The sequence below is a fragment of the Neodiprion virginianus genome, chromosome 2, assembly GCF_021901495.1.
Source record: "Neodiprion virginianus isolate iyNeoVirg1 chromosome 2, iyNeoVirg1.1, whole genome shotgun sequence".
NCBI lineage: Eukaryota > Metazoa > Arthropoda > Insecta > Hymenoptera > Diprionidae > Neodiprion > Neodiprion virginianus.
Window position 1 is genome coordinate 13,734,757 of NC_060878.1, and position 267,810 is coordinate 14,002,566.

A 267,810-nucleotide genomic window follows, 5' to 3' on the forward strand; every position below is an offset into this window, starting at 1 on the left:
TATTACGGAGGGACTATCACTTGGGTTTCACACCAGTTTCATGCTAAAATCTTGAATATTATTCATTTTATAACCAAAAAACATAGAAAACTAACATAGTCCTAGGCGACATTTATCTTCAGGTGTGCCTGCATGACTGGTGGAACAAAAGTGTTCGTCGGAATACGGAAAAACATGGCTGCAACGTCCTCCATCTTCTAACGTTCCTACGTAAAGACAGAGGCAGAAGCGGTAGCCAGTGCGGGGTGGAAACCCTCACTCGTCGTGATGTACGGGGCCGCAGGGTGCACGATCTGCCTTAATTAATGAGTTTATCGGGTAGTAGAGGCGCTCCGTGGAGTTTAGTGTTAGTCCTCCGCAGTTGGGGTTCGGCAGGAAATACGAAGGGGCCGCGGGAGGACCGCGGAGAAGTTCCACAGAGTTGAGCTCGTCACTCACTCACTCGCCCGCCATTTTAATTTTCGCCCAAGAAACTTTCTAATTACGAACTTTTCTGATTAATCACAGTAATTAATTAGTACCCCCGGAGGGTAAAGGAGGGGGGGGGGGGATACGCGAACCGCGAGAAGAGCGCGAGCAGGACTCAAAAGCCAGGCCCAACTCACCCTGTGCACCCCCATATCCTTTCCTCTTGCGGACCCCGAAGCGTTCAACCTCGGGCTACGGCTACCCAATCGCTAACAAGTTTCCTTCGGGCTTTCCGAGTACTCTGCATAGCGCCGTAGATAGGGTCGGGGGAGTGGGGTGCTTACCCAGAGCGCCCTTCTGCAGTAGGCGCCATTTCGTGGAAAACAAAAGAAAAAAAATCTGCGATAACAGCCCCGTTGCCAAGGGCCGATAAAAGTGTGTCTACCGTTTGTACAGAATATTGGTATGAAGTCGAAGTACCTAACCGAATGCACGACACAATATTTTTGGTTGCCTACCGCTGAGGGGAAGAAATAACTGTACTAGGTACTGATAGATAACACGATTCAAGTTCTCGCGAATGAGCTGGAACTGCCCATCTTGCCAAGTTGTGTGAATTTGGCCAAGCAGTCGTTTCGTTGTTGATAGTCTACGCCGAAGCGTTCAGTGATCGCGGCCTAGAGTCACGAAAGGATTAAGGCTGACGCCGACTAGACCGCGGCGGACGGCGGCGGACGGCGGCGAAATTTTCGCTCATACAGTTATCCATATAGGTGTTCACACTAGACGGCGGCGGACCGCGGCGGACCGCGGCAATTTTTCGCGAGTTCCAGGTTGGGAATATTTCGGCGGTGCGCCGCGCATCGCCGCGCATCGCCGTCGTCTAGTGTGAACACCCGACCGATGCCGAAATTCATCCCAAGTATAAAAATAGGGAAACCTGCGTTACTTTGATGTAAATGGTTATGGTTTACAAGGATTCTTTTCATTCTCTCCGCTGTTCTTGCGAATAATAAATGCATTCATTTTTACATCTCAAATAAATCCTACGGATATTAAATAAATTTTACGTAAGTAATTACTTCATTTTTAAAGAAATTTAAGTAAATGTGAGTTTTAGAACAACAAGTTATGATCAACGGATTATTTTATGTAAAAAATTTATTTTTTTCTCATTGTTCGGGTATGATGCTGATTTCATGAAGACTGTTTTTTATTTTGCGTATTAATTTTTATGCATAAGAAATGAGAGAGTATATTTTGAGCTAAAATTTATTTCATTTTTACTATACATATATTATATGTATAATAGGGTGTTTCAAAATAAAAAAATTTACGATTTTCCAACGAGCCACACCCGAAATAGTTTAGGTAGAAACAAAAATTCTGGCGAAAGATGAGCATTGTCGGTTGATTTTTAATCCTTTTTTCCTTTTTATCGAATTTATGATGGACAATTGTTAGTAATTTTTTTTCGTGTTAAACACTTCTTCATCTGAGCTATCCATAATGAGTAATCAAGAAGTAGTGGCAAATATGCATGATTATTTATTGTGTGCCCATGACGACTGAGACAAATCGTGGTCATCAGATAATTGATAAATATCTCTTTTTCGTAGAAACAGTATCGGCGGGTGGTCACGCGACTATAGTGGGCGCATCTCACGGTAACTGCGCCGCGGTGCAGTGGGCGTCAGCCTTAACTTTTGAAATGTCCTACCATTTCCGAACACCTCCAACCATCCTATTTACCTATATTACTAGATTAGCTATTATATGAAAAGAGAAGAATTATTCACTTCGAAATGGGATTCTATTCGACGCGCGCTCGATGTATTCCATAACATTAGTATTCATAATTATTTCAACAACTTTTCATTTGCTCTCTCGATCTTGAATTTTCGTAGGCATATAACCAAAACGCTGTTCTAGCTAATCGAGAGTGAAGTATCTATGTTGGGTAGAGAAGCAAAATTGTTTTTCGAAAAGTATTCGGATGGAAAAAAATTCAGAGTAACTGTAATACATCACGGATGCGCTAATTTTGAACGAGATGAAATGGATGCTTCGTATATGAGATAGTATTTAACGCTGCGTAGTGATTTAAAGACCTAAAAAGGTGATAGGAAGAGAAAGAACGAAGCTTCTTAACACTTCGAGTGTATTTTAACACACATTTGAAAGATACGAGCAAAATTTTTCATCATCCAACTGTCGCAGAACGGCAGCGTTGTCGGCTGACCCGTTAAGTAAAGGATATATCTTCAGTCAACGGCTGACCATCGAAGGGCCTGGCCGCTTGAGTCTGGAATCGGCAGGACAGATAAAGTGTGTATTTCTTGTATGAAATGTGAACACTAGAATCATTATACATCATATCATATCATCATACATCATACATCGTACATCGTACATCATACATCATACATCATACATCATACATCATACATCATCATACCTAGTATTACAGTTCGAAACCAAAGTTTGAATTTTCGGATGTTCGGAAAGTGACGTCACCAATCTAAAATCGGCTAGCCGAGTTCCTCAGTCTGGTAACAACCGCGCAGTAGAGCGGACGGTTGAGAGTCGCGCTCCGCAAACTTCGAGTACCGGGTTCTCAACCTCCCGGATCCCGCGCTTCGGGTCCGCTACGTATTTCGAGTACCGGGTTCTCAACCTCCCGGATCCCGCGCTTCGGGTCCGCTACGCGGTGAAACTCGACTTCCAGGATAAGCGCTCCGTGGTTCCTGGTTCATGTTTGCAATAAATTATTTCAATTCGTTTTTCGCGCAAGCTGAAATTCAGTAGCTGTCAGTCCGCTAATAAAATTTCTCGACTTCCAGTATAAGCGCTCCGTGGTTCCAGGTTCATGTTTACTATAAATTATTTCAATTTGTTTTTGGCGCACGCCCAAATTCAGTAGCTGTCGGTGCGCTAATAAAATTTCTCGACTTCCAGGATAAGCGCTCCGTGGTTCCTGGTTCATGTTTACAATAAATTATTTCAATTCGTTTTTCGCGCAAGCCCATATTCAGTAGCTGTCAGTCCGCTAATAAAATTTCTCGACTTCCAGGATAAGCGCTCCGTGGTTCCTGGTTCATGTTTACTATAAATTATTTCAATTCGTTTTTGGCGCACGCCCAAATTCAGTAGCTGTCGGTGCGCTAATAAAATTTCTCGACTTCCAGGATAAGCGCTCCGTGGTTCCTGGTTCATGTTTACTATAAATTATTTCAATTCGTTTTTGGCGCACGCCCAAATTCAGTAGCTGTCGGTGCGCTAATAAAATTTCTCGACTTCCAGGATAAGCGCTCCGTGGTTCCTGGTTCATGTTTACAATAAATTATTTCAATTCGTTTTTCGCGCAAGCCCATATTCAGTAGCTGTCAGTCCGCTAATAAAATTTCTCGACTTCCAGGATAAGCGCTCCGTGGTTCCTGGTTCATGTTTACTATAAATTATTTCAATTCGTTTTTGGCGCACGCCCAAATTCAGTAGCTGTCGGTGCGCTAATAAAATTTCTCGACTTCCAGGATAAGCGCTCCGTGGTTCCTGGTTCATGTTTACTATAAATTATTTCAATTCGTTTTTGGCGCACGCCCAAATTCAGTAGCTGTCGGTGCGCTAATAAAATTTCTCAACTTCCAGGATAACCGCTCCGTGGTTCCTGGTTCATGTTTACAATAAATTATTTCAATTCGTTTTTCGTGCACGCCCAAATTCAGTAGCTGTCGGTGCGCTAATAAAATTTCTCGACTTCCAGGATAACCGCTCCGTGGTTCCTGGTTCATGTTTACAATAAATTATTTCAATTCGTTTTTCGCGCAAGCTGAAATTCAGTAGCTGTCAGTCCGCTAATAAAATTTCTCGACTTCCAGGATAAGCGCTCCGTGGTTCCTGGTTCATGTTTACAATAAATTATTTCAATTCGTTTTTCGCGCAAGCTGAAATTCAGTAGCTGTCAGTCCGCTAATAAAATTTCTCGACTTCCAGGATAAGCGCTCCGTGGTTCCTGGTTCATGTTTACAATAAATTATTTCAATTCGTTTTTCGCGCAACCTCAAATTCGGTAGCTGTCAGTCCGCTAATAAAATTTCTCGACTTCCAGGATAAGCGCTCCGTGGTTCCTGGTTCATGTTTACGATAAATTATTTCAATTCGTTTTTCGCGCAAGCCGAAATTCAGTAGCTCTCAGTACGCTAATAAAATTTCTATAACTTTATAATCTTCTCATAATCTTTTTGGTAAAATATGTCGATAAAAAAATTATATTAAACCTTACACATTATCTTTGATTTGTTCTCATGCTGAAAATGTTTATTAGTATTCGAGGTATAACTCGGGGTGGTTGGCGGTGGTCGTTGGGGACGTTTAGGGGTGGTTGCGGGTAATCAAGGTGATTCCGGAGGAGGGGGACGAGGATTTGTGCTCGGTGAGTTTAACGTTTTTATAATATTCGACGGCAATTGTAATTATATTTCATCTAATCTTTTTCAAACTTGTCATCTTCACAATAAATTATTTCAATTCATTCTTCGCGCAAGCACAAATTCAGTAGCTATAAATGCGGTAGTTAAATTCATTCTACTATCAATTAATTAATTAATTATACTAATTCTTACACAATATTTTTGATGTGTTCTTATACTGAAAATCTTTATTATTATGGCAGGTATACCCGTGGTGGATATCGGTGGTTGTTGTAGGTGATTGGCGGTGGTTGAAGGTGTTCGGAGTTGGACGAGGAGGAGGACGAGGAGGACGAGGATTTGTGCTCGGTGAGTAAAACACTTTTATAATATTTGATGGCAATTGTAATTATATTTTATCTAAAATATTTCAAACTAGTCATGGTTACATAAAATTATTTCAATTCATTTTTCGCGCAAGCACATATTCAGTAGCTATGAATAAGCTTATACAATTTATTATATTATTAATTAATTAATTAATATTCTTATAATATTTAACGGCAATTGTAATTATATTTCATCTGAAATATTACAAACTTGTCACGTTTACAATAAATTATTCTAATACATTTCTCGTGCAAGCACATATTCAGTAGCTATGATTAATCTTATACAATTTATTATATTATTAATTAATTAATTAATTATATTAATCCTTGTACAATATTTTTGATGTGTTTTCATACTGAAAATATTCATTACTATTCCAGGTATAACCCGAGGTGGTTGGCGGTGGTTGGAGGTGGTCGGAGGTGGACGAGGAGGAGGACGAGGTGGACCAGGAGGTGGACGAGGAGGAGGCGGGGTGGGTCGTGGGAGAGGACCTCTCCTCTCCTCAGAGGAGGGGAGGGGGAGGGGCAGGGAAGTGGGAGAGGTGGGCGGGGAGGGGGAAGGGACGGGAAGGGAAGGGAAGGGAAGGGGAGGGTTGGGGAGGGTGGCGGGGCGGGGGGAGGGAGGGAGGGAGGGAGGGGGGGGAGGGAGGGCGGGCGGGTGGGCGGGTGGGAGGGAGAGAGTGGAGAACGGATGTCGATGCGAGCCCGTTAGAGTCAATAGAGCAGTACACCCCCCCCCCCCGCGCCCTCCCTCCCTCCCTCCCTCCCTCCCTCACTCCTGCCCACCCGCCCGCCCTCCCCCCCCTCCCTCCCGCCCCGCCACCCTCCCCAACCCGCCCCTTCCCTTCCCTTCCCTTCCCGTCCCTTCCCCCTCCCCGCCCACCTCTCCCACTTCCCTGCCCCTCCCCCTCCCCCTCCCCTCCTCTGAGGAGAGGAGAGGTCCTCTCCCACGACCCACCCCGCCTGCTCCTCGTCCTCCTCCTCGTCCAGCTCGTCCTCCTCCTCGTCCACCTCCGACCACCTCGGGTGATACCTGGAATCGTGATGAATATTTTTAGTATAGGAACACATCAAAAATATTGTGTAAGGATTAATGTAATTAATCAATTAATTAATAATATAATAAATTGTACAAGATTATTCATAGCTACTGAATATGTGCTTGCACGAAAAATGAATTGAAATAATTTATTGTAAACGTGACACGTTTGTAATATTTCAGACGAAATATAATTACAATTGCCATCAAATATTATAAAAGTGTTTTACTCACCCAGCACAAATCCTCGCCCTCCTCGTCCTCCTCCTCGTCCACCTCCGACCACCTTCAACCACCTCAGGTTATACCTTGAATAGTAATAAATATTTTCAGAATGAGAACACATCGAAAATTTTGTGTAAGGATTAATATAATTAAGTTATTGATTAAATAATTAATTAATAATATAATAAATTGTATAAGATTATTCATAGCTACTAAATATGTGCTTGCACGAAAAATGAATTGAAATAATTTGTTGTAAACGTGACAAGTTTGTAATATTCCAGATGAAATATAATTACAATTGCCATTAAATATTATAGGAATATTAATCAATTAATTAATAATATAGTAAATTGTATAAGCTTATTCATAGCTACTGAATTTGTGCTTGCGCAAAAAATGAATTGAAATAATTCAATGTAAACATGAGAAGTTTGAAAAATTTCAGATAAAATATAATTACAATTGCCATGAAATATTATAAAAGTGTTTTACTCACCGAGCACAAATCCTCGTTCCCCTCCTCCTGAATCACCGAGATTACCCGGAACCACCCCTAACTACCTCCAACGAAAACCGCCAACCACCTCGAGTTATACCTCGAATATTAATAAATATTTTCAGCGTGAGAACAAATCAAAAACAATGTGTAAGGTTTGACATAATTTTTTTATCGACATATTTTACCAAAAAGCTTATGAGAAGATTGTGAAGTTATAGAAATTTTATTAGCGCACCGACAGCTACTGAATTTGGGCGTGCGCGAAAAACGAATTGAAATAATTTATTGTAAACATGAACCAGGAACCACGGAGCGGTTATCCTGGAAGTCGAGAAATTTTATTAGCGCACCGACAGCTACTGAATTTGGGCGTGCGCGAAAAAGAAATTGAAATAATTTATTGTAAACATGAACCAGGAACCACGGAGCGGTTATCCTGGAAGTTGAGAAATTTTATTAGCGCACCGACAGCTACTGAATTTGGGCGTGCGCCAAAAACGAATTGAAATAATTTATTGTAAACATGAACCAGGAACCACGGAGCGCTTATCCTGGAAGTCGAGAAATTTTATTAGCGGACTGACAGCTACTGAATATGGGCTTGCGCGAAAAACGAATTGAAATAATTTATTGTAAACATGAACCAGGAACCACGGAGCGCTTATCCTGGAAGTCGAGAAATTTTATTAGCGGACTGACAGCTACTGAATTTCAGCTTGCGCGAAAAACGAATTGAAATAATTTATTGTAAACATGAACCAGGAACCACGGAGCGGTTATCCTGGAAGTCGAGAAATTTTATTAGCGCACCGACAGCTACTGAATTTGGGCGTGCGCGAAAAACGAATTGAAATAATTTATTGTAAACATGAACCAGGAACCACGGAGCGGTTATCCTGGAAGTCGAGAAATTTTATTAGCGCACCGACAGCTACTGAATTTGGGCGTGCGCGAAAAAGGAATTGAAATAATTTATTGTAAACATGAACCAGGAACCACGGAGCGGTTATCCTGGAAGTCGAGAAATTTTATTAGCGCACCGACAGCTACTGAATTTGGGCGTGCGCGAAAAACAAATTGAAATAATTTATTGTAAACATGAACCAGGAACCACGGAGCGCTTATCCTGGAAGTCGAGAAATTTTATTAGCGGACTGACAGCTACTGAATTTCAGCTTGCGCGAAAAACGAATTGAAATAATTTATTGTAAACATGAACCAGGAACCACGGAGCGCTTATCCTGGAAGTCGAGAAATTTTATTAGCGCACCGACAGCTACTGAATTTGGGCGTGCGCGAAAAACGAATTGAAATAATTTATTGTAAACATGAACCAGGAACCACGGAGCGCTTATCCTGGAAGTCGAGAAATTTTATTAGCGGACTGACAGCTACTGAATATGGGCTTGCGCGAAAAACGAATTGAAATAATTTATTGTAAACATGAACCAGGAACCACGGAGCGCTTATCCTGGAAGTCGAGAAATTTTATTAGCGGACTGACAGCTACTGAATTTCAGCTTGCGCGAAAAACGAATTGAAATAATTTATTGTAAACATGAACCAGGAACCACGGAGCGGTTATCCTGGAAGTCGAGAAATTTTATTAGCGCACCGACAGCTACTGAATTTGGGCGTGCGCGAAAAACGAATTGAAATAATTTATTGTAAACATGAACCAGGAACCACGGAGCGGTTATCCTGGAAGTCGAGAAATTTTATTAGCGCACCGACAGCTACTGAATTTGGGCGTGCGCGAAAAACGAATTGAAATAATTTATTGTAAACATGAACCAGGAACCACGGAGCGGTTATCCTGGAAGTTGAGAAATTTTATTAGCGCACCGACAGCTACTGAATTTGGGCGTGCGCCAAAAACGAATTGAAATAATTTATTGTAAACATGAACCAGGAACCACGGAGCGCTTATCCTGGAAGTCGAGAAATTTTATTAGCGGACTGACAGCTACTGAATATGGGCTTGCGCGAAAAACGAATTGAAATAATTTATTGTAAACATGAACCAGGAACCACGGAGCGCTTATCCTGGAAGTCGAGAAATTTTATTAGCGCACCGACAGCTACTGAATTTGGGCGTGCGCGAAAAACGAATTGAAATAATTTATTGTAAACATGAACCAGGAACCACGGAGCGGTTATCCTGGAAGTCGAGAAATTTTATTAGCGCACCGACAGCTACTGAATTTGGGCGTGCGCGAAAAACGAATTGAAATAATTTATTGTAAACATGAACCAGGAACCACGGAGCGGTTATCCTGGAAGTTGAGAAATTTTATTAGCGCACCGACAGCTACTGAATTTGGGCGTGCGCCAAAAACGAATTGAAATAATTTATTGTAAACATGAACCAGGAACCACGGAGCGCTTATCCTGGAAGTCGAGAAATTTTATTAGCGGACTGACAGCTACTGAATATGGGCTTGCGCGAAAAACGAATTGAAATAATTTATTGTAAACATGAACCAGGAACCACGGAGCGCTTATCCTGGAAGTCGAGAAATTTTATTAGCGGACTGACAGCTACTGAATATGGGCTTGCGCGAAAAACGAATTGAAATAATTTATTGTAAACATGAACCAGGAACCACGGAGCGCTTATCCTGGAAGTCGAGAAATTTTATTAGCGGACTGACAGCTACCGAATTTGGGGTTGCGCGAAAAACGAATTGAAATAATTTATTGCAAACATGAACCAGGAACCACGGAGCGCTTATCCTGGAAGTCGAGAAATTTTATTAGCGGACTGACAGCTACTGAATTTCAGCTTGCGCGAAAAACGAATTGAAATAATTTATTGTAAACATGAACCAGGAACCACGGAGCGGTTATCCTGGAAGTCGAGAAATTTTATTAGCGCACCGACAGCTACTGAATTTGGGCGTGCACGAAAAACGAATTGAAATAATTTATTGTAAACATGAACCAGGAACCACGGAGCGGTTATCCTGGAAGTTGAGAAATTTTATTAGCGCACCGACAGCTACTGAATTTGGGCGTGCGCCAAAAACAAATTGAAATAATTTATAGTAAACATGAACCAGGAACCACGGAGCGCTTATCCTGGAAGTCGAGAAATTTTATTAGCGCACCGACAGCTACTGAATTTGGGCGTGCGCCAAAAACGAATTGAAATAATTTATAGTAAACATGAACCAGGAACCACGGAGCGCTTATCCTGGAAGTCGAGAAATTTTATTAGCGGACTGACAGCTACTGAATATGGGCTTGCGCGAAAAACGAATTGAAATAATTTATTGTAAACATGAACCAGGAACCACGGAGCGCTTATCCTGGAAGTCGAGAAATTTTATTAGCGCACCGACAGCTACTGAATTTGGGCGTGCGCCAAAAACAAATTGAAATAATTTATAGTAAACATGAACCAGGAACCACGGAGCGCTTATCCTGGAAGTCGAGAAATTTTATTAGCGGACTGACAGCTACTGAATTTCAGCTTGCGCGAAAAACGAATTGAAATAATTTATTGCAAACATGAACCAGGAACCACGGAGCGCTTATCCTGGAAGTCGAGTTTCACCGCGTAGCGGACCCGAAGCGCGGGATCCGGGAGGTTGAGAACCCGGTACTCGAAATACGTAGCGGACCCGAAGCGCGGGATCCGGGAGGTTGAGAACCCGGTACTCGAAGTTTGCGGAGCGCGACTCTCAACCGTCCGCTCTACTGCGCGGTTGTTACCAGACTGAGGAACTCGGCTAGCCGATTTTAGATTGGTGACGTCACTTTCCGAACATCCGAAAATTCAAACTTTGGTTTCGAACTGTAATACTAGGTATGATGATGTATGATGTATGATGTATGATGTATGATGTATGATGTACGATGTACGATGTATGATGTATGATGATATGATATGATGTATAATGATTCTAGTGTTCACATTTCATACAAGAAATACACACTTTATCTGTCCTGCCGATTCCAGACTCAAGCGGCCAGGCCCTTCGATGGTCAGCCGTTGACTGAAGATATATCCTTTACTTAACGGGTCAGCCGACAACGCTGCCGTTCTGCGACAGTTGGATGATGAAAAATTTTGCTCGTATCTTTCAAATGTGTGTTAAAATACACTCGAAGTGTTAAGAAGCTTCGTTCTTTCTCTTCCTATCACCTTTTTAGGTCTTTAAATCACTACGCAGCGTTAAATACTATCTCATATACGAAGCATCCATTTCATCTCGTTCAAAATTAGCGCATCCGTGATGTATTACAGTTACTCTGAATTTTTTTCCATCCGAATACTTTTCGAAAAACAATTTTGCTTCTCTACCCAACATAGATACTTCACTCTCGATTAGCTAGAACAGCGTTTTGGTTATATGCCTACGAAAATTCAAGATCGAGAGAGCAAATGAAAAGTTGTTGAAATAATTATGAATACTAATGTTATGGAATACATCGAGCGCGCGTCGAATAGAATCCCATTTCGAAGTGAATAATTCTTCTCTTTTCATATAATAGCTAATCTAGTAATATAGGTAAATAGGATGGTTGGAGGTGTTCGGAAATGGTAGGACATTTCAAAAGTTAAGGCTGACGCCCACTGCACCGCGGCGCAGTTACCGTGAGATGCGCCCACTATAGTCGCGTGACCACCCGCCGATACTGTTTCTACGAAAAAGAGATATTTATCAATTATCTGATGACCACGATTTGTCTCAGTCGTCATGGGCACACAATAAATAATCATGCATATTTGCCACTACTTCTTGATTACTCATTATGGATAGCTCAGATGAAGAAGTGTTTAACACGAAAAAAAATTACTAACAATTGTCCATCATAAATTCGATAAAAAGGAAAAAAGGATTAAAAATCAACCGACAATGCTCATCTTTCGCCAGAATTTTTGTTTCTACCTAAACTATTTCGGGTGTGGCTCGTTGGAAAATCGTAAATTTTTTTATTTTGAAACACCCTATTATACATATAATATATGTATAGTAAAAATGAAATAAATTTTAGCTCAAAATATACTCTCTCATTTCTTATGCATAAAAATTAATACGCAAAATAAAAAACAGTCTTCATGAAATCAGCATCATACCCGAACAATGAGAAAAAAATAAATTTTTTACATAAAATAATCCGTTGATCATAACTTGTTGTTCTAAAACTCACATTTACTTAAATTTCTTTAAAAATGAAGTAATTACTTACGTAAAATTTATTTAATATCCGTAGGATTTATTTGAGATGTAAAAATGAATGCATTTATTATTCGCAAGAACAGCGGAGAGAATGAAAAGAATCCTTGTAAACCATAACCATTTACATCAAAGTAACGCAGGTTTCCCTATTTTTATACTTGGGATGAATTTCGGCATCGGTCGGGTGTTCACACTAGACGACGGCGATGCGCGGCGATGCGCGGCGCACCGCCGAAATATTCCCAACCTGGAACTCGCGAAAAATTGCCGCGGTCCGCCGCGATCCGCCGCCGTCTAGTGTGAACACCTATATGGATAACTGTATGAGCGAAAATTTCGCCGCCGTCCGCCGCCGTCCGCCGCGGTCTAGTCGGCGTCAGCCTTTATATGACATGATTGAAGTTATTATGACACGGTAGGTCTGTTTTACCGATACTTGTTCCCTTCAGTGATAGGCAACCCGATATACTGTGGCAATTTGTTGGAAACACTCTGTATACTAACCTAATGTGGGACCACATTACATATACGACCGGATGGTATCGTTAATATTAGTTGGATTTTTTTTTAGCGGCTGTCTTAAAATTCGAAGTGAAAAAGAGTATGTGGTGTCACTAGTGCGGAAAGTGCGTGGTTTCCGATGAGTCTGAAGTTATCAGAGTGAGCCACAAGTATGAGAATTGTGATCACACGAGTCAGATGTCGCCCATCCGTAGGTGAGTCACGGGCTATTCTTTTCAATACTTAGAAAGGAAAGTTTGATTCGAGAAGCAACTATCGTGCCGCTGACAACGCGTAATATTGGGGTTAAGTAACTTACGCACACTGACACAAAGCGTGAAATTGAGTTATTCAAAAATGCGCATGCACCGTAGAACACCCTGTAGTATAAAATAGAGCACTTCAGTTGTGCGCATGCGCCAAAGTCGTGTTACCGCAACTTCAGAAATAGGGCGCCTTGTGCAAGCTGTACAATCTTCGAAAACTGAACCTTTTAAGGAGGTGTTGGAAAAAAGTATTAACAAAATAAGAATAAATTGGTGATAGATTGTAATTCTTATATCACTGATTATTCACATTAAATCCCAAAACAAATGTTCGAGTAATTGGGCGATTTTTTTTCATATAGTTGACCCGTCATCAAGTGCGCGTGATTAAATACATATCTATACACAATACGGTCGTTTCGATAGTTTGTTGTTTTGTATTACGATACGTGTAATCTGAATCTAAGAGTTATCTTCTCCGTAAATGGCCCACTTCTTTGTTTTGAATAGTTTAATCGTTTATACTACTATGGTGGCTAAACTGTGAGTGGTGTCGAGAAAAATTCCAAATTAACAAGTTTTATACAAGGTTCGATTTTTGATAAGAATTATCTCATACACTTATCTCTAATTTTCATTCTATTTACCGATATAAATAATTACGAAATATTCAGTGGCAGTTTGATAGGCTAAATGAAGAAGTAAAAGATTATAGAGATATGAATTTCGATATCAAACATTTCGGTAACTATTGGGGTAAGAATAAATGTATAAACAAGTTTTACGGAAGTTGCAAGTCGAACATTATTGTCTCAAACTTTTTTCGATATTACTTATATGTTCTCTGCTATAGTAATATAAACCATGTACTTGTCCCTAATAAAAAAGCGGGCCATTTAGAATTATATTATAAATATAGCTTTTTGGTATCAAAAAACGTTCTCAAAAAACACAAACTTATTGATTAAACCTCATCCTGCATACTCAAGTGTAGATGGTGTATGGACAATTTTTTATCGTCATCTTCAGAATTGGGGGTTCTGGTCTTCTAACCAGCTCAGGGCACTATAATCCGTAGGTACGGCGCTGACTCTGCGGAATATTGATGATTAATTTTTGTAATTTTTAGTCAACTCAGCAGCGGCCTTCGTATCGCTGACACAACTTGTGAAACTTGGGAACACCGCTTCTCCTTCAACCCTGATTCCCCTTCTACCAACGTACCTACAGGTTCATTATACAGTTTTATAATTATACATTACGATCATATAAATTTTGAGTACAACTGTTATTCCGTTTTCTGAAAGGGTTATCTAGCTTATACCGCATTGCTTCCTAATTCCGCGATAAAAAATTCCAGATCCTGATGAGTCGCGAAGTATTGCGCACGGGTATTGCAACATTACTGGGACAATGTAAGAGAAACTTCTAGCTTGGTTAATGTAACACAGTTCTTAACTATATTTTCATTTTTTAATCACATCCGAAAAATATGTAGTCCTACAACATTCGGACAACGTTAGTTTACAACTATAATCACAGCTTGAGCAGAGACTCGCAAAACAGAAAAAATTGCTATTCCTATCTCTGACATGGAGCTGATCGAGGTCCGCCTACGGTACAAACTGCAGATTCAGGGTCGGCGACCTGCACTGAAAGAAATTTTTAGTTTCGGTTACCACTCAGTCCTTAACTATTTTCATTTTTTACCACAATCGAAAATATGGTTCTAGGTACAAATTGAAAATTAGTTTTGTAGCTGTTACCGGAAAGTCTGGTATCCGTTACTATTCTTTCTCATTACGATCTCTGTTGCTATATATTCTTGTAACTGTTGCGAAAATTTAATGCTTGGGCAACAATAAATTGACGTTAAAGCCTTGTTTAAGTAAAAATGTAGAGTAAACCGAACAAACTGATTTTGCGTTGCAATTACCAAAAAAGGATCGACGATAGCGCAAAATGGTTACGCGTACCTCGTTTTTCGTAATTCCAACAATATTCAAAAAGTTTTTTAAACGACACCTGTTTTACTAGAATTTTTCTAGTTACTATAACAAATGAAATTTTTCTCAGTATGACCCGGTGAAAAAATCAAAGTTTACGAGACAATTTTTCTTGTAAACTGTGCAGTTATAGCTATTACATAGCGAACGTATATAAAGATGTGTACCGATAGGGATAAATAAGATTACAAAAGTAGTTAGTCGGCTCATTTTTGTATATAATATACATGTAGCATTCGAGTATAAGAAAAAGGTAATGAAATAATGAAGCAGGAATAGATATTAACAACACTCAGAGGGTGAGTCGGCCGCTTTGGTGTACGAAGGAAGAGCGTCGATCAGGATCCCCACTGATTCTCGCACCCCGCGTTTGTAGGTGTGAGCAGGTTCACAGGTAGCCGATGACTCTACACTATCACTACGCCCGTTTCTTCCATTAGAACTTGATCGCGCGTTGCTGCTTACGTGGGGGAAGGAGAGGGAGAGAGAGAGAGAGTGAAAGAAAAAAGAAGCAGAAAAAGTAAAACCACACCTGTACGCCCGTGTCTTATATACCTCCCCGCACGCACATCCAACCGAGCGAGTTCCAACTATTTTTAATTGGGAAATTGCCGGTTCACTAACAACCGTTCCAACGGATAGACCTGCCGATTTTATCTCCTGCTCGGATCAACGCGTTTTTTACAATCTCATTTTTGCTCTTCTTTTCATCAGCCAGCGCGTTAAGGAGATCGGTTTTCACGGACCTCGCCGAATCCAGTATAGGTTATAAGGAACTGACCCGACGAGTATTTCAACATTACAATTAAGGGCGTGCTAATTCGAAATCACGAATAATTTGAATCAGATTATTCGGGCCTTTGAATAATTCGATTTTTTAAAATAGTTCGTTTCGAGTTCGCATGATTCAAATTTCGTGGATAATTGGGTCGGAGTCTCATAAATGCGATTTCTTTAGAAATTTTTCGACAGAGTTGAATCTTGTTTCAAACATTCTCTTACTGGAGAAATTTGGCAATTTTTCGCATTTAATAAACTTTCAAGTTAAAATTTTCTTATTACAATTTTGAGAAATTATATTTGATTTACTTGAGTCTTCGCATGAACCCCAAAAACTCTAGTCGAAATTGTTCTTTTCCGTTTGAAGGAAAATATATTCGAATTATACAGTCAATTGAAAACTACAACGATATGACGTCACCCATGTCAAAGTATACCTACATATTGTGAAATCAGACCAACTATTCGCGAAGAGTGACAACTATACTCTTGGCAGTAATTTGAATTTTGGAAAACATCTAAACTGAAAGTAAACAAAGAAAATTCTAAAAAACGTGGCACCACGGAATCGTTGGCACTTTTAAAACTTTCACCGCATCACCTTGACGAGATATTCTTTCCCGTAGGATTGACGGTCAACGGGATACCCGCGTCCGCGTCGTCGCGACTCATTAATACGACGTGGTAAACGTTTATGATAATATTTAAATATATGCAAGCATTACTCTGACTCCGACTCAGAGAGCTTGCGGCTCGGCGAAGGCGTCCTCTTGCTCGTAACCTACCGTAAAAATATTAGCCTCCAGGAGTACGAGCCTCGTCCAGGTGGTAAAGAACCCCTAATGAGAAGGTTATAGCGCGTTAATTTCGAGCAAATTATTGCCCAGTAAATATCGGGTGTTTGGGCCAGGATTGCAGGTTTACCACCCACTCGTATTATATACGCACAGTTTTCATCGTCGGAGGTGTTTCTTGCGGCGCGGCAGGTGTCTCGACTGTTAGGCCCGAGTTGGTGTAACCCACCTTGACGTATCCCGTAAAATCGTTATTCGATCATTGTCGGTTATCGAATGTTGCTTAAGAGCTCTTTAAAAATCAATTGACGTCTGTCGATATTGCGTCAGACTTTCAGCCACTCCCGACAAAACCGGCCTTTTATACATTACCAGTACCAAAATCATGTTCAAGCCAAGTTCAACGGCTATCATGAATTTGGTAAACCATGGGAAACGTGACTTAAGTATCGAATTCCAACATATCGGAAGACTCGGTCTGATGGCAGTAGATCTACTACTCGAAAGTAGTCGAATATGAATTTGCAAGTACTTTTCCTTCTGCTTATCCAATATTGTTATTTGTCTCTAGTGCCAGTATGATGTTTCATTCTATTGTTACGGTTCACCGACCACCTTATATTATACATATCTATCTATCAACTTATAAAAGTTTGTGCAAAGTCTTCTATGCCTTGATATTTCCAACGTTGACGTAAAACGGTCAGCTCAACTCTAAACGATTGAATAAAAATCATTTGAAATCGCGTAAATGACGATCAGTTGAATTCTGTAATGATAGTCTTTCGCGGATAATAGTGTATCGTGCGTCAAGGAGGCAAACTCGGTCATTCAACCGACCGTAAGTTTGCGCAATGAGGTTAAGTTGAAGAGTCGAACAGTGTCAGATTCGTCTGCGAATGCGCATGCGCGCAGTACGCAAAAGGCGACTTTTAACTCCTAGAGCTTAAAAGTTACGGTCGAAACGGGTACTGCGTGTACGGCAAACACGCGTAAAAAACGCGTACGACATGCTTGCGTTGTATAAATCTACTTACGCAAACATTGCAACAGAAGTTTTTCTGCGAGTCGTATACGAAGGTGTAGAGATGTGTAGGTATAGCTATCGGCTAAGCGCATCTTCTCACGTTTAGATACTCACACCGATATCCTTGATCCGTGGTTACAGAGCGAGACGGGAAAGGAGAGTCTGAGAGGTGTTCGCATCGGGCCCGTCGTTCTCTCGCCTCGGCCGGATAGCCATCCGCGGGCCCATCGGCCCGCCGGCCCTTGCCGAGTCACCGTGTAATGACGGGCGGCCTGTCAGTCCTCCAGAGGGCCCGTCCGGGCCCGGAGTTCGGGACGGCCGAGGCGGCAAGAAGCAGACACGGACACCGAGGGCGGCAATATCTCGAGCGTCATCTCGATGCGGCCCAGAGTGCGGCATCAGAGTCGCGCTGCAGACTCGAGGATATCAGCTCGACAGCCGCCTCGTCGGCAACTTCCTCGCCCTGCTCGTCCTCCCCGTCCCGGCAATGCCGTCGCGGTCTTCTCGGAATTGACAGGACGCCGAGCACTTTAAACTAGACCACAGACTAATTCGGTACGAAGTTTAGGGAGGTTGTTCGCCCAAAATCGATACCTTTTGTTCACTTTATTAATACGAGATAGTCGGATATTGAGTATTTATCAAATCATGGTATTCCTAAGCTGCGACGATCTCTTTCAAAATACAATCATTTTGAACACCTTCGAAATTATTCAAAATCCAGTAGATTCATGTGGTTGTAGTTCAATCTACGATGGCTTATATTATTCCAAGGTGGCTAGCGGTTGAATGATTCGGTTTTCCAGAGCATAATACAAACTGTTCCCTGATCGTGAGTAGCAAAACTTCCTGTACTTTTTTTATTAAGGGGATTGTGTGAATGGGATTTGGGTTGGGTTGTCAACCAATCTTTGATACCCTAATCGAACCAAACAAACCCAACATTATATACCTCAGGCCCAATTTCGCACCGCACACAAGCGCCGTTGCCTAGCCGAGTCGTGAAGTAAAACAATAACAATATACGCCGATCAAAATATTTCAAGTGGAGCCGAAACAAAATTTAAGTAAAAAAAAAATTACGTCAAATTGAGGGATAAACTGAAAAATTCTAGATATCTCAAAAAATTCTCTATGAGTTCCCTGAATTTGCCATAAAATTAAACTTCCATGTAAATTCCCTGCGCTCTAGACACCCTGTTATTCAGAAGACTATTTTTTTTTTTATAAAGTCACTGACGCGCTCTTGAATATTTAATTTTTCAACAATGCGCCGATATTGATTAAAATAGATAAATGACGAAATTAAATTGATTACTGAACATGAAAGAAACCCTGTATCAGTGGCTTTGTAGGAAATGGTCTTGTGAATAAAATAAACCATCGTATGAGTGAAATCCAATGAATCTGCTGCATCTCCTAATCATATTAAAGCAATTTGAAATGGCGTAGCGATATATCTAAGCTTTTTACTTTAATCCTGCAATATGTTTGATTTTGATATTTTCAAAGAGATTAACGTAGCTTACAAATCGGTATAATTTTTCCCAACCAACATTCTTAAAAAAGAATTTGTAACCCAACAGAAAACACCCCAGAACCTATGTTCTGATTAAATAAAAGTTTCTCATAAACTGTAATTCTGAATATGAGGCGCTAGCTAGTAATAATAAAATCATGCAGTATACAAGATAAGTTTGTCATCTACGATTCATACGATCCCTAAGTTCACGAATACCTATCTACATCGTTTTCCGGTCTTGAAATTCAATTAATTGGCATGATCCATTCGTACATAATTTACCATCCAAATTGTTTCGTACGGTTACAGTACGGATATCCTTGCGTTCATGCCCGATAATATTTACCTATGTATTAGTATGTACATAAAAGTTTTGCTCTACACTTTAGACTCTGCTGAATTTCGTTCGATGCGTTAAATTCAAGAAGTCATTTTGCGGGCAGTGAGGCGAGAGACACCGCCGACGAAATTGTCAGTCCTGTTCACTGCTCAGTTCTCCGACGCAAGAATCAGATAATCGGTCGAATAGCTTTGGACTTTATCACGTTCTAACAGTCAAACCAACAAACGACAGTTTCGTTTCACCTTTAAGAATGCGTAGGGAAAAATAGAGATGACATTATACATTTCACTAATTAATTTCTATTTTCCATGCTTCAACGATTTATCTTTGAATTTTCTTTAGTCTATGAATTAAAAAAAGTCACACGCAATGAAAGGAAAGGTGAAAAAAAAAATTCAAATTCGTGTTTCTACAAAACTATTAAATTGGTAAAATATTTCTATTACATAGAGCTGTAACATGGCAAATAAAAATAAAATATGCCACTTTTTTTTTATTAACATGACTAAGCTACGGTAACACGTGACCTCCTGAAGTCTAGACTTTGTATTTGTTTGATTTTTGTGGGTACGAGCAGGGAGGAGAATATAACAAGTAAACAAAACTGAAATCACGTCGAAATTCGAAGCATTTTGTTGTATGACATGCGTCATCAGAATTTACATTTCAATTTGAGATGCACATTTTTTGGTTTTCGTGCACTCGATAGTCCCTAGAATTGATAACAGCACAATTTCGTGTCATTTTCAATTGAACATTCGGCTAGAATCATTACAATCAATTGTAACTCTGAACTTTTTTGTTTAAATGCAAATAGGTGTGTCCCTTGTAACAATGAATAATATCACATGTACAACGCATAAATTGCATCTGCAGTTCTAAATAAACTCAATACGTTAGTAGAAAAAAAAACAATTTGACCATTCGAAATACTTTTCGGGGGTTTCGGTGCTTGTGAATGTTTTCTCGGCGAGAGGATGCAGGTAGGCTATTTCCATCAATCTATTATATATTGTATCCGTAACTCACGTAGGGTAGTCAGCCTGAAATACATCTCAGGTTGCCTTAGATTATTGAAACAGTGAAATCTCTTTTCTCGCCACGGGTTTGATAAGTGATTTTAAACAAAAATTGCTTGTTAAAATTTCTTCGTTATTACCTGTCTTTGGTGATCCATCAAAACAATTTTAAGATTCTTCCGATTACGTACTTTTACAGTGATTCTGTGTGCGAATGGAAGAGAATGGGTTTACACCGTGGTGAGCGAAATTTGATTGCAGCAGAACATCTCAATTTAATCAAAGGCTTGCCAAGATCCAAGGAAAATGCTCTTCCCATTACGTGAAATCAGCGAAATAATATACGAAATTGCTAAATAGCCAGGCTGGAATCTCTACCTCGCGTATGAAAAACACAGTTAATATAGGAACACTTATAGCAATATTTATCGGTTATACTCAATGTACAGTAGCTGCACGATACCCGGACCGATGAACGAAGGAATAGCACTGAACAATGTATTGTCTCTACTCAATGCAATTGAAGCCGTAGTTGTTATCCCTTGTATTCGCAATGGTTAGTTTTTGTACGATAAATGATTTATGTACGTGTGATATTCTCTATTGTAATGATGTCAGTTTGTCGCGAGAATGTGTTATAGGAGACGATTTTCTCAAGTCTATGTACAGTTTTATTTATTGCATTACTGGGGGAGGTTGAGGAGGACATTTTGACCAACGGGAAGATATGAGACTTGGCGAGAACGTGACAGCTGGTACGCAATGTCTTCGGCGGCTTCGATTCTCCTAAGCTCAACCAGACCGTCGCCAGCTTCGCCGAACGCTTTGGCGAGCAGAAGTGCAGCCTGTGCGTCACCTTCCGCACTTATGACGGCTGCCTTCTTCTGTTGTTCGGCTTTTTCTACGAGGAAACGCGCCTTCTCCGCGTCCTGCTGGGCGACCTGCTTCAACTCAACAGCTTGCGTGAACTCTTTGCCGAATGTCAAGTGTGTCTGAAAATAAAATCATTTAAATCAAAGTTCGACATTGGCGAAATCGGGTGATATACGCCACGCAGGGCGGTACTTACAATTGAAATATCGTCCAGAATTACTCCGAACTGAGCAGCACGTTCCGTCAAATCTTCGTTAACTTTCTGAGATACCATTTCACGTTGAGTGATTAATTCCCCAGCGTCAAATTGCGCTACCACAGCCTTCAACACTTCCGTAGTAATTGATGGCAGTACTCGTTCTTCATAATCAACTCCAAGAACAGTATAAATTTTCGGCAGAGATTCTGGTATCGGCCTGAACAATATACGCAACGTGATATTCACATTTTGCAAGTCCTTACTTCCTGTAATGACTGGGACGTTTCTTGGGCGTGATCTAATGTCAAACATGATAGGTCTCTGAACCCAGGGAATGAAAAAATGCGTCCCTTCACCCACTACTGTATTCTTTACCCCGGCAAATCTATCGAATATTACCGCTCTGTACCCTCCGTCAACTGAAACACACATTAAATCATTGTAACACTTTTTTCCTTGCAATTATTTTCTTCAACAAGGTTATCCCTGAATTAATCACAAAATGAGGAAACTTTTATGTTGGATGGAGTGGTGATTAAATCAAAGCATCAAATAATATTTCGTTAACAGTATTTTAGAACACAATTATCATCTCAACCGATTTGGATTTACGAGGTTGTTATCTGGAGTTTATCTGTACATGATTTGAAAATGCTGACACATTTTACAGTGAGAGACTCAGAGGCATAAGCCAGAATAAAATTTAAGTTGAACTTCAAACATTGTTCATCTATTATTTCAATAAACCTTAAAATTACATTATAAATTCCGGCTATAGCATAATAATATTAGAACTACTCCTGTCAGAGTCGTATTTCATCGTGTCAAGTTTATTCAAAATATAATCATAGGTATTTTACTTGGTGCATTTGACAACTCAGCAAATAGAGTATTGTGGAAAAATAACAAAATGCAACAAACCATTATAGAGGGCAGAATTGACTACACCACCAACAAGAGCCACTCCAAGGCCCACCTGGCCGATCCTGTTGAATAAATTTGCTGCCATATTTTCGTAGCGGACCTGGATATAAAAAAACTTTATTAATTTTTATACTTTTGGACTGAACGTTATAAGAAATTATTGATTTATCATTTGTGAGAGTAAAATCTGATGTAACAGTAGCTTTAATTTATGTGTACCAAGTCTAACCTAAAAAAAGTTACATCTCACAGCTCAAATTTGGTACAAGGGATTTTCTCAATCTTAATTCTATACGCCTGTAAGAAAATGAAGTGAAACACAATACCTTGGGACACTGAGAATCACCAGAAATATTACAAAATATGTGTAAACATTGGGAAGATAGCTCGTCGCAATTAAGCCGACCGGGCTCTTTTTAACCGGACAATTCTCAAGAATACTCGTGTGTCCATTTTACGTAATACAACAATAAGAATATTGTGAAAAACAATGATTAAAAGTTGCCTGCATAATAATGAATTACTTACGTAATTGACGGCGTTTTCCGAGTCTTTTTAGCAGTTTTTCTCCTCGTGCCGCGATGCTGGTCGATAAAGGAAAATGGATTCCGGCAATACAGCCTGCTGAAAGAACGACGAGCCGGCACAGGCGTAGGTTGCAGGCCGCAAAGCGATACCCTGATACTGCATAACCTCTCACTTCTCTATTGGTTCCTTCCACTCAGTTGACTTCGTGATTGGTCAATTCTCCTGTCTCAAAATGCTCGCGACGTGGGGGTAGACATCGCGTGTATTTCACTTGCCGGCCCGATATTCCGTTCAGATCGTGGACTGATTTTCACGCATGCGTATGGATGCTCGCAATCGTGCGTATTTATACGCCTGCGGGTAGGCAGCATGCTATTCGTTTCATAAAAAGTATGTGCCTATAGTACGGCGTGATTTTTTCACGCCTGGGATCAGGCAATGCGCGACTCGTTCCATTAAAATCATTAAAATTGCTCGATACGCACCAGGAAAGCAAATCTTACACAGGTGTAGAAAGCATAGAAGACATCGTGCAGGGTAATAAGGAGCGTTACTTGCACCAGCACTGACATTTTCTGTTGGATAGAGCATACTACTAAGTATGTGCGCTTGTTTATGCAATTTCGCATTGTCGAATTCAATGAAAACTCGTGATAGGTGTAGACGAAAGCCGGTAGCGCTCGAAGCCAGATCCCTATCTTAGCAACTGCGGAGGCAGCCAACCACGTTCGAAAATTAATTCTTTGCACCTCAAATTACAAAAAACAAATATTCTTGAACCATTTTCGAATGATGTTTTTTGAAACTGTCTGGAAGTTACATAAGATGGTTTCCAGACTATAATTGTTTTTTTGTTTTTCAAGAAGAATCACAACCTAGTAATTGAGTTCACCCATTTTATCACTAGGATTCGTTAACAATGTGAAATCTTTCCAACAGTCTAATAACAATTGTTCCATTGATTTGTTTCATGTGAAAATTGTTATAAGTTCACTCCACAATAAAATTTTCAGATAAATCAGAATTGACAGATAATTCATTTAACACGTGGTGTGGCTAACAAGAAAAAGTTACATTGAGTATTTAAATTTGCGGAGCTGTACAAACCTTTAAACGGATAACGGTTTTCGCAGCGAATAACTCCAGTCTTTACCTGTAGATGTTGAGATACCTCCATAAAACGACAATTCATTACTAACTTTTAGTAAGCACAGCCGCTCTTAATCTCCAGCGCTTTTAAATGCCCAAATGAGTTTTTATGAAAACTAATTGCAAATTACACGTCTACCTCGTAACATCATGACTAAAACTGATTTTCTTTTCTGGGCTGTTTATTACAGTACTTACTTCTCTACCCGAATACCTTCTGTATTTGGTCGCCAAAATTTCAGCAAAAATTTATGTGAACCTGGGTCACTACGCACTGAAAAATACTCCAAAAGTAAACGCGCCCCCGGGTGGGCTCGAACCACCAACCTTTCGGTTAACAGCCGAACGCGCTAGCCGATTGCGCCACGGAGGCGGTTGGGGTGGGAAAAAAATGTGTTCAAATCCAATGTAGTTGTGTTTTTCAGTATGTTTGGTGATAGCTTATATGAAAACAAAATTGACGAAATGAAAGAAAAATGATTTACTCCAAAATTTACGGTTTTTTTTTTTCTTTTTTTTGCATTGAATCTTGGTGATTGAAAAAGGAGATTTCCAATCTTTTGAAATCAAATTTAATTACAGTGTTCCATTACAATATGACAATTTCTTAAGTATTTCGAAGTGATGAAACCAAAAATTAGCCGATAATGGGATGTGGTGTGCTACGCGACACAAAGATTCTAAAATCAGACAGTTGAACCAAATCGATGGAAAACAATTGGAAATTGCACATGGTGCTCATATTATCACATTTACATTGAAATACAATAATTTTTTCCGTTCATAGACGTACCTTAAGGGAGCTTTCCAGTGTGACAGCCCGAAAAATCGCTGTTTTTCGCGATTTTTTTTTTTTAAGAAAAAATAATCTAATCGGTCTGGTTTTTTTTTTGTATATTAATTGGGTATTGAAGAATACTAAACAATTTTTTCAAGATCGATTTATTTATTAATTAATATCTATAAAAATGATGAAACAATTGTTGCAGAAAATGCACTTGGATGTGGTGTCCACGTTGGGGGTCACAATTTTGATCTGAAACAAAAAACACAAAAAGATTATTGATCGGTATATAATTGGCTTTCGTGCTATGGAGGCTTTTTTCTTTTTTTTTTTTTTTGCAAAAATGGCGCCGGTTTGAACAAAAAGTATCGATTTTAGCATTTTTTTTGACAGTTTTTTTTACAAAAAAATAGGAAGATGTCAAAAAAAAAAAAAAAGCTTCCATAGCACGATAAACAATGACGTTAAGAATATTGTGTAAAAAATTCAACTCGATAGCTTTAAAACTCTGCCCTCCAAGTTGGACACCGTTTTGAAAAATGCTGTTTCGAGAAAAACGCGTTCAAAGTTTCAAGTGAGGAAATTTTAGGTAAATCGTTTACTTACGGTCAATCAGCGATGCCAGGTCCGTACAATATCCCTTCTGCTTCTTCGAAAAGATCGTGCTCAATGGATTGTTCAGTCCGACGAGCTGTCCTCGCCTCTTTGCTATCCAGGGACGCCCGGCGGTTTGCTTGGATGATGCGCGCATTCTTGTACTTAGCGGCAAAATCTGCGGCGCTCGGCCCTATCGTGCATCCCATCGTCTTCAAAATTTTTAAAATTGGGTCGTAACCTTCATTGAAGGTGCACACAGCACACTGCGTAGCGATTTCTACTATCTGCTTGCCGCAGAATACGTGCTTTGGGGCTAGTTGCCACACGCAGTGATTGATTGATTTTCAAGAATTTAGCACGCCATCCGCTTTTTTTTTTGAAAATTGAGTGCGACAAAAAAATAAGTCGCGCGACTAATTTACGGCTAATTAACGGCAAATTATGCAATAGTCCGAATTCACATTTTCGACAATTGGCGAACCAAGTTCATGTACGTGCAGGTAGGAACGAGACAATAGAAATAACAGTCGCACGGGCAGACGGCCGACGCGGCAGCTGTAGCGCTCCGTTGCCTTCTTCCAAAAAATGCTGTACAGTAACCGAAATAATCTGAATTTCGGCATGAAAATTTCAGGGAATATTCGGAAGAGTGTATACTATTCGATAAAGCAAAAAAAAAAAAATCGATTTTTTGAAAATTTCACACTGGAAAGCTCCCTTAAGTTCAATATCTTCAAATAGACTGACGTATACATTGAATCGCTTTCATTAATCTAGAAATATATATAAACCTGCGATAATATTGTATCAAGTTATCTACGCCTTATATCCAATATAGCAACAAGAATTCACTGATCATAAATTGAACAATTCCTATTCTGATGTATGAGCGAATAAGATATTTCTTTCGCCAGATTAGATAACCGTAGACAAAATGATTACTCCGAATAATCATTTAGAATTTGTAAGCAGACAGTCGTCACCTGCAGGTATACACAGACCATAATATATTCCGTGTGTAAGAAAAAGGATCACGACATTTGTTTCACTTCCACTTTATACTTGCCCGAATTGTACTGTTCAATTGCCTATTATATCGTTCAGAATATCAATTTGGTGCTTACGCCGCTAGTTCCGAAATTAATTTGGATCGTCGTATTTGATTTTGGTCAGGAATTTGCAGCTGACAGCATTATTAACCGTGTAACTCCAACGATCAAAGCTAGCCGCTGACTAACTCGACTACACGTAGCTATTATAGATCGTACTGATTAGAGAAAAAACAGAGCCGTTGATAACACGCCGCGGTAGTGATAAAGGGTGTACGGACTGGTAGGAATATCGCGCCTATTCATCCAGCGGTAAAATCACAATTCACATTTCACATTTCACAGACAATAACAATTGTAGTCTTCACACAAGTGTCAAAGTGACTATTGGCAAAGTAAAAAAATGGAATAACACAGCTTTAAAATGGGTACACCAGAAAATAGTGAGAGTCGAAATTTTCCCTACACTTTGGTGAGTCATCTGCTTTTGATAAGTCATCGCAATTTTACATTTAACCCGAATTAACCTGTATTATAATGCAAAGATTCCGAGTAACTTATTCAATCTTTGTAATATCCAATCACTTTCTCATTTCACTTTCAAAAATAGGGTGACCACGTGTGGTTTTCAGCGGATAAAACAGGTGAATTTGAAATACCATGGGGAGGCAAGATCGTCGCCATCAACAAGCACCAGGTCATGGTGGAGCACGATGCTGGAAAGGTAAAATTGCAGACGTAATTGAAGGCCTCTGTTTTCAAGAATCCGTGCAGAAATAACCTAAAATTAATCTTCGTCAGACACGTAACCTACAGTATATGATGCATACTTATACATTAGATCATCATATTCGACGTTATTACTGATCAGATAAGCCTCACCTGATTACACATTCTTCAAGGATCAACTGTACTTCACCCATACATTGCCCTGCTCTTGACACATCGCTACTGTAGTTTGTAATAACAATTTCCATGTATAGTTGAAAACTAATTTTTATCCAGTACGATACGATTATCTAATCGTAGTTCAAATCATCAAATCATATTGTCTGTACCGCGAGGCGTTAATATGATTTATGGCAGAGCTATATTTTCGGAATTCAGATTTCATTTTTAATCTGTCACAGCTTTTGCCAAAACAAAACCCGTACTGATTTCTTAGATGATCTCTTGTGCAGACAGAGTAGTAATCGTAATTATACAGTATCATCAAAAAAACGCCCTATCTTCATTTTCGGCATTTTGATGGACGGTCTCTTGACAAATATTATCGTCCTTTAGGTTCCCATGAAAATAACGATGAGTCAGATCATCAAACCAATGCATGCGTCCTCCGTATCTGGAGTCGAGGACATGATTGAATTGGGAGATCTACAAGAGTATGCTATCCTCAAGAATTTACACGCCCGTTACAATAAGAACCTTATCTACGTAAGTTAGAACATCAAATATATGAGTTAATTGCCATATGTCCATTTAATGAATGCATGAATGCATTTATATAAAAAAATATATATATTTTTGTATACATCCAGACGTATACCGGGAATCTGTTGGTCGCAGTAAACCCCTACCAGGTCTTGAATATTTATACGAATCAAGAAATTGAGATGTTCAGAGGTAAAAAGTTGGGTGAAATGCCACCTCATATTTTTGCCATCGGCGACAACTCTTTCTCGCAGATGAAAGAATCTGGAGATGATCAGTGCATCGTTATCAGGTACAACCTCTAAGTTATCTTCATTCGATATGCTCAAACATTGATTGCATGATAACAAATACACTTGAGAAATACCAAATTGATGTTTATTCCAACAGCGGAGAAAGTGGTGCAGGAAAAACAGAAAGTACCAAATTAATTCTTCAATATTTGGCGGCCATAAGTGGAAGGCATTCTTGGATAGAGCAGCAAATTCTTCAAGCCAATCCAATTCTTGAGGGTAAAATTTTGATTTCTGGAAAATAATAGATTGTAGTAACAACAAACACAACGATGAAACGGTTGAACCAAAGTGTTTTGTAAATTGTTTCAGCATTTGGAAACGCGAAGACCGTTCGCAACGACAATTCATCTCGTTTTGGGAAATACATCGACATCAATTTTAACAAGAAGGGTGTCATCGAGGGCGCTCGTATCGAACAATACCTGTTAGAAAAATGCCGAATTGTATCACAGGCAAAAGGCGAGCGTAACTACCACATTTTCTACTCGATTTTGGCCGGCCTATCGAAAGAGGAAAAACAGAAATTAGATCTCTTCGACGGAGCGAAATACCAATACTTAGTTGAGGTACGAACACAACACCTAAACACCTACTTCTGTAGTAGGAAATTGTTTACTGATGCGTATAAATGATATCCATTCCTTTTTCAAGGGAACGAAAATCATTTGCGAGGGTCGAGTGGATGCCGAAGACTTTTTGGAGGTACGGGCTGCTATGAAAGTCTTGACTTTCGACGACGATGAATTTTGGAACATCATGACAATACTTGCTGGCATATTGCACATTGGGAACATTACTTACAAGCCCGTAACAGTTGGTCAGTGTTGATATTACATTTCAATCCAATTCAAATATAATAGTAGCTAATGGCATAGCAAGGCCAAAGATTCAACAATGATTGTTTTTTTCTACTTTCTCAGCGAATATGGATGCCACGGAGATTACGGATATGAAAAATTTAAAAAGAGTCGCAAAAATTCTTGGTGTATCGGAACAAGGTGTTATTGATGCTTTTACAAAGAAAACAATATTTGCACATGGCGAACGAGTGGTAAGAATATTTGTACTGTTTTTAACTCTTTCTTTGAATATTCGCTCATACTATTTTCATTTAATATAGGTAAGCAATTTATCGAAAGATCAAGCCACTGAAATGCGAGATTCGTTCGTAAAGGCGATTTACGGCCGGCTATTTATCATGATCGTTGACAAAATCAATGACACGATATTCAAACCAAAAGTATACACAAAAAACTCTATCGGTGTTTTGGATATATTTGGATTCGAGAATTTTGACAGCAACAGTTTCGAGCAGCTTTGCATAAATTACACGAACGAACATCTCCAACAATTCTTCGTTCAGCATATATTCAAAATGGAACAGCAGGACTACAGCAACGAGGGTATTTCTTGGCAGCATATCGAATTCGTCGATAATCAAGTTGTGTTGGATTTGATTGGGACGAAAGCGGTCAACATCATGGCACTCATAGACGAAGAAAGCAAATTCCCGAAGGTCAGTAATCGTATGATGACTGAATTCTACTGCTTACAGTAAAGTAAAACCAATGATCAATTAGCAATGTTCGAATTCTCCTTAGAAATGATGAACAGTATGGTAATCATAATTTCGAGTATACGCGATTTAACAGGGAACGGACAAGACAATGCTGGCCAAAGTGCATCAAGTGCACGGAAAGAACGCTTACTACGTCAAACCGAAATCGGACACCATAGAATCATTCGGTATAAAACACTACGCAGGCACGGTTCTTTACCAGGTTGCTGGTTTCCTCGAAAAGAATCGAGACACTTTCTCCACCGATATGATTCAGCTGGTCTCCATATCGCAGAACACGTTCCTCAAGTCTCTCTTCACTGACGAGTTGTCGGGGACCGAACGGGACGGAAAGAAAAGATGGCCAACCCTGTCCTCCGAGTTTCGAAGCTCGTTGGAATTGCTGATGAGAACTCTGGGGAGCTGCCATCCGTACTTTGTCAGATGCATAAAACCGAATGAAGAGAAAAAGCCTCTGGTAAGTCATCGGAGGAAGAATGGACCATCTTTGTACGCTTCTTGCCGTATGAAACGAACAATACTTCCTGAATAATGTTACAGTTGTTCGATCGCGCTCTATGCTGCCGTCAACTGCGATATTCGGGCATGATGGAAACCGCAAAGATTCGTCGTGCAGGATATCCTATCCGATACAACTTCGTGGAGTTCGTGAATCGATTCCGACACCTTGCTCCCGGAATCCCACCATCTCACAAGGTAGATGTGAGAGAAGCTGCTAAACAAATTTGTATGAACACCCTCGGCAAGAGTGACATGGAGTACCAGATTGGACACACAAAGGTTTTCCTCAAGGACCAACAGGATGTCTTTCTGGAACAGGAAAGGAGTCGAGTGCTAGCTAAATACATTTTAATCATTCAAAGAAACATTAGAAAATGGATATGCAGAAGAAGGTAAGCAATTCTGGACAACAGTGGGCGTCGAAAACACAAAAGAACTTCCAAATTGTTCTCATGTTTCATTGAAATCTCGTAATAACAAAACTTCAATCCGCTCCTGCAGATATTTGAGATTGAAGAACGGGACTATTCTAATGCAGAGAGTACATCGTGGCAATGTCGTCCGGAAGCGGTACACTATCATACGTACCGGTTATCTACGCCTGCAGGCTCAAATTCGATCTCGACAGTTAACGCATGCCTTCAAACTCAAGAGGAAATACATCATACGTATTCAGGTAATCTTTTATATAAAACAAAACGTACGCAATAGTTTTATGGAACCGTTTCACATTGTTAATAACGAAAATCAGCTACAACCGATATCGCTTAAATTACTTCTCGTTCTCACTGAATATCGCAAGTGTTTCGTTTATTATAAATCACATTCTTCTGTTTGTTTAAGGCAACGTGCCGTGGTTACCTCGTCCGAAAACTGTGCATCGAGAAATCTCAGGTACGTATTAATGCCATTTTAACTTTTACGGAGAGCCCAAAGCATCCAATTCGTTATACCTTCTCTCACCCATGTGTACATTTCTTTCATACGATGTGCGATTTAACTCATAAATTAGAGGGCCTCAGATGCTAAAATCTGATTTTCTAAGTTTATTCTTTTTCCAATCTATGCCATAACCAGGACCGATGTACATCACGGAAGGCCGCACGAAGCACTAAGTCGTTTGGCACGGACTGTTACTGCGGCATTTTCAGATACATTTCGAATATCTTTACTAAATGTTCAAAAATATTGTAGTAAACACGCATCCGTATAAACAATGCATGCATCGACATGGACAAATTTTCTCGCTTTATAATTACTCCGGAAAAATACTGATTTTAAGTCAGCAAAGTTATGTATCTTCCACGTTGAAGGTCGTTCAATTCTATTTCGAAGGTAGAGCAAATCTGTGTCCATCAAATTAATCCATATAAGAGTACAAATCATATAGCTCGAGATTACCGGCAAATCCTATTAAAAGAGTACCAACTACTTGTGTTGAAATATTTAAAAAATAGTGGAGAAAGAAACGTGCTCTGGAACTGGAAGGCATCCGCAAGGAGGAAGAATCGCAGCTAAAGGCATCGGGAAACAAGCAGTACAAGGAAATAGCGGATGTCAATCATCAACAACGTCTTGTAGAACTCCAGAAAGAATTAGCCACTTTTGAAAAGATAGATCCCGAATCAGTAAAAGAGCCTGATCCGGTTGGGGAAAACAACATCGACAACATCTTCGAATTTCTTGAAAAAGAACCTAGACATTCCGTTTCTAAGAAGCCAACTGGGGAAATATTCGGTGTATGTATTCAAACAGTAAATCATAATTGTAAATACGTTAATAGGCAGTGTAGATACGGTTTTCACATTTTTATTCTATTCGTACAGGATCTCGTAAAAACGAAAGCAGAGAGCAACGAGGATAATGATGTTATCGAAATTCCCGAAGACGACGAGGAAGAGCAAGAGGATCTCACCGAGTACCAATTCCGAAAATTTGCAGCCACCTACTTTACAGCCAGTATCCTTCCACAGTACTCTAAGAGGCCCTTGAAGCATTCTCTGTTGGACCTTCCGTTTCCACACGACCAATTAGTACGTTAAAAATTAACAAAACGTAGACATGAAGCATTCTAATGCTAACAAATTTTCTTCAGGCTGCCCAAGCACTATGGATAACTATTCTGCGGTTCATGGGAGACCTCCCAGAGCCAAGAAACGCTACGGAGATCGTCGATAACAAACCGGTCATGAATACCGTATCGGAAACGTTGAGGAAGGGTTGGAGCAAGAGCAAAGAATATCAAGATCTCTACAGAAATGGAGAAAGAAAGCTGATTCACATGACCCTAAAGAAACAGAACAAACTCAACGAAGATATTAGAAAAGGCAAATATTTATCGTTGCATTCACAAAACTTACTACTACTGAAATGTGATTGTCACGTAATGTAAATTACTCTACCAACTTCGGCAGGTATCGTCAACGATGAATATGGTAACCAAGAGTATCAATTGTGGCTGCAACGCAGAAGCACAAACCTTGAGAAGCTGCACTTCATCATAGGCCACGGAATCCTACGACCTGAACTACGAGACGAAATCTACTGTCAAATTGTTAAGCAACTAATCAACAACCCGACCAAAGCCTCTCATGCCAGAGGTTGGATCTTGCTTTCGCTCTGCATCGGATGTTTCGCACCATCTGACAAATTTATCAATTACTTACGAGCATTCATTCACATCGGACCCCCGGGATACGCTCCTTACTGTAACAAGCGTTTGGTAAGGACGTACCGAAACGGGACGAGAACTCAGCCTCCCAGCTGGATTGAACTCCAGACAACCAAACTCAGGAAGCCGATTCTGCTGACGATCACTTTCATGGACGGAAACTCGAAGGTTATTGAAGCTGACTCCGCAAGCACTGCAGAAGAAGTCATAAACACCATAGCAAAGAGCGTTACTCTCAAAGATACCTTCGGTTTCTCACTATTCGTCACTCTGTATGACAAAGTGTTATCCCTAGGGGCTGGAAAGTAAGTATACACGTAATCACTTGTACCTGAAACGTGATCGGATATATTCATATGTTCCTGCTTTTACTTTAGGGATCATGTAATGGACGCAATATCGCAATGTGAACAATACGCCAAAGAACAGGGACAACCGGAGCGAAGCGCACCTTGGAGGCTGTTCTTCAGAAAGGAGATATTTGCACCTTGGCACGATCCAGGTCTAGACAAAGTTGCCACCAACCTCATTTACCATCAAATTGTTCGGGGTGTTAAGTACGGAGAGTACAGATGCAGCAGTGTAAGTAACTATTTGTGAATAGTTACAACGATAGACGTAAACTGCTGCTTTATCTCTTCAGGAAGGTGACATCGCGATGTTGGTTGCCCAACAGCTTTACATTGACCATCAGAAGAATTTCACTAATGAAAACGTGAAGACAGCTCTGCCTATATATATACCAAATCACCTACTTCAAGGAGAGCATGTCTTACCAAAATGGGAAAAACTGGTCATCGATGCTTTCAATAAGGTGATGTACCAATTCGTGATTTCTTTCACTTCAGCACATTGTTTTCTTTCTTGAATGAGTGAAAATGAACGTAATCATTCTTTATGTTATTCTCAGAATCTCAACGTCATTGAAGCGGTACCAACAATTCATGCAAAGGAAGACGTCGTCATGTTCGCAAAATTGACTTGGCCTATTCTTTTCTCACGATTCTACGAAGCAAAGCGCGTTTCTGGGCCAGAACTGCCACAGGACAACATCATTATCGCAGTCAACTGGACTGGCGTATATTTTGTGGATAATCAAGAACAAATGCTTCTAGAATTATCTTATCCTGAAATATCTGAGATTTCATTTCAAAAGTAAACAAATCGTCATAGTCATGTATCATGTACTGCTGACGAGGGTGAACAATCTTGGAAATCTGTTACAGAATCAACGGAAGTTCGATAGAAAACTTGGTATTAGCTACCATTCAAAGAGAAGAGTTCATCTTCCAAAGTGCTGATGCTGAAGATCTTGCCAACCTAGTCAACTTCCTGATTGACGGGCTCAAGGAAAAATCACAATATGTCGTTGCCACGCAAGATTACAATAGTACAAGTAAGTGTATAAAATTATTGAATATTAAAGATTGACCAAAAATAATTATCTAATCTGTCCAATAGACGAAACACAATCCTTTTTACCCCTGAAAAAAGGAGATCTGATAAAGTTGACTGGTGGTTGTAACGGTTACACTATCATGACTTCACCTTGGGGCTACGGCGAATGCCGCGGATCACAGGGAGACTTCCCGTCAGAATACGTCTACGTCTTACCAACACTTAACAAACCTACGGAATCTATAATTGTGAGTTGATCCGCGCTCATAGGTTTAGCAACTATTTACTCAACCATGGTGAAAATGCCGAATAGATGAATCTGTCCCTACATAGCGAACTGTTCAGACTCTGCTCTCTTTGTCCGGTCTGCGTCTAGATCTAAACTTATCCATATTCCGAATAGATCCCTATACAGACCGGAAACAAAAACTGTATGGGATGCCAGAAGATTCTGTAAGGCACAGATGCACCTATCCATTATCGCATACGGTTTTTGTTTACGGCATGTATAGAGATCTATTCGGATCTCGTGCATATGGATGAGTTTACCAATATACAATATACAATAGAATCCGAATAGATCTTTATAAAAACAGGACGGATTCACTAATCCAGCATTTTTATCAGGAAGATTTTGCTAATTTTGAATGATTTTTTTTCAGGATATCTTCAAGACAGACTTTACCGGAGATGAATACAGCCACAGGCATCAAACGTACGCGTCGTTGCCACGTACAAAGAAACATACCCTGATGAAATTTGCTAGCGAGCATTTCAGAGAAAGCTACAATGTTCCCATCCCGCGTAGTGAGACTGGAGCTATTTCCACTGCTCGACGAAGTGCGCCAGAAGTTCTCTGGAAACACACGAGAGAACCAATGAAGGCACCGCTGTTGGCCAAACTTGGAGAAAGAACTGACGTCGCGCAGGAGGCCATTGGAATATTTACAAATATCTTGAAGTATATGGGAGATCCACCAAGTCACAGGCAACGCATCGGAACAGAATATACGAACCAGATATTCCGCGCGCCTCTGGAACACGTGAGCACTTATTTTCTATAGTTTAATCCGAATTTTTGGTATTACGCTCATTTTCATACTAGATGAGCTTCATATTTTTCTCGGTAATATATTTGACCATGTAATCTGTATGATTCTCAGGAACCTCTACGCGACGAAGTCTATTGCCAATTAATGAGGCAGGTGACCGAAAACCGTATACGGCTTAGTGAAGAACGTGGCTGGGAACTAATGTGGCTGGCTACTGGAGTCATGACTTGCAGTGGCCCGGTTCACAGGGAACTCACTCAATTCTTATCCTCTCAAAAGAATCCAATGGCCACCGAATGTCTTAACAGGATAAACAGGACAATGAAGAGCGGAAATAGAAAATACCCACCATACCTTTTGGAAGTGGAAGCAATCCGATTTAAGAGTATGCACATATTCCACAAGGTGTACTTCCCTGATGATAGCGACGAGGCCTTCGAGGTTTGATAATTTTTTCTTCTTCTCCTACAGAACCTGTCCTTGTGTTGTAATGCTTGAATATATAATTGACGCCTTACACGATCATGAGACTCATAAAAAAATGTATCTTCAGGTTCACTCCTCTACCAGGGCAATAGACATCTGCAATGATATTGCTGACAGATTGAAATTGAAGAGTAGCGACGGTTTCAGTCTGATCGTCAAGATTACGGACAAGGTCTTTTCTGTGCCGGAAAACTACTTCTTCTTCGATTTTGTCCATGAGTTGACTGAGTGGATGAAACAGTCAAGACCCTCGCGATCTACGGCGCCGATACAAGTTCAGTATCAAATATTCTTCATGAAGAAGCTCTGGACAAACGCTGTACCAGGCCGAGACAGAAACGCAGATACCATTTTCTACTATCACCAGGAGATGCCGAAGCTATTAAGGGGCTACCACAAGTGCGACAAACTTGACGCTATTAAACTTGCCGCGCTCATCTACAGAAGCAAGTATGGCGATAGCCGGACGGAACTTCAAGAAATCTCGTAAGCTTTATTTCCGGTGACAAAATTCAAATTAGATGCGGTTTGATCACTACCTCAATATGATGTTTTAGGCAAAAACTTCGAGAATACATTCCTTGTGACCTTCTGAAGCTGCTCAGTCCAAGTGATTGGAAGAAGTACATCGTTACAAGTTACAGTCAACAGTCAGGTACGATAATGCGTATTTTTATTTGATAGAAAATGTGATTAGATGTAGAAATGCTGAATGTGAATCTGGTAGTCTTGACTTTACAGACATTGTAAAAGCGGTTGTTATAATCAAGTGGACTCAAAATTACAGGTATGAGTGCAGACGATGCTAAGATACAATTCCTGCAAATCATTTACGAGTGGCCCACTTTTGGATCGGCGTTCTTTGAAGTCAAGCAAACAACGGAACCAAATTTCCCCCAGTTCGTTATTATTGCTATAAACAAATCGGGTGTAAACGTAATACATCCTCAGTCGAAGGATATCTTGGCTGTATATCCGTTCACAGAACTGTCTAATTGGTCGTCTGGAAATACTTACTTCCACATGGCTATCGGCAACTTTATGAAAGGCTCAAAACTGCTCTGTGAAACGGCGTTAGGATATAAAATGGACGATCTAATCTCATCCTACATAAATTATATGCGCAATAATCAAGAAAAACAGCGTACTAATCTGTTAGACTTTGACACCATATTGTGATACCTTTGCGAACGTCGGGCCCAACATGAATTTCCACTTTAAAGAATGGCGGCACTGAGTTACGGGGCATCTCATACTTAGGTAAGGAAAATATTATTGGTACATCAAAATAATAAAGCGCAGCTTGTACATTAAAAACCATCAAATTTATTCTCTTATCATAAATAATTTCATACAGTACGACTTAAAACTATTGTTATACATACCAAATTCGCATTACTTATGAATAAGATATAAGTGTAACTATAAATTACTGGAAACATTTAAAACATCCGTTTATCCAGTTGAAATGCGTGATTTTTCGGTTGTAGAACTCTACTTTCGCGGGAATTTTTTTCCGACTTTTCGATTTAACTTTGGGCATCGAGGGTGTACACTTTTGCCATGTGATACTTATGCTTTCCATCCAAATGTCCACAGAGACCCATCACTTTTCCCTGAAGGTCTTTTTCCATCATCAACATAACTGATATTCCGGTCCATTCGACAGTGAATTCGGCATAGGTTGTCTCAATCAGCAAACGGTTGTAGTGCCAAGCGGTCCTATAATTTCGATAACGAATACGCTTGTGAGAATACGCGTATAACCAAATGAGCCATGGTGATTTCCATGGAGTTTCGTTCACCAGATTTCGTTTTACCGCTTGGTAACTTACCGCAGCACATAGTCCTCGTCCTCAGGAACGATTACGCCGTTTTCGTGATCAATCACCAGACCATCAACAATCACTTTAGGACCAGAGGAAGAAGGAATGGCTTCTATCGTGTGGTTGGCGATGCTCATCATCATACCAAGCTTTTTAGGTTCGATAGACTTTACGAATACAGCAAATAAATGATCTACGTGATCGCCGGTTAGCAGAGTCCATTCGCCAGGAACGACGATCTTGTGGACGCCACCATCAGCATCCAGCAAAACATCAGGATAAATAGTACAGAATTCTATTGGTAAGAAAGAAGAAAAATTTTAGAGCTCAGTTGTTATTGCATCAAAAGTTTCTCAAATAACGTGCGATTCATCAATCATTTATACGTATATCTAATATTTACTTACTCAAGTTTTTTTCTCTTATATCATCAAGGAAAGACGAAGAAAACAATGTATTCTCCATCAGATAAGTCCAACCTTCATCGTCATCTTCCTCAATACCGGTATAGATCTCTCTGTATGTTGGGTTAAGTATGGTTAAATTGAGGAATTTGTCGTTCATAGAATATTCCATTGAAACCTCTATATGTCCTGGTAGTGATTTACGCGAGATGTCGTATGTAAGGTATTGTAATGAATCGAGCCGCAGGTAGTCAAGGAACAAATACATCCCAGACAAAAATTCACCCGAAATCTAGAATGAAAACATTATAGATAACTTGATGGTGATGACAATTTACCATTAATTTAAATTTCAACATTAGCTTCCAACTTACATTCGCGTAGGAGATCGAATAAATGTATTTTCGTAGTGTTGTACGTTGAATTGTTTCACTCAAACAATTTGGTGTTCTGGGAATTATCGAAGTCTCAGCGTAAAGATATGAAGGGTTATCAACATCTTTTTGGCATAACCCATAATCCTTGGCATTTTTGTACCCTTCCCTTTGTTCGTCTGAGAGCTGAGCTTTTCCGGTAATCATAACTGATATCCCATCATCGACACAGGCATCGTCCTCGGTTTCTCCAACGAACAACGTCAAGTTTGTATACGACTTTTGCTTCGGGAACTGAATCTGATCGAAAGGATCGATTTGTGTTGTCGGATAGCTGTTGTAATTATCCAGGCAAATCTGAAATTATTAATTTGTTGTCATCAAAATAAAAAAAAAAAAAAACTCGAGATAGTCATACTGCGCATACCTTGAGGTTCTTTTGCCCCGGTATAATTCTCGTCACGTGGAGTCGCAGATGATCGTTGACGTGCCCTTCGGGCGAACTGAACTGGCCCTTTACAGTCCACGTCTGACGAGGGGCTTTCGTTATAGCTGCTGTGGTTTCAAACGTTGCATCAAAACGATACTTTTCAGCAGGGAACAAGCTCAACTTTTTCGAGATTGGTATGTCATGGTCGAAGTGCATGCTAACTGTGAACTAAAAGAGGTACTCCATTATACATGTTTCAGAAAAAATTGATCGCTCTACCGTCGATCTTATCAAGATTCGGAAAAGGAATTGAATTTGATTGGTCAGATAATTTACTAACTTCGGAGGTAGGATAAACAGCGCTGGGTTCCACTTTCATAATGTATCCACACATCCCCCTTTCGGGATAGTTAAGTGTGTAAAGGTAGTATTCTCGTAGTGTGGCAAGGACAAATATTCCATCATCGTACCTGAAGCAATATCAGAGGTAGTAATGATGTTAGTAATTGAAAAAACTAAGATTGTGTGAAAGACAAATGAAACTTACCTGAAATTTTCTTGGGAATCATCCAACATGTCTGTCAACAGTTTAAACTGATAGCCTGGTGCGACGTCTCTCTCGCAATTATATTCGTTAACACTGAAACTCAGTCCCGTATCTTTCGAGTCGTAATTGAGTAGTGTTGTATTTTTTCGGTAGCTTGAACCCTTGGAAACAAGCTCGATAGGGTGACAACTTGGACAATGCTGGTGGAGTATGCCTTGTTCTGCATCCATAACAAGTACGTAATTTCTTATGTCTAATCGCACACCAGTAACGGAATATTGGGTTAAGGGCAGCCTGGGGAAAATTAGCTTCACGCTTGCAGTTTTCAAGTTCAACCCAATGCTCATCGCGAATGGTAGACTGACCTCGAAGGCTGATACTCGTCGAACAGCATGCCAAGCGTCAATAATTGGATTGTAGACTTCCATGGAATAATAGCCATCGCGCCAGTCCCGTAGCACAGCTTCTATTTTCATGGCAATCAGAGCAGAATCTTCGAATCCTGTGACTTTTCCTTGTAATGCCATGACGTGCGGAACTTTGTTGTAAAAAAGAGTTGGCAGGCCAAGATCATTCGGCACCTGCATGGCATAAAGCTCATCAAAGGTAATATCTTGCAAACCAAGTTTCATATCTTGTGCCATTCTGATCAAATGCGTTAACTCTGGTTTTCCTGAAAACGTATCTTCATCGTAGTATCGGACTAATACTGTGCGTCCCTGAACCATGACCATTACTTCGATATGGATCGGTTTATTACGAGGCATGTCTTGGCTGGCCCTTTTTAACAGGGCTTCTATTTTTTCCGTATGCAAATGCGGTTCTTTTAAATCATTATCCATAATGTCATTGACAATATCAAATTCGAAACCCTCTACGCGAATCCAAACCTGCATTTATAAGAATATTGTTCTACACATAATTTAACTAACAGACAAGCATGGTTTTGCGGAGCTGATTATTTGGTAGACACTTACCGACACAGCGTTGATAGGTTTGCGTCTTTTTATTATATCATACTCAATGAAGGCGGCAGTAGGCGCGCCGTTCTCTTCACCGTAAGCAATGAAAACCTTGGCAGCCTCTCCAAATCCAAACTTCTTATTTTCATAATCGATTTCGCTGAAACCGGTCAGAGTGTCAGAATTTTCTCGTACAGTGATGACGCGCAGGATCTGGGCTGCCTTTTCCTTTACAGGTATCAAACAAGGATTGGCTGAATGTGCTAAACTCTTTATGGTTGTGTAATAATGATTATATAAATGTTCATTTTTCTCCTCGGTCATGAACCAATACAGCTGCATCAAACGGTCTATTCGGTGTGATTTCTCAAGCAGAATATTATATGCCCAAATTCTGATGCTCAACATTAACTCGGTATCGGCCATAAGGGGCCAAAAGAGGTCATCGATGTATTCTGTCGCAAGAGGGGCCCTCCAGAAGACCATAATTGCATGGAAACGAATGTACTCCGGCTTCTTGGAGACCTTCAAGTCACCGCGTACAATTGGTTCTAAAAGTTTGTGTACGTCGCCAATCTGAATATTCCTCATACCATAAATGTAGACCAACTTCATATCGAACGACGTTTCACCTATTAAGCAATTTTGATACAGTGTCCTAATTTAAACAGGTTCAACCTATCTCTTTGTTTCAGTAAACCAGAGGGATTGCACATGATCGGACTGCAAACCTAAAGCAGTACTCATTACATCAGATTTACACGATACTCACTCATAACATGATCGAAATAGTGATTCACATATTTGCTGACCAGTGCCGGATTTAGAGTATGATAGTATTTCTGATGCTTGTGCGTTTTGTAAATCATAGTTGCGAAGGTGAGGATTCCAGCTTTACGGACGTCCAATGGTACCTCAGATCCCAAACTCATAAGGTCTTCCATTTCGACCAACAACTCCTCCGTAGGGAAACGGATGTAGTTTGCCAGCTTGCCCAGCATAGAAAGAGCAATCATTTCTTCGATTTTACCATTACGGATGTTGTTTCGAGTGAATAAAGTAGTAGCATTAGTCCCAGCGTAAGGCACCACGTGCAGAAAGAGCTTTCTAAATTAAATTAATTATTGTGACAGTCATTTTTCGATAAAATAACAACTGCATTAAAAACACTTACGTAATAGTTTCGTTCCTCTCGAAACCTCCACCAGCGATATTTTTTAAAACTTCTTCAAGTGATGGGACGTCCATTAAAGTTATCACATCTAAAATGTGGTTCATTTTTTGACCGTGCTCCGCTTCGGGTGACACTATTTCAACATTATTTTTCAACATATAGTCAGCAGCTTCTTCAAGCAATTTTATCAACTTTGTCACCAAAATCTCGAGATTGACAACATGACGTCCGTAGGTATGGTCTATACCGGCATCAACGGCGTAAGTACTTCGTGACTTTTCGAATGCTATGTCACTCACAGTTATTGCTGTTTGTATGTCAAATTTAGCCAAGGAAATACTGTCCAGTGACTCTACGGATTCAAGATCGATAGTCTGACTGTAAAGAATGGAAGTATAATGAACAAATAGCTACACGTAGTAGTAACACGAAGTGACAATATTCAAGAAAGCGAAATCTCTTACTTAACAAGAATGTAATGAGCCTCAGATTCAGTTCTCCATGGGAAATAGTTCAAGACTCCATGGGCGTGCACAGTTTTAATAAGAAGGTGATCGACATTATTTTCAATCTGAAAGACTCTTCGACTAACAGCATTCACATCTTCCTACAAAGAACAAAAAAATCAAAATTATACTTGCGCGTCCGTAGGCTTACAAGTCAATGTAGAATTTGTCACCTGGGTACCCAACTAGCGTTTTATTACCTCTACCGGAATAAGGCAACCTTGAAATTCCTGAGAATCAAAGGTGTCTTGATCAAATTTGGTACAACTCATCGGATCCATGTTTTTTGTTACAGTGAAATGCTTCTCTCCGAGCATTTTCGCTCCTTTGAGATTGTAGGTAACGGAACACTCACCATACACAGTATTCTGGTAAAGATAATACAAAGTAAGTATTCAATCGTGAAGATACGTTGGGAGATTATTACGGGAGTAATAGTTATAACCTACCTCGCGAGTAACAAAAAGGTGCGATTTAATGGGCGTCTCAAGTTTCATGGCCGATACGTCCAACTGGAGTATGGAAACGATTGATTTTTTCATATTTACAGACCATCCGGCCTCATGCCCATTCACCAAGAGATTTTTCACCTAGGATTAAAAAGATTAAAGACTTTCAAAACTAATGGTTAAAATGGATAATTTCAAGTCTTAATTTCACCTTAAGATGACATTTGAAAGTACAAATTTGGGAGACCAGAGCTTTAATTCTTATGTACCTTGCCATTGTCGTCGAAGACAACGATAAAGGGATCGTTCAGAACTCCAGCAATGTCGGGAAGAGGGAGGAAATTATTTTCGATTTTGTCGGAATGACTTATGGCACCATTTCGGATACCATGAGTAACATTGAGACTCATGTAAAAGGCATTCTTCAGGCTCTTATCGCCAACCTCGGGTGTCACATGCAGAAAACCAGCGATCGCGAATTGCGAAGCAAAGGGCGTCGATTCAAAAGTACCCGCTTTGACGTCCGCATAGTACCTGTAAGTCGTGATCTTGCCCTTCGGGAATAGTGCTATTCAAAACGAAATATTGCAACAACTTAATTTAGTCATTGAAAGCAATGCGCCGAGATACTTCTCGCAGATCTGATTGCTTACCTGGTAACGCGTTTGTGAAGCTAAGGCAGGTAAATAGCCCTAAAACATAAAATACGTTATCGGTGATGGAATTTTATGCAAGCGTCCCCCAACAGTAAAACAGTATGCAAGATCAACCAGCTTACATCGCATTTAAATTTCTATATAATGAAGTGTTTTGAAGGTAATTCTATAATCCCAAGTAATACCATTCAGGATGAAAGTTATTCTCAAATTATTCTAACGAAGATTTCACACAGGCTAATAATTAAGAAGTATAATCTTCTTACTTACCAATGACCAGTTGCAGCAAGTGCCCCATGATGAGGGACTGACATTTTTCACCCTCCTATTCGACTCTATATATAGTAATCAGCAAAGTTTGCCGTGAATCCACATCAACTTGCGATTGGCGAGACATATTTGTCGATAACCTTAATGACATCTCTACAAGTCATCGGCATTCGATACAACCATATCTCCCGTCGATGGGTGTGAGTATGCAATTAGCAGTTCCAACACGTGTGATTCTTAGCCACCGTAGACACTTTCGTATGCATTCATTCGAATAGCGACGGAACAGAATTTTGTAGTTGATTAATCAGTCTCGCGACAACTTGCTGAATATTCTTCAATTGGTGAAAATGAGACTTTCAGCAAATTATTTGTCGGAGTTCAGATCAGACAATTGTTGAATTTTGCGTTGGGTTTCAAAACATTATAGATCCATTGAACATACCTTCATTGAAATTTATCGAACTAGACTAGAAATATTTTCTGTCATTTCAATAAGAAACATTCAATACATCAGGATTTTCCACAAGTTTTGGATTGTTTGGCAACCGTTGACCGTTGGAGCACAAAAAGTGGTAGACATGCTACATATGAATGACTTATCGTCCGCCAAGTGGTAATAATAATCAAATCTTGTAACCATGATAATAATTTTGTTACATAACTATTTTCACTCGTACATAAAACGTTACTCATCATACATGGACAAATTACAGATCTACGCACCCGTTACGAACTCCGATTATTTTTCTTTCGTGATTGATAAACACAACTATATAGGTTAGCAAGTAATGAAATTTGCGAGATAGCTGTTGTTAAAAAAAGTTCATCTCGTTTGACCAATTTCAACATCATGCGACTTAAGGTCGCGATTATCATTTAATTTAATTGCTTTAGTACCATGTGTAATCAGTGCAATTAATTCGGGGTTTCATCGGTGAAATTAACCATGATGAGTGCCGTATTCGAATTTTCTCCAGTAATTTGTTTCCCCTCCCCCTATGCCCGGTGCATTTCATACATTTTAGACAAATCGGTTAAAATCGCTGAAATGATATTGCGTTGGGAAAAAGTATTTTCAATTATTTTTCAAATCGGGGTAGACTGTAATCTCGCCGAACAAGGCTGTTACATAATCACGATCGGATTTCACTTCAGGTAAGCTTGTTCGATCGTTTAATTATGTTTCTCGCCTTGTTCTTAAAATTTTACGTATCATGCATACTTGGTATATTTCGTAACGACCTGATACAAGTCACTTTAAAATAGCCGAGATATCTTAAGATGGTCAGTTGCATAAAAAAAAAGTATTTGAAGAAGTCTTTTCTTTTCTTTTATTATCGTACATTCTTTGAAGTATCGCAATGGAAAACATCTACTCAAATAACAAAACACAGTCTTAGACTGTATGTAATTCATCAGGGAATTACACATAGAAAAAACATCTCAGAAAAAATTACAGCTTTTTATTATTGAATGAAAGTATGTCGTTATACGACGTTTACAATCGTTGATATAATTCATCATGTTTGATATTTCATCTGATTATAGGTAGAAAGATAGCTAACGTAGATACTCGTGTTGAAATTATCTACTTTACTACGATGTTTCTCTGAAGAAATTCTGAAACATTCAATTCTCAAATGTGTATACTTTCGTCATACGATCCACATGTGTACCATCTAGATGGCCACAGAGCCCCGTCACTCTTCCTTGCAATGCAGTGCTCATAGCTAAAGCGACAGATCTTTCAGTCCATTCGAGGTCGAATGCATTATGTTTAGTTTGAATGATCAAACGATCTTGACTCCAAATCACCCTGAAATTGTCAGAATTAGATAACGGAGTGTCACTCAAAAGTTGCAATCAGTTTCATTAGACGTTTATATTTACCGTAAAATATAATGAGCGTCGCCTTCCAGAACAGAAAGGCCATTTTCATGGTCGATCACCTCGCCATCAACAGTAACTGTAGGAATGGTATCGCTAGGAATAACTTCTACTGTATGATTGGCGACACTCATCAATAGACCCATCTTTCTTAGAGGCTCAATTCGCTTGACAAACACCGAAAACATGTGTCTTTCAGAATCGCCAGTGAGCAAAGTCCATTTACTAGGAAGGACGAAGGGCATGATCCCACCATCCGTGTTTATCAAAACCTCAGGATAAATGGTACAGAATTCTACAAAAACACGAGGATTCCAAGCTTACAGCGAATCACTAACCACGATTAAGACTGTAAACCAACAAACTGAACTTACTGATATTATTGTTTCGCAATCTGACCAGGAAATCTTGGGAGAAACGAGTGTTATCCAACATCTCGATCCACCTGCTAGTGTCACCTACAGGAACAGCGGTGTACCTCTTTTCGTGCATGGGAGTGCGTACATCCAAATTCATACCTTCGTCACCCAGAGGAAATTCCGCGGCTATCTTTATTATGCCAGCTTCTGTATGGGCAGGATGTTGTGTTGCGTACGGCCACAGATTCACGTTGATCACATCGTCCATCCAGTAAATCATGCTCTTAAGGTGCTCAGGTATCTGTAAAACAAGTAATTAATTTGGATGTCATTTTTCGATATAACTATACTGTGGATAAACCGAAAAGCATATTAAGTTCAACTCCCAGCTTACATTCTTGTATTGCACGGTGTACGAGTATTTTCGGAGATAGGAGTGGAGAATGGCTTCATCTAAACAGCCGCGTGTCCTTGGTATCATGAAACTTTCGGCGTACAGGTAAACAGGATTTTCGATATCCTTCTGGCATTTTCCGTTAATACTTGCATCCTTCAGCGCTTCGATTTGTTCGCTCGACATCTCACCCTTCATATTTATAATTACCGATGCGTCATCACGGACGCACACTGTCGACGCAGAATCCTCCGTTTCCCCCATATTCATCGTCAGTTTACCAATCGTTTCTTGTTTTATGGTCAGATTTCGATCCAAGAAGTCAACATTTGATCCTGAATAAATTTTGTGGCCATCGATGCAAATCTGTAACATTCTATATTGTAGTTACTTACATCGGTAGATCATTGGTTCGAATATTGAGTGAATATACATAAATAAATTTGGATTGGTCTGGTTTAAAAAAATATCGGAAACCCTTTAAATTGAATGTCCAACAAACTCTGATTCCGATGCAAAATGCATAGTTAGTGCAAACTGTTTCAAGGTGTAAATAATATCCTGCGTTAACGATCAATATGGCTTTAATAACGTTGATGAAGATATTGTTACATGATACAAATATGAATATTGGTTCAAGTACTGTACGTAAAGTGTAAGTAACGATGAAATATAATCGAAGTGAATTGGTTTACGAATTTCACGCAATATCAAGAGTACTACTCTGCTGCAGAATATTTGACAAGATCCAAAAAGTACGAGGTAATGTCACTCGTTGTCACTTTAAACCAGAAACGTGTATCGGCACTAGCGAGTACCGATTTATAAGGGATGGGCAAAAAATCCTCACCAAACTTAAACATTACTGCGTATACCTTGAGATCTTTTTGTCCTGGTATAGTCCTTGTCATTTGAATTCGTAACTGATTATTAACGTGCCCTTGCGTGGTAGCAGCGTTAGCGTTTATAGACCAAGAACATAACGGAACATTCGTCGACACAGTCTTAGCTTCTAGGGTTCCACGGAGATCCATCTTTACCGCAGGGAATAAGTTCAACGTTTTCTGTGTAGCTTCTTCAACGTTTACGCGCATGTTTATATCAACCTGAAAGTAAGTACTCGGTAATTGCGTTTGGGATGATGAAATTTTGGATTTGTTTTCACAAGACAGTGACTGTAATTCCCAATGAAGTGCTTACCACAGAAGTTGGGTAGACGATACTCGGTTCCAGTTTAGCAAGATACCCGCAAGTTCCAAGCTCGGGATTGATGAGTCCATAGAGATAGTATTCTCGGAGAGTCATAACTCCCAGAAGCAGCGAATTATCCCTAAATGGACATAGAATAGTTACTGAAGCTTGGATTCGGAAGTGCCAAGGCCAATGTGAAATTGCAATATGTAACTCACATTGTGTTTTTGTTTTCCTTGCTAAAGATTTCAGAGACCATATCAAATCTCGATCCTGGACGAATAATTCGCTCGCAGTCATACTGGTGCATGCTGAAATGTAGTCCTGTATCTTTAGAGTCAACGTTCACTAGGCTTATGTTTTTCTTATGCTTCAGACCCCTGGTAATCAGCTCGGCAGGGTGACACATTGGACAATGCCGCTCGAGCACGCCTTCTTCAGCTCCAATCACCATCACATAGTTCTTGGCATGCGACCGTATTCCAGAGACGGAATATTCTGTAAGAGGCAGTCTAGGCAAACTTATTTTAATATTTTTGGCTTCTTTGTTATAGCCGATGTTCACTGCAATAGGTAGACTGGTATCAAATGCCGATACTCGTCGAATTGCATGCCATGTATCTATAATTGGATTGTAGACTTCCATTGAGTAATATCCATGCCGCCAATGTCTTATGGAAGATTCAATTTTCACGTTTAACGGTGATTCGGTAACATTACCGATTTCAACCTTTCCATTCATTATCTGCACGCTGGGAATTTGAGTGTGAAAAACAGTTGGCAATCCAAGGTCATTTGGCACATGCTGAACGTATAGTTCATCAAATTCTGTGTGCATTTTGGCAAATGATAAATCGTTAGGTTCAGACATCAGTCTTTTTATGGTATTTTGCATGTACGTTAAATCTTTAGCATCAAAGTGACAGGTGTATATAGTACGGTCCTGAATCATTACAGCTATTTCGACGTGTACTGGCTTCTTCTGCGGCATGTCTTTGTTTGCCATGTTCAATACATTGTGTATCTCTTCAATATGAATAAACGGTTTGTCCATAGCACTGCCCCAGATCATGTTCGCAATCACATCATCAACACCTTCAACCCGGAGCCACAACTAGATCACAACAAAAATGATTCATTATCATGCTGGAGACAAAAAAAGAATCTTCAAAACTCAAAGATCGACAATACGTACCGTTCGATGGCTCATAGGCCTGCGATGGTTAAGCGTTTTATATTCAATTACAGCAGAAGATGGATATCCAGTATGTTCGTCAGCAGTCATCATTAGGTTGAAAGATTCCCCAAAACCGAACTTTCTGTTCTCAAAGTCAACAGTCCAAGAACCGGTAAGTATGCCAGAGACTGGTCTTACTCTAATGAATCGTAAAAGTTTGCGAGCCATTTCCTTCATAGGTGCCATGCAAGGACTCATTGTATTTGACAAACTCTTCATAGTCGTGTAGTGAAAATTGTACAAATGCTCGTTCTTTTCATAGACCATGAACCAGTAAAGATTCATCAGCCTTTCCATACGGGGTGGTTGTTTGATCAGAATGGTGTACGCACAAACCCTCAACTCCACAGGTAATTTCGTGTTCGTCAAAATTGGCCAATAGAGATTATGAATATACTCAACGTCATCTGATGACTCCAAATTGACTATCATTGCATGAAATCTAAGATGGTCAGGCCTCTCGGATATCATTAAATCACCGCGAATGATTGGTTCTAAAACCTCCCGTGCGCCACCGATTCTAATATTTCTCAAGGCGTGCAAATAGACCATTTTCATTTCGTAAGTAGGCTCACCTGTAATATTTTTTATTTATTTAATTATTATTGAGCCTCTTAATACTGGAATTCGTTTGCTTCTCCATACTTACTTATCACGTGGTCGTAATAGTGCTTGACATAACGCTTAACAAGATCCGGATCCATGCTGCGATGGTACTTCTCTGCGTGCTTGTAAGTCTGGTAAATCATAGTAGCGAAACAGAGAATACCAGTCCTATGGATTCCTAGTGACTTGTCCGAGGCTTCACCAGGGTCCGCCAGGGTGATCAGACTCTCCATTTCTACCAACAACGTTTCCGTAGGCACACGAATATTGTACGGTAGTTTACTCAACATGAAAATGGCCATTTGAGGCGTGACCTTGTGTTTTCGTATCAAGTTTCGCGTAAGTAAGCATGTTGCATCAGTTCCCGCATGAACGATCATATGCAGGAATACTGTCCTGTTGAAACATTGAAAATTGAACTTCATCTTATAACTACTACTATTTCGTCCAAAGAATACCTTGCATTTATTGCTGCTGCATTCAATATACTATTCTAGTAACATCCTATGAAAGTTAATGGTGTACTCAACTTGCAAAAACAAAGGTCAAATGCTATTTCATTGAGAGTACGTACCTAACTTTGTCTTCTTTAGTAGAGGAATCTGCTGCAATATTGTTGAAAACATGTTCGAGAGACGCAAGATCCATGTAACTTATTGTGTTTAAAATGCGGTTTATTGTCTGCCCGTGTTTTATTTCCGGCGATGTCATATCCAAATTATTTTCAGTCATGTAGTCAACAGCTTCCCCCAGCATCTTCATTAGTTGCGTAGCCACATCATCAAGATTAACGACGTGACGTCCGTGGGTAAGATCCAAACCGGCACGAAGAGCATAGCCATGGTGTGATCTTTTGAACTCAATATCGTTCAGCAATACCATTCCTGTCACGTTCAGCTTGGGTACCAAATTATTTTCGAATGGAACCAAGGACATCAATTCCATCGATTGGCTGTAAGTGATACCAAAAAATCATCTTTATATACAAATATCATCTGAAGATAAAGTCACTCGTGATTTCATGACACCCTTAATTACTTTGCAAGAATATAGTGAGCTTCGGTTTGAGCCTTCCATGGGAAATAATTAAGGACTCCGTGGGCAACCAACGTCTTAATCAGAAGATCTTTTCCGGTATGTTTTATATGAAAGACCCTTCGACTAGCAGCAGACATTGCATCCTGAGAAGATAAAAATTATTTTGGGTACGTTTCACCAAATATTCACGGCATAAAATGTCAGTTTTAATTTTTCGTTTATTGAAGTATTTTTCCCGATCGAACTATATCGGTGCTCGTAGTCTCTGTAGTAATGATTTCCGTCTTACCTCTTCATCAATCAAACAGCTCTCTGTAGACTCCTTGGAATTAAAGGTATGTTGATCAAACTTCACACAATTCAATGGATTCATCATTTTTGTCACAGTGAAGTGTCCCTCTTCAAGGTCCAGTGTACGATGGACATCGTAGGCAACGGCACACTGGCCGTATATGGAATTCTGGTAGTAACAACCAAAGAGAACATTATATCGAGAACGAATGTTCCCCTCAACTGTTACCTACCTCTCTGGTAAGAAAACCATGCGACTTTATGGGTATTTCAAGATGCATCGAGGAAAGGTCCAACTGAAGCATGGAAGCAATCGATTGCTTCATATTTCGAGACCATCCAGCTTCCTGCTCATGCACCATCAAGCCTTTCACCTTGAATTAAAACACAGTCATTTTCAAATAATTTCAAGGATCGCAGAAGTAGATAATGAAAATAAGTTTGAAAATTATTTCTCTGAATTCTTGACCCACCTTGCCGTCGTCATCAAAAATGACGATAAAGGGATCGTTGATCACTTCGGCGACATCGGGAACAGGAAGCATATGATCCGTAATTTTTTCGAAATGTTGAATCTCGCCATTTCGAACACCGTGTGTAACATTGAGAGTAATGTGAAAGGCATTCTTCAGACTCGGATCACTGAGATGAGGTGTCACATGCATGACACCGCCAATTACGAATTGAGAAGCATAAGGAACGGGTTCAATATTTCCTGCTTTTACATCCGCATAGTACTTGTACGTTGTGACTTGGTCTCGAGGGAAAAGACCTGTGAATAGAAAATAAGATCGGTAAGCCCGTTACACCGTTGCGTTTGCGAGACCCACAGGTAACTGCATCATGTACTAACCTGGTAGCGCCCTCGCCAATGCGAAACAGGCAAGCAGACCTACAGAAACCCAAAATATGTTTAATTTCACTGAGTTCAGTGGTCGGAAATAGTGAAACTCCATCGTGAGTGCATATCAACATTAAGGCAACATTTGAAAAGAATCGTGACGAAAAAAGTTCGTATGTTGTTTTTTGTTAAAGAAACGAGTGTATATAAACCATCAGATGAAGAAAACGGGTTTGCCTTTGCTTTTTTACTTACTTGCGACGAGCAGCAATGGTTGTCTCATGGTGAAAGACTAATTCGCAATTGCAGTGCGTTTCCTTTTTATATTACAAGATACCAGCCTGATAACCCTGCGAACACTCCGAGTCATCTACATCTCCAGATGCACTCTTACAATCGCATGTAGGAGATCCAAAAGTGACCGCTTATTAAACGGAGAGACTGAGGAGCTAATACGCTGTTTTTTCGAAACCAGCCTTCATTTTAATGTGCCGTGACCGTGATGATCGTACAAAAGCAATATATTTTCTTCATTACATTATTCCGCATTGATTACTAATTTTTAAATATAAAGTCGTATTATCCTTAGACTTTTACTATATAAGCAGTGGAGCTGGTGAAGATGATTTCTATGACAAACTAGAAAAAAGGCAAATTGTAAAACGTTATCGAAAATCATAGTTTTTTTGCAGTATTTTCAAATAAAACTACGATTATTCATAAATATCTATGAAAATTAACAAATGAAAACATGAGAAATAGTTCCGCATACATTTCGAGAAAATAAAACAAAAAACTATGAGAAACTACCACCGTAGTTGAACGGAATAGTTTCTTTCGATTAAACAAACCAAAACTACATCGATCTACGAAAGTCTGAGCTCGAAATTCGAAATGCTGAAAAGCACAATTTTTTGTAAATTCTATGAATTCTCATTAAAAGAGTACGAATTTTTACGAAATTTATGATGATTGACAATTTTAGAATTCAATTTAGTTCGATAAGGTTACGAATATATATGAGAAAGTATAAAATACTATTTTTGAGCCACCGCTAGATGTCGCATCTCTCTCACAAGGAAAACTTATTGCAGACAAGTCAAGTTCCTCGCAAAATTCGGAGCTACGTCCGAAAACTGATCTTCTCATTTTCTGATTGTGATTACGATCTTGGGGGATTTATAGAATCTGCCGTATACTTTCAACTCGTCTTATCCCAACAGCTGAGGTTTATGAAAAAAACTAATATATATTATTTTATTAAACCAGGAACCCTGGTGAAAATAATTCTTTGAATTAAAATTATAATCTACGAAGAAATGCGAAAATCCAGGAAAAAATACCAATCGTTACGAAATCTGAGTTCAAAAACTCATGTAATTATTTTCATCAGAGGAAACATATAATAATTGGAATTAAAGTCATTTTTCTAAACTTCATCTGTTTATTTACTCAAACAGTTCAAATCCAGGAAACGAATTTGTTCACCTTAGATTTGAACATACAATAATAAGAAATTCAATTGGAATTCTTAATATTTGTAGGCTTCCTAAATTGTTTAATGGGTTAACAAAGTTTTTGAAACAAAATCAAAAGCACGTACATTGTCTGCATTGGTAGTATGGCTGCAATCGGTCGATAACAAAGTTTACAAAAAATTAGTTGACTAAAGACAAATATGCACGCGCCATGACAGGGGTATCATCTTTCGAACCCATTGTATCTGTATACAGATATATTTCACAAGACTAAATGAACTTGATTCATTTTACACCAACACGCTGCTACTCGTAGATACAGTAATCAAATGACCATATCTTCGGTTGTTTCTTTCTGCTGTTATTGTAGTCTCTCTGAGATAATTTTACAAATAAACTCTTTTCTTGGTTGGTCAAAACCATGGTCATATCCTTCACTGGACTAGATAGCCGGAAATTAGGTCTTTGAATCAAAAATTCCATTAGGTCCGTCAGATGAAACGTCGAAAAATAACTGACACGTATTTTTTCTTTTTTCAATTTAATGTTTATTAATCAAGATATAGCAGTTCGAAATCGACGCGTGACGTCACAATGTGCACAGATGTAGTTATACTAGAATGTGAACATTATGACGTCACGCAAATTCAACTTACTATATATTTGTTATTAAACATTGATGGAAAAAGGAAAAAATATGTACGATTATGTTTTGTCATTCTATCTGACGGACCTAACGGAATTTTTCACTCAACGACCTAATTACATTATAAAATTGTTTACGAGAATAACTAACGCATGAACAATAAAATTCAAACTTATTTAGTTGATTTATCAATTAAACCAAATTTATTTATAACTCGTATATAGGTATAAAACAAAAATATTTAATAACAACAATGCATCTGGCTTGTGTTACTCAATTTCTATTACTTACCTCACGGAAAAAAAACCTAACTTGGGTGTAAGTTCGTACCCCCAACTCATAGATAATGCTAATTTCCCATAAGAAAAAAGTTAGTGGTGCGAATTGAACCCAAGTTGGGTTTTTTCCGCGAGGGTTGAATAATACAATTCAAGTAATAAAGACGGCACCATATGACAGGACTGAATTTAATAACGTTAACGTATCGAAACGTCGAAATAAAAATTATTATTTTGCATCTCTCGAATACCAGTAGAAATTGAATTTACAAAATTTGACAAGGAAAGGTATTGAGATGTGCCCCCCCCCCCTTCCCCCCGATTTTGTTTATTTTGGAATATGTTATGCAATTGATTGCATGCAAATACAAGCAATAGTTTCTTAGTTATAAATAATTTGTTACTTTCAACCCCTGCGATTTTTGACCATTTAACCCCATGGTAATCGGACAAAATGCATTTTTCATTATTCGCCATGAGAATCACCATCCAATTGGTTTAGTTTAAATATCTCAGCTGAAAGCATACGAAACTGAAAAACTACCACTGGGAATGCCCAACTCTGGGGATTGATTTCGCCCCTTTAAACTATTTTCCGCAGATAACAAAACATACTTATCGTTTAGATTTCGATGAAGAATAACATATCCCAAAATGAAGGAAATCGGAGGCTCGTTGGGGGGGGGGGGGGGGCACCGGCACCTCAATACCTTTCTTTATAAGTTTGTTAATGCTGCAGTAATGGTTTACTAAATTTCAAGTAATCCTAAAGTTGCACAATAACGATTTTTTTCAAAGATACATCGCTACATTAACGTTACAAATTTCAGCCTGATACAATATGTTAGCCTGATGTTTAATTGCCTGTTTTTCTGGCACTAAATTTATGACTGCATTATCACCGTTGAACTTGACCCCTGGTAGACAGATACACAATACAACCTACTTCCCATAAATGTGCAGTTTTTCAGCATAAACATATTTTATCACCAACGATATTTATATTAATTTATAAATAGTAATCACATGTTTTTCCAGCGTAGTCACTCTGTGGTAATAACACTCCACAACCAACTTACTCATATTTTGCTTACGTATTGTATGTATTCCATTGTAATCTCATTATGTGACTAAGGATCATTGAATGTTACTGAATATTCGAATTTTGAAACTGTTACATAAACTGTCCCAAACCACAATAATCCTTATACTTTGAAAGACAGTCAATGAGATTCCATGGAACACCAATAACAGTCACTGTTGTCAGTTTCCGGCTGAAATTTGAGAGTTAAACTCATTAATCCTCTTAAGCATTGGTAGTTCATACGTTTTCTGAGAAACTAAAGAATGAATTACAGCAAATATCTAAAGAAAAAAGAGAAACACATGCTCATCATTATGTAATATATAATTTATTACACTAAATTATTACAAAAATAATTTTTCATTTCTGTTAAAGCTTTGCTGCGGTGTGAAATCTGGTTCTTAATGTCCTTGGGCAATTCCGCATAAGTCTTGTCGTATCCGACTGGCTGGAAGCATGCGTCCCACCCAAACTCCCTCGTCCCTCGTGGATTGACTATAACCCCATCAGTAATACCTCTAAAAATACTAACATCGCCATCGGGATCACCGTCACAGTATCCAAAAGTACACACTGCTTGAGCTGATTTGTCATTCCAAGCAGCTAGCATTTTGGGGAGACCATCAACACCCAACTTTTCCATAAACCACTTAATATATGGCCCGGGGAGACCGTTCATTGCATTGAAACACAAAGAAGTATCTTCTACCACAACTGGGCCATTAACTATTCGCGCTGCAGCTCTGCACTTATCCTTGCATATGTCATCGATTTCTCCTTGATATTCAGGTAGATCAATCTTCCTGCTTGTGATGTCTCTCGGAAAATTCTTTCCTAAAATTGCTATCACTTCTTCAAGCTTCTTCGCATTTCCAGTTACGAAAACTATCGTCTTTGACATTTTCAATCTTCACGGTTAGCGCCCTGAAACAAATTAAGTATTCCTCCTAAAATCTGATTCAAAATCTTCCTGGTATGTCTAATATTTCGCTAATCAGACAATAACAAAGGACAAAATATATGCAAGTCGGTTAGCTTGGATAAACTTTTGACACGTGGTCCTCTTTTGTTGGCAACGCTGTTAGCCGTAAAATGACGTAATAATAATAAAAAACCAGTTTTCGAACGTGTGACGAATTGGTTAGTGACAGAAATTCATGTATCTCATAGCTTACACGTATTTCTTTTTATTTTCTCTTACTAAACCATGGAATATTCAACAGCTACTTTACTGATAAAAACCAAATACTTTCTTGGATGTCTCAACTACAGTCTCAACCAAAAAGTGTGGAATAGGTTGGTACGACGAGTAAGGCAAAAGGCACACTTGTTGCCAACATGAAACACGCAACACAACTTTCCCTAGAATAGAACCAAACGACGGAAATTTCCATTCAGAAACCTCCAACCTGGCTGGTATCACGAAAAGCCGAGCGTTGGAAATCTCCCTACTCATCTCTGGCAGCACTGCTGCTACGTCAAATCACTAGACAGCTGTTAGTAACATCTAGAAAGTTACTAAACTGCTGCTGCTTTCTGCTGCTCATGAAATTCCACCTTTACACTGTGCAGACTGCAGTGTGCAGAGCTCGGCAGAGCCAAGTTGAAATTGAGAGCCTGTGTCATCTGTGATCTGTGTTGACTGTTGAGTATAAGCGGCACTAATCTATTTCCGACGTTTGTGAAATAACTGATCAAAAAATGCCGAGTCAAGAGGTCTCCACAGCAAAAGTAGTGGTTCATCCACTAGTTTTATTGAGTGTAGTTGATCATTTTAATCGCATGGGAAAAATTGGTAACCAGAAAAGAGTTGTCGGCGTATTATTGGGCTGTTGGAGAGCCAAGGGAGTATTAGACGTGTCCAACAGTTTTGCAGGTTAGATTCTATCCTTTAGTTATTTATATTATTCTACAACCTCTGGCTGCTTAAGCAGGTGAACAAAATACTCTGCAACTTGTTATTGAACTCATTATTGAGTAGTTTTTATAATACAATACATTTATTTTTGCAACTTCTAGTCCCATTTGACGAGGATGACAAGGATAAATCAGTGTGGTTCCTCGACCATGACTACCTGGAAAACATGTACAGCATGTTCAAAAAAGTTAATGGTAAAGATTTTTATTGAACATAATTCATATTCCTTTTGATTGGACCCAACAAAGAATTATCACCAATCTCTAGTGATGCAAGTTAATAGAGTCGCCGATGAAAAAAGCGAGCGCTGCCAAGTCTAATACTACTATAAATTTCTGACTTTTCAAACATTATATCCACGAATGTTTTTTACTGTGAAAGCAATGATAGCTCCGTCAAAGTCTCTTATTGTTAGACAATGAATTGGCAACAGCAATAAATGGTAGTATATTGCCATATTTTTTCAGCGGTTGATGCTATGATATCTTGATTTCAGGTTTTAAGTTCCTTGTATTCTAATTCGTCAATAAGTTTGATTCTATTCCGACATGGCTTTGCAAGAATAATCGATTGCGCAAGTCACTAAGGGCCTAAAATTCCATAAATACTGAAACTTATTTGAATTGCCGTTCTTTTGTTATTGATGTCTGTTCGATTAAAAACAATTCGACTAGTGCCCCATTGATTATATGATGCATTCAAAAGATAACCCTGCATCGCTATACACCATGTACCTAACAATATTTGAATTTATTTTAGCTCGTGAAAAAGTGGTCGGCTGGTATCATACAGGACCAAAATTACATCAAAACGACGTCGCGATCAACGAATTAATCCGTAGGTATTGTCCCAACTCAGTACTGGTCATCATCGATGCCAAACCCAAGGACTTAGGTCTTCCCACAGAAGCGTATCAAGCTGTTGAAGAAGTCCATGACGTAAGCATCGTACTCTAGATACATCGCAATTTATGATTTTCTTAAATCTTGGTCATTTATAGATTTTCCTGCATCAATTAAACCAACATTGTCTGTAGATCTGGCTAATTTTCTATGATCTAAACTTTCTTATAGCACACTCAAAGAAGGTAACTTATCATTACTGTGCATGCAGCAGAAATAACAAAGTATTTCGTCCCCATGATTTATATTACCATTTACCAGAACTGTCAAAAGTCTTAGTACAATTACCAATTCACTGTAGAATATATTAAATTTTGCTAACCGTACGATAAAAAGGTGGCTCAATTGACGTAAACGGCCTAATGTAGATGAAAGACTCAATTATACATACTATTTGCTTGAATCAGGATGGATCACCAACTTCTAAAACCTTTGAACATATTCCGAGTGAAATCGGAGCAGAGGAAGCTGAAGAAGTTGGAGTCGAACACTTGCTCAGGGACATCAAAGATACCACCGTCGGTACACTCAGTCAAAGAATAACGAACCAATTACTTGGATTAAAAGGACTTCATGCCCAAATTCGAGAAATTAAGGACTACCTTATCCAGGTTCGATCGATCTATGTTTCTACTACGTATTTCTCACGTATAGTTAATACCCAATAACACCCGATTATATCTTCATTGCAAATAACAGGTTGGCAATGGAAAACTACCGATCAATCATCAAATCGTTTATCAGCTACAGGATATCTTCAACTTGTTACCTGACATGTCACAAAACACGTTTGTCGATTCACTCTATGTCAAAACAAATGATCAAATGCTGGTAGTTTACTTAGCAGCTCTTGTCAGGTCAATCGTAGCACTGCACAATTTGATAAACAACAAATTAACGAATCGAGATGCAGAGAAGAAGGAGACTGATAAGAAAGAGACGAAAAAGGATGAAAAGAAAGAAGATGAGAAGAAAGATGAAAAGGAAAAGGCAAAACTTAAATGATTTATACATAATAAATGGTGTTGAATACTGATAAATTATTTCACTGATGCAATGAGTAATTTGATTTCGTCGCCTATGTTATTTTAAACCAAGCCGAACTCATTTACGACCTAGACGGAATGACACCACAACTTAATCTATTTTCAATAATAATGTTATTACTTTCCTCGTTACAATGAAAGTGATCAAAGTGAGATGATGGAAAATTGTAGTTTCTCGCAGAAATACGCCTTAATATTACATCGTTAGACTTTGATGTATTTAAAACAGCGATTACGAAAAAGTGTAAACAGAACGTGTTTTTTCTTTTATTTTTCGAATTAAATGTACTCGTATCTATATGAGAGTAACTTGAAACTCAAGATTCTCAAACGTTATTAAATTCACGCAGAAGTTTCAAATTTTACTAATTGTAGTTTTGTTACTGCTGGTTTGAAATAAACCTAAATGTTCATTAAGCGCTTAGTTCGTGTACATATTCCTCCTGACCCGCGAATTACGTTACTTCATTATCGATTAATTTATACACTGATTCTGAAAACCTCCAAACATTCTTTTCAACTTTTAGCCGTATTGTAACAAGAATAAATAGAACGATACCATCGATATAGCCGTACTTTTGTGATTCACAACCAGTATACATGCCCCACGAAAAAGATCACTTACAGTTTTGCTCTCACGGAACATGTTTTTACGCTGCAGCGTAAACGGACCTTGACTAACATTGTATTTTATAATAAACGTAACTTTCTTGACTAATTTATTATTTTTCTATCGTTTCCTTCTCTGAATCCAAGGTGTCGCGCATTTCTTAGTCTCATATTTGCTAAGAAAGCCGTCGTGAAAATCAAATCTCAGCGAACTTAACTCCCCGAAAAAAATGATACCATTATAGCGGACTCATACCAATCTAGCTACTTTAGCCAAGCGATCCATTGATTGACTCATAAATTGCACGCACGGAATATGTATTTCAATGCTAAATATAAAATTTGTCAGATTATAAATGTGAGGTCAAAACAGGATTCCGGCCAAAGTCTGCAGTTGCCGATAGAATATATTCCGCAATATTATGCTCACACTAATCTACAAATTATTAAATAAGTCACAGGTGAGAGAGTGATCAAAATTTTAACGTGGTCAGCACCACTGTCGACTAATCCTACATAGGGTTCCAAGATCGTGTCATTGTAGTGTTGAAAATACCAATTGAAAGAACTGTCCTCTATTATTCTTACATTATCGTCGTTGCCATTGATTTGTTCCATCAACTTTGGTGTCGTGTCGTCTTTTGAGAATTTATCTTTGTCGGCTTCCTTTTCGTTATTGTTGAGCAGATATTCTGGTAATAATTTTTCAAGCTCTGGTGACATTTGATTATTTTGATACTGTTCTGCTACAGGAGTGAGACTGGGTGAGGAAACTTTGGTGATTGTTGATCGGCCCAACGGTCGATAAGGTGGTATTTGTCCACCAGGTACCAATAACGCAGACAAAGGTGATGCTTCTTTGTCTCGAGTCATAGAAATCATGTACGGCATTCCGGGATGGATCGTTGTCAGGATTGTCTCGTGTTCCGTTGTAGTTACCGGAGAACCTGTGAAGTAACATTTAATGAAGAAGGTCATGAGATTAACAACAGATTTTTATTAACTGTGTTAGACTAACCGGTGGTTTCAAGATCGTCAGGCATAACAGTGGTTATCAGACCAGATTGCACAGCCTGCTTGGGTTTCAACCAATCGCGAAAATTCCAGAAGCTGCTTTTATCCCTAATGCTGGCAATGGATGCTCGTACTGTAGTCGGTGCCTTATTATCTTCTGCGGAAGAAATATTCAGTAACTGGGTTGTGCTGGAACTTGGAGTGGTCCAGACTATCTTACTGGCGACTTCGCCGTTAGCACCATTTTCGTTGGTCATTGAATGTAGATTTTCTTCTTCGTTGATTTCCGACGGTACCGACGTTTGATCGATTTCCAATTTCTTCGTAACTTTTTCAGAAGACGATGTTATGTTTACATCCTTCGTAACATTGATCGAAAATCCTCTAAAGTCCTTTGACGTCAGTAAAGAGGGAACCGTTACATTTGATTGTTCTTTAACGGAAAGCGTGAGACCTTGTAGCTTCGATGTATTTTTTTCACCCCTGTTTCGATCAGGTAATTTCTCCGTTCGATTTTGTGGTCGATGGGATCCATCTGACGAGGTCGAATACTTCGCCGTCTGCGTTTGCGACAACTGAAAGCCGCCATTCTGACTCTCTTTTTGTATGGTAACATTTTTATTGGAGAAGTACGCGGACCTGTTAGTTTCCATCTGATACCTAAGCTGTGGGTCAACTATGGGAATAAATCCGCTCTGACCGCGAGGCAACGGGACGAAGCCGCCTCTGTGTATTTCCGGCTCCGTCGGAGGAAATAAGTGTATACGACCTCTCCCCGGCTGGTTGAAAGAGTCGCTTTTTCTATCGGCTTTTCTTCCTGAATTCCCCCACAGATTAAAGTTCAGACTGGGTAGCGGCACGCCAAAGAACGTAAATCCAGAACTACTCGGTGACGGGGGGACATCTTTGGTTGGCATGAGTGTCGTTCTGTTGATTATGTTTGCGGCACCAGAACCAGTGGCTGCGTAGATCGTTGGCGTTCCACCGGTGACAACAGAAGGCGTTTCGGAGGTCATTTGAAGACTTGCCAATTCCTCCGCCGACGCAATGGTTGTCACAGTATCGGAGGAATTGTCTGGGGTCATGGTACTAGCATTTTCATATGGATAGTCAACGTATTCGTCGTAGAAATATTCTGACTCGTTGGGAAGAGGGTGCAGCGGTGTCGTACTGCCCTGTAGGTTCATCCAGGCAGAATTCACCTGTGATGTCCCAAACACTGTGGCAAGAAGATTGGCTTGAAAATTGTCATATTATGAACTTTATAATCAGGAGACAACAATCACGATTCACTCACAAGAGGTAGCATCAATCATTTCGGCTTCACATCCGGGCACCGTAGGTTCGATTTGTCTTTCCCTCTGGCAATCTTGTCGGGATAATCTTACCTCTCTGAAAAGTGATCCATCAGCACAACGCGGCCCTTCAGCTGATGCCTGCTGCAGCCATCCTCTCAACCACAGCATTCCACAAGCGCAAGACAATGGGTTACCTATATGTTGGATGAAAACTGTTTTAGCCAACCACACCAGACATCGTGAGGAATACGATCAGAGGAAATTAATTCTACACAGACAGAGAAAGCATGGCATTGGTTGAATCCACCAACTATAGAGAAATAGATGTTTCTTTGATTCAAAAAAATGCTACTTGACTCAAGAAAAAAGAGGTCAGAACAATAATTTGTGTTATCAAGTGAAAGCATATTTATTTGAATCAACAAAACATTTCGATCGCCATGTTTGATAAATTCAACCATTTTACTGTTGCGTGTAGCATGAATTGTAACAATACCATCAATGTCTAGAATCGCTATGTTAGATCTTAATCTTTTGAATGCATTTTCCGCCACAGAAGCCATCCTGTTATGACGAAGACTGAGCACCCGCAATCGTGGCATGTCATCGAAAGGCGAACCTTGAATAGCACAAATTCTATTGTTGTCGATCTGCAATTCGAAAATGAAAACCCATCAGTAGGTAAGTCGATGCGTAGAAATGACTATGACTATTATTCATGTGCTGTAAAGTATTTCTAACCGGCGGAAATAAAACAATCAATGATTGCGTACTTTATTATATAGTTTTCGAAAGCTGATCAGTAAAGGCGCATTCGTCAAATTGAAAAAATCAAAGATATGGAATAAATATCTAAACATGCAACGACATGAGGAATATTAAAAGTATCGTTCCAAATTCGCGTCGTTAAGAATCCCGATACTGCTCTATTCATTCTAACAATAACCATAATAGTTTCAAGGGCTTAGTCGTTAAACCTCGGGAAACACGATTGTATACTCCATGGCATTTCTTCGTATTTGGAAACTGTTTGCCTCATTCTCTTTGAGCTGATGGCAACGTCTGGACATCGTTAACAAGCATACTAAGAAGCCGCTATTAAAGTAATGAGTTATAATTGCAACTTGAAACAGTCCGAGATTGTGAAAGTATACTCAAACACACCTTCAGTTCAACCAACCATTCCATGGCTGCTAAACTCTTACTCGATACACGTGCCACACGATTATGGCTGAGATCCAACACTTCTAACGAGTTTAGATTTTCTAGACCTGAATTTTCAAGACTAGGTAGCAGGTTGTGGCTTAAATTGAGGAACAACAGTTGAGGAACATTGATGAATGCATTGTTAGATATCTCCTCGATGCGATTCTCTTGGAGCTCGGCACTTTGAAGTCGAGGTAGTTCCACAAAAGCACCGTTTGGTATCATCTGCAAGTTATTTTAACTATCATAGAATCGTGGCCATATGAAGATATTTGATTGAGGTATGTGACTGAATACCTGGAGACGATTTTGTCCCAATCGCAGTGCTATGAGCTCCGGCAGAGCCCTTATGGCGTTTCTCTCGACAATCTGCAAGTCATTGTTCTCCAAATCGATAAGAGACAATCTCGGAAGTCTGTTGAACGCACCTTCCCTCAACTCTTGAATTTTATTCTTTACCAACCGCAGTTCAAGCAATGAAGTCAGACTGCTGAGAGTTTCCGGTGATAGAATATTCAGCTTGTTGAAACTCAAGTCAAGGACTTGGAGGGCTGTTAAACCGTGCAACGACCTTGGAAGTTCTGTCAGAGCGTTGTGCGAAGCGTACACCTCACGAAGGTCTCTGCAAATTAATTTCAGATTCAACAGTTGAGTATGAATTCATGTACGCCGTGTGTAGAGCTGACTTGAAACTGTCTTCAACATCTGAAGTAGCTATGAATACCGAACAGAAAACTTCTTTATCTCTGTCATGGTTCGGTTACGCACCTGTAAAGAAGGCGTCACGCCAACCTGCCCCTCGAGGAGGTAGCGTCGCGACGCACAACGCGCTCCACACTTTCTAGGTGCTGAATTTTCAGTGACGTAACCTTCCCACTCGGTTAAGTTGTGAGTGAAACCAATTTTCTACCGCTATGAATTACTAGAATACCTTCAGCCGCAGCTCTTTCAAAGAGTCAGTTTTCCTCGAGTGAAAGTTTAAAACTATTTCAATTTTCCAAATAAAAATGCGAATGTATACTTAGGGTTTGGTCAGTCCCACCTACCGAGTATTAGCAAATGCCGTATGAGGTATTTGCGCCAATCTGTTCCTGGTGAGATCCAAACGCTGCAGGCGAGCATTACTTTCAAATAAATCCGGTCTGATTAATTCCAGTCGATTGCCTCTCAAGTTCAAGTCAACCAACATCCTCAGACCTCGCAGGCAACTACCGTGTAGAGAAACCAACCGGTTATCTCGCAGGTCCAACTGTTCCATCCGCGAGAGACCGTCGAAAGCTCCGTCCTCCATGTGTTGAAGAGCATTATAGCCGAGCTTCAGTCTCTTCAGATTAGGCAAGGTACTCAGCGAGCCTGGCGGTAATCTCTTTATACCGTTGGCACTGAGGTCCAGTAATCTCAAGGCAGGAAGTGCCAGGTATGGGGACGATGGCATCGGCAGGTTCAAAATTTGGTTCATAGGCATGTAAAGGTACTCGAGATTACGTGGCAGGCCGGGTACTATTTCAAACAATCTATTCCAACCCAAATCCAACTCGTACAAATTGACAAGATGTTCAAAAGTCCGAGGGTGAATCATGGCCAAGGCATTACCGGAGAGGTTGACATGCTCGAGGGCAGGATTGGCAAGGAACGAAGCTGGGTCGACGATACCGATGGCGTTTCCGCTGATATCTAACCGTCGCAGACTAGGTAGATTAGCCAACAAACGTGGCTCCAACATTCGGAAGTAGTTCTCGGCCAAATCTAAGCCCTGAAAATAATTTTGAGGGTTATAATGGTATTATTGATTGCGTTATATTCTTTCTAAGAAAGGGTATTTCACCTTCAAGGCTGGTAAGTTCCAAAAAGGTCCTTCCAGCATATTAGACAACGAATTGTTGCGCAATCTGAGCTCTCTCAAAGCTGGCAAAGCAACGAACGCCTCCATTTGAACCATGTTGATTCTATTGTGATCCAAGTGCAATCTCTCGAGAGTAGAATGTCCTCTGATAGCCCCAAACGGGATTTCTTCAAGTTGGTTGTAGCTCATGTCCAAGAATTTCAGGTTTGGTAATGCATCCAAAATTGTTCGTAGCTCAGTGATATGGCCCAAATCGTTGTTAATGAGCCAAAGTTCTTCTAAGCCACCGTTCCTCTGGATGAAAAATTCCGGATGGATTCTGTGAATCGCATTGTGGTTCAGATCAATGGTCCGCAGCATCGGGACTCTGTGGAAAGCCCCAGGGAATATCTCCGATATCCTGTTTCTGGATAGGTACAACTCACTGAGCGTCGGTAACTCGACAAAGGAAGCCTCTCCCAAACGACTGATGTGATTTCTGTCTAATCGCAAAATGGATAACCTCGGCAAATCTATTATTGTGCGTCCAACCATTGTAGCGTCCGCGATAGCGTTACCGACTAAAGAAATTTCCTTCAATTCCGGAAGTCCTATCACCGCTCTCGGGTGGATCCAGTTTATTGCACATTCGCTTATGTTCACTAAACTCAAACTTTGGAGATCCTGCAGCAATCCAGACTCCAGTCTGGTCAACCGTTGACTTCCGAATATGTGAAACTGTTCAAGACTTGGTAAATTTCTAAAGTACCCTGGCGTCAGTTCCGCCAAGGATGGGGAATTAATTTGCAAGTATCTTAGCTTCGGGAGTCCCGAAAATTTCGGCAGCCTTTTCATCGACCTGCTTTGCAATGTTATGGCCTCAAGACCACTCAAATTATCGAGGCTGTCGACCGGTAGCGATCTTAAGTCTGGTTCGACGATAAACAGCTCGAGAAGAGAGTCGTACAGGCCGTCGAGCCAGCCCGAAGAAACTCTCTCGAGTCTATTATTTCGTAACATTAACCGTAGGACTCGTAAATTGGCAAAAACTTTCCCTGGCAGGCTTGGCAAGTTGTTGTTTTCCAAGATAATCTCGTCGATTGGCCGCGCAACGTAATGACTGACAGCGTCCAGGCCCTCAAGAACTTTGGGCAACTCGCTGTGACTGCACCTACAAATGGACCGAATAATCTTTGTAGATTGTCAATTAAATGAGTTTCATAACAGCGTTTCTGTCAAATTTGATCTTAAAAAACAATTCAGGCCATGTTTACCATATCTGAAACTCCATATCTCTCGTCGAGCACCTACAAGGTAAGATTTTTTCTTGCGGAGGACAACCATATTCGCTATCCAATAATTGTCCGATCGTCCCATTCGAACCCAGACCCAGAAAACACACCACGAGTAGGAATTGATATATCCTTTTCTCCGGAGGTTTGCCCATCGTTCATATGGATGGTCACCTCAGCGTTTGAGGACCCATTAATCTATAGAATTAAACAACTTCGTGCAATCAGAGCTATTTTTGGAGAACAGTAAAAATACACTTTGTTACGCGTCGGCGTCCTTAGTCGAAAATTACAGATCTTATTGTAGGGATTAATGCAATAACGCAGCCCTTGAGTGTCACAGGATTGTAAAGCGTATTGCGTCACGGTCACAAGCGACAAAATTGTCGCGGGATACCGGAAGGCCCGACTTGGAGCGAAACATGGACCGCTACGACAATCATTTTACCGCAATTATTATCACGCGTGCTTGCTTCCCACGATGTTATTTCGACATCGTTACATCTATTTCGCTTTGAATATCTCACACACTAACACAGGTGCGATTGAATTTACCCTGAAAACTAACACTCTTCATTACGATAATTATAAAGATTAACGGTTGAAAGATGCGCTGTCATACAGCCCCTTCAATTTACAATTTCTTATAACACATTTCGTACTTTCTCATCGTACAGACAAGCTTCGATTAAAAAAAAAAGGATACTTTAAATCCTTGGCTATCAACCACCTCGATTTTTTATATCATATTGTAATCGATCTCGGTTTATTGCACATCACTAGAATAACATTCACAGATCAAAAATTTCCAAAATCTATGTTTGTTAATGTTGAACTAAGTAAAATCTATTGATACCACAGTGATTTCAACTTTCTACGGTTGGATTAAATGGATTTCATAACATCGCCGCCGAGCCCTAAGGTGAGCCGGCCTCAAAACGCAACCGAACGTAAAAAGTTCCGGACTCCGAGTAGCTGAGAGCTACAATAAGACTCCTCCGATGTGCTCCTATCTCAGATCTATTTCGTGATGAAATTTATCTGGTATCAAAGTACCTGTACTGTATACAATCTACGGTTTGGCAATAGACAGCGTCGCCGACTTTCCCGGAAATGATATACGCACGGTTGATCGTTGATCAGTGCGAAAATCCCAATTAGAATACCACGCGGAGAATGTGGTGCAAAAATTTCACTAACAGTGATACGTGACATTGAACCCAAGACAAAAAACTCCCTTTCACAGGAACTGATGCTTTCATCCTGTAGAGCACACTTTGCTATTCGCAGTAGGTAATTCCATGCATCAGTTAACCCCTCATCAATAGCCATTTTTTGTTGTTTCAAAATTGAGATTGAAATTGCCAAGATGTTTTTATAATTCGATGGAATTTTCGAACTTGGTTATTTCTATTTGGTAATTACGTTTCATATCCATTAATTGATGTTTTTAAACGTCATTGTACAACTCATAAGATCACCGTACAGTGTTAGCAATCCTGAGGATGGCGCCTATCGTACCGGGGACGTAATTTTATATCATTTGAGCAAAAATTATCGCATTTTTTGATTATATTAAATGCACTATTGATGATGCATAGAATATTTTAAATGTTATCATCGTAACCGCATATTTCAGCCAACGCTCAATTTATTTTTCATTTTGTGATCATCTCTTGTCTCGGTCACCCACAAGGCGCGAAAACTTGCGGATTCAAAATTATTATTATTATTTTTTTTTGAACTCATAACAGATCCAGTTCCGATTAATCAGTTGTTTATTAACATGAATAATCAAAGTACAATAAATATACATCGTAAATCATCTATCATCGTCTGTTTCTCTTTAATACATAACCGTATATGTATATATTTTTTTATAATATAAGTATACTCTTTGAAATAAGAAAAATTCAAGTACTCTTGAATGTCAAAAATGTGTTGGAATGGCTTAGCTCGTAGTAGCGAGAGACAACAGCCGGAAATATTTCATGAGCCTTCCTAGAGTTGTAAATTTTAACTAAATTTCGTTTTATTTCATGTTTTTAGTCGATAGTCAAAATCATCATGCATTTGTGTACGATACTGTTACGCGATCGTACATAGGTATGTTGACTAACTGTGGTAGTTGTACGGTTGCTCACACTGGCTGTATCACCGCATGGTTGAAATATCATTGATCAATTGTCTTTTTTTTCCAGGGAAACGTGTACACAAGTCATGTTCGCCAATATCAGGTTACAAACGAACAATGTACAAAAATAATTCTTTATTTCAGCACAGATAAGGGGGTTTGAAGGAACTGAGAATGGCATCTGAATTACTTCAGTCGTAATTTGCTACATATAACGGTTTTGCAATATTTCACAGTTTTTGACTGAAACTTTCTATTCGTAAAAACGACAAAAAAAAATTTTTCTTCACACAACTGACACAAGTTAGCTAAGTGTCTTTTATTAGAAATCTCAGTGCTGTATAGACATTTGGACACACTCCTCAATTTTCTCTAAAAATCTTTCAACCACATAAATACTCGGAACTTCTCTACAAATTTCTGAACTATACAATTGAACATCCGGCTATCAGACCAACCAGAAAATATTGTTGAATTGGATAAGGCCGGGTTTACCTGTATGCCTGAAGAGTGTATCCAACGTCAGATTGTATTAAACGGGTCTGAAGCGTCAGCACAATTGTAGGAATCCTCGTGAGATCAGATTCTTCGTGAATTTTCGCAAAACACAATTTTACTGTGAAATTGACCCGAGTACCGAGAGACGTTCTGACGCGTGCTTCTCGAGTTAAACTAGTGCGAAATAGAAATACGGCAAAGAAAGAAGAACACCGAGTGTGGTGGGCGGAGGAGGAGAAGGATTGCCAAGTGGATATGCATCCACCGTAAAGAGACGCTTCCAGGAAATCTTCCCTTTCTCTAAAAGCGTCGCTTAGGTCGTTAAAAACCTAAAACTAGTTATTTTTAATCCATCTTTTGGCGATAAACTCTTATCACGATCGTTACAGAAAAGCGAATTGTCAGGTTACGCAGTTCGTAATTGGCACTCCAGAAATACTCTGAAAATACTGCTTTGTAACGCGCGCATAGATGGCACCTCTATCGCTCATGTTTATGCTCAACTTCTCACAAGCGCTGACATAAGCGATGTTCCGATGTGTTACACATCGCTGCACTCTTAATATTTATACAATCAATTTGTATCATCCCCTTGCAAATCCACTTCTGAAACCTAAGCGTTCCAGTCGAAGAATATTGACGAGACATGTCAGTTACACGTTATCGTGAAACTTAAAAAACTGACTGTACATACAGGTGTTGTTACAGTCCTGATGACGAGTCATTTCTGCAGCATTCCTGCAAATTTGATCCTGGAATATTAGTAACAGATTCGTAGAGTAATTTTTTTACTTCTATTTGTTACATTCGCCGGCAGTAAAATGGATTATGGATCCTAAGAATGTGCCGGCGTCGTTATGTGTGTTTCAATATTGTGATAAGTCACTCCAAAAAACAATTTGGTACTCAGGCACAAATAGTTTTGTGTTTACGTAAGACTGTTATGTTACAAATACAACGGCTCTCCAGGCAATACGTGGTATCCTTGAGAGTTTGGGACTTTTGCAAAACGGGACAGCTGTACCTATGATAATTTTTTACGTCGTGTCCCTTTCACTTGTCAGAGTTAAAGGTGGTGCGTAATTATATGCACAAGGCCCGTTCAGTCGTATGAGTTCAACCAACCAATCAGGCATCATTCGCAGATTAATTCTTCCGTCGAGCCTCCGCCGAGCCTCCTGATTAATGACAAGAGCTTATTTTTCTCGTCTGGATACCGCGTAGCTATTCGATCAACATTACGATTAGAAAATTTGCGTCACAGCGTTTAGCTACCCATACTATTTATTTTCAACACCGATTGAATTTGAAACGCAATTTCCAACCGCCAATGAGGAAAGTGTAAAATGTTATAATGCAAAAGCGAACGGCGGAACATACTCTATTACGTTTCAAATGTCACAGCCGTTTGGTAAACAACTTGATAGATGTTGATTCTTTGATCAACAATCGCTTGCAAGGATGAATCAATATGCTCGAAAATTCATATGAGACGATCAGTATATTCCCGGAAGCAAATATAATATGACGTAATTCAGCAGATCGATAATAATTGATTAGACTGAAGCTGTCTTGTATAATTTCGCACATGAGTAGCTTTTATTTACCATTATGTAAAACTCCAAGGTCTCATGGAGATTGGGTTTTTATAGTATGCATTTACTATTTATAAACGTTATTCTTAATTAATATTAGAAATTCCACGACCATAAATTTTGTCGATTGACTATCAAATTGTGCAGGATTTTTGTTTTTTTAACTATCAGCACTAGCGGATGCGATTCTCAGATCCATGATCATAAAATTAAACGCCTCCTGTTCACTGATTATGCTAACATCAACCAATATGATTAAAAAAAAGTGAACAACACAGCAAAAAATTCAACCTGTCGCACCTTTCTTTTTCTTTTAACCAATCACGAGATGTGTACGAATTCATTATTTGAACGAGTATCTTACATTCCCTACCACCAATCTAACTTACAAGCCTATGTCGATGCGATGTGAGCTACCTGGGAATGGCATGCGCGCATGTAATTCATACTTATGCGAAACCGGTCCCAACGTCAGCAACCGTATGTAAAACATAATCCTGAATAGACTTATACTGAATACCTGCTTGTTTAGTATTGCGGAAAATTGAAATTATCAGTTGCGCTCAAGAGAGCGTCGAAGTCGGTTCACCCTTTCCGCTGCATTGGCTCAAGTTAAACTTATTGACAGACACGCAAATTTTACTACTTCCTTCGCTGTGATCCTTCCTATCTAGAGTGTTGTCAAATAAGTGCTTCCGCATAATTCACTTTGCTTATCATATATAACTCATGGCACTGCGAAACATGCAATGAACAGATAGCGGTTACATATAAATTTTATATCGTGCTGTTGTAATATAGTTATGTAAATATATCTATTACGGGTTACCTGTCTTTTCTCGGTTGATTTTTAAGGAACACTCGTTTGAAGGTATCTTGAAAATAACGGTGCACATATTGCACAAGCTTAAAACGTTGCGGTAGGCGAGATCCGGATAAAGTGGGTCCCTTAAGAAAGGAATAACGTTAGACCAATTTTTACATTACAATTTGTTAGTTTTTGGCTTAAAAATACATTTCAAACCCTTTGGATATTTTTTTAAAGCCCATTCGATTGTACAGTAGGCCCACTATGCCTAGTGGGGTTCACTTCGACCGGATCGCCCCCATATTCTAAGGCCAATGTATTGTTTTAATCTTTTGTAGTGTTCAGATCTTGGCAAAAATGTACGCTGGGCAATTGCTGAGCTTGCAAGCGCGCAAAATCGCCTTCAGGAGCTTCAGTACAACTTCGAAACTGAAGCAGATTGATAACTGCCAAAACCATAACAAAATACCGAAGATTCTTATCACTGGTAAGTTGATTCGAACCATCGCTTTGTGAAAATAGATAAGGTGTGAATACATGACTTTCGGCTTGGCGTTTTTTCTATCTACCACTGCGGTGCGTTCAATTGTGGAATTTATATCCCAGGTGGATTAGGTCAGCTCGGCAGTGACTGTGCGAAACTCTTGCGCAGCAAGTACGGAAACGAAAACGTGATACTTTCCGACATCATCAAACCGACTGCCGAGGGTCTACGGAATGGGCCTTTTATTTTCGCCGATATACTCGACTTCAAGGGTCTACAAAAAATAATAGTTAATAATCGTATAGACTGGCTAATACATTTCAGCGCGCTTCTCAGCGCCGTTGGTGAGCAGAACGTACCCTTGGCCGTCAGAGTTAACATAGAAGGTGAGACGTGAATTATAAAAAAAACATTGGAAGGTTCGAAATTTATTAAATCTGTCCCAACAGAATATTTTTCCAACACAAGCCTGTCAACTTTCTGCTACTCATTACAGTACAACTAGTTGTCATTTCATCTGGACGTTACAATTTTTTGTTCTCTATTACAGGAATGCACAACGTCATTGAACTGGCGAGACAGTACAACCTTCGGATATTTGTTCCTTCAACTATTGGCGCCTTCGGACCGGATTCTCCCCGTAATCCGACGCCGAATGTTACAATCCAGCGTCCACGAACCATCTACGGAGTAAGCAAAGTTCACGCAGAACTCCTTGGAGAATATTATCATCACAGGTTTGGCCTTGACTTCCGATGTCTCAGGTTCCCAGGTGTAATTAGCAGCGACCTTCCTAGCGGCGGCACCACGGGTAAATAAAATCGCTTCTCCAACACTTAATAATCTGCGCTACTAGTAAATTAGAGAATTTCATTTAGAAGACGTCTTTTTTGAATAACCTGTATAAGCAGTACACACTATAATTCATCCAAATACTAACGGGTATGCATCTGCATAATCAAGTACTCATCTATGATTTACAATAATTCGTTATAAAATACATAATAGTGCTTTTATTCCGTTGTATAGCAGCAGCTTGCCAGTCGTTTTCTCAGCAACTAGACCGCGTACAAGTAAACTTTGCGGTTAAACTCTAATGAGGTATAATGCGTTTGAAATTTGAGTGGAAAATTTGAATAAATATAGGTCAAAGAATCCCATCGCGACGTGATGAATAAGCATCAATTTACAACCAGAATGCAATTTAATACGGAGATCTCTGATAATCTTTTCAGATTATGCAATATCGGTCTTTCACGAGGGTATGCGTCACGGAAAGTACGAATGTTATCTTGAACCGCATACAAGGATGCCTATGATGTATATCGAGGACTGTCTCAACGCGCTTTTTCAGTTCTTAAATGCACCAAACGAAGCATTAGGCAGACGAGTTTACAATGTGACTGCAATGAGCTTTACCCCGGAAGAACTCTTCACCGAGATGAAGAATTATATCCCTGATTTACAAATCACGTATAAGCCAGACAGTCGGCAGCTCATCGGTAAGTTAGACAGGGAAAAACCGTTCCATGATCAACGGACACATTTCATAGCTTCATAGGACATGTCTAGGGGCCATTCACTTGGAAATCAAATTAATTATTCCAAATCATTATTTTTTTCCAGGTTTTCGTAGATTTCCAGTTTACCAAGTGATTTTAATTGATTTTCATTGATTTCCGAGCGCTTTAGGCCGATTGTCAGTGATTTTCGCTTCGGACAGAATCAATTGATATCACAAATCACCTAGAATACTCGAGGATCATCGGAAATCCTTTGGTAAACTGAAAAACAACGAAAGCACGTAATAAGATAGAACAAATAGGATGTTAATCAATTAAAATCATCTAGCGTTTACCATAAGATTTATATTCATTTTCGTTCCTTTCAACTCTTGTCACGCGATTTCTTCAGCGCTATTGTGATTTCAAGCTATTTGAAATAATTTCAGCTACCTACATTTCGTTTCGAATTTGGTTCATTTTGAACAGTTAAATTTATGACTGCCCTGACTGAATTACCCTCGGGATATTTTGATAGAATTGATGCGAAAGCAAACTATTTATGACGAATGCCGCATCATGTTTTAGCCGATGCCTGGCCCCAAGTCTTTGACGACAGCGAGGCACGACGCGATTGGGGATGGAAACACAAATACGGTATAAAGGGTCTCGTTTCTGCCATGATTAGAGACGTAAACGAAAACTTCCTACTTAAAAATACCCAGCAACAAGTCAACAGCTACGTATAACCAATCCAGTACTCAACTTTCGAAGTCGTCCTTAGTGTAACTTCCCTTGCGTTCCAGTCATACAGTGCAACAGCTGCATGAAAAAAGAAACTAGTTGAACACTAGTTGAACTTTTTGGAAAGGTCATATAATTTTTGAAAGATGTCTATTTATATTTGTTGTAAAAAAAAAATAATTATAATATATATATATTAATAAGAAATATCGCTTGATGATTATAATACGGCCGTACTCAGTACAATATCCATGTCATCTGCATCATCCATCACTGGATCAGGTTTTGTTTGTTTCCCTTCGTTCTTTTCACCATTCATTGACTGTCCTGAAAGAGAAGAATAAAGAGGAATAAAAAAAATAATTTTTGGGAATTAAACACAATATCTAAGTCAAGCAATTATAAACATGATTTTTCGTCACACACACCTGTTCCAATTGATGAGTTTCCATTTGTCAGTACACTTTGGCTGTCTCTAAAGTAGACGTTTGGATGTACTACCGCGTGTGGTGGTGGGCATTTGTGCACAGCCTCAAAATACTTTCCACAAGCTATTTGGTAATGGCCACTTTCAACATATCCTGCTATATTGTTAATAGCTGAAAGACAAAATAATTTGATTAGGATGTTATCAACCGAAATTGCCTAACTGTAAAGTTCAAGTCAGAATTAAATCCTAGAAGGAAACAGTTACCATACCAGTTGAATTTAGACCATAGCTCAACATTTTTTGCTTGAGAATCTTTATGTCCGTCTCTTTGAATGCGCAACCATGGATTTGTTCAGGGCCAACATTAGACTGGATGATTTTCAGACAACCGTAAGGGGTGTAATTTGTTCGCTTCCCTGCCTTCCCATAGTTGTGTTTTATATTGTATAAGTGGTTCTTCTCAAACTTCTCAGGTTCCATTTTTTTACAAAATTCTTCACGCCAGAAACGAACTGCGTCTTCGTATAACACACCAATTCCTTTGATGAATAGACCATACTGCTGCCGACCTTCATGTTTCAAATGATGTTTCGCCCTCAGTGCGTCGTGCATGAACCTCATACAAAGAGGATACGAGGACTTTGAAAGCTAAGAAAAATGTTTTCCAACTATTTAACTGCTATCCGTACACCATTTTCATTGTGAATATCTATGTGAATTTATTAATTGAAGGGTACACAGTCAGACACTATACTTGACATATGTAATTATATGTAGGTATGTGCATAAAATATTATTACCGCATCTAAACTTTCAATGGGAACAGCTGCACCATCTGAAATGGTAAAGTCGTCACCAGTATAAGTATTGTGAAGACTGTTCAATAAAGTGAAAAGTCTATCATCTGTATTTAAAATTGGCATTCCACGTTTGGTGTACTAAACAGAAAAATAGTCATACTGTTATTTGTATAATTTTGCTGCGCATAGAATTTCTATATTTTCGTACTTACTGCCAACGCTGAAGCTAACTGCATCCTCAAAACTGTTACAAATACAGATATGAGCTCTTTGTCAGGGATATAAGCAAAGCCGGAGTGGACGTAAACTCTTCTGTTTCTGACTAAATCGGTCACCTTGCAAAATGATACCTTATAAAAATCGTGAACCTCTATGTAAGTATCTGTGTATCCAACTGTTGATTGAGTGAGGTATTCTTTGATTACTTCTTTTTCATTCTGTGATATCTAGTAAAAAAAATAATTTCAATCAACGGATGTTATTTGAAGAATAGAAAGGAACACAGTAATAGATGGAATAATCAAAACTTCAGAAATAAATACATTAGGGAACTGTCGTCGTACGTTTAAGCTTTGATAAATGAACCTAGGTATGTAATCAGTCCATACTTACAGGCACAAAGTTCATACTACTTATTTTTAAGAATTGCTGCAGACCCTCAGAATTTAAGCTACTGTATCTTAACTTGAACAGTTCAATTTCTCTACTGATGAACCATTTTTTCAACTCATCACTTGAACAGTATGCCAGCTGTAATATGAAGTGGGAAATATGATCCTTTCTTCTAGCTTTCAAATCTGATTCACTGTGAGTACCGCATCCAGTGCCCTGAAGAAGTTTAACGTAGTATGACAAACTATTGTCATCTCTCAATTCGCTCAATACTGTTGATAGACGCTTATCTGACTCTATATCAGTTTGCACATATACAGACTCAACTATCCGCAGAACTGCAACAGACATAATATTTGCCTCAGAATCTAATATTTTGTCTGCGGCGACGAATAGTATTATCATGTCAACCTGAACCTTGACCAAAATACCAACTTCAATATAGCGTTGCGTAATACATCTGAGTAATTTGTTCTACGAAGTTATCATCCCATTGAGCCAAATAAATTTATAAGATTCTCAGAATGAGGGTTGCTTTGCTCAAAACTTGATCATTACCTTTTAATCTTTCGAGTGCCAGTTCTTGAAACTCAGCCAAGCTAATATCACCAGAAGGTGGTGTACAATATAATTGTAGATCATGTGGATAGGTTTCCTTAAGACTTGAGACTTCGGGCTTGATGCGTGATATTCTCTTTACATAGTCCATTTTCCACTTAAAACAGGAAACAAGATCAGAGTATTACGAGCACATAAAATTAAACTTTGAATAGTTGCGATATTACAGTATATGTCAAATACAATATTACAAAACAGTTGCTGCAGACTAAAGTTTCGCGACAGGACTCACGAGTGTGCAATAGTGTACAATTAACTTTTCCCGCTAAAACTGAATAAGTATAACCTATTCAACATACCAATCAATGTCAACTCAACCTATAGATACAAAGGTAATTCAGCTTGGTATCGTTAATCAACCGCAATCACCTTTCTGAGGTGTAGCAAAAAGTATGTACTTTGTTAGAAAACAAGGATCAATATTTTAAGTATCTGGAATTCAACCGTCGCAGCCGCCAATTTTATCTATTAATTATTAATCGACATTGCCAATCGCCATGGAACGATGCCCCCTACAACTTTGGGTGCGTTCCGAAATTAGTTCTCAGTGCTGCCACCAATCGTTTATCTCTTTTGCGCTGTTGAATTCATGGTTAGCTCTGCCTCTGTCCTAGGAACTTTTAGCGCTGCCAGCTCATTTCGGAACGCACCCTTTACATGTGAACTCGTAAAGATTAGTTTTAAGGGGTTAGGTGGGTTTCAAAATTTCAAAAAATCGAATTTTTTTTTTTTTTTGCTTATCTTATAATTGAATATGTTGAGAATATTCCTTTAAAATTTTAAAACGATCCGAGTCATATTCTAAGAGATATAGCCTTTGGATGTTTCACCCATCAGGCTATAACCAAGCGTGACGCAGGTATATGGAGGTTGTCTGCTGCAAATCAAGAAAAAAAATTAACGTGTGATGAAAATAATGTTGAAGATACGACAGATGTTACTGTGTCAGGTGATGGCACGTGGAAAAAACGTGGGTTTGCATCATTATACGGTGTAAGTACGATTATTTACATGTTATTTGAATGTAAATCTTCAATCGCGTTTTTCTCGAAACTACATTTTTGAAACCGGTAGTCACGATTTCTCGAAAACTTATGAACCGATCTCTTTCAAATTTTGCACACTTCTTCAAAATAACATTATCTTGTGCTTGAACGAAGGAATTTTTTTTTTTTCTATTCCAAGTAATTTTTCAAGGCCATGAAGGGTGCAAATTTTACTCAAAATAAGGGTTTTTTGTTTTCAACGCCGCTAAAAATGTAATTTTTGTTTTTTTTTTTTCCTCCGTCCAAGCACGAGTTTTAAACATCTACTAACAGAAAATTTTTGGTTTATGCATTTCAGATGAATCTGTCATGAGTTATCCTGACTACGCCGAGAGAACTTTTTTTTGAGGGGTCATAGCAGACGACGTGTCCACGCCTTAATTTTCAATATTTTTCAATGAAAATTTCACAAACTACTTATAAAATATGTATCTTTTATGTGTTAAATTGATGGAATGAAATATTCTGTTGATTAAATAAAAAAAAAATTCATAAAAATGTACCTATTTTGAGCTTTTGAAACCCACCTAACCCCTTAAGCAGGAAAGAATAGGTAAGGAAAACTATTTTATCGCTACTTTGCCGAAATATATATGTCGCTTTCCTTTTATGTCAACTTTCTGACACAACTCGACACTAACAAGGAACCCTTTATGGGTTGCCCCCTCCGATTTTGATCCAGTTTATGGTATATGTATCCCAACATGTTGATTTCTTAATGTGTTTTATCGATTTGATTGAAACCAACGCTGAATTGTATATAGTTATTCTATTCTGTTTAGCTATTGCTCATCTTTGATGAAAATTATCAACCTTAGATATTACCACCGATATGTCGAAAACGTATCTTTTTTTGCAGAAATATGCGAAATCTGAGAAACATCAGAAACATGCACTTTAAATACTACTCAAACCACGACTCAACCAATGCAATTTAAAATTTTGAAAAATCTCGAAATGCTTTGACTCCAGTAATTTATTTCAACAAATCCGTGATTTTGAAAACGGGTGAAGCAAGACTGAAGACTATAGCCCAAAATTTGCAAAGAAATTCAAACTATTTGTACAGCAAGTCGATGCATTATTTCATTAGCGTTCTCTACGAGTATGCAGATCTATTCCACCTCTCCGTGGAACACTTTTATTCCAAATTCCAACAAGCCAATCGATAACTCATTCTTCATCAAATTCAGATCCTTTTGTTTTATAAGTTCTAATTACTCTGAAAGTAACGATTTCAACATTCATCAAATATTAGAAACAATTTTTGACGCATGTCAATTTCGCATTCAACATTCTTTTCTTGAATGTTGAAAATGGATCATTAATATCAATTAAAACTCATTTTTCCTTAGATACTAATTCTTTTTCCGACGATCCATTCCCTGCGTAGAGAAGTGAAGTCTGAATATTTTTTGCTCGAATAAATGAGGCTTATTAAAGCCCCTATAATATATGTGACTAACATAGAATACAGCAGTCTGAATATTAATAGGTGACATGATAATATAAATGACCCTTTTGGATTTTTGGTGAAAATTTTCGCGATTTTGAGAAGTGCTTGAAGAAATTCTTTCATGCACTATTCCGACGTAATGTTGCGAGAGAAATTGATTGAGCGCCACCCCAACACGCTGCGATCAACGGATAGAAAGTTACAGCTGAAAAACGAAGAATTTTCATCGTCATTTCACTGCTGTTGGTCCCACGCTGTTTTCGCTGCGTTTTCTGAGTTTCTGGGGGTCCAATTAGTCGGGAAAGGGTCATTTAAATCGAATCTGGAACCTAAAATTTTTCGGCTAAAAAAAAAGCAAGGCTAACCCCTTTGCATTTTTGGCGAAAATTTTCGCGATTTTGAAAAGTGCTTCGAAAAATTCTTTCATGCACTATTCTGACGTAATTTTGCGAGAGGAATCGATTGGGCGCAGTCACAATGCGCTGCGAGCAACGGATAAAAAGTTACAGCTGAAAAACGAAGAATTTTCATCGTCATTTCTCTGCTGTTGGTCCTACGCTCTTTTCGCTGCGTCTTCTGAGTTCCTGGGGGTCCAATTAGTCAGGAAATGGTCATATGAATCGAATCTGAGACCAAAAATTTTCAGCTCCAAAAATGAAGAAAAAAGTAAGGCTAACCCCTTTGCATTTTGGGCGAAAATTTTCGCGATTTTGAAAAGTGCTTCGAAAAATTCTTTCATGCACTATTCTGACGTAATTTTGCGAGAGGAATCGATTGGGCGCAGTCACAATGCGCTGCGAGCAACGGATAAAAAGTTACAGCTGAAAAACGAAGAATTTTCATCGTCATTTCCCTGCTGTTGGTCCCACGCTCTTTTCGCTGCGTCTTCTGAGTTCCTGGGCGTCGAATTAGTCAGGAAATGGTCATATGAATCGAATCTGAGACCAAAAATTTTCAGCTCCAAAAATGAAGAAAAAAGTAAGGCTAACCCCTTTGCATTTTGGGCGAAAATTTTCGCGATTTTGAAAAGTGCTTGAAGAAATTCTTTCATGCACTATTCCGACGTAATTTTGCGAGAGAAATTGATTGAGCGCCACCCCAACACGCTGCGATCAACGAATAGAAAGTTACAGCTGAAAAACGAAGAATTTTCATCGTCATTTCTCTGCTGTTGGTCCTACGCTCTTTTCGCTGCGTCTTCTGAGTTCCTGGGGGTCCAATTAGTCAGGATATGGTCATATGAATCGAATCTGAGACCAAAAATTTTCAGCTCCAAAAATGAAGAAAAAAGTAAGGCTAACCCCTTTGCATTTTGGGCGAAAATTTTCGCGATTTTGAAAAGTGCTTCGAAAAATTCTTTCATGCACTATTCTGACGTAATTTTGCGAGAGGAATCGTTTGGGCGCAGTCACAATGCGCTGCGAGCAACGGATAAAAAGTTACAGCTGAAAAACGAAGAATTTTCATCGTCATTTCCCTGCTGTTGGTCCCACGCTCTTTTCGCTGCGTCTTCTGAGTTCCTGGGCGTCGAATTAGTCAGGAAATGGTCATATGAATCGAATCTGAGACCAAAAATTTTCAGCTTCAAAAATGAAGAAAAAAGTAAGGCTAACCCCTTTGCATTTTGGGCGAAAATTTTCGCGATTTTGAAAAGTGCTTCGAAAAATTCTTTCATGCACTATTCTGACGTAATTTTGCGAGAGGAATCGTTTGGGCGCAGTCACAATGCGCTGCGAGCAACGGATAAAAAGTTACAGCTGAAAAACGAAGAATTTTCATCGTCATTTCCCTGCTGTTGGTCCCACGCTCTTTTCGCTGCGTCTTCTGAGTTCCTGGGCGTCGAATTAGTCAGGAAATGGTCATATGAATCGAATCTGAGACCAAAAATTTTCAGCTTCAAAAATGAAGAAAAAAGTAAGGCTAACCCCTTTGCATTTTGGGCGAAAATTTTCGCGATTTTGAAAAGTGCTTCGAAAAATTCTTTCATGCACTATTCTGACGTAATTTTGCGAGAGGAATCGTTTGGGCGCAGTCACAATGCGCTGCGAGCAACGGATAAAAAGTTACAGCTGAAAAACGAAGAATTTTCATCGTCATTTCCCTGCTGTTGGTCCCACGCTCTTTTCGCTGCGTCTTCTGAGTTCCTGGGCGTCGAATTAGTCAGGAAATGGTCATATGAATCGAATCTGAGACCAAAAATTTTCAGCTTCAAAAATGAAGAAAAAAGTAAGGCTAACCCCTTTGCATTTTGGGCGAAAATTTTCGCGATTTTGAAAAGTGCTGGAATAAATTCTTTCATGCACCATTCCGACGTAATTTTGCGAGAGGAATCGATTGGGTGCAGTCCCAATGCGCTGCAAGCAACGGATAAAAAGTTACAGCTGAAAAACGAAGAATTTTCATCGTCATTTCCCTGCTGTTGGTCCCACGCTCTTTTCGCTGCGTCTTCTGAGTTCCTGGGCGTCGAATTAGTCAGGAAATGGTCATATGAATCGAATCTGAGACCAAAAATTTTCAGCTTCAAAAATGAAGAAAAAAGTAAGGCTAACCCCTTTGCATTTTGGGCGAAAATTTTCGCGATTTTGAAAAGTGCTTCGAAAAATTCTTTCATGCACTATTCTGACGTAATTTTGCGAGAGGAATCGTTTGGGCGCAGTCACAATGCGCTGCGAGCAACGGATAAAAAGTTACAGCTGAAAAACGAAGAATTTTCATCGTCATTTCCCTGCTGTTGGTCCCACGCTCTTTTCGCTGCGTCTTCTGAGTTCCTGGGCGTCGAATTAGTCAGGAAATGGTCATATGAATCGAATCTGAGACCAAAAATTTTCAGCTCCAAAAATGAAGAAAAAAGTAAGGCTAACCCCTTTGCATTTTGGGCGAAAATTTTCGCGATTTTGAAAAGTGCTTGAAGAAATTCTTTCATGCACTATTCCGACGTAATTTTGCGAGAGAAATTGATTGAGCGCCACCCCAACACGCTGCGATCAACGAATAGAAAGTTACAGCTGAAAAACGAAGAATTTTCATCGTCATTTCTCTGCTGTTGGTCCTACGCTCTTTTCGCTGCGTCTTCTGAGTTCCTGGGGGTCCAATTAGTCAGGATATGGTCATATGAATCGAATCTGAGACCAAAAATTTTCAGCTCCAAAAATGAAGAAAAAAGTAAGGCTAACCCCTTTGCATTTTGGGCGAAAATTTTCGCGATTTTGAAAAGTGCTTCGAAAAATTCTTTCATGCACTATTCTGACGTAATTTTGCGAGAGGAATCGTTTGGGCGCAGTCACAATGCGCTGCGAGCAACGGATAAAAAGTTACAGCTGAAAAACGAAGAATTTTCATCGTCATTTCCCTGCTGTTGGTCCCACGCTCTTTTCGCTGCGTCTTCTGAGTTCCTGGGCGTCGAATTAGTCAGGAAATGGTCATATGAATCGAATCTGAGACCAAAAATTTTCAGCTTCAAAAATGAAGAAAAAAGTAAGGCTAACCCCTTTGCATTTTGGGCGAAAATTTTCGCGATTTTGAAAAGTGCTTCGAAAAATTCTTTCATGCACTATTCTGACGTAATTTTGCGAGAGGAATCGTTTGGGCGCAGTCACAATGCGCTGCGAGCAACGGATAAAAAGTTACAGCTGAAAAACGAAGAATTTTCATCGTCATTTCCCTGCTGTTGGTCCCACGCTCTTTTCGCTGCGTCTTCTGAGTTCCTGGGCGTCGAATTAGTCAGGAAATGGTCATATGAATCGAATCTGAGACCAAAAATTTTCAGCTTCAAAAATGAAGAAAAAAGTAAGGCTAACCCCTTTGCATTTTGGGCGAAAATTTTCGCGATTTTGAAAAGTGCTGGAATAAATTCTTTCATGCACCATTCCGACGTAATTTTGCGAGAGGAATCGATTGGGTGCAGTCCCAATGCGCTGCAAGCAACGGATAAAAAGTTACAGCTGAAAAACGAAGAATTTTCATCGTCATTTCCCTGCTGTTGGTCCCACGCTCTTTTCGCTGCGTCTTCTGAGTTCCTGGGCGTCGAATTAGTCAGGAAATGGTCATATGAATCGAATCTGAGACCAAAAATTTTCAGCTTCAAAAATGAAGAAAAAAGTAAGGCTAACCCCTTTGCATTTTGGGCGAAAATTTTCGCGATTTTGAAAAGTGCTTCGAAAAATTCTTTCATGCACTATTCTGACGTAATTTTGCGAGAGGAATCGTTTGGGCGCAGTCACAATGCGCTGCGAGCAACGGATAAAAAGTTACAGCTGAAAAACGAAGAATTTTCATCGTCATTTCCCTGCTGTTGGTCCCACGCTCTTTTCGCTGCGTCTTCTGAGTTCCTGGGCGTCGAATTAGTCAGGAAATGGTCATATGAATCGAATCTGAGACCAAAAATTTTCAGCTCCAAAAATGAAGAAAAAAGTAAGGCTAACCCCTTTGCATTTTGGGCGAAAATTTTCGCGATTTTGAAAAGTGCTTCGAAAAATTCTTTCATGCACTATTCTGACGTAATTTTGCGAGAGGAATCGTTTGGGCGCAGTCACAATGCGCTGCGAGCAACGGATAAAAAGTTACAGCTGAAAAACGAAGAATTTTCATCGTCATTTCCCTGCTGTTGGTCCCACGCTCTTTTCGCTGCGTCTTCTGAGTTCCTGGGCGTCGAATTAGTCAGGAAATGGTCATATGAATCGAATCTGAGACCAAAAATTTTCAGCTCCAAAAATGAAGAAAAAAGTAAGGCTAACCCCTTTGCATTTTGGGCGAAAATTTTCGCGATTTTGAAAAGTGCTGGAATAAATTCTTTCATGCACCATTCCGACGTAATTTTGCGAGAGGAATCGATTGGGTGCAGTCCCAATGCGCTGCAAGCAACGGATAAAAAGTTACAGCTGAAAAACGAAGAATTTTCATCGTCATTTCCCTGCTGTTGGTCCCACGCTCTTTTCGCTGCGTCTTCTGAGTTCCTGGGCGTCGAATTAGTCAGGAAATGGTCATATGAATCGAATCTGAGACCAAAAATTTTCAGCTTCAAAAATGAAGAAAAAAGTAAGGCTAACCCCTTTGCATTTTGGGCGAAAATTTTCGCGATTTTGAAAAGTGCTGGAATAAATTCTTTCATGCACCATTCCGACGTAATTTTGCGAGAGAAATCGATTGGGCGCAGTCCCAATGCGCTGCGAGCAACGGATGAAAAGTGATAGCCGAAAAACGAAAGATTTTCTTTGTAATCTCCCTGCTGTTGGTGCTAAGCTCTTTTTGGTGCGTTTTCTACCTTCCTGGAAGTCCAATTAATCAGGGATGAGTTCCACAAAACGATTCCGAGACCAAAACTTTCCGAGTTCTGAGAATTTCAAAAATGCAAAGCTAACCCGTTCGGCCATCTTCAGTCCAGTTCTGGCGGATTTTGGGAATCAATTTAATCAATTCATTCATGCTCCACATCGATGTAATTTATCGAAAAGAATTCTTTACGCATAGTTTTGGTTTGCTGCGAGCAGCGAATCAAAACTGACGACTGAAAAACATCAAATTGGCAACGATTTTTCAGAAAGGTGGAAGATAAAAATCACAAACTCATATCTACAAGGTTTTAGTTTTAGTTTATTTAATAAGCCTTAGTCCTAATACAAGTGTTCAGGTGTGGTGTACACTATTTTACCAAGTTTTCGAATTGTATAATTATAATATGTTATACTAATCCATTACGCTAGTAATGAGATATACCAATAATTATCGTAATATAATTCTAATTGCTATAATTAGTATAATATTTCCAATAGTTTGGAGTTCGAGACAAAAAAAATGTGATACAATGAGCGAACACTACATAACAAGTCTGACTACTGTATACGGAACAAATGCGATATACATAGCATTAAGCAGAATGTAATTAATGTCGTATGAGATAGTTATGATTGTAGTTTTTAAGTGCAGTTTAAGTTTCGGCCTGCGTACAGGTACAACGCACCTCTGCTGGATACGAGATTATCATATTTTATTGATACTATCATACGTAACCTGGAATAAAATGAATAATACCCGCATAAATTTCTTCGTATTTCCTTCGCATCTTTTCAGGTGCTAGTTCCACGATGCTCCAAATACCTGTCTTGCAATCCTTGGGGCCCAATTAGTCTCGAAAGGGTCGTTGTAATCGATTCTGAGACGAAAAGTTTTTTGGTCCAAAACGTAAAGCTAATCCATTTGGATTTTTGGTGAAAATTTTCCCAATTTTGAAAAATACTGGAATCCATTCTTCGATGCACTATATCCATATGATTTTAATTATCATTGCTGGGTTTTGCTGAAATGAGTTTCAATTACTTGTCGTTTCATGGTCATAATAATATCCGACACTGTATTATCCATGTGAGTACACGTGATGGTAACATTAGTTCTTGTCGTCTTTACGTACCGACCGTCCATTTATTTCGTCCATTTTCGGTTACGGAAAGCCCCGTTAGGCTAGCAGTCTAGACTGTTTCACGTGTTGAATCTATAATTTGCACACCCCGTGCTACAATCACGATTAGTTACAGTGAACCATACATTCTCCAAACATTTCATTGGAGTTGACGATACGGAGTAGTAAATTTCCTTGATTCAAGGTGTGTACTCGTTGCGCTCCACGTTATCGTAATACGAATGGTGGCCGTGGCTCGTGAATGGTGACAAATGGTAGTTCTTCGAGTGCCAGGTGATCCATGTTGATAACACTGCAGAACAAACGCCGAACAAATGAAGGTAAATAAAAGTACGATTCGCAGAATCCAACAATCCGTCGTTAATGAATATCCTGAAAAAGCACCTCAGGTGTAAAAATGTTACGCCAAATACATTAAAGTAGAAAGTACCAACAAAAATTTACTTTGTAACTTAGGAACCACCAAAATAACACTGTACATTCAAATGACTATCAGCAACAATATCATTACCTACAAAAATATTGAAATTAAAATTCGTACTGCTAGGTATGTACGTAACTACTTTGCAATAATAAGAAATATATTCTTCAGTCAACGTAAGAAATCAACACGAAAAATAAAGAATTAAGGATGAAATGAAAATTTCGGAACTATTTGAACTTGGCTAAACTAACATCAACGAACTTAATCATAACTGCAGCGCGAGAAAACCGTTGAATTTTTTAGACTATAGTTTTTAAATTAGAATATTTTCACCATTGCACACTGAATACATTCGAAGTTCGGCGTCAAGGTTAGATTTGATATCATAAAACTACTTTTTACATTATATGAAAAACAAGAATGCTACTGGAGCAGGCTGTTCAGTTTTCAGCGTAGTATTTAGGCGAGTCATTCGTATGAAAACTAATAATAATTAATACTTTTCCACTGTTTAAATCTTACATCTTGGTACTATCTCATTTAATCGTGAAAAGGAAAAAAATATGTAATAATATTTTCACTGTACAGGCAGTAGGCTTCTCTTCGCAATAAAAAAAATTTATTAGTTTGCATGCAAATTTTTTTTCATTTCAATAAGGTACTACCATATTCTTTGCTTTTTTACCTTGTAAGATTCATACAACGCATGGTTAGAACCAAGAAAGACTGTGATAAATTTTTCTTGAAGTGGCAAAAATTTTTGTGGAATTTTACGTATAAAATGCACTTTGATTTTCAGCATCAAATAATTTGAGCAATGAACATTTGTTTTTCTTAGTTTCGTTACTTTTGGCATGAGCATATAATTACATAGATTGTTGTAATGATTCTAATGCACACCATTAGACATTTTGCCGCGAGCGTCTGCAGGTACAGTAGAACCTCGATTATCCGAACTATGTCTTGCTTTACTTAAACATTCTGTTGTTACAAAGAAGGGCTAAAATAGTTGAATAAATAAACATGCTATTGGGAAAAAAATATATCAGAGAAAAACCATTCGCAATCTTATGTTAAAATTAACAATATTTTAACCAACCCAACACATAAAAGTAGTTAGAATGAGCGGCGTGTGTTGACGCCATACGTTATGTGTGTAAAAGTAACACAAAAATATGTGAGTTATGTTTCGGATATTCTTTATCATGTAGTATCGTTTCATCTAATATAATAGTTCCATTATCCAAACTTTTCTTAATTCGATTTAGATCTGGATCCAATTGATTTGGATAATCAAGATTGTACTGTACTATCGTACATGGGTATCCAATACCCGTACATACCAAAGTGTCAGATGCAGTAAATGCGACTTGCAGTAATTATACTATTCCGGTTATACAACCTAGAAGTTTAATGGCAGACATTCGAGAAAACAATTACAACCATACGCTTTCAACAAACATTTTTTGTTGTGTTGAATTTGTTGTCACTGGTTCTCTCGAACTTCTGTATAGCGATCAATGAAGTGTATCACTTCGTTAGCAGTGATAATTATCTGCTTTTTGTAATTGAGATACCACAATCTGTGTTTGCTTCAGAAAACTACAGAAACGATAACAGTTACATATCTGCTAATTACTGTTCGACATCATAATATGATAAATACTGATGTTTTTGACATGTAAATTTTGTTCCACTTTAGGATTGACTAGGATTTTGAAAGAAACTTGAAAGTATTGAGAATGTCATGTGATGTATAGTTGAGATCGAAATTCGTAACGTATTAACGATGCAACGATGCATTCTAAGAAAAAAACATCACTTTGTAACTACAGGATTGTTTGAAATTTAGTAAACCGTAATGAGGCAAATCACTCATATTTTGGAAACTTAAGGGGGTCCTCTGGTTTAATGATTTCAAAAAATCTGTTTTTTTTTTTCCTTACATAAATCGTTTCCTTAAGTGTCTAGAATGTGGAGGTAAAGTGATTTTTCGATATTGGAAGCATTATAAAGATACAGCAGTTAGAAGGGACAGGTGTTCGGAGCGTTGAGCGGAACGCTTGGAGGTCGAGCCTATTGTTCTCTGTCGGCTTTATTCCTGAAACTCTTCTGAACAAATAAATATTTATACAAGTGTAGACAAGTTGAAACAAATTTAGGAAAGTATTTGTGTAATTATTCATGTAGTGAAACTTATTTTAGGCTTGGTTTAACTTCGGAGAGCACAACATCTACGAAAAATTTTTTTTGAAACAAGTGATCGGTTCAAAGTTATTTATTTAAAAAATGAGTGGTAGAAAAGGAAGTTCGGAAAATAATGTTCACCCTGGTTGTTCTAAAGAACGACAATTCGCTGGAAACCGTTTCACAAGCCAACAAGATACAGTTTATACATCAGCTTCTACTAAAAAACTTCAAGGCAGCATGGACCTGGAGGTTCCTATTACTTCAAACTTTGGGTATTGTATTTTAGAGTTTGCGACAGTATATTCCACTATTTCCAATATGGTATGGTAATGTGGTATAAATCTCATGTAGATAAATGTACCATTAATCATACTGGAAGTTCAGGAAAGATGGAAATTAGTGCTATTGTACAGATGTTTGCAAGATCTTTGGTTAAAAATGAAGTTAAATACCTCACATATATTGGTGATGGGAATTGTAAAACTTTTAAAGGGATCTTGGATTCTAAACCGTACGGAAAAACTGCTGTAACGAAAAAAGAATGCGTTGGTCACGTCGAGAAAAGAATGGGAACAAGACTCCGTCGTCTCAAAAAGGGTAAAGATAATAAAGGAATAGGCGGAAAAGGAGCAGGGAAACTGACTGATAAAGTCATCAAAGAAATGACTAAGTTTTACGGACTAGCTATTCGACGACATCCAGATTCCATTGAGGAGATGAGAAAAGAAATTTGGGCGACATTTTACCATAAGAGTTTATCAGATAAAAATCCTCAGCATCAATATTGTCCGGAAAGTAAAGACAGCTGGTGCAAGTGGCGCAAGGCGGAAGCTCTGGGTGACCTCGACAAATTCCATCACGACAAGCCACCGTTATTACCCGAAGTCTTGGAAAGTAATTGAACCTGTGTATGAAGATTTATCTAACGATGACCTGCCGACCCGTTGTTTAGGATCCGAGACGCAGAACAACAACGAATCCCTCAATTCGTTAATTTAGACATTCGCCCTGAAACACCTTCACTCTGGTGCCAAAATCGTTGAAATTGCAACATTTCTGGCAGTGATAATATTCAACGAAGGGTTCCAGGGGATTTTAAAAATAATTACAATCATGGGATGCCCCACAGAACGCGAAGCACATGCTTACGTTGAGAAACGTGACGAAAAGCGGATCTCGCGCTCCGAGCAACGTATCAGTGATGTCACTAAAAAAGCCAGAATTGAGGCAAAAGCTAAAAAATCTGCTTTGAAAGACGTCCAAGAGCAGGAGGAAGGTGTACTTTACGGACCAGACATCGCAGATTAGTGGTAAGTTAGAATTTTTATAGTTATAACTGTACTTGAAACTTTAAACGCGTTTTTCTCAAAACCATGTTTTTCAAACTTTCCTCCATCATATCTCAAAAACGGCTTGGCCGATTTACTTCAAATTTATAGGGTCTACTCAGTACATCTAGACGCATCGAGTGGAATATTATCATCCCAAAATTTTGAAAATTTCTATTTTTTTTTGTATCAAAAAGTTGACAAAAAATACATAAAATTCGGACTTTTTTGTTCCGAAGTCTGTCAAAAATCCAACTTTTAAAATTTTTTTTTGATCGTAGTCCACTTGGTGTATTTAAGTATACAGACTGAAACCCTGCCGGGTTTTTTTGTTTCAGATAAACAAATCAACTGATATCACGGAGGAAGTGGGCGTCCTTTTTGTCTAGGCGGGTATCTTCAGACCACTATCACTTTAATTCTACTGAATATTTTTATCTAAAAATTTAACTGTATACTCTTGAAATATGTATGAATAAATGGTAAAAAGTTCAAAGTTCTATCTCTTCATTGGTCTTTACAAAAAAATCCCAAAAAATGCTCAAAAATCAGGGCGCCAAACCAGAGGACCCCCTTAACTCTTTTCAAGGTTTACCAAAATTATAAAAAACTGGTTTTTATTTAAGTGTTTATGTTATGTCAACGTTTCTTCCAGTAACTCTTCTGGATAGGTTGGTGAGAAAATTAATGTTAATTTCTTTGAAGGAACCGATATTAATTAAGTGTTTAAAAAAAAAAACTTCAAAAGGTAAAATACATTAACAAATACCAAAATTTTGTGGAAAATCATATTCCAAATTCAAGCATCTGTTAAATCTAATGGGAAATACCTTATAAGTTGAGAGTCAGTGTAAAACAAAATCTACCATTTCTATTTCTTTTTTAGAAGATGGACAGTATACATTAAGAAATTTAAAATTGTGTAGCGGTATCCTGAAATAATCTGAGATGCTTGATCAGGTGCTAACCCGTTTGTTTTCTTCTAAGCATAGCTAAATTTACAGAATACACAAGTTTAGAGAGTAAGTAAATTATTAGGAAATTTCACACGTTTCACTCCGAACGATCAGACGTGGTTTCGTTGCATATTTAGTTTTGTCATGAAAGATGTATTCGAATGGACAGTAAACTATTGCTGTCTTTATGACCCGTTACCCTAAACTATATTTTCAGTGGCGAGCATGTGATTAATATTCGCAGATTCTTTCAAGCTATAACCCTGAACGATTAATAAAAGTTTCATTCCCTGTTCTACGTTAACATTAGTAATAGCCTCCGAACCTCATTTTGCGTCGGATAAGACTTTTCATTTCAGACTTGCAATTAGCTATTCAGAAGTTTGTCACCTACTAATTCAGCGTGATGTTCTCTTACAGGTTCTGGAAAAAACTTAAAGTTTGGGAAACTTCAATCTTATGTCTGGTTTCTACTTTCAAATACACCCGGACATCGAAGGATGCTCTAGTCTGTGTTAATGGAATACCAAGACGAAAATAATGTATTGTGTTGAAAGAAGGGTAAGATAGATTGTACTGTCTATTTCTCTCATATGATTTCTTTTATGAAACAAAGTCATCTTGTAGAAGGAACCATGTATTTTTCTTTTGCTTTCTTTAAAAGAACTCATAGTTTCCTTTATTCCAAATCAAGGTGTCTATTGGGCTAAAACACTGAGAAAAATTTTATTAGAATAACATATCCACGTTAAGTAAAACCGAGAATTATCATTCTGACTCATAAAATGTTAATCATTCCATTTCTTAGTGGGCTCTTGATAGGCAGATGGACGGAGAATATTTGATGCCATTGAAGTTGCCGTCAGCAAGCAGCATAAACAACCATGGATCGAAAAAGGGGAGGTCAACATTTCTGAAACGCTTGTTCCTGGTCTTTGCTGCGGTTTTAACACTACTGGCCCTGTTGTACGTCCCGGTTTATCACTCCGCCCAAGGGCCCCTCCAAGGCCTAGGTGAGATTCCTATCCTGAGCCCTGCTGGGGGCTCGCAGTCCGTGACCTCCGTAGGTATGCATCTACTCACTCGCTCACTCATCCATGCTTAAATTAAATAACTAACTATAATCGAAAATCGTGGGAACACTGTGAACGGATTCATAAAAGGACAAGGAGAGAAATCTACTTTTTCAGTAGATTGAGTATGTTTTGCTCCATTCGAAATGAATTTTCAAGTGACGTTTTGATTAATCGAGCTTAATTGAAAAGAATGCTAATGAATGATACAATATTAAGTCACAATCCCACTATTTTATACCTTCGAATAGCAAACTGCAGTTCATTCACTTATCAAAAACTCATTATTGGTATTCAAAATTAGGGATGACTGGAGTTTTTATTTGCGGTAGATCGATCAGGTCTTAATTTACAGTGTAGTACAGGCCATACAAATTAGAATTGTCGAAGCTGATGATCCCTCTGTTTTTGAGTCTCTTATCAAGACCAATACTGAACTCAAGTAGTGTTTATGAAAATCTGGAGCAAATATTCTGAAGTGAAAAGCATTTCAGAGGTTGATAAAACAGGGTGGCAATAATTTGGGAAAACCGGCAGAATCAGGAAGTTAGGGAATTACGTTGGTCCACCGAGAAATGAATCGCAAATGCATCGTGTTCTTTCCCCCAATTATTTAGAAGCTGTAATTGTTTTTCCCGAATTCAACCAAATTTGCTTTCGAGAGTAATACTGTTCAAGTTTCATGTTCTGCCCTTCTGGTACACAATTTAAGGTTCCAGTGGTCACAAAAGCTGCCCCGCATTTCGTAGATACACTGGCAATAGGTCAGGGAATACTGAAATTTTTAGCGTGAAAAATCAGGAAATAATCAGAAAATATTATTTAATACTATGGAGAATTGCTGCCACTCTTTCAAATATTTTCATGGTTTTTGATTTATCGCGTGACCTAGGTTGCATAAAAAAAAAACTCTGAAATGAAAGGTCACAAAAGTGATGAGAGACCAACCATAGATATTTTGCGCGTACAACATGTCCTTGACAAATATTATGAAATAACGCTGATAGGCGTGTTAATTGAAGAGATAAATATTTATAGAATTGAATAGCCCATTTACTGTACTCCATCTAATTATTATCGGTCTATCGCAACATGTTCTAACGGGTAGTTACAATGAGGTTGGGGTTATTAATGTTAATTGGATGAAACATTGCAAAAAAAATCACCATTTCACAATTATAAATTGACTTCAAAGAACTTAGGTGTCTGAATATAACAGTATGGTTTGCTTTATTATGGTTTACTGAATTTCAGACAACCCTATAAAATTTGCAAAATAACGATATTTTATAAATTGCATTGTTACAATAACGCTACTAACTTCTGCCTCATTACAACAAAATATTTAGTACCCTACTGAGTATACATGTTTATGATCGCGCAACCATCGCGAGTTCATCAAATCCGGTTTTCAAAATAGACTGTGAAGCCAACAAACAGCAGGCGAGAGATTTAATTCGGAATTATTCCAAATCAATACCAATTCCGTTGTCGTGTTGTGTAGATAAGAACTTGAAAGCGTGTTTTTCTATTCCAAACGGAAATCGATGTACGGAATTTCCGATAAAAATTTCCCACATTGTATCATTAAGTTTACATTTTATAAGAAATTGATGAGGTGAATATCCAAGGAGGCAGAACTCGCAATTAAAGGTACAACAAAATAATGCAACTTACCGCTTATGTTATAAATATGAATTGTTGTTGTTAATTAACAATTCTTCCGCTTCGTTCACTGCAGTTATTATCCTTCACTGACATTTGGTATATGCCATAAACTCATTGTCACCTAACACTCAGATCTGAGTAGCAGTGGTCTATTGAAAACTCTTTCACTTAACGATAGAGTCGAACGCATTATTCCTCTCACAACATTGAATCTTATATAAATGAACTATACAAAAACTGTTTTACTCGATAAATATTAATTAACCAACCATGTGGTTGGCTAATCTACTGACACACAAGGATTTTCATCACCATTTTGATAAAAATCTATGATTTCAATCATTCCTCATAGTGGTTTTATCGTAAGTGGTTGTCTGATTTTTTCCTCTGTTGTAATATTGATTTTTTTTGAAAATGACTGTTCATAACCTCGTTACAGTTACAGATTGATAATTTTATGCTGTTCTTCTGACTTGACTTTTCGTAACAGTCTCTCTACTTTTCTGATAATTTTACATTTTGGAAGTTTATTATGATTTTTGGTGGTAAGTCATGTATTTGAAATAAGTATTAGGCTCGTCATTTTTTTTTTCTTGCCTTACTTTCTTTTTTCTCTTCTGGTTGTATATTAATCTTTTCCTGTATAATTTATATCTTTATAAATATATTATTAGCTTCTGAGAAGGGCCCTCCTCAAAGGGCCGCAATGTCAAGTAATTGACAGTTTTTCATTTAGACCTAAGACACCGAGAATCTACATTCACATATATTGGATAAGGTCGAAAAAACACATGAACAATTCCTCGCAATCCTCACTTTCTAATCGCTACCGTACTGACATTCTGGAGTTTAGTTAACTGAGCTAATAGCTTCTAGTCATTTGTCAATTCTAAGTAGGAAGATAATTAGTTTTTTATTTCCTGCAATTCAGAGCTTGTACCAAAGTTGATCTTTGTGTTAAGAATGCGAATCTTGTGTTGCTGAATGAAATTGCAAAGGGAATATAGCTTGGCATGAAGTGCATTTAAAAAAGATTCGCAGATTCGCAGATACTTCGTCTATTTCTCATAAAAACTCGCATTCTATTTATCAGAAGTTTCATTTTTAACAGTCATTTTTTCGAGCTTGAATCACTTTGAAATAAAAACATAATCTAATTAATCATTGCTGTCTATAATTCACTCATCCGAACGGTGCCCTCGACTCTTCAACGACTGGCCACATTCATAACGTAAAATATTAATGTTGTTTTTAATACAAGCATGTTAATTTTTAGAGAAAGCTTACATACCAGAGCAGAGTTAAAACTGTTTACAATCATTAGGCAATGATCTCAGAATTCACCTTGACTGTTTTCAAATGTTAATACAATCATAATACTACATGTCTGTACAAAACTGGCATTGTATGTATTAAAACTCACTTTTGGTAGAAAAATATCACTCAATTTGAAGCGAAATATTTTGGGTTACACAACGCAGTGTTGGGCTATAAATTTTCTCAATATTTTTAACAAACAATATTTATTAATAGTTTCTAATATTGATAATAGGGATTATATTTTAGCTCAACTTTCGGGCTGGGCTGACAATACCACAAGAGACGTACGTATCTACGTACAGCCAGAAAGTAATACCACAATAATTTCTCCGGTTGGAATCTGCGTCACTCCGCCAATTCTAATCATAGTTGTTTGCTCATCAGTATCGAATCAGAAAGCGCGAGATGCTATAAGGGATACGTGGGCAAACAAAACTATTCTAGAGAATTATAACGCAACAGTAGAAGTAGCATTTCTTGTGGGAGAAAGCAGCAACGATACTTTAAATGTAAGTTGAGCTTTAATTTTCCTATTTGGGATCTTTTATGCTGTTCATTTATTCTTCTAGATTCAGGGATACAAAAAGTTTTCCTCATAGATACCTGACAAAGCAGTTGTGTAAGTTGGTCAGTTTCATAGAAATTCTAAAATTTTAACCTGGTATCTATTCGTGAATGTCTTTTATATCTTTGAAAAATGAAACAGTATATTCGTATCACTATAATCACTGTATTCCCGTATGATAAACATATCTGTTCCAATGAATATTAATACCAATATGCCTTGAATTTTTCGTTTCAGGAGAATATAGAAAATGAAAGCTTACAATATAAAGATATAATCCAGGAAAAATTTCAAGACTCCTATAATAATTTAACAATAAAATCGATCATGATGTTGAAATGGGTTACGTTGAACTGTGGTCAGGCAAAATATCTAATGAAAACTGACGATGATATGTTTGTCAATGTACCAGTATTAATAAGACTCTTGCAAGCGAGACCTAAGGCCAATGGAGCTCTGATGGGATCTCTCATTTGCCGTGCCAAACCTATCACTGATTCGAAGAACAAGTGGTAAGCATTTGTTAGATTGACAAGGCAAGGACACGTAACAGGACTGGCCGATATCCACAAGAAAATTTTGGCACACACTCCGGTTAAAATAAAAAGATTTGTATTTTAGTGACCCACCGAATGGGCATTTTTTTAGCGAGAAAAAAAGGTATTGCAAAACTCGTCCTTGATGTCTTCTAAAATACATTGTATTTTTAGAAATTTTTCTCACAACATACATTTTTTACAACTACCTTGTATTTTTCAAGTATTTTACACCCAAAGTAATCTAGATCTTCAAGGCAATATGACTGTAAAAGCTACAACACCTATAACCTATAGATGACGAAGCTTTCATTTCATGCCGTTAACAATTCACTCTGTGTATCTTCAGTCATATATACTCATTTCATCGCTGTGATTTTGTTGCTATAAATACAAATTCATGTACATCGCGATATTCGCTTATCTGTATGACAGTTTGACTGATGGTAGGCATGAAATATCCGAAAATCTACATTGGACAGGGTGATCTGTCGAGAACTAATTTTCCAGTTTTATTTTCAGTGATATCAATATACAATAAAAATTTCGCAGCCCATGGGTCAAGATATTACATTGTGTACACTCATATTTCTTTGGACATCTAGGTTACATTAGGTGTAAAATATTTTTAAACTATGCAGTAGTTGAAAATACGATTTGCATGTTTTGAGAGAATATTCAGAAAAATAGAACAATCTTTAGAGTATGTCAGAAGTTTTGAATGAAATTGACCAGTTCTATTGCGGAACCTGTTATTGAGCGTAACAAAAATTAAGTAATAAAATTATTTTCCTCCTTGACACACATTCAAGAGTACCACTGCAGATCACAAGTACAATTTACTATGTCACCAAACAGGTTCATGCCAAAGTATATGTATGCCGAAAAAATGTATCCGAACTATCTTTCTGGTACTGGATATGTAATGAGTCTAGATGTGGCTTCCAAGCTGTATGCGACTGCATTGGATACACAATTGATATATTTGGAGGACGTTTACCTGACTGGAATTTGCGCGAGGCGCGCCAAATTACGGCCAACCAATCATCCAGGGTTCAGCTTTGTCTCCAGAAAGCTAGACCCTTGTGTGTTTCGCAATGTTATTACTGCACACAGGGTTTCGGCATCGAATTTGTACGCTATGTGGAAACGTGTAAATAACTCTACTTTGAAATGCGTAGCTCCATCAGCCTCTGTCAAAAAGCAACCTAGTTTAAGTAGGAAAGGAAGAAACACTAGGTATTATCCCGATCGCGGTAGATCAGTGGCTAAATGCGTTTGACTAAGTTAAATTCATCATCAGATTTGATTTCAGATTAATTATTGGCGGATATTCATTGTTTGTCATTCGGTTGTCCACAAAATTAAAGTCGTAAAATGAACAAGTATTAAACAAACATCACAAATGATATTTTTTAATCATATTTTTTTAATCCTTTTTTATTTATTAACCACCTGTAGTGATTTTATATTTATTTGGCTACTAATTGGGCTGTTACATGATCAAAAATTATAATATTTATTCATAAATACTGCTGTGACTCTGAATTCAACTCGATTCCGAATAATTTTAGACTTTTCGAGGGACTCTTAAGTTTTAACTCAACAACATACAGCGATTTATACTTATATCTATAAAACGTATCCACAATACTATTACACATGACAAGTCATTTAAGGATATCTAATTATCAACAAATTTTCCAGCTTTGGTTACGTGAGACTGGTGACACTGAATTGAATGTATTTTTGTTAAAGAAGAATCTTCAATATACGTATAAGTAATAGATGTGCATACTTACGTATATTTTTAGAGCACTTCATGATAAATCGATTGACTAAGACAGTTCCTTTTTTTATCCAGCATTAATCCAAGGAAGGATAACGTCGACTTAAGTTGGTTAATATGGAGTGGCCTATATGTAAGCCATTCCATGCAAAATCAATTAACATTAACAGTCACCATTTTTAATTTTATAAAAATTAGTACGGATATTAGTAGCATTTCTAAACCCTACAATTTATTTATTTTTTATCAATTTTCCGTCATTTTATTTTTCGAGCAACGAGATTAAGAAAAGTTATTATAATCACCCCGAAAATTAAAAATTGAGCTTCTAACCGAACTTCACGTTCTGAGATCTAGCTAATCGCATATAATTCAAATAATATCTCGAGAGCGGATTATCAGATTTTTATGATCTCGATCTCAATCGAAGCACTACTTTTAATTTAAAACTGATTATATTTCGAATAGGTCCTATTTTAGTAAGTTTCGAGTTATTTGAATAACGAAATGAAATGAAAAAAAAAGAATCCAAATGCCATCTAGATAACGAATCAGATATAAGATTGGCTTCATAATCGTGAAATTTTTTTTCTAATTGTTTGAGTACTCTGAAAATTTTAGATGGGTAAAGAACAATCTTTAACGTTTCGATAATAAATTCTGAAACATTTTGCACTATGAATAGCACATTGAAATGACGTAGAATGCGAAATTAATTTTTCTTCAATTTTCAGCAGGTACAAGCTACACTAAACGGTAATTAGGGAGAATTACCGAAGCGCATTGTAAAATATAGATTTATAAAATTAAATCCTTTAGGAAGTCAATCGGAAATTAATTGAAATAGGAAATATAATTTCTGTGAAGATTGAAAACATTCGAATGAAATATTATTGCTTTTGAAAATAATCCTTTGTAATTGTGATAAAAATTAGTAAAAAAATTAATTTCACATTGTTCGGAATTTCAATGTGCTTTTCACAGAGTGGAAAACGTTAAACGTTGGTTTTGATAGATTCAAAATTTTCAGTGGTCAAAAAAAAAAATACTAAGAGCAAATGCATTCCACCATGAGACCAATCTTAAAATCGTCAGAACAGAAATTGAAATATTTGAAAATCTTTCGAGAATGGTGAAAAGAAATTGAGAGGGTTATATCATTTCTAACCAAAAGTAATACGATTAAAAACGGTATAAATTGAATGAATGGTGAGCTGTAGAGATGCTAATACTACCCAAAAAATTTTCAACAAAATTAAGAATGGTGAGAGTCAAAATTATTTGATAAGTAAAAAACAGTGATCTTTAAAAATACGTTTGTTAGGTAATTTTTAATGTAGAGAAACGGTACAAATGATTGCATGTAGATACGTAATCAAACGTGAGTTGGAAACAAGACGATAGAAATTAAATTTTTATATGACGTACCACACACGAACGATCAGTTCGGCTAGTTTATTAATGTTTTAAGGCCAACGGATTAGAGTACAAGTCCCGATGTTGGCACTCTGCGTTATGCATTCTGAATAAGAAAAAAAAATGTAAACAAACGTTCGCCTCGTGGAATTGAACTCAATCCGAATGCCTTTAATTAAAGTTCCACTGTACTATAGGTATAACAAGATATCTCATCTACAGAAATGAAATTGTAATTTCCATTGAGATTAGGCATTGAAGTATCCTTGATTGGAAAATTTTTATTTTGAATATCACTTACCCCTCTGTGTTTATAACGTCCATTTTACAGATGAATTGATTTTTGTTAGATTTAATTCGCGTTTATCGGCATATTGAGTCAAGAAATAAAATTTTCGAATCTCAGAACAAATATTGAAATCGTATACATTTAGATATAAGGTACCAAAAATGTATAATATTCACATCAGTGTTAAATCAGATATTTAATATTCAAAATGTCACAAACCTTGGCCATTAATAACTCCTTGTATAAAAACGTATAATTCAGAGATGAACCACAAATATTGTACGCACACTATTCCATTATATATACTCTGTAACAGATTAAGATTTCCTTGTATTACTGCAGTGCTTTTTCACGTACACATATATTAATAACAGCGTTGATGATACCCATCATTGCTGCACCAATGCAATGAAATCGAGTCTGCCGGCCTCTGCATTTATACATACCTCAGAAAAGGAGGGACAGGAGGCCATCAATTATAGACATCGAGAACAATCGGAGTTACTCACTCCGATTCCCGACAGTAGGAATATCCCGTATATTCTGCATATATTTCTTAATAATCTCTAAGTTAATATATCGTATCTTCGGTTCTTGATTACTTTGTAGTTTTTATGAGCACTAGTGCTTAAAAATCGATTTCTACGAGCTAATGCTTATAAAAACTAGCTCAGAAAATAAGATTTGTGGCATTTGCGTACACAGGGATTTTCTGCGCACTCGCCACAAAAATAATTATTACCTTTATGTATGGTAACCATTAGAAAGTTTCAGGACGTAAATACATTTATTGTAAATAAGCATGAAACCAATTGTGGTTCCTTTGTAATATAGTAGTATACATTATTTTTAGGATGATATATTTTTTTCAAATACTCTAGATGAGAGAAGATATTTATTTATTAATTTACAGAACGATGAATTGTATTTATCTTTTTCCAAATTCCGACGACCAATTTGGAAATTTAAAAAGTTTTAACTGAAGCAAAGCTTTCATATTATATGCCGGTATGAATTTGATACTTCATGCATTTTGTTTTTGTGAATTTGTGATTCATTCTACGTATAAGTTGGTGAAAAAAGCATTGAAATATTTCATATTTACAGAATTAACAATTCATCTATTCTCCTGCAATTTCCTAGGTGCCAGTTTCGTTTACTGGATGCTTACGCTTTGCACAGGCTCTGTCACAGAAGTGAAGTTGTGGCATTTACATTTCAACGCAGTTTGCCATGAAAAGTATTCTCATATTGAACTCATAAACCCTAGTGGCCTTAGAAAATTAATTTTAGCCCGTTGGAATAAAAAAGTATGGCGAATTGCAAATTACGGTCATGACATTTCCAAAAGAATTCGCAAGTCGGTGCTATTATAAAAATTATGTATAGGATTACTCTGATAGACTAAAAAAAGATTTAAATATTAATCCGAGTCTCTACATAGATGATACGACTTCAATGTAAAAAAGTTATTCGATTTAAGTAACGTGATTTAGGCACTGTATAAAATAAAATATGTCTATAAGAAACTATTCAACACTGTGTAACAAATCTTCTAAGCAAGCAGAACAACATTAAAATAATTGCTAACGACCCTGCAGTGTAGATACAAGAATATCATTGGTTGTTGACTGATATTTGTAATTTCTTTACATACTTTGCTATTATCTGGGATGATGAAAATAATAAAGTATATTATTTTGACTACCAGTATTTCTCATTCTACCAATTAGATTTGAAAAAATTGACATGTTCCAATACTCTACGAGTAATTTTGATTTTCGTATGCGGCGCGAATTCAAAAACTATGAGTAACTTACTACGCCCAGAACAAAGGGTAAGTCCATCGAAAAACGTGAAACTTGGCAGATTAAATGCCCGGCTGCGCGTGCGCGAACTTTTTAAGATTTTAATGCAGTCTAGCCACCTCAAGTTTCGGTTTGTTAAGTTACTGATAATTGGTACAAGCTGTCATAACAACATTATAATTTCAGTTCGCAGTTCGACACTCGATGCGAGAGACCGCCATATCATGCTACATTTTGAGTACTTTGACTGCCATGCCTTGCAGATAAAAATATTACCGCGATACGATCTTGCCACCAAATACAGTTTCATTATTTTAAGCACATGAAGTCGGTCATTCATTGTCAGTGTGCTGATTTTAACTTTTCTCTTGATATATTTCTGCTAACATTGTGTAATACCCTGGTGATGTAGAATCGATTTTGATTGCATTTATGTCGTGAGATTATAAATAATGAATACTGAGTTGAGTCTTTTCTATATGGTTTTATTAAAAAATAAACTTCGATGTTAACATATTATTTCATTACTGTCCGTGCGTAATGATTTTACTTTCGTCACGTGAAAATTTGAAAAGCAGCATAATCATTTCGTATTCTTTTTTAGCATCTTTTTACGATAACGGTCCTTATCATTAAAGCAGCAGACTAACGCCTGCACAAGTTAGATAAAAGTCCGAATCAAAGATATTGCTCTTAAAATCTGTATCACAAAATAAAATTACGTAAAGTATGAGTACGTGAAATGAATATAAAAAATGTGAAAGTTAAGAAATAGCCCTCATTGACTTTTGTTACAATAGAAGAAAGCATTGATAATACCTAAATACCCAATTGGTCAAATATCAACATTGTTTCATAAACTTTCGACATTCCTTCGAAAATTTACGATTGAAAGTAAATAATATGGTCTTTAACAAATTTCTGCCTTTTTTATCTTAATATAGTTTTAGAAAACCTGCATAGGTATACATATGTATACATATGTACGTGTATACATATTTCAATTTCTGATAGATTACATTTTTTACCAATTCTTGAACATGTTTTAATTACAATGATTATTTCTTTTTCAGGCTGCTCGGGCTGTATTTTTCGTCATTATGAATAAGTACCGTCACTCGTTGGAAACCACTAATTCAGATTATAGAACTGAAAGCTTAATGTCATCAAATTTCAACTTTTATACATTTTAGATAGTTGACAAAGTGGAATCATTAGTTTTTGCAGGTGCTTTCTTGGGTTTGCATTTTGCTTTCAAATCATAATACTTCGTTCTGTAACTCATCATAATTCTGTGAAGTCTTTCATATTCCTCTTTAGCCAATATTAATCTGTGCCTCAAATCATCGACTTCTAACATAGAGCGTTGGGACTTTTCTGCATTACTACAACTAGCTAGCTTTTCAACAGCCAAGAGCACATTCTGTACATTTTGGCTGATTTGTTTCAATTCCGGATTTGAAGAGTAATCGTAACGGGACTTATGATCCTGTGCTTTGCTATCGAAACGGATCAGCTTCTGCAAGAGCATATCATTGTGTTCACCAAGTAACGAACATTTGGTTTCAGCAAAGATTTTTATTTTCTTCATCGAATCTATTTCGTTGTTAAGACATTGCTGCTTTTCTTTAAACTCTTCCAGCTCTAATGTCACCGCTTTTTCTCGTTTCCAAGTAGCGTTCAATTCGTCATATATAGATTCAAGTTGCTCTTTCAAGTGCTTATTTTCGATCTCTAAAGCTGAATTTATATGATCCGGATTTATTTCCGTATTCGTAGGTAAATTGTATTTACTGCTGCGAAGCCTATCCAGCAATGAGTTGTTCTGAACAAGTAACTCTTCTTTCATGAATCTGCGTGAAAATAATCAAACAGTGAAGATCAAATGCATTTGAGATTGTATGGCTATAGCCAAAGATTACTTACTTCATCTTCTGCATTTCATCCTTTAATATTCGAGATTGTTTCTCCTGTTGAGTGAGTAAAGTGTTTTTAGAAACAAGGTTAGCGATCTCTAGCTTGAGTTCCTTCTCGGTAACAGAGAATTTATTTTTCAACGCTTCCATTTCAATGTGTAAATCAACAATTTTTTCGTCCTTGGCAACCAACTGCTGTTGGAATTCTTCGTTAGTAACCTTCAACTGGAAATGATCAAATTTTGCGATATTTGTGGATTCTCGCAAGGATAACACAAATTTGTATCAGAGCAAACATTCATACTTACTGCGAGTATCTCTGGACTGCATGTGTAACTATCAGTGTTACTGACGTTCGGACAGGAAACAACGATTTGATTCTCCAATTTTCTGTCAGGCGAGGGTAATTTGGACTCTAAGAATTCGTTCATCAGTCGTAACTCCACGTTTTCTTGTAACCGTAATTCATTTTCTTTTAACGAATCATCCAATAACTTCGACAATGTGGCAATTTCTGTTTCTGAATGTGAAGATTTACCGGCACTGCTACAACTTTGCTTAGTTTCAGGTGTTTCTTCCTTGTTCAACATTTTGTCGAGGCGATACTGTAATTGAGCTACCTCCTTCTCCAAGTTACAGTGTTCAGGGCAAGTGTTTTTTTGTGCATTAAACGCGTCCTCCAACACTTGCTCAAAGACAGATATTTCATGTTCCAAGGTTGATATCCTCATTTGCAAGTCTTCCGTTACCCGTTGCAGCCTCGAATTTTCAGTTACTAGTCTTCCTTTATCCATGTCGTGTCCATACATGTCTGAATGAACCTTAGACTCCTTTTCGGTCTGCAACTCTTTCTTAAGCTTAGTATTTTCATCAGAGACATCTTCGAATTCTGCTTTAAGTTTTAAATTCTCCACCTGAGAATTGTTCAGGTTGAACTTACACACTTTCAATTCATTTTCGAGGGAAAAAATTTTATCTACCAAATGTGTCCCATGCTCTTCACTTTTTTCAAGTTTCTTACACGTGAGGGCAACCTCGATTCCAGCTGGAAACAAAGTTACAAAATTTGAGTACGGTGAATATTATAAAGTAAATTTCAAAATGATTTATATTATTATTTCACGTCGCGTTATTTGAACATCTGGTTTCTATCCAGAAACTAATAATTGGAAAATAATTGTCAACTTTTTTTGATTGACATGTTGTTTGTCAACTAAATTAACAAGTGCAGTGATGCGGTCTTTGTTTCAAATCTCGTAATTATTTTCCAATTGATGAGGAAGAAACAGTGGAAGTAAGCTTGAAAGCTTTTGTTTCACTCATGATAATTATAAACCTACTTAAGTTCAACGTTTAATGGAATTATATTGTAAACACAGTAGAGTGTTGATAATTAGCCTGATAGAAGTTGAGCAGTTACCAATACTATGATCAAATTAGTGGCAAAAAATGCACTGAATGATAATCGTAGTTTCGTTTAAATAATATTTGACGAGTCAAATGTGAAATTCAATATTATTCTTACATTTTTCTAGGTCCGTTTGCAAAATTTCGATTTTCTTTGTAGCTGCAATTAATTCATTATCCAAGTCTTTGACCTTTGCTTCGAGACGATGCATTTCTGTCTGGTATTCTCTTATCTCAGTGTTTAGGTCTTGAATATCCTCCAGCATATTCTTTTTAAAACACTCTGCGTCGCTCAGTTTCAATTCGGATTCCTCTAATTTTTGCTTCACGCATAACAATTCATCGATGGTATTCAACAAACGGGCAATTTCTGTTTGCAAGGTTGCACTGCGCGTTCCGGATGTACACAAAGTGTCTTGTAGCTGATCTAACCGTTTCAAAGCAAAACTGTGTTCATCTTGCAAACAGCGAAGTTGCGTTTCAAGATTAATGTTCTTTTTAATTAGAATCTTCCGATCTAACTGAGCCTAACAAAAGAATGAAAATTAATCGGCAACATTACAAAATTTACGTACAAGGTAGACGTAATATATTATACTGTAACGCACCTTGAAAAGTTTATCTTGTGCAACTGCTGTTGAGGATCGTACAACAACCATATCTTCCTCAAGGTCACATGTTAACTCTTCGTTGTTAGGAGTGCGCACTTGAAATGGTATACTTGCACCACAAACTGCACCCTCGTTACTAACATAGCAAACCTGATTGAGGGTAAATAGAATTCGAAGATGACCAATACTCATGAAACTGTTTTCATTAAGTATTTTAAAATGCAATGTATTGGGTACGGCTAAGCAATATGGTATTGAACAAACAGCTGATTGTTTTGCATAAGTTTTACAAATATCGAGGCATAGAATACTTCGTGCAAATCTTTATGTTTTCCTCTTCTCACATAGAGTTGATTAGTAGTTAAAAGAGAGGGTTGGAAAAAAACTCTAATAAACTACGACTATTTTCGAGTTGTGTTGAGTGTTTCTGCCAACAAATGGCATGTTCCGATACGTTAAATTCCAATAAGAGAATTAAATTCTTCTAAATTCTAAACTATCAAAAAAAGTATAATCTAATACGATCAGTGAATGCGAACGAACCTGATAGAATTCATTCACATCTTTGGGCAGATCAATAGCTTTAAATACTACTGTCAGGTCTCTTTCACCATTCTCAGGTACTGGAGCCCATTCAAACACAATGTAATCTTTGATCGTTGACCACCCAACAGCAAATAATACTATCCGATCCCCAGGTGTTGCTTCCACCTCCTCAGTCAAAGTGTATCGACACAATATATCACTGTCTGTAGGGTAAGTATCAGCAACTCCATGAAAGACAACCTTGAAAACAGGAGAGCAGTGATGAGTACCTTTCATATTACAAAGAATTGGTGAAGCAAGCCCTTCACGCCTGTAATTGTACATTTTACTTCAAGTGAATATGTCAATATTCTTGCAAAGATTTATTTCAACATTTTTCTTACGAATTTGTTTTTTCCAGAGATATCTATTGAAGGCTCACACCACCCTAAGAGAGTCAAAGAGAAGTCAGTGTCCATGAATTTTTTGCAGCTACACTGATATATATTTTATACTTTCGTCTAACACACTTTTAGTATACGGTTCAAGCTTCTTAAACATGTTTTAAAATTTGTTAAATATTATTATTAATAATAGACAGAGATAAATACCTCTGCACGCGTCATGTTTTTCCAATCTGTAGGAATTATAACTCCTCCTGCACAGTACTTCCGATTGACTTCAAATTCACACCACATATTTTTGATATAATTATCTACAGCGTACTTGAGTGATGATTACCACAGATTAGAGATGAAAAAAAAAAAAAACGCGTTGCATATGGAGGAGTTATCTCTACCATTTAATGCCCTTATATTATGTATATCTCCCAATAATATCTTTATAACACTTAGGAATTCATTCAAGAAGGTCAAAACATATACTACCAGTGCATTGAACGTAAATAAACGAACCGTAAAAATGGAATTTTCATTAAAAAATTTATCACGCCCATTATTTGAATGTAAAGTCTACTATGAATTTCAGATTTTTTCGTTCAGCAATTTTCGAGATCATCGCAGGAGTTATCAAAAAATCGAAAATTCAATTTTGTTTCAATAAAAACATACAATCAGGAAAAGGGAAAATGGAAATTTTTTATACCGTTCATTTGAATGTAACATTGTGTAAACTTCTGATATCTTTTACTGAAATGTTTCAGAGATGATTGCGGAAATTTATTGGGACAAATAGATGTATCCGTCTAATAACAATATTCGTCAATTTAGCTGCAAAGAATTGGTGAATACCGCTTTGATTTTAGACTCGCAGAGTAGTGGAAACCTCTTAAACCAAGTAAATTGTGAATATGCTATGACTATTTCATTGAGAATGTATCTTTATCTTTATTAACATAATATTACCAATGCGTATTGAGATCGTGTCAAACAACTCTGTTGTTCTTTAGAACTCTGATTTAGTTCAAAACATGCAGGTAGACTATAGGTGGACAAGATACCGTCTTCATTGTCGCTATCTACACGATTCAGATTTTCCGTTTCCGAATGAGTAGATGGATCCATTTCTAATTCCTTTATAATGGCCGCCATAATTTGCTGCAACAACATTAGAAAGCATTAACATGTATACTAATAAGCAATTTATACATAGTTTTTTCCTAGTTGGCGATAGAATTTCTCCATGTTATTGAATACATCGTGAATGGAATAGCTATTTCCTCTCTTTAACCAATTAAGAAAATATGATAATAGTAATGCACTTAAAGGATACCTTTCGTAACTCATAAACATAGGTTTTCGTTTTTCTCAAGTAACCACCAAATAAAAGTCAAAAGGACCAACTGCACTAACATCCATACGTAGTGGCTACTGCAGAATGCGTAAAATCTGTGCACATTGACCTCTGATTTTAGATGTGTTTGTACACTTTATACAAAAACAAGTCATTCTTGACCATAATATTGCAGAAAAGGCAATAGTAGCCCAATCTTGATTAGTTGCTTTCTGAACATTCAATGTTGCTGTGCACTTCAATACTCTGATTTGCGCAGCGTAGAATTATAAAATTACTCAGGGAATCGTACTGCGAACAAAATGCAGCAGAGCTTTGCAATGGAAACCTTTGCAGTAGATATACTCTGCGACGGAATGACGCCAACTGCTAATTGGAGTCCGATATAAAATACAAGGCAGCTAAATTCGAACACAATTCAGACTTGTTTAACGATATGATTTTACTAAAATCCAAGTGGAAGGAAAAACTGTGGTTGCAGAAGTCAGATAACAGCAATAGGCTGCGAATGACTTGCAGAGTATGATATGACAAGATCAGATATTTGTATCAGTTTGACTGATTACTCATCCCTACAATTTTTATAGTTTAAGTTATTCGAGATGCGTGAACTCAGTTCTTCTGCAACTTCCAAACCGTCAACAATGTAGTAAACTGTAAATTAATACTTTACCGTATACCTATAATCATAGTATACTGAATACGTAATAGGGTCTGGAGAATTAACGAGCCTGATCAGACGCTAATTAATGTTCTAGTCTTACTTGTTTTCAAGTTTCAATGTAACGTTGGTTGGTGCGTTATGCTGCAAGATTTGCTGAAGAAGCCGAAAGTTCTACGAGTTGATTGTCTGGCATCGGTATTTTTTCCCACACTTACATATTCTTATCCAGGAAAGTATGGCTGGCTAGGTGACGGCTGCTGCTTACACCTTGCCAATTGGATTCATGAAAACAACTGCTGAGATCGTCGATGAATGATCGATGAGATGAGCTGTATCTTTACCACTGAAGAACAGTTCTTTTCCTATGACAGTTATATAAATAAGCCGCACACCACAGTTGTACTCAGCATTTCTGTGGCCTTTGAATGATGGAAAACAAAATAATCTCTTCGTCACCGTCACAAGGTTGTTCGGTTATAGCTTGAGACCTAACTAACGAAGGATTATTAGCAGTTTTCTTGGTGTAGGCCGATTGCAATTGGTCGAATGCTCGTTTCCGAGCACTCTGATACCGTTTGGAACGCTCGAATACCGAGTCGAACGAACCTTATAAATACGTGGCAGAACAGCGTGACGGAATTTATTCACAACCCGCCTGACTACATTTCCAGCTGCCGGCAATTCCCTACTGGTATATAATTCTACACTTATAAAGTGGAGATACGTTTGTCCCGTAGTTTTTTCGTATAACGTCTATTTGAGAAATCCACTAGAATGCGCAGCATCGGTTAGGACCCTATAATCTATTCCATGAAGGGATGGCCGTGGCTTACGCACAAAAGCGGACAAAACGGGCGCCACTATACTCATAATTTTGGTAACCCCAATATACTTCGAAGTAAATTTATTTTGAAAGTGTAAACATATTAATGAGGCGAGAAATGGAAAACAAAAAGTGTATCATGTGATCGAAACGCTGTCCCGGATTTCGCGCCACATGTTGCTACGGCAAAAAGAATCTAGGACTCAAAATCGAACTGTATATTGGGATCTTCATAATTAAACTGCGCATAAGTAGTTAAATTTAATTGCATTCAACTTTTGCAATTAACGATCTTATTGGAAATTAAAAAAAGCAAACCCAATAATTTCTAAATACTCTCGTCGTTGAGCACATACAAAAGCTGCAGTTTTTGTCCAAGAAACTTCTCCGTTTGCACTTTCAAACAAAAAGAACAACCACAGAACTTGGCAACTTCATAATAATCATGACAGTCCAATTAATGCAGTATGCATTTATTCACTGTACCTAATTTGTAGATTACGCAGCAAGCTTGGTGGGATATTTATGAATTTCTATGATCTTATTCTCGACAGGTAGTGCGACTTTATCTACCTACATTGATTTGCGAATTTATCTCTTTTTCAGAAATAACGTAATTTGAATCGTTCGAAAAACACCGAACATCACGATTCGTGTCTACGAGACTACAAAAGCGCATAGCTTCCCGCCCGGTCGCCAAGCGTAAGTGACGTGTGTCACCGATATCGAATCAGATAGTTGGGAGACTTGCCGATTTCGACTGCAGGTGGCGCTTCGGTAGACTTTTCAGAACACACCACGTGCCGCGGTAATCCAGGCACCCGCTTCAACGCTCGTTTGTTTCTCAAATGCCTGCACGTGGCATATTTCTTATTACGAGATTCAGGTATGTAGCCACAAGGTAGATGAAGATTCTACGTCGTTTGGTGCAGCTATGGGTCAGTCGTTCAAAGTATTATTATATAAACTATACAGTCACTGAATTGCGTAAAAATTGATTCTGCTGCGTTACTTACCTCGTTCAACTCGCCTATCGATATGATTGAAAGCAATTATAGAGGGCTGGGGCTGTTTGGGCATGGATATTCTCATACTTTTATTCTAAAAACAAAATTTATTACAAATAAATTTAATTTGATTGGATTTAGTAAATAGGTACTGGAAATCAATGGTCTTTACATACGTGTAACAATAAATAAAGCGTTCTTTCGTGGCAAAAAATAAATAGTCTATATCTCTAAAATAAATAGTATAAATATTCTTAAATAATTCAGATATATCCGTATATAACATACATTTTTGTGTTTCTCTGCGCATGCTTATGTGAATGCCGTCGTGTCTAGATGTGCGTGTATACGTGTCCGTTTTGTGTCAACATATGCGAAGCTACAGTAATATATATGTTATACATCTTTATTATATATGGAAGGAAATAAATGTTGTAAAATTGGTACTCTATTCTTATCGGCACAAGTAATGCTCGTAATATGTGGTAGACAAGGTTTAATAATTATTATATATCTCGTATATTATAATGTATTTTATATTTCTCCTGATGTGTCTTCTTGTGTTTCATATCATATATGTTCTATATATCACTAACATCGATGCACAAAGAGTGTCTCATAAGCATTTTCAAATTTCCCAATGATTCTCTTTCTATGATAAATAGTACGACTGCATAATCTGTTCTTACGTTTCCCTACAATACACTTGGATCGGAAAATTCGTTTAGAAAAATCTCAATGCATAATACTGTTTGTTTGCCCCATCATTAATATTTTGTAATTTAAGAAAATAAATAAATAAATAAACAAATGAATAAATAAATAATTACATACATAAATATGGCACTTACCACACAGTAAGTATGACATTTATAATCTTTCACATACTTCAGGGACGATTAATTGTATATAACTTATTATCTTTATATTATTTTGTACTGAAAGAGTAACTGGCAAACATGTAACTCTATATTTTTCTATATAGATTAATGGAATATTATAAATGATACTACGTTAATGGCAACATCTAAACTGTACCGAGTGAGAGCTACATAAAAAGCGAAGCTGTCATTCAGTTATCTTTCTTCGAGATTGTGGAATAAATGATTACAACAGGCTTAATTCACTGCCCATCTGTAATAGAAAAATCCAGCATAAGTTTCATTCCATGTTTATTCCATCACACACATAGAGCTTATAGAAACTCAACGTCCACACATACTGAGAGGAAATGATGTAACTTTTACCTAGCCGATTGAGCATCCAACTGCGCGCGCGCGAAATTTGTCATCTTTTTATGCAGGATGGCCACCTCAAGTTTTATTAAGATGCGAAATTCTTTAGGCTAGACAGATATTGAAGAGTTGATGTAAGCTTATAAGTTACCCTTTAAGGAAGGTGAGTTTGAAGTCTCCTACTCCGTTTCGAGTAAGTTGCCTCTCCTGCTTTGCAGACTAGAATATTGCCGCAATATGATCTCGTTGACCAATAGAGTATAATAATTATTTTGCGCACGCACAGTCGACCAATCAGTCTGTTAAAATTCACCGTTTCCTTTCTTTCTATCATCCAGCACTTACTCTTCGCGTTTGGTCGGATTCTGATTCCTGCAAAGCTTCCCAAGCCTGTTGCCTTTCCGTGCCTCTGTCGGAGGCAAGATGCTGCCGGTGTTGCTGACCTGAGCGATCTTCGGGTGCAAGATCAGTTTCAGGAATGCGATAGGAGTAGAGAAAATCATCTGCCTTTGAGGACATGAAGCCGGCCGGATCGGAATCTTCGTTCGAGTTCAGTTGGACTGCGTCGGTGATCGCGCGTTTTCCAATCGACTGCATGATTCGTCTATTTGCGTCGACCTGTTTCTGGTTCTGGCGCATCTTCCTGCGCGTCAATTCGAGGATTACACGCTCTCTCAGAACGTCCAGAGGATTCACTATCGACAGGGAACCCAGCCTCTTGATGCGCGCTGCTCCGACACTTCGTCCTGAATCCGATTCACCCAAATCCGCCTCCTGAAACATTTGTCAGTGCTCTCTCAGCTTATGCTCGCTATTGCCCCTCGACTTACGTTAGATGTACCATTTGGGGCTACCTTCACGAAATTCTACATTTACCTCACTGACTTTTAACCTCTTTAATTATACTAGATTCATAACTTAAGCCCGACTTTGACTACGTTTTTAATACTTGGTACAGTGTGTTACTTGAAATTTGGTATTCACGAAGATCAGAACACCTGTACCATTTGTGACCGTAACCTCAGACTAAATGTAATGAATATGACCACAAGTCCATTAAACGATGGCCACAACGGGTACAAAGGTGGCCAAAACCAGTACGTATACGCTACTCGATTACTAATTAGTAGGAAAGGGATTGATCGTTTATTTCCGATTACTTTCTTTAGTGACTCGAGTAAATGTTCAGGTATAATTTTTGTTCTCCTTGTTGTCCACAAGAATGTGATATGCATGTAGCATTCAATATCACTTGTGTGCAGAATCGAGTTTGCAACATCAACAAGTGCAAATCTTCATTTCCGCGATTAGCAGAGGATCAAGAGATCAGATCCTCAGGACGTAGACGTCGGATGTAATGGCAGTCAAACCAGATTTTGTGACCGCAATACTAGCTACAAAGACATTACCAGCTACGCTGTATCTCTCTGCTAGGATAACCTGTCTTATCAATCCTTGGGATTGGTGATCGAGAAGAAGGAGGCAATCTATGCACTTAATATTTTGCTTTGCTTCAATGCGGATTATTTCTTCAGTTTAGTTATTCTTTATACGATATAATATCATCGGCGTATCAATGATCCCGTCGAGCAAGAGAATGGTACCATATCCGTTACGCCGTATACATGAGTAAATTGAACGTAAAAATCGATTCTTCGAAATTGATTGTATTAGGTTCGCTCGGTTTCCCGTTACGACATAAAGACAACGCAATATTGAGTGACACTACCGAGTCGGCTGTCGTTACTTCGGCTTACCTCAAGTGCGTGAATTTGGTTAAAGAGGAGCAACTCTGGACGATCGGCCAGCTCGTCTCTTCTTCGATACGTCGATGTTGGGGCGGATTGCACGATGCCGATCACAGAGGCTGCCGCAAGAAAGTTGACTAGAAACATTTTCTGTGTTGGATGATCGCAAACGCCGGAACGGTTAGTCTGCAATAATGAAAGAATTGGTTAGTTCAAACTTGTTTCACTTGCATACTGTTGCAGTACCTACTCAGCGTGTACAGCATAGCGAGTTTTTTCTTTAGTCACTTAAATATGGACGATGCTTTTTTGACATTTTGCAGACATTATTTGCTTATACGCATACAATTACGATAGCGAGAACTTTCGCAGCAATAAATATCCGTCAATTTTTCTTCCATCAATTCCCCATTACCATTCGATTGCTGGGCCTAAGTGACAACTAATAGCCGCTGCAGGAGCAAAACACCAATACCTTCCTCTCTCTCTCTCTCTCGCTCTCCTGCGCTCTCTCTATATTCCACTCTCTCTTTCCGTGTATTCCTTCTCTCTAGTTGCCATGCAGCGTTTACTTCCCACTCACGATTACGCGTCAATAATCGCGAGTCTCGTACTACACGAATTGCACATGAAGGTTTGTAACAGTACAATTTAGACAATTAGTCAGACTCCCCCTGCGGTGCACAAGAGCTTAGTTCTCTTTAAATGTTTGAAAAAAAAAAAAAAACAATGAAGACTTCAATTTGAAGAGACGAAACCGCGACCATGAGTTGAAAAACTTGTACTATCAACAATTACATGCAATACAGGGCAATTGTCAAAGAGTTGGGCAAATTTCATACCGTGGCAAGTCGGTAAAGTCATGAAATAAATATAAAAAGAGTCCTAACTTTTGGGGAACGTTACTGTGACATACTAATATCACAAAAATCGAACGTCGATTACGGACATTTCACGTTATGAGGTTCTCTTGAGCGTAGAAACTCCTTAATCTCGCACGAGGTACTCTGGAAAAATAATAAAAGTAAATCGAAATGAAAATTGGGGAAAACGTTATTGGCACGTTGCTCATGTCCTGCAGTAGAGGTATAACAGTGTATAAAGAGTGCGGGATCATTTTTCGGAAAATTTTATTAGCATCGGGACTTGTAGTTTCGGGTCGATGTTCATTCTCGACAAGCTCAACTGCAGACACGGACGGGAATCAAAGGCTTATAAATGAGAAAGGGCAAACAAGCAACAACTGCTTCAACATGAAATTCGAGCAAAGGCCAGCCGTAGTGTAGGAGGCAGTTCTTTGTGCTTCTGCAGGAATGAGGAGCAGGTTGAAGACGGCCGGAGAGTGGCGTTTCTGAAATGACGTTATTCAAATATCGCAGGTGGTTGAGATTTCGAAACTCTCGCGATGCTCAGGAAATACCTCACCCTGCAAACCCACCCGTCCGCCTGTTTAGCGTCGTTCGTTCATCCACATCCATCACGCCCCCCTCCATCCGCAAGATGAGCAAACTCACAATCATCACGCTATAGCGCAATTCTCCCTCCCCGAGTCCACCACAACTATGTCTACAATCTTTGTGCCCACCTCAACTTCATTAGTCTCAAGTTTCGTGGGCACTTTCATCACTGACAGGAAACCCTGACGATGTACATTATACTTTATGTTTGATATTTGGATTCGCAGTGTACACTATACTATGCAAATTACATTAATCAATTCGAAAATCGAATCGAATAATCGAGTAAATACAACATTTCGTATTATTCCAGTAACTGATACATAATTCAATTTATTCAATTTATTCGGATAAAACCTAGAAATCTCCATTTTATATTTCTTGATTCAAAAGTACCTAGTCAATTGAAAGGTGTAGCTGCCAAAATTATTGTTGATAGGAAAATAACTGCATTATTTTTAAAGTAATGAAAAAATTTTTATTTGAAAAACAAATAAATGCGAATTTAATTGAAGAAGTTCAGATATTAGAGAAATCATACTAAAATAATAATTAACTCAAACAAAAAAAAAAAAAAACGTAGAATTTCCGCATATGCGAGATTCCAACATCGTTCGCATATTTTGTAACAGATATATGTAAAATAAGATTCGAAAATTCGCGGTTTCGAGAACATGATTCAAGAAATTCGGATAATTTAATTCGTATCGGATTGCTCGTGGTTTCGAATTATTCGCATATCCCTAATTTGTATGAAAATTCAGTTCATTTCGCTCGGTATTTCAGATCACCGGGGATCGATCTTTTCACGGAACTCGCTCTTTTTGGTATAGCTTGCAAGTTCGGTTCTTGAAACCGCAATAACTTGTCAAGGGTTCGTGGAGAAACGAAATTCATCCTACCTATATCATCGTTGAATTTCTCGACGAAAATTAGTGCCATAAACTTCTACCCGTTTTTCAATTAACGTTTTACCACCCTTTGGGACAATTATATTTCGGTCCTACACAGGTTTATTGTGTACGTATATATATGTACATACATAGGTATACGGCTACCGGGGAGAACTCGATGTTGAACTAATTAACGAATGCCATAACGAACAACACGACGGAGTGGCACTTATTGTTAGATTTGTGTTGGTATTATATACATCGATGTGACTTCGATCGCGTCAAGTGAAACTTGGGGAAGCCTGAAAATTTATAGGTCAATCAGTATAGCAGAACTTACGAAGGGTCGAATCAGAATAAAAAATTCTTTATTACGTAACCTGTAAATTTCGGTCACGGAAATCTCGGTCGAAGTGTATCGGAAAGCTATAAAATGATGCATTTCTTGCATCGAAACTCTTTCAAATACACACACAACTCGTCAGGGTGAAATGTTGGGATTCTTTATCGAAAATTAATTTCAGTCTTTGCAGATCGGACGTTTCCTACAAGTATGTAATGTGCAGGCTCATGGAGCGGGACCGAGAATTACTGGAATTTTGGCCAGCGAGCCCAAGAACGCCTTTGACGCTGATGTCGGAGACGTGAGATAAATTTACTGTTCCTGGAGTGAAATGATGAAATTTCAAAATTCCCAAAATTTTGCACCATATCCTCAGGGTTGATGTCGTTAAAGCCACCTACGTACCGCGACCAACTTGTTATCGCTTTGATCTCGACGCTGCGCTGTCACAAAAGGTTGTCTGAGAAATTTCATGACTATCAACCGTTTTCACAAAGAAATTAAAATTTGTTATCATTATTTTCTTTCATTATTATACACGTCGACCTGCGGGTGCGCCTATTCGTTCGTATTTCATCAGCAGACTATATCGGACAAACGATTACCGAAAACATAGTTATCCGCCTATTCAAAAATAAATTGACAAGGAGTTTTGTAATTCCTTTTGATCGGACTACTGACAACTAAACTTATTATCTCTTGACCATTACGCATGAGCCCCGAGTATTTCGACTTTGCTGACTGAATGATGCTTCGATGAAGAAGCACGGGTGAGCTCGACTGTGTTACACTTTGGTTTGGGACATAATTATACATACATAATGGCCATGAACGCGGTGCAGATGAAAAGGAGTATAAATGAAATGAAACTACGTACATAAATGCACCGGCTTCGATATAAATGTAATTGACAAGTGTACCGTGACGAGGCTAAAAATGAAAAAAAATTGCACCGTTATTCAAATTCGTGTAAATAACGGGTTCATGGTACTGCACTTGGTCGTGTTATTAGGTGTAAAATATGACTAAAGTGAGCCGAGTCGTTGCTCCAAGTTGTTATTTGTATTAGTTCTTGGCTTGTAGGGTCAATGTGTGCATTTGCACTCCGAGTGGCACCGTCGCGTTAATCCAGGGGAAAGATATTTTCACGGAGGGTGGAGATGCGCCGTTCGGCTTAATTTACCTTGAAGCATTGCACGGGCGCGTCGCATCAAATCCTGCACCAAATGGTTCGTCCTTTAAAACGTTTGGAATATGTTCCAATCACCGAGGATCTCCGAAATAATCCGGACATCGAAGCTTAAATTTGGATTATTAATTCCCAAACACATGTACCCAACTCAATTAGAGTTGATTGTTAAGCTTATGGTAGCTGCTCACCGTATTCCCTGTTTCAACAACGTTTCAAACCACTAGCTGACCTCGTTTCCGCCGAAAACATGGCACGTTCTTCGTCGAATTTTCGAATCAGATCACGGGAGAAAATATTTCCACACTTTCGTATTTCGGCTCACCGCGATTAATTGGGAACGCTAGATCATGCCGTGAATCCGTCCGACGACCGCAAAATCCACGCTGTATGAAATATCGTTCAAATTTTTTCTCGCGTGCAGTATGCAAAAAGTTTGAATTTAATTCGAAACTGAAACACATCGGCACACGCAAGTAGAAATATTGCCTGTGAAATTATAAACTTTGTTATTGCTGGGAAAATTACGTCAACTTATGGAGAAAAACTGCAGCTAATTCATTTCTCTGCTTACTACAGACTATGTACTCAGAAATTGGGAATGTAGCAGTGGTTAACAACTTGTCTCGGCCAAAGTTGCAAGTCAGAATTGCTAAATTCAAGAATGGCGAGATTTTAGAATGACGTACTATTCCAAGGCTGCACAGGAACATCTTGGCGCGTCAGGAGTTTTCAGTTCGTTAGAGTATACTTTAATTATCCGTATAATTGCGCGCCGAGAAATCAGGGCGAAAAGTCGCGCGTTGCCTACTTTAAGCTTATACATCCGGCGGGTTTACGGGTTTTCGCTTCCACGTACCGGTATCGTCTGCAGTTCGGAGGATAAAATGTGCACATAACGTATTCGTGCAAGATTGAACTCGGGCAATAAAGCAACAAAGACCCTTTTAATACACCGACGTTACGCCGTGTATCAACGCCGTGTGAATTACTTTTCCGGATAATCCAAAGCCGCCGGCGTCACGATGCCAATTCTCGCTTAAACCTCCAGAGATGGTTATTTTTGTCTGATTTTCTTTATCCACCTTGTTATATCAGCCAATATAATAAGTATGATAATGTTTACGCTGCAACGCTGGACACGACAAAGGATTTCTTTACACGGAACAAACTTTGCAGTTATTCTGGCCTCCTTCATTCAACTCTGTCAACATGTACATGCTGCGTCGTAACTTCAGAGACTTTATACCTATGCATATTGTTTTCATATACGTGCATCGACTGACACAAGCCAAGAGCTTGCTGCTGACGATGACAGACTTCCGCGCGCTGCATTACTGGATCTTTGGTCGTTAGGTGCAGCTTCTCTGCCTCTTGCGATCACCGCGAGATGCTGCCTTTCTCGCGACAAAAGTAACCTTGTGAATCATTCATGTGTGAGCCCGTACCGCAGTAATGCCAACTTTTCAAGAAACTGTGTTGTACGTAAGAAAGTTGGAGTCCTTTCCAAGAAAAATAAAAACTTCGTTACCTTATCAAGTGACAAATTAGTCTTTTAGGCCCCAGAGTCTGATGGAAGTCTTAATAATCTTTAACGAAATGTCAAGAGTGATGCAGAAATCGAATCAACAGACTAGATATCAACCTTTTGGCGAAGCTCCTGAAAACATATGCACCGCTTACGTAGCGTATGCAACTTGCAAACGTACTTATTTTACAAGTTGGTGGTCCTAGATATTGAAGATAAAAACATATTATATAAATAAAAGTTTCCTAATATCTGTATACTTAGAATTCAGATTGTAGTATATAAATCTGTCTGTGTTACCTCGTTCAGTAATTATCATTACATATATTTTCTAGAAAAATTGTCCATGTTATTTATATAAAGGAAAAATGAAATATATTATGTATTCCTGTATTTATTCAGTTTCAATACCGTTAAACATCAATCTTGAGAAATGTAGAGTTATTGTGGTGCCACCTAAATAAGAAATCTAAAGGATTGTTTTGATGCTACTTAAAGAAATATTCGTATTATAGGTTGGCAACGCTGTACGCCAGTCTGGTATTCATTTACACTGTAGCCAACTCCGTACAAATATCTCTAGGTTTGAAAAATTAGGAATTCGTTTAATCTTTTAAGACACCGATGTGAGTCAAAGAAAAAAATTTGCACAACGCTTCTCTCTGTCAAAATAAGTAATTCGAAAAATTATTACTTTATGAGTATTCAGTCTTTTAATTAATTGTAACTGAAAAAAATAACTTTTTTATGAACAAACTTCTGGTCTGCAAACAAAATCTTATTATTTTATTATTCGAATCGATGAACACAATCAAAACAAAATCCATTTTCCCAACGTCCTGATACTACCTATCAGGTGGCGATTGCAATTTACGAATGCTCTTATCTACGCTCATCGTCAAAATGTTAGGGTTTGATACAGTAACACGGTAGGCTAATTTTATCGGTTGAATGGTTCGCGTGTTTAACTAATCTTATCAATAACGCCACGGGGAAAGACATTTAAAATTTTCATTTAATTTTTGGTAGGCTATCGGTTTCAGTACAATACACCCTATTTGACATGGGTATATTACGACAAAATATGTCGGGCTATTTTATCCAGCAAAGCCCCAAGTTTTCAGTGTATTTATGAACCGTATAAACTAATCAAAAAATTATTTCAAGCTTTCAAGAATCGAGTATTAGTCGACAAAATTGCGCGTCAAAAAGACCGATTATGCAAAAAACGCTAAGGAATTCCTCATGCATCGCAAACCAAAGTCGTCCATGACAAAAAGTCAGGGATTATTGATGCAGATGTTGTATCTGACGTTCTACCGGTATAAGAATCGAAAAGCCTCGACTACCAAGCAAGATTGGATCACTATTGTGCGAGAAAAGTTTCCCCACAACTCACAAATACCGGGGAATATTTACCCGTATATACCTATGGAGGACGGTAAGCAAGCGCGACTGCATAGGTATAAGGTATATCAATATTGAACTCGCATTTATAACGCATCGGTTTGCTTCCATCATTTTCCCGCATTATTGTGTTGCATTGCGTCATGCACGAGGAGCTCACGGGGAATAATAAAAATACTTCCGCTTGTATACATATATATTGCATTCACATAGGAGAAATACATTCGTATCTCTTATCCTCGAGAAATAAGCTTTGCTCTCCGTTCATGCATGGGGACATATTACTCGAAGGGAGAAATTTAAAAAAGATATTTTCTTCTGCACGTTTAGTAACAAAACGCTCCTGAAACATATATTTATGTTCTTTATCGATCAGTCATATCTATGAAAATTATTTACACTAAAATACGACACCGTCCAACCGGCCACTGATCTACAATTTATCAACTTCAAAAGTTATTGCGTGACAGGTGAATACATTCAAAGACATTATCATGTGATTTGCATGGTTGGTTCAGATTTCTGAAGTTCGCGTAATCAGTCGAACCAAAAGTTGGTAAGATATAATCGATGATATGCAGTGGAAAAAAAGTAAAAAAAATTGAGTAAAAATATCAGAATTAAGAGTTCAATTCTTTTTTCAATCCGACATTAATATATCCGATGCGATGTATATTTATTTGATACAAATATATGATATACCATGTATATAACTAGCTCCGTATCGAAATAAATCAATTTGTTCGTTGGGCGTACAATTGCTGGGTTATCCAGCTAACTTGATCGACGAACTAATAAAATGAATCAAGCTACGTATTCCTCGTCAATTGGCTTTGGATACGATTTGAAATTGGTCGTACTAAAAGCCCCTTTGAAAGTAACGGTGAATTACCGATTCAAGCTGCCCACCAAGAGAAAAAGATTGAGTTTGAACAAATAAATTATAATTATCTGCAGGTGGATAATTTTCTTGAAAGAAAATACTGGGACGGCCGGTGTTGTTTGGTTAGAATCAGTAAAAGTATTCAACTGAATTACGCCAAATGAATCACTCAAAGCATTTAAATTATGTTCTTAATTAATGAGCCCGTAGCGTCTATTTTTTTTCACTTTCTCTCTCAAAAAAACCGACTTCGTCAAACATCTTCGTTTTGCACCAAGGTTCTGGACAGATAAATATTTGAATTTCGCGGAAATAAGGGCCTGTGTCAAAGTTTTGAAAATTTATTCATATATTCCTGTAGACAAGAAATTATAATTGACTTGCAAGACACGGACAAATGTTGAAGAAATTTAGGTTTTCGTTGATTCTGGGAAATCATTTATAAAAGATGGACATTTTTCTGCGTTTTTGATAAACATTTCCCCTGATTTTCCAATATCTGCCAACGCGACAGGCCGGGGTATTCTCGCAGGTGGAATTTATTATTTGAGAACTTGATGGAAGGTCGGATTAGCATCGTATCAGGTATTAAACGGATGTGAGTGTCGTGCAGCAGGGAAGAAATCATTTCCATTATCAAGCCACGTGCGATGTATACCATATAACCCAAAGTAATCAATTATTCAAAAATCCCGCCATAATATTGTTTGCAATTATCAACCCATCCGTTCTTGCTCTTGAGCTGAGCCTGACGTTTAATAATTAAAATTCCCAACGCGTCAAAACCAAGGGGCTGTGATCTAACAATTTCTGTCCGGAAATCGGTAATGGCCGTTAAACGACAGTGCCGCAGGACGGTTTTGATCATTCCCATAAAGCACATTGCCGACGCGATGTGATTGAACCGACCCTTGAGCGAATTTTTTCCCCTCCTTGTTCGATATTTTACCGATGTTCAATCACCGTTCTGCAGTTATTCCGCATAATTCTCGATCACGTTATACTCGTCAATTCCCGGTTACTGTATTATACGCGATTAATCAAGTAGACGGGGTATGTCGGTATACTCGAATGAAGAATAACTAGTCGTAATACACGCTTGCCGTACGCAGATGTGCGGGGGTGTCGGATATAAGTAAATCCATGAAGTAATAAATTTTTTCATCACGTGGATAACATCCTTACATATTATATAGGCCAATAAATTTTGTCATATATCACGTATACAAGGGCGTGTTACATACATATACATAATATACGTATATAGCTTCCGTGATGATGGTGATTTCGTTGATAAGAGTCGCGACGGAGAATGACGATAGAGGGATTATCGAAATTTAATAGGTACACACACGGTAGTCGTAATTGCAGTAATATAAGATTAGTGCGACATGAGAAGCAACGGTTTTCACTCTGTTGTAGCACAGATAATTCAAGATGGAAATCGAATCTCCCGGAACCTGCGTCGTCGAGCGTTCAAACGATGGTATAACGCGTTTTATTTGATCGGAAAATTTCCCTACTCCAACGGCACACGATTTAGATTTTATTTTCTTGATTTCCCTTTACGCGACGCGCGGTATTCGTCAAACGACGCGAATCCCTGCGGGTCAACGGAGCATGGTGCGTGAAAATCGAGGGTGAACATTATAATGGTAACATTTTTATTAAACCTGATCTCCTTGGTATACGAATGAAGAAATTGAAATTCTACCGCCTTCAACTCTGTATTTTCAATCAGCGGCGAATCTTTCGAATTTATTTATTTCCCCCAAGTTCTGAAGAAACGAAAAGGGAACAAAACTTTTTTTTTACGATGTTGGCATTGTTAAAGATTTAATTTGACAAAATTGCACCGTTACTGATTACGATCGATATTAATGGTAATATTGAATTGACTAGTGAATAAAAGTTTGTTTCAGTGACTTTGTAAAAAATAATCTTCTGAATAAAACGAACCATCGCTGAGTGAAATCGAAAGAATCTACTAGATTCTCGACTATTTTCAAACGATTTGAAATCAAGCATCGATATTTAAACTTTTGATTGTAATTCTTATATTTGCAAAAAATTCTGCGTAGCTTTTGAATATTATAATCTGATGAATACTCGATGTGTAACAATTTCGTATCGAAATTAATGAAAAGAGTTGTTTTTTTTTTTGTCTAACCAAAGACCAAAGTAGTGATCCGACCCTACGGTACGTATAATTACTGAACTTTTCAATGTTCCGATAAGACGACAACAATGTTATCAAGCAATATTTTCACAATTCGAATGTAGAAATAATTCATTACCCTGAAATAAATTGGCTAATCCGTAGTAGGTTTTTGTGAACCACTGGCGGCATGTTGCACGAGAAAATGACGATGATGTATTTTACATCATCCAGTCGACACTGTAGGTACGGGTTAAAAATGAGGATGGATACGATGGTGGAATATGCAAAAACAAGGAATATTAAATGAATTTTATAATTACGTAAATTGTATAACAATTTAGGATGGACCCGAGTGTAAACCAACTCTGCTGATTTTCTCACGAGTCTTTATACAGCGAGTGTAAATATTTGAATACTGCGAAATACGTTGAGGAGACCTCTTGGTGAAAATGCAAAGGTGTAAAAATACGATACGAAAATCATCCGTCAAGCTGTCCGCCAAACAGAAAACATCTCAAGTTGAAACGCTGCTTGTATGAGAAAATTGCCCCTTGGATGATAGAGAGAAAAAATTGAATAATAAACAAAATTCATTATCATATACCAACATGGAAACAGTCCAGCTATTTGGATATAAATAAAACAACGCTTTACTCGAAGTTATCTTGCGAAATTCACAAGGGGACAATGAAAATGAATGGAAATTCGTGACTAAGTTGACAAGGTGCGAGACTAGCGAAGTCTAACAGCTCGAAAGCGACTCTGGGATGTTTAAGTTTCGAAACTGTGGAAGCTTTGAAATTCTGCTCTCGTTATAATATTTACTCACTTATCTTCGGAACAATTTTGGGAATCTCTTCATTGTCCATTTCGTCCGCACAGGTATAATTATCAACAAAAGAAACCAAATCGTCGAGTTGAAATGTTATTTTGACATTAGTAAGCATTGAAGTGGGGGTAAAATTATATCCTCAATTTATACTTGTTGGAAACATTCAAAACATTGCTTATCAACCTTTCCACTAACCGTTCACGTTTGTTAAAGCGCATTTATTCGACACTAGTTGTAAGAATGTAACAGGCCAATCAATGCTAAAAAAGCACCGAATGGATTCTGGTCTGATCTTGTGAACAAAGTTTTCAGAGTCTGGTAGAATTTCCAAACTACTTTTATCGCGGGAGTGATATTATGCCTTGCGACATTTGGCGGCCATCCGGTGTACTAGTAATGACACATATCTCGTGCTGCATCAATTGCGTGACAAATGATTGATATTTCTACAGTGCATATCCACGAGAAGGATTCAAAACTGAAATCATTTACCGCTGGCAGTTGGGTGAAGGAAAATGCAAACAAAACGAATCAAAGTTCGATAATGATGAAGGCCAGTTCTGCTCGCAAGTTTATTAATTTCGACGTGATGCTGTGGTTACGGAGGTTCATCGGCCGTGAAATACGTTTGCTCCTTGTAATTCAGTCGGTTCAAAAAGAGAACTCAATCTAAGTACGCCAGGAATTTTTTCCATCAAGGAGTCAACATTCGTTAATCGAAAAAATCAATTCGACCAATTCGTTGATGGAAGCAATTGATTACTCAAAAATTTAACTATCCACACAAATACGAGCACGATAAAGTCACTGTTTTGGTATCACCGTCCCCAAAGGTACGAAACTTCCTTAAATTGCCGGGATATCCCTTCGCTACAAGTACATTACGCAGGTTTCGAAAAGGAATGAATAATCACAAAAACCGTCTTAACATCCTTCCTCCAATTTACATTAAATGAATGCGGCACCTAGACGCATTTGGATACCGAGTTAATTAGACCTCCTCACGTCGCGTCGTGGAATTTCCATGTGAATATAATTAACGCTGTCGGGGATTCTTTGCACGTACCGGGCTTCGCTAAAACCCTTATTAAGCTTCCAGATCCTATGGCGTCAAATGTTAATGAGATACAGATGAATGGCTCAAAACCGCCGATCCCCTCGTTTCCCTACCCCCCCCCCCCCCCCCCCCCCCGCCGTTTCCGAAATTGGGCAACGCAGAATTAGTTACCGCGAGTTATCGACATCGTCTGAGGCGGTTCAATTAGTCGTTTCCAATTCCAATTCAAGTAATAAGGTGTTCGCACACGGTGGTTACGTACGGTAACTCCGGGAAGTTCTATACGTCTAAACGTGAACAGAAGTTGACTCGAGTGTAAAGTGGTAAGTGCAGTTCATGAACTATAATACAAAGTTCGAGAGCCATACATAAATATCTATATACATATATATATATAAAATGTATATAATATTGCATACACGCTTATCGAATATCGATAGTTACTTACCTTGAATTTATACCACCTTGTGTATATCTTCCTTAAAAAAGTTTGTTGCAGCAGTTACACTAAATCGACAGCGCGAATTGTGTGCAAGTTTGTATCTTCCGTACGTCAGGTTGGGAAAAAAGAAACGGAAAAGTGAAAAAATTAGTTGCTAAAAAAAGAAACTATATCAACTATAATCACTGAACGTCGAAACTTGATGTGAAATATACTTCAAGGAATTCTATAGCAGGTTGTCTGTCACGCTTCTGATAAATCCTTCTTAAACGCGTCTTCTGTCACTTGGGATTTGAGTTCTGCACCGTTGAATGTACTACCGGCGTATGACGTTCTCGGGGCACCGACGGTGAGCTTTTATAGCCAGGTTGAATCTACGCTACACGCCGGTACGCACTACGGACTAAATATCCCCCTGATCAGAGTTGCCTGCAGGGTGGGGGTGCCGTGGGATTTGCTCTACTCCGCGTGCTCCATTCCACCCCCAACCCCAACCCCAGCCCCCCCCCACCCACCCCCGCCCCGACGTCGCCCCTGACGATTGTTTTTTCTCCGTAGATTCCACCTTTTATGACGTGTTCTGGACATGTAAACGTTGTATACATATATCCATACGTATAGACATTATGGGTAAGCGATGACATCATTGGTTCACCCCGGTGTCGCCATCATCGTTTGCTAATTGTCCGCACCTGCATCAAGCTAGGTACTCGATCTTTCCTCTACCTTAGAGTCGATGTCATTTTAGGTACTTGTTTAGGTACCCTCTTAGAAAAATGATCAAACAGACATTACTTGTCGCAAACCGGATATATTTATATGTATTTATATCTACCGAAGGGTGTAAGGAACAAGTAACGAGTAATGAATGTTGAATTTTACAATTTTAGCCTCCGCATTTAATTGAAATTAATTAACGAGGGCTAATTTATCGACACTTTTTAGTCTCGCGGTAAATGTTTGAATGCACTCAAGGGGACGTATATAACTTTGATTCTGTGATAAAATAATTTACGATTTTTTGGTATGACATTTTTATACTGCGGGGGACAGAAAAAATGCGACAATTCAGGAAAGAATAATACGCGGTACTTGGGAGAGAACCGTTCAACGATCGTTACCATAACCTCAACAACCTCAGATGATGGATATTTGCTGGCGGGGTGTCGATACATATATATATATAATAAAACGAAAAAATGAAACAATAGAGACTGAATAATTTTTTTATCGACAACAGCAGATTCGTAGAAACGATGGTATAATTTACCGTGAACGGATATACAGTGATATTACAGTATAAGGGTACGCTACTGTAAAGCACAAAACGTGAAATTGAATATAACGATGTTAAATTGTTAATTAATTACGCCACTTGTTATTGTAAAGGTAGACCAGTATAAATTTAAATAAATTTATCAGCCGAGTTGGATAGGTATATTCAGTACGATATGCATAACTCGTACATTATACTAGTTTAATAATTCGGTTGAAAACAATTAGAAAGGGTCGAGATTTAATAAAAATGAACACGAAAATGACGGCACATGTTCGAGTTTCAAATTAGTTGCATTTATTGGAGTGTTACAACGCACAACAGGCTGTCATTGTAAGCGACAGATGCGTGATGGGAGCGAGGAGAGTGAGTCGACAGTGTTGCTTATCATATCTTCGACGAGGTGGAATACAGTCGGAAATTTACACCGTCTAGTGCCTCTGTCATGCCTCGTCCAGCTTTGCGACGTTAAAATACCGAATGACCCAGAGCGGACCGTGACCACTTTTTCCACGACGTGTATATACGAGTACAGTCGATGAGTTTCAATCTGACAAATTATATTACCTGTCACAGTCGAACGACGATACAAGCGACAGTGCTCGATGTTTTTTGGTAAGGCAATACATTTACGTCCATTCTCTCTGCGTGATGTAATTTCGATCATCGAAAAGCTAAACGAGCAAATAATGAAACGCGTGATAAACGGATTTATTAGGTATTCGATGGAATGATAAAAACCAGCCCACAGGATAAAAGTAATTACTGAAATCGGAGGTGATAAAAAATTCAAAGTTTGAAAAGTTCCGAGTGATAACTATGGAACAATATTGGATATCGCCTAGAGAAATTCGCGGATATTTGAAAAATCCTTTTCATATTTCGATAATAATAATCATCGAGTTTTTGTCTTTGAAAAAACTACAAAAATGAATGTCGAGGTTATGCTCCCTAGGTCGCCAAGATGTCTGATGCATGTGAAGATACTATCGATCCTAAAAACATTCAGCTCTAACAATTATACAAATGTTCACTGTATTGCAAGTGATGAAATGTTATCGTTACAATCACGCCCCATGAGAATCTCGCGTATTGCAAGGTTGGTAAGACGATCAAATTACACGCACCAACGCAGTCGAAGAGAACCGGTTAAGGCTTGCTCAAATAATGATCTTGAAACACGACAAAAACCATAACCTCAAAAGCCTGACGATCCGTCATGGTGGACGTCGCCATGCCCCGACTTGGAGTGAGTCAAATTGTCCAATTAGGGAGGTCAGAATAAACTTTGCCGGGTGTACCACGGGTGTAGGTACAAGTCTCGGCCTAATGCGCTCTTGTTTATACAATGGAGCAGAGGATTTCGCTGTTCCCTGATTATGAAGTGACAAATATGTTGGTAATACGGGGCAAATATTTGGATGATGGGTGTGAGAGGTTGAGGAAGAAAACGCGAACGAACGAACGAACGAACGAATAGAGAACATCGTGAGAAGCTGACAGATGTCGGTATGTATACACATACATATCGTATGAAGGCGAGGGGGTTAAGGTTAACAAAGATCAGCAGTCTATTGCGGTAGGCAGTGTCGAATTTCCCAACCTGATGAAATGATTATACGTTTCCTCCGAGGTCTTTGATAGATAGATCCGCGCATGTTGCGCGTACAAACTGTCGTTCCACATTGGATGATTTACTGTTAGTATTTTTTCATTATTCCGATTAAAACGCAAGATAATATTCTTACCATGTTAAAATACATGAAACCGGATCCACAAATTATTTTTAATTTGCGGTGAAGTACCTCTGGTAAATTCTCTCGGTTGTTTTCCTTGAAAGAGTCGACGCTTCGAGTGTGATGATAGATGAGAGAAGTGTGTACACTATCGTCCATAATTATCACCGGAACATTCGTGTGTATTCCATCGTGGCGTTGGGGTTGAAAATAAAACGTATTTATCATGTCTTTACTAAAGAAAAAGAGAGAGACATTGTTCAACGCGTACGGAGGCATTTCAAGAATTTTGCGTCGAATATATAAGAATCTTGACGCGAAGATTTTTGTGTTGATCAAACGTTTTACGTAGGTCAGAAAATCATATGTGCTTGAGATTTCGAGGTGAATACGAAGCGAGCTAATCGCATTTTACATTTTTTTCCTCTCGAGTGTAACGAAATCGTTCGAAGGTTTGGAATATGATAGTTTCTGCAATTGTGATTGTGTATTGGCCTGAAAAAAAATCGTAAATTTGTACAAAAATACGGAAGACATAGAATCCTGATATCAGGAGTCTAACATCAGCTCAAAGCGAGTAAAAATCTGTTGGAAGTATGTTCAGTGTTTTTATCAATTTTTGTAACTTTGTTGAGCAAACACACAAGCACAATTATTGTAACACTATCATATCCCAAACTTTTAAATTATTTTATTACTCTGCAGGGGAGAGCATTGTAAAATACGATTTGCTCACTTCGTCGGCACTCTGATCTTCCCTTGAGAGTTTGCGACTCTACCTTACGTCTCGCATTCAAACTCGTTAACATGCGTCAAAGAAAATTGATATTGCATGAAAACAAATCTGGAATACGGACGTGTCGGTTCTTGTAAATCGTGCTTCTCATGCCTTTCGCTCGAGAGGAGAAAAGAATTGCTACGTTTGAGATCAAATGAAACACTCGTCGCAGCTTTAAAGTTTTCCCTTCGAATTTCAAATGATGTGCTATCTAATATGGTGGAATAATACTGAAAAACTTTACGCTTTGACTGAGATGAAAATAAAGAGAAACGTTTTCAGCCATTCTTCAACAACAGTAAAATTATGATGTTGCAATTGCCAAGATGAAAACACACAGACTGGATTCAACCAAGTTTCTCCAAGTTTTTCTATGATTCTTCTCCAGATTGATATTGATAAGTTTTCAGTAAAGGAGAGAGGAAAATGGAAACAGCCCCCCAAACGCTTTTGAGTATCGTACACGTTCGGATTACCACCGTTATATCTTTTCACTCGACGGGTTGAAAGCTTTTGTTGATGGATCAGTCGACGCGAAATTTAACAAGCCTTCTGATGCTGCCTTAACGAAGTTTCGTATGTTTTCTCGTGCCACGGTAGCCGACCGGAAAGATGGGCGCAATTTTTTTTTTTTCAAACGACAGTAACCGGCGCCGCTAAGTAGCTCTGATAATTATGGACGGTAGTGTACCTCGTACCACCAGTTTTATGAATAACAAATATAACACGATTACGCTATCGTCATCACATCAGACTCGCATGAGTTTGATCTACCTGACTAACCGACATTCTGTCCATTTTTGGGGTACAACGTCAGAATTGAGCTAACCGAAATACGTGAATCACTCAGACATTTCGAGATTCTCATCGTTCTGATTAAGATAACTTTCATAACTTGCACGGACCCTTGGACTGATTGTGACACATTCAAGGCCACCGGGGTAGTCTGCTACCGCTTGTTTAATTAACATGCGAACAAACGCCAACGGTGGCTTTGATTCCGTCAGAATCAATCTAACAGGTCTGTAAATGCGTTATTACATACGCATATATACCGTGCTGCGCAGAGGTTCTTGAAATATATTGCAGAATTGACGAAAATTCACAAGCATTGGAATCGTTTCATCCCAAGAGCAAAAAAGCAGCTGCACTTAATCGAGGAAAATCACCGAACATATGGCGCTGTGCGATATCTGGACTCATGGGAAATTCAATCACGGTCAGTGTTGAATAGTTTGTCGTATATTGTCAATGTCACCGATTGACTACAGAATCTCGGAGTGATGCAGCTCGCTTATTTTTCTGTCGTCATTCCTCGATGTTACATCTCAATTCCAAGTTCTAGTATTTTGAGACGCGTCACCGCTGACGATGAGTCTATATTGATCATCCGAGTATTGCAGTTTATCTCTACTGCATATACGACATTTCTACACCAGTACAGTCTGGTGTACGTGAGGTAAAATCGATGCGAAATCCGGAAGAAACTGCGTGCAGGCTGCAACCTCGCGGGGTGAAATCGATAGGTCAATCGACGAGGGGGGCTAAACTTCCGCGCTGTGGTAATTGACTAGAAACGGTTTCGCGACGGTGAAATAAAGTCTCATAGACAAATTTAAACCCGCATGCTTATTCTGTCGGACAGGGATCTGTGATGTCAAAGCGGCGGTAAACTTACAACAATGAAGTGCGAATTGAAATTGGGGCGGATTTATGCGATATCTCGAGAATAATACAACCCCGCGGCATAATCGTATAACAATGGTATTTTTTTAACTCGAGGCTTCGCGATTCTACACCTGACCACGGGTAGCATCTGTGGGGATTACAGATTGAATGAATTGTTTCAGATAAAAAATACGGCTACACCGCCACCGCCTTTTTAATACTTCTTTTCATAATTTTCCCGAGTTTTATTCCTTTTGTGTGTAGTAAATTGTAGAAGTGTATCAGTTTTATACTCCATCTGGTTTCAAATGTATCGCTACTCGATAGACAGTTAAAGTAAAAATAAAAGCGAAAACGTGATTAAAAACAAAAATTCTCTTCCTTCGTTGTTTAGATTTAGGGAAAATATAGCGAATACTTAGAATTATTTTAATAATTTGGATAGTTCGAATTATTCAAATTATTAGGTTCAAATCTTAAATTCTTCATGTTCTTTTTCCCGTTTCGAAGGTACTTGCAATTAGACAAATGAAAAACGTCATTGTCAATATTCTATCTGACAGGGAGTCGAAATACTAAAAATTTTGAGATAAAAGATAAATTCTTTCATACTTCAGAAATAAGATATCCTGTAAATAAGAATCGGTTCTAAAAAACATAATCTTAAAATAATCGCATATTTGCAATTCCGAGCGAATAATTCCGATACTTTGTCACTTATTCGTAAAATAAGAATAGAGGATTCGCGGTTTCGACCGAATGTTTCGAAAAATTTTGGTATTATTCGCACACTCTTATTAAAATTCCTTTCAGTTTTGTTGATCCAAGAGATACTTGCACTATGCTCGTGGAACAGCATGGATTATACGTATAATCGCTTTAACTCGATTACGAGTTGAGGACTTGATTATGGTGTAGGTACTAACTATCATTGGGCATACGTATATATCACATGGCTTATTGTGGCATTACCGATAGTTAGACGAAACGCCCTATCTAATTTCCGAATAAAATAATCGTTCGAAATAACACCGACTATAACCGAACCGTTAATCGAAAATAATCAGCAATAGAGGAAGATGGGTGCTCGAGGTAGATGAGTCGACAGCTTGTGACCCGAAGTTAATTCGACCCAACTGCCGATCGCAAGGTAAATAAATTATGCCGTGAATTTGCTCGACACCCCTTTGACCAAAGTAATTTGCACAACCTCCCTCTGACGCTGTTGTACGGAACAAACCGTAGGCTACCTATCGCCACACGGATTCACCTACACCTCCTCTCTATGTCATCGCAATCACACGCTTACCGCGCCGTCTGTTATATGCAGAGATCGACCAATCGATAATTAGAAATCCGTAATTTGTTTACACGTTAATGACCCCATTGCCGTGTCTATTGACCATTGCGACCAAATGCTGGAGCTGCTCGACACGTAGCTTCAGAAATCCAGATTCGCTGGTTTCCTCATATAATAGTACGATTTTCTCATTGCATTATTGAGCAACAGCAATACAGGATCATGCAATAATTACTGCATCGTTGCTTTTTACCTTTGTTATGACAAAAGTCAGCCGCGCCAATTCCAAATTTAATCTCATCCAGCTGAAACGGAATGCAGTTCGCGAACCGTGTGTCCTTTGTTTGTTGGTAAACATACATGGACGTAACCATTGAATAGTGGAATATTGTTCGGCTTGATCACTCGCACATTTCCTAAACAATACAATCGATATCTGCCAACTGTAGACATTATATACGGTCACAAAAGCCGTCACGTGTTACGATTCCGGCAGAGCAAGTTGCACGATACAAACCTTTTCTGGTATAAAGTACACAAAGTCCTATGATGTGTTAGCTGTGCCATGTTAAAAGGATTATAGTCATCAAAGCTTTATATACATCGTCGGCATGAAAACGTCGCAGCTAATACAATTCTACGTACAATGTCGAACACAGAGAATCAAAAAAACTTCCTTTTCCTACGCTACAATAATGCCAGAAAATTTAATCCTGTAATTGAATTACCACTAATCGTGGTCGTTGCAACAATTGATACATTTCATGCATGAAACAAAAAAATATTTGAATATTCTCGATCGGCCTTCCATTAGAATTCTGCAATCTGCTACACTTTAAGTCCCCGCTGCTTAATTAAGCTTTGATAATGGTCAAAGTAAGTGACGTTTTACTCGGTCAGTAAGTGCACTAAGTACTAATTGCAAGCATCCTCTTAAAGTGGCACCGTCACGAAATCATTGGAAGTGGAATATGTCCGAATTCAAATGTATTAAGACTGATAATTATTTCGTTCCATTATGTCTAAAATTTTGGACCAAGCTACTCATCAAACAATGTAAAGAAAAAGTATTGAAATTCTGATTTTAACCTAGGATCTATAATAATAGGAGAATTACCCTCGATAGACTCGGCGTTAAATGGTAAACATATTTATGAAAAATGGGTATTATGGAAAAAAAAAATGCTTACATAGTGTGTTTAAGACCGATTCAAATTCTAAATTTTACAGAAAAACATCAAGACTTGTATGGTAAGATATTTGATTTAGTAGTTAAAAAAGCGAGGTTGTATTGCATGATTCGTGCACGATTATCACGAAAATTAGCAAAGTTGCAAGGTTTTAAGAACATAAATTGTTATTAAATCAGTTTTAGATAACTAATGATAAATTAGTAAGCATTAATTGCCTTTTTTTAATCGTTAATGATATATTAATTCAACTACTATCCGGCCCGTAATATTTACAGAATTCGCCCCATTGCGATGATGGAATTTAAGACGGGTATTATACAGTGAAGTCTCGATAATTCCGATCTCGATCTCGATTACTTGACAGCACAGATTATTAAACTGACGGCCACATTTTGTTTTAAAATTGAGCGTAACGTTTTCAAGCGGAAGAAATATTTGCGATAGGTTCTGAAAGACCTTGACCAATGTTTACAGGGTTTCCTATCCAACATGCTGATTATTTTATCAAATACAATCTCTGTATCTGAGGATACGTGATGCCAGACCCAACTGCAGCCGGTGGCAAGAAAACTTTGGCTGTAAATGGTTATACTCGTAACTTCGGATATAAACCTCCTGGAAAGGAGAATTTATTTTCACGATAATTACTCTGGTGCAATGAATGAATGAAACGAGCCACCCACCAGAGGACCGCAATGTACTATAAAACTTATAACCAGAGGAATCGACGCGTGCAATAATTAGCTCCGCGCCGAGCAATTATGTCTTAATTTGAGTATGCATGGAGTAAATAATGTTTTAGTCGGCAATCAGTGATTAAGGGAGCGAACTCGTTTGCTCTTGAAAACCCGAATAATTTACCATTATTTCTAGCTGACGAACGTATCAGTGATCCTGCTCGCTGATCTAGAATCGTATGAACTGGATGTGGGTATCATATGCGTGGGGATTGGATTACCTAATTAATATGATGAAATTCGAAAATCAACGCAGATTATTCTTTGCTGCATGTATTTTTTCAAACTTTGTCTCACTAAGCACCATAACGACGAAGAAACTTTCAGTGGGTAGTCTGAAAAGAGAGAAAGGAGAGAGGAGGTGTCAGCGATAAGACGTTTCGATTAATCTCCTCCCTAGAAGACCAGACATTCTGATCCGGATGAAAAGTACGAGACAAATTCTCTAATCTCACGATTAACAAAAAAAAAAAAAATCTCTTCGTCTTTTTCGTCACTGTAAGACATTCACTGCTACGAACGCAAGGTGGAATCGACGAAAAGTATCTCAATCAAGTCAAGAGGTTGAATCCAGACGCTAAAATTATTTTCATTTGACTACAAGGGAATCAATTTCCGAAAATAGAAGAAGGAGGAAAAAATCTACAGATACCAAAAAATTTGAATTGTGACTACACCATGTATTATCAGCGTATTGCATGACATTCGCTCGCATTGTTGAATCGCATGTATTGCATGAAGGATCGGATTAAATCAAGTTCACTTTCACCAGTGAGTCGTATGCGCACTCAGAAGACATGACACCAGCTACATCCAACTATCGCACAAATCAATCCGAAGTTCTAAACATGGTTTTAAGCACCACCGAAATGTCTCCGATGTCTATATATTGATTTCGAATAAAGGGCAATATCGTAAAGGAAAATTATTAATATAATAATTACGAAAACGAGTCAGGTGCCTCTCGGGAGTACGATATTTACCGAACCGTGCACAGATTGACTTGAAATTTCAACGGCGGTTTCATATGCCACCGAAACCACGACCCTTGTCGACCTCCGGCAACATCTTATACATTTGAAACACAGAATATTTTTGACTGAAATTTTGTTGCCCTTCAAGTAATTCCGGATTCGTTGAACCGTCAAGAAATGACGATAGTTTTTCGTCATTTACAACGTTACACGGTATCAAAACAACAAATACACGAAATTATAAAAGCGAAAGTACTAGTCTAAAATTACTGAATGACTAAATGAATAAAGATTTGATTGAACGCACTTCAATCGTTTATTGTTCTTTGTTCTCAGTTTGTTCTAATTCATGTTTTGTTGAGTCAAGAGTTCAATGGTTGAAGCAGGTGATGAAATTTGTTACACTAATATTTTGCAATGACTGAAGATAAGAGTCATCCAAACACACAAAATTTATTCTTCGAATGATATCATTTATAATTCGGTTGACACAAAATTTGGCAGGATTTATTCGATATTTTTGGGTAAGACCCACAAACTTATGACTGTTATGTAAAAGTATAATGGAATACGTATCGATATTTTCTGTTTAATTACCGTCAAATTAGTATTATGCTCTCTTCGTTTGAAACAGGTCTGATGATAAACTATTAAGTTGTCCGTACCTGACTTCTTAGCCAACTACCCGGTTTTATCACCATCTCTGAAGCTATTTCTTTAGCGAGAGAGTTCACCGCCTAGTGGCCGTTTATAGTACTAGTATACTGAGGTTTACGGTGAATATATTCTCTACTTGTTTCAAAGCATGTGGTGTTTCTTTTACCTTTTTGTTGCCTAGATTCATGCAGTTATTTTATTTGAAGTACCTAATTGTTTCTATCAACGAACATGCGACTTGGAGAAACAATACATGAACTTCGAATGAAATGATATTTAGGTAACTCAATTTTCGAAACATATCAAAAGATTCACTCGAATCAATACCTCACTCGATCGCGACAAGAAAGGCTTTTGTTGAATCAAGGAGTTCGCTTGACTAAATCATTTTGACAAATTAACTAGATCGAAGTTGTTCAATTCAAGTCATCGTATTTAGAACAAATAAATGATATTAGAGTGAAGCGAATGGGCTCCAAAAAAATCTATTTTCTTGGTTCAAGATTTCCTTTCCCTCCGTGTACGCTTGATGATTTCCAAACATCTGCAAAATCGGGGTTTCGCATAATGATAATAACGACAGCAGTGGAATGACCCCATCGCTATCTTAACGAGGTACATTTATATACAAATTCTGGAGTTGCGAACGTTAAATTTTAGTATACGCCTAAGCATGAAATCGGAACTATAATTACATGTTGCAATGATCATTCAGCTAAACTGAATGGTCAGGAAAAGCAGATATACAAATTTCAAGAGACTAGCCCGTATATCAAATAAACGCAAAGGATTTGCATTGCGTAAACAAGAAGTATTTAACGTGCGTGTGTTGTTATTATTATTATTTTTTACACCAGCTTCGTGTTACGCCAAATCCCTCTATCTCTGCTTCTCATACATTTTGTGGTTTTTACTGCTCACGAACACAAGCGAGTCGTATAAGGGCTCCAAGAAAAAAGTAACCCTCGAGATTTATTACGATGTGGGTAGTTTTCTAGAGGGTTAAAAGCTGCAGGATAAAATGGTGAGAAAATGGCGACAGCTGTCAGCAGCCAGATACCAACCAGGATAAAAGTTCTACAAATCGATAAATTCTCACCTTCGTTGCTGTAGTGAAATTTTATGACCAATTTTATCCAATTATTGAATGGCGATTTGAATAATTGATTGGATCTAAAGAATGGGTATGGCGCAAGCGACTCTCAGGCACTGCAGCTTCGCTAGTTGAAAGTCCCGTTGTCACGGTGACAACATGAAGAAAAAAATTCATTAAAGCGATTAAGAAAACTGAATGTATTTCATATAACGTTGAACGTATTAATTCCTATACCAGATACCATTTTATTCGTGGAATTATCCTCGATCATAGATATATAAGAAAAACACTTTCAACTGTTTGCAGATTGAATTTGTTGTTTCAGAATTATACGGCCTGTTGGCACACATTAAAAATTTCCTACGTCTGAACGGACAAATAAGGAACTAAATGATAAGAATTAAAATAATATGCCATAATCCTAGCGTTGTGTTCCCGTGAAGATACATTTAAAATGCAGGGTTGGCGGTTGATTCTTCGGTATTATAATTTTCTATCATCTGCACATCTCCTCGGCCCGGTATATTAAGCTCTAGAATGAATTTCAAGTGTGCAGAGAAACGTCCAACTAAATCCTTCTTCAAATGCTAATTAAAAGACAAATCGACAGGACTTGACAACCTGCTTTGCATAAGCGAAAATTTTACATTCAAGATTCCTCTGCGAAGATTCATTCGGCTTTAGCATAATCACGAATTAAAGTTCTTCTCTATCACACGTTCCGTCGTATCTCGGTCTGATTTGAGTATTCTTGAACATATCAGCGTGAAACTTCTACAGTATCCGGCTAGTATTTCCTGCGACGATGGGTGGAGAAATATGACTGAAAAGGATACGATAACTTATTACAAGCGATTCACGGATGATTTTAATTACAAGCTCGGCAACGAGGCGAGTCCTTCGGGCGACATACACTCGTTAATTGTGCAACATACTTTTTAATTGACTGATCACAGAGACGGGATGTTCGCTTTGACAAAGAAGTAAAGAAGGAAACGAGGCTATTTTTTTACTCGCCTAGTGATCCAGATTTCCCCTGATTTTGTTAACGACATCGTATGTCGTCGTTTTGTTTATATTTATATCAATACTCATACCATATATTGCGCATGATATGTTTCACTGTTAATATTCGAGCATCAATTTTGCCCGAATGCAACGAAAGTGAGTTTTTTCTATTTCCGTCATTTTCAAAAAGTGCCAAACTTTGTGACTTGGGAAACTTGCGCCCTTTTTCCTGATATTGAGTACAACGCTGAGCCGGAATATCACGGACCAGACAATGATTTCCAGACATTGACCAAAGACGCGTCGTTTAATCAGATTACGGCGTAATCAAATTACCAAACTATTCGCCGTGAATCTTGAGTGAAACGGTTGACGGGCCCATCGAGAACTGAACTGCAAAAGGTTAACGGAGCGCATATATAAATACCTATACCTTCATTGAACTCGGATGGATGGTTTCGACGGGCTATTTTCGCATTCAAGACAATAACATCTTTTTATGCCTGCTATCGTAGTCTTGATACATTACCGGGAGAACACCTATAATTCACACGCTAAAAAAAATTATCCCAGATAATCAATTTTTACGCAGAATGTATCGCAGAAATACTGTCACCTTTATTTTGCAGTAAACCGACGATACTTACTTGTAAAATGTCTCGTAACATCGTTGCATCAAAGCAACTCGAATGGAGAATATCTCGAGCAAGATAAACTTATACCTTGTCGAATGGGTACTCGGAAAGAAAATTAAATATTTTTCTAACTAAATCGTTATTATTGCTCAAGTTTAAGCAAATTTGACGTTTCTATATTCACTACGGAATCGGCTTGCAAAGACTGCTAACTTCATTTGCAAAACGCTCACGTTCGAACTGAAGAAAGTACGAACATTGCCTAAATAACGCATCACGGTTAAGCCTCGCTCAAACATCGCGGCATGAGCAATTAATGGCGACTTCGCCACGGATACGAGTTCAAGGCGCCATTTCCTTTTTGTTGCCTTCTGCGCAGGCACTCCGATACTGAGTGTGATTGGAAAACTGGCGTCCATCATAATGGCCCAACTCTCGCTATTTTTAATATATGCAGATATAACATAGCGGCAGGAATTTGCATAATGGTGACATGTCTGTGTTTTGAATAAAAAAGGACAATTTCAACCAATTTTCTTGACAAACGATTTGAATCTGTAACGGAAATCGAATGCTTCGGCGATGTAGCGGTGTGAAGTTGCCACAAAGATGGCGTCGCGTCACTCACACCGAGTCAAGTTGCGCGCTCTAACCAAACGCACGTGCCCGTGCGTCTCAGAGTCACAAGATGGCGAAAGAGAGTTTGCAGCTGAACTTTAAGCACGTGCCAACAGACAACAGCTTATCGGACTTGGAAAAGGAGCAAAAGATTATCGACAGGGCGCCTTTCGTTAAGTTCAAGATCCGAGATGCCAAAATTTTAGATTCCATTCAGGGCAGAGAGATTTGCGACAAGTGTTATAAATCGCGGAAATTTTTTTGTTACTCTTGTTGCACACCTGTTATCGACGAACGATATATACCCCGAGTTAAGGTAAGTTCATTCGTTCGAATAGTCGTGAAGCGTAGCACTGCTGTCAACATTAACATCTAGCCTGGACTTTGATTTCCCAACTTATAGTATACAAAATACGCATTTGAATCTACTCAAAAATTTCTGTACCATAAACTGATTTTCAACAAATATTTCACGCTATTCCAGAAAAACATTTAAAAGTGTACAATTGAAAACGAAATTTTTACATTTATATATTTACATTTGTATGTCTTGTTTTTGAGGAAAAAAAGCTTCAGTTTCAGATACAGGTTTCGATCCCAAAACACTTCATTCGTCTTCATAAAAACGATCAGTAAGACAGTCATAAGTGTCAATTCCAATTTATTTCAATTTTTAAAACTCAGTGACGCGTGTTATTACCAGTCGATGTATTCGTGATTCTCTCGACTATCACAACTTTTTAGCCTCTACCGTCAAAGATTAAACGGACTTGAATTGTAGTCGAAAATTGGCAATGTTACCTGTGACTGAATCTGTGCTCTGGAAAACGGAAATAGAATATAATTCGGTGACCAGCACGGTCCGCTAAATTTTCGAATGTATGTAATTCTTGCCGACTGGTGCGATACAAGCAGCGCACCACAGTTGCCAACCTAACTACATTACCAATCGGCGAGTGTTCGATTTTTAAGATTTGAAAAATTCGGATCATTAACGGGCGCTTGGCACTCGATGGAAACTACAATCAGGTCACTGGATAACGAATTTTTAACGAAATAAACTTTCACGATCGTTCTCTTGCTCGAGAAAATGGAATTCTTGCATTGTATTTTTATTTATTGGTCCTTTCATCGTTCAATTTACAATAGATCAGGTCGTTCTACTACAAGGTGAAGCGTTTCCATTTCAACTTTTTTTTGTTCAAGTTGCCAATAAAAATTGATATTATAAAACACCCTCGGGAAATCGATGGCAAGAGTACGGCGATCCACGCGGCATTAATAGCCCCAGAAGATGTACGAATATACACATATCCAGAGTTTCCAGAAATTTTGGTGGACGACAAGGTGACTGTATTCGAGGATGGATTATTCATTGTATGGTGGCAAAACTTGCACACATAGAGAAAGGATTTTGTTGAACTTACTAAATATAGCTAAAGAAATTTTTCCTCGATTCGAAGAAATATCATTTGAACCAATAGAAAAGTGGTCGGAGCAATAATTTGTATTATCAAGTGAATCTGCACATTTACTTGAATTAACAAAACATTTGTTTCCTCGTAATGGAGAATTCAAAAAATTTTTAGTATGTATCATCCCTAAGAAGTGAAGTTCGGATTGATTAATTGCATAGTTATAAATAACAGTTTTATTTCTGTAGGTAGTGTTGATCTTCCCAAGTAAAACGGCATGCAGTATTGAAGATTTGTTCACAAGGAAAGTCGACCATGGAGGTCACTCAAAGGAACAGAAAATACGTAACGAATTTCCAATAACCCGGGCGATTTTCATCGATAGTACCTGGCATCAGACCAAGTCTATTTACAAGGATCCAAGACTTAGAGGTTGGTATTTACGCATTTATAAATACCACGTTATAATACTTAATATGGCAGTTCACGTGATGCAGGCTTCAGTATGTAATTTAGATACAACTTTGTGGTTAAGTGCTTATTGTGAAATAGTTGTATATAATTTTCATAGAACTGGATTGCGTTGTTTTGAAATCCCGTATTTCCCAATTCTGGAGGCACCAGAAATCGAGTCCAAGATGGTACCTGGCCACGATAGAAGCTATCCATCAATTCTTGGTTGAGCTACATACGAACGCGTTCGGCGCGCTCGAAAATTATTCTGCCGAGCCTCTTGAAGCAGTTGAGGCGGAAAATCCAACTGACGATATTGCGGATAGTTTTCTTACGCATAAATACTCCGGACAATACGACAATTTGTTATATTTCTTTAAGTACATGTACGAAAAGATTCACAGTATTTACGATCATGATAAGTTGTGGGCCTACAAACGGCCACTCATATAAAGAGATATGATTAAGTTACCATTAATCTGTTTGCTATACCATCACGTATTTTATAGTACAATATTTAAATAGAAAAACAACTACGTAATGAAGATAGAAGGAGTCGGGTTTCCTTTATCTCCTGATAAGATGGTCATAAACTTTGTCGATGAAATGATGTATTTTAGTTAGCCGCTAGTACCAAACATCAAAGTGTAGCAAAATTAAATTGTTGTAATTCAATATCAATTGAACAAGCCGGACTCCGCAAGCGTATTCGCGTAGAGGAGTTTACGACTACACTTGTTTCTTGTCAGAAGGACGATTTCTGCATACAACAATATCCTTGAATATAGTTTATTGTATACATGTATTAATGAAAATATATACAAGACACACGGTTGCTTATTACGAGACAGCGTAATTACATGATATATATATAATATATATTTATGTATAATATATTGGTATAATATTAAATAATATTATGTAATCTAAATCAACGTATGGTTATCATAACGGTAGTTATTAGATATTACTGTTCTATAATCTACACAATATGGCCAATGCAAGACATAATCGGACAGTCCATGGGAGAGTCGTATTATCAATGTAATACGGTATCATATAAAGTTCACCTTTAATGTTCAACAATTACTTAAGTTACACGTGTTTCGAAAAAAAGAGAAAAAAAAAAAAATGCAAACGCCCTAAAAACATATTTGTTTATCGTACACATTGAACGGAAAAAAAAGGAATCAGTCTTGCCTCGAGTCATTCAGATTTGGTTCCCATATCGAAAATCGAATTTTTATTTTTTTTATTTTATCTTTATCCCTATCCTACGACTATACTCTTGTTACATATTTTTGATATGAAAATAAGCTAATACAGTGCACTCTGTCAATAGGGCCGCTTCCCGCTTTCGTACACGGTTGCTGTCCCCTACTCCCTGGCCCAAGTTTATATTTAAAGCACAACTCTCTCAATAGGGCCGCGCCGAAAATGCGATGGTTCTGTCATTTCTATTACCACATAAATGAACTTATTCCCCATTGAAATACGTAATCTTTTACATAGTAGGTTTACGTGAATAATTATGTATAAAAAAAAAGATGTGTTAATCAAATATTGACACAGAAGTGTTTTTTTAGGCTAAAATAAAACGCAATGGGAGTCTAATCGACGTAAACAATCTATTCGCGCGTGCACGAGAGGCTGGCCCGACTGAAAGAGTTTGAAACCTTTTCGTGGCGCGACGCTCACGCAAAGGTAACTGGTACTGTTGTATTGTTGCGGCCCTATTGAGAGAGCGCACTGTACTATACGCAAGGCGCCTCACGCCTGTATGAGGTATGAAACAATCTATTCGTAATGAAGCCAAATGATGAAGATGATTCTTATCAAACGATTATAGGTATTTGATTCATATGCAACTGACGATATTCCCGATAAAAGCTTAATGAATTATCAATCTGGTTTTGTTGAAGCAAGGAATTTGTGTACAAAAAATGTTTAAAGTATGAGCAATCCAAAATATAAAAAAAAACTCACGAGCTATTTTACGTTTTCAATTTTTTGGATTTGTCACTTCCTGAAACGCGGGACTGCGAATCACTCTTTATAACTTCCTGCCCTTGGGGTTCTATATTGTAACATAACTAACAATGAAAAAACAGTCATTGTCGCAAGTCAGATTTCAGTAGAAAATTTTTTTTTTTTTCGTTTGTCGGGATGGGGGCTGCAAGCAAATGAGTTATCCGAACAAGCAACAAAGTTAATCCTTAAATCGTAGACGAATATTTTATTTCATAGCGATTTTAGTGTGATTAATATTTTTCCCCCATTCTCCTCTTTTCCTGGGTAGTATTTAATGCAACACTGGTCCTAACTACAGAGTGACTACACATTGATAGAGTAGTAATAAACACATAGATCGTTTGGAAAAGTGCCTTTTGCGTAATGAGAGTCCAATAATACAGTGTTGCGTGCAACTTGAAACTCTACGTAAATACAAATTGCGTTATGTTGGGATAAATATTTTGCATTGACAGTATAGGTATGTATTATTTTTCGATATACAACATACTTCGATTTGCTCCTTGGAAATTGTATTTATCATAGGGTATGTTAATTTTCTAATTATGTTTTTACTTTATTTTATCTTTACCGTTTTTACGTTTGGTATAGGATATCGATATCTGAGAGCCACTTCACTCATTCATTCATTTACAAATTATTGTAACTGGTATTAATTTACTTGTATCACAGGCGTATTATGTAATAAAAGAGGCGTTCGACAGGCAGATAAACACTTTTGATGGTTTCTACGTTTTTCTTTTATATTCAATTCATCTATTCTACTGCACAGCCAAACACTTGCTCAAACACACTCCATTTTAACGAAAAAATGAAAAAAAAAAAAGAATGAAAATGTTTCAAGAAAGTTTGATAATATTTATATAGAATCACGTGTGACAAATACCGAATTTCTCATCTTACGTACCTACTCTATATTCGCTGGACGTACAGCTAACCCAATCTCAACCAGCGTTCACACTTTGAAATTAATTATTATAGGAAATTCAACTCTATGTGATTATAGTGCACTTGACTATTAAACAACTACCGTTGACTTCTGCAAGAGTTTACCGTGACACTGACTGTACAAAGGGAAGAAAGTCAAGATGTAATGAATGTCGCTCATGAGAGGAATCTTGCAAACTCATGACCAAACAAGATTTTAATATGAGATCACAATTTTTGGGGACCAATATTTTCAAAACGCGTTCACATGTGGCATTAAAAATGATTGAGGGTAGTGCACATCAGCGGTACTGTACCCGTAATGATGAATTTCTCCTATTGGGTTTAAAAACCACAAAAAAAATTTCAGGCACACTCTAATTACTTAAATATATCGAGAACGCAACTCTGTACTCTATTATACAGGGTAGTCGATTTCATTCATCTCTGGCGAACATCCCAAGAATGAAAAGGTACAAAAAAAGTTTTACACAAAACTTAGAGTGTTTCGAAGGGGGAAGATGATACCGATATGCGTTGGCTTCAGGGTCGTACCATTTCCGAGATTTCGGAACTAATGTCTGATTTTAGACGGAGAATATATATTTTGGATACAAGCAGCTAATGGCGAGATAATAGCAAACTTCGGATTATCACTCTACGTGAAAACCCGGAAAACCTAGAAAATCTGGATTAGTCAGATTTTTATTTTACCTGGAAATATTATGGAAAAGTCAAGAAATCTTACCGAATTTTTGGCAAATTTAAATTGAAAACTCAAATTCTTCTAATGTTTCAACGTTTCTCTTTTCGTTTTCGAGATATCCGCCTGGAGCTATTAATAATAATCAATCACCTTGTATATAATGTGTAGGGCTCATTATTCGAAACGACTTATTCACTAAGCCTAACACCAACACCCAAGCTAATGTTGATATAGCACCGGCCTCATCGGAAATACCGAATAACTAAGTGTTGCTACCTTTAGCAACGAATAAAAAGAATACATTACGTTGGTGCCAAATTTAGTGAAATAGCATACATACGCATTAGTAACATACATCAACATTTGCACAGACTACACTTTACGATTACGTATAATTCTAAAGACGACCAGCAGCGTATAAAACATATCTTATTATCATAATAATAATGGTAATTATTATTATTATTATGGGTAATTTGTTTCAATTGTTTTTTTTTCATTTCTTTCCGCTTTTCTCGAAATTTTCTTCTCGTTTTTTCTTACAATATTATATAATATATTTTTAGATTATCGTCAGTTTATTCAAATATATAAGGTATATCGCGGCAAATTTATTGCCACTAATGATTACTTCGTGTACATATCACCTTACTGTATATAGATATGGGATATTCCATGCCAACTTGACCAACATTCAACCTTGATCATTTAGGATTTTATCCATGTTTTGCCACGTTATTGACATCTGTGAACCGTACATTTGTTCTGAGTACGATTATTTTCACAAACCATTAGTTGTCCATGAATGATAATTATTATTGTTATTATTATTGACGGGCCACAGTCATGAAAATCAATTTCTTCAACTATTTACGTAGCTTTACTCAATCCCATAAAAAAAATTTCACCGAACTTCCCGCGAATGTTGGTATAGTTGAAGAGGAATGCCCCACATATACATGTATAATACGAATGCAATTTCTGATTACACATACCAGTGTATCTGATCTGCGGTAGGCTACTGAGAAATATGTACTTCAAACGTGAATTGAAATTACGCTTTGATCCGTTTGTCAGTCTCTGTACTCTCCTAGCCAGGATCACGACAAAAGCGTCCAAGTTGAGTAAAAAATGAAAGAAAATTAATGATAATGATTACATGTACATATAATACTTGGGCAATTCGCAAATAGTTACGCATTACGATGTGACAGATATAAGTTACGAAACAACGAAATAAAATCCCCAGCGGGTCTGTCGAATCAAATAATGACGCGGTAAAAAAAATACCAGTTTCAACCAGTTACCAAATTTCTGACAGCAGCATTGCGTCTTTGTACCGAGTGTCGTACGCTTTGGCTTTTAAGAAACCAAGAAACGATAAGTAGAAATATAGAAACTAATGGTATAGACTTGATTATCACACTGTTACTCGCACTGTGCGAGTAAAGCAACAAATCTCGTGCGATGTAGAAATGACTTCCAGCACTAGCGACACGCTATCCATGTGTCAACGACTCAGATGCACAGCAACAAAATCTATTCGTGATTCACTCTCCAAGCATGAGACGGGCAGAACGCATTAAACAATAATAGATAATGAATTATTATTCAATCGTTGACAAGTACACGGGCTATTGATCATCGAAGATTCAATTCGCGCCGTCAGCCAACATTGCATAGTGATTCACCGCATCAGGCATGTATCGTTCTCCCGATTCCGGGTATCGCGAACCGTTCACAAATCCCGTAATCACAACAGTAGCCCATTACGTTTAATTATCAAACAAATGAACAGATCACAGTATCACGCAACATCTGCAGTAACGTTGTCTCGATGCTCCAGCACTTGGTGGAGGTGTGACTGGTGCAAAATATGCGTGAACCTTTATGTTCGGAAGGTGTGTCTGTAACAGAAATTTGAATCCATACTGAACACTGACTTTATCATAACGAGTCTCAGATAGATTACAGAGGGTTCGAAGTTGTAATTTACGCACACGTCCAATTTTATACCCCTAGTAATGTCTTCTCTGGAACATCTACTATGCACAGTCTTCGACCGTTTCAGCTTTGGGCAATACATTTCTTCGACGGAACAAGATCTTCACGTTAGGTTTGCCCGAATTGAAAATCCTCTCGAAATATAGAATTTTTAGTTCAAGCCTAAGAGGTGCCTTTTATCATGTGACACGTTCGTATTTTATTAGAGCGGAAAAAACACTTATTCCAGCTTCTTCGTGGAATTTTTCAAAATAAAACGTGTACTACGATTTCGCAATTGGACTGATTTCATGTCAATGTAAATACCTGAAAACATACTTGTTTTCATTGATACCTGCGAAGGTCGGCTTCAGTCTACCGATTTGAAGAAACGGTACAAAATTTCCTGATTTTGCTAATTTCTGGTTTTCGGTTGTTCCAATATAAGAAAAAGGTATCACTATTTTTCAAAATAATGTGACTACACGATTATATCCATACAAGGACGTACTCACGATTATTTCGGAAAATTTCGCGAAAAAACTGCAATAAGTAGATGTTTTTTTTTTGTACATGCTATTTGAATGGAATAAAGTCGGCTGCTGCAGAGACACCGCTTAGACTTAAACTTAAAAAGATTTTTGTTATGGAATCCATGGAATTATACTTCAAAAGGATTTGTTGTACGGTATAAGATACAGTTTAGAGATTGTTCTGGCAAAAAAATTAATAACAATATATTACCCTAAATTTGAACAGTTTAACGGTGTTTAGTAGGTGGTCGCAGTGCTTCTTGCAAAAAAAAAACTTGACATCTAGAATCTCTTCCAACGTGATTCATCCACAATTTGATAGTGTAGGTATACTCACCAAAGAATGGAAGACTTGATTGTTGCAAAACACCGGAACAAACATTATTTAGAATTCAATTAAATCAAGAACTCTTCAAAGGACTGCATATACTACGTAAGTAGCACCAGGCAAAGAAATTTTATTGCAAAAAAGTCACAGAATATACTAGAAGTTCATGACGTCAACTTGCCTCCTAAAAATTTATCAATATGTGTCCCATGAAGTAAGAAAAAAAATTGGAAAAGCAAGTAAACCGCAACACGTTCAAATAAACGTAGAATAAAAAGTAATGGACAAGTTACCCTCAATCTTCGTATGCCAGCTCTAGTGATGAGCTGACAGTCATAGAGTTCGATGCGCTGTAGATTGTGACAAGCTTGGAGCAAATGATCAAGACTGGCATCAGTGATCAAAGGACAATTGTCCAGTTCCAGAACTGCCAGGTGTTCGGACGCACATGGGGATAGTGCCAGTTGCCGAATACCCTCGTCAGTTATAAGTTCGCAGTGGGATAAGCTCTGTTTCAACATTTTTAACCTAAGTTATTTGAATTGTTCAGTTTAAGGTGGTACGTGTGAGTAGTCAGTTGAAAAAGTGCACGAACTTTGAGTATTTATATTTCTTTGACCAATTATTCAATTCGATTAGGGTTCGTTTTATACAAAGTATGTAGATCGCACTTCATTTACGTATTGTTTGTTTACTACATCCACATAATAGCAAACATTGTTATTTACAGTAACGTCGAACATTTTGTTCGGTGACATGTTTTGCAATTTTATGGATATTTCAAAAACGCCATTTTAATTATTTTTTTTTATTTTTGAGACAAAATCATTATCGTTTGAAATTGAAATTCGATTTTTCGTCAACAGTTTACAACTTCTGCCATCACATTAGCTGATAGATACGATAAGAAAAAGTGAGATTTTGGCAAAAGGGATGAATTATTCAAGAGTACTGTATTCAAACTTGAAGTAAATCAGTTGGGCTGTATTTGAAATATCGTGGGCATTGCAAAAAATGTCGCCGAGCGAAATAATTGACATTACTGTCAATAACAATGCTTCCTATTAATTGATTCTCGTGGAAAAAATTCGTTAACAAGGTCTCATCTATATAATTTTGAATAAAATGAATCCCAATCAAATTGAACGATTGGTTGTCGCGATATAAATCCCCAAAATGCACCCACATTCTCAGCCATCTACTCGTATGTATGCTCCTTAGAGGATGGAAGAAGCTTGTGCCACTCACGAGTTTTTCCAGTCGAGGACATCCCATGGCCAAATGTATCAAGGTGGCATCCGTAATCAAGACGCACTCCTCCAGGTCCATTTTCTCCAATAATCTGCAATTCTGAATAAAGTACAGGTTTGTTTTGAATTCCGAATTGCAGATCAGACTCAAACAGACTAGTGTGAACAACTTACTCTGGCCAAGGCTTGGAACCCAGCATCAGTGAAGTGCGTGCATGCAACACATTCAAGTGTTCCTAATAATGGACAGTGTTGCGCCAGTGTTACTAACGCTGCGTCTGTAAGATTAGGACAGTTGGACAAACAAACGTAGTGAAGTCTGGAACACCGCTCGCTAAGCTCTCGTACAGCATCGTCAGTGATATTCTGAAATTTTATTTCAGATTGGATAATTAATTTCACCAATATTTCTTACACGAAATTCTTTTCTGTCAGAGCAGTCAACAATAGGGTTGACATTTTTTTACCACTCTTTACTAGACATCGAAATAAAGTATACGAACAAGTAATGGAGTAAGTATTACGAACATTGGAATGAAATTAATGGTAAACTGCTGACTTAGAAAGAAATTACTTACTCTACATTCATGTAAATTAATGGCCTCCATGTTAGGACAATACCGAGCCAAACATTTGACGGCTCTGTCAGTTAGTTGCCGGCAACCTTTGCTAAGAAAACTTCTTAGCTCTGGACATCCCCTGGCCAAAGCTTCAACCCCGTTATCCGTGAGAAGTTCGCACCACGAGAGGTTGACGTGCGTCAAAAGAGGGCAGCCTTCGGAGAGATCTTTTAGAGAGAGGTCCGTCACTTCGGGACACGAGTCTAAATTCAGTCGTTGTAATTTTGGGCAATGACTACTCAACGCAGCACACGTTGTGTCCGATATCTTTTTGCATCGACTTAGATTAAGCTCTTCAATGTTCGGACATAATTGGGCCAATGTTCGCATCGAATTGTTCCCTATACTTTGGCATCCCCTCAATGATAACTGTCTAAGAAATCCACCACAGCGTCTGGATATGTTTTCAATAACGGGACCCTGAGGATGAGTGATTTTAAAAATATTCATATATTAAATCGGTGAATTTATACATTTCAATTCCCTACCAAGTACTTTCACAATGAACTTGCTTTACCTCGACATCCCGTTGAAAATCAAACAAATCAATTCTCTGCCAGTTGGATCCATCCAAGGCCAGAACGTTCCAAGCTTTGCTGACTTGGGCACATCGACACAGCGAAACCACGTCCAAGTATGATAAAATCCTGTCAAATTATAAATAGGTATAGACCTGGAGCTCATGACACTTTTTTCATGTCTCATTTGTTCAGACTCAGCAGTGTAAGACCCACCCAAATCCTACCTTCCAACACACGGAGATGACTTCGCCGAACGTAAATCGTGGACCAAAAAGTGGGGGCTATGCCGGTGAAGCTGTATTAAAAAATCCGGGATCTAGAATTATTACTTACCGTTTGGCGTTTGTCGCAAATTACTGTAAATGAAAAAAAAGTTTGGGCGGACGGCATTGCCGAACGTGTAGAGTGGATATGACGCGAAGTGACTCTGTTTATTGTTGTAAAAAATTGTTAATAAAAAATCATAACTTCTTAACGTTCGGCATTTTGTTAATTCATATAATTATATACTAAAACTCGAGATAATATGATCGCCGAATATTTAGGTTGGATCGGGGGCCAGCCACCTACGCGTACTTTTGTCGTAAGGGTGTAGAGTATGCGTGTATCATACATTTACCTTTGGAATTTTTATAGCAACTCATTACAATGCAAAATATGAAAAACTAGCTATTGCCGAACAATTTGAATGGATCTGCATGACGTAAAAAACAGTTGTAAATTGTCGGCCCAATGCTCATATATCATAATAGCTATCTATCGTTCGGCATGCATTGCATTTTATAGATGTCCATTATAGTAAGCAATTTGTCAAGTTGCACGTTAAAACGATGGATACAAAGGAACTTATTCCAAAAAAAAATATCAAGGCACGCGGTGCCAAGTATTGAAAAATTTAAACGTATACGCCTCTTGGATAACTCTAGTGGCGCGGCTCGGTGGCAGATTCAGGCAACACGCGGACGGCGAGTACGGTCAGCTGTGCGGTTTATATATCAATTCAATTAAAAAGTGCTCTCCGAAATAAACAAAAAATGGGTGGTACGAGGTACTGTTGTGTCAGAATACGGGCTCAAAATTCCGATTAGACATCAAGAAAAAAAAATATGGCCGATTTAAGCATGAAAATCGTGGAAATTTTTGAAAAAATTTGTTTTCTGGATTTTTTCTTGCAATGTTACCGCCAAGAACTCATGCTGTAATCATGATCAGGGGTGTTCACGATAGTTAAAGTTTGACAGGGAATTTTTATGTAATCATTGAACCACTCCTTTTTACAATGTAGCTGCAAGCACTTAAATATTCTACAAAAATATAAGGTAATTTTTTTCTAGAAAAGTATTGAGTTCAGCACAAATTATCTGTGAACAAAAATATCTTAGAATTAGTCAAAGAATTCCTTCAATTTTTTTTGAAAATTTTTAGAGATGATTTTTGGTTTTCCGAAATATCTAAAACATTAAAATATTAAAATTTTTTTTTTGATTCTGAAAAAAATTGAGGATATTCTTTAATCGATTCTAAGATATTTTTATTATATAACATTTTTTACTGAACTCTATAGTTTCCGAAAAAAAAAATTATCAAAGTTCACATATTCTACTATTTGCATAATTTTTGTTTCGAAAACTATTGACCCTTAGCAATATGAATGTTCGGCGATTACGTTTTTTTGTTCGGCACACCATAATTAATTGAAAAATATCTGTTACGGAATTTTTGCAAACCCAACATAACAAAATCGGCCGTTTATACCGTTGTATTAAGGAATTATTTATGGATTCTTTTTTCCCTAGTTACATGAAATATTTCTCATCATTTTGTTCAGGAGTTACATTGATACGTTTATTATACTATTATTAATCATAAAACACCATCGCCGAACGGTAACAAATAATACTGTTGACTAAACTTGGATTTTAAGGTCTACAAAGTTCAATATCCAATTAATTTGTTCGGCATGTATTTTTTATACTTCCATTTTATTTGATAAACCATATAAAATCAGTGCCGAACATTAATGTGTGATACACGCATACTCACACCCTTACGACAAAAGTACGCGTAGGTGGCTGGCCCCCGATCCAGCCTAAATATTTGGCGATCATATTATCTCGAGTTTTAGTATATAATTATATGAATTAACAAAATGCCGAACGTTAAGAAGTTATGATTTTTTATTAACAATTTTTTACAACAATTAACAGAGTCGCTTCGCGTCATATCCACTCTACACGTTCGACAATGCTGTCCGCCCAAACTTTTTTTTCATTTACAGTAATTTGCGACAAACGCCAAACGGTAAGTAATAATTCTAGATCCCGGGTTTTTTAATACAGCTTCACCGGCACAGCCCCCACTTTTTGGTCCACGATTTATGTTCGGCGAAGTCATCTCCGTGTGGTGGAAGGTAGGATTTGTGTGGGTCTTATACTGCTGAGTGTGAACAAATGAGACATGAAAAAAGTGTTATGGGCTCCCGGTCTAGTATAATCCAACTCCTTTTTGTTACCGAATCGTGTGTGATTGCAGTTATTTTTTATCATCGATGAGCTTCTATACTACCATAATATTAAAATACATAAACGATGTGTGTTGAGACAGAAAAACAATACCTAAGTAAAAGTTCCTTTGGAAGCTTCTTATTAATCTGTGCTTCATCATCATGAAAGACTCGTGTCAACTGGAACAATAAGGATTATTTATTACATTGGATGATTCATAGGATTGAAAAATTGCGTAAACAAGTTTGGGTAACACTAGGGTGTATATGAAAATTTGACATGGGTTACTGGTACTTACTGGATTATTACTAAACCTATTATCCAGAAAAAAAATATTTGATCCATTTCATTTTGCAAGTGCTTCACATATTGCAGCGCTTTCTAACATTGCAGTTGAGTTTCCATAAATGTAGTTTAGGCCTCAAAAAATTTTGAAATTCTGTAGGAATTGTACATTGATACAATGCAGATCCAGGTATACAATCTTATGTGTGAATACTTTTCATCGGAATGTTACTAATTTCAAAGCACATTCAGAATGTGAAAATATTATATAAACTTTATTCATTGTCGGGTACATCTTGTGAACTTATTGATAAGAACAAATTTTAAGTTTTTTGTGAGTTTAAATGATGACAAAACTAAATGTTGAACATTATTGGAATAAATAATAAACTGTCAATTATTTCAATGTTCAAAACTAGTGAATATTCGACTATAGAAAAAGCAATGCTCTGCCCTTGGACGATCTTTTTCTCTTTCTGGATATCCTATCTTGCACTCTCGAATTTAACTTTCTTGCTGTTTAAGTTCTTTCACTTGAGCAGGATAATACTAATATTTGGCCAACTCATTTAATTCAAAATCATTACAAAGTTGCAAAAAAGTACATTTTTCTAGATTTTTCATTATTTCACAGTTACTAACTTCGATTTCATATAATTTTGATTAATATCCCGAAGTACCAGCAAATTGTCGCATTTTTCCCGGTTCTCAAAATTCTCTGATTTTTAGCTGCGTTCACGTTTTTTCTTAAACGTACACACAGTGATAACAAGCGGCGAACCGACCTGCATGTAAGACTGCTTCATCGTGGTGACAGGATTGTTGTGATTGTGTTGAGCAGTGTAGTAACCACTGTGATGGTGGTGATGATGGTGATGATGATGATGATGATGCGAGGGTTGCTGTTGTCGCCACCACTGACCCCCGCCGCTTCCGGCTTCCTCGACTCCTTGTATCTGACCTCCACCACCAACGCCGATTCGACTTGCTTTTTTCTAAGAAAAAACCGTTGAACTTAACTTTTTTCACAAGGAGGCTGTTAAGTAATCCTTCATTGATTTATGATACTGATTATGTTGCGTTCTGAAATGAGCGCAATTTTTTTACTCGCATGTTCATGCGTGCTAAAAATCACGTACACATATGGGTAGATGGGTACGAATAACTGAATCACATTAATGGTATGCCCAACCCCAAGCAATGCAAATAATGAATGAAAGCAATGAAGTTATTGTAACACTTGAAATATAGAACAAAGTAAAGTCTGTTGGTACTGTATCATCATAACTTTATCATTTAATTAATGCTTCGGTATTCACATTGCTCAAAGTATATATTACCCCCTGACAATGAGATCCAAATTTAACGTGTAGAATAATCAGCTGGTGCCTGCTTATGAATAGTTATAAACGAGCACAGAAATGTTCTGTACCTCTGTGAACGTTAATAATAGGCTGAACTTGTACTTTCGACAAACATATATTACGAAAACCAATATACTCGAATGTTAGTGCTGAGACAAGCAGATAAGCAGTAATGATCCGTAACTTCTAATAATTGTAATACGCGCCTAGTATTGCAGAAATAAGAGTGCTTTCATTTTGCATGAAACTAACTCCATGATTATTTTAGTATGAACAGATATTTGCGTATTATTCACAGCGATGTTAGGCGGTCAAAAAAACAAAAACAAAAAGAAAACAACAAAGGTCTTCTGAATGATGCAATATCAGTGAAGATTTAGTTTTCCTAGATTTAGTAAATATACATACCCGTTAAATGAATTAGATAATTGTCTCCGCCGATAGTCAACAGTCACTTTGTACATACAACTCCTTTACTTTAGAAAATAAAATAAAACTGATTATTCATCAGGCTAACATAAAAAGGTCATTAAAATATATTCTACTTATAGGACATTATTTTTTAAATCTGATAAGATTCATGGTCAAATTTTTCATTTGCTTCATTTCATAAAAATTTAATTCTACTTATAAAAAGGAATATTCATAAATTTTTTGAATTATATATCCTCACTGTTTTGGAGTTACAAACTTTTTAAATGATTATAAAATGAACCAAAGTAAGATGTTGAAAAAATTCTTTGGAAAAATATTGAAAAATTATAATCGTATAAAAATCAAACTCGAAAAAGAATTCTTATAATCTCAATGATTACATTAAGTAAGTTTTCCAAAGAATATCCTTGAATGTATTTGTTTGTAAATTTTAAGCCAACTATCATTATGAACCTGTTTTGTTATATTTCTATTATATATTTAAATATCAATTGGGTCAAATGTCAACTACCGAAAAAAAATTAATATATTTCTCATTAGGCGAGAAATTTGTTTCATGAAATTTACTGTCGATTGAGCGTTACGCTATGAAGCTGTTTGTTTCTTTAATTAGGAGAAAAAGTTTATCACACAAAAATTTTCTGTTTAGTTTAGTGAAAAAAGGAAAGTCCTGTATACTGTATCATAGTCGACTACGCATTTCATGAAGTAAATTTCTTATCTAACGAGATGTTAACTTTTTTTCGCAAGAATTCCATCAAAATTCAAATTTGAATAAACAATAAAAACAATATATTATTAATAAAAGAATAGCGGATGGGAGTACCATGTTGAAAAATAAATTTCTTTTGTGTTATTTTTGAAAAAATTTGTTATTTCTAAACTTATGATTTATGAATATTCTATTTATGAATCTATGACTCGAGATGAAAGAAAACGTTTTGACGTATTTCGACGTCTCATTTAATTTTACAGTTATATTCATTGGAAAAATTTCAATGGGAATTATTTGAAACTTCCATTACTGAAGAACATATCGAGATAGAAATGTAAAAGATATCGAGAATCATCTTTTCAATAGGTACTATGAGATGAAAAAAAAAGTTAAGCAAATGAAAAATTCCACCTTCCTATCTTATCCAATTTAAAAAATAATTTCCACTATACGTAATTCTCGCAAACAAAATATGATTACATTTCATAACAGAGTGCTTTTGCGTCACTTGCTTATCCATATTTCTCTCTCTTGCTCATACCATTTGTAATTGTCTAATTCTCATTCGTAATGTTTCTTATTTGCATATTATACTTCTTCATCAACGTTTTCCAATTCTGCAGCTTGAATATACATATACTTGGTACTATTTTTGCAGCAATTCTTAGAATAGTCAACGCTTCACGAAGAGCGACTGAATGCTTAGCTCTGAATAGAACAGCAACCGAACAGCCTTAATCCAACCAATCACAAAACAAGTGCTAGACTGATAGTAAAATTATGAAGTCATCAGATAACGGCATCTAAGCCATAGCTATGAACCACTGACTAGTGTGCAGTAGAGGGAGCGATTTACGTCACTGTAATTCACTTGACACTGTAACGTGATGATAGAATGATAGAACAAAAACATTAACAATGAAGTACTTGGTGTATGCGAGCAATAAAATTATATATTCAACTAACTTCGTACAATCTGTACACGGTGTCCCAATTCAGTAAAATCAATCGAATATATTGAACAATAATTGACTTTAAAAAACAGTTGAATTTGGCGCAGTTATCATAGAGGGCATGAAATGTGAAAATTTGAACAAATTAGACACGTTTTTGACTAAGAAAAATGAATGCTTGCTTTGGAATAAAAGTTATAGCAAATGTTAGGTTGATTTCTGACATATCTCTTTTTTTGTCTTGACCATAGAAATCCAATTTGTTTATTCTTTGAAACTGATAATCTTGTATGAAACACAATTCTATTTCACCTCAAACACTTTCAAAGATGTTGGGCAATATTTGTGCCTGAATAATAAGCCAAGTCTTGCAATAATGAATATCTGTAGACAACCTTTCATGATTGAATGTGGTTTAGAATTGCAGAAAACAATAAAATCAACAAACATCAAAACATTCGTATTTTAAATTAGTTGTTGGTTGCAGTGTTTACTACATCACTCAAATTGTCTACATATAGAATTGAGGGTAGATTGATCAGTTGTTTATTTCGATATTTTCGCAACGACGATTGCAAACGTATACAAGCATAAACATTGGTAGATTAAAGTATAAAAAATAACAAGTTCTTTGTCTCGTGAAAAATTGTATACGAAAAAAATAAAGCACAACTTATCAGAATCAATATCTACTAGCTTGGAATTATCATTCCAAAATCAAATAACAATGAAAAAAGTAACGATTTTTAATCCAGCCAGACGATGGTTCCGTTGTAAACAACAAAGGAAAAACCGCCTGAAGTAAGTCGATGAGGCAAGTAAAATACAGAGGGAACAAAGAGACACCGACCGCGAGATTGGAGGATGAAAACACAAGTATAACGGCGAGGAAGAAGCTTCCGTGAGCCGCGAAGCAATCGGCGATATCAAACAGTGGTTCGGATAGAGTCTAACTGCGGTGCGAAATTTTGAAGTTTGTGTCGCAGGCCGAGGAGACAGAAATGCGGATCAGCTGTTCGCCACAGTAATGACAACACGCATATACCGTGCAGCGTATCCCGATGTTCGATATTACTTGTTTAACGATACCTAACAGGATTATAGGCGCATGGGTTACCTCGAGCTTGGTGCGCCCGGAGTGTATCATCCTTTTGGTTGTCCTTGCTTCTTTCAACTTTCAAAATTACCGAACAACCACAAGAAATTCACTTCGACTGGTTATGCTGCTACGCTTCACTAAAGAAATGGCCGAGTCCACTGAGCGTAGAAGATGCTCCTGAACCTGGCTCCGATTGGGCGCAGAGTCTCGGCTTGGCGACAGTCTGGCCAATCAGTGGGCCGCTCCTCTTTGTTTATCCGATTCTGATTGGCCCCTATTTTCACGACTGAATAACAAACAAACAACAGAAAACGCGGAGACTCACGACGTCACAACCCGCCGAGTTCGATGCCTTCCGAAGTATCGACACAAAGCGAACCTTGTTTACGCGGCGCGAGTCGGTTGATTTTACAGTTACGCGAATTTTAGACAGACTCTGCTGCTATTGCCCTCTGGGTCACCGTCAATGCCAACTGAGTCGTATGAGTCATTTTCTGGCATTCTATGTTTACGCAATTTGGATTCTATGTTTATTGACTCCTCCAACGCGTTGCATAGGCTCTACGTAGAAATCGTTCTTACCAGCAGTCGCGAAACTAACCGAAGAATGAGCTGACAAAGATTGTTACATTTCGGAGAAACTCGACAGGTGTCGCTCTCTGCAGGAATTTGACGGATAATTTCACAACTCTTTCATCGCATATAGTCCAATTGCATCGCATATGAGGGTCAAAGATGCGGTGAATCTTCGCAATTCGTGATCTTTGACGCAGCCTTTGGGGTCATAGTTAACAAAAGAACCTGTGTCATGATATTTAATTGTAAAGACCGTGAAAATGTACATTAAGAATGATAGAAAGTATTCTAATTGACTTGTTGCATTCCAGCTGATAATTGCGGCGGCGCTCTCTTTGCACTGTAAACTATTGTCGTATAGTTACGATGAGAAAGCTTTGTGCGCTCTTACCATAGCTCATATTGTTAGATCCATATCGATATATGTACACAAGTACCATCATAATTTACAACACTCTTGTATCGCAAGTTCTTACATATCATGTTACCCCTTATTTCGTAAGCCAAGTTCGTACCTACGCAATGATTTCGACATTAGCTCCACACACAACCTTTAATTTACGATTGGAATGGCAATAACTCAAAATAGTTAGACCTACAATTGATTTGAAACTCAAAATACAATTAAGATAAACCTGCATACTAAATGCAGAAAACGTGGGAGAGCAGAATAAATACAGAAAACTTGGGAGAGCAAATTACATGCAAGGAATCTCTATTCTCATAATTAGCGATGACGTTTTTGATTTTATAAATAAGTACCCTATCAGCGCTTCACCGCTTGGTTCTTTAAATCAGTCGTCTTGTGCTCGTATAATTAAACAATGCCTTTAAACTCATCCCAAATTACGTATGAAAACCTCGATTCAGAGCAAAGTCATCAGAACCAAGTCAGAAGTATGAAAGCCAAGTCAGAAGTGAGAGAACCAGGCTAGATTCGCAATTTTAGAGAACATTATAGAGAACATGAGTTGCAAGTAAATCAAACCATTCATAAAACCTAACTCCAAGAACCGATTGAAATAACTTGTCAATAAATCTGTATTTAAACCATTGTGTTGTCATCGAGAATTATTTCAATCACACGTAGTGATAGTTGGCTCGATTCAAAACTAATTAACTTTCAGAATTCGTCAGCTGTACGAGAAGATCTGAAGAGCTGATGAGCAAACTTCTTGGATTCAAATAAATCAAAATATTGAGTGCATTAGAAGACAATAAAATACTCAGATTTCAATTCCATGCCATATAACTGTGATGAATATATTTAAAAAATACACCGTCCTCTGCGTATAAGGCGATTTTCAATAGCTTCTGTTGGATACGGGAAGGTAAACAAATTACCAATGATTATATACGACTGAAAGACACTGTTTTTATCTATATTTTATGTTTTGGAATTTGAAAAATGGTCTATAATTGTTCGACTTACTACATCTGCAGAAGGTAATAGACTTTGCGTCAACTGTGCACTTTTTATGGCATTATCGAGGTGACCATTGCATGGAATGAAGGAAAAAAAAAAAAAAAACAAGTGTTTTCAGGTTCAAGAAACTCGTAGTTATTTTTGGAACTAAGAACTCTAAAGTCTTCACAGTACTCTCTTTCTTTATTATATCGGACGTGAATAATTTTGATTCCAGCAAAATTACTTGTGAGAATAAATGTGTAACAAACTGGATAAAAATCGTACTAACGGTTTCGAAGGTCACGTGGAAAGTGTTGTGAAAATCGTGTGCGAGTGCAAAGTAAAACAATTGTAGACAAGTTTTTAAATTCCGATGTTCAAAATAATGATAAAACTAGTATCTTTCAGTCATATAAACATTGTTTATTTTTGAACCCCCGCTTATCAATAGTAGCTGTTCAATGCTAACTTAAAAATCACGCGTAGACGGGCAACGAGTCCTCTTAAATGATCGTAAAAGTAAAAGGAATATTACAATTATCTGCAGGTCCAAAGTATTTTGTTGTGAAGATGATATTTTACTAATTTTTATTATCATCATTTTAGTATTTATACGTTTGTTTAATAAAAACAAATTTTACTACGAATTTATTATACATGAGCATGACTGGTACTTCGACTTCCTCATGATCCATCACTCATTGCCATATCAAACAAGGAAACAGTTCTTTACTGTGAATAAAGCGCGAAAAATAATTCGGCGAGTAATTTTTTGGTCACTTTTTAGTAATTCAACAGCTACTATTTCAATCAAAAACGTCGCTCTTCTCACTTTTCTTTTGAAGTTCTGCCGTTACCAGCCCTGGACTTAGAGAACGCGAATGAAAGATGAAGGCACGCAAAAACAGTTTCGTCAATTTTTTCACATCATATAGAATTTCTTTTCCGTTCGACGCTTACTTCTTGTTGAGTGTTTTGACGAAAACGTCTGATTCACAGCTTGACGGACCAACGATTCGGTTCGTTGGCATTTATAGGCCACGTTCATTTCCATTCGCATTCGGAGAATGGGCACATGAGGTATATGCCCGAATATGTGGAATTAAAAAAAAGACTAGCGATAATTAATATCGGACATCGATATCGTCGTGAATTTGTGAACGGTATTGTTAGTGCGGAAAACGAATTGCGCGCATGTCTAGTCCGAATTAATCAAGATATCCTCAATCCGTTTCTCTGATACACATGCGTATATATATATATGGTATATAAGATAGATGCCTCATTAAATTATCTATTTGTGCTGTTTTTCGTCGAATATTTTTCGTTTCTTCGCACAAATATTATCCCGTTTTACTGTTTATTGCGCTTTAAGAGAATATTGTTTTGGTCGACTTAAAAAATATGAGGTCAGCATTCGAGACACTATTGTACGATATCAAGTCAGTGAGGCGGTAACATTGAATTTTGAGATGATTTTATTACACGCAGAAATTCTTTTTATTCGATATTGACAGCATTGACTAAGATTGATAATCCCAGATTATCTAACACTGAGTCAATCTCTTAGAAAATCTGAAATCTATTTGTAATCTTCAAAAATATGGTGGGCCATTTCTGCATTGTCAACTGACGCTAGAGTTGTCCAATATACAACGGAGGGAAAGGATTATTTGAGTCAAGCAATATTCGTTTGATTAAATTAGATACTATAGTCAAATGCGGGGAACACAATACTTACTTAATTCAACAAAATACTCGTAATAACTTAATATAGAATTGACTGAAGCCTTTGAATGATCATGCTGACTATCAATTTAATCAAGATAACACGGCTTGAGTTCCTTGCGATATTGCGAATTTTGTATCAAGAAAATGTGTGATTCAAATGACTAAAAATCGTTTTCGGTTCTTCTTTGTTTTCAGCTTGTTCTAAATTCATGTTTTGTCGAGTCAAGAGTTCAATGATTGAAGCAGGTAATGAAATTTGTTGTTTCAAATATATTTTGCATTGACTGAACATTAGAGTTATTCAAGTGCACAACAATATGTATTCTTCGAATGATATCAATTACAATTCCGTTGACACAAAATTTTGAGGAATGTATTTGATATTTAATGGGTTACATTCCGAAAACTTATTGTTGCATATGTAGAAGATTAAATTGAACATGTCTCAAAGTGTTTGTTTGTTGGCACCTTGGTATTATGCTTTGTTCGTTTGTAACAGGTCTGATGATAAATTTATATCCTAAGTTGTTCGTGTCTGATATTCCTAGCCGACTACCCGGTTTCATAACTATCTCTGAAGCTATTTCTTTAGTGAGAGAGTTTACCGCCTGGTGGCTGTTTATAGTACCATATACTGAGGTTGACGATAAATATATTCTCTACTTGCTTCGAATCATCCGGTGTTTTTTTTTTTTTTTTTTTTTACCTCGTAAACAAATTAGTGCAATTGATTCAACCAGTTACGCCAAACAAGCTCCGGTTAAATGAACAAAGTATGGCATTCAATCGATGTAGATTTTGTGTTTGCTAGATTCACGTACCAACTTATCTTATTTGAAATACCTGATTGTTTCTCTCAACGAACATGCTATTTGGAGGAACAATACGTCAACTAGAAATGAAATGATATGTGGTTGATTCAATTTCGGAAACACATGAAAAAGTTCACTCGAATCAGTAGCTCACTCGATCGCGACAAGAAAGGTTTTTGTTGAATCAAGGAATTCGCTTGACTAAATCATTTTGGCAAACTAACTAAATCGAAATTGTTGAATTGAAGTCATCGTATTTGGAGCAAATAAGGAATACTAGATTGGTAGTGAATGGACTCTAACAAAATCTATTTTCTTGATTCAAAAATTCATTTCCCTTCGTGTATACAAATACCTTATAGCGAGGCTCTGGTATCAACCTCGCAGAGAGTACGTGGTTTCCGATTACGCTACAAATGCATGATCGTGTAGGTCTTACGTCATTTTCATATTAGTGATAATCTACCAGCTAATCCCCATCCCACATGAGACTGATAATCAATAATAATAACAATCACATCAGCCCAGTACCTCATTGTCTTGTAAGGCACACTATCTTCGGATACTGTATTCGGATAACGCCATCGAATAAGTTGGAAGCAATTTTTTCGCAGTCGTTAAATTTATTTCCCATGGTCAGGTTTTAGAAATCAAAGTCATTCGATTCCTTGAGTAATTATTTTTTTGTTGATTCTTTCCACTTATCCATTTTTTCACTATTCCTTAATGGAATGGTCGATTTCGATTATCACTATTGCAAACAGTTTCGCTACACGTACAGGTAATCATAATACCGATAATCTTTAGGTTTTAAAAATCCCCGTTATCTTTTCGTCCAATCCCTCTCGCAAGTGTAAATCGAGTCAAGCTGGCAAATTACAATCGAGAGTAGAATTGAAGTATACATGTAATCTTGTCACGTACTGTGCCAGTATCTTTTAAATTCGTATGATTCCACGAATGTTGTAAAATAAAAGTTAATTAGTATAATACGTTCATCGGGTAATGCATTTTGGTTTATCGTTGTATTAAAGCAATCAATGGTAGATAAACAAATTGAGGAACCGAGCACTTGCGTCGAGTATCGATTGACTCTCATGGGGAAAACCCTTGGGTTACCTACATCCACACCGGGCTTAAAAGATAAGCTTTTCAAAAATCTTATCGCACTTGCCGATGCCGATACAAGATCATATTTATTAACAAACCTGTAGATTTCTGGTGTATTTGTCAAGAAAAGAACCAGAGCAATTGCATTTGCCTGAAGCAGCTAGTGAAGTTTTACACAATTTCGTTGTGGAATGTAATATGTAACAGTCTGGATCATTCGTTATACATTTCCTATCTAAACCCTTTATGCAAAATATACTTGTTTTTCCCGCAGCTATATCGAGAAATAACTGTCACAGCACTTAGGCCGAAATTCACTTGTTTGTAAAATTTATACGAAACACGTTCAGTTGCGATGATGGATGGTAAACATTAGAATCAAATTTTATTAACATAAGTAGCATTAAATTAATTTACTAACACTTCCCATTTTTGCAATTTTAGCAAACTCAACTATCATAAACACCGAACGATTGTTTGCTTTGCTTGTATCAGATGGTCGGTAGATTGCGCGTTTAAATTGCATGCAATTTGCAAAAATTTTGTTATCTGGATATCAATGAAATGGAAGCAATAAAACATATATTATATTACCTACGGCTCTATTGCGCAGAGATAAGCTGTCGAGATTTCTCAGACGATTACCAGAAAGATTTTAGATGGCGTGGTATTCCAATGAGACTTCCTATAACGATGAATTTTCGATGACACCTGCAAGTAATGATCGCATTGATCATAGATTTAAAAAAAGTCTGATTCATGCATTTCTCGGTTCTTCTTATCATCGTCTTGAATACTAGGTGATAAATCAGTCCTAAATATTTATCGATAAGGTATAGTTAACGATCGCAGTCAGATTGTAGGGTGACGACAGTCGATTTCGATATGATAAGATACAGACACGATTTGTTATTCTTTTCGCATGAACCTCAGCTCTTGAAATTTTAACGAAGCAATGATAAACGGTACCGCCAGTTAACGTTAGAGAGAATTTCATGAAATCAGATAAAATGACATTGTCATTCTGAACTCATTATTTACACTTAGTTATCCTATCGTTTGATGAGCTATGTGATTTTGTAATCATACGTACGAATTTAACTTGTTCGCTAAACGGAAGATGCAAGATAGTAAGAAAATGAAAATTTACTTGTTGATACGGAAGCTAGAACACTATCACTTCTGTAAAAGTTATCAGAATTTCACCTATAAGAGCCCTTGATAGGACGGAAAATGAATTGAAATTCCACTACTGTACAAGATTCAATTGAGATTCAACTGTTTAACCAGCATCAGATTATTTTATAATGTTTGAAGATGTGATTTATAAAAATATGCACATTTACGGTATTCGAAAACTTTTTTCCTGTAAAATTGGAAAAGAGTGGATTTTGTTTTCATAAAGAAACCAACCTTGCGTCATCGCCAGTTAGAATCTCCTTGACTGCGAAAGCAATGAAAAAGGCCTGGCGATTTACCACGCAAACTACTTGTAAAAATTCAATAGTAATTTATGTTAAAATTGGAACGCCGAGACGAAGAGTTCGCTGGCAATAAGTGGAGTGACTGCATCGTGAGGTGTAGCTGTATATTGAAGTCCGACTAAACCAACTGAATTTATTGCCAATTGAAGTTGTCACAAAGCACTTGGGTTTTCCGCGAAATCCGCTAGATTAGGAGTTCTCCTTCCCTCATTTTCTTACAAAGGCCATCGATTCCGGAGATATGATAATCGCTCATTACGTAGTGATAAGGTGTCTTCCGTTATTATAAAAGAGACCGTGCCTGTATCTCGACCATCATTTCCCGAGTTGAAGAGTGAAAATTGATTCGAGTATCAGTGCATAGTTCAGGATACTTACAATGAGAGGTAGGTGCTTCGACAACGATATCTTAGTTACAGTACTTATGTATAAAAGACACCAATTTCACATGCAGTGTAGTGATTCGTCGAAATTCTAGTTTTTAAAAAAATCAGAAGAATCGGAGGATTTCAAATCATATTAACCCATCTAGTATTTTTCAAACTTCACAACTTCATCATTATTCCATTATTGAAAATTTTTTAACATTTATTTTCCTCCATGAATTCAAGTGGTTTTTAATTAGTGATAATTTAATTTTTGCAGCAACAAGCCTTTTGGCCGCAGTACTGTTGGCCGCAGTAGCTGTCACTTCAGCCAACGCAGAAGACGAGTCAACAATTTGGACAGAATGTCCGGATACTGATCCGGTTAATGCCACAATTCACGTGCCCCACGAATCTGATTGTTCGCTGTTTTACTCCTGTAGAAATGGAGAGCGAACGTTAATGCAATGCCCTGTAAGCAATGAAGTCGGAGGCAAGCTTCACTTTGATGCGGTTAGACAAACTTGCGTATGGCCAGAAGAGTCTAATTGTCGAATTTCTGAGGACGTCAATATTGTAACAACCGAAGCTGCTACAGAGATCCCTGAAGTGACAACACTAGCTCCGGAAGAACCTATAATTACTACAGAAGCTCCTGAAGATGACGAAGTTTCAGAAAGCGAAGAAAGTGAATCGTCACCACCAACGGAATGTCCTGAGGATAACGAAGGTGAAGCGGTTCATATTGCCCATGAATCCGACTGTGGTCTATTCTACAAGTGTAACTTTGGAGAGAAGGTGTTACAACAGTGTCCAACTGGTCTAGCATTCAATGCCGCTGAACAAGTATGCGATTGGCCCTGGTCAGCTGGATGCGAAGTACAGAGCGAGGCAGATTCTGAAAGTTCTGGTACAACCGCAAGCAATGAAGACAGCAACGAGGATGACGAAAGTGAGGAAATCGATGAGGATACAAGTTCTGAGGATTCAAGTGCACCTCCGACAGAAAGCGAGTCCGACGAGACGGACGGTTCCGATTCCACCACTACAGAGGCAGAGGTGATAATACCAACAGAATGTCCGGAGAATAACGAAGGAGACGCAGTACACATCGCCCATCCCTCAAATTGCAGCCTATTCTACAAGTGTAACCATGGGGAGAAGGTGACACATGCGTGCCCGAGTGGTCTTGCATTTAATCCCGTTTTACAAGTTTGCGACTGGCCCTGGTCAGCTGGATGCGTAGCACAAAGCGAGGAAGATTCTGAAAGTTCCGGTACAACTGAAAGCCATGAAGACAGTGACGAGGATGACGAAGGTGACGAAACCGATGAGGAGGAATCGACCGATTCTAGTTCTGAGGATTCAAGTGCAGTTTCGACGGAAAGCGACTCTGACGAGACCGACGGTTCCGGTTCCGCCACTACAGAAGCAGAGGTGATAATACCAACGGAATGCCCCGAAAATAACGAAGGTGATGCAGTTCACATCGCTCACGAATCTAACTGCGGTGTATTCTACAAATGCAACCATGGGGAGAAAGTGCTGTGGAGCTGCCCGAGTGGTCTTGCATTCAATCCCATTTTACAAGTTTGCGATTGGCCCGAAGCCGTTGGATGTACATTGGAAGAATCAGAAGAAGTTGAGAGCTCTACCAGCTCTTCTACCGAAGATGAGAACGACGACTCTGACGAATCTAGCATAACTGAAGTTCCTAGCATCACAGAAGAAGCTGCTACCACAGAAGAAGTGATTATACCAACGGAATGCCCCGAGAGTAATGGAAGCGATGCGGTTCACATTGCGCACCCATCTGACTGTAACCGTTTCTATCTATGTAATCACGGAAGTAAAGTTGAAATGACGTGTGCACCTGGACTGGAATTCAATCCAGTGGAACAAGTTTGCGATTGGCCTGCAAATGCAGGCTGTGTTGCCACTGAAGATACCACATTAGATGAGTCCGTTAGTCGTTAACTCTATCGAAACTGACCCAGCATCTACAAGTTTCCCGATGTAAATAAGTACTGTCGTCAGAATGTTAGTACCACTACCTGGGAAGATGGAAACAACAAAAATGCACGACTCATATCGCTCTGTACTATTCATACAATTTGTGAGCAATGTGTATGACATGCTAATAACTAAATTCAATAAATTAACCCTATCATGAATGATGAATGACTTCAACTTAGTATTTATTTGTACTTCAACAGAAATGAATAGTTAATATTTTCTAATGTATGACTGTATTTGACAAAAAAATAAAAATAAACTTTTATAATTGAGGTAAAATTATGTTACTGGCTGGCGTCGTTGTTAAAACTTGTTACAAAAATGGAAGATGAGTTAGTCCTAACTGATTTTGGTGAATAAACCATGAAACGGATGCTCATCTTGTTTATTTTACATCTTATTTAGTAAGTATATATTATAATACGTATATTATTTCAATACAGATTTCAGCGAGACAGCTCTTTCATAAAAGCAGGAAAGTAAGATTGATTTTTCTTCTGTTCTAAAAGAGTCAAGACTAGATTAGTAGAAATGGAAGTGACTTCAAGACGGACGTAAAATTTACAGAATTTATGACCAGCCTCGATAATTCAACTATGTCAACAGTTTGCTTAAATTGAACAACAGATTTTGTCCTTATAAGGTCACTACTGTAATTCATCGTAGTATTTGGCCATTGCGTCGTATAAATAGGATAGTTGTGATCCGCCATGTTGAAATTGTCTGGGCTCAAGCTGCTGTGGTTCTTGCAGTTCGGTCTGAATTCCTTTTTGCGATCCATGCTTAGAAAGATTTTCCATCTCATGTTGCAGTTTTTGCTCTAATTTTTGTTGCCGGAGAGCAATACCTCCGGCCGATGACGGAGGTACTCGCATGATGTCCCATGGATTTTCGGTGGCTGGAAAAATTTGCGCCCGCTTCCCGTATCTGGGAACATGCGATAAAAATACATTTTTAATCATAACGGGTCCTGGAAATTCGTTGAGTACGATTTAATTAACTTCTATTAGTGATAATCCGAAGTTGATACAAACCTGGCCTTTCCATTCAGAGAATAATAGTCCTTCACCAGGTCAAGATATCTTCGTAGTTCGTCGGCACTCGTAAATACTTTGGGCCTGGTTGGTCGTGCCATTGGGTCAGGCTCACCGTGGACAGAGAGTGGGTACAAGGCGACCAGTATTAGCAGGCCCGAAAGTAAGCTCAATGTAACTGGCATTTTCTGTTCAACCATGTTGATCCGAATCTAGAAACATAAAATGAGATTGAATTCGGTTATTGTCAGTCATACAGACAATAAGTGATTGTATTTCAATAATTTCAAATTTCGATAGGGTCCCAGCTTGTTAACTCGCCTAGCGAACCCTATTACGTGCTCGTAATCTAACACACCTTTGAACGCCAGAGGGAGAATTATTAGTCAGAGGCTATTGACCAGCAAAGCCGGCGTTATAGAAATTAATCCAAGCTCCATTAGTCTTTGTGAAATATGTTCGGGGTGCAGAGGCTAAAATTGGTATTTGCCGACAGACGAACAGAAAAATGGTTAAATTCGTCAAACTATAATGCTTTTACTGATTGAGCCGCTGGTTATCATTTTTGTAACATTTGAAATCAAATATTTGAATTTGAATTTGAATTTGAATTTGGTGCACAAATTAAAATAGCTGGTTATCAGAATTAGAAAAAAAAAATCTTCTCAATTTTTAAACCTCAGGAAATACTATTGCATGAAAATCAAAACCCAGAACTTTGGTTTTAGCCCGCGTTCAAACGACCCGTGATGAAGGTATTGAAATTTTATGGATTCTGTAGAATCAAACATTTAACCACACCAAAAAACTGTTATTCTCATTCCCAGTACTGTCGTATAATATTGCCTACTAATTACGGCCCCGAAATGTTTAGTAAATATTTAACCACAGTGCGATTATAAGTGGTAAATCTTCTGAGAGTAATAAAACCATAGACTAAGTTTTAGTGTAACATGTTAACGATAAGTTTAAAAATCATATTTTTGCGGTAGGGGACGAGAAATATTTTTGTAACCGCTTTTGTCGAATCTGACTTCCACATTGTCTCACCATTCAACTACCTGGGCTCGATCAAAACCTCAACATTGACCCTTAGACATCCACTGACGGAAGTTCCGGACGAATGGTCCGCCGCCAGAGAAAGTCTGGCAGTACAGTCTGTGATGGATTGGTTCTTTTGTGTGTACCAAGGTGCAGAGTGACGATATTGCGAATTTAAACTACGAGTCACTGCCCCTGCTCCTGAGGTTGTGTAGTTCAGTGCTAGGCTGAATGGTCCGTTTTCGAAGCAATGTCGATAGGTTATTGAGGTCTTTGTCAGAAGGGTTTTAAAGTGTGTATACAGATTTCACACAGTGTCCTATGTACTTGAGAACCATAGTTGATGGAGGAAGTTTCTCAAAACTGGTCAGCTTGCTAACAGATCGATCGGTTTTGGCATGTCATTATGGTCCCTTTTTCTTGTTTCTTTCACTACCTCTTTCTCACGCCCCGAAAATACGGTATTAAATGATATTATCAATTCGAGTACACGGTCAATATCTTAATCTATCCACTTTCGTTAACTAACAATAAGATAACAATTAAAAACCACACGCTTTCCGGATGAGCGGCCATCGATAACACGGTGCGATAAAATTTTAATAACTTTCTTCAAGGCTAAAACTAACGATTATTTACCCTCAAATAACTATATCATTTGATGAAAATATTGAAATAAGCCCGGTGGAGATATTAATACAGATGTTTGTCACCCGCAGCCAAGTATACAGTTAGATTTACGATTTCGATCGCTTGATTCCAATTTCAAGTTTATGAATAGCAGAATTGTAGGTAACGCTGGGGGTGTTTAATCCATTTAAACACCCCGATGGGCTTACCAGTATAATAGGAAACTGTGAATTATTTGGTATTTCAGATCCCCAGAGTACGTTCTACCTTCCAGTTGGAATACGTGTCTTCGGTAAGACTAGCACCCGCCCCAGAGCGACTCACCTACCAAATGAACTCACGTGATACGACCTTCGCGGTGTAAGTAAGCATTAAATGAAAATCTCGCTCATTGTCTGGCAACATTGTCTATTCCAAGTAAACGCCTCCGAGGTAAGACGCTATCATTTATTAGTCGATTCATTTCACCAAAGTTCATTTCAGTCTCGATGCAAGCTCAACGTTTGATTCTTATACCACGAAAGGTCTGTCATATGTTAGAATTAAATGTGTCAATACGGTCATATTGACCGTAGTTAATGGTCAATGAAAAGTACCTAGTTACGCGTTTCAAGTTTTGTTAGTATAATATATGAATCAAGCGTGTATAAGAATATGCTATTTCGTTTAACTCTTTCAATCATAGTGGGATGCTCAGCGTTCTAGCCTCGCCACAGTTTACAACTTCAAATGATCTTTGATACTTCTTATAATCCCAAAAACCCTCGAATAACAAATTTCGACCATAATCATCGAATTTTGATAGGTTTTTCGATTTTACATTCGCCATATTGGATCCGCCGTCTTGGATTTATAAATTATTAAATTCTGAGTTTAGATTCGTGATGAGCGAAAAAACCTGCGAGTAACAAAATTCCGGCCAAAACATTGAGTTGAAAAATGTGTGACTGACCGAGTTAAATAGCATGATTTCCTCAAGACTGTTTATTCATTTTACTGGTGGGCGTGGTGTAAATTGTTTTCGAGAAAGTTCTAGCATCTTTTGTGTATTAACGACGGAATTGTCACTGAATTTTAATATCAATGATCTCATATTGCGACGAAACGATAAGCTTTTGACTGTCTCCTTATCCCCCAAAAAGATACTATCTTGAAGGTTAAGATTATCATTTGACGTATTTTTCCGCAAGTGTACAGGTTTACTAGCGAATTACTCATCACATATTCGCACGTTCCGTCTTCCGCGCTCTATCAATCTTCGGCCTAATGATCGCTTAAGATAAAACGGTACACCTTTGATGTATTGTTCCAGGTTTAATCAATCCCAAGTCACACTCTGATCAGCATCAGAGCAAATTCAAATAAATACAAGAAATACAGTTAAACACTATAATTAAACTCTGGAAATTATCTCGCTCTGTACATTTTATGTAGACTGGAAAAAAATGTGTCACCGTGAGTTACCATTTAAACTTTACATATCGATATAACGCAGTTAACTTGCCACAATTCAGCTCGTTTTCAGTTTGAATTTAACATTAAATTAAGTTAGGTTCAATTTGATAGAACAAGTGGATCGTTTGTAACATATTTTTTTGCAATAGGTATGTCTTTCTATTCGTAGCAAGAACCCTTTTCATACGTGACTAAACAAACATCGCTTGCGTCTGTTGGGCTCGTAACGCTGCCGATTAAATCAAATGTATCGGATGCACATCGATCATTTTTTTTTTAATCAGCATCTGACACAGCTTAATTCGCAATTCGAGGTCAAATTCCATTAAATTTAATTACTGTGGTTTCGAATTATGCGCAGTTGAAGTTACATTATTAATTTTTAACGGCCTATTCAGACTGTAATAAATAGAATCAATCACCAGTTACAAGTAAGTCTTTTTTTTATATATGGAGTGTTCTAATTCTGTTTTTGTGAGTGAATATAAGAGGATATTATGTGTTGTGAGTGGAAAAAAAATACACGCATCTTATAGTTTATTGACTAATTTACTTGGCTAATATGATTTAATTTAAGACGAAGAAAGTAGTTTCAGGAGACGCAATTACAATCAAATCCGGCGTTAAAATCATACGCTTGTCCGAATATCTATACATATGTGTAATATGAACGACGTTCGTCGAACTTTTCGTCGGAAGCACTGGTGACTAACTTTCGATACCGCAGAGATTTCGTACTTCTGATATATTGGCCTCACAGGAACGTTTATCTTACGAGACTAGATCTAAATCCGAGAAAACTATGCGGAAAGTTACAGCCGCCGCCGAACTGCACGAGCGGACAATATATCATTATCGTTCCGATTTAGATTGCGGATTTTACTCCGTTATTATCGTTTACACATATCGCCTGTTGGGCTTACATCAGATTATTCTCTCAAACTAACGCCAAGTCTTAAGGAGAACTTTCTCTATGGCCCTAGAGCTGATCAACATCGCTGATAGGGAATTTCGAGTACGCCGATAACGTGGCATAGAGAGTTGCTGAATTTATTCTTCGGAATCCTTTATAAATAAACGTTGCGGTTTATTGAAGCCAATAAAACGTCGTAGCATTGATAATACAACAATGAACGATTCAATCATTATCTGAACATTCAAATTCCGTGAACGCATTTGTTATTTTGCGTTTTTCAACTTTCCTACTGCAGGGTTGTCATGGCGTGGGTGCCTATACTTATGCGAAATTGAGATAACGTCAATTTGTCTTCTATCATTCATTTCTGTACCTGCATGCGACAAGTGGAATGAGGGACTTCACCAGTTAACATCAAAACCGATAAATTTGCTGCCTCAGAGTTTATTCGGCTCAAAATTGTCATGACTCATTAGACTGCAGTGTAACGTGATATGGATAATCGTAAATACGTAGAGAGAATAATTAAAAGCTAAAAAAAAACCTGTGCAACAAGCTATGGCGATCGCGCAGGTTAAGTAGACTCGAGCAAAAACTGAGTTAATAAATATTTTGTAAGCAACATTTGTTGAATCTGGTCCCAGAATACGAAATTTTCAAACCATACGATAGATTTTGTGACTGTACAGTTTCGCATCGCCGTCACTTTTGTACGTTAGTCGTAACTTTGCGTACAGAATAAGTAATTAATTAATTTTCATGAGTTGCTGATACTTGACCAAATCTCTTTAATAACCCCTGTATGACTACACGGATATGACATAAAATAGAGTGAAATTGCAGACGACCTAGTTAAGTGGAGAACCAAACGAGAAGAAAATGGGGAAAAATCGTGTCGAATCGACCATCGCAGAGTTTTAGTGGCAGTTACAGCTGAACTTTGTTTGGAGGTAACAACTTTTTTGCAGAGATACTAGGTTAACCGAAATGAGGCATTATTTTGTAACTGAAGCAAAGACTGCCGGTTGTAACTCTGTTAGGTAAGTTGCAGAAGCGGGTTTAGGTACCAAAATTAGTTCGGAGAAAAATTTCAGAGGGCAAGAAATATCGCATCAAACAAAGTAACTATGCAGCGTTAATTGTCACCCACACTAAGAAATATTTCATTTGGTGTAATTACTAGAAAATTATAGCAAACTTGGTAAATTGTTACAATAGCCGGTTCAATATTGTTGGAAGGCTAATAAAAATGTGGTACAAGTTATTTAGTGTGATTATAATTATCAATACAACATTTTCCGGTTAATGCAACATCAAATATAATACATATCTCCAGTTCACTACATTTTTTCAGGTAAACAAGGCCTAGAAATCAATCTATTATTGTGCAAGTATCAAAATCATCGCAACAGTTACAAGAAAGTATATTACGAATGATCATAAAAGAAAAGAATGGTAACACATACTAGATTTTCTGATTACAGTAACAAATATCTAATTTCCATTTTGTAACTAGTTTCTCTTCGGGAATTGCAGGCATGCAAGTAAATCGACGTTATTGACTGAAGCGGTTTACCGACTTTCGCGCTGCATTGCTATATTGCAAAAGCGCACGGTGCAGCTTCTGTGTTTCTTACGATCACCGTGAGATTGCGCCCTTCTCGCAACGAAAGTACACCCTAAATTATTGAGAACTGACCTCATTTTTTTGTGAACAGATCATCGTTCCAGATTCCACACAAATTGCAATGACTAACGTTTCCGGATTATGTGCGATTGCTATTTAGCAAACGTCTTGTCAAATTCCCACTCGACTCGAAATATGTTGTCGTCTGTCGTACGATGCAGATAAGATGAACTATAATTAAAATGTGCCCCTTCGCGTTGCTTCACGGTTGTGCAGACTCTATTGTGTTAATGTTCCAATTGTTCTAATGCAGACGAATTAGGCTGCCAAAACTGCCACCTTAATAAAAGTTCATCTAAATAACATTCCCGTAGCCGTGGTATAGGGTGGTGAACCAACCGACTGAATTATCGCTTGTGTAGAACGATATAATCAAAGTTTGTATTGGAATGTATCTGACAAGCAGGTATAGAATTCTACCGTGGCCGTCAATATCATCGATATTTGTAAAGCGGGGTCAATGTCTTACTTGAAAGTAGTATTGAGCTTGACGATTGTAACAATACCATTGAAAAATATACATTTCACGTAGATTCCACGTAATCACTTTGTATCATACAATTCCATTCGCACTCTTGTCTTCAAGTGTAATTGGTTCTTCGAGATGAATTGATCAGGTAATACAGTAATTTGAAGATGAATTTCACCTAGTAATCTAGTTATTATACTGTCATTACATTATCAGACACACCATTCGATTTAACTACGCGTTTAAACCGGGTACGTTAATTGGCGCTAGCAGTGACCGTGTGGCTCGGAGTCATCACTTTCACCAGAGACTCCCGATATATAGGTATTAGTGTAGTTATGCGTTCAAAAATTGAAACACTGCGAGAATATAGTCCGAGAGCTGGTAACATTTTCCAGGGATTATTACTTTTTCAAGGCTTATTTTTTCTGAGAATGTTGAGGGATTCGCAAAAAAATAGTGAACACAATTATAATTTTTTCAAGGCTGCAATTTTTTGTATTATTTTCCGCTGGTCGAAACGATCAATTGAAATTGTTGCCATAATAACACATTAAAAATTGAAGCTTGAAAAAATAATAAAAATTCGACCATTCACACGACACGGTTGGGTCAATTTATAACCGACCAATCAATCTGCAAATGTTATTTAATACCGGACAAACAATAAACAAAAGTTACAGACTTGAACAAATAATAATTGCGTTTACGATTTTTAATTTTTTTTTATTATAAATTTGGGGGCCTCCCTTTCATACCACTATCAGGGATAATCGTTAGTGATGACACTTACAAGTGCGTCCCACAACATTCTCGCAAAAAATGGTCCTTGAAAAAATAATCGCTGAAAAATGTCACCAGCTTTCCTACTGATTACAATGAGCTGTGGACGTGAGGACGTAAATGAGCAACACGTTACAAAATAAGAGATAGAGTGGAAACGATTATGTCACAACAGAATCGTCATTATTTTCTTTGCCTGCAGCCCCAATAAAAGATACATTATAGTGTGAAATTTGTGATGCTTTCACATTCCAGTTAGTAACGTGATCGTAACTAAATGTTAAAACGAAAATCACTATTTTGTCATTGTATTATGAGTTCGAAGGACTTGCGTTTGCCTAATTACGGTTTACTGAATTTCGGTCAACCCTACGGTCGCAAAATGACGATTGCTTCTGAAAACGCATCGTTAGATTCAGGCCACAAACTTCAACCTCATGTTAATATTGGATTCCGAAAGTTGTTAGGGATGATGGCAATTGCTGTGTGCAAAGCTTTCGCTCTGTGGGATGAATGATCCAGTGGAAAGGAGTATTGTTTCACCGGCTACTCACCAAGACAGCTTTTTCAGGTTCACTGGTTCACAGGTTCACAAGAAGTTTTCAGTTAGCCGGAATGCGATGCACGAGTTTGATCAACGGTGATACCTGGTCCGGTCGATCAGCGTCTAGTCAAAGTTTCGCAGTCGAATAGTTGATCGGTGTGCCTGCAAGCTCCCCTGTTCCTGATGTCACCGTTGTAGATGAGCTTAAGGCAGATTCTGGCGGGATCCCTCCATATATACGCGGGCTCGTTTACGCAACCCCTTTCTGCGCAGGCCAATCACAACGAGTCCATCCCCTGGAGCCAGCGAATAAACTATCGCCTATAAACGGGCGTACGACCAGACCGGGGGGCTTTTTCTCTACGACGATCCGCGTTTGTTTCCTCACTGTTATTTCGCTTAATTGTCAGGTTAATGATCAGCGTCATATGGATTGTGCATGTATCTGCCTTTAAAGTCCTGATTGGGTATCCTGGTTTACAAATATTTCATGATGTCAAACTATACACGAGAATCGATTTGTATATCCGGTGTTTAAGGATTTCGGATTTGATCTCAGGATGATCTGAGCTTAAATGGATACGCCAATAAAAGTATCGCAATAAATATACAGGTATAAAAAATATATCGACGTGAATTGACACTGTCAAAATCATATCTATATACTCTCAGGTCGTATTAACTTTTCCGTCCTCAAATAACAACCGTATCGTTCGTGAACTCAACCTCAGTGATGCACTAGTTACGTAACACCTTGGTGTATGTCATAAAGGTAAGTGAGAAACTAGTCGCAGCTGCTCGATGGTCATTGCCAGTGAAGAATGACAAGAGTCGATATTTTATTCTTCAAAATCGCATCAAGATTAAAATTTTTCGAAGCACTCTAATGTCCATCTCAAACCATACCATCTACTACAGTGGATCGGATACTTGTATAGCAACTTACAAAAAATTGCTACGTCACCAGAAGTTGGCATCGACTTGAAGGTTTCGCAAATCCGCCGATTGGCTCTTGCCATGATCCTTTGAGCTGCAGAAATGGCTTCCAATTCCAGTCTTTCCAATATTTGAAATTGAGATGGGGATAATTAGTATCTAGATATGTAAGCACCATCAATATTTGTGAGCTACTTCGCACTGAAACCATACGCTATGTAACGTAGTTTTTTCGTACGATTGCTTGTAACTATCATCGAAGTAATCCCTTGCACGTAGGCGAATTAAGATAAGGACGGTTAATTTTACTTTATTTTATTTTACGACATTATTGCACGTTGTTATCGCCGCGTCATTTCAGCACCCACTGGCAATATCGTATACGGCATACATACGTGACATTTTTACCTGGCTTCCGATTCGTTGCAGCTAAGTTCAAGGCCAACTTACCTATTTCTGCTCTCGGTTGATTTCCAGTTTCTAATTGCAAGCATACAATTCCTCGTTTTGTCGCATTGTCGAATTCAGGCGAGCATTGTGCAAACGAATGGTTCCCTCGATGATCAAGCAATAGAATTTATGGCTTCACCGACGAGCTTAGTACCTGAATCCGTTGATTGGTTGACCATCTCGCTTCTGTATCAAGCGGGTGGTTAAAAGGGTGACCTGCAGACTAGAGCATATGTCGGACGGCATTATCTGTGTTGTCTGTCGTGTAGGCAGGCAGGTTCACTTCGTTTGCGTAGCACTCGAGGATCAGGAGGTCGCCGGGGTGCGAGGGTGGACATTTTAATTGAGAACTAATCGGTCGTCAAACACGAGCAAACGGTTAACCCGCGATTAATTTATTATTATATTTTTTATCGATCATACAGTGTTTGATGTTCGTTGTTAAGGCTGACTGGATACACTCGACATGCGTATAGCCAGCGTATACAAATATCCATAATTCCCATAGGAAATTCAATGATGCGTGAAGAGATTTCTTTCATCACATCTGATTTTTTCTTCCATCACTCGTTCGTACTTACCTACACGTTAAATTTGATGGATACTGTCGTTTGATAAAAGGCTTGCTAATCTTTGAACCAAAAATAGCGATCTAATTTTAAAGTTCAATTTTTTTTATTACAACTTCTCTGATATTCTACGTGTCGACTAATCGAGTAATGCGCATTGAACGATTGAATTGAAACAAGATATGAAAGATCAAAGGTTCTGTCACATAAAATATTTATGATACCCCTGTAAATTTGTCCAATTTCTGCCCACGCTGTTTTTTCTCTGTGTATCGAGGGGATCAATTTGAAGCTTTTTTCAGAAATAAATGGTAGGCATGTTTATACCGAATTTCACAATAAACTTTTGTCTTTTTGACCGTGCCGTAGTTATATAGTTCCATACATACGTATACTATGGATATTGGAACAACGTGCTTTCCTTCAGTAAAACTATATTAAAACAAAATTGCCACACGAGTAGTTTATTTTTATAATAGATTTGTTCGGTGTAGGTACGCGTAAGTTTATTCACGCATCACCAGATCCCAGGGGGCATGTTTGCAACGGAGACAGGGAGGATAACCGGACTTCCTAATTAAGGAAGGTAACAGTGCTCATCTGCTGGAGGTAGACAACCTTACCCGCTGCAGATGCGAAAGTTACTCGCAGAGCTCTTCGTCCATTTTATCGGAATTCGATAGCCTTTCACCTGGTAATACGTACAGTTTCGCGGTAGTTCTTCATCCTTGTTATCTCCAGCTACCGCCGTTACTGCAGATGCCCCGTGTTGTACAGTTGATAGTTGAGATGTGAAACCCATGACTCATGCTATTATCAATAAATGTTACAACAACACGCGGACAGACTTTTAACGTCTAGTCGGCAAGGTACTCAGGGTTTTCAAGGCTGAATTCGATCTCTTTGTCGGAGATGAGGCAGAGTTGGAACTATTTTGCTATTGACCTTAAGAGTAACTGTTGTTCTCGGGAGAATTTGCAGGTTCTCTAGCTGGTCGTGTAGAGGTGGTAGCGTGACGGATTACGTCCAAAGTCGGACACCCGAAAACATAAAGAATTTCAAAAGCGCACTGACCAATCGTTCCTTATCGTTAATATTATCTGTCTTGAGAAACGAATAAGGAAACATCAGGTAAGAAGAGCACACATTGTCGTAAAATGCCAAAAGTTTTTCTTTGTTCTCCAGCCTAATCGGCCCTCTCTCACTCTTTCTCTTCCTCTCTTCTCCGCTTGCTGAAATGCTCGCGGTATCAGCTCACGAAGGCAGAAAAGACGAAAAGACTGTGCCGGAGGAAGACAGGAGGTCGTGGAAGTGGGGACCAGTGGGGGCCCAGAGAACGGTCATTGCCACTACCCCGTCAGGTTCTAGAGTCCGCGGGGCAGCACGAGGCACTAAGGCCACCTTGAAATAGCAGCGGTCTCTTGCTGAACACTAGTCGGTTTGTGAGCAGTGAGGCCGGTGCCTAGGGGGGCTATTGGATCGACGCAAACGGGCCGCACGGCGGGTTTTCATAAGTAGCTCCCCGTCTTCGAAGGACGTCGCTACGGAGCATCAAGGTGCAAGCGAGTCAGTCTGAAGGAACCGCCAACAGACTGCCATCCGTACCAACATACCTGCCCCACGGACGGTCGGGCATCCCTTAATCCTACGAACATGACCTGACTGTCTCCTGCCAAATTTCTCAACCGCTTTGGGCACCCGAGTTTACCGCCGGCACGCATATGACATAATATATAAATAATAAATGAACAAACTTTCCGAACGGGTAAACAAACAAGTTAAATTCAAACACACTCGGGGTACCTGTATGTGTGTGTTTATTTTATGGCACGGTATGATTTACCACGTGTGAAAAGATCGTGCGAATCTTTTTTTCGAATTAGATTATGTATTCGGGGAAGAGAAAGGGGGAATAAACTTGACGCGTAATCATCTTGTACTGACCGCAGTATTTGTTCGTTGTATTGCCAACTGATTCAAATACTGATCGCGATAGTTTTTCGCATCGAACGAGGCGTGTAGTCGACGAACGAGGATGTGTGTGAAAGAAACGCGGTTTCAAATTGTCTTCGCAATTATCCTACAATATGTTTAAGAACGTGAAGTAATTTTCGGTATTTCGTTTCGAAACAAATTCATTCGAGGCTCAACCTTGACAGCAGTGTGCTGTTCAGAACCAAAAAGGTAAGAACTATCTGTTTTTTTGCTGGATTTTAAAATGGTGTAAAGCTCGTTTGACTTGTACATTTGGTACAAAAACACGCTAGAAATTGACTTGGAATAGTTGTGAATCTGTGGCTCGAAAGCAGTTCAGTTGAGTTGTAATGCAGATGCTTATCCAGTGGCTGCAGACAAACATTATTCGCATGGCTCTCGACTAACCGGCAGATTATCTATTCAAGATTTTGTTGATCTCTGGAGTTAGTGTGTCAGAAGTACGTTGAAACTATGCTTAACCAAGCGTAGCTCAATTTGCTCGGAAACCCGTATGTCGGCTATATGAATAGCGGTACATTCAACCGCAATCAATTCGACTTTCACAGATCCATATTACTCCTCGCGACAACGCGTCACGTTCCGTTTCTCAGAAAATATAACTTGCCGAAACACATCCTTCGACTCCAAGTAAAATACTTGGAAAATATCACAACTCGAAAACTGTGCTAACGAAGTTCTCCGTAAATTTTAATCCGGTTCACCGCAATTGCACCCAATTACCGATTAGAGTCTAATGTAGATGCGGCACGGACTTTTGACACCTGGGCCAGCGATATGGACGTTAAGTTTTTTTGTAATCCTAACAGTACTTCTCAACTGTTGACCGTAGTCCAACTGGCAAGACAGACGGAAACTTGGTTCCAACTTTTCACGATAACGGCAACGTTTTAGTCATTCTTTTTCACGTGACTGGGGATAAAAAGGCACCGTTACAATCAGCTGCTGCTTATCCATCGTACTGCGTACGCGTTATAATTCTGGAAATATATAAGCGTTCATAGTTTAGCTGATTACATCTGCCCTCGTTGACTCGGTTCGAAATGAAGAAAAAAAACTTTCGAGTGCCTACTACTGGTCGTGGCTTTCTTCAGACCAGCAATCCATGAACGTACTTGGTCAATATTTTTTTAATTTTCAACCAAGAGTATGACGTCCGTATCGTCACTTCCTAATTTCTGAACGTAACTCCCTAAAATTACTGCACATATCTAACTGGAAACAGCAGCTACTAGATTGTCCTGACGTATAAGCTACAAATCTTGTCGAGGTTGGTAACGACGCGTTGCTAACACGGGACAGCTGGTTTTGCGTGTCAGATAACCGGAATTCTTAACAGAACCAACGCGTTTCCTGAGCCAAAGTTTGACCCCGTGGGTTGGCAACCTCGAGACTCGCCTCGAGCAAAGCTTCCTTGAATGTAAAAATGTAATACCGAAACCCGAGTACGATGATATCGCATGTGGGTATAGTTAATTTCGATTTCTTCCGCCGCACGCGATTATGAAAGCCTGCGATGCTTCCCTTGGCGGAATGAACAATGATGGAATCGAAAGAGAGGTTCACACGCCGCGGTTTCAAGGCCTTGCTTTGGTTGCTAGTTAAAGAAATGCGATTATCCCGGTTTGCATGAAAGGTGGATGACCCTTCTCGTCCTAAGTAAAACCCGGTGAGAACGTTCCCATTGCCGCAGGTGCAGACGTATAGTGGTACATTTTGACGCGATAAAATCACAGGTGGTGGTATAACGATCTTGTTGAACTCTACAAAATCTATGATAACTAGTCAATTTCTAGCTGATATCAGTTTTCAACAGTCATTTCCTTAAATTTTACTTGACATCTGCAGAGCGAGAGTTCGTCGTTCATTTGCATAAAAACACATGATTCTACCTCGAATCTCCGGAGTGAGTCAAAAAATCTCTTCAATGACTTGGCTACGCGTGCAGAATCACTTTCACATCCGGACCATGAATAATACTACAACCTAAATTAGCTGTTTTATCCGTTGTGTCATGTAACAAAAATCCCAACCGCTTTTAACCAAGTCTCACCCAACTGCGAACGGCTCAATTTGAACTCTTCGATAGTTTGTCCCAATGGAAACTTTTCATTCGGAACACGTGTACGGTTGAAGATGAAAAATGTGACATCGAGATCGTGTATCGGTTGAATTGCCAAGCAGAAACGATAGTATTTAAATCATTGCCAAACCGTGTTGGCGATTGTCAAAAAGAAATAATCAGTTCATGTACGGATGTATCGACTTTCGTCGCTACTCTAATTAACGAATCTCCGTTATATCGATTTGTTTCAGATGACGGAAATCACGAAGTTTCGAGCAACACTTCTGCTATTGTGCAATGTTGTTGTCCTGACTATTGGAAGTCCCGTGTTCATGCCGCAATTTCTTCCTGGAGGCAAGTATATCATACGTATACGTTACACGCGGACAATACTACATTCACACTACTCATGTTTGGCATTCTGTTTCTTGCCGTTCGAATTTTTACCGCTCCTAACGAAAAGAACATGACCCACTTTTTGACCCGCGGAATACCCACGCGCCTTTCGAACTACCTTGACATCAGCTGTGAGTTGCGACAAGCCACACCCACGTGCGGTCTTCCTGGGTCATATCATCGGTGAAACGTTGCCAAAATATCAAAGCGAAGTTGCGGGACCCGTAAGCCGCAAGACATCGAGGCTGGAGATTAGTCATCGATGACCGGCAGTGAAAAATTCCTCCCGGCTATCAGGAAGACACGTATCAGTGCATGCTAAAATGTTGTTTTCCAATGGTATAATTATGACTTATTTCGCATTTCTCGCACTATTTCAGACATGTAAATTGTCATATTATTTCTTAATTGGTACACAGATTCCGGAAGTTAGGTACAGACACTCTCTACTTTAGGTTCATTCCATTTTTTGTACATAAAATTTTCACCGGAATTTATCCAGATGAACACCAACACACTTACGATAGCTAGTTTGCATTTAATTTGTTAGAAAATTTTACGTACATGATTTGCTCATAATGGGACTGATCCTGTGATTGAATTGGACTGAAATTATGCATGATCGGTTTTCAACGAAGAGTGAATTTTTTAAACGATTGGATAGATAGCTCATACATCAGAGAGCTGAATATATGATGCATGGAGTTAATGTTACTCGATCGTGAGAGTAAAAGTAGGAGTTTTTTCTTCCAGATGTACGTTCGCTCTACCGTTCGTTTCGCGATACGAATTTAGCATTCGGATGAAAAAAAAGTATCTCAACCGTTCGCACCGTTATTTTATTGAATTTGCGAAACTTGATGAATAAAATACTGGTATAAACGGGGTATCTGATAGTTGCGGTATTATAAGCATCGTTGGTGGGGTAAAAGGAATTCAGGTGGTTCTTCACATGGTTTGACGAGTTGATCGCTGGGCGCTAGTCTAGGGTTAACGGAACGGTTGGTCGCTTACCTAGGATGGTGCCTGGCATTGACCCTATGCCTGCGGTCAGCCCGTCAACGTGGGCGGACTGGTCAGTTCTCGAAGTGGGTCAGTGGGTACATTCCGAAACGTGTGATACACGTATGTAAGAAATTGATTCCCCGATCTCATCGAATTTGGTACTCGACTTCTCATCATGCTGATAATTTGAATGCTACTCTTGGGTGTCGCACAAATTCACGGGTGTCACTTTCCCGAAGTAATGTTCATTTGTTTGAAATCGTTACAAACTTACGGATACAACATGTCCTCCGTTTTGCGCTGACATCACTACTTTCTTTCCTCGCACTGAGTCACGTATAACGCTCGCACTTCCGCCCCGGCACACATTTTAATTCCAAGTACACAGAACTTTTGGGACACTCGTCAAACCCGATCGTCTCGCGTGCTACTGACCTTGCACTATTGTATTCGAGATTGCGTATTCAAATCAGCTTGACTGAAATGAAATTTCTCTTTAATTATTTTCATTTTGTCAGAGGATTTAATAAAGCGATACCTAATCCAGAATTTCGTATGGCCCTCTAATAAGTAGAGAAAAAAAAATCGATTTCCATTCTGACGGAATCCAAATATCGTTGTTAAAAGTTTTGGTTGTAAGTGACGAGACGCCGATTAACAGAGAGTTTGCTAGCGGTAAATATTACATCAGAGCGCAGCAGCAGGTGAGAAACGGAGAAAGAAAAAACTTGATTAGATAAGGAGATATTTTTTTCTCAAGCAAAGCCCGCCGGATATTGTAGACACGGTTACACAACCAACGAGCTGATATAAGCTTGCCATTAACTCGCTCGTCTCATCATCTTGTGCCGAGGTTAATGTTAAGGCTAAGCTTAATCTCAAAATCTCATCGGATCGTTTGGCATGACAATATTTGAAACTTTCAGTAAGCAGTACTTTATTCTGCGGATATTTTTCTAAGTGCAATTGCAGTGATTGACTAAAATATAATTATAGTTCTCAGTCTAGTCTTGAACTCGCTATTTTGCAACCATCCACAACTGTCTTATTCTTAATTTTTTATCGTTCCTCCCTGTTGTACGTATAGCTAAACATAACACGAAGAAACTGACTTTGTGAAGCGTACAATGAATCCGGATCCAAATTTTAACTGTAACTATAAATCGTAGTTGGCAATTTTAAATTTATTGCCACGTAATTTAGTCGTTCGCTTTTCAAGCTAATGGAACAGCGAATACATTGTAAATGAAACATCAAAGTGGCTAGAGAAAAATGCTGTAATAAAAGTCCGACTGGAGGCAGGATGCAGTCCCGGTCTTCTCGGATTTCTTCTTTCCTGTTCTTGCCTATTTACTCCCATCTATCTTTCACCTGCTTGCTGCGTTTGGTCCAGTACATGATGAAGGTGAAGAGGAATGCACGGAGATTCCGACAAAAAAATAATATACACGTACACCAGAATTGCTCGGCGCTAGGCGATGACTGTGGCCTACTTTCTGCCGGGCATCAAACTCACACATTCAAAGTTAACGGTACCTTAATGCTGTGCCTTGCCTGACACCAATTCAGTATCTGGTTACGCGTTGGGCATTACCAGAATTTTTATGTACCTGCTTGACCGCTTCTTAGAACCACGTTGGGGGTCAAGGTCTTCGTGTTGTAACGTAAATCTTCCATATGACAATCGTCACATAATTTGGAAGTCATTTCACTCCGACGGATCATTACGTTCGGTAACGTTAAATTCACTTTGAAGAAGTGAATCTCAGATTTAAAAATTTCAGACTGCAATGCATACAAGTAACAGTGACAAAAACGAACCAGATCGTTTCGGAATAAGTGACCTGAATGCGTTGAGTTCGTGTACTTTGCATTGCATATAAATGCACAGTTATGTAGGTGCGGGCCGTCCGCAAGTCGCGGAAGTCAATAAGCCAAGTCGACCGCCGGGTCTTGTCTTCCAAGTAACGTGATATAAAGCTGGAGTTGAATGTATTTGTATCGTGTTCAGTTGCTGATCTATATAGATCATTAAGAGGATATGCCTGTAATGTGAAATTTCCTTGATTACAGGTGCGGGCAGACACATCAGGCACTTACCGTGTGTTTCAAGGAGAAGTGGAGAACAAGGAGTATGCATGTTTGCGTTTACGTGTGCAAAAGCAAATGGAACGCATTTGGGAACTTGCATTGACCGTTTCTATTTCGGAAGCTGCTGTAAGATCAATAAAGAACCGGAAATCTTTCCTCAAGACAATACGATCGACGACAGCTCGATTAATTCCTATCTTACCAATCACGAGTCCATAGACAATAATAACATACCAGAATACTCACCAAAACCGTCTCAGACGCCTACCAGAATTACTGAGGCTCCGGTTACGACAACACAGACTCCGGTTATCACCGAGAAACCTGTGAAAATTGCCGACAAATTGCCCGTGGCAACAACGCACGCACCAGTCTCAGAACCAGTCAAATTTACTTCAAGACCAACTAACAAATATACACGAAAGCCAGTCCCAGACTCCACAACTGAGTCCGTAAGCTTATCCACCTTCCAAACGGTTGAAAATAGTCCAACCAAAAGGCCGACTACAAAGTATCCTCAGAAAATAACGACAGTTGCACCAGCAACAACTCATTCGAAACCACGTCCTTCTAGCAATAGACCAATTTCTTCTGTGAAACCCAACCAGAAGCCAACTACTTCAAACAGTACGAAAATTGGTACAAACACAACCATCAAACCATCAGTCTATAAACCACAGAATGGGGGGTTGACGCCGATTGATACGAGGACTACGACAGTAAAACCAATTTTGACTACAACTCAGAGGTCTACTGTCAGTGCGACTAGGTTCCCTCCTCGAAACGCTACCACAACGACGACAACAACTAGGCCGACCAGACCGACGCCTGTCAGAAGACCGACTTCAACGACCACGAAGCGACCTGCCAGTACACCGGCTAAAAGAGTTACCACAACATCGACGACTCCGAAGACGCCGGTCACTAAGCGACCAGTGGCTTCCGGAGTGAGTGTCACTGTCGCTAGCAGACCACCGACGGTATTAGGAATAAAAAATGTTACCGCCACTGTGCCGGCGACGGTGGGCATTCCTGTTGGTGGTCAAAAGCCGACTACACCAGGGAAGCGGCCGACGGTAGCAGTGCAGGGTAGGCCGACAGCGGCAACCACGATAGGCGTCAACAAGCGGCCGACGACGCCATCCACTAAACCAGCATCATCTACAGTGTCTTCCACAGTCGGTGGAGGTTCAAGTAAACCAGCGACTACGTCTCCTAAACCACCCTCGACTAGGCCAAGACCAAAACCAACCACCCAAATACCTGAATTTCCAATAACTAAAGCTCCGGTACAAAAGCCAGCCCCGACTATCGTCACTACTACCTCTACCACCACCACTACCACTACCACAACCAAGAGACCCATTGCTTCTTCATCTCGACCGAGACCAACACTGACGACGGTGGCTCCTTCGGACACGGCTGGTATTTTCTCATTGATCAACGATGTCATTTTCTCAGAAGATACAACGAATCAAGTTCTAGACCTCAACACCAACAAGGTGGAGACCACCAGCTATTCGCCGGGTCTGGTGACTTGGATGTCAAACTCGGACGATACTACTACCAGATCCCCAGTGATTCCAACCGCTGTAACGGAACTAGAAGGTATGTTACGTACTGTATTGTTTTACTAATAATAGTAATTTCATCTTCCCCCCAAAAAAATCATCCACGACAAGTTCCTAGTATGATATTCGTAATGCAGTCACCGATTGAAGGCCCAATATGAAAGATATGTACGTTGCGTTACGTTGGAACACCGAAAACATAGCGAAGTTGCTGCTCGGTTAAATTATTCGCTAGCGGAAAGCAAGTAGGATGTGTGTTTCCGTGTACGATCCTCGTGGTCAACCTACTTTACAGTTAAGTAATTGCAGATTTGATTTCAAAAAATCTCAACCCACACTCAACTGATGACAGGAATCATTTCTCCTCCACCCACGCAAAGGTTAACTACATAGCACAGATATTAATCGATAAAGTCGTAGTGCGTGGTCTAATTATCATTTCTGAAGTATGAAAACGTACAAGAGCGAAATGAATTATTCTTGCAGGGTTTAGACCTACAACTCTGAATTATTCTCAGATCTGAGTTCAGGATAATTGAGGAACACTTGAAAACCTACGGTTGAGTTTAGAAGTAAAAAATCTTTCGAGTACTTCTTCCCGTCAGTATATGTCATTGCTTAAATAGGAAGTGTTGATAAGTAAGAATCCAATAGGTGATTAAATTTGTCATTTAACCTACCCGTTGTTCTCTTCCTTCAAATTTATCGAGGTTATTGATCAACCAAATAACTTGGTCAGGAAGTCACACATGCATGTATTACGAATACGGTATAATGGTGTATGTGGAATATTGAAGACTTTCGTGCTGAGTTTAAGTTAAGCCAAGGCGAGATTCCGTCCCACTGGGGCGTTGTAACGGTTCCTCTTGGCATCGCTATATACATATACCGTAAATCCCCCTCCGTTTGTCACTTGTTTTCCTCGCTTTACCTCTTATTTATGCTCCCAGCATTCGGTAATAACAATTCGTGCAGTAGATTAATTCCCTTCACTGGAATATGCTATTCTAACAATTATGTAACTTATACTGGTGCCATTCAAACCTCCGTGTCAACACTCGTGTTTATTTTGAATACAACTGCGATGTACATGCGTCATTCCCTTTCGTATCATCACAAGTAGTTCTCGTATACTGGTGCACTTCACAATTATCTTTCTGAACAATATTCAGAACCAACAAATACCGAATGGACGCCAATTACGACACCGGACGGTTGGATACTGATCCAGTCTCCAGCGCCGAGTGATCCTCCAGAAATTGAAGATAAACCAACTGCGAGACCAACTCCAAAGCCAATGACGTCGTCTCCCGTTACTGGTACGGTATTGAACTTACGACAAAGATAAGACGTTATTCGGTACGATAGTCTGATGCAAAGAAATTTTTCTAAACTTGTCTATCGTACATCATTATTTAGTTAAACAAAAGATGACGTAGTTCCCGTGCAACTGATACGTACATAACATGTGAAAACTCGACTTCGAAATATTATCGCCGTTGTATCTGAGAGTAAAAATTTGACAGCCTGGAACAGATAAACGCTTGGCAAATGAATGAGTGGCATCAGTTGGTATTATTGGAAAGAATTTTTACCCTGTTGGCAAAAAAAAAAAAAAGAAAAAAGACCTAAATTTCTGGCTAGCGGAATACATTGAGCTCGAGTCTAGGAAATTGAAAATATATTATTATAAGTTGAAAGTTCTAACCATTTGAAAGGTATAATTCTGCAACTATGTCCGAAATAATTACCGCACGAGGTAAACATTATCTGATTATTCTCTATAGCCTGGTTCTAACTGAATTTCGTTGACGGGTAGTGAACTTGTAAGAAGTCGGACCAGTAGATCTTGAATCTACCAGGAAACGTACTCACCGTAACGTGATTTTCAGATAAGCCAACGACAGTGCCAACTTCCACAACGCAGCGATCACCGACAAGACCTTCTCTGCCGACCGTCGCTACGACACCCTCAACAACCGACAACTATGTACCGACGGTAGAATTGAACATGTCCGACTACAAGCAAGGTAATTTGAGTCCAACGCGAAAAACACCGTCATCGTTGCTTGGAATAATTTCATGCCGAACTAACCAGAGGTCACAGGGCCCTGGAAGGTCATATCGACGTGTAATTAGCGTACACACGTAGCATTGGTATTAAATTACGTTTATTTCGTAAACGGAGACGGGAAGAGTAGAAACTTTTTTGAAAGTTTACAAAAAGAGAATCCTCAGCAGCTATTGTCCTTAGACCAAGGTCATTCCCCGCTGAACTCGACTGGCGTACCTTGATCTCAGTTCTCGATTATGAACCAGCCGTAGTTCTTCGCTCAAAGTTGGGCCTGACAGTTCAAGCAGCCCATACTCCGTGAAATCTGGACAAAAGTATTGCTCCCAAGATTCGCCATCCTGCACGGTATTAGCAATTCGCTGATAGTTTAATAGTTCCGCAATTATAATTCGGTCGACGTTGTGAGAGACTCATGAATACACGGGAAAGGCAGCTGAGGAGTAACTTTGTCTATCTGGTTTCTTCGATACGTGGGAAACACAGAACGCGATCGACCAGTTCATCCGTTCGCAATCTTAGTGTACAGCCTGCTTTTTAGTATGGAGACTGGCCTGAGAAACGCCGATATTTTAAAGACAATGAATACAACAATGCTTGTTCTTGCAGTATGCGGCAGACGGTTCTTCCCAGAGTCAAGGATCGTTGGCGGCGCCAAGAGCTCCTTCGGAAAATGGCCCTGGCAGGTGAACAAAAATCATTCAGTTCAATCTACTTATACCGTTGAAATTTGCACGGCATAAAATTTCCATATATTATTATTTACTGATTACTCATTGTCAGTTCTATAATCAACCCAAGAGAAATTTAATCTCGACTCAAAGCGGGACTGATTGCAAAGTCTTAAAATGAAACGAAATTGACGAACAATCAATTGCCGTTGATTTCATTCAATTTTCATTCAGCCATCTGAAGCCTAATGGCCATTCGGTCGTAATTTGGCATACTGGTATTCTCAAGTTCATGAATAAACGAGCAGTAAAGCCACAAACAATCTGCACAGGGGTTACGGAACTAATTACCTACTCTCGGTTTTACAGATATCATTGAGACAGTGGCGAACGTCAACCTATTTGCACAAATGCGGAGCAGCCTTACTGAATGAGAACTGGGCTATAACAGCGGCTCACTGCGTCGAGAAGTGAGTGCTTAATTTTCTTCTCCTTCTTCCATTTCCTTATCTTCTTTGCGCAGTAAAGAACAATGAAGAGAACGTGCAATTAGACAATACTGCCACGGTCAGGCGGCAGCAATTATCCATCCATAGCAATAGCAGTGAGTGCAATGTCGTTATTCTATCGTGGATATCCTTGATTGATTGCAGTGTAGCTCCGAGCGATTTATTGCTCCGGCTGGGTGAGCATGACCTGGAAAGCGAAGATGAACCCTACGGCTTCCAGGAACGACGGGTGCAGATTGTCGCAAGCCACCCACAGTTCGACCCTCGTACTTTCGAGTATGACCTCGCTCTTCTGCGCTTCTACGAACCTCTGTTACCATTCCAGCCGAACACTGTTCCCATTTGTTTGCCTGACGATGACGCAAACTACGTTGGACTCATGGCACACGTCACTGGCTGGGGGCGACTATATGAAGGTATAGGTAAGATTTATACTATAATTAGCTGCGTAGTCTGCCTGTTTGTCACTTCCGCAGGGTGAGGCTAAGCTTTTCCTTACGCTGTATGCAGTAGGGTGTTTCGACTAGCAGAGACATGTTTCCTTTTGCTCTCACTTGAAAGACATCCTCGTTGAAGAATGCCGCTTAAATTCAACTTTAAAAAAGGCGCTCTTGGAATTCTAAGTCCTCCCATCAAATTGATAACCCGGAAACGTACTTTGCTCAAATTATTATCATTCGGTTCATTTTCATGCGAATCAAGTACATTTTTGCATTTTGGTGTGCCATATTGAATCCGCCATTTTGAATTTATGAATTTTGAGCACAGATTCGTAATCAGAGACGTCATAGACCCCCGGATCCCGAGTTTCACTAGAGTTACAGCAATTTTGAATTTTAATTCACCATATTGGATCCGGCATTTTTAATTTCTGAGTTTGTACCTCAAATTCATAATCAGCGACCAAAAAATCCTTAGGTTCCACGTTTCATTAAAATTAAAACAGTCTATTTTTCCGCGATTGGGGCGCAAGCGGTGAAACTTTTACAGCCGGCTAAGGATTTAAACTATTTTTCTGGTGACATATCGACTGTAAAATTTTCGTACAGCTATATTTTTTCAAATTACTATCTACTTATAAATAAGATGATAAAAAAAAAAAAACAACAGTTTGTTTGAAAAAATAGAAATTCCCCTTATTTGTTACAGATGGGCCACTTCCGTCAGTTTTGCAAGAAGTTTCAGTGCCTGTGATTAACAACACTGTTTGCGAAGGAATGTACAGAAGTGCTGGTTACATCGAACACATACCGAAAATATTCATTTGTGCCGGATGGAGGAAAGGAGGCTTCGATTCCTGCGAGGTAACGTTACCTTATTGTTATAAAAGACTTTTCATCCCGACGGAAAAAACAAAGATGTCAAGTGAAAATGATTCGGTTTCAGGGCGATAGCGGAGGACCACTAGTGATTCAAAGGCCTAGGGACAAGCGATGGATCCTCGCAGGTGTGATAAGCTGGGGAATCGGATGTGCCGAGCCAAATCAGCCGGGTGTCTACACGAGGATTTCAGAATTCCGAGAATGGATAAACCAGATTCTTCAGTTCTAGCGGAATTGGATGCGCACGACGAAATCGTCGAGTCATTATCTAGTGCATGCGGTGGAAATTAGTTAACGCGCATGGTGACGAAACCAGTTTACGATGCCGGAAAATGGCTGTCGAGATACTGGATGAATGTACGTTCCACCGCTTGAAGATATCAGTTTAATTAATTATCCGTGTCGGTGTCGATAATTAGCCCACCGGTTTTGACGTTTAAATCACGATCCCTTAAAGGCGAACGATAAGTTCATAGTCGGAAGAGGAATCGAACTAATTACCAGTTATGAACGAACATTCTAAGAATGCGAATTGGATATAAATAATTGCATTGACCGCGGTCATATATGCCTAATTTAAATAATTAATTATAATCGATATATACAAACTTTGTCGATCAAGAAATGCTTATATATATATATAGCACACGTTATACTCTTATTTATATATTTATAGGCCATAGTAACGATTAACCGAGTTTACAGACTGTCTGATGAAAGCGTTTGTATGTCAAGTTCCGATGATTTAAAACACATAAAGATATACTCGGGCGTAGACGTTTATCGGATGCTTTGCCGGCTCATCCAGGATCTCTTTCACACGAACAAACGTACTTTTTCACGGAATAAGTACTCGGAGAGAGTTGGCGAACACACGGCTACTCCCAACTCTCTGTAGCACCTCAAATGTCTTTATTCACATACCTTATTACATATACACGTACTCACAAGCCATTTGGCGACCGAGGGGGGTTCAAAGAGCAGCTTTAATCTCTCGACATATCACTTAATTTAAGTTCCAATTTTATTTATACCTTTCTCGTCGTATTAAATAATTTATTCTGTAACTGACCTATTCTTACCCTGGATATAACACGTGATATATCCTACTTTCTGTAAATATAAAACTTGAAATAATGGTGCGCTGTGTGTTTCAATGTCTTATCGATTTATAGAATTTTATACCGGTCGTGAGTTAGTTATTAAAAGAAATTTGTATAAATTACTGGCAATCGTTTTCTTGGTATAGTTTTATCCTGTTGTTATGAACCTGAATTTTTGTTATAAATCAAACTACGCATTTCATTTCTTTTGCAAGCTAGTGGCAGAAATTGGGACGCAAAAGCTGAAAGGAAGTCACTTTACGGATGTTTGTTTAGGTGTTCGCTACATCATATTGATTTCGTCATATCTCCATCGTCGTCGACGCCACGCCGACACCATAAGTAAAACGCTAAATGAGGCAGTGTGAGATTGCTTCCGGTTATCGTGAAACGAAAACATCGCGAATTTTTCCCCCGGCTTAGCCTAAATCCGAGGCTCTCCTCGTGTACGTTATTTTATAAATTACATTCATTCGTTCGCTCAGATTACGTAGTTGAACTTGAAAAATATAATGATCTCCTAACTACTGTTGACGCATTTATAACTGTAGTACTTTCAGACATTCGTATAGTATTTTTGGCGGGCAGAAAGAGTTCCGCCATCCGCATCGTAGAATAATCGATTATGGAAAATAAAAAAAATTTGTTAATTTACCTGCGTGACAGTAATTATGCGAATAAAATATTTTTTTTTTTTGCATTAAAAGTTAAAAGTTGAAAGAACATCCGTAAATATAATTTTTGCGTGTAAGTGACGAATAATTTTTAGTACAATCTCTGTAATTTTCACTCCAAACAAACTCAGTCAATATAATTAACGTCACGCATGTAAATCTATTAGAGTATTTTTTTTCCGTGTGCACGTCGCGCGATACGGCCTCTGATAAAACTAAACTACCGTGTAAACTAATTTTTCTTCCAGTAATCCGCTACGTATCAACTGCTTTAGTATATCGTATTGCGTTGTCAGTCGATGTGAGACGTCAAACGATTTGTCATGATTTCAGAACAAAATCGTTCCCAACTAGAGTTTGTTTTCATGGTTACGTATGGGTACGCGGAATGCGTTGATTAGAATTTCAAAAGCTCCGAAAACAACAAAAACATCGCAGGATTAACTACCTATAAATACAATGAAAATGCTATTTCCATTCTTTCTAACTTTTTAATTTTTGCCACAGTTTAGACACATTTTTTTTCATCCTAAAAGGCCCTCAAATCAATCGTTTCATATACTATATCAAAGTATTAGATGTACAAATTAAGTTCTTGCTTTTGTGGCCCGTCTAAGAAATATTTTAAATTAGACTATATAATTATATATGATTATAGGTATAGTGGTTTTGAAGTGCTGAGTCTTATGAGTCACTGCACATTCACTAAGAGCATGATAAAATTATTTTCACGACTTCAGAGGCGCTTCTTTTCGGCTGGAACGTGAAAAAATGCAGTATCAAGTATGCTCCTTATCAGAGGCCATCATTTATACATCTGTTTTGGAGGTAATGTTTCCCACTCCACTAGTTCATACAGTATTTCGAATGTTTAATTGTCAGCAGTTGAAAATTACAAGGTGATCGGTACGTATTCCAATTCAAAAGGCTTTTCAGGATGGGCTAGAAAAAGTGAGAAGTTAATTTCAACACCTAGTAATTTTGCCCGAGAAAAAAAATGAGGCGCCGTTACTAAATCGCTAGGATCAATGGTTGGAAAGTTACAATCGAAAATCGAAAAAATATTGTATTTTTTGAAACTGTTAATCCCACTACGTTCTAGACTTCTTTTATTTTTTTTTCTTATTTTTCTTATTTTTTTTTTTTTTTAATTACTGAAGGCCTACTATTATTCAGGAAAGGCTCTCAGAAATCGATTCTGTGACAAGAATTTTGTCGAGTGCCAAAAATCGCGAAAATAAACTAATGGTAACTCGTTTACATTTTTGCAAAAATTCAAAGTGAAACTAAACCACAAATAGAGGTCCAATGTCTTAATTTTTAGTACTGCATGGTTTATTATCACGTATAGCCCATTTTCCATCATCGATATTCCTCTCCGTTAAATTTTCCCTGAGATTGTACTTTAGAGCGTTAAGGGGAACAGCAGCTGAAATTGCGACTATAAAGCACATCGCCTGGATAGGTTTATGTAAAATGGAATATGTGGAATATTTTTTACTGTAACGAATCTGTACATACGTTTTTTATTACAGTCGTAAAACTAAAGAGAGTGGCGTGTCGATTGAGACTCGTCTGGAGAGCATTTTAGAAAAATTAAAAATGACGTCCTCGAAACCAATTTGCTTATTGTTTACTTGCCTTCAGTCACTCGCTGTTCGTCACGCTCGCGGAATTGGACCAATTCGTTTTTACTTTTCGACGCATAAAAATTCAAGAGTTCAGTGTACCGAATACCAATAAATGTAAAACTGGCCTAGATACAGACTTCTTTTTCTTGTAATCAGGGCATCCCAGCTCGGTTCATAAACTTTAGTGAATCAGTGAAATTTCTTCCGCAAGGTTACTTCTTGTCTTTAAAATAATTTCATTCGATACAAAGCAAAAATTATAATATTCCAATATCTTACTATACGTATATTATAGGAACATTCACCCTAAGACAAAAATCAGTAAAATCAATATGTGATCGTTGAATATTGTAGAATTACGAAACAGTTTTTTAACATTCGGAACTTCAACTGTGTAATAAATTATCGTTATTTCTACACCTGCTGCGCCATAATAATTTGAACGGCGTATCATGCTTTTTCAATTTATCTGACCCGATCGTGTTTAATGCAAGCATGGATAAGCGATTTATGTTATAGCCATGTTAAAAATGACATAGTAAAAAACTGTTTACGAAACACATTGATTTACTCATAAATGTAAGAGAGCAACAAAACTTCTAGGCTGCACACCTGGTATTTACAGGAATTCAATTCGTCAATAAGCTGGAATTGAGAATTAGCCATTGAAAATTGGTTGACAAGAGAAAAAAATATGCGATTGATTTCCCTATAACTTTTTAGGTACCCTGATTTCAGTTAAATGATATGTACGCTTAAACTACAATCAAATCGTTTTAGGTGCCTCAAAAATACATTTCACTCAAGTACCTAAACTATTATATGAACTAAAACGAGGTGTTGATGAGCCTTTTGATCTATTTATTCCTGTGATCTATTGAAATTTGGAAATTAGAAATCATTGCAGCTGGCTTGTCGCTTCTTTAGTACAAGAAGAGCCAAGAAGAAAAATTACTATGCTCGCCCGATCAATACGTATATGTACTATAAAACGTGCGGCATTGTTAGACCAAATACACGTTACCTGTCAATTTTTATTCAACTCAAGCTCCTAGGCTCTCAACCGATCTTATTCGCATACAAATCTCCTATTCTGCCAACTCTCTAAATAATTATTGCGAACATTGAAATGGGTCAATATTTCAATGTTTAATAATTGCTAGCGCATATGCATTTCATACGAATTAGTTGGTGACGGAATCTCTGCTATATTTATCTATCAATCTGCGGAATTATTTACCCGTATTATCAAGATCGAATCACAATGAGCCCAGCGTAATGCTTGTTAATGGTTGTCTCGATATGTATTGATAAATTTCCAACAGTCCCGAACAAGTAGTCAGTCGACAATTTTATTTGACTCGTACTGATCTAGCAGCGAAGTGGAAAACCTTGTCATGAATAGTAAAACCCAATGCATTCTGCAATATATAATCATGCAATAGTATCCAGAAACTATTATGGGCCACTAGATATAACTCATGTATAAATGTTGAATCTGAATGTGTTTCAATGGATGAAGTACAACGTGTTTATCATTTGAAAGTGTCTCTGGCAGACTTAAACAATGGACAAAAACGGTACGGGAACCCTGGATCTGTATCATTTCATGGACCAACGTCTACCGCAGTGGGGCATAACTTTTTGTTAGCTGTGCCTAATTAAGATGCGAGCCTCGTGGGATCCTGGATGAAGCCAGGATAACTTGTCGGTTTGCAGTTAGTACAGCTGCGAAACGCGAGGCAGAATAATCACTTGGGTATAAATACAGTATTGTGAAATCATGTTGATAACCGCGATTTGGAGATAACGCGTGACGGCGGGAGCGGAGAGGAAAGGCGAGAGGAGAAAAGAGGTTTTAACTTCGATCGAATACACAGTCAGCTCACGGCTAACCTACACCAGTAATACCGATCGAGCAGACCAGCGAATGGATGTCACTGGATCGGGTTAACCGAGTCTAGAGAATTGGTGAAAGCTACTACTCATCCAGCTCCTTATGTTTTGCGAAAACTCACCAATTCCGCAGTTTCAAGTTTCACGCCCCTCCTTGACTTCTACTTGACCGTTTCGTTTCAGTTGCCGGATGAATTTGCATTTCGGTCTCTTCATATAACACCGTTTTTCAATAAGTACAAAACGCACAGTCGTAATATAAGAATCGATAAACACGAGAGATTAATATCCCGTAAAATGACTCTAATCAAATTGAAAATATTTCCAACCCTTAAATAACCGTCGGAAGTGTGATAATAAGGCGTATCTGCTTTAGATATATCTCAATTTTTATTTCGGATGTTGACCTACCTAATGAGAGACTGCGGTTGACGAAGGTACAATAACGAAACCATACATCACTCATGGCCACGTTTACTTGTGGTGCACCATGACTGCAACAGTATAGGCTCAACCGACCTGACCCATATTCTCACAGTCACGGTCAGTATCAGGTATTGGCCTTCACCCACTGCTCAATGCCGGGATCCCATCACTGTAGGCGTATTAGACTCGAGTATTCTCTTACTGCCTTCTACAAACAAATTTCACCTGTTTCTTTGAACTGCAGACTCGAATTGAAGAAACTGAATTTGTGTGTGAAACAATTCGAAAGAATGTATTCACGAATTTTATGACAACCGGCAATGATGGGTTAATCTACTTTTACCATGGAGAACGGATTTCCATCGTTATAAAATGTGTGAATGAGATTTAGATTTAGATTCACGGTTCAACACTTATTCTAACTATGTCTAGCATAAATTATTCCATCCTGCCCCGCCTTTTCCTGCGGTAATGATGACTGAGATCTTTTGGAATGTGACACAAAATGTTCGTTAACGAGGTGTAGAAGAAAGCAGATGAAACGAATCGAACGGTGCAACTCGAGGAGTTCAAGGATCATCTAAGATCCACTTTCTTGCTAGGGAAACGTCAGGTGTACAGATCAGAGAAAAAAGTATAAGTACCAGACGATTACAAAACAAAACTCGATTCAGCTCAACACTGAGCAATAATGTACTTGTCACATTGGAAAAAGAGTTCTAAAAAAAACTGTAAAGGGATGTGAAGTTTGAAAATACTTTAATAAGATCTAAACTTCTGCACAAGTCAAATTCACAGGCTTGCAATCGTTTTCAATGTACATGGATTAGCTACGGCTTCGATTGAATATAATTTCAATTTATTTCAGTTACTCGTATTTAATATTCGTTTCATAATTCTTTTGTACTGGCATTTCTTTCACTTCACTGTACGCCCGATCCATTCTTATCTGGGTCAGGTCGTATTTACACACAGTTCTCACACGACTGGTTTCAATTTTAGTGGATTCACGCGAGCACTACTCGATGGAAGTTAGAAAGCACTGTTGCACTCATTCGAATTTTGATATTTTCTAAAATCAGCCTTCAGCTAAATTCACTCACCTCGCGATGACAAAGATGCCTGAGCTCTGATTCATCGTCACATCTGGGAATTGGTATAATCAAACTAAGGACAACGAATTGACATCAAACACGGAAATCGATGGGCGACAAAATTGAGTTGCTATCTAATAGGAAAATTTCATGGTGAAACATTCAGCTTCTTATAAATGCACTAAGTATAGTATTTAAAAATAATTAAGAAACATTTTTTTCATTTCCGATAAAAATGATGATTTCAATAGTTATACAGTGTGTTTATGTTATCTCTGCACATACTTCTAGGGTAGCGGAAAAAGTTATTAATAAAACTTATGGATAATTATATCAACTACATAAAAGCTATGTGCAAAATTCTTGTCAGCCTAAAGGTCACAGAGATAAATTAAGAAATCTGATTACACCTTTTATTTCAAGATGGCGGTCGTTCCTTCAACCTTACGGTCCCGGAAATTGAGTTTTACGCTCATGGCCGCCCCCCCCCCCCCCCCCCCCCCCTACGAAACGAAACTAAAATCGCGTCTTTCCCAAAATGCACGGTCATTCGTCATTCGACCAGACTAAAGCGAATCTTTCACAGTCGTTGTTCAAACTGTCCGTCACCTTGAAAAAGGCATTCCATGGAATGTCTGGTCCATGCCTCAGATATTTTAGCGAGTTTATCGTTTTGTTGACTTCACATAAGAACTTTGTACTTTTGTCTATGGCTGAATAAAACGTTGGGTCGAAAGTGATCACATCTGATTCATTACACTACGAACAAACGCGCGGTACCAATTCCTTCAAAACCCTTTTGGGATGAGTTTCCAACCATGGATGTCTTACCTCGAAATGCTTGCTCAGACAACTCCTACACACCCTAGAAGTATATGCAGAGTTAACGTAAACACCCTGTATACAATTGAATGTCACTCACAATCAGTTTGATATTATACAGGTATACTTTAGCATGGATTACGTCACACAATGATGATTTTTTTCCACCTGCTGTGTCTGCTTAAACTTTGTTTCAAATGGAGGAAGAAAAATGGCGACCAAATTATTTTTCCGCACACTCATGAAATATGAAATAAAAAACAAATCATGGAACTTCCCCGTTGTAAAATAGTCCTAAAGTCGGACAAACGTATCTACGATATTTCAGATCATATCGTTAATAAGTATTGTGTACCGTCGGATATATGTATGAAATTTTTCTTTATCTCCGGCACGTTCTTTTCCACTTCAAGAACACATTGTTTTTGTTTTCGGTCAAAGCACTCTTTTTATCGCAATCGTTGAAGACCCTGACGTTCTAGATAAATGAGCTCGATAATAAAGAAGTTGAAACACACAATCTTGGGAAAAATCCGTAACGCATCCACAAAAATATATCTATTACAACCTTATTACGTATTATCCAAATCTAATCACCGAAAACAGCTGTATAATTCGCGAAGAAACACTCCTCGAAAAAATAAATAAGCATCAAGTTATTGAAATATATCTTATCTTAACAGCAAATGCAAGTACTTGGTATAAAAGATATTAGATAGCGATAATCGATTCGCCTCGTCAGATAGGTAAATTCGACCGCAAATAATGACCTCAATTCGTATACACTCTCTCAACAGCGACAATGAGAGCGCATCAAAGAATGGAATGGCACATGAAGACTGGAGAAAATTTTAGGGAGCTATACCGATCAGCGCCGCGGCGTGTGAATTTTTCATCGCATATCCGGTGATAATCAACTACCATAGCCGCCATATTGGCCCTAGTTTCCCCACTCAGCATAACGCTAGAATTCGTGCTCACCGCAATTCAAATGTGTGCTTATGTATATTCATACCTATGCAGCATAGTGTGTACATATGTACATACACAAAAGTTGCAGGTGCTGAATTACGTTAGTGGGTCATCGAGATCCGCTGGTGGTCCAAGCTAGGCAATTATGGTATGTAACCGGCTGAAGATGTTTGTCGGGGACCAAATTTGATCTCGCGGCTCGTTCTCAGCCTTATTTTAGTTCCCACAATCATTACACGTACTTGCGGGCAGAGTTATACTCGTATAATGTGGTGTACAACGATCATTGCCAAGTTGTGACCCAAGAGTGAGCTGCGTGCTTATAAGCACTGACTTAGATACCGATCGAGATGCAGTTAACGTGTACCGAAGAGTTCGAGACCGTTACGGATGATTAACACTTACTGATGTCCGCCGATCCTGATTCATTTTGTCAGCTGGGAAACTTGGTCCATCATCATATCGTCGCAAAAACCTGCTTTATCGAACCGTTTGCACGTTTCAATTTTTTATCTGGCGATGGATCAATTGCTTGAAGGACAAGTTTCGTTATATCTTCACATTTTTGGATAGTTATAAAGTTCTTACCAAGGCAAGAGTAGGATCGATCAGTGTTAAAGTTTTATCTCATCTATGTCTACACCACATGGAGTGTCTGGGAAGGTGATAATGGGCAGTGTTTGGTCGATGGTATTGAACAGAAATTCTGGATTAATACCGTTAGACTGGCTGAAACGTAACTATCTTCTACCTGCAGACACAACGAGAATAAAAAACGATACTACATGGCGTATTATCCAAATTCGCATGGATTCAAATGGATTACGCAATGGCATCTTAACACTCGCTAATTGTTTAAAATCACACAATCACCGTTGCACAGAACTCGGAACGTTACGTATTACGTATTATAAACGTTCGTCTGTAATCGGAGAGATTGTCATTTTTTGTCGTCGTAAGAGGCAGAGTAACATCATCGAAAGATTCTGATCTAATTGCTGACAGTGGCCTTGAACTACCGTAGTTCGAGCAACAACGGTGAACCGCATTTGCTAAAACGGCCTGTTTCTTCAACATCAACATACCTACCAGTTTATATAAATTATCAACGAATGTACAGCTCTGATATCTCGGAAAATTCCAGAAATTACGCCCAGCGAGCTACCCGGGAAGTTTCAAAGACGCAGTTAACTTTTGTGTCGATCCTTCCGTGACCCTTGGCTAATGGATCCGTATATTACCGAGGCAGCGGGAGTAATCTTCGCGTCCATTAACGACCTGGGAGAAATTTCATCTCTCTTGAGTTTGACGGTGCAGCTTACCCGGCCCTTGTCTCTCTGTCCTTGGCGCTCGGCACGGCCTTAGGTTGAATTTTTGTCAATCGAAGATGGAAATGCACGTGCACCGTCGGCGACGAAACATCGTCAGGGAGTAGGACAGTGTGCCGAGAGACGTCGGGCCCCACCATGTGACTTGGGCCACTGACCCACTTTACCTTTTGCGCCTCTCCCTGCGCTCGCCTTGTCCACCAATCGTCCTGTACTTCACTCCGTGCTTCTTCCACCAGCTGCCCCTCTCCTCTTCGTTCGCATCGTGGGTAACTTGCTTCGGTCTACCACCACTTGAGCACCGCTTATGACTTTGCCATGTAATTCCACCACATGCCAGACCCAAGCCATGCCCGTTTTGCCAGGGCATAGAGTGCTCGACAGACAGGTAGCTTCCACTTAACTAACTGGATGGCTCGATAGTGGACAGAACAGACTTTGATCAGCTCGGCGTGCTTTCGATACATACCGTCCTTTGGTACCGGCAGTGTGCTCTGCCTGTAACCCTCGTCGACTTTGGATCGGTCGGTTTAACTTTTTCGTACTTTCCTTTAACTTACGACCGAAACGTTGTTCGTTCGCGATATTGTGGGATCAGTTACGAAGAAGAGTTGTACAGTGATTCCGTTACCCGCCCGGGACCAGTTTTGAAAAAGGACTACCGTCGTTCTCCAACAAAGATCAACTGCTGCAGACTGAGTACCTGGGTATAATTGAACGTTTTCAATCCACCATCACGAATTTCGAACAGCGGAAGAGAGGACTACGTTCTGTTTCTGCCATTTATAGTGATCGACAAAACTCCAAATTTTCATTCATAAAGATCTACGCAAATACGACACATTCACGAGGAACGGTGGACTTCCAGTGTCTCCATAGCTGGCAAAGGCTATAAAGTATAGTGACTTATCCGCTACGGCACTGACATCAGGAGGATTGCATTCCGGAAGTAAAGGCTAAAGGCCCACGCAAACGTAATGTTCTAACCATCTCAACATTCGTCTTTCCGTAACTAGTCGAACCATCTTCAAACATTCAATGTAAGTCAACCAGTCTTATCTTTTGTATGCAGTTAAGATTAACTCTATAGTTTATAGTGTTTGGAGTTATTGACGGCTAACAGTGTTGATGTTCGATATCTGCATCTTATTTCACAAGGATTTATTCAGCATTTACACAAAATACCCCATTTTTCACCAATTCCATCGTCCTTGTTTTTTCAATAGTAATTCTTTAGGCTCGTAAGCGCGATTAATTTTTAGCATGCGTTTACGTCTCATTTCGGAGGACGAGTAAACGATCCGGTCAAATTAACCGTGGCCGTCAGGTGGAGTCTGGAGAAAGCTAGACTGTGGGTAAAGAGGTGGTCAGAATGTAGGCGATTCTTTCCTACGCTTCGCTTCACCTGGCCACATGGAGTTGATACTTTTTCTGAACGCGAGCGTGTTTTTAGATATTTTGCCTTAATTTTATTTTCTCTTGTCGAGTGATCATTTGATTGCTGTCTGAAAGTGATACCTGAATGAAGTAGTGGTTAGAAAATGTTGAGGAAAATTCATCAGCACCCGTTGCTGGGCGCTGACATTGGTGCGCATGACACATACCAAGCTTTGTAACGGTCAATGGCGAACAACCGGCTCTGTCATCACAAAATTAACATGATAATTTAGTTAACACATATATCCACGTTTCACGAGGACCTAAGCTCGTCGGGCTATCTTCTCAAGGGGTCAAACTGCTCGCTTCTAGGAATTTATTTCTTCGGCATCCCTTGCAATTATAAGCTACAGAGATTTTACAAGGTCTGAAGAGCGCAGAGACCAGATCGAGTCAATATATCCTCGTACTCGATGTATGGGGAGGTTTCAGAACCGAGCTTTCATGCCTTAATTCTTCGTCATCTCGAATTGTAGCTAGGTTTTACCGTTCTTTGAACATCGCTTAAGCCTGCCTGAAGTACGCGTCAGTGATAATAACAAATAATTTCAATCGTTGCAGAGGAAGTTGAACTGTTGCAATGCAATTGGGTCACCCAGATCTGATAATCGAGAAGACAGAAGAAGCTTTCTCTGTGCGCGCATTCGCGGTTGGTCACGATTGAGGATTCGTGATCCGCATAATGTAAGGCTCGACGCTTATACGTAGATTCATTACTTATTGCTAGATACACTTATCAGACAGACTTATTTACATCGACAGTTGTTCGTTGAATTTTAAAGGGAACGTACATCGTAAGCAAGAAAATTCTTGGGCCTTCTGTTAACATTTGGCAAAAGAAGACAAAATTATATTTATACGTATTTCTTTGGATGCTTTCCACTCAACGTTGTTCGTATTCCACCGAGAACACTCTCCGAACACCTAGAGTAACGTGTTTGTGACATTTCCTAGAATATTTCAGTCGAGTTTATCGGTCGCATGGAGTAGATGAAACTATAATTTAATCTCTGTACCTGTACATCATGTACGACAGAGAGAGACACAAAAATGGAATCTTATAGAAACTGCTTTTCTGCTGCATGTATCATGTAACTCTAACCGATCGTCTAACGGCACTCGAAGCCAAGGCCAAGGAGCTTAATGCAAGTTTCAGATCTTATCGGGCATGTATTATTATTACTTTGCAACTTCATTAAGCATTTTACCGAAAAATGCTCATAAAAATATCATAATTCTGAAAAAACATACTCGTAATGAAATATCAGTATCAGTTTGCATTCACCAAGCTCTTGGCATATGCGTATAGTACTGGGACGTATTTGAAGAAAAACGAACCATTAAGATATACATAGATGATAAAGTATCATGATAAACTAAGGGCACTCTGCCGTATCCAAGATAAGCCTACATTCTGTAGATAATTTAAAAAATGCAGTAACTATGCGTTATTTACAAGTTAAACTTGCACTTTCCGGACAGACAGATAGCGCACGCACTGCTGTGCACGCGAGCCGGTTTCGTGCTTGGCAATAATTAGGTTCGCTAGTTAGGCACTGTAAGAATAAAAGAGAGGGGAAAAAAATATACTCGGCTGCACGGTCGCTTGTTGATATTCTAAAACCGAATCATGTCATCAATTTGTAGACCGTTTCACTTCATATTCATGATTCGAAAATAAATATTCACCGTATCACATCGACCCTCTTACAGTGATTATAGATCACTGGCCACTTCGCGGCATGCTTACTTTTTTCGTCCAACGTTCCGCCGTGTATTTGCCTCCCTGGAGTTAGCTCGGTGCACAGAAGCCTTGACCTAGCCTTTCGCCGATCTTCAAGAGGTCATACACCACTCAGCTCGCATGAGAACGCGCTAAATTTTATGAGGAAAAGTAACCCAAAGAAGAAATGAAACACCGAGACTTTTTGGGAGTATTGTTGCTTATCGAGGGCATCTTTATGGAAAATCATCATGCAATAATAGTCCAAGTGGATTATTTCATGATCAAAGATTTAATACAATTTACACATTCGAATATTTCTTCATGCATTGCTCTGCAAGATCAATTTTTGATAATCAGACATTGGGTGCCGAACGATTACCTACCGATCCTAAGGAGTGACAACTTTTCTTCTTTCATACCTTCCGTATTCTTACGATCCCCCCCCCCCCCTTCTTCTTTTATTAGTTTTCTCGCCAACGACCGAAAGGCTCGGTTGGAATGGTGCAGCCCGGGAATCTAGTAACTAGGTTACCGGTGGCTTGTGCCTTCGTGAACCTACACCACCATGATACTACCTGCTCGCTACCTCTGCCTGTCTCGTTTCGTTCTCTGTCTTCTGCTTCGTCTTCTTCCTTCTCTGTTTTCCCATCTCCCTATCTTTCTCTCTTCTCTCTCTTCTTTCAGTTCAGTATGCCATACCATGGCTATGCTCGGTTGCGGATAACGGGATTTCATGTGTATGAACGAAACCTGTGCGTGAAACGCGTGGAGAGCTGTGCGGTGCGTCAAGTACGAGCGCATTGGCGTCGATAGGAGTGATAACAGTATAATTGATTTACACCTCCTTGTCCATTTCCCGTTTGATCAGACATATCGGTGATCCTGAAAACTTGAAGTTCGAACCATTTCACACAATTTTGGCAGGGGCCTAGTTTTTGACAGCACCTACTTACTTATCCAATATTGAATTCTAGTTCAATATGTGAAAAGAGCAAAAAGAGTAGAACAAAAGATCGATAATGTCAGAAATAGCTGCTTCTTTGCGACGGTATATACTTCTGAGGCTTACATTAACCCACCGATATTTTCTTTTAACGGTTCACCGGGTTACGATGGGCACCTGTATAAGTAGAAGGATGCTGACAACGACCATATATACGCCAACTATGTTGTATAATTACGTAATTCCAAGTGTAATTCATTGCACAAAAGTAGTAGTACTGGCCTAAAATTTGTAATTATCAATTACTTTTCAATCGATCATAAATGTTTCAGATGGTTCCGAGAAGAAACATGAAAGCGTACGTCTTCCTCACAATCTTAGTGACGACATCCGCCTTCTCGGTGTCCTACGTGCCTCAAGCAAAAGGTATACCCGCTTGTTCATTACCATTATACTTGTTTATCATCGTTACAAACAATACTTTCAATTAGCGAAGAACCTGCAGCGCATTGAAATGAAATTGACAAAGAGAAATTGTCGGAAGAAAGTGCGAGCTGGCATATAGATGCACGGGTATCGATCGTTAGTGACTAACCATAATAGAAACGAATAGGTTAGCAATGTATTGGAAACCTTCGATCAGCAAAATAAGAATGTTCTAGTTTGACCATTAGTAATAGTGGTGGCGTCTGATGACACATTTCTAATTTCCAGATCAGGATGCGTACTGAATATTGCCTTGTTGTCATTCATGTTCGAGAGTTGTCCAATTTAACGAGCTACTTGGTATTGGCAGCCAGCTGATGCTGAGTAGATTGAAACGATCATGGTTACGGCCTCGGGCGTGCGAGCTAATTAGCATAGGGACCTATTTTATTCAGTTTTATATAAGAAGTTTAGGGCCACCAGAATGAAGTAGGTCACGGGTCAAGTTATATTGAGAAATGTACATACAGTGCATTTCCTGAAATCATATGCAACATTCCGCGTGCGCGTATAACTGTATAGATTGATAGGAAGTAAAGACGTGCGGGCTGTGATACCCACCGACACTTAATATTTCTCTATCATGATCTAACAAAATTGGATACAACTATGAGTCCACTTGTAATAAGAATTATAACTTTCACTATTTTACGTTAACGTATTACTCTTGTTGAAGAGAATAAATCGAGTAACCGGTACTTTATTTACCAATTTCAGGCAGAAAATTGTTCGGTGGATACAGGATAGTTCCCAAAGTATGCCAACCCACACACCCAACTAGAATTGTCTCAAACGAACCAGCCGTTTGCATGTTCAACCATGAATGCACACGAAGAAGTGGCGAAGTTGTTGGTGCATGTATGGACGGATTTCTGTTCGGCGCTTGCTGCCAGCTGCCTTCCGAACGACCGGCTGAAGAATTATATGAGACTGGCCCGAGTACCGCAGGACTCCAAAATATCTATGAAGTTGATCACGTTCCCGACATGCCGATTCTTCTGAATCCTGACGGAACTCCAATGGGGATAGTACCTTCGCAAGTTCCCAGTCAAGGACAAAATAGTCAAACAACTGTCGTAGATGGTTCCGACATAAGAAGACCAGACATACCAACACTCTCAGAGGTTCTTGGAGCTGGAGGAAATATGAATGTTAAAATTTCAACGTTTAGACCACCTTCGTCAACCCTTCATCACACTAGCAGTACTCAAGATAAAACAAAAACTCCTCAAGTTGACGTGAGTCATCTTGAATCTGACTTTTCTGCTCTCTTACAACAGCAAAGCAACTTGGACGATTTGCGGCTACCTGGACTAATCACCCATTCAGCTTCCAACAATAATATTCAGAATAGTCAAAACCCAGGAGACATTGACACCGTAACAACCTTTTTAAATCCTGATCAAGTCTTGCAAATTGCTGATCCGGTCGATCAGTTGCCTGTTTTGTTTTCGCAGGGAATTGGTAATAACAACCATTCAAGTCCCGATACGATATTACTGAATGAGAATGGTAGCTTATTTACCGAAAGTAATAATCCCGATGACCTCTTCATACCGGGATCTATTTCTTTATCAAAGCCTAATAGTGGAACTGATCAGTCAAATATCCACAGGCCAAACACTCAGAAGCTTCCTGACGCAATGATGCAAAAAGTTGAAGAAGTTACTCAGAAGGTAGAAGCTTTGACTCAGAAAATCGCCACCGAAATGGAGTCGTCTCTTACTCCATCGATCGCTCACGGCATTTCAACCAAGAAGGTTCCTACGGTAACTGAGAGACCCAACAATGCGCAACAAATGTCATCTGTAACTTACGAACTGTACTCGCTGCCTTCAAGACCGCAGAGGCCAAACGCAAAGCCGCCTGGGCTGGGGCACGAAAAACCTGTCAGCGTCCACAGTACCTCAACAATAAACAGTAACTTGTTGAAAGCATCGTCAAAATCTCCGGAGGAAGATCATTTGGTCACAGGGGCAGACGAAGTAATGTCAGAAAAGAATACCAAGTACATTTCAACCGCGAAGAATGGTCCTACCACTCCAATGTCACCAACAACGTATGCACAAGAAGATGAGTTGATTAGAGTACCAACAATCACATACGAAACTCAATCTGGGAACAAAAAACACGATGTTCTTGACCACGAAGAGAATTCGATTAATCACATCATATCACTGTTAAACGATAGTAACCCAACCCCAGAACCTGAACCCCTTCCCGAGCCCAATTCCCATCCTGACCCCCATGACGACGATTCTGGCATACAAACATGGGCGAGCATTGACGGAACGTCCGTCGGACCACCAGAAATCAAGTTTCCTTCTGTTCGTCCATCTGCTCGGCCTGATGCGACAACAGTCACTTTTCCATACACTTTTTACAAACCCAATCAAGGTTCGGTATATTACGATTATGAGGTAACTCAACATGCCGAGAATCCTGACAAAGCGGATACTCACGATACTCCTGTGAAGACTTATACACCGATATCATCTACTCAGGGAACGTACAACACTGGTTCATCTACTCAAAATATATACTCAAACAGACCATCTACTAATCCACCTGCGCCAACTGTGATCGTTTTGGGTCCCCTGGGAACTGAATATGTTACGAAAGGTGACCATAAAACACCTCCACGACGGCCCCCGACTACTGCCGAGCCTGTTGCTTCAAAGAAACCCGCCTTTTCAACAACTATAACGCACAACATAAACACGGTCATATCGACCAACAACATGGAGTCCAATAACACACGAGTAGTATCCTCCAGTTACATAAGCGTTGACTTGAAAGACGGTGCCACGAGTACAAAGCCCATCGTCGTCAACAGCGAGACCACTGTAAAACCAGCGGGAACACCTCAAACTGTGAGGCCGACGGTTCACCAAGCGGTTGACTCTCAGAGACCGGATGCTACGGTTTATTACGAAATCGAGACCAAAAAGCCTCCAATATCACCCGTAACTCTTTCCACGTGGTCAGAGAAGCCAGCTTTCCATCTTAAACCGTCATACAGTCAGCCTGGTTCTGGGTCTGTCACCTGGCCCCAGGAAACTATAATTGCACACAATCCAATAATCTTTAAAGACCCGATCTTTGTAAGTAATGAAGGAATTGCTACGCCAGTGAGTCCGGAAGACGAGACAACGGCTCCTGATGATTTCAATAACTTCCCACCAGTCAGGAATCCGAACCTAAACATGTCTGTTCCATCCTCGCAACAGGAAAAACCCACGATTGTTGAATCGTTCAATCAAACTTTTTATCCCGATTTCCAAAACATTGACGAGAATGATATCCCAACGCCAGCCTTTATCGAAGACGATGTTCTAGGAAACAAGGTTGATGTCTTTGTCAATAAGATTGTTGAGTCGCTTCAGGATAACTTCGACGACTTGGGTGATGTAGTTTACAAGAAAAAGACAAACACGACAACGCAAAGTCCTGCTCAACCCACAGTTAGTCAAAAACCACCCATCACTGTCACCACGAAGAAGCCAATTCGTAGACCAACAGTTTCGTCATCTCCATCCCCCACCAAGAAGCCGACTCCCACTAAACGACCGCCAACACGCTTGTCTACGACAACCCAAAAGACTGTGACTGTTTCCACCAAACCTACTCGACCCCTAAAAGTTTCGACGACTAAACCGAAGCCAGCTACACCAAGTGCCACGACCACAAAACCACCACAAACCGTCAGCAAGAGACCAAAACCAGTCAGGAAGCCAACTGTGCCGACTACCACAAATACGGAATTCAGTTCTATAGAGACTGAAAGGCCTGTAGTGAGTTCTACCGAAATAAGCGCCAGCAGTCATAAACCAAATTATGAAAGAGGTCAATTTCTCATATAATTTTCCAATGTTGACCAATAACAATAAAGCAATCGGTACTACACGTTTTTCCTGATTTCCACAGATTGCGGCGTTAGGCCGTTGATGAAAACAGGGAGAATCGTTGGAGGAAAAGCAGCCAAGTTTGGCGAATGGCCCTGGCAAGTTCTCGTACGTGAGGCAACTTGGTTGGGATTATTCACAAAAAATAAATGTGGCGGTGTACTTATCACAAACAAATATGTCACCACCGCTGCCCACTGTCAACCAGGGTGAGTATAATAGTTACTGTGGTATGTTGATGTATTCCATATATAGCCCAGAATAACTATGTATCAGTTTGGTCCGATGGTTGATAAAGCATGAAAACTCTCCACAAGGACGTGATTTGCATGTTTTATTTGGGAGTGGTTTAATGGACTGTGCAAGAAATTGCCGACTCATACATTCATTACAAAAGTGTAGGTCTTGGATATGTGCCCCAATATCACGTGCCTATATGTGTTTAGCTAATATCGATATTTTAAACGCTATCGACAGATTCCTGGCATCGCTTGTGGCAGTACTCGGCGAGTTTGATATCACCGGCGAACACGAGACAAAGCGTAGCGTATCTCGGAACGTTAAACGAGTTATTGTTCACCGTAACTACGACCCAGCAACCTTCGAAAATGATTTGGCTATTCTGGAGATGGAAACACCAGTAGCATTCGATATGCACATAGTTCCGATTTGCATGCCAGATGACGGCGCAGACTTTACTGGAAGAATGGCTACAGTCACTGGATGGGGGAGACTTAAATACAGTGAGTATCCCTTTGCTAGTTTCCACTACCCGATTGCGAATAATCAATTCGACTTCACTGTACTAACGTATTCAGGGTTCACTGGATCTGATATGGACTTACTCTCATGAGTCGATCTTCCTTGGACAAAAATTCTGCGTGTAATGATCCAGAAACTGCAAAAGATCTACACCTACATAGTCTAAAAATCATCGCGCGTTAAAATTACGTTTTGCTCATTTTTTAAGATTTGATGTTACGTGATTACGTACAGTCGAGGAACTCACCGATAAACATGGAAACACAGGTTTCATCCCTAAAACAAAAATACCCTCAATATCATGTAACGAACATCCACTTCATCCAGTGATGAACGAAATCTCAGAATGGTTTACTTAATCGTTACAGATGGCGGAGTTCCTTCCGTTCTACAAGAGGTCGAAGTGCCGATTATGGAAAATAAAGTTTGTCAAGAGATGTTCCAGACCATCGGTCATCGGAAGCTCATTCTTGACAGCTTTTTGTGCGCAGGTTACGCCAATGGACAAAGGGATTCCTGTGAGGTCGGAATCAAAATCAGTATTCATTCTTGAATTTTTTTCAATCAAAGTATACACAAACTAAGTCAATCAACGAAGACACTTTTCGAATTACGTATTTCATTTCGTAGTCGCCATAAAACAATTGATGTTTCCGTTTCCAGGGTGACAGTGGCGGACCTCTGATGCTACAACGTTCCGACGGCAGGTGGGAATTGGCGGGGACTGTTTCCCACGGCATCAAGTGCGCTGCTCCCTATCTTCCTGGTGTTTACATGAGAACAACTTACTTTAAGCCATGGCTGCACAGTATTACTGGTGTCTGAAGCTAATACTCCAAAGTAGATCAGCTCAAACATTGCCGGTAGTAGCGACACCGTTCGATTGTCTCATTTTTGAGCTCGAATTTCAAAGTGTATTAATTTCCAATTGTTACTCCTTCGTTTCTAACGACGTCAATGTGCTTGACTGTATTTCGACTGACTTCCTATCGCTCTTTCCCTTGGCTCACTTACGTGAAGTCGAACAAGTCGAAGAGAACGAATGTTCAATGTTTCCCTTCGCTCTCAAACACGATCTGCATATTTAAATTTCTTTTTTTATCTTTCTGTATCTCGCCATGGATATAGAACATAAGGTACTATTATATATAATATATATAATATTATATGTAGATATATGTCACTGTGTAATCGTTGAAACTGAGGAATATTTCTATTCACGAAATTCAATCGGGTCGCACACCTATTTATATTTCCATTGATGCTGCTAAAGATGCTGGAGCATATGGAAGCTTAGATATTTCGTGGAAACAAGAGGTTTCCCATGCAGGTGAAAGAATTAAACTTCCCCGGTGGACAGTTGTCTTTCGGCTTTATGTATAAGTCGATATACAATAATAATACCTATTTATTGCTCAGAGAAAGGTCTCCCCTAATTTATTGGTTATTAACTGGATCGATTCATCGGCTAATTGCAACAAGTTTACATACTAGACGTTACTATTAATGTATATAGTAAAGAATAACAGGTGGTTATGTATGTATGCAAGTGTGAAAATTACTTAAAAAATAATGTGTGAATGTCCTTACCGCTTAGAATAATAATTTATTCATTGTTAGGTGTTACTTATTTATTAAAGGTATTTTTATACAACTTAGTTGCCTACTGTGCTTTCTTCGCGCTTACCGTCAACCGCTTATTAATTCATCGATCGGCGCATGGTCGGTTAATTCAACTGTGAGCCTTTCAGTTTTGCGAAAGCAACGCTTTCAAATATATTAAGCTCCGTTGTGAAATTACCACCCTGCCTTTAATGCCATTCTTACTCTTCCTACACAGCTGGCTTAGTGCCGCAAAATTTGAAGCACAAACTTCACAGGTTTCATTGACAATATAACGCGAATAAACGGTACCGATTTATACAAATCGAGTTTCAGATTTGGCGAAAAGTCGATAAAATTCACTACAGATCAAACCCCCGTAGCCAGTGTGAAATTGTAAGTCTCTGCGAGCCATTTCACAAACAACTATAGGAAAGTTTAATAATTATAATCTATCAATCATCTCAATAACGATTAATCATTATCGTTTCATTGTTTTCATGAGTATTGGAGCATTCATCAACTCGCATTTCTACATTGAGTATACAATTTCATTTCACTCATGGTAATAATTTCAATACCTGTTGACAATAAAATTATTGTAAAAAACACGCAAAATGACAAGGCATAACTGTCAAATGTAACAAACCGCACCCACGTCTGGAACGCTGTGAAACATAACATTTGACGAGGAAAACACCATTTATATTTCCGAAGATACTTTTCCAATTGTAGCAAAAGTGACACGTTTTCAACATTCGATTAATTGATTTCGACAAGATGACTATAGAAATTTCACACCTCAATAAATACTAAGGTGAAAATGGACTTTGTAAAAGACTGTCGACACTTCCTTTTGCATTAAGGTTAAGGATTTACCAAACGTACAGTCCAGTCAACGAGTGAAGACCTAAATTTCATGTAAGGCCAAAGACTGGAAAGTATAACTGAAGTTCGTCAAGGTAGATTTAGTCGGAACGATATTCCCTCGGAACAAAAAATAAAAAAGAAACATCAATTTCAGCCTAAATAGCATAATTATTGAAGACTACGGAGAGATCCGAATATTAAATCATTTATACAGCGAAAAAATCAGGACATGTGAACAATTTTATTGAACCAGGCATTATTTTGGTCGTAATGAATCTTTACAAATCGGCAAGTCATATTTTCTGCTTGCCTCTTCAGCTGATTAAAAAACATGATTAATGAAATCATTACAAGTGATTAATGGTGAATGAATTTCTTAATAACAAATACTCCACCGTTATCTAAAATCTGTTTTTGTATAATTGTAGAGACTTCATTTACGAACAAAGTGAGACCTATTCATTAAAATCGCTAATCCGTTGCAATTTTTTCATTGTAGAAATGATTCGATAGCGGTATATGTTCAGTCATCAATAATTGTAGTATTGTAGCTGAGATTTTTTTTTTTTCTCAATTTTATTCCGCGTTAGGGGAACATTGTTTCAACTAAATTCAACTGGCTTAATTTCAGTTGTACTTTCGAACCTTCGTTATATCATATTTCTGTGTTTACGGTATTTCAAGAAATAGACCTCAGTCGAAGCCCCTGCAATACCATTATAACACTGCAAACTTAGCGTATATACTTAATGAACTCTGTTATAGCGGATACGAATTTGGACTCGGATCACAGCTCTGGCGCGTTAACGAAGTCAGCCTCGTGCATTATCAAATTAATGAGGCAATCCGAACCACACAGCACCCAGAGCACTGGCATTGTGTGTCCCATGTACGTCAACATGGTATAATTACCTATCCAGTTATCCCCTCGGTAAAAAATAGAAAGGGGGTGCTTCGCTCGCGAAGGTATTACGTACCTGGCGAAAATACGTAGTGCGAGCAACAGAGTGCCGCGGCGGGAAACAAGGACTACCAGGCGAGCACACGGCTCAGGTGGATCAATACGGTAGAGAAAGAGGAAGATAGCAGGATGGAAGGACACAGCTTGAACAGAGATCGTCGGGAGACCCCGTATATTATGGCAACAACGAATAACGGTATATATATATATTCTTCCTACCACCCGGTTGTGTGGAATCTGCTTTTAATGTCATCATTACGACTGAGTTTATAAAATCCCTGTGAAATGAGCGGCGACCAAGCAGGACTGAAGGATTTCGAATTGATTCACGTTATTTCTGCAGATACTTGGTTGACTAGTAATTCGATAGACGCAGCTGTCCCTCAACCTTCGGCAGTTCATTCTTCCTCATCTCTTCCTCCTTTCCTTCTCTTCCATTCATCCCGTGTAATATTTCAAAGCTTCTAAAGGTAATAAGAGAAACTACTGTAACGAGCATTTCTGTAGATCTTCATTTTTCACTCCGGCGAAGGGTTCAGTTTCTTAAAGCTATGTGTTTCATGGTTGAAATGCTAAATTGGATAATGTACGTTCTTCGAAGTGGGAGTTTTTCATCGTAGTCTCATAGTTGATCTCAAAGTAAGTGATGATTGCCATTTAAAAGGTCAACATCAACTTACCAAAATTGAGGCGGGTATAATACTGTATCAAATAAGTTTGGGATCGTCGGAAAACTCCCAAGTGACCTGATCGTGAACCTTGCTCTACCGCTAATTTTATCGTATAAAAACCCCGCACATTAACCACGGATCCCTTCAGCTTCTGCACAAATTAGCAAATTCTCCAAGTAAGTATAGTGTTCAAGCTCCTTTATTAGCTCGAGTTCCTGCGCCTGATTGAGAGATTTTGCCAGTGTCTATTATTGAAATAATAGGGTAGAATGAATGCTGGAAGTATCTGTTCAGAATCTGCTAAAAGAAATCAAAGGATAATTGAACGTGGGAAAAAAGTAAAGACTTTTTAACATTTGCTTCCCGGTAACCTTACTACAGTTAATAAAAGAATAAAAATAAATAGAATTCTGGCAAAGAAGGTAAAATATTCAAGAACACTCTCCGAATTTGAAGTGAATTGTGATCACCAAGCGAAATGGTTGACAACAACAGTGCTTTATAATTCTAATTTTGAATATGTAAGATTCGATCTACATGCATTTAATAAAACCAAGCTATAATCGAATTGTAATTCCAGATGTAAATTAATAAGATTCAACCACTTTTTCAGCCTCATATTCTTATGTAACGCCGAAAATGACAATCGCGTCGCTTTCTGAACATATTATTGCATAGAATTATACAATAACGTAGGTTCAAAGACGTTAATAACAATTTGCGATTCATGTAACAACCGTGATTACCGACCGTTTCACGCATCAGAAAAATTTCATATAAAATTTAGCTCTCCATTTTTCTTTGCAACTCGTTATAACTTTTGATACGCCGAAGTCCCCGCCGTGGTTTTAAAAGTACGGCAGCGATCAATAAAGCTTCAAACTCATTCTAACTTTGGTGTAAACAAGTTCTGATTCAATTTTTTATTTTTTCAAATGATACCACATGCAATACAGATGACCCAATCTCATATTTTTCTGGTGAAACAAGCTACCTCAATTTATTAAAAACAAGCCAAGCAATGAAGCCTTGAACTTATCCAAGCTGTGCAGGGTTACGAGAATAATAATTAGAATCAAGCTGAACAAATGGAACAGCAAGTAGTTCGAGGCTTACGAAAGTTGATACTTTCGTATCTTCATCTCCATCTCCAAGTTCCTATAAGATCCCAGCGATCTCCTCCCGATAATTCAAATTTGTCTAATAATCGTAACACCAGAAGATTCTGTACAGTATAGGAATATCAAGAGTGTTAGATTTTTTTCCGGAATATTAGCAGACTACACAAGAATATCGTTATGCAAAGTGTAGATCGATCGCGAAACATGCTGAGAACCTAAGACGGTCACTGAAAATGTCAATTCACAAGCTTTAGCAAAGCTATCATATTCCGAGTGTCCGCAAGAAATTTACAGAGAACGATTATGGGAGGAAAAGGCCATTCGGAGACTCGTAAAGAAGAAACGAAAATTTTCCCAATTGTGATGCGTGACAAATGGAAATGTTGAAACACCCCAGTCAGATGCCCTGTGGTAATTGTTTTATGTGCGAATGGAAATGTAGCAGACTAAGGGACGGCGTATCGCCCGGGATGACAGAAAGAGGGCTTTGCAAAAAGCGCCCAGGAATGACGCGGGTTGGAATTGGGGGAAATTGAACCGCGAACCCCAACGCGGATGAGGTAACGTCAGGTGCCTGGAACCTCAGCGCGTGCGCTCAGAACCCGGCAAACTCTGCTCGCGCTCGGAACTGCTGGTTGGGTATAGATTCAAGGTAAAAGGCTGTTGGCGTTCAGTCATCTTCCACCTCCGAGTCCGTTTCGTCCACCCACGAACAAGCAGCTCCCAGCTAAACCCCCGAGTCCCAGGAACGAACGACCCTCAGGGAGGCGCTGTATATCCGATAATGTAAGTTGCTGCGATGCTCTCTTGTTATGAGATCCTCCGTTTTTCCAAAACTTGGTGGAACAATCAAATATCTCATCCTTTCTCGTGGTATTTTTTTCGCCCTGTTTTCTCCTACAAACAATGATAGTACTTACGCAGTCCCGCGTAATCTCTGAGTTCGAATTGTATCTTCCAAAACGTATGTGATTTATGCAAACGCACCGTTTTCGAAAATCGCAAAACTCGACAGTAAGATCCTGAAATCATTTAAACTATGCGATATACCTATGTGAATGAAAATGTTCCATGGGCTATTTGACGCAGGGTAAATACACCTGCATCTATGCAATTTAGCGTACGTCTTATAAAAATTAGCTTGCATTTCGGTAACTGAGAGTATATTTTACCGACCGATATTTGCCTCGTTGTTCACGACTGGTTGACCTCCCCGACGCTCTTCAATCATTGACCCCGAAACAAATGTCGATCGGTAATAGGTACCCAGAATTCCTAACATTCAAACTGATTCACCCTGTGTTCAATTTCTCATGAATAATTTCAAAGAAATAGCTCGATATACACTCTTTTAATTATTATAACTTCCGTCTTTGTCTCATTTTGTAACCAACTTCCCCTGCATGCGGAGCAAATTACAATAAATTACGTCTTGACGTAGTCTCATTGTCGGGGCAGTTTGGTACGAGATTGCAACTAGTAAGTAATCAATAGGCAAATGTTAATTTGACGCCCGGCAATATCATTCTCACGACAACGTACAGTTGCCCGAAAGATTTCGCAAAGTCTGATTTAGGGTATAAAGCACATTATCTCTATACCTGCGCCGAGCTTCCCAATTCGTCCAGTCGGCTACAGGCCTGAGACCCTGGCTAGGTGGATCCGTATTGTTAGCAGGCTTGCTGCAGGTCCTTTTCTGTAAATCTTTCGAGATTTTACAACTAGCGGGTGTTTTTTTTTTTTTTTTCTCTTCTAATTACTGTATCAAGCTACTCCAGTCATTCACGGAGAGTTGTGTAGGTTATGAATAGTAAGTTCACTGTATGCATTAAATTACATTATACATGGACGATTGAATTTGCATGAAGGACGTTTATTTCACGTTGAATGAATCAAGAAATTCGATCGATTATAGATTAATTTAATTTTATCTCCCAATACGACGATCAATCTTGTTGCATACGGCTGAAATCTGCTTAATGCTGTGATTCTGTCCAACGAATGGAAAGATTGAACATGTTCACCGTCATTTCACACATTAGCATATCTGCAAGCACAATTCATGCCGACATTCTGCATTAGCATAATACCTACCTTGTCTGTATTGATTTTCTGCTATGCATTGGTTCCAGTGCACAGTGCTAAGGAAACTTCGAGCAATATCGATAATGAAGTCCTATACTGGTGTGGCTTTGGTCCTTGTGGCTTGCTCTGTCATGCAACTAGGAGAAGTCCATGGCTGGGGCGGTCTCTTTAATCGTTTCAGTCCGGAGATGTTGGCTAATCTTGGCTACGGGGGTCACGGAGGCCACCGCGGCGGTCAGCCCGCTTTTATGCAGGTAAAACGGGTTCAATTTAACCTTTTCGCTCACCCTCGGGACATCAGTACCATTGCGAGATTAGGGATTCGCGACAGGTGAATCAATAGCGGCAAATGTCCTCTAGTATTTCGGTCAGAGTTCAGTTGGGCGACTATGCCCTCTGAATTGTTATGCGCGGCATGCGCCGTTACCAGATTTTATTTGTGCAATCGAAATACGATGTGCACCTGCATAATGTGATGGGTTACGGAATATTGGTCCACGTACCATTCGCGTTAACGTTAGATGTGTATTGAGAATGGTCGAGCTCGTAGAAAGAGACTTTTTAAGTTCTGGTTCCAATATATTAAATTACGCAAGAGCAAGCGTGTTTCAAAAATAGCCTTTAGGGACTTGAATACTTATTGTAATCGATCTACGTAATTATAGTTATGCTGAGTTTATCGTTGATTACGGTATTGCGTGTTTAATTTAAGCGCACTGCGTACATGCGCAAAACGCTTGTTATACCTCGACTTGCGGCATGTTATGCATGTTAGGTGTGATTTTTAACTGCCACTGACACCAGTGAATCGTGTTGAATTTTTTTGCTGTTTATATTATAAGAAAAATATTTTCGTTCACTTCGAAGCTGCCAGATTGGTTGGAAATTGTAAGAGCCTCAGGCTGCCGAACCAAGTGTTTTGGTTTCAATATTGAACCGACTCGATCATGCAGGCTATAATAATTTTCATGTAGCACATCTCAACCCTTTAATACAATTAAGCTTTTAGTTGGGAAACAAGAAATACCGCTATACATATACTGTGTCAACAAGCTCGCAATCATTGATATGCGAATCCTGTTTACATGTGATGAATATTCATCGTAGATTAATAAAGTTAACAAACAAGCCTGCTTGAAAATTCATTTAGGAATGGAAGTGTGTGTTTTACATACATTATAATAAGCACACTTAATTGTCGTAGGAAAGTTTCACGGGGAAAAAATATCCCTGCTTTTCGTGTATGCATAAAGTAGAGTATTTTTAAATCATTATTAGGTCGCATTTTTTCATTCCCCTTAAAGAGTAATTGCAAAAGTTATATGCAATTGAATTTCACTGTTTTTGATCATATACTTCAACATGAGTCAGGTTACTTATTGTCAGTACTTTTGTTAATTTGTTATTTATGTTATTGTATATCTGCTTCAACTTTTTTTAATGAATTGAAACGAAAAAAACATGAGGCATTCACTTTTCTTCAAGTTACTGAAATACAAAAGTAAGAAAATTCCTGGAACTTTTCTATTAAGCCGTGGAATAAAAAAAAAAAAGTCTTATGCTGACAGATAAACGCGGCATTAATTTCTGATCTCTCGGATTGAACATGTTTGGGCTTCAACTTACTTGTCCTTACGGATAAAAAATTCTCGCATATGACAAAATGTAACATTAAGGGAGTAGTTGGCGAAAAATCGATGCTTTTCATTAATCGTATACTATGAGATAATCTGATATTGATTATTAATCTAATTATCATATTTGTAATCCACAAAGATCTTTTTAAAAATATGTAACAATAGAAAATATTGGGGTTATAAAAAAATTAGCTTGGATATCGTTTCTTCATTTGAAATCATTCCTAAGTCGTTGAATATCTATAAGTAGATTCATATCATTTTACCATACTATGGCACAGATCATTCAGAAGACTATTTATCTATCTAATCACGGAAACGGATTTTCTTCAAGTACTCACTTCAATATTGCTATTTGCTAATCGTAATCAATATCAGCACAATGTAGTAAAATCAAATGTTTCAACAATATTTCTGTCAAATTGTAAAAAATTATAGTGTGACATCCAACGAATCTGCCAGATTTTTAACCATACTGAAGTGATTACAAATAAAACATCGATATCTGAGCTTTTTTTACAATCTCAATATTTCCTATTTTCAAAAATTCTCAAAAAAATTCTCATAACCTATGAACTTGATAATTTGATGAATACATGCTGTACGGCAACCTCATGACCAAAATGATAAAAAGTATCGGTCTTTGGCCAACCAGCCACATTATGAGTTCCGCCCATTTGTTAATACCCACAATCCTCGTGTTAGGACCATCAATTTAATATGCCCGTTTACTCGTTTATTTATTTATTTATTATTTCACCTCCATACGGAGTAAATTACAGGGTTGTATTTTTTTACTGAGCACACTCGGTTCAAAGTCGATGGAAATACAATGACGTTCCGACACAGGCGTTCTTAACATTGTGCGTAATTATGCGCAGGAAGGAAAGCTTCACCGGTACAGTTGACTATAAACCATAAGTTAATTGACTGTGCCACAATAACGTGGTTAACTTCACATTTAAGATGAACTCTTATTCAACGTGTCGATTATAACGCTGCGAGTAATTTCGCATGTATACGATGCCGCCTGTAATGTACAATATACAGTAATGTTCATTAATGCCTTTCCTTTTCGGCTACCTTGTTTTCGGTCCAAAATAAAATGTGAGTTCGATTCTATATGAATTATGTGACAATGGATCCTATTTTCTCACGTCAGCGTCAGCTGCATCGCCAATGGTTGTCACATAATTCGAATAGAATCGAACTCACACCCTGTTTCGAACCGCAAACAAGTTAACCGGAAGCCCAAGGCATTAATGAACTTTACTGTACCTACGTACAAATCGCTTGCTACGTCACACAGAGACTCGGAGGCGTTGACGTATACGGAGATTTGGTCGAGGACGAGCTGGAAGAACCCTGTTACGGGAAACGCTGTACGGCCAATGAACACTGTTGCCCAGGATCTGTGTGCGTCGACGTGGACGGAGGTAAGGGTGACAGTCGAAAATCATTTTTTTGGGTCACTTGTAATCTCGAAGCTTGAAATTGTGTCCGGAATGTACATTTGGAACGTTTCTACAATTTTGAAATTACCTCGAAAAAAGTTACGTCATAATTTGACTCCTTCATACCACCGCGTTCTACTTCAAAAATTATATCTATTATTTTATTCATGATGTTTGACGATCGGGAGACTCGAAACAAATAAAGAGAATTTTCATCGACTACTAACACCGACAACCAGAAGATTTTGATATCAAGAATCCAGTAACGTAGTGTTTTACTGTTCAGTTATCGGATCTTGCCTGTTCGCCTATGGACTAAAACAGGGCGAGTTATGCAGAAGAGACAACGATTGCGAAACCGGGCTGATGTGCGCCGAAGTGGCTGGTGAAACTCGTTCTTGTCAACCTCCGGTTACCTCAAACAAGCAATACAGTCAGTGGTTGAACTACTCTGAAATTCTTTGTTTCTTCTTATTCTTCACGTACGGTAATACGATTGGAATCTTTTATATTTCAGGCGAAGAATGCAACATGTCCGGGGAATGTGACATTAGTCGTGGACTCTGTTGCCAGCTGCAAAGGCGTCATAGACAGGCCCCGAGAAAGGTAAATTTTTTGAGTGAATTTATGTGTAACATATTATTTTATGATTAAGCACTATAAACTCGCGGATAGTAAGTCCGTGGCAGTGTTATAGTTGGAAAATGAGGATGTACTCAAGTATAAATTAAATTTTTCAAGCGCACATATACTTACGAATCTATCGTCACAGACTTATAGACATAGACTGCGCGGTCCGTGAACCGAGTTGAAGCCGTAATTCGAAAGAGAAAACAACAGCTGCAGCCAGATCTCTCTGTTGCACGATCGAAAAAATGGCGAATAGCCGTCAGGCGGTCCTTCACCAAGTTACCGATTAAAGTGAGAGGTCCGGCTTCAGCTGCTGCGCTCTCTTTTTAATTACAGCTTCAATTCGGTGCACAGACCGCACAGTCTATCTCTATAAGTCTATGGCTGATAAAATTTAGTACGATACGTTCATGGAAGAATTTAAAGATCATTCCACCCTCGATAAATTTTCGTGATCAGTACTCTGTGAGTGGGCCTAGGTGAGGCGATAGCTTAAGAATAAGGATCGGCGGGAGCCATTGAACACCCAATCCCATAAGACATACAAAATCCCATTAGGGTAACCATCTTTAACAGTCTTCAGGCAACGCTGGTTGTTCACCCATTCGGGACATACATTTTTCCTTATCAGTAATTGACTCAAAATTGGTTATTCATGAGTTTTTTTAGTTGTTATTTAGGAATCTAAACTCAAAATTTGAGAATTCCGAGTGGCCGGTGAAAATATAGAAGGCTAATTGATTTGGTTGGCACTTAATACTCTGAGGTATTTATGAGGTGACTGATTACAAATCTGAAGTCAAAATTCGAAAAAACAGTTGGGTGACTTTTTGGATCCACTATTTTAAATATTTGAATTTCGAGATTTGACATGTAATATTAAGCGTTCTCACCCCCACCCCTCCCTCCTGAAATCCAAACAATTTTCAGATTTTCGACCGCGATATTAGATTCACCATTGTGAACACTGAAATGATGAGTTCAAATTGTGATTCTTAAATTTCAAGTCATTTGGAGATAAGGAAAAATACGCACACTGTAAATCACGAAATAGTGAAGTTTTGTTAAAGTATAGGTATAAATATAGCTTTATTAATATACACGATGGAGAAATTTCACTTACATTTGAATATTCTCATTTTCCTCACACAACACTGCAGCGGACTTACATATAGGTGTGCAATATGTGCTCCAGATGATAGCGTAGTACACTCTTTCGCCAGGATCTTCGGATATTCCACAGCACGAAAACGCTGAATTTCATGTACCACACAAGACGCAATCGGGGAAATGAGAATTTTTTGAACTCTCATAGGTATTATAATTTCACCAGCGTCCAGCGTAGGGCGGCAGTCTCAATTTAACGCGATAAAATCCAACGATAAACACGCATGAAAATCGTAATTCATAAGTGCAACCCTCGCTGTTGATAATAATTATGTACTTATAAAATTAGAGTGCGATTTCTTGTCACCTGATAGTGCAGCTTGTTTACTTAATTTGTATTTATGTCTTCTAAACATTACCTTGTCGAGATTTACGGGAGTTAGTTTCTGGGTAGCAGCGAGTTACGTCAGGTTTATACGCTTCCTCGATCCCTGACCTTTAGCCGAGGGAACAAAAACGCATGAAGCTACCTCGAGGGACGTTAATCCAATTTGTGCGATATTGCGAAACGGTGCACGTGCCCATCCCCATAGCGGGCATATGTATATATATATATATACATATATATACCTTCTGCGTTAGGGAGTCCGAAAGAAGTTACGCGGAAGGTCTGCTTCATCAAAGCGAAATTCCCTGCTTTACGATGTAAATTACAGTTTACTGTTAACGGAGTAAGAAAAAAGTTTTTCTGCACTTCCGCGGATTAACCTTTGTATGGTACCTACGGGAAACCGTGATGACGCATATGGTCTTACTCTTAATTGATAATCTTCCAATCATCATGGAACTTGATATCCATAGGTTTTTCAAGTTCAGAAATAATATCAGAAGTCCAAATTCCTAAATAGCCTGATACAAATTTCATGAATAAATCAGATAAACATTGGTTGGACTTTCATACATCACTCTTTGAATTTCAATCTGCTACATTGGATTCGCTGAATTGAATCTGGGACTTTGCTGTTACATTCAATTCATAGTTGGCAAAAATTTGTATACAATAAATTTCAAGGAAATTCCAAAATTTGTTCGAATTATGGAACAGATACTCTATTCGGTTTAGTTGCAGCCTTTGCTAGGATTCTTGGGTAATTTTGAGTTATCAACATCTAGATAAAAATATTGGGCAGTGCATATTGACTCTTGATACACTGTAAACAAACCCAATATTTTTAGTTTCGAATAGATTTCAGATATGACGTCACTTTCCGTGACATGGGATGCGCCGAAACCGAATATACGAACTGTACGTCTTCTTATGTTTGGCATTTAGAATTCTGGAATCACAATGCTATGTTCGAATTAAGCGAGTTGGAGAACCAATGAACATTAGGTGTCATGATCAGATCTGATTTATCATCTGATTTGGCCAATATTTTCACACCTTACCGAAAGGAAACTGTGAAACTTAGCAAACTAGGCGCCCAGCTGCGCATGCGCGAGCTTACGATTGGTGGTCTTTCGTGCAGGCTGACCACCTAGCAGAAGTTTCAATTGTAAAATGCGACTTATTGAGGTTATGTAGGTGTTATGAATTTATTTCGATCAAGTAGATGTCAAATAGATGTTGCAGCGATTTGAAAAGGCTTAGCAAACTATTTTATCGTTAAGTACTTACTGGTGTCTGATGACTGTTATGAGTCACGTAACAGCGTAATTACAATTCACCACTCGACGCGGGAGGGTTTGACATTTCATGCTTTGTTTCATGTAGGTTGGCTCCCTTGTCTTCAGGACAAAAATATCACCGCGGTACATTATCGTTGACCAACAGAGTTCGGTTTTCTTATCAATCGGCAGTCAGTCACTCACAATCAGTCTGCAAAATTTCACGGTCTCATCTCGATATACCTCGGCAGTAAATTAACTAATTACAACCTCTGCGTCCAGGTCTGTTCATACTTCAAGGACCCCCTAGTCTGCATCGGACCAGTGGCCAGTGACCAGGTGAAGTCCATTGTCCAGTACACTTCAGGAGAAAAACGAATTACTGGTCAAGGGAATCGCATCTTCAAAAGGGCACCGGCTGCTTAAATCCCCCGAGTTTTCAAAAGCCGGCGAAATCAGATATACATACAAAATCTATAATTTAAGATTATCCTACCGCGTAAACACTAACCTAGAAAAAACAGTCCCTATGTTTTAAGTTTCTCCCTACCAGTATAAGAGTGCAAAATTGAATCCCTCGCGTGAGCTTGTAAATTGGCTACTTTGGATTTCTAAATTCCGATTTCTTTACCCTGAATTCACCACGTACAGTTTTACCAACTACAGATTGTTTCGTTTCGTATATGGCCATGACGATTGGGCAAACGCCGCTCTGAAGATCAGATTGTACACTCGCGGCGAACCAGAAGAGTTTTATGCCCGGAGAGAAATGACGACTCGTGAAAAATACATACATATCTTTCGTAATTGTAATGACTGAAAAATATTATACATATCAGTAGGTATTTAACCTATTACCAATTAACTACTTACTATATTTAATCATATATAAGATGCAATTGTAATGTCATTCGTATTTTAATGTTTAAGTATATAGCCCACACGCATAAGTGTAATATTTCAATCGAAAATCAAATTACGAAACAAAATGAGATGAAAATTTATCTGATGTAACTGTAAACGTCTTGTTCTCGTGTAATTATATGAAATCAAAGATCTCGTTTACTGGCTAGGCTGCTTATATAATATATTTATTATAAGTAATATTAACATTAACCGTTGCGTCATCGCGTCAATATTGTCACGCTATCGGAATGAAATAAGTAAAACGTATATATAACTATACCGATAGTATACATATCTATATATATAATATGTAACCATTAATCGATTGTATACATACATAATACATATGCACAATCAATTAATGGAAGTTTGAGTGATATGGATGTATATGGATACATATATACATATCATATGAATACACACATATGACTTATGTATACAATTATATATCAATAGCGACGTCAAAATGGGCATGGCCATTTCATTATATTGATTTTCAAATTTTATTCTTTTTGTTGACAGAGAGAAAGAGAACGAAAGAGAGCAAGTCTATATCTGACTTTTAAAATTGGAATCATGTCTTACCATGTGGAGAAAGGAAAGAAATAGATCTCTGCAAACGTGTTGCGTTGAGTAGCAAGATCTAAACAAACATGAATGCAAACTTCAAATCAGGCACAGTCTTGAAAGACCTAAATCTTGCACAATTTTTAAAGACTCTAAAAAATTACACGCTTGCTAACGTTGTGGAATTAGGGCATGCTGAAATAAAATTGCAAGCTTATACAAATGATTTTCACGTTGACTGTTGAGTATTAATTTAGTTCACTTGCCGAAATGGTTGGAAACATTACACGTTTCAAATGAGTATAAAGTTCATTTGCCGAGCCCCTTCTACAGATGTTAAAAATTCAAACCGCGTAGGGAGATATGCAATGCTAACTTTGAATTATTGTGACCTCAGACTTCTTGTAGTCCGTTATTACGTGCAAAAATAATACTTGTCAAAGTTTAGAATAAATTTATATGGCATTATGACTAAAGATGTTGTACGCTCGTGCTCACGCAGATATTATGATTGATGCGTGTCGTTCTCTTACTGAAAAAATAGTTTGATGGTAGGTATAGATGGAAAAAAATACCGAATAGCTACTCGAATGATTTGATTTACCGAGTGTAAAAAGTCTGCGTGATTCTCGAGCGACCGTTGACAGTTTAATACGATGTCAAAATCTCGATGTTTCCTATGTCGTCTATAAGTGAGGTTAAACATATCACGAAAATGCCTAAAGCATTAGAAGTTTAAATGATATACTATATATTATTAGAAGATGTTCAATTGAAAGTATATTTTTGTCTTCGATGCATCATTATATTAATACTCCGTATATTGAACTCCATATTTGCATAATATTGATATATTTTATTGAAGCGTATACTACTATTATACATTATACTGCTACAATTGTGTAGCATAAAAATTATGAAAAATTATTGTTAATTGACGTTATAGTATATTTATTTCATTATTCTTGTGTAGGCCTATTGAGATATTATATGAAAGTAAATATTATACTTATACTATATTAAGTTGAACAAATCAAATACATATCATAGCGTCTAAGATGTTAAATTTTAAGAAAAAAATTCACTAGAGAAGTATTTGGATTATACAACAGATTCCACAAAATTCAAGCCTTCGTTTTCACGCATATAGTAGGTACAAATATTTCACTCTCTCATAGATGTGCCGGCTTCTGGTGTTCCATACTCGGTACATTCTTGAAGAAAGAAATATTCTGCTATTATATATTGCTTATACAGGGTTATCTTGTACTTCTGAAAATTGAAAATCATGAATATTTTGAACATTCTGTCAAGTATAACAGTTACACGAATATTTTTATGCACATTATTCTTGTCGAAAGACATTTATAAATTCAGAATATTCCATAATTTACACATAATTGTATACAAATTATACAGATGATTGATTGTAGAATCCAGTGACTTCGGCTACTAGGCATTGAGTCAAATGTACCTATATCAAAAACACCTCTACATGAATATACGTGTACATCTCCTAAATATTAATAACTATAATGTTTCAAAGGTACATATTTGAATGTGAAATACACTATTATATATATATACATATTATACACATATATATATATACAATATATATATCGTACGTAAACTCCTGTACACGTACACATCGTATTTGCATCATACTTTCAGAGTAATACTTCATAACATCGGAGTAGGAAGCAATTCCTACATATTTACTTATATTTACTAGTGTTGAAAGGATATGCTATGCGTTGTACATTACATTCATGTAGGTAGGTAAATATTGAAGGTAGGTATTTATTAAACGCATGTAATTAAACCTAAGTAAATAAGTTGACGATAGCGATTTCACAGAACATTTTATATTGCATACCCTGAACGAATGAAGAATCTGGCTGGTTGGTTTACACTTATCGTTGGGAATGCGTAGATCAAAACGCGTGCAGCTGGTGGCAATCCAAGTCATAATAAATAAAATTGAAAAACACGCTCGTATACGTGGATCGTGAAAAACATGACGAAGCGATTGGCAGAATTTAAACCTGGCACGATTATTCCGCATCACTCTGACTCTGATCCGCTATATGTGCAGTAATACTGTGGTTCGCGCTATTGTTGTACATCATTCGGAACATGATTTCTTTGCTCATCAGTGTCGGCAGAGGATAGCAGTATTTTTCTGACAACACAGTATCCTTCAATTAAAATTTTACGTCGTTAGGAAAAAATTTTCGCGTGTGTTAAATTATATGTATCAATCATAAATAACTGGTTTTAGCTAATCAGATTTATAAGAAAGAGCAAGTTGTACGTCAAGTTTCATGGATTTTAGGCCATTCGTTTGCGAGTAAATGTAATTCGAAACTCGTGCCGCAGTCGGCGAAGCTAATCTCCTGCAAGCTCCTCCTATACATGTAGTATGTTAAAAGTTGCAATACTTCAACACGTTTCCTACATTTTTTTTTAATTTACGCAGTGGCTTAATAATACTCACGATACTTTTTGCGATTTTGTCGAAAATTTTATCATCTTACAACAAGTCATTTTTCTTTACAAGCTCATTAGTTAAATTAATACCCTCGAATAAAAGAAGTTTCTGTGTAGAGACATTTTATTTTGGCGTGCGAAAAATAATTTTTTTTTTTTTTAACCGACAGATTTATAAGAGTAAACGTATTTTACGGATAATGAATTCCTAGACACGTTGATTTTAATGTTTGACCCCCCTCCACCGAGAATAAACTTTTCTTTGGTAATTATTAATTTATTATTAAGATAATAATTCGCCTAAAATTTGCGAATCTCAGAAATAAGCCCCGAGAACGGCGATGTATGGGTAAATAAAAAATGGTATAGATTATCACAAGCCGATGTCATGCATTTTTTATTTTTGTTGATAATTTTTTTTAATTTTGCAAGTTCAGTTAATATTAAAAAAAAAAACATCATATCGGCATGGATATCGGCACCCTTACGAATTTTCAAGTTAGAGGGTGGCAATTTTTTCCCAAATATCAGCATTTTCGTACGTAAATTTCTGCAAATCTCAAAAAGAGTCAACGGGGTCCGTGTACGTTCTAATTTATCAAGTGGAAATTCAAATATACCGCCATTAGTGGCTGCCGATGACGTCATAAGTCTGGGGCATTCTCACATCGACCCTTCCTACTTCTTCCTAACCAGCTTTATCAATGGACTCATACAAGTATAGGTATGAACCCGCCGTTAACTTAAAATACCTCAAATCGCAATTACGCTGTACGCAATTCATCCAACACACTGAAATGTAATCGAAGGCATCTGATTGACAGTGCGCATGCGCAACGATCACGTGACATGATTCGTCCATTTTGTTTCAATTCCAGCTCGTTCCGCTGTTCACGCTATCAGACTTAAATGCAAATAGAACTGGAATATGGTTCTCCAGCCATCTTGTAACTAACAAGTTATGTCTTTTATCTGTATCGTGGACTAGAAAGGTTTAACAACAGTTGGATCGTTTAATTGGTGATTTGTTAAAACGCTGTACTTCATCATGGATGATTTACAGAATTATAAGCTTCAACTGCAACAGGTTAGTTTCTATTCTCATGGCTAATATCTATGTATATAAAATCATCACTGTTTCTAACCTTACTTCTTATTCCGAATACGCTGAGTTAACCCCAAGAAATAGGCCAACGATATGTTTATAACCTGAAAATATTCAGATAATAATCGGTTTTTCCTTCGTTATTGACCTGGTAGATTACAAACGGATTACAAAACCGTTCTTTCTTACAATCTCGCTCCTTACCTACATACTTATGCTGAATCTGCAATTATATTTATGAATTTTGATAATATTTTAGGTTGAAGCCGCACTGACCACAGACCCAAACAATGAAGAATTGTTGAAACTGAAGATAGACTTAGAGGAAGTCATAGAGTTGACTCATGATCTGGTACGATCGCAGCAACAAGAAAAACGGCAGGCAAATGGAATGGATGCGAAGGATCCGATCCTCCTAGCTGTCTTAGCAAACAAATGGAAAATTGGGGATCAGTGCATGGCTCCGTGGAGCGAAGATGGCAAGTAAGTCACTGATCCAAAGTTTGTTTACTTAGTACTGTATATTGAGTTTTGGAGGACTGTAAGTATCGTCTTACAGTTAGACATGTTTGAAAAATTCTCAAAGATAAACATGTTATTTTCCATGGAATATATTATTTGACATATTCTCTTCATTACCAATTGACATCTGGATCTTTTTCCGTACCCGATGAAACTTAAAATATATTTCTATAGAAAGAATTGATTACTTTACAGATATTATGAAGCAACAATAGACACAATCAGTGAAGATGGTACAGTCAACGTTACTTTCAATGAATACAAAAATACCGATGTCACTATGCTTGACCAACTTAAGTCTGTTGCTAAAAGGCCAGCTTCGGACTGGGCAGATCAAAAGTCGAAGTGAGTAACACATTCTGCTACTATCTTACAATTTTTAAACGTTTAAAATGGCATTGTTTCCTAAAGATGTAACTTTATAAATTATCCATCAAGTTTTAACCAGTAATACTTATTCTTAGTTATGAATACAAGCCAATACGGATAGATATGCTGTCTAATAGTTAGATAATCATATTATTACTCTAATATTTTACATACTTTTGTTGAATGCATTTGTGATACCTAATACGCACTGATACCCAACTTTTATCCCATTCCTCTTGAATCCTGATAAAAATTGCTGTAACAATACTCCGGACATCCACAATCCCCAATGTCAATTACCCCATTGTTGGTCATTTGATGTGCTGTGCTATTAACCTTTTTTACTGGAGCCCAGAAGAAGGTAAAATTATTCAAGACTATAGCCCTTTATTACTGATTATTGTACATAGTTACGATCGGTCTATCACGATTTGAAAACTTGGTAAATGTTTGGTTTTAATCTCTCATAATTGATATGTGCAATTTTTCTGTTAGTTCATCTTGATTACCAGTCTAAGCATAATCTAACGAATATTTCACCTATATTGAAATTATTGTTATCAAAGCTATAGACTTATTATAATAGTCGAATTATGATTATTCTACAATAAACTAAGCAGGGAATCTTATTAGGATGCTATAAAAAAAATACTTATTAAATATCAGAGCAATATGAGTATGTTTGATTGTTTACCCAAAGAGGCAACAAAATGTTACCTTACATGAATTGGAATTACATGCTAATAACTATTATATTAATCACTGCAGTAATAGTATTTATTTGCGGAAGTTAAGACCGAAGTGTAAAATTCCCATACAAAGAACAGTTTTGAAACTCAATCAAGATTTATTTGAAACATGCACAATTAATGCTAGCATGAGTGAAAAATGCAGTTAATACATGGGATTGGTTTATAACTTGGTTCAATGAGTATGTTAAAAATTGCTGAATAAGTTCCTGCCCGATTCGATATCCTGCTGACTCCCACCATCTTCGATTTCCTTTTTCAATCAATACGTGATCTTGGAAAAAAAATGTGGGAATAGTGACAATCGGTGGAGACAGCATTTCTTCTGGACTCATTTCTAGTTCAGGGAGTGTTCTGTTATATTTGGTTTTTAAAAATGAACTCTGCCCCAAATGTGCAAAAAGAATCAAATACTCTTGTTCGCTATTCAATTAAAATCAATATGAATATACGTATTTAGAGCATCCTAATAAGTATCTCTTCTTTTTAGTAAATGTCTACGTGGATGATAGGTTTTTTATTTTGCAGGAAGATGCAAGCAGCAGCGATCGCTGGTTCAGATCCTAACAAGCAACGCGAGTATTTGAAGAAGAAAAAGCAAAAGAAGCTTCAAAGGTTCAAGGAGCTTGAGGAGGAGCGTGAATCGGAGAAAAACAAGTGGCTGGCTTTCACAACTAAGGTACGGGTAATGAATATGCTATAACTATGTCGTTCAAGTAAGTAGATTTGTTGGTTGAAAATCGAGACTTTTGTTAATTTTATCACAATATAGTTGTGTCGAGTATGTATCAAATAACTGTATGTATATTGCTACAAAGATATCTTTAAAAATACCAAAATGGAAAATACTGGAATTATAAAAAAAATCCTACAATACAAAAATAATAAATATTTATCGTGATCAAGAAATGGCAATATTGAATTGACTACTACAAAAAAATTCAGTTTTAGTGACTTTGTACAAAATAGTCTTCTACATAAAATTGGCCATCGTAGATTGCAATCGAACGGATCTACTCGATTTTCAAATATTGTGTAGCGAGTCGAAGTGAAGCATCGACATCTGTAACTGCCTCTACTCGTAATTCAAGCATTTTTAATTTTACGATTTTTTAAGAGATCTTCGTACCATTGTGAACATTAAAATTTGATATAAATTGAATGCGTGTGTATTGCCTAATGAAATTACCTAAATAGTATCGATTTTCGACCAATCAGTCTCTTTAATTACCAATGAAACAAAAAGTTTGCACACCAGGGAATGCATTCTTTCTGTTTCATTTGATTCCTGCAACCACTGTTCAGACATTAATTGTTATTGTATTGACAAGTTGTCAAACACTTTTATAGACCCTCATTACATTCGTAATTGTGCTACTGTCAGGGTGGCCACACACCTGGAAAATCTGAAAAACCTGAAAATATCAGGGAATTTTTATTTTAGTCATGGAAAAACCTGAAAATATCAGTTTTCTATCATAGGCATTAGAAATGATTGTTTGAAGTGACAAATTTACTTTTTTACGTCGAGAAAAACACTCTGCTTAAATTGACATTTTTGTACATTATATTTTTCTCCAATTCGAATTGAATTCGAGCTGAATACAGAGTTAATAACCTGCACGATTTAGGTTCTAGTAACTTACTAGAAGTGGAAAAACGTCAGGGACAACTGGGTATTAGATCTTAGAAAACGTGGAAATATCATGGAATTTTTTTCTCAAATATTTGTGGCCAGCCTGACTAGTGCTGAAGTTCAACCCCAATTGTATTGTCACCACTAATCACACTACGGATATATATGAAATCTTTTTCGTGTATCAGTTTTGCATTATCGCTCTATTCTCTCTAGACATGTAAAAATTAATTTTCGTACACAATTTGCTGCCACGCGACGTGAAAAGCACCGCTACGCTTATCTTCACAGAAATTATCGCTTGTGAAGAAATATCGTCAGTCTGCTTTCGCACACGTAGCGTATTTCAATATTTCCGGACTTACAAATTATTAAACTTCGTACCATGTAATATACTACAATATTCAATACGGTTAAAGTTGATATTAACGACTTACAATCGAACCTCGATTAAACGCGGGCGCCGAATTTATCCCTTCCGGGCTCAATTTCACGAGGCGAACCTTTGTTTACTTACATACACTTTTTTTCTCGTTCCGTGTGCACGAGCGCGTTTCAATGCGATGCAAAGTGTCGACAACCGCCCGCGCTTCACTCCGCACGCCCCAAAAGGTAAACAAACCAGCCGAACTGTTCGTTTATTATACGTGGTTACTTTCAATTTGTACCTCCTCGAGCTTCTCGCCCACGTTCAATTACGTACTTACTTCAGCTATTTGTCATCAAGAGTGTTTTAAAAATCTTTTTTAAGATAAGGAGATTTCCTAATCGCTTTCGACGTTGTCGTATATATCTCCAAGTATCGAAGTCCACGTATCTTAGACGCAAAACAGGGCTTAACAGCCCAAGTCACACGCAATTCGAAACAAAAACATTCGAATACATTTTCATTCGACGTAGAACCAAAGAAATCTAAAAATTTACTATTACGATTTTGTAGAAGCCATGCCATTTCTTTATTTTTTCGTCTAAGGAAAACGGATTGGAGTGCTTTTATTCACAATTACGTATAGAATAGGGCTGTTAAGCCCTTTTTCGCGTTTGAGATACGTGGACTTTAATATCTGGAGATATATACGTCATCGTCAAAATCGACCAGGACACCTCCATAAGAGAACGTGTACATACCTTCAACTATGAAATTTCATCACGCTGAAGTTTGTAACGTTATTGCATTGATACATTTTCAGAAATAGTCGTTAGTTGACAACTTTACGATTACCTGAACTTAAGTACACCGTTAATATAACATCAAAAAATTCAGTTTTGTAAATTCAACTTCTTTGCTTATTCTAAATGTCCAAAATAGTAATTTTTGTTTCAAACTTTCGATGGGGTATCGTTACTAACTTCAGCCCCGTAATTTCAGGTAAATTCCAAGATACGGTTAATATAAAAGGTAATTTTATTTGCATATGTTTTGACCTAGTTTGTTGTCATTGTTGTCATTTATTTTCCAACTTTTAGCAATTATCTCAAGTTAGTCACGAACGACGTCATAAACATTCTCATATTTTCACTAGCCATGTCACCTTGAATAAGATTGCTTTCATCTTATCGTTACAAAGTCGGGGTCTTACATGAATATTCTTGATAAGTGTGGCCATCGACCGTTATACCCATGATATTGAAAAGTTTGAAATTTTTGTATTTTTTAACATCTAATTTTTACAACTTACACATTTTTACTATCTTTTAGAATTAGAAAACAAAGTTCTACGTTACGCGTAACTATCACGAATATTCACACATAACACCGATTTGTTCAATTAAAAGATGACCCCGGAATCGTGACCGAGATGACGTGGTAACGAAAATATGTGAATAGTTGTAAAAACCTCTGTGATCTACTTGTGATGATTCTAAATGTCGGATAATAATCGCCACACTAAGTCACAACAGATATGAATGAAAAGTATTTCTCTATGGCCCGTGTCTTCTTGAAAATTGCTACAAATTTCAGAGTTGCCCCTTGAAAATTGCATAGCAAACGTGTTTCGAATCGTTCGTGCTTCTCCGCTTGTCTATGAACCGCGCAGTCTCGTAATTCCCGAACAATCGAGGTACAACTTCAGTAATAATTAAGCAGGCACAACTAACGTCACCAACGGATGTCAATACTCTACACTTCAGCATTTATTTTCTCACTGTAAATGCTTACTTCTATATTATTGAAATTCTAAACATATATACGTACCTTGTATTATTGGAGAAGAATAGTAATTTTTCTTAAGATGCAAATTAATCATTTCTTCGAACTCTTTGGTTTTATTTTACAGTCCAGTAAGAAGGGGGTTGTGAAGAAGAGTATATTTGCGACACCGGAAAATGTCAATGGTAGGGTAGGCATTGGAACTTGTGGAGTCAGTGGTCGTGAAATGACCAAGTTCAGCAATGGAGAAAAATGGCGCCGAGGTACATAAGTCTGTACATACGAATCACTATGTGTAAGAAAAAGTTTATACTTTTGAACTAATATTAAATGTAGTTAAGGCAAATCTCGATCAGATGTAAACTGTTCTACAAGTGTCGTGTAATAGAAGTGACTACAGCGTTTAAAAATACGGTTTAATCTTTTTATTTTTAAAAATTTTGATCGCGAAATTAATTTAAAACGCGGTTACTGGGGTTATATCGCTTGTTTCTGCAATTTTTAGAAATGTCTCTACTACTGATATTAATTGTTCAGATATGCTATTCACCTCTGCTGTGATGAGCATGCGTAGCACTGGGACTTTTGGGAAAGTTTCGGTCTCAGATATCCGGGTTCTGCTAGTGTTAGAATTTTTTTATCCAGCGTTGTTACATCAATCGTTTTTGTACATAAATTCTAAGTAGGCAATAATAAACGCTGCGAAAAGCCTTCTTTTTAGTCTCCGTACAATTTATTCTTGTTTCTCTGTCCTTTCTCTTTGTCAGATTGGAATTTAATAGGTGAATATAAACTGATGCCTGATTTCTGTCATTCATATACTACTATTTTCCGATGAACTCCTGCCAGTCTTTGGTTGAACCTCTGACGAAATTCAGTTAAATTGGACAAAGGTGAAACTTGTACGATAAAACCAACGTCTACCATAGACATCGCGAAAATATCAACTGTCGAGCATCCTGAAAACTTTTCGCGTCATCTCTTTTACCAATTGACAATCATTCTCTTGTTGCACTCAATTATTACCATTGCATAAATTAATTCTTGTCATTTGCTATTTCGGTTTTACTGCATGCGTAATGTAATGTTTCATGGAATCTGTATGAACGAAACGAATGAATTAAACGGAATGTCTGCGAAATATAATTTGAAGTAATCTGTATTTTAAGTTACAATTGCATATGATATGAATAAATGTATATTTGAAACTAAATTATCCACAGAATTATTTTTATTCCTTTCGTCCTCCATTTTATCAACTGCTGCATATAAATGCAAAAAAAAAATGATTCTATATATTTCCAAATTTATCCATACATCTTCAGGGTGGGTTTTCCATTTCACTTGTCACTCGATGAGAAAGAAAATGTATTGCAGAAATAATTATACCTACGGAAAAGTGAAAATGATTTTCTCTTGACTTTTATGATTCCATTCCGAAGCCTTTGATAAGATTGAATTATGTTGTCGATAAGAATGTAAGCTACATTTGCGCTTCAAGGTCTCTGTTTTATAAAATTTTCATTATTACAAAATTTGTTTCAATCAACTTCCGCATTCAACACTATTTTTCCAAACAGTACCAACTCCGTATGAACTTATAGGAATCTATTACGTTTCTTTCCCTCCATCACATTTCCCCCATATTATCACCAATTGCTTTTCACCTACCGAAATTAAGATTTTCCCTTCGCGGCGTACGTGCTTATGAATGAAGAAAAAAAAATAGTACGTCATTCCATAGGTAATAATAATAAGAGACAAAAAGTGCAATATTCGTAAAAAATTTCTTTTTTCTATCGAGATAGCTCAAAATCCTGACGTAATCGAAAATACGGACGACGTCTTTATATTCAACGCACCAAAATACGCCGGAAATGCAGTAACTCATTCAAGTAACAGATTCTGTGAAAAAATTTGCAGGGCTGTATAACTGATGAGAAAAGGATAGAAACTGGAAGTTCTGGCTCTATAGTTAGAACATCAAAAGGCATATTCATACTCCGCACGTTTTACGAAGAAAGTGACCTATACATACCTGACCGATTTCCTTCATTCTATTATATCTTGTTGTACGTGAAAAAAAAGAAGTGTATTTCTGTGTTCTAATTTGACGGTACGAGGGGCAAAAAACCCCCTAAAGTTTACTGCTGACAATTGTCCAGGATTTCTCGATAATTACCTCATACTTGTTGATACAATCAATTAGATATTATTTATTATCAGCAGACGGTAATAAGCGCAGTGTTTTTATCCTCGGGGTTGCATCCCTTATGTTCTTGAGGAAAACTTTAGAGGTTGTCTCTAACCCTTTAATGGCCGATTTAGTACGTAAATAGTACGTGTTTGATTTTTTTAATGCACTACGATATCTTACAGATTGAATAAAATCGGTGAGGTTCACCTCTGGTACTTTCAACGTTAGATTTTCGCATATAGATTAGATTCAGATTCGTTCAATAGTTTTTTTGCGCAAGGTAAACGCTGGACGTTAGTTTTTGCCGAATTAAAAAAAGATGCGTCATTCCACGCGACCCTTGCATTTTAATAACATATAACAATATGTAACCATTTTGCGCTATTGTCGATCCTTTTTTGGTAATTACAACGGAAAATCAGTTTGTTCGGTTTACTGTACTTTTTTAGTTAAGTAAGGCTTTTTAACGTCAATTTATCGTTACACAAGCATTAAATTTTCGCAACAGTTACAAAAAACATATAGCAACAGTGATCATAATGAGAGAGAATAGTAACATATACTAGACTTTCTGGCAACAGGTAGAAAACTAATTTTCATTTTGTACCAAGAACTATATTTTTCGATTGTGGTAAAAAATGAAAATAGTTAAAGACTAAGCGGTAACCGAAACTAAAAATTCTCTCAGTGTACTTATGCCAGTTTCTCCACCGAATTTTCCAAAATAACCGATATTAGTAAGTATATGGTTTGAAAGTCGTATTGGCTTTATTTTAATACAAGTAATAATGTATTCGACTTCACAGACCTTAGAAGATCAGTTTCCTTTCGCCATTCAGAACAAAAGGTACAAAAAGTCCCGATTTTACTGATACCTGCTTTCCCGTTTCTCCAACGTAAAAGAACACCGTCATTATTTTTCAAGCTAATTTAACCATCTACACGATCATATCCACCCGCGACAGTTACTGACGATTACTTTGAGAAAATTCCGCAAAGAAACTGAAACAAGCGCATGTTTGTTACATGATATTCGAATTGCGGTAACAATTGACAGGACCTGAGGCATCTCCTAAAGTCTTGATCTAAAAATCCTATACATAGGTAGAGGATTTTGTTGCCGAGCATAAGCTGTAAATATTTACAACCCGTCCAGCTGAAGAAAAGAAAAGAAAAGAAAAAATCCAACACTCGATACCAGATCCCTCAGCGTCCCCGGGTTCGCGCCCCAGGACGGCCCTGAACCAACGAAGTGCGCGCGCTCTCCTCCCCCCTCCTCAAGTTCGAAGCCACCGTCGGGCGGATTGGCTATTCGCGCGAGGACGGCCTCGCCAGGCCTTGCCGAGTGTTGCTCATCCGTCGCAGCCCGTGTTTTCCGCCTCAGTTTCCGTGCCAGTTAACCGCTGTCGTTGTCGATCGTTGTTCACATATATATATATTCATCGAGTTTCCGTCGGCACTCGTAAGCACTCTATAGAGAAGAAAGGGGCAGGTTCGCGCCGAGAGACGGGGACTCATCGTCAGCCCCCAACACCGTGGGACTCGCATCGCGCGTGCAGTTTGTGTTTATTTACCAAATCAGAGGCTGGTGCAACGGGTATCGTCATCGTCGTTGTTCTCGACGACGGCGTTCGGGCCCCGCGAGGTTCCACCGGGAAAGAGCGGAGGGCGGCAAATCGACGGGGAACGGTTCACGGTTCAATTGACCCTGACAACGAGAGTGCGCAAAATTCTCGAGAGGTTGAGGTTGAGGAGGTCCGGGGCTCGAGGACGAGTCGGCCGGGGTCGCGAAGCCGAGGGAAAGGAGGAAGATTCGTATCGCTTGGGAGGATGTAGCTCCGTTGGGAAACCCCCGACTTATCCCACCGATCTCACCTGGCGATACGAGAGCACGTACTCTCAGGAATGTTTGCTGCGACAACATGAGATCGCTCTGGATCGCTCGCCAGTTTCGCTACGGTCCACGGCTCCTTGACCATCGCTTCTTCTAACTCGCTTACTTGTCAGGGACGACGTATCTTCATCACATTGATTAGGTGAGTCGATTTAACAATGCTTGTATTGCAACGCGCATCGGCTGTTCTATGTATAACTTGCACCACCGCTTTACCGAGTTGATGTTACAGTTAGTTACGTTCTTTTAACGATACTTCATTCGAAAAAGATTACTGTTTTGTAGCTTGAGTCTGTACAGTTTGAAAAATAACGATTTTTCATGAGATACAGGGTTGTGTTAACGGTAGGAGGTAAAACCTCGTGAAGGTATGAGGTTGAAGTTAGTAACTTTACTTTAAAATCGTTAATTGGACCCTTAGGATTTTCGGAAATTCAGGGAGTAAATAATAACAAAGAAAACATGTTCATATTTAGAAAAGTCAACTCCTTGAGAGTCTTTCGAAAATTGTACAATAACGATTTTTTTCATGATGTTAAATTACGTTAACGTTACTGACTTCGGCCTTCTGTGAAGCTCAGCATCAGGCTAGATTTCATCAAAATTTCAATATCATCCCGACGATGTGTTCTGTTCTATTATTCTTTCCCTTTAATTTTTAACCCCCCTGTCATGGAACATCATGGAAGATAACGTTCTCAGACTTCGAGTTATTCTGAATATCGAAAACATTTTACTGGTAGTGGGAACTAAGGTGGTTATCAAATCGTAATAACACGTGAAAATTTACAGAGTTCAGAAAACTCAACGTTGATGTTGGCCGGATGAAGCTTGAAAGTTCAAAGACATGTGTATTGTGTAATGTTTGAGTAAGGCGACTATAACTTCCGGATTGTAGGCAATGATTAAGGCACGGTTCTACAAACGTAGTACGCAACAAATATCTCGTACGTCGAACGAACCACGAATACTTAGTAGTTGATGATACTTTAATCATCATCATTGTCGTCCTGCACTTTACGTTTCGTATGATTCAATAAATATCGCGTAGTGGCTTTTTTTCCACTAAATGTAAGCGATATACTTTCATTTTGAACATAACGCATCACAAGTGTTACAGGAATGGAAAATCGCGTGTTTTCCTACAAGTCGTACGCTCTAATGACCGTAAAACTTCGGGATTTTTTCCTTACTAAAAATTCTGCTGTACGCTGTGCGTACTGTATTCCGTTGTTTATACATGTTCATGTTAAATATTCAACAATTGTGTTGTTTTACACGGGAAGGTGACATTTATTACATATGTTCCATTGATAAGGATATGGTATGAAACGCCGTGTCGAATGGTCATATCAGAATTTACAAATCGTAATCATACATATGTAATGTGGTTTTGGCATCGCGCTATTGCCACTGTAGCGCCGCCAACATTCGTCCGGTCTTTGTATCGGTTTTCAGCGGATACACGTGTTTTACTGCAGCGAATCATGAAATGTGCGTCCTTGTAGGGAAAAACGAAGGAATATGTGCTTCGAGATATTTTTTATTATCTTAGTCTCACTTTGTTGCGTTGAAAAATAGTCGTGGGTCTACTTGTTTCATCTTATCGATCGTAATCCGTAACAATTGAAATGTTTGTACACGAGTAATAAATTGAACCTGTATTCATACTACATGGAGTAATTTAACCGAAGGAGCCAAGGATCCGTGTGCGTAGTTGCGCCTTGTCAGCACGGAACAAACCGTACACCACAATTCATCATGCTGGCTGCGTAGTCTTCGTCTCAAGCGGTGGCCTGCGGCAGCAAATGCTGTACATACATATACGAACCAAGGAACAAATACCTCGGCATTGTCGGACCTCCGGTCGGTGGGGGAGGGGTGTGGAGACCACGTGACCGATGATGCCATCCTTGCGTTTTTACGTTCCCTTCGAGCATCCTGTTACGCCAGACAATGAAGTGCAGCCTCTCTCAAGTGACACGAGATAACAACTTGATTCGTGCACTTGAAGTTTCCATCGATAGAGCTTGACTTCGAGCCAGAAAACCATTGATTAAAAAGAACAGTTCAATACGATATTTAGATATGGTTTCAACGCTGTAGTACCTTCGATTAGCGAAACAGCTGGTTCAGTCACTTGTCAAATATTTATCATAGGTATATACTTAGCCATACAAGTGACGACTCGAGTCGTCATTTGAGCCGGATCGATCGGAACTTCGGGTACATATGTAAGTCTTGACTCGCCGCGATAAGTTTTGAGGCGATCCTTGCCTGAGCTGCAGGAGATTAGAAACCACCCGCCACGCTGGTCTGGCATCCCGTAATCCTCGTGCGAGAAGAAAGGCGAGCGGCGTATGTGTAATATAACTTCGTTTAACCAGATGTGTCGAGTTGTGAAGTTTGTTCCGGAACTTCTTCCTACACTTGCTCACGACGATATGAGCCAATTCCGTGCGACACGTCGAAATTACGTTTCCATTTTCTTAACGATAACTTTATCGTCTTAAGGTACCCTTTTACAGAGATAATGCTGCGAGATCTCCGCCAAGTCGCACGCTTAAGAGGATGCTGTTCCTTATCGACTAACAATGAGTAAAGAGTCATTTATTTTTACTATAATCGAAGCCCACGCAGCAATGACGTGAAAATACCGCAGTCAATGCAATTCTACATGTTGTCCAGTCAATAAAGGCCTTTGTCCTAATTTTGATACACGTTATTAAGTTTCGGGCCCCGTTGAAAGATCTATGTTTTCGACTTGGGGGGGGGGGGGGCATGGTTCTCCATCTTGAATTAAAGGTACACAGAAACAGAATTGTTTTTTTTTCGAAATAATTTCTCAACGGTTGATCCAGGAAGCACCAAGCTTGCGACAAAATTATAAATTGACCTGAACATAAAGCATGGCATTTTATAATAACGTCAAATTAGCATATGTGAGCACCTTAGCTCACTTTAGATGTTGACGTGATTTCATTTGATTATATTTACCACTTGAACTATACCTCGTAGATTTTGGGTTTTATTATTCAAAGCCGCACCTTGCCGTTTATTTGTTTTTTGGTCAATATACATGCGTTTAAATGTACGTTCGGCGAGTTATTAGCGTCTATTTATACGGCTATCTTGTTTGGACGCTCAGTCAAATAAATTTTCTTTCACCGTATGTTGTGTTATACGGTTATATGTACGTACACCAGGCAAAGTTGATTCTGTTACGGGCAAATTGGTTCAGGGTGCAGTTTAGCGAGGAATACATGAAAGTCTCGGTGATGGAATCAAACTAGTTAGACGTACGTAATATAATATATTTTAATTGTGTTATAGGCGTGCCACGCCGCGTATGTATCCGCATGTTCGTGATTTCACAATCCGGAATGTAAGGGCAGTAATGTAATAATCATGTCGCTTAATTTTTCCGTTTCACATAAGTTCAGTGAAATCTGCAGCAGAGATATTGAGTAGCTGTGTTAGTACAAATTCCCATCACTCAAATAACGTGGGAAAGTCTTGAATTTTAACGAATGGTTGAATAGAATTCATTGGAGTGTAAAAGTACAGGAAGCAGCATGAAAGATTACCGAAAGGAAAACTGAGAGGGACCAAAAAGGGACAAAGATCGCGCGAGTCGTTGGCTAGACCTTTCCCAATACCTTGGTTATCGTGGTTGTCCACTTACTCGTTATGGTGAACATGTACCCTTCTCGGTTTAGGCATAAGGTATACATACAAGGTATACCTTATAAGGGCGCGTCCACTTGTCCCACGCATAATATCGACCGATGCTCAGGCGGCACCGAATATCCTTAGAACTCTCAGCAACGCCGGAGTGCCCCGAGGGACAAAGTTGATAGAGAGTGAAAGGGTGGATATGCCCGGTAGGACGTATTTACAGGGTTGAGGAACAGATGGTCATTTTTTGCGATATACAATTTTTGATTTTTACGGAGTCCGAATACTTGTATAGTGACAAGGAAAGTAGCCGAAGTGTACCTCACAGATTTTCTTTATTCTATGTCACGTTGTAGAACGTCAAACAACATCAGACACGTATTTTTCACGTACTAATTCGGCCGTTTAAGAGATAAAAAACCACCCCTCAAGTTTACCCAGTAAAAATAAAAGATACAACTCCTGAGGGTAAAAACACTACGCGTTTCTCGTTATTCGTTGGTATAGAACGTGTAACGTACGATAAAAAACTCAAGATTTTGATCCTAATACTGGGATCCAATGGTAAATCCGGAAGAGGGAATGTAAATTCCGTATCCATTCCAGAGTAGAAATGATGAAATTATTACCGAATATTGCGTTGATCTATTCGAGCATTAGTCGAACTTTCATCGACGAAGCTGGATCGTTCCTGAAATCGTCTCATGCACTAAGAAAAAATTCATTTATTATAGTAACTAGAAAAATTCAGTAAAACAGGAACGTTAAAAAACTTTGTCAATATTGTTGGAATTACGAAAAACGAGGTACACGTAACCATGCTGCGCTATTGTCGATCCTTTTTTGGTAATTGCAACGCAAAATCATTTTGTTCGGTTTACTGTACTTGTTTAGTTAAATAAGGCTTTAACATCAATTTATTGTTGAACAAGCATTAAATTTTCGACCATTTGCGACCTCGCAGTGATTGAAAAACTGAAATTGAAAACCTCATAAGTGATGAAAATTTTTTTGATAGTATTGCGATACGAGTCTAATGTTTTAAACAGTTGAATCACCGAAAATATGAAAATGATTCTTGAATATCTATACTGAATTACTTCAAAAATCAATGCACCAGCTTAACATCTCTAGGTAACTAAAATAACAAGAACTCTCCTTTTTCCCGATTCTCATAACAATCTACATATGACGAAAAAAAAAATGTTTATTGTGAGTGGGAACGGTGTTGCAAAGTACACTGTCCGAGGTGGATTCTCACCGATTCAAGGGCATCCGTGGCGTCGGCTGTATAGGTTAAATAGATAGTAGCAGACTACACCAATGGCCTTGAATTGGCCATAATCCACCTCGAGAGGTGTGCATGATGCTCGTGCGTGTCCCGAGGTATGCACAAGAGAGGTTCCAATTTATCAAAAGCAAGTTGTCGATACTGAGAGGTTATGTTTACATCTCACATAAATTTTACAGCTATATACGATGCGTACTAGCTGTACCTACGTGTATCTCATGTTATAAATAAATTTTCAAAAACGCCGTTTAAAAATCGAGATCGAAAACTTCAAGCAATTTATACGTTTGGGTGATGAAATCTTTAAATCACGATGAACGTTGACTGCACAGAGTAAATAAACCAAATTCAGGTTACAGGGTAGATGCGCCGGTAAGCTAGCCACCTGCAGTAGTCGGTCACTTACGACTTTAGGCCAATGTAATATTGAAACTATGCCTGAGTTAACAAAAAATAAATTCGTGATTTAGAAAAACGAAGAATAATAGCTGCGTTACCTATACCATTTATGTCTAGCTAAATTTTAATTCAACGTACCGTCATTATTGAATAATAGACAACATTTGCAATAAACAATGCCATTATGATTTTTGAGATTTCTATGTCCATTCTAGTTTTGTTGACCGACTATTGGGAAAATCGACAGATTTTGTGAAAACCATTATAATTACATTATGCAAGATGTAATTATCAAGTACAGTACGTGAATCTTGGAGGATTTTTCCCGCTCATTCGATTGGGATCGTGGTTTCAATTAATTTTTTCTGGTTATAAATAAGTAAATTGTGAGTGGTTGAACATGACCGTACTCGAAAAGTAGCCGACTAGCCGCGCATCTACCCTACTAGTAGTTAATTTACATACGGTAATGTTCATTAATTCCCTGAGCTTCCGGCTAACTTGTTTTCGGTCCGAAACAAAACGCGAGTTCAACCCTACACGAATTATGTGACAACGATTGGCGACGCAGCTAACGTAAGAAAATGGGATGCATCGTTACGTAATTCGTATAGAATCGAAGTCGCATTTTGTTTCGTACGGAAAACAAGTTAGCCGGAAGGTGTTATCCCTACATAGTATATGTATAGAAAATGATGTCTTTCGGAAAATAATTAAAGACTGATCAGGTATACACGATCCCTCTTTGACGAAGAATTTAACCCATACCGTCACCCTTGATGAAGGAATCCCAAGACCTACGGCACGAATATGACCTCAAAGCTATAGATCCTGTAGTTATAGTCCTCTTCAAAGGCTGGGGGCCAGAAACGCGTGACGGTTATAACCGCCTAATATTAGGCAGCAGGACCCCGCAGCGATCCATGGATACGATATTCGTCCTTCTGTCCGTTCCGCCGCTGTGTGGTTCGTGGTCAGTGTGGTCGGCCGGCAATAACGTAGAAGCCATAATCAGAAGATTTGAATTGTTGAGGATAGCAGGACGGGGCTGAGAGATGGCAACAGGGCTACAGGGACAGTCGAGCGGATGGTGCGAGGGATGAGGACGAAGAGTATTGATTACCGGCGACCCTGTAGTACGTCGCAGATATACATATATCTATAAAATAGTGTATAGAACATACTCACACTCATGTGTGCATATTTTTTCTTAGTTCTCGCATATTTCGTATATATGCACCTTGATTTGAAAAAAATTTCTCGGAAAACTTAATTATTCATTACACAGCCCTAACAGTATCTTACACTCATCTATAAACCGATTCAGTTTAAGAGGGCATGCATATCAGTCGAGGAAGGATTTATCTTCGTAATTTCAAATGGTATGTCACTGGAGTTTCGATGTTTCAATCTTGATTAAACAAAGGCCCGATAAGTAGATCAGAGCGGGCAAAAGCACGAATTTTTTCCCTGAATAATCCGGGTATAATTGGGTTTGATTCATTACATTTTTGTAATGCGTCAATCGTTGCAGCTTTGTTTAGTGTAATTAAAAATCTGATCAGTGACATAGGCCATTTGGTTATTTTATTAACTATTTATCAATATTTTAGTGGTATAAATCAAACCTCATTATAAACAATTTGTGGTTTTTGCGAGTGCGTTACTACAGCTTTTGTCTAGTAGCGATTTTGTGATGTGCAAACTATAATATTTACGTTGCTATTAAATATTATTTTAATGTCAATCGTTCGACTCGACACTTTTTCAATACTTAATAACCACATGTAACCTAAAAATATACTCTTTTCACCTTTATTAAAAAAACCATACATAGAGAAAGGAAAAAAAAAAATTTTCGACCGGGCTTTCTTCGGGTAAAACCCAGTGAGTTTAATTGGGCCCAACCTGTAGTAGACGAATATATCAGTGTGTCATTTAGCCATAATCTTCCAACGATGTAGGTACATACTCTCAAATTATACAGCTATTCAAACAAGATCCACTCTTTCTAATTTCATCATCGAATCACCGAAGTAACGGGAACATGGGATTCCGATCAAACTTGATCGATCTAAATTTCAAGTACATCGGTTATTAATAATTTTAATCGAAAACAAGAACGGGTAGACAGCATAAGCATTCATTGCCGGAAATTCTTTTCAATCAGTGAGGTTGAAACGTGCAACGCTATTGTAACGATGCATGTTTAGAAAAAATCTTTACTTTGCACCATTAGGATTGTCCGAAATTCAGTAGACTATAACAAGGAAAAATATACCCGTTTTCTGAAAACCTCCTTCAAAACTCATCACTCTAAGATTGTAAAATAGTAGGTCATCTTTTCCTTAACCTCACTAATTTGAACCTTGTAACATTTACTAATTCCTCCACGCCAAACGAAAACCACCAACAACGATCTATGGAGTCTCGGATTTAATCTTGATAGAAAATCGCGAGTCCTTCGAAATGAGCACAAGGTGATCCGACACAAGATTTTTAACACGAATATCGAAAGTCGCCCGTTGCGATATTTCGAAAAGTTTGCGTGAGCACGGTTTAAAAATCAGCGAATCTCTGAAAAGGCGAAAATGGACACCGAACAAACGCTATTTGCGTTTGTAAACTGGGAGTGCGAACAGTCACGCATATGCAAGGCCATCGGACCAAGCATGCGATTCGCAAGCGAGGTCAAACCCTTGAAACGACGCGGGTGCCACGTGCAGTACACCGGAAACGTGAAAACAACCGAGGACTTCTAAACCGTACGGGCTTAGGGCGAAAGAAATTCCTCACCAAGATTATGAGCGTTCTACCCCCTGGTTGCTTGCATTGCTCGGGACTCTGGTGGCATGGAAACGAGGAAATGTCACCCTTGACTTTTGCGAGGATAAACGCGCGAGGAAGTTATATAGCCGTGCCAATATTCACGCGGACGTGGTATGTATGTATATAGACACGGATCGGCTTCTGAATGTCAACTACCTGCGTGACGATTCGCTTTTTTTCATCACGAAAAGTTATGCTCCATTTGAAAATTGTACGCCGAGAATACCTCGCGCTTACAGTGTCAATTCGAATTGGACTGTTTTTCGGAATGAGGTTGAAGTTAAGAATTAAAAATGTAATCTGATCTACTCCGAATCAGATGTAATTTGATCTAATTAAATCCAAGTTTTCTTCTATATCCAACCTGGTCTCATCATGTATAATGTAAATACAGAATGAGTGGCTAACGGTCTAGAGCATAGCAATTGTTTTGTCAGGACGACCAACATTTTTCAGGGTACATACATCGCGCCGACCTGTCATCTGAACTTACGACGGTTGGTCAACCTGACGAAACAATTGCTTTTGCTTTAGAATCTTAGCGCATGCGCATCGGACCATTCGACCGATTGCTGTTCACTATGTAGACCTGATTTAATCTAAATGGTTCTAACAATATGTAATACAGGAGTTTGAAATTAGTGACCACTGTGGTTATACATTAAGAATAATTCGTCCAAGTTAGTCATAGTAAAAAATCTTTTTATTGATTATTTAAAAGGTTGCGACGTTTCGATCGGCTACGGCCAATCATCTTCCGGAAATAATTATTGCCGATCCTACGAGCTTAGAAGTCTAATAAAAAGATTTTTTACCATGACCAACTTCGACGAATTATTTTTAAAATATGTAATATATTGTGTGTACGTGTGTTTATATATATAAATATCTGATTATATCTAGTTCAATCTAATTAGATCAACTCATATAGGTTCATTTTTTTCTGGATATGAAGGTTGGCTGGAAAAACATCGATATTTTTCATTAATTTTATTACCACGTCATCGTACATTGAGTATTTATTAAATTATTGTATTCGTAAATTACGACGGTCTCTTTGAAAATGCTATAATTTTAAACATTGACATTATAAATCGTAAAGTTTTATATATAGATATAATCGACGCTTCATTTCAAATTCCTGTATAATGATTAAAAATCTGGTCAATTTTTTCAATATCCCTATACGACACCTTATTTTATTCCTTATTGATGAATACTCAATGTACGACTATCTCATGGGAAAATTAGTACAAAAAATCGCCCGATTTTTGAGCAACCATCATCTTCAAAATAATAAAACGTTGAAATAAAAATCACTATTTTCCAACTTGGGCATAATTTTGGGACAGTTTAGTTTTCGAAATATGAGTTGGTAAATACCGATTTTTTCCTAAAAATTCATCCTTAGAAACTTCAACTTCGTTGGTTTGGATGCAAAAATTGGATTTTTCAGACCGATAAACTTTCTAATTGATTCAAGGACAGGTTAAAAATTTTATCACCATTAAAATATTCCAATCAGTTTGCATCTGTGTGTATACAAGTATATCCACCAGTTGAGTAATCGATAAAATTTAATCGACGTTAGCAAAAATTGTGTTTATTCTTCGTCTTCGTATGCCACCATAAATTCTTCAGCTTCCTCTGCATTCGCTGAGCGGGCGTAACGTGGTCCATTCGCAGGTGGTGGTCGATAATTGATAACAACTCGCCTAAAAAACAATGTATCATTATGTGTACATACATATGTTATTTGTAGATGGCGTGAATGTATCTCTACGCGAATCTGTTGTAATCTGATATCTTCATGATAAAAAGACTCACTCTGGACTCCGCTTGCTGATGGCATGTTCAACCGTAATGTCGGTTTCCGGAACATCTTCATCGGAAGGTTGTGCGAAGTGTGAATATTCTTCAATCGGTAGAAATGCCCCAGAATGTCTGTTAAAAATTGCTCTAATCAGTTCATTCGTCGTCGGTTTAACCAAACATAGGTTGGGACACTCTTAAGGTGGTCCTTCACAATCAATTGTCAAAGAGATATCTCATTTTCGAATATGTGAAACTTGAAGTGACCAACTGTATACGTGAAAAATTTCAGAGTCGGTTGACCGACTAATAAGAAAGAAAAAAGGTTGCACGAGTTTGAAGTAGGTAGTGCTAACTCTAAAGGAGAGGGTGAAATCGATTTGGTCGTAAAATTATTTCACGTTAAGTTGTGGAAGTCAGGTACATATTCCAAACTATAAAAACTTGGAAAATCAAGATCGTCGTAAAATGCTTAATTTACGGTACAGTAGTTTTATTGTGAACCGAGACAGTTATAGTTGATAATTATAATTTTCTTAATATTCGAGTTGATTTCTCTGTGCTGGAGCTATAAACTGAACTGTTTTTCACTGTCATAAGGAACTTTCGGTCCTTACAGTCTCACGCGTCAATTTTCAGTTGCTTTATTCACTTTTTAAAAAAGAGCTGCAGCTATTCCTGCATGAAAGTCTTACCTTGTCAAATCCTTCTCCTCAATGGGATTTTCCAGAAGTCCTTCCTCATCTACAGATCGAAGATATCGAATCCTGGGATTTGGCGTCACTACACGAATCCTGTAGTCAATTCCTGGTTTTGGTGTTACGTACCGAATGGGACTCGGCGAAGCCTCAATCTGCAGAGTTCCAATGCAGGCGAAGATCGCCACAACGGCGAAAGAACTTGTCGATGAGAAATGCATATCGATCGAAGCCGTCTCGAAACTATTTTATGCTCCGTTCTCAATATCCAGGCCTATTTATACTCCGAATCCAACACGTCTTGAGGAAAAGACACGCATCGACTTCGCGGGGATTTTATCATTCTTTGTGTGTATGGTACCGAGTTGTCTTATATAAATAGATACAGCGGTGATTTCCCTCGCGTTCTTCGCCGTTTCGTATAATGAATAATAATATACATGTGCTGGATACTGCGAATATGATTTATAATATATCTATATATTTTTTATCTTCGACCTGTATGATACTTTTGGTATGTATGGTTGCGAGCTGTCTTATATAGACAGATAACGTGCGGTGTGATGAATAATAATATATATATGTTCGATACTACGAATATGATCTATAATGTATATAATATATTTTTTTATCTTTAAACTGTTGTAAATCGTATTGATAATTGAGCAGAAAAACATCGTATTTCAGAATCTAACGCAACAAAACAACATCCGGTCTCAGGATTTGATTTACCAGTATCGTATCTCATCTCAAATCAAATTTTGTTATGAAAAATTATCCGAGGCTGCGCCAGAACTTGGGATACTTAATTTTTGAAACGATGCCGATACTTGCTAATTCATAAAATGCAATTAATATTCAATTATACGTTAACATAAGATGCAATTATTATTATTTTCCATATTATATCTTAATTTGGTTCAAAATCACCGATTAATAATTATTAACAACTGACTATATTCAAGTAGCCGTCATAAACATTGAAGCTAAAAGTTTATCGGAATCTGATTCAAGTACTCATAAATCACGCGTATAAAGTTTTTTAAACGAAAGCGTAACTTTACGTTGAAGTAATTTCTGAGATAAAATTTTTTCGAATCTAACTGAGGTATAATGTTAAACCAAATTCTGAGATACGATGTTTTTTAATCAAATTCTGAGGAACGATGTTCTTTCAAACGAACAAGATTCGATGTTTTTTTCTGCTCAGCTATCGATATTCCCTTAATTATATCTATACTGTTACATGAAAATATAGTAAATAAAATTCAACGATTGCAGAAAGCCAAGGCAAAAAATATTCTGCACCTATAATTCGGGCATAGGGTATGAATTACATTTCGACGCGCGAGAGGCGAAGATTACAATGGTTTCAAAAATTTTACAGAATATTGGAGCCTACTCCAGATTACCTATAAAAACTTCGAAATCTTGTCAAGATTTTCTAAAGTAAAAGGAAAATGTATCAACGTCAAGTAAATCGTAGATTGTCAATTGTTTTATTATTCGCACAGCTGATTTTCGCCCCTATAGAGAAATATTGGGGGGTCTCACTTCTGCACCATTTGTTAAATGCTCGAGCATTCATGTTCTCATCGAATATACTAGCAGTGTGGAGCCGACTTTACACATTTGTTTTATATCCAGGAAGTACGAAACACGTGCCAGAATCTGGCTCGTAAAATTGGGATGAATTATAACACGTGCTGGACATCACCACGGAGAATGCTACCTCACACAAAAATATACAACTCATCGTCGGAAAATCGAGCCTCGTGCATACCAGAATAACATCTTCATGTATCGACGAGACTGTGGCAAGGTTCAGCTGGTGGAAGAAATTAAAATAAAACAGGAACAAGGCAGAAGCTTTATGGAATCGAAGTTCGTAAGGGTATTATAACGATGCATTTTTAGAAGAAAAATCGTCATTTCGAGCTTGTGGATTATTTTAATTTCGTTAAACCATAATAAAGCAAAACGTGCTCATATTTTGAAAACTCAACTCCCGGCAGTCATTCTAGCATGACGAAATAGTGAATATTTAATAGAGTGTTTAAAAAAAACCGACTATTTTTTTTTTTTCGAAGAACATTGAAAAATCTTCCGAGTGTCCCTCAAAAATGACCTCGGTAAAATATGAGCTCTAAATATTGATATTTAGAGGTGGCGATTCTCAATTTTCTATTTCCCATTTAAATAACATGGGAAAATTTTTTTTCAAAATTTAGAATTTTATTGCTCGAAAACGAATCAGTGTGAAGATATAAACAAAACATATTCTTGTAGGAAATTTTACGCTCTACAACAAAGGTCTGAATAGAGATTTGCGTAAGGTAAGTCGTTTCGGAGTTATCAGGCCTCAAACATCGAACCGTTTGAAATAATGATGTTATTAATTTTTCAATGCTACAAAACTGATTAAATGCACAATATTATTGATTTTAAAATTAAAACTATAGACTTCCAATAAAATGTTAATTAATAAATTTCATTAATCAACGATATGAGTTAGTTTTGTAGCATTTATGAATTAATAACATCATTATTTCAAACGGTTCGATGTTTGAGGCCTGATAACTCCGAAAGGACTTACTTTACGCAAATCTTTATTCAGATCTTTTTTGTAGAACGTAAAATTTTCTACAAGAATATGTTTTTTTTATATCTTCACACTGATTCGTTTTCGAGCAATAAAATTCTAAATTTTGAAAAAAAAATTTCCCATGTTATTTAAATGGGAAATAGAAAATTAAGAACCGCCACCTCTAAATATCAATATTAAGAGCTCATATTTTACCGAGGTCATTTTTGAGGGACACTCGGAAGATTGTTCAATGTTCTTTGAAAAAAAAAAAAAGTCGGTTTTTTTTTAAACACTTTATTAAATATTCACTATTTCGTCACGTCAAACTTACTGATAATAAAAATGAGATACACAATTTCAATTACGTTAAGCTGGTATAATGCGTGGATATTTGGCCGTCTACAGTCAGGTTAGAAAGTTGTCGGATTAGACTGGTTGTAGAGAAGAAAACCCTTTTGTATTTCGTCTTACGGACCTTGTAGGGAAAAGACCAATATAACTAAGCGCCTAGTACAATCACTAGTGCAGGAAATCAGCTCATGAAAACAAAATAATTATTATCGTGTTAAAAAGATTGCCCGATATTCTTGCCTGTGCCCAATCACGATCGGTAAAATATAAATTTTACCAAAGGAGTTTAAGGTTACATATTCATGAACGCTTGCAGAGTCTGAATAACCAAGATCTTACTGGTTCATAAATACAGAAACCGTGTATACCTTGGCTCACCTGCGCGTGAGTTATACTGGTACGTGAATGATTAATATGCACGTGAGCCGCTCTCTACACAGGTAAACATACTACAGCTATGTCAGATTTACCCGTAATGAGAAACGGAAGAATTCGATATACCGAGAGAAAATGGTATAATTTACAATTATCAAATTGAACCTCCGACTGCGCATGCGCCAGTTCTGCCGTATTTACACGCAGGTTAGCCCACCTCAATCAGCCCCAACTGTCCAACACGGCTTACGGAGGTTTTGCAGGTAATGCAAAATTTCAGGGTTAGGCAGATTTGAAATTCCCGATGTGATACTTTGGAAAGGCTTGAGAAATTTGTATTGTTAACTCTCTGATGTCTCATTACTGCTACGACTTATCGTGTCAGCATCATTTCAGTTTGCCACATAACGCAGGAGAGTTTAACATTTAATGCCCGTTTTGAGTAGGTTGGCTACTCTGTCTTGCGGACGAAAATGTTTTCGTGACACAATCTCGCCGACCAATAAGTTCAATTATTTTTCACATGCGCAGTCACACACTTCGCGAAATGGGAACCGTTAATGTTAGTAACTTTTACAAAAGTCTAATCTTAGGTTCATAATCTGCCTCAAAATGCTTTAATCGTATTTACCGAGGCAATCATTAACCTAATAATAAGTAAAAAGGAATATTCGGTAACGAAATCATAATGATTTTCTGGAACGTTGAAATTTCGTATTTTTTATAAGCGCGGAGCGAAAAACATGCAACTGTCTACTGCAACTAAACGCAGTACTTTGCGGTGGCACCCGCGAGAGGACATTTTTGTCGAACATTCACGATGACACCCAAGGACCGTTTGCACAAAACGAACATTGGAAAAGTCAATATTGACACCGCTCTCATTAACCGCAGGCATCGACTTACCCCACGTTCCCCTATTATATTAAGTAGGTTTACTTATTGTTAGCAAGTAAGACGATGATAATAATTGATACTTCAATCACATAAATTGACATTTTATTGCGTCTTTCATAGGAGTAAGAAACAAAAACCGATTGTGGGGAAAATTAATCGAGTCGGTCAATTAGTCGAGTTTTAAAAATAATCGATTTTACTGGATTAATCGGGAAACAATAAACGATTACTTTTGGTCATTCTTAACGGTTATGTTACCCTTTTTCTCAAAGAACATGCCTTCTCACTTGCAGATGTGCTACAAACGATGAACGTCGAATTCAAATGTTGAAATTTGTTTAGGTCATGGTACTTGCGAAAAAAGAATATTTTCAGTTCAAGTAGGTGCGTTGCAAATTTTTTTCAATTGCTATGGCATTCGGTTGCACGTAATTTTATCGGGAAAAAAAATTTCCCCGTGTTCGTTCAATCGCAGCAAGAAGAGGTGGCGGTATATCGAACGTGCGAGGAAAGACCCTCGATCGTTACATCCGCTATTGCGGTTAAATATAGACATTTAGCTATAGACTATCACGTTAAAAATATTATTCACGATATATTGGTTGTGTCTTTGTCAAAAAAATCATGTCAGCGAGACTTTCACTGTTACTTGATCGTGCCACTTTTTCAATTTAAATTCATGCATGCTTTTTCGTCACACATGGAAATAAGATCGAACTTAATTCTATGTATGATTTACCCAGTCTATTTCAATTATCAGCTGCTGATGCATTATATTTGTTCGAATTTGCGAATAATCAGGATTGGTATTATTCGTTACGGTAATTACAAGCAAATAAATCACCGTGTATTTCTAGAGTAATTCATATTTGATACAGACAATAACAGTGAAACTTTTGATTTTCTTTACAATTTTCCGAGTGTGAAATCATTTTGTATTGAAATATGCTTTGCGAAACGACGATAGAATAGCAGACACGACAATTGAGTAAAGAAAAAACACGATTAAGTATTTTTATTTGAAGACGAACATATCACAAACTCGCAATATATTTGAAAGGAAAGTATAGGATCATTGTTTGAAATTCAACCGTGCTTTCGATTGAAAACTATCGCTCAATCCTAGGAACCCAACGACCAATCTGAAACTTCGGACGTAAAAGCAGCGCCAGTAGGGTTGAAATTCAAATACCCCGATACGCCTAAAATCGCTTTGATACTGGCAATAGCGTGCAAATAGGTAGATATAGGGGAGTGTTCAAAGTCGGCGCGTATGAAAGGTGAAACCCGCGGTCTTCTCGTGTTGCCGGCAGCTACCGGCTCTCCCTGCCTGGTATTACGGTCTCGTTATACCCTCAGCCACCTCTTCGTGGGTCCTGTCATCCAGTGTTGGTCGGCTGCTCTCTTTTCATCCCTCGACGCTGTAAAGACTCGGCGGGGATTGTGCGCTTGAAGTTTTTAAGTAGAGTTTGCCACAGCAGCACTCGCACAGTCAGGGCTGCTTGAAAATAAAACAGCCCGGGGTTTTCAGCTCGAGTTTTATACCGAAAAGGAAAAGTCGCCCAATGGGACAGACCGATTTCAACGAAAATTTCTTCACACAATTTCGAGCCAAAATAAGGCGACCAGCGTTTCGACCTTTCACTGAATGGGCATTTGCTGGCGAGAAAAAAAATGTTGAAAACTTGTTTTCGATGTCTTCTGAAAATTTTCTCAAAACGTTCTGACCATTTTTAACCACTCGCTACTTTTTGCGAAGAAAAAAGAATAAGATAAGTTATTATAATCACCCCAAAAATGAAAAGTTGAGTTTTCATTACATCTCAATGCTTCAAAATCCAGAGAATAACCTCCAACCATTTTCGAATGGACGCTGGGTGCACGCGTGTGTGTGCTTGTGTGATCAATTTGTTGTCCGATGTTATCTGGATATCAAATCAACGGATTCCGATGATTTTGATCTCAATCGACGCGGCTTTACTTAACTTAAAACTGATTAGATTTTGGATTTGCTCGGTTCAGTAGTTTTCGGGTTATTCGATTAATATAAAAAAAAATTGACTTCTAGAAGGTGGATCAACAGATTTTCATGATTGTGGTCTCAATCGATGGAACTCTTCTTAGCTTAGAGATGACTAACTTTCAGATTTTATCGATCATACAGTTTTCGAGTTATTGAAATAATACATTTCTGAAAAAAAATTTTAAATTCATTTAACGATGTTCTATGGTATACCGAAATGCATCTCAGCGGGAAGTTCTCAGGCTGGTCAAATCAACCACTTATTTGAACTGTTACCTCGTATTTTCCAAACATTTCACACTAAATTTAACCTAGATATTCAACGAATGATTTAAAAAATCTATTTTTTTTTCTCCTCAATCTGGATTAGATCTGGCTGCATGTGATACGCTGATGTCGTGTGTTACAGGAGGGCGATGGTGCTCCTCCCTTAGCGTGGATATGGTAACGATGAGCTCCGACAAGCTGGGGTGCCGGCGAAAGCCGGCGGAGAACAACACCGCGAAGGGAGGCACAGAGCAGCCAGGTGGTCGAGGACGCAGTGACGTCACTCACAGGAAACAACATTCCTCCGATCAGTCCGCCAACGCCTCCGGAGAAACGGCTCCAGCCACCGGGGGGGTTCAAAAATCCACGACACCATCCTGGCCCGTTGACACGCCCAACTACCTCGTTTATCAGAAAGTAATACTGGTTTAACTCAGCAATTCATCAACTTTTTTTTGTTTCATTTTATGCAATCTGCTCCGGTTTGGCGTTTTTAATTCATCCGCACGCACGCTCAAATCAAGGGCAATCTTACCAACTCAAATCGTCACTATGCCGCTAGGGAGTTTTATTATTCTCGCTACAAAGCTCCAGACTCTTCAGCGTTCTTTATGCTTGCATGGTCTACTGATTATCTCGACCAATGGTGATACGCATGTGTAGCTGATGTAATGTGGAAGTCACGAGTAGTCATAACTTAGTGACTTAGAAGTAGTAACAACTCGTGATGGAAGTATACTTCCATATCATGTCACAGTAAAGTCAGCTATGCGTGCTTATTATGATTGGTAGCCATAATCATACCAACATAATCATAGCGTGTAGACCAGACATTTACCGATAATCGAATCGAGAAAAAACATGAATCATTTGATTTGTTTTTGTTGTAAATCAATTGCCAATATTCAATGTTTTCAGTAATAATCCACACATAATTTACCACTAGAGTACTAAATCAATAGAAAGACCTTGTTTCAGCAAAAAAAAAAAAAATTCACCCTAATTTGACACAGTTTAATATATAATCCTACATATATCTTCAGGCTCGTGCACCTGCTTACCAGTTGTATTGCTCCTTTGCAGCTTTGTCTCCGTGGACCAAAAATAGAAGGCTACAAAATCCGAGAGAAGTAGTTTCGGTGCAATGGTAGTGGTTGTGGCAGTTGAACGGTAGTAATCTATTCTCGTTTCCTCGTAAAACCAAGGGCATAAAACTTGTGAAGAAAACCACTGGCACGCCGGGAAATCAATGAATGCCGATAGTGGTTTCGGAAGAGATTCTCTTCTTTTTCGATCCTTTGCGCGCTTACGTCATCTTGCAGGAACAGTCTTGGAAATTCTTTACGCTCGCCAAATTTTTACTACATTCTAGATCAGAAATCTTCTCCTCTGCGTTGTTATTCAGTTATTCTACGCATTTTTATTTTTCCATCTTATACAACCCTGCCAGAATGATTGATCACACAACGAATTTGGTTATTCTGAGTGTTCTTAGTGAGCCACTGAATATGAATTTCGGATCACTGGCCGATGGAACTTTTTCTTCATTCCGATCGAACAATGTACAATAACATCTCGACAATAGACCGTCATGACACAAGTATATTTACAACATTGTTTTGCACATAGTCGTTCCACAGGTATATAAAATGTTTGGGATCTACGGTCTGTTTCGAGAGTAAGGAAAAGAGGAAACACCGTTTAAAACACGTCCAACATTGTTGTTTGCACCATTGACAGTAAACGCGAATCCAACAACATTCGTACTATATAAAAGAAGTGAATTCAAGTAAATTCGAATAACATAAGCTAAGATATAGACAATTCGAGAAAAAGGTTTCACAATCGATACCTTGAAAATAATGTCAGGTGTTTTTAGTCCTCAATTCCATTTGCCCAAATAACATTACTGGAGATTTTCTAAACGACCTTTTTTTGTTCCCTAACTTTTGATTGACTGTCTGTCCTATTCATTCAACGCTGTTCGATCAACTGCATTGCAGTATCGCACGAAATTTTCAACCCCGAAGGTGATCAGATGGCTGTCAGCGCCTGATTTGGCTTTTCCAATTCTACCCTAGGCATTGTTTGAAATGTAATAACGTGGTGATGGAGGATTCCACCTTCTTCTTACTACAATATTCGGTTTCTAGTGAGTCGGTACGACGATTTATTGTTACGTAATTCTAAACCCGGCGCCCGGCGAAAAATTCCGAATGATTTTGGCTAGAAGAAATGAAGCATTCCCGAGTGGATCTTGCTTGATTTGAGTTTATTCAATTCCGGCTTCGGTTGGGATGATAGGACCTGTGATATCCCGCCCGCCTTTATTGTTTCCTTATTTTTCACCCTTTTCCCACCATTGAGCTTCTTCAGAACGATACCACTTTCACCCTGTTCGCGGGGTTGTACGATCCTCAATTCATAATAGCTCGATTAGCACTTGATGTCCACCTGCCATTGCTCGGAGAAAAATTGCCGGATGAATCGCACATTGAACATTGCATATATTCAAGGATGCATGAGACGTACAGTTAGGATAAAAAAAAAAAAGAAATAGTTGAAACAAAAACGGGATTAAGCGAAGATTCAAGATGAAGAAATTTCACCGAAGCTGAATTGGTTACATTGAACAAGAAAGTTCCCGTGATACAGAAAAAAAACGTTGGAACACTCAACGTGTACTGTAAACGCCTTGGTATGAAATAGAAAGATACCAAAATTTATTAATCACAAAATGGGATTCCAACAAAAGCGTAAATATCAATGCTCATTTCAAATCGTTTCAAATCCAGTATAGGTTCAGACGTCATTCAATTTCACGCTACGATGCCTCATTTTATGTAGAATATATCTCCTCCGAATTCCCTAAAACTCTTTTTTCATCATGTTGATATGGTTGTATATTTAATTTCACACATTGATCTGATATTGAATGTAAATGACAAATAGGGATTTTGGATTGACTACTGAAAACAATGAACGGTTTCAGTGACTTTGTAAGAAATAATATTTTCAATAAACTAAATGATGATAAAGCGAAATGGAACGAATCTACCAGGGTTTTAAGCATTGTGATATGTGAAGTAGAGTATAGACATTAAGCCCTCGTTTATATTAACGTTATTTTCAATTTTTTTTAATTTTTCATAAAATTTTCAAAGCGTACCAATATAATAATTTGGTAAATACTCAACATATGACAATCTCGTAATAAAATTATTGGAAATTATCGATTTTCGGTCAACCTCATTAAAACAGATCCCTTGGTATCTTATTCACCTTCTCATTTCTCAGTTACCACAGTCACCTAGAAAAAAATTTGACATTATTGCAAAGACAGGTACCACTTTCAAACAACATATAACGAAATGGTCTGTATTCGTTGATTTCAGATGGAATCAATTGTTGAGAAGATGCTGGACGAAGCAACAGGAGTGCCTGTCAAAACTGTCAAAACTTTCATGACGAAAATTCCATCTGTTTTTACTGGTGAGTAATAGTAGACCTGTTCAACTTGAGACCATATAAGTCGTCTGTCAAGAGCATATAAATACCAAGGCGAGAACTACAGCCAGGATCGAACATTTTCAAAATAAACTGACACATCTGCATTTTATCGCCATCCGATGAGTGGAAGAAATAACTGCTCAATCAATCTCCATGCTGTTTTGCTAGAAAATAAGGCTCGTGCCGTAAAAACAGAAGAAAAATAATCGATTTTATTACTTTCAAAGTCTTACGTGCGTTGATTTTACCGTGTAGTCTAAGAAGAAAAGTTCATTCAATTCCAACCGACTGCTCGGACTTCGGAAAATCTGAACAACAGGCACATGCTCATAATTTCATGTTCAAAAGTATATTTTACCGACACTCTGTGGTTCAGAGACGCGAATATGACACAGCAATACTTCGTTCCAAAGAAAATAATTTTTAATCGGACACAGCACCGATTGGCAGTTGGCCATGACAATTTTAGCCTGGACAATACATGATCATCGTGTCTTGGAGTTATCTCGCAAGCGATCGATTTTCCTGTATTAATGACTATCCTTGATGTTTTTCTAATTCTTGTTGTATCAGTTGAACTATTTTCTGAATATTTTCTTTCAGTCCAACTTTGTTTGAAGGGTAAAAAAATTACCTACAAAATTTTTCAGGAACTGACCTCATTGCTTGGATGATGAAGAATATGGAGATCGAGGATCAAGGTAATTGACACATCAAATTTAATCACTATCTTCAGAAGACTCACGCAACTTTGAATCAGTGTTATGCGATTTGACCGGCTTAATCGGCCTAGACGATTAACCTGCTTGATTAGCCAATGGCTTAACCGATTAACCGTCTTGGCCGATTAAGCTGGTTAAATCGTACAGCACTACTTTGAAAGATTTGGTATGTCGTGGTGCGGGAATTTGGTATCCCCTGGTAAAGTGATGGCGTTCACTAATATAGTAAAAGAATCTACTAGAGCAGTGTCGGTACCATTAATTTCAACGTATAATACGGCTGTGCGAGTAATTGATTAATCGTCGATTTCGATCAATCCATAAATCGACCGTTTCAATTAATCGTTTCTTCTACTAATCGATAACGCAGCCTTTGCAATTGACAATTTTTTTCTATAAGTAGGCCTACCAAAGCATTATTATTTCAATCAATAGATCGATCGCACAGTCGTAATTTGTAGTAACAATCAATTTAGCTCCGCACGAAATTGAGGTACACACGTCGTGTACAACATGGAAACCATCAATATCAATTAATGGTTCTCCAGTATGAAGATAACAAACAAATGTATGAAGAGAATGAAATATTCTTTAGACTGTCAAGACTGTCTCGTTTTTTATAACACGACTCCAGTGATGTTTGAATCAATACTGTTGAAGTCGAGCTCCAGTACTCCAATAATTCACGAAATTGAAGTTGTGAGATTAACGTAACTAAATGTTGAAAGGAAATCATTGTTTTGCAATTGTACAATTAATTTATATAGGTCGAAGTTATAAAATAAGAGTTCTTTGCTTCAAGTACGCCGTGATTTATGATCTTATTGCAATTTTAGAGCAGCGAAATAGCGAGGTTTTTGAAAACTGTCTTTAATACATTAACGTTATTAACTTCAACCTCGTAATAATACAGTATGGATTAGCTCTCAGGGATCCCTACTTCATTTATTTGGAAATAGATTCTATATTAGGGTAGTCTTTAAAAAAGTCATTTTTGAATTTGGACCAGCTCGCCCTCCAAATCGGCTCCAGATAATTCAAAAACAATTCCGTCGGTTTTTCAGATTTTGATCTCAACTCTAGCCCGTGCCCCAAAGCGGGTGGATTCCATTTAACCCATTCAGGGGCACATCACATCTATCGAACAAATTTAGATGAAATTTCTGATTACGAATCTGAATTCCAAATTTGAAAATTCCAAATGGCGGATCCAATATGGTGGAGCGAAATCCGAAAAGTCATTTGATTTCGATAAAACTTTTTACTCGGGGGTTTCCGAGGTTGCTGATTACGAATCTGAACTCGAAATTGAAAAAATCAAAACGGTGGATCCAATATGGCAATATCAAGTACCTTTCGGGGTCTTGATCCATCATATTGGATCCGCTTTGAATTTTCCAATTTTAAGTTCAGATTGGTAATCAACGATCCAAAAACATTCCTTTACTAAATTTCATGTAAATCCGTTTGTTAGATTTGATGTATATACCTCTGGAAGGATTGAATGGGGAAATCCATCCTCTTGGGGGCACAGGTTAGAGTTGAGATAAAAATCTAAAGAAAAATAAGAAATTATTTTTAAATCGTGTCGAGCTGGTTTGGGGGGTGAGCCAGTCAAAATTCAAAAATGAACTTTTCAAGGATCACTCTATTGTGTACGCATTCCAATAGTTATGTATCAATGATAAAAATCTGATGTCCAAATTTCAGAAGCACTTCACGTCGCACACTTAATGGCAGCGCATGGCTATTTCTTTCCGATCGACGACCACTGCCTTACTGTAAAAAATGACAACACCTTCTATAGGTTTCAAACTCCGTACTTTTGGCCGTCAAATTGTTGGGAGCCGGAAAACACTGATTACGGTAATCACCGATCATAGATCTTTTTTATTAGTAATCTTTAGTACATATTTGATCTTGTTCCAAGGGGTGTTTCAACAGAGCAAGAATTTACACCATGATTGCATATTTCGTGATTACTTACATTTTATAGAGTGATTACGAGAGATTACTTGACAAATAAATTCTACTTTTCTAAGATTTAGTGTGTTTTCTTAAGATTACAAAAAGACTCATGTAATCCTAAATGATTTCTCATTACTAACTAATGATTACTTTGACGATTACTTATACGGAATTTTATCTTAATATTGCACCTTTCAGTGTGATTTCAGAGATTGCAAAGTGATTTCGGAGATTACGAAATCATTTCGAATGATATTGACACCTGAACCACTTCAATGAAACACCCCTTGTGTTGTTCTTTTTTGACGAAGCTTTGTACAGTCGAGCCCTTTTCTATGTAATAAGTGTTTATATTGTTCCAGCCGTTTATCTGTGCAAACGAACAATGCAGAACAAAACAAGATTAGAGTTGGCTGACTACGAAGCGGAGAATTTGGCCAGGCTGCAAAAAATATTTTCCAGGAAGTGGGAATTCATATTTATGCAAGCAGAAGCCCAGAGTAAGGTTGACAAGAAACGGGACAAACTTGAACGCAAGGTTTTGGATAGTCAAGAGCGAGCATTTTGGGATGTTCACAGGCCTATGGTAAGATCTATCGGTGTTGCATGGTCAAAAAAATTCTTTAATCATTTGTGATAAATAATTATTCTTCGAATTTCAGCCTGGATGTGTAAATACAACAGAATCTGATATTAAAAAGGCATGCCGCAGCAACAAACCCGCAGCAAAGCCCAGCAAACACCTGCAGCTAGGTGTTGGAGGAGGAAGAATATCGCCGAGTCACACAGATTCTGATCTCAGCTCTCCAACCGATACGTTGCAGAATGAGATCACGATGTTGAAGCAGAGATTGGATCGTCGAAATATTAAAGTCTCAAAAGTCGCCGAAGCGTGAGTGATTTCAAAATATTTCTGACGCACTTGAGTCACTTTCACAATCGATTCCTACCAATTGCAAGATTGTAAAATCCTAATTCATCACAATTCTTTAATATAGTAAAGAAAACGGCCAGTATGAGTTTAGAGATAAACGACACCCTGTAAATTTTACGAGGTTGCAGTTAGTAACGTTATCGTAACGAAACGTCGAGGGAAAAATCAGGATGTTCTTATTTTTACAATGACTTTGAAGGAACTAACATTTAAAAATGTGAGCATGTCTTATTTTATTACAGTTTACTGAATTTCAAACAATCCTAAAAACGCAAAATAACGGTTTTTCATAAGCATGAATCGTAACGATAACGTTACTAACTTCAATATGATCAAATTTGCGTTGGATTAAGAACCAACTATACCCATTTATTTTGCAATGTATAAACTCTGAAGTATTAGAATTTGTGTAAAGGTGTAATTATATCTCAGCTACTCCAGCTGTCATTTTGGTTGGCATAAAATAACATTTGATATTCAACGAGCTACGAAAACCCGTTTAGAGCCGTATTTAAGGTTACACAAGTGTTTCTTATTGCGGCGATCCTGATTTTGCGCCTTAGTTAAAATTTGTCTGATGAATATCGTTAAAAATAATGTTTCCCTCTGTAATGCGAACCTAAAATTGTAGCATTTTATTTCACGTTAAACATTTGTTTATCTACTGAAAGGATAAATTTTTCTATCAAATATTTGATAGATTCCTTTCAGTTTCCATGAATTCAACCCGCAAAGATTATTTGTACGTGTATACACGTACTGCAAAAAGAAACTGGTATGATTGACTCTTACAAGCATGCTAGAGTCAGTCTGAACGGACCGAGTAAAATGTCACTTTGCCTATTACCAGAGCCTATGCAACGTTAATCTAAAACATTTGCACCTATTGCAACGTTATATGCAATGCCGAACACAAACGTTCAAACAAATATTTGGTTTATGTAAAAATAATCTCAGAAAATATGTTCCTATAATTGAATTACCATTAATTGCAAGCATTCATTTTTATGAGGCTATTCTCACTTACAATAAAAAAGTTTTCGATTGTTCTTATTTGACATTACGTGTAAAGTCGTGGTGTATGCGAAATTTTTACGTCAGCGATGCGTGAACTTTTATAATACAATAGTCGGAACAAGTGACATTTTACTCGGTCGGTAAATACTAATATAGCATCTTCTTAAGCATCGCATCACGCACAAAATCTCTGAAAATAACGTCGTTATGTGCGCAATTGCTGTTGAAACAATCAAAGCCCAGCGAAATATATTATCTGTTATCATCAGAACTGCTTTTACATCTTACTACTCTACAATTGGCATTATATTTGTCGTATATTTAAGAGAAATTTACTGATGTTAACTTTTTACTCTGGTAACGGAAACGGCTGGGCCAATTCTATGAATAATATCAAATGAGGATAATCGTTCCAGAACAGCGTACCCATAACACTACTGTATGATTTTACAGACTGATCAATTATTTTGAGCAATACGCGGAGTATGATCCATTCTTCACCCAACCAGAGTTCACCAATCCATGGGTTTCAGATAATCCGGAGATGTGGGAACAGGAAAAAATAGCGTAAGTTTACGTTGTTATAGAATAATTGCGGACATGTTTGTCTGTATTTGTTGGGTTCCCTTTTTTTTCATACCGTAGTGTTCAGTCATTTTTTTCATTAACTTGTACATCACAGAAAAGAAATATCTGCTAGACGGGTGAAACGATGGGCTTTCAGTCTACAAGAATTACTTCAAGATCCAATTGGCAGAGAACAGTTCGTGCGTTTTTTGGATAAGGAATTTAGTGGAGAAAATTTGAAGTATGTATATTTGAAGAATAATACATCAATAGTCATTGTAGTCAACTGTCACCAAATGTTATATCTGAGGAAGCATGTTATTGGTGGCATATTTATTACCGATTTCTTTTATAGATTTTGGGAAGCTGCACAGGAATTGAAAACCTTACCTCAGCGTGACGTTCAAGCTAGAGTTCAAGAAATTTGGGATGAGTATTTAGGTATTGATGCCAGCTGTCCGATTAACGTTGATTCAAGATCGTATGAGTCCACTAAGAAGAACTTGGAACAGTCAGACAGATGGAGTTTCGACATCGCTGCTGTAACTATTTTCACACATACTATTACATTGTATTGTTTTCATGGCAGAATTCAGAGAAGATTATTGAAAATTAAGTCTAATCTGATTCAAACTTAACTACTACTATAAATTTATTACAATCCAAATCATGATTTTCTACCACGTTCAACTTATCAAGTCACTATCAATAATCTGTCTATCCTCAATTTAACATTCTTGTTCCAATAATATTTCCATCAGCTGACGAAAAATATTAACACTCACTGTAACATTTTGTACTCAGGCTCACGTCTATCACCTGATGAAAAGCGATAGTTATTCGAGATATCTACGCTCGGAAATGTACAAAGATTTTCTCAACGGTTCCAAGAAAAAAGTAAGATTTCATTGTTTATATTCATGACTCACTGCCCATGTAGTTCATTGGTGTTACTTTCACCTTCTGTTTCAGACATCAGTAAAAGGTATTCGTTCCATTGTGTCGTTCACCGCTCGCAAGGATGCTACAGGATCTTAACTGATACATGTAATAATTTTTTGTGTAGTGCGATGTTTAAATTTTAAGTCTCCATTGACATTCGAGCTTATAGACTGAAGAACACGACGATGCATAGTAATTTTTTTCGTTTTGCATTACAGACAGGCTTTGAATTTGTTATACTGCACCTGCTGAGTTGAAAAATTTGCAGGAGGGTGCTGCTGCAGTGGAATTTCAATGATATTCTTGATAATGCAATTCTGATATTTTCCTTATAGGGTGTGGGGAAAGGGGGGGGGGGATCATTATTGCCGAATGATGTGATATAATTATAAAACGGTGTTATTGTTATATGAATAAATGAAGTTGATGCCAGGAAGATTGAAATAGAAAGGAATAAGAAAATTACGAACCTGACAGAATATTCACTGATATAGTAATTTCGCCAATATGTACACTCATTCGCGTATCCAGTATACACATAAATTTGTACACACACTGGAGATCTACACAACATTGAGGAAACCTAGCCCACTGCCGACAATTGCAAATATATATTTTTTGAGGTGTATGAATTCTATGGAAAAATATTTTATTGTGAGTTCAGAAACTGTATTTTAATTAATTATTCATTATCGTTAAGAGGAGTTGGAAACTCGACCAGGACATTTGATAGATCGATTGATGTTCTTATTGTTCACAGAAGAACACAGCTACGTGAATATCGAATTGCAAAAGTCAAATTGTATAAATATATAGAAATGTACAACCCATGAGAAAATCAAATTATGCTCACCAGAGAGAGAAGCTGTTTTTCAAATTTAGAGTGCAAACATTAAGAAACAATCTTTCTAATTTCTAAGCATTTATATATAAATGTGGATGTATATAATTTGACATACAAGAAAAAAAGAAATTTTGATGACTCAACTTAAATACAGCAGCAAAACAAGAAAGACTTTAAGAAACATATAATATTAAACAATGAACTATAAATTTTTTCGCGATATTATTTAACAATAAGTCACAAAGCGCTACGCTGGACAGTGGCTGCGAACAGTCGACTGGAAAAAATATACTGATCACTTTTAATCCTCGGTAATATACCCGGGTACTTAAAGTTGTTGTGATTATAGTTGCTGACTAGACAAATTGAATGTATGTATGATAGGCTGTAGAGTGTATAAACATTTACGTGTATAATCAAAGAATGCTCATGTGGCCGATACACATTAGAACATTTGTTATATTAAATATAATAAATGAATATAATACTATACAGCTATACACTTATTGTGCAGGAAACCTGCTTGCTTATACGGGCATATTACCAATTTCAAGGTGATACTGTACGTGTATAATTGCTTATCAACAATATTTATAGAAAAACGGCATCCGTATAGAAATATAATGCAATACGCAGGTATCCTGTGCATAACAATTATTATTGTTGATCTAGCTTGTCCATACCTGAGCTTGTTGATAGATATTTATATATACATATACCTAACAGTTGATTACGGTTTCATCCAATGTGGTAATCAACGGTGTATAAGCATCCGTGTGTATATAGTGTTAGTGAATATGGTTGTACAATTCCGTCTTAGAAATGACTAAAAACATTTGTTAGATTATCGTATATACATACGTATACCTGCACACATTAAAAAAGCACATTCCATGGTTATTTTCACATTTTTTGAGTGAAAACAGCATACTTGTTTCATTATAATATCACGTTTTTGGTTTCAAACATGCCCTAGTATATTGAGCTGAATCAGCTGGATGTCATTTTTCTTACACGTAAACAAATTATGTATATACGATCGTGTCATTTTATTATTAGTCAGCTCAACAACACTTGCACGGAACGTAATGTAATGAACATGATCAATGTATTTTTTTGAACTTAGGGACAGTGTTGTGGAGAACTATTTGAATTTCAACTATGCGGCTATTGCTAAGCATTGCTAGATCAACATATGTGATGATTGTAATAGAATTCGTGAAAAAGTGATTATCCTGAACGGAATATCCTGAAAATATTAATCCTGAACGGAAAATCACTTTTTTTCCTCATGTAAGCGTAGTGTGAAAAGACATATAGGACTAGACGCGAAAGTTTATAAAAAGTATTTGCTGCCTGATTGGTTGCACGTTCTCGAGAGATCAGAGAATATATATATATTTATGAAGTAAAACGCATCCTGTGGTCAGAAGGCCCAAAGTCGACTGAATTATTTATTCAGTGTTCATCAAATCACGCACGTCAGCATATAACTAGTCTATATAATTAATAGCTTGAAGAACACGGTAAACTATATTTACAATTGTATATCAATCTTATTTGTGTCAAAGAAAAAGAAAAAAGAAAATACTGATCAAAGTTAAGGGGATATATCCATTATTGGGCATTTGAAAATTCATTCAATTTACTATTATTCTAGAAGAACAAAGATTGCCTGCATTCGAGGACGTATCTTTGTAGTCAATTTTTGAGTGTTCACTCGTTATTTAATTATTTTCTTCATTTTGATCACAATTACAAACTATAAAGTCAAATTTACTCTCACGCGACTACTGACTATCTACCTTTAAAAATCTTGTATGCATTTCGTATGATTTAATGGCGCTTTTAAATTGTCTACACTAAAATGGATGGATCCCCTTAAGGTAATAAAATACGTAAAGTAGTAATTTTATGATACGTCCTGCACCCGGGATATCGGAATTGAATGTGCGATGCAATATAATACGGGTCGATAATGATTTTATAAATATGATGTCTAAAATGTGTATTTTGAACTTAAGAACTATTGTCTAGTGTAATTAGGAATATAACTTATTTCCATTTTTTCTGAATTATTCCTCGTGAATCTTAAGAGGCAGAATTAGGATATTAATCAATTAGGACAGTTTAAGGATAATAATTATTACTCCAATGATCCTGTTATGCACAAAAATCCGTGACTACTGAATAAGTTAAGATCTAAAGCAGTCTCAAAACCTACACAGAAGTATCAATACCTTTAGATATTATCATCCCGTTGCACCCATACTAGGATCATTTATTATATGGAGAAATTTTATCGGAAAGTAATTGTTTTCTTTTTGTTGCATTAAGAATTGAACAACTAATGTATTCACAACTGAGCACTTCAAAAATGGGGGCTAACATTGAACAGTCTGTAGCTACTATTCGCGGGCATGTATCCCGATTAATAAAGCGGTTACAATAAACAATGGTTTGTTTTATCCAGCGATATACATATATACACAAACACGATTATAATTTCATTATATTTATTATAACTAACATCATAAATCGACAAATAGTTTTTTTAATAAAACTTTACTTTTGCTCAAATCTCATGTATAATTTTTGTATCAACTAGAGGTCCACAAAAAGCGTTG

General features: G+C 38.1%; 22 protein-coding genes, 3 long non-coding RNA genes and 1 other non-coding gene across 48 annotated transcripts; 13 read left to right on the top strand and 13 right to left on the bottom strand.

Moving 5' to 3' along the window:
- The first annotated feature begins 1,107 nt into the window (after nucleotides 1-1,107).
- Nucleotides 1,108-17,606, top strand: LOC124299185 (uncharacterized). Its single transcript, XR_006906955.1, has 3 exons — nucleotides 1,108-1,478; nucleotides 10,577-10,582; nucleotides 17,595-17,606. It is a non-coding gene; the product is annotated as an uncharacterized LOC124299185 (long non-coding RNA).
- Nucleotides 17,607-19,806: 2,200 nt separating this feature from the next.
- On the bottom strand, nucleotides 19,807-23,103 carry LOC124299182 (protein l(2)37Cc). 2 transcript variants are annotated; one of them, XM_046752183.1, is made up of 4 exons: nucleotides 22,950-23,103; nucleotides 22,419-22,521; nucleotides 21,495-21,916; nucleotides 19,807-21,417 (listed from the first exon to the last, which is right to left on the bottom strand). In XM_046752183.1, the coding sequence occupies exons 2-4, from the start codon at nucleotides 22,504-22,506 to the stop codon at nucleotides 21,109-21,111; spliced, it is 819 nt and encodes a 272-aa protein (XP_046608139.1). In that variant the 5' UTR covers nucleotides 22,507-22,521; nucleotides 22,950-23,103; the 3' UTR covers nucleotides 19,807-21,108. The 2 variants fall into 2 exon arrangements, with proteins under 2 accessions (XP_046608139.1, XP_046608140.1); XM_046752184.1 differs by lacking the exon at nucleotides 22,950-23,103 and adding an exon at nucleotides 22,748-22,888.
- A 1,294-nt stretch (nucleotides 23,104-24,397) lies between these two features.
- On the bottom strand, nucleotides 24,398-24,471 carry Trnan-guu (transfer RNA asparagine (anticodon GUU)). Its single transcript has one exon. It is a non-coding gene; the product is annotated as a tRNA-Asn (tRNA).
- Nucleotides 24,472-26,451: 1,980 nt separating this feature from the next.
- On the top strand, nucleotides 26,452-37,259 carry LOC124299179 (myosin-VIIa-like). Its single transcript, XM_046752180.1, has 27 exons — nucleotides 26,452-27,000; nucleotides 27,139-27,252; nucleotides 27,813-27,962; nucleotides 28,067-28,251; nucleotides 28,350-28,471; nucleotides 28,565-28,821; nucleotides 28,907-29,072; nucleotides 29,176-29,306; nucleotides 29,376-29,771; nucleotides 29,908-30,291; nucleotides 30,375-30,727; nucleotides 30,837-31,011; nucleotides 31,179-31,229; nucleotides 31,793-32,074; nucleotides 32,162-32,368; nucleotides 32,431-32,662; nucleotides 32,750-33,311; nucleotides 33,384-33,588; nucleotides 33,650-33,820; nucleotides 33,917-34,161; nucleotides 34,233-34,402; nucleotides 34,468-34,652; nucleotides 35,067-35,447; nucleotides 35,568-35,897; nucleotides 36,010-36,428; nucleotides 36,500-36,597; nucleotides 36,730-37,259. Exons 1-27 carry the CDS (start codon nucleotides 26,953-26,955, stop codon nucleotides 37,119-37,121), a joined length of 6,411 nt encoding a protein of 2,136 aa, XP_046608136.1. The 5' UTR covers nucleotides 26,452-26,952; the 3' UTR covers nucleotides 37,122-37,259.
- A 175-nt stretch (nucleotides 37,260-37,434) lies between these two features.
- LOC124299181 (uncharacterized) lies at nucleotides 37,435-43,571 on the bottom strand. Its single transcript, XM_046752182.1, has 16 exons — nucleotides 43,541-43,571; nucleotides 43,268-43,306; nucleotides 42,884-43,182; nucleotides 42,615-42,755; nucleotides 42,366-42,533; nucleotides 42,124-42,266; nucleotides 41,660-42,037; nucleotides 41,258-41,592; nucleotides 40,501-41,117; nucleotides 39,524-40,413; nucleotides 39,317-39,446; nucleotides 38,974-39,204; nucleotides 38,547-38,903; nucleotides 38,176-38,464; nucleotides 37,778-38,063; nucleotides 37,435-37,664 (listed from the first exon to the last, which is right to left on the bottom strand). Exons 1-16 carry the CDS (start codon nucleotides 43,566-43,568, stop codon nucleotides 37,472-37,474), a joined length of 4,524 nt encoding a protein of 1,507 aa, XP_046608138.1. The 5' UTR covers nucleotides 43,569-43,571; the 3' UTR covers nucleotides 37,435-37,471.
- A 1,415-nt stretch (nucleotides 43,572-44,986) lies between these two features.
- Nucleotides 44,987-51,741, bottom strand: LOC124299180 (uncharacterized). The gene is made up of 16 exons (XM_046752181.1): nucleotides 51,643-51,741; nucleotides 51,400-51,438; nucleotides 51,020-51,318; nucleotides 50,780-50,920; nucleotides 50,545-50,715; nucleotides 50,256-50,398; nucleotides 49,792-50,169; nucleotides 49,261-49,613; nucleotides 48,570-49,186; nucleotides 47,593-48,488; nucleotides 47,384-47,513; nucleotides 47,059-47,289; nucleotides 46,184-46,549; nucleotides 45,805-46,090; nucleotides 45,434-45,725; nucleotides 44,987-45,359 (listed from the first exon to the last, which is right to left on the bottom strand). Exons 1-16 carry the CDS (start codon nucleotides 51,668-51,670, stop codon nucleotides 45,173-45,175), a joined length of 4,557 nt encoding a protein of 1,518 aa, XP_046608137.1. The 5' UTR covers nucleotides 51,671-51,741; the 3' UTR covers nucleotides 44,987-45,172.
- A 3,441-nt stretch (nucleotides 51,742-55,182) lies between these two features.
- Nucleotides 55,183-56,203, bottom strand: LOC124299183 (inosine triphosphate pyrophosphatase). The gene is made up of 2 exons (XM_046752185.1): nucleotides 56,049-56,203; nucleotides 55,183-55,797 (listed from the first exon to the last, which is right to left on the bottom strand). The coding sequence occupies exon 2, from the start codon at nucleotides 55,772-55,774 to the stop codon at nucleotides 55,205-55,207; it is 570 nt and encodes a 189-aa protein (XP_046608141.1). The 5' UTR covers nucleotides 55,775-55,797; nucleotides 56,049-56,203; the 3' UTR covers nucleotides 55,183-55,204.
- Nucleotides 56,204-56,447: 244 nt separating this feature from the next.
- LOC124297209 (26S proteasome non-ATPase regulatory subunit 7) lies at nucleotides 56,448-59,457 on the top strand. The gene is made up of 5 exons (XM_046747977.1): nucleotides 56,448-56,749; nucleotides 56,893-56,985; nucleotides 57,551-57,729; nucleotides 58,101-58,304; nucleotides 58,393-59,457. The coding sequence occupies exons 1-5, from the start codon at nucleotides 56,575-56,577 to the stop codon at nucleotides 58,696-58,698; spliced, it is 957 nt and encodes a 318-aa protein (XP_046603933.1). The 5' UTR covers nucleotides 56,448-56,574; the 3' UTR covers nucleotides 58,699-59,457.
- A 280-nt stretch (nucleotides 59,458-59,737) lies between these two features.
- LOC124297208 (protein artichoke) lies at nucleotides 59,738-68,946 on the bottom strand. Its single transcript, XM_046747975.1, has 10 exons — nucleotides 68,610-68,946; nucleotides 65,963-66,178; nucleotides 64,692-65,859; nucleotides 63,913-64,619; nucleotides 63,164-63,488; nucleotides 62,825-63,091; nucleotides 62,157-62,310; nucleotides 61,660-61,854; nucleotides 60,367-61,581; nucleotides 59,738-60,295 (listed from the first exon to the last, which is right to left on the bottom strand). Exons 2-10 carry the CDS (start codon nucleotides 66,133-66,135, stop codon nucleotides 59,775-59,777), a joined length of 4,725 nt encoding a protein of 1,574 aa, XP_046603931.1. The 5' UTR covers nucleotides 66,136-66,178; nucleotides 68,610-68,946; the 3' UTR covers nucleotides 59,738-59,774.
- A 1,697-nt stretch (nucleotides 68,947-70,643) lies between these two features.
- Nucleotides 70,644-73,952, top strand: LOC124297198 (L-threonine 3-dehydrogenase, mitochondrial). Of its 4 annotated transcripts, none has more exons than XM_046747965.1 (6): nucleotides 70,644-70,687; nucleotides 71,354-71,502; nucleotides 71,622-71,885; nucleotides 72,050-72,310; nucleotides 72,735-73,001; nucleotides 73,590-73,952. In XM_046747965.1, exons 1-6 carry the CDS (start codon nucleotides 70,659-70,661, stop codon nucleotides 73,748-73,750), a joined length of 1,131 nt encoding a protein of 376 aa, XP_046603921.1. In that variant the 5' UTR covers nucleotides 70,644-70,658; the 3' UTR covers nucleotides 73,751-73,952. The 4 variants fall into 4 exon arrangements, with proteins under 4 accessions (XP_046603921.1, XP_046603925.1, XP_046603923.1 ...); XM_046747969.1 differs by lacking the exon at nucleotides 70,644-70,687 and adding an exon at nucleotides 70,734-70,863; XM_046747967.1 differs by lacking the exon at nucleotides 70,644-70,687 and adding an exon at nucleotides 70,759-71,172.
- LOC124297199 (DNA primase large subunit-like) lies at nucleotides 73,877-76,683 on the bottom strand. The gene is made up of 8 exons (XM_046747970.1): nucleotides 76,505-76,683; nucleotides 76,146-76,302; nucleotides 75,588-75,925; nucleotides 75,188-75,421; nucleotides 74,976-75,113; nucleotides 74,445-74,823; nucleotides 74,174-74,344; nucleotides 73,877-74,072 (listed from the first exon to the last, which is right to left on the bottom strand). Exons 2-8 carry the CDS (start codon nucleotides 76,294-76,296, stop codon nucleotides 73,966-73,968), a joined length of 1,518 nt encoding a protein of 505 aa, XP_046603926.1. The 5' UTR covers nucleotides 76,297-76,302; nucleotides 76,505-76,683; the 3' UTR covers nucleotides 73,877-73,965.
- Nucleotides 76,684-85,257: 8,574 nt separating this feature from the next.
- On the top strand, nucleotides 85,258-96,870 carry LOC124296919 (beta-1,3-galactosyltransferase 1-like). Of its 2 annotated transcripts, none has more exons than XM_046747354.1 (6): nucleotides 85,258-85,439; nucleotides 90,438-90,578; nucleotides 90,826-91,084; nucleotides 94,325-94,587; nucleotides 94,881-95,155; nucleotides 96,038-96,870. In XM_046747354.1, exons 2-6 carry the CDS (start codon nucleotides 90,558-90,560, stop codon nucleotides 96,459-96,461), a joined length of 1,242 nt encoding a protein of 413 aa, XP_046603310.1. In that variant the 5' UTR covers nucleotides 85,258-85,439; nucleotides 90,438-90,557; the 3' UTR covers nucleotides 96,462-96,870. The 2 variants fall into 2 exon arrangements, with proteins under 2 accessions (XP_046603310.1, XP_046603311.1); XM_046747355.1 differs by having other exon boundaries at nucleotides 90,826-91,030.
- Nucleotides 95,162-95,815, top strand: LOC124296920 (uncharacterized). Its single transcript, XR_006906478.1, has 2 exons — nucleotides 95,162-95,625; nucleotides 95,662-95,815. It is a non-coding gene; the product is annotated as an uncharacterized LOC124296920 (long non-coding RNA).
- Nucleotides 96,871-97,045: 175 nt separating the features above from the next.
- LOC124296917 (tax1-binding protein 1 homolog B-like) lies at nucleotides 97,046-107,985 on the bottom strand. 4 transcript variants are annotated; one of them, XM_046747351.1, is made up of 9 exons: nucleotides 107,592-107,985; nucleotides 107,457-107,535; nucleotides 106,305-106,496; nucleotides 104,959-105,201; nucleotides 104,413-104,565; nucleotides 103,923-104,331; nucleotides 102,706-103,442; nucleotides 102,408-102,622; nucleotides 97,046-102,334 (listed from the first exon to the last, which is right to left on the bottom strand). In XM_046747351.1, the coding sequence occupies exons 3-9, from the start codon at nucleotides 106,488-106,490 to the stop codon at nucleotides 101,671-101,673; spliced, it is 2,607 nt and encodes an 868-aa protein (XP_046603307.1). In that variant the 5' UTR covers nucleotides 106,491-106,496; nucleotides 107,457-107,535; nucleotides 107,592-107,985; the 3' UTR covers nucleotides 97,046-101,670. The 4 variants fall into 4 exon arrangements, with proteins under 4 accessions (XP_046603307.1, XP_046603308.1, XP_046603306.1 ...); XM_046747352.1 differs by lacking the exon at nucleotides 107,457-107,535 and having other exon boundaries at nucleotides 107,572-107,985; XM_046747350.1 differs by having other exon boundaries at nucleotides 107,457-107,985.
- A 1,298-nt stretch (nucleotides 107,986-109,283) lies between these two features.
- On the bottom strand, nucleotides 109,284-124,733 carry LOC124298099 (diuretic hormone 44). 2 transcript variants are annotated; one of them, XM_046749699.1, is made up of 5 exons: nucleotides 124,577-124,733; nucleotides 124,368-124,462; nucleotides 112,179-112,355; nucleotides 110,767-111,195; nucleotides 109,284-110,320 (listed from the first exon to the last, which is right to left on the bottom strand). In XM_046749699.1, the coding sequence occupies exons 3-5, from the start codon at nucleotides 112,314-112,316 to the stop codon at nucleotides 110,294-110,296; spliced, it is 594 nt and encodes a 197-aa protein (XP_046605655.1). In that variant the 5' UTR covers nucleotides 112,317-112,355; nucleotides 124,368-124,462; nucleotides 124,577-124,733; the 3' UTR covers nucleotides 109,284-110,293. The 2 variants fall into 2 exon arrangements, with proteins under 2 accessions (XP_046605655.1, XP_046605654.1); XM_046749698.1 differs by having other exon boundaries at nucleotides 124,368-124,733.
- A 13,107-nt stretch (nucleotides 124,734-137,840) lies between these two features.
- On the top strand, nucleotides 137,841-141,998 carry LOC124297276 (tRNA-uridine aminocarboxypropyltransferase 1). 2 transcript variants are annotated; one of them, XM_046748130.1, is made up of 4 exons: nucleotides 137,845-138,353; nucleotides 139,244-139,384; nucleotides 139,701-139,884; nucleotides 140,024-141,998. In XM_046748130.1, the coding sequence occupies exons 1-4, from the start codon at nucleotides 138,108-138,110 to the stop codon at nucleotides 140,356-140,358; spliced, it is 906 nt and encodes a 301-aa protein (XP_046604086.1). In that variant the 5' UTR covers nucleotides 137,845-138,107; the 3' UTR covers nucleotides 140,359-141,998. The 2 variants fall into 2 exon arrangements, with proteins under 2 accessions (XP_046604087.1, XP_046604086.1); XM_046748131.1 differs by lacking the exon at nucleotides 139,244-139,384 and having other exon boundaries at nucleotides 137,841-138,353.
- A 1,725-nt stretch (nucleotides 141,999-143,723) lies between these two features.
- LOC124297274 (F-box/LRR-repeat protein 20) lies at nucleotides 143,724-156,329 on the bottom strand. Of its 6 annotated transcripts, XM_046748126.1 has the most exons (11): nucleotides 156,178-156,287; nucleotides 154,588-154,984; nucleotides 153,366-153,433; nucleotides 152,379-152,588; nucleotides 151,420-151,487; nucleotides 148,801-148,930; nucleotides 148,242-148,703; nucleotides 147,838-148,029; nucleotides 147,662-147,763; nucleotides 146,707-146,922; nucleotides 143,724-145,476 (listed from the first exon to the last, which is right to left on the bottom strand). In XM_046748126.1, exons 4-11 carry the CDS (start codon nucleotides 152,397-152,399, stop codon nucleotides 145,369-145,371), a joined length of 1,299 nt encoding a protein of 432 aa, XP_046604082.1. In that variant the 5' UTR covers nucleotides 152,400-152,588; nucleotides 153,366-153,433; nucleotides 154,588-154,984; nucleotides 156,178-156,287; the 3' UTR covers nucleotides 143,724-145,368. The 6 variants fall into 6 exon arrangements, with proteins under 6 accessions (XP_046604082.1, XP_046604081.1, XP_046604083.1 ...); XM_046748125.1 differs by lacking the exon at nucleotides 154,588-154,984 and having other exon boundaries at nucleotides 156,178-156,328; XM_046748127.1 differs by lacking the exon at nucleotides 154,588-154,984 and having other exon boundaries at nucleotides 153,366-153,428; nucleotides 156,178-156,323.
- Nucleotides 156,330-163,540: 7,211 nt separating this feature from the next.
- Nucleotides 163,541-165,819, top strand: LOC124298975 (chitin-binding domain protein cbd-1-like). Its single transcript, XM_046751730.1, has 2 exons — nucleotides 163,541-163,666; nucleotides 163,926-165,819. The coding sequence occupies exons 1-2, from the start codon at nucleotides 163,660-163,662 to the stop codon at nucleotides 165,620-165,622; spliced, it is 1,704 nt and encodes a 567-aa protein (XP_046607686.1). The 5' UTR covers nucleotides 163,541-163,659; the 3' UTR covers nucleotides 165,623-165,819.
- A 213-nt stretch (nucleotides 165,820-166,032) lies between these two features.
- Nucleotides 166,033-175,271, bottom strand: LOC124298978 (uncharacterized). 2 transcript variants are annotated; one of them, XM_046751734.1, is made up of 4 exons: nucleotides 175,167-175,271; nucleotides 174,231-174,692; nucleotides 166,696-166,907; nucleotides 166,033-166,588 (listed from the first exon to the last, which is right to left on the bottom strand). In XM_046751734.1, exons 3-4 carry the CDS (start codon nucleotides 166,893-166,895, stop codon nucleotides 166,309-166,311), a joined length of 480 nt encoding a protein of 159 aa, XP_046607690.1. In that variant the 5' UTR covers nucleotides 166,896-166,907; nucleotides 174,231-174,692; nucleotides 175,167-175,271; the 3' UTR covers nucleotides 166,033-166,308. The 2 variants fall into 2 exon arrangements, with proteins under 2 accessions (XP_046607690.1, XP_046607692.1); XM_046751736.1 differs by lacking the exons at nucleotides 174,231-174,692; nucleotides 175,167-175,271 and adding an exon at nucleotides 168,576-168,686.
- Nucleotides 175,272-177,566: 2,295 nt separating this feature from the next.
- On the top strand, nucleotides 177,567-191,096 carry LOC124298974 (serine proteinase stubble). Of its 2 annotated transcripts, none has more exons than XM_046751728.1 (10): nucleotides 177,567-178,359; nucleotides 180,487-180,589; nucleotides 183,710-185,335; nucleotides 186,471-186,617; nucleotides 187,191-187,328; nucleotides 187,979-188,055; nucleotides 188,410-188,510; nucleotides 188,694-188,971; nucleotides 189,699-189,853; nucleotides 189,936-191,096. In XM_046751728.1, the coding sequence occupies exons 2-10, from the start codon at nucleotides 180,487-180,489 to the stop codon at nucleotides 190,098-190,100; spliced, it is 2,790 nt and encodes a 929-aa protein (XP_046607684.1). In that variant the 5' UTR covers nucleotides 177,567-178,359; the 3' UTR covers nucleotides 190,101-191,096. The 2 variants fall into 2 exon arrangements, with proteins under 2 accessions (XP_046607684.1, XP_046607685.1); XM_046751729.1 differs by having other exon boundaries at nucleotides 177,569-178,359; nucleotides 188,694-188,965.
- Nucleotides 191,097-200,141: 9,045 nt separating this feature from the next.
- On the top strand, nucleotides 200,142-210,730 carry LOC124298973 (serine protease filzig). 2 transcript variants are annotated; one of them, XM_046751725.1, is made up of 7 exons: nucleotides 200,142-200,857; nucleotides 204,256-204,349; nucleotides 205,127-208,255; nucleotides 208,337-208,523; nucleotides 208,792-209,057; nucleotides 209,445-209,599; nucleotides 209,740-210,730. In XM_046751725.1, the coding sequence occupies exons 2-7, from the start codon at nucleotides 204,256-204,258 to the stop codon at nucleotides 209,899-209,901; spliced, it is 3,993 nt and encodes a 1,330-aa protein (XP_046607681.1). In that variant the 5' UTR covers nucleotides 200,142-200,857; the 3' UTR covers nucleotides 209,902-210,730. The 2 variants fall into 2 exon arrangements, with proteins under 2 accessions (XP_046607681.1, XP_046607682.1); XM_046751726.1 differs by lacking the exon at nucleotides 200,142-200,857 and adding an exon at nucleotides 201,822-201,938.
- LOC124298979 (uncharacterized) lies at nucleotides 200,305-211,423 on the bottom strand. The gene is made up of 3 exons (XR_006906919.1): nucleotides 211,311-211,423; nucleotides 203,364-203,368; nucleotides 200,305-200,315 (listed from the first exon to the last, which is right to left on the bottom strand). It is a non-coding gene; the product is annotated as an uncharacterized LOC124298979 (long non-coding RNA).
- Nucleotides 211,424-214,930: 3,507 nt separating this feature from the next.
- On the top strand, nucleotides 214,931-225,956 carry LOC124298977 (prohormone-3). Its single transcript, XM_046751733.1, has 6 exons — nucleotides 214,931-215,087; nucleotides 216,434-216,640; nucleotides 219,333-219,459; nucleotides 219,764-219,910; nucleotides 219,995-220,083; nucleotides 223,165-225,956. Exons 2-6 carry the CDS (start codon nucleotides 216,470-216,472, stop codon nucleotides 223,306-223,308), a joined length of 678 nt encoding a protein of 225 aa, XP_046607689.1. The 5' UTR covers nucleotides 214,931-215,087; nucleotides 216,434-216,469; the 3' UTR covers nucleotides 223,309-225,956.
- A 1,792-nt stretch (nucleotides 225,957-227,748) lies between these two features.
- On the top strand, nucleotides 227,749-234,594 carry LOC124298976 (survival of motor neuron-related-splicing factor 30). 2 transcript variants are annotated; one of them, XM_046751732.1, is made up of 6 exons: nucleotides 227,750-227,935; nucleotides 228,213-228,436; nucleotides 228,671-228,820; nucleotides 230,122-230,272; nucleotides 233,509-233,676; nucleotides 234,149-234,594. In XM_046751732.1, the coding sequence occupies exons 1-5, from the start codon at nucleotides 227,897-227,899 to the stop codon at nucleotides 233,650-233,652; spliced, it is 708 nt and encodes a 235-aa protein (XP_046607688.1). In that variant the 5' UTR covers nucleotides 227,750-227,896; the 3' UTR covers nucleotides 233,653-233,676; nucleotides 234,149-234,594. The 2 variants fall into 2 exon arrangements, with proteins under 2 accessions (XP_046607687.1, XP_046607688.1); XM_046751731.1 differs by having other exon boundaries at nucleotides 227,749-227,935; nucleotides 233,509-234,594.
- A 2,301-nt stretch (nucleotides 234,595-236,895) lies between these two features.
- LOC124299037 (regulator of G-protein signaling 7) lies at nucleotides 236,896-265,655 on the top strand. 4 transcript variants are annotated; one of them, XR_006906928.1, is made up of 13 exons: nucleotides 236,896-237,614; nucleotides 254,783-255,096; nucleotides 258,075-258,171; nucleotides 258,840-258,890; nucleotides 260,622-260,777; nucleotides 261,242-261,465; nucleotides 261,542-261,771; nucleotides 263,284-263,397; nucleotides 263,513-263,638; nucleotides 263,753-263,939; nucleotides 264,202-264,294; nucleotides 264,338-264,444; nucleotides 264,558-265,655. XR_006906928.1 is itself a non-coding variant. In XM_046751871.1 (13 exons), exons 2-12 carry the CDS (start codon nucleotides 254,806-254,808, stop codon nucleotides 264,433-264,435), a joined length of 1,635 nt encoding a protein of 544 aa, XP_046607827.1. In that variant the 5' UTR covers nucleotides 236,896-237,614; nucleotides 254,783-254,805; the 3' UTR covers nucleotides 264,436-264,444; nucleotides 264,558-265,655. The 4 variants fall into 4 exon arrangements, 3 of the variants coding, with proteins under 3 accessions (XP_046607827.1, XP_046607828.1, XP_046607826.1); XM_046751871.1 differs by having other exon boundaries at nucleotides 264,370-264,444; XM_046751872.1 differs by having other exon boundaries at nucleotides 264,338-265,655.
- LOC124299039 (uncharacterized) lies at nucleotides 245,985-248,557 on the bottom strand. The gene is made up of 3 exons (XM_046751873.1): nucleotides 248,177-248,557; nucleotides 247,497-247,613; nucleotides 245,985-247,384 (listed from the first exon to the last, which is right to left on the bottom strand). The coding sequence occupies exons 1-3, from the start codon at nucleotides 248,398-248,400 to the stop codon at nucleotides 247,273-247,275; spliced, it is 453 nt and encodes a 150-aa protein (XP_046607829.1). The 5' UTR covers nucleotides 248,401-248,557; the 3' UTR covers nucleotides 245,985-247,272.
- Nucleotides 265,656-267,810: the final 2,155 nt, after the last annotated feature.

Excerpts from the sequence above, each read along its gene's own strand:
- LOC124299037 (XM_046751870.1), top strand. The coding sequence starts at position 254,806 with ATGTCGTGTGTTACAGGAGGGCGATGGTGCTCCTCCCTTAGCGTGGAT. Across the intron at positions 258,891-260,621 it reads TATGGAGATCGAGGATCAAG|AAGCACTTCACGTCGCACAC; the intron begins GTAATTGACACA and ends TCCAAATTTCAG. Across the intron at positions 261,466-261,541 it reads GGGATGTTCACAGGCCTATG|CCTGGATGTGTAAATACAAC; the intron begins GTAAGATCTATC and ends TTCGAATTTCAG.
- LOC124296919 (XM_046747354.1), top strand. The coding sequence starts at position 90,558 with ATGTATTGTGTTGAAAGAAGG. Across the intron at positions 90,579-90,825 it reads TGTATTGTGTTGAAAGAAGG|TGGGCTCTTGATAGGCAGAT; the intron begins GTAAGATAGATT and ends TCCATTTCTTAG. Across the intron at positions 91,085-94,324 it reads GCAGTCCGTGACCTCCGTAG|CTCAACTTTCGGGCTGGGCT; the intron begins GTATGCATCTAC and ends ATTATATTTTAG.
- LOC124298977 (XM_046751733.1), top strand. The coding sequence starts at position 216,470 with ATGAAGTCCTATACTGGTGTGGCTTTGGTCCTTGTGGCTTGCTCTGTC. Across the intron at positions 216,641-219,332 it reads GTCAGCCCGCTTTTATGCAG|AGACTCGGAGGCGTTGACGT; the intron begins GTAAAACGGGTT and ends TACGTCACACAG. Across the intron at positions 219,911-219,994 it reads TACCTCAAACAAGCAATACA|GCGAAGAATGCAACATGTCC; the intron begins GTCAGTGGTTGA and ends TTTATATTTCAG.
- LOC124298978 (XM_046751734.1), bottom strand. The coding sequence starts at position 166,895 with ATGGTTGAACAGAAAATGCCAGTTACATTGAGCTTACTTTCGGGCCTG. Across the intron at positions 166,589-166,695 it reads TCTCTGAATGGAAAGGCCAG|ATACGGGAAGCGGGCGCAAA; the intron begins GTTTGTATCAAC and ends GCATGTTCCCAG.
- LOC124297208 (XM_046747975.1), bottom strand. The coding sequence starts at position 66,135 with ATGGGCAAACCTCCGGAGAAAAGGATATATCAATTCCTACTCGTGGTG. Across the intron at positions 61,855-62,156 it reads AGCGATTCTAGACATTGATG|GTAACCCATTGTCTTGCGCT; the intron begins GTATTGTTACAA and ends TCCAACATATAG. Across the intron at positions 61,582-61,659 it reads AATGATTGATGCTACCTCTT|TGTTTGGGACATCACAGGTG; the intron begins GTGAGTGAATCG and ends TTCTTGCCACAG.
- LOC124297199 (XM_046747970.1), bottom strand. The coding sequence starts at position 76,296 with ATGGACTATGTAAAGAGAATATCACGCATCAAGCCCGAAGTCTCAAGT. Across the intron at positions 74,345-74,444 it reads CTATGGTCTAAATTCAACTG|CTATTAACAATATAGCAGGA; the intron begins GTATGGTAACTG and ends TTTGTCTTTCAG. Across the intron at positions 74,073-74,173 it reads AAACTCATCAATTGGAACAG|GACAGTCAATGAATGGTGAA; the intron begins GTGTGTGTGACG and ends CTTCTCTTTCAG.
- LOC124297276 (XM_046748130.1), top strand. The coding sequence starts at position 138,108 with ATGGCGAAAGAGAGTTTGCAGCTGAACTTTAAGCACGTGCCAACAGAC. Across the intron at positions 138,354-139,243 it reads GATATATACCCCGAGTTAAG|TTGCCAATAAAAATTGATAT; the intron begins GTAAGTTCATTC and ends TTTTTGTTCAAG. Across the intron at positions 139,885-140,023 it reads CAAGGATCCAAGACTTAGAG|AACTGGATTGCGTTGTTTTG; the intron begins GTTGGTATTTAC and ends TAATTTTCATAG.
- LOC124298099 (XM_046749699.1), bottom strand. The coding sequence starts at position 112,316 with ATGTTTCTAGTCAACTTTCTTGCGGCAGCCTCTGTGATCGGCATCGTG. Across the intron at positions 111,196-112,178 it reads ACCAAATTCACGCACTTGAG|GAGGCGGATTTGGGTGAATC; the intron begins GTAAGCCGAAGT and ends CAAATGTTTCAG. Across the intron at positions 110,321-110,766 it reads AATCCGACCAAACGCGAAGA|ATGGGCAGTGAATTAAGCCT; the intron begins GTAAGTGCTGGA and ends TTTCTATTACAG.
- LOC124299180 (XM_046752181.1), bottom strand. The coding sequence starts at position 51,670 with ATGAGACAACCATTGCTGCTCGTCGCAA. Across the intron at positions 47,514-47,592 it reads AAGGAAAACAAAAACACAAT|GGATAATTCGCTGCTTCTGG; the intron begins GTGAGTTACATA and ends ATGTCCATTTAG. Across the intron at positions 46,550-47,058 it reads CAGGACAAAAAGATCTCAAG|ATTTGCATCGATGGCCACAA; the intron begins GTATACGCAGTA and ends AGAATGTTACAG.
- LOC124299181 (XM_046752182.1), bottom strand. The coding sequence starts at position 43,568 with ATGGGGCACTTGCTGCAACTGGTCATTG. Across the intron at positions 43,307-43,540 it reads CTTGCTGCAACTGGTCATTG|GGCTATTTACCTGCCTTAGC; the intron begins GTAAGTAAGAAG and ends TTTATGTTTTAG. Across the intron at positions 41,593-41,659 it reads GAGAGGAACGAAACTATTAC|AAAGCTCTTTCTGCACGTGG; the intron begins GTAAGTGTTTTT and ends AATTTAATTTAG.
- LOC124297274 (XM_046748124.1), bottom strand. The coding sequence starts at position 156,207 with ATGATACACTCCGGGCGCACCAAGCTCGAG. Across the intron at positions 148,704-148,800 it reads ATTTTCAACGGGATGTCGAG|GGTCCCGTTATTGAAAACAT; the intron begins GTAAAGCAAGTT and ends ACTCATCCTCAG. Across the intron at positions 146,923-147,661 it reads GTCCTCGACTGGAAAAACTC|AGCTTATCCCACTGCGAACT; the intron begins GTGAGTGGCACA and ends ATGTTGAAACAG.
- LOC124299039 (XM_046751873.1), bottom strand. The coding sequence starts at position 248,400 with ATGCATTTCTCATCGACAAGTTCTTTCGCCGTTGTGGCGATCTTCGCC. Across the intron at positions 247,614-248,176 it reads GAGGAGAAGGATTTGACAAG|ACATTCTGGGGCATTTCTAC; the intron begins GTAAGACTTTCA and ends AATTTTTAACAG. Across the intron at positions 247,385-247,496 it reads ATCAGCAAGCGGAGTCCAGA|GCGAGTTGTTATCAATTATC; the intron begins GTGAGTCTTTTT and ends ATTGTTTTTTAG.
- LOC124299179 (XM_046752180.1), top strand. The coding sequence starts at position 26,953 with ATGGGTACACCAGAAAATAGTGAGAGTCGAAATTTTCCCTACACTTTG. Across the intron at positions 29,073-29,175 it reads TTACAAGCCCGTAACAGTTG|CGAATATGGATGCCACGGAG; the intron begins GTCAGTGTTGAT and ends CTACTTTCTCAG. Across the intron at positions 35,898-36,009 it reads ATAGCGACGAGGCCTTCGAG|GTTCACTCCTCTACCAGGGC; the intron begins GTTTGATAATTT and ends ATGTATCTTCAG.
- LOC124296917 (XM_046747351.1), bottom strand. The coding sequence starts at position 106,490 with ATGGCGGCCATTATAAAGGAATTAGAAATGGATCCATCTACTCATTCG. Across the intron at positions 104,332-104,412 it reads CACAAGATAAACTTTTCAAG|GCTCAGTTAGATCGGAAGAT; the intron begins GTGCGTTACAGT and ends TTCTTTTGTTAG. Across the intron at positions 102,335-102,407 it reads GATGAAATGCAGAAGATGAA|ATTCATGAAAGAAGAGTTAC; the intron begins GTAAGTAATCTT and ends ATTTTCACGCAG.
- LOC124299183 (XM_046752185.1), bottom strand. The coding sequence starts at position 55,774 with ATGTCAAAGACGATAGTTTTCGTAACTGGAAATGCGAAGAAGCTTGAA.
- LOC124297198 (XM_046747965.1), top strand. The coding sequence starts at position 70,659 with ATGCGAAACCGGTCCCAACGTCAGCAACC. Across the intron at positions 70,688-71,353 it reads CGGTCCCAACGTCAGCAACC|TGTTCAGATCTTGGCAAAAA; the intron begins GTATGTAAAACA and ends AATCTTTTGTAG. Across the intron at positions 71,503-71,621 it reads ACCGAAGATTCTTATCACTG|GTGGATTAGGTCAGCTCGGC; the intron begins GTAAGTTGATTC and ends TTTATATCCCAG.
- LOC124297209 (XM_046747977.1), top strand. The coding sequence starts at position 56,575 with ATGCCGAGTCAAGAGGTCTCCACAGCAAAAGTAGTGGTTCATCCACTA. Across the intron at positions 56,986-57,550 it reads CATGTTCAAAAAAGTTAATG|CTCGTGAAAAAGTGGTCGGC; the intron begins GTAAAGATTTTT and ends AATTTATTTTAG. Across the intron at positions 58,305-58,392 it reads TTAAGGACTACCTTATCCAG|GTTGGCAATGGAAAACTACC; the intron begins GTTCGATCGATC and ends TGCAAATAACAG.
- LOC124298973 (XM_046751725.1), top strand. The coding sequence starts at position 204,256 with ATGGTTCCGAGAAGAAACATGAAAGCGTACGTCTTCCTCACAATCTTA. Across the intron at positions 208,256-208,336 it reads TAAACCAAATTATGAAAGAG|ATTGCGGCGTTAGGCCGTTG; the intron begins GTCAATTTCTCA and ends TGATTTCCACAG. Across the intron at positions 209,058-209,444 it reads ATGGGGGAGACTTAAATACA|ATGGCGGAGTTCCTTCCGTT; the intron begins GTGAGTATCCCT and ends TAATCGTTACAG.
- LOC124298974 (XM_046751728.1), top strand. The coding sequence starts at position 180,487 with ATGACGGAAATCACGAAGTTTCGAGCAACACTTCTGCTATTGTGCAAT. Across the intron at positions 187,329-187,978 it reads CATGTCCGACTACAAGCAAG|TATGCGGCAGACGGTTCTTC; the intron begins GTAATTTGAGTC and ends TTGTTCTTGCAG. Across the intron at positions 188,972-189,698 it reads GCGACTATATGAAGGTATAG|ATGGGCCACTTCCGTCAGTT; the intron begins GTAAGATTTATA and ends TATTTGTTACAG.
- LOC124298976 (XM_046751731.1), top strand. The coding sequence starts at position 227,897 with ATGGATGATTTACAGAATTATAAGCTTCAACTGCAACAG. Across the intron at positions 227,936-228,212 it reads ATAAGCTTCAACTGCAACAG|GTTGAAGCCGCACTGACCAC; the intron begins GTTAGTTTCTAT and ends ATAATATTTTAG. Across the intron at positions 228,437-228,670 it reads CCGTGGAGCGAAGATGGCAA|ATATTATGAAGCAACAATAG; the intron begins GTAAGTCACTGA and ends ATTACTTTACAG.
- LOC124299182 (XM_046752183.1), bottom strand. The coding sequence starts at position 22,506 with ATGGCAGCAAATTTATTCAACAGGATCGGCCAGGTGGGCCTTGGAGTG. Across the intron at positions 21,917-22,418 it reads CAATTCTGCCCTCTATAATG|TTGACGGAGGGTACAGAGCG; the intron begins GTTTGTTGCATT and ends TGTGTGTTTCAG. Across the intron at positions 21,418-21,494 it reads TTCTGGACGATATTTCAATT|ACACACTTGACATTCGGCAA; the intron begins GTAAGTACCGCC and ends TTTTATTTTCAG.